We start from the raw sequence: 245,677 nt of genomic DNA, 5'->3' as shown, positions 1-245,677 counted from the left end.
GAGGCAGAGGGCTTCTGGAGTCCCAGGTATTTCCTCTTAAAGGGTCTGAGCACAGACTTACTCAGACTCCCTCCCTCTGAGCTCCAGTGCTGGGCCAGCAGCTTAAAAGGCACCACCAGTGACATGCAGGGAGGAACTAAATTGGCATCAGGACAAGAGCTGGGTATGGCAGCTTTCTGCCAGATAAATGTTCTGGCATAGCCCATTATTCCTTTCTTTGGAGCTCCCCACAACCAACAGACCTGGCAGGTGGGTACCATAGCTAAGTCCCCATCAACCTGGCTCACACTAGTCACCCACCTCCTTGAGACCCTGCTCCACCCAACTTTCAGGCCCACCCAAACTGTTTTCAGTGGCTTTTCTATACAAATGGCTAATACTTCAGATTTTTCTAAGATCCCTCAGATTCCAGATTTCTCTAAGATCAAATAAGCAGCATCTGGCCTCAGTGAGCCCTATATCTCTCACTAAGCAGTCCCAGGCTCGGCACTAGCAGCAGCCAGCTGTGGTTTGCAGTTTTGCCGCACCTGGGCACCCCCAAGCCCAGCACAAGCAGCAGCCATCTGCAGATCACATTATAGCTCATGCTGTGCGGCCCTGGGCAGAACACAGGTGGCAGCTGACTATGGCCTGCACCTCCTGGGAAGCCCCAGGGCCAGTGCACACAGTGGGCAGTTTCAGACCACACTGAAGCACCACCACCCAACCACCTCTACAAGCAACACACTCAAGGAGTGGATTTAGCAGACACCAGAGCCCCACTGAAGTAAGTCCTGCTCTGTGGGGTGAGCCCCAACACAGCTGATCCTCCACAATAGTGGCAAGGTAGTTTTTGGTGGTGATAGTCAGCCTTAGGGTTGATTTGCCTGGGGGTAAACTACTTCCATTGATGTACCAACAGCAATCAAGACTCAACTACAAAAGGAGGGTATACACAGTCCACATGAGGGGCACACCTTGAGTACTCAGTTCATGTGATTGGGGAGGCTGTGCCACTGGACCCTGCAGAACATCTACTACTTTAGGTCACTCTACAAAGCCTGGGAGACATAGCAGCTCTACCTTATACATAGAAACGGGCAGAGAGAGGCTGCCAAAAGGGGAGACAAAGAAACATGGCCCAAATGAAAGAACAGAACAACAACAAAATAACTCCAGAAAAAGAGCTGAACAGAATAGAGACAAGAAATCTACTAGATGCAGAGTTAAAAACTCTGGTTATATGGATGCACTATGAAGTTAGTGAGAACTTCAACAGCATGATAAAGGACATGGAAATAATACAAAAAGAACCAGTCAGCCCTGGCTGGTATGGCTCAGTGGAACTGAGTGCCAGCCTATAAATCAAAAGGTTGCCAGTTTGATTCCTGATTAGGGCACATGCCTGGATTGCAGGCCAGGTCCCCAGTTGGGGGTGTGCAAGAGGCAACTGACTGATGTTTCTCTCCCTCACTTTCTCCCTCCCTTCCCCTCTCTCTAAAAATAAATAAATAAAATCTTGCAAAAGAAAAGAACCAGTAAGAAATGAATAGTACACTAACTGAAATGAAGAATAATTTACAGGGAATCAACACTAGAGTAGATGAAGCTGAGAATCAAATCAGTAATTTGGAATATAAAAATAGCAAAAAACACCTAATCAGAACAGCAAAAAATAACCTCCCCAACATGAGAATGAGTGTAAGGAGCTTCTTGGACAACTTTAGGAGTACTAACATTTGCATAATGGGGGTTCTGGAAGAAGAAGAGAGTGAAGAAGAAATTGAAAACCTCTTTGACAAAATAATGACAGAATGCTTCCTTAACCTGGTGAAGGAAATAGACCTACAAGACCAGGAAACACAGAGAGTACAAACAAGATGAACACAGAAGAGGCCCAGGGCAAGGCACAACATAATTAAAATGCCAAAGGTTAAAGATAAAAGAATATTAAAAACAGCAAGAGAAAAGCAGTTAGTTACCTACAAGGAAGCTGCCATAAGACAGTCAGCTGATTTCCCAACAGAAACTTTTCAGGCCGAAAGGGATTGGCAAGAAATATTCAAAGTCAGGAAAAGCAGGAACCTACGACCAAGATTACTTTACCCACCAAAGCTTTCATTTGGAATTGAAGAACAGACAAAGAGCATTCCAGACAAGAAAAAGCTAAGGAAGTTCATCACCACCAAACCATTATTACAAGAAATGTTAAAGGGTCTTCAAGAAGAAGAAGAAGAAGAAGAACAACAACAACAACAACAACAAATATGAACAATAAAATGGCAATAAATACATATTTATCAATAACTGAATCTAAAAACATCAACAAACAAGCAGAACAGAAACAGACTCACAGATCCAGAGAACATTCTGAAGGTTTCTAGATGAGAAGGGAGTGGGAAGATGGGTGAAAACGTGAAGGGAGTGAGAAGTACAAATTGGTAGGTACAGAATAGTCGTGGGGATGTAAAGTACAGCATAGAAACTATAGGCAATAATATTCTAATAACCACATATGGTGTCAGATGGGTACAAAATTTATCAGATGATCACTTAGTAAGCTATATAATGTCTAATCACTAGGGTGTACATCTGAGACTGATATGATATTTATGTCAACTGTACTTGAAAAACAAAAATGATTTTAAAAGTTCAACAGAGAAATTGTCAGTTCAGATAACATGGAAGGGAAGTTTGAATGATGAAAAAGAATCACAACTTAGAGATAATAATAGGGGCTACAATTTATTAAGTGCTAATGTATCAAGCACCATATTTTCTTCTTTTATTTAATACAATTTTTATCATTCTCATGTTACAGAAGAAAAAACTGAGATTCAAAAACATTAAACAACTTGCCTAGTTAGCAAGTGGGAAAACCAGACCTCAAATCAAGCCTGTGGGGTGCCAAACCTTAGGGGTGGGGGCTCATTTGAACTAGATTGGGCTGGAGAATTGGGAGAGAATATAAGTGAATGGAACTACAAATATTTATTGAGCATCTATTACATGCCAGGCTCCTTTCCAAGCACAAGGAATATAGCAGTTCATTCTGCAAAAAAAAAAACCCGTCTTCCCCTTATCTCTACAAGCCTCGGAGAGAGCTGGGAAGGACGAGGGAGAGTCGGAGCAAGGAGAAGCTAAAGTGGGGAAGGGGTGGGGAGGTGGCAGGAACTGGCCGGGAAGGGGAGAAGGGAAGCCACAGAAAGGAAATGGGGGGAGGGAAGGGAGCCACAGCCCCTGCTGCCTGGTCCCATCAGCACTATCTCATCAGGGGGAGGAGCTGGCATTTCAGGGAAGGAGAAGGAACTCAAAGATCCACTAGGAGATAGCTGTCCTCCTAGTGATGTGTTTGCTTAACCTCTTCTAAACCAGGAGCTGGGAGGGGCCCTGCTGGGAAAGGAGAATATTATTACCCCAGCCCTAAAGAGACCTCGACTCAGGCTGTGGGTCCCTCACTGCATAGCCTTTCCCTTCACCTGCCATGACACTTCATACCAAAAACATTCCAGGAGCAGGCTCCAAGAGGTGACGCTGCGCTCTGGGGGAGAATGCCAGGGCCCTAGGAGTATTTAGTGCCACATGAGCGCCTCCGGAATGCGAACAACCCAGACAAAGACCAGGGCCAACTTTGGGAGACAGGAAAGGGCCTTTGGAAACCAAGACAAGAAATGTCTTGGCCAGAATTCTCTCCCGCCCTCAGCCCTTTCCTGGGGCAAGTCCATCACGCTGTCCCTGAGTGGAAGCCCCCTGGCAGAACCACGTCTCCTCTGTGTGGACACAGGGAAAGCCCCGTGGCACCTTAGCCCGTCCCCAGGACACCCCCACCCTTCACCGGGGGCTGCTCGGCCCTCCTGATGGGCTCAAGTAAATGGAAATGGCAACTGAGATGTGTGGGGAACAGCAGTCCCCTGCTGGGCGCAGTGCCCACATCCTGGTGGAGCTCCTGGGTCAGCTCCGTGAGTCAGAACCTGAAGACTGACTGGCAGCTGAAGCACGTCTCAAGGTCAGGAGACCCGGATGGACCCAGGACAAAGGAGTACCTGAAAAGCTAAGGCATTTTTGAGCAGAAGAGGAGACTGGGGGAAACCACATAATAGATGACAGAAAGTGGTCTTCTGAAAAAAGGGAATAGACTTGTAGGCTCATGTCTCGGAGAGCAGGACCAAGACCGATGGGAAGGGGCCAGTGAGACCCAGAACTCAGCTTGTAAGGCAGCCCCTACAGGATGTGTTCATTCATTCCTTCGATACGTGTTTATTTACTGAGTACCTACAGGACACACTGTTCCAGTCCCTCCGGACACATTTGTGAACAAAACTGACAGAGACACCCACCTTCACAGGGCCTTCATTCTAGTGGAGAAGATAACAAAGCAATAGGCGGAATAAACACGTAAATTAGTGTATCACTTTCTGCTGGTGGATACCACCAAGCAAGCATCCTTGGAGTCCCCAATCCCACAGCTGTCATGTCTAAGTCAGAGTCTCCCAAGTGCCCCCACAGCTGCGGAAGCTCTTCGTCCAGGGTTCGGGCTCTGAGGCGACCAATGAGAGTCTGTCTGAGAAGCCAGAAGCTTTGGGTTTGTCGCATATGCCCCTTGCAGAGGCTGTGGATGCAGCAGGAATGCAAGACCGCATGGGGCGGATGGAAGAGCTGTGGAACCAGTGAGGGCTGTCTCAGGAGAAGATTCTCAGAGGCCTGGTAACCACGTAACTGTGAAAAGATTTTTGTCGTGGCGTTAAAGACACTGAAGAACTCCACCTAAGAGCTTGGTTTGAACAGTATGGGAAAACTAACTGAACTGAAGGGGCTAAAATCATCGCTGACTGAGGCAGTGGCAGAAAGTGAAGGCCCTATCTAAAGCGAGAAATGGCCAGTGCTTCCCACATCCAAAGTGGTTCTGGAAACTTCGGTGTTGGTCGAGGAGGTGGTTTTGCTGAGAACGGCAGCTTTGGTCACTGAGGAAACTTCAGAGGTGGCGGCCAAGGTGGTGGTAGATATGGTGGCAGTGGGATCACTATAATGGATTTGGTGATGGTAGAAGCACTTTGGAAGGTGGCAGAAGCTACAGCGATTTTGGTGATTATAGCAATCAATCTTCAAGTTTTGGACCCAAGACAGGAGGAAACTTTGGAGGCAGAGCTCCAGCCCCTACACGGGCAGAGGCCAACACTTTGCCAAACCGCAAACCAGGGTGGTCACGGCAGTCCCACCAGCAGCAGTCGCTATGGCAGCGGCAGAAATAGTACTGAGCAGGAGAGGAGGGCCAGAGAAGGGACAGGAGATCTACAGGTCACACAGATTTACGAACTCAGTCAAGCTCAGTGGTGGCAGGGCCTAGCGGCTGCAAAGAAAACATACTTTAGACAACACTCATGTTTATAGGTAAAAAACCTGAGGACTGTATTTGTGACAATTGTATAACAGGTTATTTTTGCTTCTGTTTGGTGGAAAGTGGAAAGCATTCTAAGAAAGGGTTTAATGTTGACATGTTTTTGGCACTCATGTTGTTGATTGCTAAATACGACTCCGGTCATGCCTCTGATAGACATGTCTTCTAAAAAATGTGTGGTGTAGCTCTGATTGGTGTGCTCAGTGGGTTGGGTGTCATCCTGCAGACGGAAAGGTCTGTGGTTCAATTCCCAGTCAGGGCACATACCTGGGTTGCAGGACAGGTCCCTGGCTGTGGGCATTCGAGAGGCAACCAATCAATGTTTCTCTCTCTCTTTCCCTCCCTCTAAAAATAAATAAATAAAATATTTTTTTTAAATGTGCTTTGTAGCCCTGGTTGGGTAGCTCAGCTGCTTAGAGCATCATCCCAATATCCCAAGGTTGTGGGTTCGGATCCTAGTCAGGGCACATACAAGAATCAACTAACAAATGCATAAATAAGTGGAACAACAAATTGATGTTTGCTTCCCCCTTCCACTTTCTTTCTCTCTAAAATCAATTTTTTTTAAATGTGCTGGGTAAAGTTAGTCTACCCTGAAGCCATCAGTGTGAAGTGGGAATTCCTTCAGGGTGATGCCAGGTTCCATTTGAAATGTACTTACAATCGCTGGGCACAGAGGCCACTTTCTTCAGAAACTGTGGTGGAGTTGAATTGGCAGTTACTGTGTTGTGACTGGAAGTTCACCATTAAAAGTTTATTTGGTTATTAATGATAGTTGGCATATCCTATATAATATATCTAAGATGGGAAAGAAGCTTGAGTAGCATCTATTATCATATCCTCTTGAAAAAATTAGATGCTGTATCAATAGGTTATAAGTACTAGGGGAATGGGGGTGGGGTATTGAGGTGGTGGGGACAGGGAATATAATTTTAAATAGGGATGGTCAAAGAAGGCCTCACTAGGAATGCAGCATTTGTGCGAAGACCTGAAGGAGTGGGTATCTGGAGGAACCGTGTTCCAGTGGAGGGAGCAGCCGAACACCCGACTTTCAGGTGGGAGGGACCAGGCGAGCTGAAGAACAGCCAGTGAGGCTGGAGCAGAGTGTGTGAAGGGAGAGTAGCAGAGACAGGGTCACGAGAGATGGGGGTCCCGGCTGGTGTGGCTCAGTGGACTGAGCGCCGGCCTGGGAACCCATTTGTCGCCGTTCGATTCCCAGTCAGGGCACATGCCTGGGTTGTGGGCCAGGTCCCCAGCTGGGGGTGTGGGAGAGGAAACTGACCAATGTATCTTTTGCACATTGATATTTCTCTCCCTCTCTTTCTCCCTCCCTTCCCTTGTCTCTAAAAATAAATAAAATATTTTTTTAAAAAGAGAGATAGGGGCGGGGACAGTCACATCGGGCCTGGGAGCCATTATACAGGCTATGGCTTCTGTTCTGAAGGAAAAGGGGAACCAGCTGTCAGCAAGGTGGGCGGCATAACCTGACTTTTGATCGAGAAGAGCAGGGGAAGGGAGATCAACTCCATGATCTCTGGCTGGAAGTGTCCTTTAGCCAAGACAAGGGACGATTGCAGGTGGAGTGGCGGGGGAGCTGGGAGCACTTTGGCCACCAGTGGCCATGAGAGGTGTAAGGTGTCTGCAAACTGGGGAAGCCTCGGGAGTTGGAGACAGAGATTTAGGAGTGGTTGCTGGAAGGAATTCTTGCTTGGGGTGGAAACTTGGACTAGATGATCTCGGAAGTCTCTGAGTCGTAAAGTCTAAGATTTGACTGAATAGCAAAGTAGTTGTTTACTTAGCTGATCAGTTGCTTGAGAAAGCTTAATAGTGGGGGAGGTGGAGAGGCAGATTTGCCTGGTTGGGATTGGCTCTCCCCAGAGGAAGACCAAGGAGCTTTCTCTTAGGGAAGGGAGAAGATTGGAGGAAATGGTCCTTCATATATTTGAACCTTCCTGTTCTTCTCCATCTATACAATGAGGGGGCTGCATTAAAAGGCTTCTCAAGACCCTCACCTCTGAAACTCCATCACTGGACATCTTGAAATGCTTTTACAGATTTTATAAGAATGTTAGAAATGTCACACTTGGGCCGAGCTCTGCCTCTGACCTTGGCAGAGGGGGCGGGAGTTGCCTTGTACAACTGAGGCCCCCAGAGGACGAGCCAGCTCTCCAGTTCCCAGGCTTCCTCCGCCTTTCAGCGCTTCCCTCTTCAGATCACTGGGGAGCTTGCACACAGCCCACTGAGGGCCCAGGAATCTGCATTTTAACAAACCTGACAAGTGGCTCTGATCACACTGAAGTTTGAGAACTTACTCCAGGGGAAGGCCCTTCCCCTACCTCCATGGAGCTTCTGCCTTTAGAGGAATTTCATTCCGCCAGGCAGACAGCTTCCCTCTGGGGTACCAACCTCTCATTTTTCCTTTCTTGCTCTTTCTTTCTCTCCTTTGGCTCTAAAACCCTCCCCTCACTGGCTGCTTCGCAAAGGAATTCCTCACGCTTATCATTCTCTTCCCTCCTCTCTCCCCAGTCTCTAATCCTCACCAGGGCTAATCCACTTTCTCAATTCCACCCAATCTCCCCCGCCCACCGCCACCCCATTTTTAGGTCAAATTGAGGGAATGAGTAATCCTCAAATGGGGGAGGGGCTTCAAGTCCATAAATGGGCAAAAACTCTGATTTCAGGTCTTAGCCTCCTAGAAAGGGCCAGTCTCTCACCTCTGTCCCCTCCCCCAAAGGAATTTCCAGAGGAATGGCAGCCTGCGGGACTGGCTTTGACTAATGGAATTCTAAAAACAGCAGAGCTTTTTGGGAGACAGGGCCAGTCTGACGCAGCTTCCGTGATAAACACACACAGCCAGCGGGATTTTCCCAGCCTGAGGAGGCAAAACTCCATTTCCGGTGGAAGGGTGCAGCTCTGCCTTTAGAGTTTCAGGCCCAGCCAGCACCACCTCCTCCCCACTCTGCACCACTCTGTCCCCGTGGCGACAGTCACAGATGATCCAGGCTGCGTCGGACATGGGCTCTGGACACGTATTGGTGCAGCAGGACTGACCAAGCGCCCCACCTGGAAGCTGGGGAGAGGAGGCGATGACCTTTGGAAGCTCCCCCAGCTGGACTGTGAATCACCCTTCTGACACGGCCTGCAGAGTCTCTCAGCCTTCTGACCCCTGGCCTGGCATCACTTGTGTCCAGCAGACAGGGCCCTGGCTGGTAGCAGCCGGCCAGCCACTGGCATGGATCCCCCATCTGCTAGGGTACTTCTGACTTGTTCTGCCTGCAAGCCTGGTGCCCAGTTCTCTGTAAATGGAAAAGCCAGTGGAGAGGCTGTTGGGCACTGGGGAACAGAGGCTGGCCCTTTGACAGAGCTTCACATGGTGGCCAGGTTTCCCTTGAGACCTTTCCACAGTTCAGGGTCTGGGGCTCATTTTGCTGCTCAGAAACCTTGCCACAGGCTGAGGAGACTCCAGGGCAAGCTCACATGTCTCCAGGAGATGGACAGATACAGTCAGAATGCCAATTTACTGATTTATTATGAAAAATAGAACTGCTGTCAAACCAACCAGATACTGGGGTTTGCTGATGAGCATGTTCAATATCTGTTGGCAATTTCACACAACGGGAAGCTCAAGTTCAGTGGGAAGGTTACTCAGCATGAGAGCTAGGGGAGGAGAGCTAGCAGAATGGTCTTCATGGCAAGCCAGCCTCTCCTCTGCCAGAGGGTACCAGGGAGCGGCGTGAGGACTCCCTTTCCCAGCACAACCCTGGAGAGCACCCCACACACATTTGAGGCCGCAGACACAACCTCCCTGGCTTAGCACATTCTTGTCTTAGGCAGAGCACACTGCAAGGGTCACCTTCACAGTCCACTCGCACCAGCCACGCTGCTGCCGGGATTAAATGCACGACGCACAAATGTGCTCCATAAGCGCAGTCTCGACAGAGAAAACCTAAGGAGTGAGAGTAGGTGTTCAATAAATGTTTCATAAAGGACCTCCACCCGCTTTCCTGACCCCAGCCCCTTACGGAGGGGAGTCTGATAGTTAAATCAGTAAAAACCCACCCCCTCATAAACTGTCAACATGTATTAAGACCTTACCATTGTTCCAGGTGCCATGAAAAATACAGAAACAATAAAGAATGGTCCCCTCCCTCCAGGAATTTATGTATAATAATAAAGTCAGGACTATAAACTAACACCTCCAGGATGACCGTGAACGGCACAAAGGAAGGTGTGCTCCATACGTGTGGCACAGAGCACGTGTGAGACGCTCGAGTCCCCGGGGACTTGGCTGTACAGGAGCCACTGGTGTGGGTGTGAGGCAGACCACTGATGGTTTGGGGTCCCCACTCTTTGGTCACTGGGCTGGTCAGTAAAGGGATGAGCTTACTTGACCAGGGTTTTAGGTGCCTAGGCAGGGTCTCACTTGAGGGTACTCAGCTGAAATGGGACAGCCCAGCAGTCCTTCCTCACAGCCAACGTTGGAGTTTCTTCCACTTAGCCATTGCAGAAAAGGACAGCGAGGGCCAGAAGGAGCAGAGAGCGACCAGGGAGAAATGAGGAAGGGAGTCAGTCGGACAGCTCCCCCTCCCTCGCCAGCCGTGTTTGGGGGCAGAGTGGGGCGGCGAGCAGCTGGCCTACTGCCCCTGTTCCGAAGAAGCCAGAGCCACCACCAGGCTCATCCACTCGTACCTTCGTCAGACGCCTCTGAAAGCCTCCAGATGAGACAGAGTTGCTGCCCACCTGAGTCAGCTTGGTGCTTCACCCTTGGATCAGAGCCTTCTTAGACCCATTTTTTCATCTTCACTGAGGCACTGGGCAAGACCCAGCCTCCCACCCCACTACTCATCTCAGAAATAAGAACCAGTTTGGATTCGCATTAAAGTATGTGTGCAGTCTCACACCGTCCCCTCCCCAAGTTAACTTTAAGAGGCAAAGGAGCCGGTCCTGATTACCACTGAAGTCCCTGGTATTGTGCTAGAACATGGGTTCTCAGAGTGTGGTCCAGGGACCCCTGCGGGGAGGGTGCCCAAACTCTTTCAGGGGATAGGCAAGGTCAAAACTGTTCTACCAATAATATGAAAACATCGTTTGCTTTTTTCACTCTAATACTCTCATTCAGAGGAATTTTCCAGGGGCTTTATAGTGCACAATACTATAAAGCCCCTGGAAGCTGAGGGAGACACACAGATCCAACGATGTGCATGTACTTAACACTAGTGAACATATGCTGGTGAAGGTGGTGAATCTGATCCCTGGCCGGGTAGCTCAGGTGGTTAGAACATCATCCTAATACACCAAGACTGTGGGTTCAATCCCCAGTCAGGGCAAATACAAGAAACAACCAATGAGTGCATAATACATGGAACAATAAATTGGTGTCTCTCTCTCTCTAAAACAGATTTTTAAAAAAGATGGTAAATCTTATGTTAATGTGTTTTTACCACAATTTAAAATGTAAAAAAAGTTTTAAAGAATCTAGGTCTTTAATGAAGCCATATTTAAAGTCATTTGCAAAAAGTGTAGAACAATGCTACTCCTCACTAATCATTTTTGTTTTGCAAAATATCGTTATATTATATAGTTTGTACAAACATGTAATGAGTTATTAGTTGCTTTTAAACTGTTATTTTAAAATAAATTAATAGTATTTTTTAAACTTCTGTTTTAATTTCTAACGCGATGAACGTCAGCTCGCCCACACAGAAACCCTTCGAGTGTGCGCAGTCATCTTTGAGAGTCCAGGGATCCTGAGGCCCAGACATCTGGCAGCCGTTGCTCTGGCGGAGGAAACTCAGCAGGCGGGGCTGCCAGATAAAACACAGGATGCCCACTGAAATGTGGACTTCAGACAAACACCAAATACTTTTTTAGTGTGGTATTGCCTGGGACATGCTGAACTAAACCAATGTTGTTTACCTGAAAGTCACATTTAAATGGGTGTTCTGAATTTTCATTTGCTACATTTGGCAACCCTGAGGACAGGAAAGGTTTGGGTGAGACTGAGAAGATACTGGGATTCTGACCTAGGGAAGGGTGAAGAATTCTCCATTATGTGTGGCCCTGGCTGCTGTGGCTCAGTGGATTGAGTGTTGACCAGCAAACCAAAGGGTGGCAGGTTCAATTCCCAGTCTAGGGCACATGGGCACATGCCTGGGTTGCAAGCCAGGTCCCCAGTAAGAGATGCATGAGAGGTAACCACAGATTGGTGTTTCTCTCCCTCTCTCTCTCCCTTCCCCTCTCTAAAAATAAAGAAATAAAATCTTAAAAAAAAAAAAGAAGAAGAAGAAGAAAGAAAGAAGAAAAGCGAGTGTGTCTGGGGCCCTCCAGAGCAGGCCTCTAAATGCTTAGGGCTCCAGGGTCCAGCCTGGGGGAGCAAACCTCTTCCCTGAGCTAGGCCCAAGCGGGAGTCACCCACCCTCCAAGAAATCCAGACAGCCGGCATGCCAGACAACCGGGATGAGCAAAAGAGGAGGCAAGGGAAACATATCAACCTCAATGTTATTGTTATCAAAAGGGGGAAGTGACACTGGTGGGTGAAGGGTGGGTGGGAGCAGGAGAGGATGTCAAAAGCATGAGATTCTGCTAAAAATAGCTGTGGTTGCAGGGGGTGAGGTCTGTCAGGAGGCTGGGCAGCAGAGCGCGAGCGCGTTGATGTTTGGGTAGGCTGTGCATAGCTACCGCTGGGGGCGGGGCGTGGTCAGAAAAGCACATGTGAGGCTGGAAACAAGCAGTGACCAAGAAGTGGCCTCGGCAGCAACCCAGAGGTGGAGGGCAGCAGCTCCTAGCATCAGCATGGGGGGCTCAAAGAAGCTCTTTCCATGCAGAGAAGCAGGGGTGCCTCAGAAGTAAGAGTAGCAGGGAGGCTGCAAGGCATGTTTTTTTCCAACATGCATGGAGCATTGACTCTAGTTGGCAACATACTAGGCCCTGGAGATCCTGGATTGAATAAAATGTGGCTCCTGCCCCCCGGAGCCTGGAAGTCCAGTGGAGGAGACAGTTGCACAAAATCAGTAAGAATGCATGAGTTTATTGTGATACGAGTAAATCACTGAGAGCCCGAGCATCAGCACACAGGGCAAAGCTGAGCCCTGCCCTCAGCAGCTCCCCAGTCCTGGCCCAAGATGTAAACTCATGGAAGACGGAGAATAATCCAGCTGTTTGCAGACCCACGCTCCCAGCTCTGGACCCCTCCTCTGCCCATTTCAGTCAACTGTTTGGAGCAAAAGGAAATAATCCAGTTGGGACAGAAATGACAATTTCCTGAACCTTTTCCCTCACCTTTTGGAGCCTGGAAAAAGCTTTTAGATTCTTCTTCAGAGGGTTTCAAAGGCCATTATAGACTTCCAGTTAAGGGACAGGGGTATTGAGTGGGGCTGGCTGTCCTTGACCCTGGTTTTGGACCCAGCTTGGAGTCACAAAACAAGTGGAAGCAAAAGACAGTACACCATTCCTAGTGCCTGGAGCCTATGGAACAGGCATGGATGGAACCCTTCCTGCCAGCGGCTGGGGTGAGATATTGAGTCTGAGCTGCAGTCTGCTAGGGGCACAGAGAGGTCAGATAAGGGCCAGACAGGGTCTGAGTGGGGTCTGAGCCCAGACCCTGGGAAAGGAGCAAGGTCCTGGGCCAGAGGGCCCTGGGGGAAGCTTCTTGGGGTGGGGCGGGGTAGGCGGGACGGTGAGCTGGCCCTTGCAGGCTGAGAAGTTTTCTGGGTCAAGTAGAGGGGTTTTTAGGGCACAAGAATTTTTTGGAAACTTAAACACTGAGTAGTCAGTTCTGGAGCCTGTATGTAAACCCCACACACTCAGATATGCTCTCTGTCCTGACTTCCACCCACCACAGCCCCCGCTCCATTTACTCTCCCGGGTGTGTGCTCCTGCCAAGTGGGTGTCTGTGCTCTTGGAGGAGATGGGGCTCAGAGGCTCTTTCTCTGTCCCCTAGGTTCCTGAGGTTCGGGCTCCAGACCTGTTTTCTGCCCTTGTCCTTCCCTTCCCACAAGCTGTAGCCTGCCAACCTGGCCCTTGTCTGCCTTTGCCAAGGAGGCTGCCAGAACCACAGCTCACCACCAGGCCAGGCTGGTCGCACTTCTGTGCAGCAGCAGCAGGAGCCCGCTGGGCAGTCTGGGCCAGTGTCCCCAGCAGCCTCGTGGAGCTGACTCATTGTTGTGCCTTCCCCACTGTGCTGGGCTTCTTTGAGGCCCCATATGGGTTGAAGAGTCTGGACAGACTGGCTGTGTGACCTTGGGCAAGTCACTGCACCTCTCTGAACCTTGACATCTCATTTGCTCAATTATAACCTGTGTCCTAGGGCTGTCTGAGGTGAGGTATGTGAACGTGCTTCACAAGCTGTTGAGCACAACACTGGTCTGATAGGCTGTTTCTTTGAATTTGCTCTGGGCCTGAGAGTTTGGACAGGAGGCTGTCACAGAGTCTGCTTTTCAGGCATCAGCTTCTAGATGGGAACCCCTAACCTGGGGTCCAGGACGGTCTGCAGGAAGTCCTGGTGTCATTTGCAGGACCTTGAGCCAGTGCGTTTTTCTGGGAAGAGGGTGAAGTCTTCCGTCAGACCCTGAAGAGAATCCACAGGTGAAAACCTGTTAAGAGGCACTGCCTGATCGTTGGGGTTCCCTCCATGGGGAGTCATCTGCCAGAAAACCCCCAGGAGGCAGAAGGAGGGGACTGCAAGTCCTTAGAGGCAGCAGTGACACAGGTGGGGGCGACCTGTGCGCACCTGTTCACCACGGACATGGTGAAACAGCCCCTGGGTCCAAACCCACCGGGGACGGGCTCACTGGCCCAGAAACCCGAGTGTGCAGGCAGCGAGGCAGCGGGGCTCAGCGCACCGAGCCCAGGTCGCTGGCGTGACGTCTGGGTATCACTCTCCACACTGGCCTGGCCTTGGTTGGCATGTCACGCCCCTTCTAGACACCATGTTACCGGGAAAACGTGGATAAATGGAAATGTTTCCGGAGGACACAGGCCAGCTGTCTAAAAAAGGTCTTGAAACCAGTCTCAGGAGGAACGACCGGAAAAACTGATTCGGCTCAGAGCAGAGAACTGTAGAGCAGATGGGGACTGGGAGTGGACATTCGACTCTTGAGGTGCTGAATGCGGACTCTACAGAGAGGCAGACCCAGCAAAAGGAAATACTCTTTTTAACTATATTTGTCCCATTACCATTTATCCCCCTTATGCCCTGCCCACCAGCGATCGCCACACTGTTGCCCGTGTCCATGAGTCTTTTTTCCTTTTTGTTTGATCCCTCCACCCCGTCACCACCCCCCGCCCTCACCCCCCGCCGTAGATTTTCTCCTGCAGTGCGCTCTGTCCCACGTGGAGTAGATGGACTGGGACTGCCCAGGGCCCACATATTTGGTCTTTCAGAAGGAAATAAATTTGGGGTAGGGTCTGAGTTCTGCCGTGGAAGGAGATGAAGAAATGACAATGGTCACTGACTACTTCCCTGGGGCTCAGGGAGAGTGGGTATTGCTTGCAGAGGGGAGGAGAGGGCAGGGCACTGTGGGCTGGGCTGGAGCCTCTGGGGCCTCTGTCTGCTTTCACGAAGGTGTCCGCTCTGACTGCCTGGATCTGCTGCAAAAACTCCCCCCCACTCACCCCCCCTACCCCCAGGAACTCTGCTGTGCTGCACAAAGTGAGAGAGCAAGGCGAGGTACAGAGAGAAGAAGCTGGTGGCAAGTAGGGCTGGTCTCCAGCCCCCTTGGGAGACAAGCTGGGCGGCCCTGGGCTGGCCAGAGGGGGTGGGATGAGAAGATGGCTCATCGGTGAGTCACCTGTGGCCATTGTCTGCTCCTGCTCCCTCTGGGGGAGGGCAGCTGAGGGAGGCAAGGCGTCTGGCCAGCTGGGCCTGTGTGGACAGGTTCCACACTCCTGTTCTCGCAGCTCTAGGGCCACTGGGGTTTGGCTCCCTGGCCCTGCCTGTCCACCACCCAGCAAGGCAGGGATGGTGAGCTGGCATTGGGTGGGTGGTGAGGGCCAGGAGATCCAGCACCACTCACTCCTTGCTAAGAGCCCAGAGGCCCAGCCCATGGGGGCAGCTGCCCTGCCCTGTCTGGCACGGCAGAGGAAGCTGGCAGGCGTGCCCCCCGTAGTGATCACACCTGAGTCTGAGCGGCACGCCCTCCTCACCACACCCTTCCTAAACCTCCTTGCAGACCTGTTCTTACCTAGCAGGCCTGTTGAGCACCCCACCCTACCTCAGGGCCCCAGGGAGCCTGGGGAGAGTGAGGGTAACTGGGGGTCAGTGCCCGAAGATGCCTCTCCTGCCCCTCACCCAGGTCTGGTCTGGTCTGGTCTGAGGGACGGAGTCACCCTCAGACCTCCCATCAAGCCCAAGTCTGGGTTCCTGATGCCTCTTTGGGCTGCAGCTCCCAGAAGCTGAGGCTGCTAGGTTTGAACATGTGAGGGAACTGAGGTTCGCTGAGCAAGACGTGTGCATCAGGGGGCGCAATCTGCGGTGGGAGGATGGGAGGGCGGGCCCATGGCTGGGGACAAGGCTGCGGTTTGGGGCCCACGTTCAGTTCTGCTGCTGCCTTCCTTGCTTCCTCCTTTCCCCGTGGACCTGAAGGAAGGTGTCCCAGAGCTTGGGGGCAAGGTTGGGAAAGGGGTCGCTCTGTGGGGGCAGCGGCACGGGCTTTGGAGCCCGACAGACACGGGTTAGAGCCCTGGTTCCTGCCACCTCCTGCCAGTGGGGCCCTGAGAGGTACCTAGAGCTTGCTGAGCCTCAATTTTCTCATCTGTAAAATGACAATAATAACTATCTCGGCATGCAAAACGTTTCACATCTACCATCTCATTTAATTCTCACAGCAACACTCTGAGTTAGATATTATCTCCGTCCTTCAGATGAGAAAAAGGAGACCTAGAGAGGGTAGCTACCTGTGAGTGTCTGATTCAAGACCCCTGCCCTGGACCACCCTGCTCTTCGGCTGCTGCCCCCGAGGAGGACGGCTGGGAGACACGATGGGGCGGGTGAGATGAAAGTACAGGTGTGCCTTCCCCGGGCCTGATGTGGAGGAGGGAGCAGGGCTGGGTGGGTGGCGGGGGGGGGCTTCGAGGGCAGAGGGTGCTCATGAGGGTGCAAAGCAGAGGCCACTGGGAGGGCGGCTGAGTCCTGGGACCCACCCAGAGGACTGTCAGCTGTCCAGGGGCACTCTGGGTTAGTGGCAGGAGAGGGACTGGAAGCCTCGAAGGCAGATGGGGGCACAGATAGTGCAAGGGAGGTCCTGTGGTCAAAGTGGCCCCTTGACTGAGGGTGATGCAGACTAGGGGCAAGTACCTGCGCCCCTGCTGATGGCGCTGTCCTCTGGGGGGCATTTGGGTAGCACCTTCACTCTCTGCACCACTATATTGCCTGCCTGCATTTCTCACAGTGATTGTGCGCTATCCGGATTTTTTTTTTTTAAAGAATAATGGCCCTGGTCTGTGGGGCTCAGTTGGTTGGAGTGTCGACCCATAACCTAAAGTTTGCAGGTTCGCTCCCCCATTTAGGCACACATGGGAGACAACCAGTCGATGCTTCTCTTTCTCATCAATGTTTCTCGCTCTTCCTTCCTCTCTCTCTCTAAAAAGGAGGAAGAGGAGGAGAATGACTGAAAGGACATATGTCAAATGCTGAAACGGGGGGAGGAACCACCTGTGATTTGAGTTCCCATCTTACATTTTCTGCAACACGTATTAATGACACTCAGAAACACTATTTTTAAAAGAGATTACACATGTAACAGGTCTTGAGCCGCACCGTCCAAACAGAGCCTCCTGCCTGATGGAAAGCGCTTTATCTGTGCTGCCCCCGCGGCCGCTGAGCACAGGGAGTGTGGCTGCCTCAGCCGAGGAAACAAAAGGTTAACTTTATGTAATTTTGACTAACTTATTCATTTATCAATCACAGTTTACATTAAATAATACTCTGAATTTCAGGCGTACAGCATAGTGGTTAGACAACCACACGCTCTACAAAGCGGTCCCCGATCTCTCCGGAGCCCACCTGGCCCCACACGCAGTTTTCACACTGTCACTGCCCGTGCTCCCTGTGCTGGGCTTCACACCCCCGCGGCTGCTCTGCACCAGCCAGTTAGCCCTGCTCAGTCCTGTCTCCTTTGTCACCCAGCCCTCAACCCTCTCCTGCTCTGGCAACCATCAGTCTGTTCTCTGTGTCTATGCGTCGGCTTCAATTTTTTGGTTTATTTTGTTCTTTAAATTTCATATATAAGTGAAACCATATGGCATTTGCCTTTTTCTGGCTGACTTATTTCACTTTGCTTAATACCCTTTAGGTCCATCTATGCTGTTTTAAATGTAAGATTTCATTCTTTTTATGGATGAATAATATTCCATTGTGTATATGTAGCATAACTTTTTTATCTGCTTATTTATTGATGGGCACTTGGGTTGCTTCCATATCTTGACTATTGTACATAATGCTGCAATGAACATATATTCTTTCAAATTAGTGTTTCGGATCACTGTGAATATATGCTCAGAAGTGGAATCACTGGGTCATAAGGCAGATCCATCTTTACTTTTTCTGAGGAAACTCACACTGTTTCCCACAGTGGCTGCGCCAGTCTGCAGTCCCACCAACAGTGCACGAAGTTTCCCCTTTCTCCACATCCTCTCCAGCACTTGTTGTTTGTTGATTTATTGATGATGGTCATTCTTACAGGTGTGAGGTAATATCTTATTGTGATTTCAATTTGCATTTCTCTGATGATTAGTGAAGTTGAGCATTTTCTAATATGTCTGTTGTCCATCTGTATGTCTTCTTTGGAGAAATGTTTATTCAAATCCTCTGCCCTTTTATTTTTTTTAATTGGGTTGTTTGGTGTTTAGTTGTATGAGTGCCTTATATATTTTGGACATTAACCCCTTATTGGATATACCATTGGCAAATACCTTCTTCCACTCAGTAGGTTATCTTTTTACTTATTTTTAGAGCGAGGAGAAGGGAGGGAGAAATAGAGGGAGAGAAACATGGACATGCAACAAACATCCATCGGTTGCCTCTCGCACGCCCCCACGTGGGGACCTGGCCCACAACCCAGGCAAGTGCCCTGACCAGGAATCAAACCGCCAACCCTTCATTCTGCAGGACGATGCCCAAAACACTGAGCCACACCAGTCAGAGCTATTTTTTATTTTGTCGATGGTTTCCTTTGCTGTGCAAAAAGTTTTTAGTTTGATGTAGTCCCATTTATTTTTTCATTTGTTTCCCTAGCCCAAGCAGATATATCAGAAAAATATTGTTAAATATCAGAGACAATTTTGACTAATTTAAATTTAATTTTAAATAGCCCTGGCTTGTAAGGGTCCAGTAAGACTGACTGTGAATGGTGACGCTGAGCCTTGGGGTGGGCTTTCTGCCCCGTCTCCATCTGAGCCTGTTCCCTCACCCTGACAGCTGCTTCCCTCACCACCCTCTCTCTCCTCCCTGGCTGCAGAGCTTTCTCTCCTCAGGGAGGGGTCCTGACCTCTCTGCCTCCCTGCACACCCTTTACCTTCCTTCTTTAACCACGTGCACAGACCACAAGGGTCCCTCAGTCATGCCCTGCCCGCCTCCAGGTCTGGTTGTCGTGGTAGGGGCATCTCCTACAGCACCATCTCACTGTGGTGGCCTTGGGCAAGTCATCTCCCCTTTCTGGGCCTCAGGTTCCTCATCTGTATAATGGAAGCATTGGCCGGAGACTCCATGAAGGCCCCACGGCTCCTCACCTAGTTGCTGAGGTTACATGGTGGCATCACTGGGTGTGGCCAGGTGTCCTGGGCACTGCTGGGCAAGAGGGATGTACGAGAGGTAACAAAGAGGACTTTCTGGCTGGAAGGCTCACGAGGCATTGGGACGAAAATTGGATGGAAAACGGATGACGAGGGGTGTGTCCTGGAGTGAGGGCAGTGTTGCCCGTCCAGACACCCGCCAGTGGCCAGTTGCCCTTCCTTAGATCACATCTCCATGTGAGCGGTTACCAACTTGCATTGCCATTTACCCACTTTTGTCTCTGTCTTTCAGGACAGATTTCAAGAGGTTCAAAGACAAAGGGTTTTTCAAGCTGACTTTGGCATCCTCCATGTGGTTCACAAAGCAGACGGTTCCTACAGCTTTGATGGACAGGCGAGTTGAAGGGTCCAGCCTTGGGAAAAGATAGAAAGTCAGTGGAATTTGTGGAAGTGTTGTCTTTGCTTTGTGACTCTTGGAAAGTGTTTTCTCCTCATGCCCAAAAGCCCTAACCTTCTCCTTCTCTGGAAGAGTAGAGAAAAAGTGTTCAATGGGATCGGCTAATTCATACTAAGATGTGAATGGCTCCAGGTTTACCCCTACTAGGGGCACCTGCAGTTGTACATGAAGAAGCAATATTAACCCAACTGTGGGTATCAGACTTCAATTCCGGGCAGCAGCATTGCCAGCAAGCTCGGGCTTGTTCCGGGTCTGCCGTTCACCAGCTGTGTCTATGAGTAAGTTTTCCCCATCACTCTGAGACTCAGTTTGCTTGTCTGCAAAATGGAGATGAATGATAACTCTTTAGCCACCCCCTGGTGTTGTTATGAAGATAAAATAATCAGTACATGCAAAAAGCATTTGCTGGCTGGAAGATCCTGGATAGGAAAAGGGTTTGATGTTGCCATAACTTTGGCCAGGGCAGGGCCTGCCCACACCTTCCAGTCACACCTGAGTGGACGAAGGCTGTGCGTGGGCGCCGCTTCCTTTCTAATCTTCCAGCTGCCAACCAGAGAGGAGAGCCCTGGTGTCTCTCTCATCTCTGGCCTCACCCCTGGGGGAAGGTGACCGGGCAGCCAGGGGAGTCCAGAGAACCAGCCTCCCCCACTCACACTCCTGGAGTCACCTGTGCTGCCCTCCCTCACCCCCCTGCCATGTCTGGCAGTGGTACCCCTCTCACTGTTGCCCCCACTTTTCTGCCAGACGTGTTCTTGCTCACAGACCACATCCGAGCCATGGCTCCCCACTACAGCACTGGGAGCTGCAGGCAGAGTCACCTTCCTGGATCTTTCCGGAGACTCACTGGCCTCGTCGATCTCTCCATCCTGAATTCTCCATTTGTGTGCAGAAGGGGACATCGCAGCCCAGAGAGGGTGCCCGGCCTGCCCAGTGGTGTCACACAGCACACCTGAGTGTCGGCCGATGCTCCCCCTTCCCTCCTCTCCCCGAAGCTCCCCTCAGCTTCCCTGCTGCTTCCAAGCACGAACAGGCCCCCTGAAGACCCCAAGGCCCAGGAGTTCTGGGGTGAGGGTCTTCTTCCCTCTCTGAAAATGCCCTCATTCCCCCTGCTTCTTGCTGGAGTAGACTTGGAGGCCCCTTCCCCTGAAATGGCTGTGTACCCCCTCACAGCATTCGGTGCCACCTACAAAGCCAGGCCCCGACGAATACCATCCCCTACAAGGGGACACTCTCCTTCCTTGCCTCTTCGCCGTCCCCCAGTGCTCTGAGAAACCTCCCCAAAACTCCCCATCAGAATGAGCTTCTCCCTTCCTGGACCTCCCACCCCAGCTTCTGCCGCAGCGTTCATCTCTGCCCATGTCTGTATCAGAGGGGTGTGTGTGTGTGTGTGTGTGTGTGTGTGTGTGTGTGCCCACAGCCCAGTGAGCTCCGTAAAAGAATGGACTGTGTCTTGCTTTCCTTTGTGACCCCAGTTTTGGCACAAAGCAAGTGCTACAACCTGTGTTTCTTGCATTCACTGAAACTTAATGCTGGGTGGTTTGGGGGTCACACACCTGGACTCAAGGATCCAACTGTGAGGAGAGCTCCAACCCAGCAGAGGAGGAAACAGAGGACAAGAACTGGGGCCCCACCTCGTTGTGTCCATCTCTCAGGTCTCCCACCCTTGGCCCGGCCCCACTGGGCTGAGAAGGTTGGGGAAGGGGAGCAGTCAGAGGCACATGCCAGGTCTGTCTGGGTGGCTTGTCTCTGGCATGCCCAGTTCATTTAATGCCCAGTTTCATGGGAAATTCTCTCCTCCTCTCCTCCACTCTCACTGTGGGGGCTTAGGGCTGACCTCAACTAGAAAGAGAACAAGGGGATCCAGCTCCAGGTGAAAGTGGGGGGTTTCTTACCTAGAGGTGGGCACCCACAGAGAACTCAGCTTTCCGACAGTAGACCAGAGAAGAGAGCCCTCACCCCAGCTAGGGACTGAGCTCTCTCTAAAGAGTGTACTTTGGTCTTACCCACAGTGAGCTGAAACTGCAAGAACAACCAAAGTAAAACAAGAGAACCTCCAGGTGGGAGGCTGGCAGGCAGCAGAGCATGTGGGATCTTCTCTGGGTGCACTTGGAAGTAGAGCCAACTGGTGGGTGGCTGCCTGGAGGCAGGGCATGGCAGAGGTGGCCTGCCCAGCACTGCTGGGCCCAGGATACCTCAACTGGACAGTTAGTTGGCCCTGGGAAGGTAGGGGACTAAAGACAGGGATTGGCTGGTGGGGAGGGAGAGGTCTCCTGGGAGGGCCCGAGTGTGAGAGACACCAACCTGGACGGCCCTTCTGGTCGGCTCGGGCCCTGCTGGCAGGTCTGGATGTGCTGAGGCAGGTCCCGGCCTTCCCTCCCTCCCCACCACTGCCCCAGCGTGCTGGCAGGGCCAGGCTTGCTCCTTCCATCTCCTTCTGGAGCTGGCTACCTCCCTTCAGGCCAAGAGCAGGTCGGAACCCTCCCGGGGGCCCCAGACAGTCCAGCAGCATCCTGATAGGTATCTCCCCTAGGGAGAGATCTGGGTGTGGGGCGGAGCAAGCACCCATATCTGAGATCTCCTCTGAGCCTTAGGAATGGGTGGCCATGTGGGTAGCACGGGCATCATTATCATGTTTCAGATGAGGAAACTGAGCCCCAGGACCTCACAGCCAGCAAGAGGCTGAGCCTCAGGGGCCTAAACCCAGGCCTCTTGATGCTGGTTGCCACGCCCACACTGGGGCCCGTGATCTGGAGGAGGACACCGCGTGCTGACCTGCTCCAGGACCAGCGTGCGGGCAGCCAGGCAGGCCTCATCAGTCCTCTGTCACACTGGCGCTGATCCCGTGGGACTGGGACACCTTGTGTCTGAGGCCGAGGGGAAAGGCTCTCGGCTCCCAGGGAAGGTATCTGAGGCCGAGACTCCTTCAGTGACCCTCAGCCTGTGCAGTTCTGCAAGATCCACCTTAGGCATCCTTCTGTGAAGGTTCCTCAGCACTTGAAGAGGCTGGGGTCAGGAAGCAGGAGCAGTCATGATTGCCCCGGGTCAGTCCCTTGTTGGGTTTCAGGCACCAGGCTCAAGTCCTGCAGAATGTCCTTCGAGTCCTACAGAAGGTCCTCTCCCTTGCCCCCTAAACCTATGAGGCACATGTCATTTGCTGTCCTACTGGCCGATGAGGTGACTGGTGTGAGCACAGTTGGAACCTTGTCTAGGGAGAGGGGCAGCGCTGAGAGAGCAAGTCTGCCGGCTCCAATGCCCATGCCCTAAGTATCTTGGAGTCTGGAGTTTCCCACTGCTGGGGAAGTTAAGCCTGCCGTGAGGATCCTTGCAGTGCCCCAGTGGTAGCTCCTCTCTTCTCCCACTCTGTGGCCCCAGGTCTCTTCTCCTCCCCTCTGTCTCTCCCCACCCTGGAATTGGCTCAGAATAGCCTGGATGGCAGGGTGAAATCACCTCCCTCTGCCCGTGCTTTACTGAGGAATCCGGTGTTTGCTCATGCTGCACCTGCTGCAGCTCCAGTGTCCACACGGCTGGGAGGGAGTGCCAGCTCTGCACGGGCCCAGGAAATGTGCCAGCTCCTGGCCAGCAACCTGCCCAGGTGCTGCTGCTGCTATGGCAGAGCATCATGTCCAGGAAGAGGTAACTTCTAAGCTGCCCCCACCCTGGGCAGGTTGAGACTGCAGGGCATGTGGGCCTGGCTGAGCCCTCTAAACCCTCCGTGTGGGGCCAGGGCAGCAGCACAGATGCCCTGGGAGGAGCCTGCCTCTGGGCCCTGCAGTCTATGGATGATGGTCCCCCACAGAGGAGGCCACCCTGTGAACCCCTGGCAGGAGAGGGAGGCAGGTCCAGAGTGGAGGCAACTCACCCCCTTTTTACAGAGGGTAGAGGCTCCAACACAAACAAAGAAGCATCATGGACTATCAGAGGAAAAACCCAAACTCTCAGTTGTAGGAGACGGGGATTTACTAGATATCACGTTGTCTCAATGAGGCTGACACAGGCCTGTTCATCCTTTCTGTAGAGATGCCTCTGGAGTTGAAGCTGATCTTAGCTCTCTTCTTGGACTGTTTGCTTTGCGGCCTCAGGATGTGCTGAGAATGACGTCTACCCTCCCTCCTCCCACCTCCCTTTCAGTGTGGACCATGGCTGGCAGTGACATTAAGAGCCAGTGCAGTGAAGGCACCTGACCTTGGGGAAGAATGTGGAAAATGCCTGCAGCTTGGAGCAGCTCACCCCCACCTGGGGCCCAGGAATGTGGGCTTCTGGCCCAGCAGCGCCCTCCTCCCAGTCCCTCCCAGGGAGATGTGCATGCGGTTGGAAGAGAAGGGGGGTAACACCGTTGGAAGGCCCCATGAGGTCACCTGGCGAAACTCCCCAGTTACAACAGGCAGAGGCAGCTGTAAGCATTGCCTGCCTCATGGTACCAGCACAGCGCCCTTTCTGGTCTTGTCAGGGCCCCTGACTCCCAGAGTCCTCTCAAGCCTGAGGTCATGGACACAGCTAAACTTTTGACTTCTCAGACCTATAGAACCACAGAATGTCAGAGCCCTTTGAAATTAGCAGCTGCTGCATCTGTCCCATTTTACAGATGTGGAAACTGAGTCCCAGGGAAGAATGGGAGTTGGCCACAGGTGCACACACTAATTGCAGGCCAGGACTTTGGTGAAGGTGCTTTCCGCACCTGCTCCTGCTTCCATAGTGCTGGAGGCCAGCATTGCCTTCTCCCATTAGGGAGATTCAGGTGACCCCCTAAGCTCCCACAGGGTTCTTGCTGGACATCCAGTGCCTTCTGTAGGTGTCCTTAACTGCCAAGGAGTGGGAGGTGCAGCCACATTGGGCCTGGCCTCTATACTCAAGGCGATGCTCTAGCTCCTGGTGATCTGTGCTCTGCGTGGACAGCATTGATAAGGCCAAACTAACTCTAACAGAAGCCTCTTGGGGACTGAACCCTAAGAAAGACTTAAGGGCTCTGCTGCCCTCTCGTGGTCACCTCTGGGTATGACTGTTGTCATCCAAGCCTCTGGCAGCTTATCTTCTCCAAGCTAGGGAAACCTCCCTTCCCTCCGCCCCCTTCCTTCCTTCCTTCCAGAAAGCACTCCAAGATGGCTGGATGGGGTGTCATCTCACCTCCCTCTCACCTAGGCCAAAGCCTTGGCTGAACAAAGCAGATGGGAAGGCTAGGAAAGCCCTTGTTCGATGTCAGGTCCTAGAGGAAGAAGGCCTCAGGCCGGCAGGCGAGGTCCCGTTCGTCACCCAGAGCCCTGGAGTGTGGAGAGGCGTGTGGCTTCCATGGAGACAGCCTAATCATTCAGCATTAGACAGGATGATTGAAAATTTAGAGGATATTTATTTCTCGGGAAGGTCCACAACAGCTGGAAGCCACTCCCCTCCCCTGTCCTGGGGGATTTCTCTCTCCTTTTCTGAGAAATCCCCTCTCTTCTCGGAAGTGCTAATGGGGAGGCTGGGATGTGAACAGAAACCATACACAACACTCTAGAGCCTTAAAAAAATAAAGCAATAAACCACCTCTTCCACACAAACACACACATACAAAATAAATAGACACGAGAGAGAAGCTTCGCTCCTCCCATCCTGGCTCAAGGCTGCTCCGGAGAGGGGCTGCAGGGCTTTGCCCCGCTTTGATCTCCCGGCCAGGATCCCCGGGAAGCTGATGGATGGAAGTGCCCGGCAGCCCAGAACAAGCCCTGGCTTCAGAGCGAGGAAAGGGGCCGACCTCTCCCTGGAGCTCAGCAGGGACTAGGTACGCCTGAACAAATAAATAAATAGAGCCCAAGTGCTCCCAGAGGCCTAAGGGCTTGGGCGGAGGCTCAGGGCCCCTGGGCCTGTTTCCCTGAAAAGAGCAGATCCAGTGACAGGCAGAAAGAACAACAGGGAAAACGCAGGTCCAAAGCCACACCCACCTGACCTCCAGAGCCTGCATCCTTCGGCTCCCAAAAGGGCCCAGCCCAGAACCCTGCCTCAGACCAGCTCTGGAGGAAGGAGGGGTGGGCTGAGCCTTCCCTCTGGCCCAGCAGATGCTCTCCCCTCTCTCTGGGGCCGCAGAGCCTCCCACTGCCCTCCTCATCCTGACCATCTCCACAGCGGGGAGCCGTGGCTGCCACCAGGCGGGCTCTTCGCCGGAAAAACTGGGGCATGGCTCTCTCCTGCTCCTGTTCTCACTGACCTCCCCAACCGGCAGCATTCAAGTCAGCAGAGAGTTCTTGTGTGACTATAAATAATCAAAACAGTCCATCCTGGTGACCTCTGCTCCATCTGGCCACAGATGTCCCCACTGCCTCCAGCCAGGGCTGCCTTCGAAGGCTCCCTTCAGGCCAACAGGGAGAAGGTGTCGGATGGAAGCAAGAACAGAGAAGGGACCGGGGCCGCTGGAATGGACAGTTTGGGCAGGAAGCCAAACCAGACACGTGAAAAATCCAAGCGAGTAGGGAGTCCCCAGGTGCCTCCTAGAGAGGTGTGCCAGCTGGGGGCCAGGGGAGCACGGGGTGGGAACCAGCTAGCCCCTCAGCTGGGCAGCAGCACGTGCTCCAGGAGGTAGGTGAGGGAGTCCCAGTGCTTCCAGAGGAGGAAGAGCATGAGGACCAGGAGGGCGGTGCTGGTGATGCGCAGGCGCGTCTTCATGAGGGGCGTGATGAAGTTGGCGATGGTGGACACAAACACCAGAAGCACGGCCATGAGCGCTAGGATCACGTTGATGAACTTGCCCAGCAGCGCCCTGGCGTTGGCATTCTCCACTCCCTCCAGCTGCACCACTTGCTGCTGCTGCTGCTGCAGCTCCAGCTTCGTGACCCGGGTCAGGCAGGACTCCACAGCCTCCTGCGGGGCAGAGGGGGGCATCGTGGGAAGGGGCCACGCACAGCACACCCCTGCCAAAGGCCAGGCAGGGATGGGCGGAGCATCTGCAGCTGGGGGCTGAGCCCTTACTTATGACTAGTTGGGGAGGCTGGTAGAAAAATGGAGACTTGATTGCCGTGGAAAGGGGAGGAGCTGACCCAACCCCAGCTTCCTCTGGAGGCACTTGGAAACTCCCACTAGTCATCGGCAAGGCTGCCATCAAAGGTCTGGGTGCACAGCAGCCCTCAGCAGTCAGTTCGCCTGTGCACAGGGCACACTCTCTGCCCCAGCCCTGCCTTGCTCCTCTCCCCACCCCACCCCATACCGTCCTCTTCATCCCTGGGTCCGTCTGCCCCAGCTGATGGAACCCGTCTGTGCCCATCACCCCCCACTTGGTGAATCCTCCCCCTCTGGCTGCTGGCAGCTCTATCAGCACATCTGGGACCTCCCCAGGCTGGGGCCCTGGGTGCACCTGGATGTCCCGAGCCCTCTCGTAGGACTGGTAGGCCACCTTCTCCTCCATGCTGGCCAGCTCCTGCTTCAGGTTGGTCATCTCGTTCTGGTGAAGCTCAGTCAGGTCGTTCAGTTGCTCCTCCAGCCGTTCGTACCTGGCAGAGGGAGAAGGCGTGACACCAGCCCTGGCTCCGGAGCCCCACTTCTCTCCCCAGGATCAGCTCCATCCATTCTCAACAATGACGCAACCAGCCCCGCCCCAGATGTAACACTACGACAGTGAAAGGCACTGCATCCACAGCACGTCTTAGCGGGTGCTGCGCTGAGTGCTCCACCCAGGTTATCTCGCAGGATCATCCCCAAAACCCCACAAGGTGAGCACTAGTCACCCCCATTTTACAGATGAGAAAGCGGAGGCACAGAGAGGTTAAGGCATTTGCCTTGAACCCAGATGCTCTCCTGGCTACCAGGCACACAGGGGTGTACAGTACTGTCCAAGCTCTGGAAGCACAAGCATTGAAAGACGACTCTTAGGTGGGGTGGGTAATTTTCAGGCAGGGGTCCCCTGCAGTTGTCTAAACTTTCTTCATAGATATAAACAAGAAAAAGTGCTAAGGATAAAACCTCTAAGAACTCAGGGAGCACGTGACAGTGCCACACTGAGGTGTGGAGCAGAAGAGTGGGGTGGGCAGAGGGGAGGAGGTGCCGGCTCGAGTCACAATGGCCATGACAGGTATTTATACCTTTAACTTCACACATTTGGTCTCATTTAATTCTCAGATGCTTTGAGTGGAGATTCACGTTATTCTCGCCTTACCGGTAAGGAAACCAGGTGCAGAGTGCAGTGAGGACTTTGCTCAAGGCAGAGAGTAGATAGTAGAGCTGGGATTTGAACCCAGGTAGCCTGACTCCGAGGAGAAGTTATGCAGCTGGTCCCTGCCTCAGTTTCCCCTTCTGCACACTGACCACATACGCCTCAAGTAAGGACACTCACAGCCCCTGAGACAGGCGGAGGCTTCCTTCCAGAGGGTCTGCCCACCCACCTCCCAGCTGCTCGGACCAGTCTGCAGGAAGGCTCCTCAGCACCTCTCCCTGGTCCCTCCCAGCAGCCCAGGACCCTTCAGATGCTCTTCCACCTGCCTCCGCAACCCTGCGTCTGAAACCTGGCGCTCGCCACCTCACACCCGGGCTCGCTGGGCCGTGGTGAGGGTGGAGGAGGCACCTACCTGTAGCGCTCCTCCTGCAGGCACTGGGTCATGTAGGTATAGTCCCTTTGCAGCTGAGCCTTCAGGTCCTCCATTGAGTCCTCCAGGTGAGACTGACCCTCCTTGATCTCCCGCAGCTCTTCCAGCAGAGCATCCAGGTTTCCGGGGGCCCCATACAGCGTGTTCGACTTGGGGCTCCCCAGCGCCCCAGCCGGCCCAGCCCCAGAGTTGCTGCCAGCCCCGGCCGAGCTGGCGCTGGCGCTGGAGCACTCGTCATCGCTGCCATACTTGGGGCTGGACACGAGTGTGGCACTGCCACTCAGCGCCCGGGCTGCCTCCTCGGGGGGCCCATCCTCCAGAGGGTCCTTCAGGTGGGCAATGTTGTCGGCGCTGCCAAACTTGTTGCGGATCAGGCTGGCAAACTCCCGGGGCTTGGACACCACGGCGGTGTGGGTGGCCTGCGAGAGGCCGGAGAGGCTGCCCTTGACGCCCTCCACCACGCCGCCCCCGAAGCCACTGATGCCCGCGCGCACGTTGGCGCCCACGTCCTTCAGCCCCTGCTGCATGTCCCGCAGCACGTCCTTGGGCTGCCGCGAGGGCCCGTTCTGCTCGATCTCCCGCAGGCGCCGGCGGTAGTGCTCCAGCTTCTTGTGCAGCTGGGCGATGGTCTGGGCGGACTTCTGGTTCTTCTTCTCGAACACCTGCTTGATGCGCGACACCTGCTGCTTGTCCGCGTTGTTGGCCAGCTTCAGGTACTCGGCCACGTTGTCGTCCCGTGCCTCCTGCTCGATCTTGATCTGCTCCGTGATCTTCAGAATCTTCTGGTGCAGGTGGTCGATGGCGGCCTTGGTCCGCTGAGGGTCTGGGGTCCCATCCGGCACATCCAGGCTGATGGGGATGTCAGCGTCACCATGGCCAGGACCGCTGGGGAGGCTCAGGGCCACGAGGTCCCCCTTATCCACCTAGGGAAGAAGGCGGTAGAGGAAGCCTGGGTAAATCCCGAAACCACGCGAGGGAGCCAGGGTTCCCTCGGGGGCCCCTGACACCCCTGGACTGGGTTTCTCTACCTAGAAAATGGATGCAGATGAGTAGAAAACTTCAGAAAGAGCATTCAAAAGAATAACAACGACCACAACAGCATTCCCTTACAGCCGCCCCCTGTCGCCTCACTGACCCCCACACCCCACTTCCAGCCTCCAGGCGGCTCTGCTCCTCCTGCAGGCCAGAGAGTTCAAGCACGTTGCTCTGGGGCACACAGCTGCGAGAGGACGGAACCCCGGCCCAGAGCTCCTGCTGCCCCGCCCCACAGACCAAGCAGGCCTGAGACTTCATCGGAGTCACGGGGCCGGTTTCTCACACAATGTCCCTCCGGACCAGCCTCCCTGCTGGCCGCTGCCTTGAGCAGGCCTCTCCCTCAGAACCAACCGTTCTGAGCCAGCACAGGACCCCCCTCAGAACCCCAGGGCCAGCACAGGAAGCCCCCTCCCTACCCCGTGCTCCTCTAATACAACTCTGTGGGCCACCCCGCCTCTGCTGACACCCCTCCCAGCCCCCCTTACCTTCCAGCTCTCTGGAGTTGTCAGCAACCTCTTCCGCTTCATGATGGCGGGAGCAACCGCCCCTGCCCCGTCTGTCTCCCAGAACCAGGACAGGCACACCCCCCCACCCGCCCCGATGGCCAGGGCCCTGAGACTCAGGTCCCAGAAGTAGCCCACAGGCTAAGGGAAGCCGGCACCAGTCGGGGGGGCCAGGGGGGCCAGGGGGACCAGCTGCCCTGCTGGGGAGGAGGTGAATGCGCAGGAAAGAGATGACAGTCCCTTTTCCTCGCCGGAAGGCCAGCAGGCTTCCCAAGCACATCAGGGTGGCAGGGAGAAAAAAGAGAGACTGATAAAGGAGGTAGGGTGGGGGAAAGGGGAAGGTCCCCGAAGACAGGAAGGACGGAAAGGCAGGTCAGGTGAAAGCAGGTGGGCTGGGAGCCCCGTTCTCCCAGGGCCGTGCCCCCCAGTGCATTGGAGGGTCTCGTTGCATAGCCGAGTCCCCAGTGTCTTATCGCCATGCAACAGCGGAAACAGCAGGAAATGGCTCAACCCCAAGTATTTTTACACTCCGCACAGCCCAGTGTGGCCGGGTCAGATCATCGCTCTTCGGGTGCAGGGGGGTGGGGGCAGGGCGAGTGGCCCAGTCACGCACACCAAGGCTGGAAGCAGCCGAGGTCAAAGGCATCAGAAAATACTGTTCAGCAACAGCCCCACCAAACTCCGGGCAGCTCCGCGTGGGCTTCCTCGGAGGCCTTTCCAGGTCATGCTGTCCTCCCCGGCGACACAGGGACAATCACATCTACTCCCAGGGCTGCGGTGAGGTCGCCGGATGAGCCTGAGCAGACCCTGTGCTGTGTGCAGGGCATGTGGGAGGCACTCCCAGCTGTCTGGGTCTGGGCCGCGAGACTCTTCGTCGCGGGGGTAAAATTTATTTGAGACATTATACCCACAAATTTACTCCATATTGATGCTGTAATATAGATATTGAACTACACAAAATTAACTTCTATGTGCAGCACGTAGTTTCACAATTAAGGAACTTGACCTTTTATAAGGCTGCTGCACTGTCCAAAGAGACTCAACTCTTCCCCTGCCCGCCCTCCCCACGCCCCCCAGCAGGGCAAGAACACCCAGTAGATGGGTCTGGGCCGGCTGCATCGGAGAACTGGGTTGGAGAACTAAGGAGGCGTGGACTGGAAAATGCCATGAAAAGTGGAAGAGCTTCCAGACGACGAGGGAGTGCGGAACAGCTCCGTGCTGCCAGACGGAAGCTTCCCCCAGGCCTGGAGTCCATTGAGCCTCAAAGGGGAAAAGCGGAGTCACAGCTGGCTGTGAGAGCCCCGTGGACGAGAGGCGGACAGACACTGGGAAACCCAGCTGGGGCCTGACAGTGGGCTGCAGGGGCCTGGGTCCTCCACGGCGCCCCGCCTGCCCCCTTCTCTGCCCTGGGCCCAGGCTTAAGCCTGGGGGTCCTGCAGCAGGACACCGGCCCCTCACTGCCCCTCCACTGAGGCCTGCCATGCCTGAGTCCACTAGCACCTCCAGTCACAGAACACCCCCGTCACGGTCCTTGCCGCGGAGGAAGGCGGCATGCAGGAGGGGGGGGGTTCGCCCTGCCCTGCCCTGCCCTGCCCTCGGCAGGCACCCCCAGCAGCAGTGTCCTTTCAGGACTGAAGGGGGATGGGGTGGCTGAGGGAAAGAGAGCCACGGAGCTGGCAGGAGACAGGCGGAGGTACAAGGAGGGAAGACGCTTCCACTAAGGGAGGCCAGTGAGAACAGGACAAGAACGAGACAGCTGTGGAGAGGGATGGAGCAAACCGCGTGTGAGAGAAGGAGGCAGAGATCTGCAGCAGCAGCAGCAGCGAGCCTCGGGCCCCACTCTGGAAACGGGAAGGGCCTTGAACCTGGAGTCGGGCACCGGCACGGAGTCCTGGCTGTCGCTCGCCAGCTGTGTGTCCTGGGATGTGTCAGTAACTTTTCTGGGACCCAGTTTTCTCATCTAGAAGAGGGGTGTGATTCTATCTGCATCAGAGGGCTGTCCCGAGGGTGACACAGGACAGGCGTGTGAGGCAACAAGGACAGCACAACCTCAGGGCATGCAGAAGTGCTCACAACCAGGTGTGAGTAAATTAAGTGATACTCCATGTGCACTAGAATGGCTGTAATTCTGAAAAGGAGGGGAACTGTCGGCGAGGCTGTGGAGAATTAGAACCCTCAGGGTGGGAATGCAAAGTGGTGCAGCTGCCGTGGAAAACAGCCCAGCGATTCCTCAGAAGTTAAACGTAGAATCACCGCACGACCAGCCATTCCTCGCCCAGGTGCAGACCCAGAGAACTGAAAACCGGTGTTCACGTAACTGCATACACACACGTGCTCACAACAGCCGTTGCTCACAACAGTCAGGGGGCGGACACAACTCAAACACCCTTAGTTAGTGGATGAGCAAACAAAGCTGGTCGTCCCACTCACAGGGACGCTATTGGCCATAAAAGGAGTGGATGCTGCAACATGGCAAACCCCAAGGACATCGCACCAGGTGACAGCGCCAGACACGAAAGGTCGGATGTTGAGTGACTCCATTTGTACGAAACGTCCAGAACAGGTAAATCCACGGACACAGAGGGCAGAGCAGGGGATGCCAGGGCCAGGGGAGGGAGACAGCGGAGTGACTGCTCAGTGGGCACAGGCTCCCTCTGGGGGGGTGACAGGGTCCCGGAGCCCAAGGCGAGGGCCGCACACCCTGGGTGTGCAGGAGGGCCCAACCTGCTGGCCCAAGCCCAGTGTCCCACCGTGGAGTGGTCTGCGGGACGGCAGCTGGCCTTCATCTTACAGCCACGTTTTCGCCAGAGCATAAGTTCGGGTCTAAAATGTTCTGGGAGACTAGTGAGAACAGCAGTGTTGATCACTCGACCCCCCAGTCACCAGCAGGTGAAACTCCTGGGGTCCCCCAGCCAGAGCATGGAAGTGGGTAGGCCACAGGGGCAGCGTGCTCCCCTCTCAAACCGTCACAGCCTCACAGGGCCCAGGCCACCTGGCCTTCTGTCCATGCCCAGCCACCAGCACCACACCTGGAGCCGTGGCCCCAGCACTGTGGCCCCTCGCGCCACTCTCCTGGCCTGAGAGGGGCTGGACTCTCCACTGGTACCTGGCCCCTGTGCCCGGGCTGGGCAACTTCTAAGAGGAGATCGTGGAGGGAGGGCCATGCCTCTTCTACCAGCGCCTTCCACGCCAGGCAGTTAGGGAGGCCATGTCACGCTCCCTGTGCAGCGTGCCCACCAGCCAGGGCTGGGATCAAAGACCTTGTTCTAACAGAGGCTCAGCTCCAAGCTGATGAATGTTCTGGAAGGGCCAGAACTGGGATGCTGTCTTAAGTGTCCAGGGCCCAACTTCCCCTTTTACTCTTCCTGCCCCAGGGAGACCTGCCACAGCCCAGCACCCCTCCACGTAGCCTCCCAGGCCCTGGACTCTCCACCCCACCCTCCTCTTGCAGCAACTCAAAGCAGAGCCAGATCAGGTACTCGGCCAGATCAGAGGGGCTCCCCAGCCCTGACTCCTAAGCCTCTGCCTCCTCCCGGGCCTGAGCTCACATCCACGTGTTAACCCAGCCCAGATACAGGACCTCGGCTCGTACTCTGAACACTAGCCCAGCAGCCTGCGTCCCTGAGGCTAGCAGTACACATACTGCAGGCAGAAAGCATCCAGGCCCCCCTGGCACTGTGTGAGAGAGGGAAGGGGCCCTGACCGGAGTGTGCTCCACACCCATGCTCCCTGGTGCCCAAGGGACTGCGGGGGGCTCCTAGACGGACCCCTCTCCCCTAGGGACAGGCAGCACCTCCCTGGGTTTACCAAGCGCTCCTGTTAGGGCTCCCAGAGCTGGTTGACACAGAGATGGGGCCTTCCTGCCCTAGCCATCTGCTCAGGGGTTGCAGAGGCAGCACTAAAGAAGGTCCCCCTTACACACACAAGCTCTGGGACTCCTGAGTCTCCCCTGTAGGACAGCAGGGCAGCCCTGTATTCAGGAACAAGGTGGCCCTCAGGTCCCCTCCCAGGGTGGGGAACTAGGGGTCAGGTGTCAAGCCTGCCTTGCCTGTGGGTCTGGCCAAGCCAGTGGAGGTCCATGCAGATACTGCCCTGGACAGGGCCTGGGCTTCCGGAACCTAAAGGCCCAGCAGGTGAGTTGTGCTGGGAGCTGTCAGTCCCAGGTGACAGCAAGATGCTTGTGTCTGCTGACTTCTGGCTTGAGCTTCTGATCTGGGCACCCTTCTTGGGACGGAGAGCACCCTTTTTCTGTGAGTTCCCAGAGGGAAAGGGAGGTCAGCCAGGCCAGATGGGGAGGAAAAGCCATGGCCAGCTAAGATCCTTCCACACAGAGAGGCAGCTGGGAGCGAGGCAGCCTGATATCTCCCATGCCAACCTGGCACTGCAGCCGGAGAACCACCCCAGCTCTCCGTTCCTGGCATCAGGGGCTGCCCAGTCCCCCAAACCAGCGGCACAGCTGCTGGGTGGGCTGCTCTCTCTCTTCCTGGTGGAGACACTCAGGCGTCACAGCTGACCCGAGCACCGCCAGGCGAGGAAGGTGTGGGGGAGGGCGCCAGCCCACCCAACCCAGTGGTTCCACCGGTCCTGGGAGCCTAAGCGGCTTTTCTGCAGAGGCTGGGAGGCGAAGGCTTAGACAACAGCGTGCACTCGGGGCAGTATGTGTGTAGACTTGGGTCTGCTCCCGGGGCGAAGCAGAGTGAAGAACTCCTGCAGGACGCCCTAGCCACCACAAGGAGGACTCGAGGGGCAGGTGCACAAGGTTCCTGGCTCTCCCGTGGCTAACGCCCTCAGTGGTTCACCAGCAATCACGCCCTTACACAGATTTTGAGGTACAGAGTGGAGGAAACACATTCACGCATCCTGTTAGGATCTCAGGAAGGCTGGCCATTGGCTGAGGCTTTAATCAGCCTCCTCCTGCAGCCCGCGAGCGCTCCCTCCCACCCTAGCCCTGCACAGGCTGCTCTTTCTTCCTAGGGAGCGACACTCCTCTCATCTGGCCCTCAGCTTCCAGGCCTTCCACCAGAGGTCCACCCCTGGGTTCTACTCAAAATCGCACCCTCCCCCCAGCTGCCTCATTTCTACCCTGCTGACAACAGCACCCTTTCGTCCACACAAATGGCTTACAGTCCCCTCTGTCTCCTCACACCCACAGACCCCTGATCAGGCCCCCAGAGTGGCCCCCCAACCCTGGGGCCTCCTCTGAATTCTCCAAAAGTCCCAAGAGCCCTGCACTTTGCTCCTTTTGGACTCTCCCACTGCCCACCTGGGGTCTGTGCTCACTGGACCATCACACTCCCCTCTCGCTGAAAACTGTGTTTCTCTCTGGAGACAGAAACAACCACAACTGGGAACACCCCTTCTATTTAACATCCGGTCAGCTCCTCCTGCACCAGGTGGAGTGACTCATGGCTACTGGTTTCTGGAAGCACCTGTGCCAGGATTCTCTCACCTCTTGCACAAAGCCCCCTTGCCCGACCCCAGAGACCCTCCCAAGCACTGGTCAGCCTATGCCTCCTCCCTCATCCCTTCCACAGAGTTCTCTACAACAGAGAGGGGAGAGGGCTGCACCCTAAGAGACCAGGGGGAGAGCACAGCCCACCGGACAGACACTCTGCAGAAGCGGCTCTCTCCCCGCACCCCAACCACACCTGTGAGCTTCTCTCCTTCCACCCTCAGGGGCCGCACCTGTGTGAGTACCGTTTCCCGAAGCTGTGCTGGTGACGGGGTGCCAGGGGCTCTGGGGCCCCAGCTTTCTGCAGGCTGTGCCAGGGCCCAGGGGTCATAGTCCCTGGGCAGCACTGGGCTTGCCGAGGGAAGCCGGGGTCTGCGAGCCGGGGTGCCAGAGCTCCCAGGCTCTGCCGCCGCCATCTCCAGCCTGAGGCTCAGCCCGGGATTAGGGCGGATTGCTTGGGGAGATTTCCCCCTTCCCTGGGGCCTGTGCCGTGCCTTCCCATCTGGGAGGAGACAAAGGGGTTCACCAATTGGGTAGACCAAGCTCTGACGAGGTGCTGCCCAGCCCGCCTTGCCCGTCCCTGAGTCCAGCCATTGCCACTGTGAATTCAGTGTACAGGAGGACATCCAGGTGGAACAGGAAGCAGCTCTAGTACATGTGCACCTGCATCATTCACCCTCCCAAACGGGTACTCTGCCTGTCCCCTCCCGGGGTGCAAGCCTAGAAATACCTCCCACCGCCATAGCCCCTCTGACAGAGGCACAGGCCCACCGGCTCCCTTCTTCAGCCTCCTGATAGAACTAGGCCTGCCGGCCAGGCTCCCAGGACTGAGGGCTCTCCGGTGCCCCAAGGGCTGGAGCCTCCTCACACAGCCAGCTCAGGGGGAGTCCTCTCCCTCTCCCGCTGCTGCCTGGCCCACTGGTCTGAGGCACTGCTGCTCTCCAGGCACCCTCCCTCTGCAGTAGCCAGACGGCAGCCTGCCTCGTCCCTCTGCCCCGAGAGCCTCCCCTGGAAATCCACTCTGCTCTGGACACCACTGCAGCTACTTCTCCGCAAGCTTCTGCTTCCCATTCCCTGCCCTACCCCCACCCCATTGCCCTGGAAAAACACTCGAGATAAAACTGAACTGTGAACTCACAGCAGCCTCTTCCTCCTTGGCCTTCATCTTGACAGTCCCAGCAGGCAATCCTGGGAGTGTCCAGCAGAGGGGGTCAGAGGCTCACAGTCGAGGAGAGCAAGCTGTGAGGAGGGTGGTGGGGAGGCCACCGCGCTCAGGGCTCTCTGCTGAGTCTCTCTAAGGGCAGCTTCGCTGGGCCGAGTCACTAGTCAAAGAAGACATGGATTCTGCACCCACCTGAGCCTGGTGAGGGACTCGGTTAAATACTGCGGGTCAACACGGATCATGCTGACGGGTGGCCCCAGTCTCAAGAAGGTGTGGGGAGATAAGACAGGCCCAGCGCTATCTCTGGGGCCCAGAGCCAGGCCCTGCAGTCAGAACGCCAGAAGTAGGAGTGCCCACACCCGCGGCTTGCGGAAACCTTACAAATATTTGTGGCGGCGGGTGACTTGGGGTTTGTGAGGACAGGAGCCTTGCAAAAGCAAAAGCAACACGCAGGCTCGTTTCTGGGGCCAGCTGACATGTGGGGTCAGGGAGCGCCTCCGGCAGCCCCTCTGTCTACCGAGATGATCTCCCTCGGTTTTCACTGGAGGCTTTGGCACTGAGCACGGGTCCTCTTACGCTATGGTTATATATACATAGGTCTTGGGTCTTGCTGTCCCTAGGAGGGCAGGGACCAGATCTGAAATATGTCCCGACCCTTCCCTGTGCCTAGCATAAGACTGACCCTCCCTCAGCATCTGTGTCTTCGAAACGACTGCATGATCATCTCGCTGAGCTGCAGCGGGAGACAGTCCCGCTCTGCAGTGGCAACGAGACGGCCAGGCCTCTCACTCTCACGACCGTGCCCCTGCCCCCTCCTCTCTAGGTGCCACCAAGCTAGGGTTTGTGACCTTTCCTTACAACCCAGAAAAGAGAAGAGGGAGAAGGCAGTGGCAGCAGGAGACTAGGGTGGGAGGGGCTGAGGGAGCTGAGCCTGGGGCTCTCTCACGACACCTCGGAGGTCTCACTCCCCAGGCTGCCGCGGACCCTACAGGCTCAGAAGCACCCGAAGGAGCTTTCTACAAGGTCACACTGTACCGCCATAGTCGGCTAAGAGGAAAGGAACGAACAGGAACCAGGGGGACGCCTGCCAGGCAAGCCAGCAGGAGAGATCCCTTTTCCTCTTGAGTCTGTTCTTGTCTCTGCGTGTAAGAAATGTCCCCAAGTCTGCTTTCTGCTCTGGGGCGGCAGTGGGAGCGGGGACAGGAGCCCAAGGCCTCATGATGGGCAGGTGCTGCCAGCCCAGCGTCCGAGTCCCAGTTCCAGACTTGTTACGGGACCTGGTCAAGTCAGCACAGGCTCCGATGCTCAGTGTCCACCACAGTGGGGAGGAGTACCTGGGGACTGGGGAGCTTGGGAAGCCCTGGCTGGGGGTGGGAGTGCAGCAGGAGGGCACGTCCTTTCCTGGGTGCTGGCCGGGACTTCTGGTGGCACAGCGGAGGGCAGGGAGTCAGAAGGCTGCTGTCAAGTCCCCACCCTGTTACTCAGTAGCTATGTGACCTCATACAAGCTGTTTCTCAACTGCAAGAGGAGGCAGCAGCACCTACAAAGTGGCGGTGAAGGAAGAGGCTTCAGGGAGTGAGACCACCGCATTGGGAGATGGGGGAGAGTGGGAATGAGCTGAGCCCTGGAGACTCTTTCTGAAGCCCAGCCTCAGTTTGCAAGCCGCTTCCCGGCTGTAGCGAAACTGAAATGGGAACGTGACAAGTCACAGGTTTCACTGAAATAGACGGCTGGTCCTGAGGCTTCCTCGCTACCTGTGTACGCATGCGCCCCCACCCACCCCAGCACTGAGGCTTCCTCACCACCTGGGTACACATGCACCGCACCCCCCCACAACCCGCCCAAGCACAGTCATTTTAGAAGGTACCAGGAAGACTTTGCCTGCAACAGAAAAAGCCAGAGAAATGGCTGCCCTAGGGAGCACAGTTGAGAGTGGGGCTGGTGGCCGTGGGAAAGGCGGCAATGGGGACGAGAGCCACAGGCTCTGAAAGGGCAGGCACCACTGAGCAGCCGTCCTTTGGCAAAGGGGAGGTGCTGCTTCATGAGTGCCTTTACATGTCCTTCCTGGTGAGTCCTAGCCGTGCCCTGGCTCCCCTCCCACCTGCTCTGCAGCCTGGCGGGGAGGCAGGCGCCCCTTGGCCGGGGCGGGCAGTCACTGCCACCGCGCAGGCGCAGGCAGTGGGGCAGCGGCAGGTGTCTCTGGCCTCACTCTCCCCACTGTTGTGAGTTAGCCTGAGTCCGGGGGTGACAGATGGGCTTCTGCCGTCCTGGAGGGGCCCTGGCCAGAAGCCCGGGTCCTGCTCACGAGGCTGTCCTCTCCGCACGGCCAGCAGCTCCAGCCTGCTCTTTCACTGCGTTCCCTCAATCTAGTTCTCTCCTCCCCTTAATTTCCATGCCATACATCTTCTCTCTTCAATACTCTAAATATTAAATTTTTTCTTGTCTCTTCCTTTGCCCTTGTTATTGCTCTTCATTCCCCCACAACCCCCTCTCCTTTGTAAGTCTTCCTACTTACTTTTTTGTCTTAGGGGAAAAAAAACCCCCACGAACCACATATGCTGAAAGATGGGAAACCTGAGAAGTCATAGGCTTTAGGAGCAAAGATGAATGCTGAAAAGCAGCTAAATTTAGCAACTTAGAACACAGGGTGAGGCCTTAAAAAAAACTGGGCTCCGAATGCGCTGTGAAGATCTCCGCGTTAGGGTCCTCTGGGAAAGGCCTGCGCTCTCCAAGGCTCACCTCCTGGACTCAGGGTCTGGGAGGCGGCCAGTACTCAGAAGTCTCTCCCCTGACATTCACTTGTGGACCCAGCCAGCAAGTGCATTTTCTTAGAAACTCATGTCACCAAGGAGCAAGCCCTGCCTCCCTCGGGGGAAGTGCGGGAGGAAGACTCCTCTTCTTTAAGGTGAGCTAGAGAACCAAGGTGGGCACGTTTCCTAGGAGCACGTGGACAGGCCCGGCAGAAGGCGCTGGAGAAGCACCCAGAAAGGCCCCAGCAGACAGGCCACGGCGCAGCACCACATGCACACACCACGCCACCTTTCGGCTACTCCCAGGAGGGAGGAGGCCATCTCTGCCACCCGCTGGTCCTTTGCCCATCTAAGCCAGCGACACCCCTGTCCGGGGAGTCCTCCTCGGGCACAGTCGTGAGCCAGATGCTGGGCAGTGGAGAGAATCACGCAACTAGGTCACTTTTTTTAAAAAATCGAAATTGGTGCCAGGCAGGTAGGAAGGAAGGATGATGCCAAGACTTGCACAGCCACCCTGTTTTCCTGGGGGAGGGGATGTGAGGACAGGTCCAAGAGAAAGTGATGCAGAGAGAAGCCCTATCTTCTTCTGGGGGAATTTTTAGGAAACGGCACACCCTGCACTCCACCCCAGTCGCCAGGAATAACTCAGAAGGGTTCCTCACTGACAGCAGAGGACCAAAACACAGAACCCGTGGGGCGTCCTCCGGTCTCACAGGCTCCGCCATGGGCCAGCACGAGCGACCGCGGGAGAAGCGTGCGGGGGAGCGCTCTGCACGCCGCCCCGAGCTCTCCCGGGAAGGCTCAAACGGACACGACCTGTCCATCCGAGGGGCACGCCCACGTCGCCGCTGAGCCCCCTCAGAGTCATAGGACCCAGGTAATATTTGGGTGTGAAGCTGCCTGCCTTCTCAGGCAGGGCGGAAACCTTATATAATGAAGTTAACATTACAGAGCACTTGTCTTTCCAGGGCAGGGCTCGCCTTTCCAGCCGCCCCGGGCGGCCTCCTGCCACAGTATCACTTTGGATCCGAGTTAGCTTCTGCTGAGTGTGTTGAATTATTCACTAGCTATGGATGCTGGCCCAGACTCTGGGGTCCCAGTGGTGGGGCATCTGGAGAGATAGAAAAGGATACAGTGCTTATTCCCCAAACCCAGACTTGGACAAAGGTCGAGAAGGACAAAGGAGCAGGGGCACCTGAGTCAGCCTCTGCAGGAGGTGGGAAACGGGCTGGGAGCACCACAAACAGTTACACCAGCTGCTCGCAACAGCCCAGCACCTGTTGCTGGGGAAACAAGAGGGGTCGGAGGAGGCTACTGTTCTCAAAACTTCACTCCTTGCCTCTAACCCCCCACTGCAGAGCAGGGGAGCCCTTGTTCCCCAGGAGCCTAGAAGGAATGCAATAGGTGGTGTGCACTCACCACTGCCTCTATCTCAGGGCCCTCTGCCCCGAGGGATATAAATAGAGAAAGCCCAAACTGTGCCTTTGAAAAGAAAGAAGAGGCAGAAGCAGGGATCAGGTTCGTGATACTGTATTTCCATTGCCTCATCTGGCACTGGAGGGAGCGAGGCTCACGTTTCACGACTCAGGGATGTGCAGGATCGGGGAGGAATGTGCCTGGTAGCTGGGGACACCGGTGCCAGCTCCCGTGACCCGTGCCCACAGCGCCAGCGCCGGCTCCTTGCCGTCTGGAACCAGATGACAGAGCTCCTCTTGCTGTCGCCTGCTATCAGCTCTGGCATGGGGGCTGACACCTGAGCCTTCAGCGCAGTTTCCCCCCTGGGCAGCGCTGGGGCATGCTTGTCCGAGGGAGCCCAGGCTGAGGCTGAGGCTGAGGACACCGAGGGAGAAGTCTGGGGATCTGACTGGTGTCTCCCACTTGTGTCTGGGGGCATCATCTCAGCCCCCAGGGGCTGCAGAGAGCCACAGGGTCTCCCCCAGGGGTTGGGCCTGAGCTCAGAGACAAGTAGGTTGAGAATGCAGGACATCAGGTCTCAGCCAGGTAATTTGGATGTTATCTAACTGTACCCAGGGAATTCTGTACTATCAGCAGCCAGCGCTCATCTGGAGAGCACTGGGAACTTTCTATCTAGAAAGAAAGTCATGGCCCTGCCTGGTGTGGCTCAGTGGATTGAGTGCTGACCTGCGAACCAAAGGGTCGCTGGTTCCATTCCCACTCAAGGCACATGCCTGGGTTGTGGGCCAGGTTCCCAGTTGGGGGCGCACTAGAGACAACCACACACTGATATTTCTCTCCCTTTCTCCCTCACTTACCTTCTCTCTGAAAATAAAATCTTAAAAAAACACAACAACAACAATAAAAAAACAACAAAGAAAGGCATGGAAAATAAAAATTAAGAAAGGCATGGATGTCAGTGGGAAAAAGACAAATAAAGGCTAATGCCAGAGGCCAGTTACCTGCTGGGCAACTAACTGAGCCCCTGATCCTGTTCCAGAAGTCAGCAGGAAGCTGCTGCTTATGCTCTCTGGTGTCGGAGCTTTAGGCAAGGGGTAGAGTCCTCATTTTCTGGCCCCTCTCCTGATTGGGCAGGACTCCTAAAAGGCAAGAGCCTCCACCTGAATCTGTGCAATTCAAATCATACTAAAGGGAGAACCTTTTTTAAAAACTAAAGTGTAGCTGACATACAATGTTGTATGAGTTTCAGGTGTATAACATGATGATTCAATATTTATATGCCTTACAAGCGATCACCACGATCAGTGTACCCGTTTACCACCCTGCAAAGTTATCATGACTTTGTGGACTGTACTCCCTGGGCTGCATAGTATTTGGCTTGCCAGGTACCCTGAGACAGGCTGCTGTGGTGGGGCCTTCAGCACCCTGGGAAATAGGGGCTTTTAATCACCAGGGCAGGAAGGAAGAGTTCATGGCAAATCACAGAGCTGCCCTGCCTTGGCCTGGGAGGCTCTTCTGAGGCCACTGGGCTGGCTGCCTCTGGCCCCACTCTGCCTGAGGAACCTTTCCACGCAGGGAGGAAGAGAGACAGGAAGACAAGCTGCGATGCATGGAGCAGGAGGAGAGAAGGCAGCTGCGCTTCCCAGCAACTGGGTGTGAGTTCAGGCTGGCAGACGCGAGCAGGCACATGAGTGACTGTGAACGGGGCAGCGCACACGGCTCCAGAGGTGTGTGCACTTGGCGGGCAGGCCGAGCCACCCCTGGCCTCCCCCGCTGCCTTAGGGACATGGTTGGAAACCTCTCCCCGCAGAGCGGACCCCGCCCGACACTGAACCAGCAGGCTCCCAGACATAAATAAACCAGAGACCCTGGTGCCTGCCAAGGTCTGTCTTCCTGGAGAGAGCCTAGGGCAGAGGGCAGCCCCTCCCGGGCCAGCCCCTCGGAGAACACAGGGGAGCTTATTTGCGCCAGGGCAGAGAAGAAATCTTGTTGTGGGATAAATCTGGGGGAGGAGTGTCACAGGCTTCCAGAGTTTGCTCTGGTTTACACGATAAGCTGAACGCTACAGTTTTCCCCACCTGGGGCCTGGAGATAACACCTCCACGAGGCCACAGGGATGTGTCCAGTCATGACCTCATCTCTCCACCTCCTCACTGCTAGCACCTGGTCCTCCCTCCCACCCTGCCAGCCCTCAGAACTCTGGGGCAGCAGGCTGGCCTCCAAGGAATAGCCCTCCTGACACTGGGCCCCTCCATGCTGGTCTCCTGAGGCTGTCGGCTCCCACCCCACCCTGCTCCTCATCCTCGGAGGGGACCAAGGACCCTGCAGAGCAGGGGAGGGCAAGCAGGGCAAAGTCAGGGGCTCCTCAGCAGAGCGAGCTGTACAACCAGCACCTCTGTGCAATCTCTCTTCTCGGGGCACACCTCACACAGCCCAGAGCGGGCGGGAGGAGCATGGGGACAGCTGGGGAGAGGCTTTGAACCAGGCTGAGAGGGAAGCCCTGAGCCAGCCAGACTGGGAAGGGGCAGGAGGAAAGGGGGACACAGGCCACCGACCCACTCCCAGGTAATGAAGGCAGGACAGAAGAGTCACTCAGTTTTCCCGAGGCCTCTTCTTCTAGGAAGAGCTGCTCAGCGAAAAACAAAACAAAACAAAACAAAAGAGGGTGGGAATCATCTGCTGAGGAACCAGGCGGCCCACGTCCACCGTCACTGCACATGTTACCGAGCTTCCTGCTACAGCCTCCGGCTTTCCCGGCAGTTAGGGCCACACACTGATGGAGAGTCCCCAAGTCAGGTCTCCTGCCTTCTCTCTTCACCTGCCAGTGCCCCAGTGTGCCAACAAACGATGACTTTTTTTAAAGAAATATATTCTTATTTTTTTAAGATTTTATTTATTTATTTTTAGAGAGGAAAGGGAGGGAGAAAGAGAGAGAGAGAGAAACATCAATGTGCGGTTGCTGGGGGCCATGGCCTGCAACCCAGGCATGTACCCTGACTGGGAATCGAACCTGCGATGCTTTGGTTCGCAGCCTGCACTCAATCCACTGAGCTACGCCAGCCAGGGATGATGACGTTTTTTTTTCCACTTTACAGGTATAAGACAGAGTAGTTACCTTGCCCAGTGTCACATAACAGAAAGCAGAATGGTGAAGCTAAGATGACAACTTTTTTTGCTTTACCAGGAAGTCGTTTAAGGTGCAACCTCAAAGAGAGCTAACTGGGTTTGGAGGGAAGATATGACCAACAGACTCCACCACCGAGGCTGAACTGCTGCTGGAACTGAGGGCTGCTGCCTGGCCCTCTGGGGCACCCCAGCTCTCCTCAAGCTCCAGGTCCCCTACTTTCTTAGGCTGGAGGCAGGGTAAGTCTCTCCAGGACAGTTCAGGAACTTTAGCTGCCTCCAGGGTGTGTTGGTGACCCCACCCCTCCTCCCCCACAGGGCTCTGGTCCGAAAGCCAGCTGGTGCATCCTAAACAATGACAAGGGGTGTGTGTAGTGGGGGAGGCTCATGAATTAAAAATAGATGCTAGTAGTCATCAGGGAGCTTGCGGAGAGCATGTGGGGCTGTGTTTACTAGAGAGAAGAATACCTTCTATTCATGCCCAGAGACCAGGGTGGAACCACACAGCCTCTCACACCAACCCATGGCCTCTGGGTCTGGGGAAGTCAGCTGACAGAGCAGGCCCCTTCCCTGACCTGAAGTAGCCCCCTCCTCAGGACCCCAGGGCCACACCTGTCCCTGGGAGGACAGCCCCCCATTTAGAAAGCTGTGTAACTGAAGGGAAATGGCAGCCAAGAGATCAAGCCACCCTCCCTGGGCCGAGGCAAACCTGCTCCCTGTGGATCTTGCATAAAACGGTCTCTAGTGGTTTTGGCGACTTCAGATCTCAGTTTGATCCCGTGGATGCACTAGAAACAAGGGATCGAGTCTTCTCTCTGCCATGGACCAGCTGGGTGCCTTCAGACAGGCAGCCTCTTGATTCTTCCAAGCCTCAGTCTGTGCATCTGTGAAATGGAGGTCACACTACCTGCTCTGGCACCTCACAGAGATGTTATCAGGATTAACCAGGCAGCCCTGACTCATGTGGCTCAGGGAGCCGGGCGTCATCTGGTCGCCGGTGTGATTCCCAGTCAGGGCACACGCCTAGATTGCAGGCCAGGTCCCACACTGGGGCCTGCGAGAAGTATCAGATAGACATTTCTCTAGCATATGGATGTTTCTCTCCTGACCTTCCCCTCTCTCTAAAAGTAAATAAATAAAACCTTTGAGAAAAAAAAAAAATGAACCAGGCAGCACACTTAACCAAGCTTGGGAAGGGGAAGGTTCTAAATAAGGGTAGAAAACAATCACAGGAGCTCCGTCTCTCGTCGCCACCCTGAGCCCAGGGAGACGCCCCCCGTCAGCCGACCACGTCTCTGGGCCTGGTCTTGACCGGCAAGAAGAAACCCTGCCTGCCCTCTGGATATCTCCAGGGCAGCGCCAAGGCCAAATGTCAGCCGTGGAAAAGCCTCCGCAGCTGCCTGCCCCACCCCAGCCCCGGCCCCGGCATCCCCAGTCGACAAACATCTACAAGCTTTCCCAGCTTTCCGGGGTACCCACTGCCCACCAGTTCCGTCTGCTCCCGTGACGGAGACGACAAGGTTCACCTTCTCTCTCTTTGTGAAGTAACTGTAGTGCCAGAGACCTCCACTTACCAGGACTATTCTATTTTGATTTTTTACAGTATTCGCTGACTCAGCAGTGAGGGCTGGGCTGGGGGGGGGGCGCCTCAGAACGGGGGCCTGTAGAGGGTCGAGGGCTGTGCCGGCCCCCGGGAGTCTCCATCCATCCACAGGGCCATGTGGCCACGTTACCCTTCTGGGGATACACCCAGATCTCACTCTTGGAACGGACTTCTTCACAGTTGAAACTCTGCTTGCAAATGGTCCAGCACCATCATTTTAAATACTGTCTCCATACTCACAACTCCCAAATGTACGCCTCTAGACTGGATCTCTCCCCAAGACTCCAAAGTCATTCATCCGACTGCTTAGCATTTCCATGTGGGTGTTTAATAGTCACCTCAAATGGAACATGTCTCATACCTGCTCCTATTTCTATCCCCACAGCACTTGCCAAATAAATATCTGTTCCACTTGCTCTTTTCCCCCAACTCAGTTAATGGCAATTTTTCTTCTTTGCAGCTGCCAGGCCAAAAACATGTACAGGCCATCTTTGCCTGCTCCCCATCATGCCCCATATCTGTCAGAAGTGGAGGTAGCTCAGTCTCTGAAGCAAATCCAGGAGGCAGCCACTTCCCCTTACCTCCAGCACTCCCACCTGCTGCAAACTGCCGCCACCCCGCCCCTGGCACATGCCAACAGCTCTCCAGCTGGGCTCCATGCTCACCCCCTCCCACCCCCATGCCCCCACCCCACCCCACTCACAGCCGGTTCTCCTGCAGCAGCCACAGAGGTCTCTTAAAAGGGGTCACTCATCTGCATAAAACCTTTGAAGGACCTCCTGTCTCACTTGAGAAAAAAAAAACAAAAGCCCTTTTCCTGGCCCACCAGGCCGTAAGTGATCTGCAGCCCTCCCTGTCTGCCACCCAAACCCAAACTGCCTCAGCCCACTGTCACTGGCCTCTCTCCTCTCCAGACTAGCTACACAGGCTTCCTCCCCTTCCACCATCTCCTCAATGCCCCAAACTGGTTTCTTGCTGGTTACCAGTGACCCCCTCCCCTCGCCTGAGACTACCCATCTGCATTTCCAAACCCCAATCTGACCCGTCGCCCCTGCCACGTTTCGCTGTTAACTACTTCTTCCTCCTCCAAATTTGCCTTTTGCTTCCTCAACCACTCTCCAGGTTAACTTCTGCATGTGGCTGCCTGTCCCTTATGTGTCAGATCTGTCCTTGGTCTCCTTCTCACTCAACACATGCCCTTCCAGGGTCTCATCCACCCGTCATTTCGAGTTCAGTGCTGACTTGCAGGCGCTGGCTGCAGCCCAGACCTTGCCCCATGAACTCGACGGCTGGCTGGTGCTCTGTAGTCGATAGCAAAACTGAGTTCCTCCCTTTCCTCATCAACGTGCCCCTTCCCCATGTTTCCTCAGCTGGAGAACGCGGTCCCTAGCCCTGCACTTGTCCTCCACTCTTTCCCTCCCTTCCTCTGCCACACCCGCTTCCCAACCTCACTGTTGATTCTAACCGCCCATGTCTCCTGAGTTTGTCTCCTCCTCTCCACGTCTCACTGGCCGTAGCCTGTCAGTGCCCCGAAGTGCGGGACACCCCAGCCACCGTAAACTCCCAGCAGCCCCCGGCACCAGAGCTTACGTGCTTTGGTACATGTGGCAGCATCCAGCCCCGGTGCCCTCTGCTCAGCTCTCCGCCAGCTACATTATACTCCTTCAAGGTTCAGCTGCATGGCTTCCTCAAGAAGTTCTCTGCTGACGCCCTCCCCACCCCCATTTCCCTGCAGCTCCCACAGCCTCTCTCACAGCCTCATCGCCCCATTCGGTCCCCTCGCCCAGCGGTCTCCCCTCTATTCAGTGAGCTCCACGAGGACAGCACCTCTGGCTTGTTCATTCTTACAGCAGGTAACAACTATTGAATAAATACTTGTCACATGAATAAAAGAATGAATATAGAAATTCAGGAAGTACCAAATTAGATTTTCTCCTTACCAAACAATACTTCATGGATTCCTCCTCTATCTTCTTTGGTTGGTAATAATTGTAAAAATGATACTGTACCAGACTCCACTCCAAGTATTTTATACATATGAACCCATTCACCAGTAATCCTACAACAAGGCTACTATTAGTACCCCATTTGCAATTGGGGAAACTGAGGCACAGAGAGGTTGAGTGACTGATGCAGCTGCTACGTGGCTGAACTAGGACTGTGCTCTTAACCAGCACACCGACTGCCTCTCAACAGCATATTTAAGGAAGGCAAGCCAAAAATTAATACCAGCCTGAACAAAATACAGTTGTGAAAGAAACAGAAATTAGTCCTTTGGATCATCTCTTGCTTTGGGCTTAGCCTACCTCTGACTCCTTCAACCAGGCAGACAGTTCTGCAGGCAGCAGGGTGCCCACACACACTAGGCAGGGCCCTCAGCTCAGCTCTCCAGGTCCAGGAGCCACCCCCAGCCCTGAGGTGGCACTTGCCTCTGAGTAGCCACCCACCTGGAGGCCCTGCTCTCGCCCCACCTCACCTTGTCCCCGATGCCCTCAGTCTCCTCGGCCAAGAGGTACACGTTGCCACCATCGGCCAGCAGCAGGGCTGTGTCGGTGGTAGAAGAGGAACGGGGCCGACACTGGTGCTGGTGCAGGATGGCGGCCAGGCTGCTGTCCTGGGGGGCCTTGCGCAGCAGGTGGGGGCTGCCGCGCTGGGGCTCCAGGGAGCTGCTCTTGGCACGCCGGCTGCCGCCCCCACTGCTGCCCCCACTGCTGCTGTGCAAGCTGGCGCCCCGCTTGATGGAGGGCCGGGAGCGGATCTGCTGCAGCACGCGGTTGAAGGCGGTGGGCCGGGCGGGCAGGTCGTGCAGGGACATGGCATAGGAGACCCGGTGCATCTCGGGGGACCGCTCCTTCTCGTCTGGGGAGTCATGGTCAGACACACCCTGCTGCTGCTGCTGCTGCTGCTGGGAATCCTGAGACGTCTGATGCTCCCTCTCTCGTGACCGGCGGCGGCTGTGGAACAGGTGCTTCAGACCGTGGCCAAACATGGAGCCCTCTGAGAGCTGCTGGATTTTCTTAAGAGAGACAAAGAACTCTGGTGAGTGGAAAGCTCCTGAATGCCCAGGTGATGGGGACAGAAGAGAGGCTTCTGTTCTTGGGTGACCAGTGTTGCTACTATGGCTGTCTGAATCTGGAAGACCCTATAAATGGCACATCACACCTAAAAGAGCACATCTTGCAGAAAGGTGGCAACCAAGACCTGCTCCTTTCATCCCAAAGAAATGCACCCTGTGGCTCCCCACAGGACGCTCCCAGTCCACACATGGGTTCAGGGCTACTGGTCATGGGATTCTTGTGGCTAGTCTGGGGCTCAGAGGCACATGCACCAGCATTTGGCTCGTGAGGTTGTATCTCTCCGGCCTGATTCTCCCCCCACCCCCAGTTCTTCCCTCATTCTGAGTAGGTCCTCCTTCAAGCTGCACGTACTCCTCTAGACCAGTGGTCCCCAACTTTTCAGGCACCAGGGATCGATTTCGTGGAAGACAATTTTTCCACAGACTGGGGGCGGAGGGGAGGGTGGGCAGGGATGGCTTTATAGCTTGCCACCAGATGCAGCTTAATTGTCACTTGTCACTCACTGATAGGGTTTTGATATGAGTCTGAGAGCAACGGATTTATTATGGTCCCGGTGCAACCAAACCTCTCTGCTAATGATAGTCTGTGTTTGCAGCCGCTCCCCAGGGCTAGCGTCACCACCTCAGCTCCACCTCAGATCCTCAGGCACTAGATTGCAACCTGGGTCCCTCACATGTGCAGTTCACAGTAGGGTTCATGCTCCTATGAGAATCCAATGCTGGAGCTGTTCTGACAGGAGGCGGAACATAGACAGTAATATGAGCAATGGGGAGTGGCTGTAAATACAGATGACACTTCGCTGGCCCACCGCTCACCTCCTGCTGTGCGGCCCAGTTCCTAACAGGCCACAGACCAGTACTGGGCTGGGAACCCCTGCTCTAGACCACCAGGCATCCATTTCCAAAGAGGCCTCATTGCTACACTGTGGGAAACCCAGAATCATACAACCGGGCTACACTGTCATAGCAGACACTGCTGATTACCTGCTCAATGTCTTTCCCAATTTCTTTCTTAACCAAACTGAATGGCCTTCATGTAACTTGCTAAAAATTCTTGCTTCATGAGACTCCCCTGCAGCTAGGAGTTGCCACATGACACAGTTTTGACCAAAGAAAAACAAGGGGAGTTTCTGTAAAGACTTGCTTTCCTGCCCTGACTGGTGTAGCTCAGTGGATTGAGTACGGGCTGTGAACCAAAGTGTTGCAGGTTTGATTCCAGTCAGGGCACATGCCTGGGTTGCAGGCCATGACCCCCAGCAACCGCACATTGATGTTTCTCTCTCTCTCTCTATCTCCCTCCCTTCCCTCTCTAAAAATAAATAAGTAAAATCTTAAAAAAAAAAAAAAAAAAAGACTTGCTTTCCTGACAGCGGCCCTGGCCCTTCCCACTGCTTCCCAACCAGAGTGTGGAGGAAATGCCTGGATGTGTAACAGCCGTCCTGCCACAGGATAACTGGCATGATATGAAGGCATATGTGTGCACACATGTGTCCATGCACACACACACGAACACACATGTATTCGTGTGTAGAGTCCCAAAGGACAGGATGCCTGGGAACTTGATGGCCCCACAGTGCCACCAAACCAGTTGTAAATGCCTATCCTGGATTCTCGCTGCATGAAATAAATAAGCCTCCCTTGGTCTATAGAACCCTAGCACAACTTTCTGCTACTGGGAGCCGCTCTCATTCCTGATATGGTTGGCAATAAAATAAACCTCACTGGAGCTCCCGAGTCAGTGAACACATCCACACTGAGCACCCCAGTTCCTTTGGGACAGAAGCTCCTACGCTTGGGACCCTCCAGACCGCACTCTATGTACCTCTTCATCTGGCTGCTCATCTCTGTCCTTTCTAACAAAGTGTTAAACGTAACAAGTAAATAACCTCCCAGGGGCATACCTTTAGTGCACTCAGTAATGTGACCACTCCTTTAGCACACATATCAAAACCCGCTGTCCGAATGAATGTCCTTCCCCTCAGACTGAAATAAACTGAAGCGGCCCTGGGGCCCCGCGCTGCCAGGCCTCAGCCTGCCCTCTCGGCTCTGCGGCTGGGACTCCCCAGCTGCTCCCCAGGCAGGGCTGCTCAGAGAGGCAGCTGGACCACTTGGCCAGGGCGAGGCAACGTGTGGTGTAATTCCAGAAAGCTGCTTCTGTCGGGGGCTGACTCATCTGGCCAGGCCGAGCCCTCGGCAGAGCTTCAGGGCCACGGGAGGAGGACTGGGATGCGAGGACCGGGTGACAGCCCCCAGTCTGTGACTCCTAAGGGAAACTCTGAGCCTGGTCATTGGGGCTCCGTGAGCCACATCTGTGAGGAACAGCCCCTAATCACACGAGGCCACCTCTGTCACTTTAAAAAACATTCTGAAGACTTGTACTCACTATATTTTCTTTTTTTCTGGAACCAAACTTACAGAGCAGAAAACATCATGTAGAAACCCAGAAAACAATGTCTTTAGATCTTCTGCGTTAGGTGACCCTCATTCTGAGACCCTCTCTCTTTTGTTGAGTACGCACTCGCGTGTGGCCAGCAGTAACTACACTATCACGTTATTTGTGCACAAGTTTCAAATGTTCATCTTTCACTCGTTGAGTCTCACCACACTCCTCCCAGTGGGCGGGCCCTCGTGTCACCCATTTTACAGATGAGAGAAGTTACACCATCGCAACTCACCAGAAACGAAGGGTTCCCAGTTTTTGATGTGCTTTTTCTCCTGCGTTATCTTACTTGATCTTTCCAGAAATCAACAAAAGCAACAACAGTAACATTTCCATTTTTAGATGAGTAAATTAAGGCTACCACCTCTCCTTCTCAGGCATTTAATTCTGGGGCTGCCCAGTGCCAGGTTTTCCCTCGGTCGTCACCACCCCCAGGGCCAGCTCACAGGACCGGAGTCTGCTCTGGGTAGAGCCGGGACGCCCAAGGCAGACTGGACTGGGAGCACAGTCATCAGGGGCTGGGAAGGGCCAGATTCACCGTCTCCGGACCAGGCATGAGCCAAGACACCTCTCTCCAGTGTTGTGGATGGGGCCAACTGGCTGTGGCATTTGTCCAGCTGCTTCGCCAAATGGTCACATTACGTATTACGAATTCTCTTTCTAGCATTCTATTCCAGGTCTCATTATCCTCTCCCCACCACTCCTAACCTAGCTTCTCTAACACTCAGAGCAAGCTTCTATATCCACTCAGGTGAAAAGAGTTCCCTTCCAAAGGCCTCACCAGAGATCCTGGCGCCAGGCGGCATGTCCGCTGCTCAGCCCCAGGAAACGGGCAGAGGTGTTATAGGCAGCCGCCGCCACTGTCTGCCATATTGCCTGGGATCCTAAAATCCTTGGTCAATTTATTTTTAATGTTATACAACAGCATTTTTCAAAGTCCTTTCCAATGTATGCTGTCATCCCAACCTGATGCCAGCCTACCCTCAGGAAGGAGGCTGTAACAGATACAGTGGCGGTGTCTCCATTATGCAGATGAAGAAACTGAGGCCAGCACAGTTACGTGGCTTGTCCAAGTCACACAGACAAACGCCTGGCTCCTGACTGACCTTCACTGTTTCGTGCACTGATCCCAACACTAAAGTAGGTATGGTATGTACCTGTACCCCAGAACAGCATCAAAGGCAGCTTCAAAACAAAACCTGGGCCAGAAGGAGTTCTGTCCCCTGAACTGTCACTGTGGATCTGCCCATGACACATGAAGGACTTGGACCTTTGGACAAGACCTCTCACCACTGTGGCCTTCAGGTCCCACCTCCCCACCTGTTTAGCAGGTGAAGGAAAGCAGGGCCTCTGGCCCAGCAGCACAGAGGAGTCTGCTAAAGTCTGTGGTAGACATGAAGGAAAGGAATAAAAAGTCAAAAAATAATAGGGGCAGGGTACTTTCCAAACACAACGGCTTTTCCTCACAAGGTGCAGGGCAGGATAGCAGGGTGACATCCACATAACCAGCCTTAGGTTCTGGAAATGAGGAAAACCATGGTGACTAGCTTTAGGGAACTTAGCCACCAACGCAGCAGAAAGCACCACCTGCTCTGACTAACAGGTTCCAGCTACTAAATGTCACTTGCTTTTCCACACTCACTTTTTCTTTTCCCCAGCTGCTAGAAACCATTTTTGGTGGCCAAATGAAGCCATGCACCAGGAAAAGAGAGCTGAGATGCTTCAGAGTTATAGGTGGGACACAAACACAGCTCTCCCGATCCAGGAGAACAAGCAAGAACTGTCCCCAGAGCTGCCCAGAGGCTGGGCTGAGACAGAAAGAGAGCTTCTCGGACCAGGTGCCTATACGTGGGGATAGATGAAGGAAGGTCGCTGTCCCCTCCCCTGGGACTACATCATCCTCTCCAGAAGAAAGGGTGGACTGGATGGTTTCTGAAAGATCCTTCCTGAGAAGACTGTGGTTTCGGAACGGCTGGGCTTCATCTGTTTTCCTCCCTGGGTGTGGGTCCCCCAAAGAGGAAGTTTGCTCCATAATTTGCAAACACAGTTGCATGAGGCCAAAAGTAAATGCTTTGGGGTATGGGAGTCCTTGCCACCATCTGATTAAAAATAGCCAAGCAGCTTCTAATTCCTACAGGTTCCTGTGTTCCTAACAACTCCCAGAAAAGCTGAACAGATCTTAAAAAGTCACACTAACCTACAGCTAATTTATCCCACCTGGCAGCTGACTGCATGTCCCTTCCTCCCACCTGGGTTTGAAACTCCCTCTACTACTCCCCCACCCCCCCTAAGGTTTGGCTGTGAGGGTTCAGTGGGGTGACTGGGTCACAGTGAGCCTTAGCAAGCCTAAGTCGCCAACGTTCCTCTATTTATAGGGTCTCTATGGAAACGGGGCCAGCATTAGAGAGCTAATCGCTGTAAAAGCCCACAGAGCCCTACTCTCTCTCGGGATATAGAGTGGATTGCTGAAGTCTCCCGACTACCCTTCGGAAGCTCTGGGCGGGGAGCCTGGGGCAGGAGCCAGGCAGGAGCCGTCCTCACCCCGGCTTTGGCGCTGGGGACCACAAGGAAGAACAAGCAGGCCTGTTCAGCGTTTCTATTAGAGGCGCAGTGATGAAAGACTCTTGGAATCATCTTTGCTCCAACATCACAGCTGACACTAAAAAAACAGACCTCAACTCAGGGGCAAATGATTTTCCCATTCCCAATTTTATTTTAATTCCTCGTTTCTTCAGCTGCTTACAGACCTCTGCCTAGAGCTGATGAGAGTAGGGAAAGGTGACCTCATCCACCAGGTCCTGAGGCAGAACAGACTCAGCACACACCAGATGAGAAGGCTGCGACTCAAGTTACCAGCATGGTGTGCCCTCTGTCTGTCGCCCCTGCTGACCACACCAGTCTGCAGTGAGCTCACCATCCTGCTCCGAACTCCAGAGAGCACATTACCGGCGATTAACCGTGTGCTCCCTCAGTCTGTCGCCCAGGTACCTCTGGACAGTCTAAGGACGGAACCCTCAATGGGAAAGAACATGAAGGAACGGAGGGCACGACCCGTATCATCCACGTCTTCGGGTCCACCGGGCAGAGGCCTCAGCACAAACACGGTGAATGTTACCTAATGACTTTCTGAGTGGGAACTATCCAAGTCTGCAAAAGTTATCTTTATAAAGTGATTTAATCCTTAGACAACTACTTTTCCAAAGACTTAAAATACACAGTTGGGCCGTTTTTTTCTCACGTCTAACCCAGGTCCCTCCTACTGCATTTTAAACTTCCTCTCAGTCTACTGACCGAGTAACTGCCGAGAATGGGCTGGCTTGGAGGAGGGCGACCGCAGACCCGGGAGCCCCACCGTCTTTGCTGTCTCCACACTCGGCTTAGGCAAGGCTCAGGTCCTTAGATCAGCTCTGCTGTCCAGGGTGAACATCAATCATTCAGCTAACCTGGCTGAGTGGTTAAAGGAAGCCTTTAACCATTTGGTCTGAAAAGTCAAATGCTGCCTTTCTCACACAATCACAAAACATGCCTGCTGTCCCTCAACAGCTTTCTTCTAACTTCTTACTATGGAAAGAGGCTTAAGTGTTTGGCCGAGAGGGGTGGCCCCTGTCCAGTCCAGCCCTTGTTCTCAGAGTGACCCTCCTGGCCTACAAGAATGTCACAGGGAGATGCAATTTCTTACAGGAGAGATGAAAATGGAGATGAGTTTTAAGTCGGCCTCCAAAACCATCGCCAAGAAGTCAGCTGAGCCTTTTCTCTCAGCCTCTGATATCCACACTTTAAAACCTCAACCTCGAGTTCAGATCCTATTAGATGTTTTCACTCCTTGTTTAGGGAGAGACTCCTGTTAATGGGATTGGCAGTTAAGACACAATTAGATACACAAAAAGGAGGACATTCTGTAAATCCTGGGCCTGCAAGACAGTTCCCACTGGAGCTAGACAGCTGGGAATTCATCTAGAACCCAGCGTGCGGCAGCAGAACAGAGAGCTTCTTTTGCCACATGCTTTCCCATCGGTCGCCAGCTCCTCTGGAGCCCACATAGAGGGCTGCTTTGAATAGTACTGAAGACAGAGGGGGCGGGGGGCGGGCCATCCCAGGCCTCAGGATCCCCTGCCCCCACCACATTAAGTGCAGGTGGGATAGAAATAGGTGGCCTCACCATTCTTCAGCACCCCCCACTGTCCCTAGCCAATTTACAGAACTGAGAAAACCACTGCCGCTCCAGCCAGAAAGGACACTGGCCCTACAAAGGACCTGGCGCTTGCCATTCGACTTCCCGTCTGGAAAGCCCCTCTTCTCGGGTAATCAACACTCCACCCTTACTTTACTATCTTGCTTCACGTCCACCTCCCCCAGGACCTCTTTCCCGGTGCCCTTGATTCCATCGTGTCATGCTCAAAGCACCTTTCAATTCCTGCGTCCTTCGATGGAGGACTTTCTTGCTATTTCATCATGTTTGACTGGGAGCTCACCTGGAGGCGGAGGCAGCGCCGGTTGCTAAAGAACTCATTTTCCATTTCTTTGTTCTGAGGTCTACCTCGATTCTGCCCCCCCCCCGCACCCCCCCCCCCCCGCCCCCGTCAGGAAACCTGTCCCAGGGGTCCGGCTGCCACTGCAGGAATCTTCAGGCCTGAGCACATCACTTCTGAAGCAGACCCAGGAGCCTCCCGGTGCACACGGAGCCACACTCCGCCGAAAAAGTGGAGAAACTGAGACCTACTGATTTTATCAAAATCCCAGGCCTTAAAACAACAACAACAACAAAATAAACAGCAGAACAGAAAAATAAGGAGGAGTTTCTTGGGAATGCCAACGTTCTCTTTCTTGCCTTGGGCGGTAGGGAGATGGGGCGTCTGTTCTGTGCTTGTTGTTTAAACCATAAGAGACACTTGTACGTGCCTGACACATTTCACAGGTTAAAGCTGTGCCTTTCCCATGAATGCAGTTGGTGCCCGGGGACCCATGACCCCTTCTCCCTCGGGCTCTCTACAGGAGTGAAGGAACCAGGCTGTTTGCAGGGGCTACAGCACCTGTGCTCGAAAGTGAAGGCTGAGGATTCAGCTGTGCCTTTCCCTCAGCCATGTGGCTTCTCATTGTTTTTCCTGAGCTTCCTGGGAAGGCTGGACGGCCTATGCAGGGAATGGAAGCACTTACACTAGAACCCAGATGATCCCTGACTCAAAAGCACTTCGAACCAGGACTGGAATAATGGAATTTGGATCCGCACCCCCTTCTTCGGGGGGAGGGGGAGGGGAGGATGAATACTGCTCGGGGAATCCCTGGGAAAATTATTCGCAGGGGCTTTCGTGAGGGGAAAGAGAACCTGAGGGGAAGTCCAGGGGAAGGCCTCTGGAAGGGCACTCAGACCCTCCCTTTCAGGAAGGGCTCAATTCCTCCCACTACACCAGAGGGGGTAGAGGGAGGGGAGAGGTTGGGGGTTTCCTCCCCTACTTTCCCAGGCGTAGCAAAGGGCAAGTTTAGATAATGATAATGATGGAATCAAGACAAGAGCTCAAGTGGTTAACCAGGGATTCAAGCCACAGAGGGTAGGGATGTGACTCTGGGTTGTCAGGCTTCCGTCATAGGAGTGTCTGCTGAGACCTCCGGCCCCCAACCTAGCTGGCTGCACAAGCCTTCTATAGGGCGATGTTCATCTTTCAGTTCCCACTTTATGATTGCTCTTCTAAGATTGCTACTTAACTATTTTTCCTTCTTTTCACTGGCCTTCCCCGCTGCATAATCACGGGGCCCAGGCCACCGTAGCAGAACTCTACAGCGCAGAGCAGGATGCTCCACATCACCAAAGGATGGGATGGAGACCACGGGAGCCCCTGACGCCTCTGGCTGCCACTAGTTAGGGCATCATTCAGATCCCTTTGGCAAAGACTAAAATTCTCTAAATTCTCTCTTCTCTTTACCCTTCACCTCAACGGAGGTACTTCAGACAAAGCCTCTTATTTTCTTGCCCCTTTCTCAAGATGATTTCCTCCGATACAATTAAATCCACCACAATGCTTGAAGCTGTCACAAGAAAATAGAAGTGGACTAAAGGACCAAAAGTTCCTATCTCCAAAGTTTAAAATAAAAACAAAAGCAAGCCAGAACTGCTGGTCTCCCTAGGCTGAAGAGAGGTGTAAACTGGGGAGCGTTAAAAATTAAAGTTGCCCCTTTCTGGTACCACCATTAAATCTAAAACAAGTCAGCTTCTACCCAGTGCTAGAGCCAATGACGGAATTTTTTCATTGTTGGAAAACTGTGCCAGCATTGCAAAACAAGTTTGGACACACTTCAGTATTTCTAGTCCCTTTCCCCCCCAAAAAAGGCTCAGAAAAGCTGAGTGGTTTGCCTGAGATCACACAGCAAATCAAACTGCAAGAGACCCCAAGCTCATGTCTGGTTCGGAAGTCCCTACCCTGTAAACATGTGAGAAAGCAGACAGATAAATGGCTCCACTCGTCTCCGCGTGCTCCCCCTGAACAGGCAGCAGCTCTGTTTCCTCCTCCTTGCTGCCAGCCTGGGTCCACACGGCTGGGATCCACCTCAGTGGTGTGTTTTCTTGGGGGTGGGAGTGTGGGGGGGAGGGCAGCCAACACCTAGTCACACCAGGTCTTAATTTTGGTTCAGGGAAGTTCAGCATTTCATAGCAAGCATAGAGTTGTTGCTGTATCTGCTGCAACCAGCATGAAGGTGTCACCAGAGAGAGAGTGAGAGATGACATAGGGCGAGGTGAACAAGCTTCCTAAAGTAGCTTTTTATCTACAAAGACAGACACTGCAACCCTCTCACACCACAGCCAGCCCACCCTGGGGGAGAAGGGGTGGAGATGAATAGGGCCCACAGTTTCCACTGCTGGCCTAAGCTGGATCGTGGGGAGTTTCTGAGGCTGCCCCACCTGGACTCAGGGCGAGGGTCCATCTGATTAAGGAATCAGAGTTTGCTGGCCAGACTCATCTGGATCTGCCCAGAACAAAGCTTAAGTCTGCAGCAGAAGGCTGACCCACCCTCACCAGCCTTAAGGGCATCCCTGTCCCTTCGCCATCATATTTAAAATAGGACCCACACCTCCTGAGCAAACAGGGTGGTCTGAAGGGTGCCAGCGGGGCCAGGCATCGAGCTTCTTGTGTACAGACTAGCCAGTGAAGCTCACTTTTAGATGTAAGGTTGGCCCCAGACCTCTGAAAACTGGGCAACAGAGGAACCAGAGGCCACATCCAAATAACTACCAGTTTTTAAAAATTACACATAAGGAGCTAGCTGTCCTCTTCTCATCCCTCCCCAAGGAATACAGACAGGTAACACACACAGGTAAGAATGCACTCACCTACGCTCTGACTTCCTGACTCTGAGTCGCTCAGGCCAAACGAGGAATGTCATTGGCTTATTCGGGCAAGCTCCTTAGCGTCTGCTGCTATAGGATACACGCTTTCTTTATTTAACATAACAGAGTCCTTTCACTCCTCTAGTCAAGACCTTGCACCCCCTCTGGAGAAAGTCTCGCCCGAGGCATCAATCTCCAAGGCATCTAAGTTCCTTCCTTGGGTCGACATCTCCGTGCTTAGCCTGGAGGTGAGCTGGCTTGAGAAGCCTGAGCCTGCAGTCCCTGTGGCAGCTCCAGCAAAGGTGCATTATTTATCCCAGCTGCTGTTTTAATTAATATCGAGACACATTCAATACAGCTCCACAATTGTCTCAGCAACCTCAGGCTGGAAAATAAACGACTCCCAGCTGTATGTGATTGGCTTTCTCCGAGTCTGGTTCTAACTGCCGGCTCAGCGTGTGTGCAACTTGAACCGATGCCCCAAACCAGCCCAAGCCCCGCTCCGCCACCTGTCAGTTCCACCCTGGGGATTGGTTCTGCAAGCCGGCAGGCAGGGATCTCCAAGTACTATCTTAACCTCTGGCTCCACCTAATGGCAAGAAATCCACACTCCCCTTTCACAGATGGATAAACTGAGCTTCATCCAGGAAGGTCCCAGAAGGAGGAAACTAATTCAGCAAAGGAAACTAATGGTCCTCTGCTTGGCCTTCCATGTTGTCATTTTCTTCCCCTGCTGTCTTAAAGGAGGAACAGTGATGTTAACTTTTTGGTTAGCATCTTGGATTTCTCCAGCCCTTTGTCTGAGAATAGCACTTCACACATATCATTCAAACAATATTGTATGGGTGAGTCACTAGAACGTCTGCTGAATAATGAGGAAGAAACACAAAAGCCTGAAATGGTGCCGAAAGACAGAGGCGCATATGGTACCTGAAGTCCAGCCCAGGGTTCTGGCCCAGCATCCTCTCTGACCTTTGCCTGGCTCCCCCATCACTTTTAAGCACTTTTGCGTGGGGCAGGGAAAGCTAAATAGCCGGCTGGGCTGGGATGGCCAGGGGAGGGTCTGAGCTCACCTTCAAATCAGGAGGCTTGCTTCGAGGACCGGGGTTGGGCGCCGGAGCAGCGCCCACGTCTGAAGTTGGCCCGCCAGCAGAGTTAGCACCCGTGGCCTCCCCAGGACGGAGGTCTGTGCCCGGCAGGTGGCAAACGGCATCTTCCAGCCCAGCTCCATCCTCCTCTGCCTGCTGTTGCTGCAGCTCGTCCGATTTGCACCTCTTCATGGTGTCTGTGGGTCAGCCAGGGGAATTTGTCCTTCCAGCGAGCTGTCTTGGGGGTGACCGCGCCCCCTCTTACACTCAGAAACGAAGCCTGGGGTCTAAACGATTAGCGAGGAAAGAAATGGACGGATGACAATTCCTTGAATTAAAATTTAAATATTTTTAAAGGAGGAAGAGCAAGGGGCCAGAAGGGACAGCCTTGGTTACAGCTTGGAATAGTTCATTACGACCTGGGGAGCGAAGGCAGGGCACAGTCGAGCTGGCCAGCAGGAGTCCTTGGGCGGTCATTGGAGCGGGAGGAGGGCTGCCCCCAGACCCCGAACTTTATGCTTCAGGGCATGGCTGGGGCGGGAGAGCTGAGCAGCGCAGCGCAAGGCTCTGGGTTGGCCCCGCTCTGGGCGAGGCAGGGCAGGGGGCAGCCGGGCCGGCAGGTCCTCGGCGGCCGCCTTTGGCGGCGGCTGGGGCCCCCGGCCCTGCCGCTGGCCCCCGCCCCGCATGGGCTGGTCGCGGAGCCTGCGCCACGCCCGGCCCCCTCGCTCCCCGCCCGCACCCGGGTCCCCGTGGCCCGCTTCCCGCCGGCGCGCCGCCTGCTGCAAAGCCGCTACCGCAACCAGAGCCAACAGCGAGTGCAACCTACCCCGCCCGCCGCCTCCGCCCGCGAGGGGAAGGCGAGGCAAGGAGGAAATGACAACGGCGACGGGCCAATGGGAAGCCCGGAGGGCGGAGGGTCGTCGCGCAGCCACGTTTTAGGTTGGTTGCACCGTGCAAGCCCCCAGGAGAAGTCTAGAGGACTGTGCTGCTGCGTCTTAGCAATGCGGAGAGCGGCTGCCGAGTAGAGGCGGGGGACAGCGGGCCACCCGGGACCTGTCTTAGCAGACGCCGGAGGGACCCTCCCAGGAAAGGCTCTCTCGGGATTTCCCCCACCCATTTGTTTTATTTGGTGGGGAGGGGGCGCAGTAGGGGTGCTTGCCATCACTGCTTTTTTTACTCTAACTTTGCACATTATATTATATACATCCCTCCTGTAAGGAATATTCTGATCCCCTTTAGGAAACTTGGTCTGAAATACAAACCTATTATAGCTACGTTCTGCCCTGCAAATGCAAGAGGACGGAGTGTTCTGCCCCATCGTCCCTTCCCCCACTTTAATAAGTCTTAGCTTCATGCTCAAGAATGACAAAGTATTTCATATTTAAACACAATAATGAGTGTGAGAGTTCCTTTCAAACAGTAAAGCAGCTTTTAAATAAAATAGGATATTAATGACAGGAGGTTGGGACATATGGAAGAGAAGGAAAGGATTGCAAGCTCTTTTTCCCATAAATCTCAGACAAACTGCACTGAGCAACCTGAAGGCAGAAGAGAGCACAGACTGCGGTAACCAAGAGATATGGAGCCTCGTAAGAATGAGGACATCTGCGTGCCTACTGTATGCTCACTGTGGACAGGATTTTTGGTCCATCCAACAGCCTAGGCCAATGGTTCTAGGGACCTGCAACATCTGCATCACCTGAAAACTTGATAGAAATGCAAATTATTGGACATCAGCCAAACCCACTGAATCAGAAACAGTGGGCCCAGAAATCTTTTAACAAGTGCTGCAGGTAATTCTGACACCAGCTAACATTTGAGAAGCATTGCCCTAGACAGTCAGTGAAAGGGATGCTGAGTTTGTGTGTCGCAGTGATGATCTCTACTGCATTTTACAGTTTAACAATCTTTTTCACACCCACAATGCCATCCTGGCCCCCTTGAGTCCTACTAGCCTGTAAGTTTCTTGACTGTTTTATTCTTTCCATTCTATCCACTCATTTTAATGTAGAATATCCTAGGACAGCCTGAGTTGTGAAGAATTTACTTTCTAAACTATCCATTTTCAGAGGATGGGAACAGAGAATGGGCTGGGAGTGTAGAACCACCCCTAACACCTGCTGCACAGTATCAGGCACGACATGGAAACACAGTCTACAGGCCTGCAGCATTTTCAGTGGTGAAGGAAAGGCAGAATGCCGTGAAGACCTAGGCAGAGCCAGACAGAACCAGCGAGGGCAGATTCCCAGGGTGCAAGATGTCAGGCAGAATCTACTGCCCACTGTCTGACTGGCCCCAGAGAAGTGCAGGGACTCCACAGACCCTGCGCCAGCCTTGGACAAGCAGTGACCAGCAAACGGTGAACGGACCTGAGTCTAAGCTGAAGTAGAGAGAGTTGGCATGAAGCCTTAAGGAAGCAGAGACGTTATCATTTTGACTTATGCCTCACTTCTATACTAGGTTGAAGTGACTTTAAGTTTGATTTTTATATTACCATACACAGGCAAATTTCCTATTTGTGGCCATATTTTGCAAGGTGTGATGCAGCTCAACAAAGTGTCTGTGATGTGTTTCATGAAATCAAATCATACTTTACGATCCATTTTGGAAAGGCAGGGTAACATAGTAGCTAAGAGCCAGAGCCGGGACTCTGACCAGATTGCTCAAGGACAAATCCTAGCTCTGCTCTCCACAGAGCATGTGATGGGAGGCAAGATCGCTAACCTCTTAATGCCAAGATTCCTTGTTTGCAAGGGAGGATACTGACAATATCTGTCATAAAGGGTGTTGGGTAATGGGGTGGGCAAAAAGTTGTTTGTATGGAAAAAGGCTTGTCAGTTATGATTATTACAGTAGCTTTATTAGCTCAAAAGATTGTCACTCACAAATGCAAACCTACAAAGCACTCAGACAATGCCTGGCACAGAGCGAGGGCCATACCTATAATCCAAGATGTCATTCAGTTTCAAAAGTGTTGCACGTTACACTGCAGTGGTTCTATCCTTGGGAGCTCACTTAAATGTCTCACCCACCTCTGACTGTCACTGAATGTCACGTTATGGAACAAATATGCTACTGCTGAGGGAGTGTGAGTGGGAAGTCTGTGTGGAGAGAGCTGTGTGACCTGCAACCATCAGTTTGAAGCTGACAGCAAATTTTCATTAGCCATAGTAAATTCTTGAGTACTGGAAATAAATAGAAACTGAAAGTATTTTGATTGAAATTTTGTTTAAAGGATTGGAACACTCCATTTTTTCCAGGCTTCTTTGGGAAAATATAGGCACATTCTATGTTTCGATGTTCAAGATAAAACAAAAATTTGCAGATTTACAATGCAAGAAATTATATTTGTTATGTAGGAGTAGAATTTTCCCTTTCTGCTTTGGCACCACCAGTTAATTACAAAGAAATACCGTACTGTAGTGGGAAGAACATTGGTTTTGGTGTTAGAAAATCCATGTAAGAATTATGGCTCTGTTACTCCCTGTGTGTTCTTGGGCGACCAGATCACTCAACTCCTCCCACCCTTGTTTTTCTCAGCTGTAAACAGGGGCTAATAATATCTATCCTCACATGGTTATTGTAAGGATTAAACTAGGCAATGTATGTAAAAACACTTGACACATAGTACATGCTCAGTAAACCTGAATGAAATAAAAATAGTGAACTTGTCCAAGTCTCTTGGCTGTCACATGAGAAAGGCAGAATCGTCCCACTAAGCTTAGTGCTTTCTGTGAAAGGAAATCCCAGTCAGGCTAATGGAAGGGGGCTCTCCTAGTAGTATCAAATCTGCTAAACCAGTAAGCTGTCCAAACCAGATAAAGATCAGGGTTGTGGAATCCTGTCCGCTTCTCAACAGCCAGTTCCTTGAGCCTGATAAACTGAAGAAGTTTGGATTGCAGAGCATGAATTGCTGAGATCAACAGGTAAGCATGGAGCAGGTTTTAGTTTCCGTTTATAAAATCAGTGACATCTGAGAAATAAAAGGTTGCTTTTTGCCAATAGCAAGAGGCTTATAGATTATGCAAGAAAACTGTTTCCTATTCTGTAGGAATTCTTTAAAAATATTTTATTAAAATTATTTTATTTTAAAAAGCTTAATTTTAATTGAAAAACATTTTAAACATAAAATGGGTAGGTAGTTTTCAGAGAGCTATTTTAAGCATACTAGGTAGACTGCTTTGCTTAGAAGGTGAAAGTATCCTCTAGAGAGACTAGATATAATCATTTTGATCACTGTATTTTGGTACCAACATCATTACAGATATTCCTTTGTTAATGTAATTTTCTTCCCTTTCTTTTAGAGATATCCACTTCCCCCCACACTGTTCTCCTTAAAAGAAATTGGGTTCTGCTGGATTAAGAGAGGAAAACTATGCAAATAGTCATCTGGCAGATTGGCTAGATTGTTGATTACATCACCATCCCACCACCTAAATACAGGCTTTTTATTGGCTATTGTAAAAGGCAGACAGGACTGGGAAGGCTCTGCTTCACTCGTGAATTGTAGAAGGCTCTGTGTTATAAACAAATTTTATCCTGTTTTTCACTTAAAATGTACTCAGAAGCATTTTCCATGTGTTATTACATTTTTCCATGTTACTTAATAAGTAAACATTTTAAATGAATGCTTACCATTCTATCAAGTGAATATGTGAGGTTTTATTAACCACTATCCACCTTATTCTTACATAATTATTTTAATTTTTCACCTTCAGAAATAAAACTGTAGTTACTATTTTTATTTAGAAATTGTATGTATGTTTCCTCCACAGAGTAGAATTCTAATACCTGCCAATGTTTTAAAGGGCTGGACAAACCAAACAGATTACCCCCCTTGTGACCATTTCTCTCCCAGCATCCTGAGACCTGCGTGGGAGTCTCCAGTGTCCGGCTGACCCCTGGACCGCTGAATCTCCTACCTGTCGTACAAAAAGCTGGAAGTTTCTGTTTCTCATTTCAGGTAGGACACACATTCCTCATTCTGGGTGCTTGCTGCTCCTCAGTAACTGGACGAAGTCACAATAATCGTGGCTGTGAACAGAGGAGGTTTGTGACGCATGAACTTAAACCCCGATTGTACTGCTCCGGGTGAAAGCCTGCAGCTGGTAAAATGGCTGCTTTGTGTCCTTTCCCATCCCTGTAGGGACACCACACAGACTCCTGGACAATCTGTTACTTAAAGCTGAAAATGCTAGACCTTAGAAAAACAAGGAAAAAAGAAAGAAGAAGAGAAAGAGAGAACAGAAAAAGAAAACACCAGCTTTGCTCAGAAAGAATCAGTTGTTTATTATTTTGCTTCTGAAGATCTGGGCAGTTCCATCTATTATTTTATGTGGCACTTTTAGATGTAATAAGAGCAAGCAGCCTCATTTACGGAGAATCACAGGTGTTAAGCATTTGGCTAGGAAGCTTGTGAGCTCTCTCTTACTCAGTCCCCACAACAGCTCTGCAAAGGCAAGTGTCGTTCCCACACGACAGCAGAGGGAACCGGCCAGGAGAGGTTACAGTGCGTTCACAGGCCCGAGCTCTGCCCTGCACTCTGCCTGACGCAAACCTGGAAAGCTCCCCCTTTCACGACTGTAATTCCGAACTACTCTTGTGGTAAGGGCTTTATCCATGAGTGCTAGTCTGCAGTTGAACATACCTACTACATTCATTCAAATACATTTATGAAACACATATCATATGCAAAAGCTTTACAACATGCCTGTGGAAGGTAGAGAACAAAAAAGTCATTGGTCCCTGCCTTTTGACTTAAAAAAAAAGTCTGGTTGGAGGAATTAGACACAAATGAAATATAAAACAATAACACAAGAAGTAATAGTAATGTCTGTCAACACTCAGAGGGGGAAATAAATGAAGAACCACAGTCCAAAGGAGAGCTCTCTGTGCCGGATTAAGATGACTCCGAGAAAGAAGTGCTTACACACATTCATCCATGTCATTAATGATAAAAAGATAAAATGTTGTTTTAGGATGCTTCAGAAATATTTAAGTAGGTGAGAACTATATAGATCATATTTTGAAAAAATTTATTGATTGAGCCCTGGCTGGCGTAACTCAGTGGATTGAGCTCAGGCTGTGAACCAAAGTGTCTCAGGTTCAGTTCCCAGTCAGGGCACATGCCTGGGTTGCAGGCCATGGCCCCCAGCAACCGCACATTGATGTTTCTCTCTCTCTTTCTCCCTCCCTTCCCTCTCTAAAAATACAATAAATAAAATCTTTAAAAAAATTTATTGATTGAGCCCTGGCTGGTGTGGCTCAGTGGATTGGGCACCAGCCTGTGAACCAAAGAGTTGACAGTTTGATCCCCAGTCAGGGCACATGCCTGGGTTATGGGCTAGGTCCCCAGTAGGGGGCACACAAGAGGCAACCACACATTGATGTTTCTCTCCCTCCCTTCCCCTCTCTAAAAATTAATAAATAAAATCTTTAAAAATTTTTTATTGATTGATTTTAGAGAAAGAGAAAGGGAGAGAGAAACATTGATTTGTTGATCCACTTATTTATGCATTCATTGGTTTCATTTTGTATGTGTCCTGACCAGGGGTCAAACCAGCAACTTTGGTGCATCAGGATGATGCTCTAACCAAATGAGCTACCCTATATAGGCAGGGCCTGTATAAATCATCTTGAATATATACTCATTCAGTAACTGGGTCTCTTTAATTTAACATCTGCATGTGATGGAGTTTTTATGGCACATCAGTGATGGGAAAAACACTTTTTTCTTTTTGTTCTCTGAAACCATACGGCAGTTTTTCTGAAAGTATGGTTCATGGACTACCGACAACATAAATTACCTTGGAATTTAGGTACACATGAGGATTCCCCAAGCTTACAGAAATAGAATTGCTGGGGGTGGTACCTGAAAATCTATGTTTGCAACAAGTATTCTAGGTGACTCCTATGCACATTGAAGTTTGAGAAACAATATGTAGCAGAACACTTAGTGGATCATGTATATTGATAGATTTCTTGTTAATAATATCTCCTAATTATTGAGCACTTACTGTATGCCTAGCACACACTCACATTTAGTGTGTAAAACAAACTTAGTAGGTAAGTAACATAACCTCCATTTTACAGTTGAAGAAACTGAGGCCCAAAGAGAATTAAAATTTGCCAGAGCTCACCCTGCTGGCAAGAGCTGTGACTTTCTAACCAGTTCCAAACTGGTTCTGCTTGCCCTCAATGTCTACACTATTCCCACAGAGCCTACCTCACTGTTGCCTAGGGATTGAGTGCCTACTATGCCATGTCATTTCAACCCAAACCTTTCAATGCCCTCACATGGTACTCTTGCCATGTAAGATAACTAAGATTCATAGACATTAATGTATAATCTCAAAGTCACCTTCCACCAATTAGAATACAGCTTTCTTTCTTATTCTAGTATGGCTTTTCCTCGCTTTTACTTTCTCCTGACAGGTCCTAAAGCCTTTTGCAACTCTGGCTGCCAGGGCTTCCACTCCTTGGTGTAATTTACCCGACCCTTTTGCACCTAGTTTGAAAAGACAAATCATGAGCTGAAGTTTAGGTTCCTTTCTAACAGCTACCACAGTTTTTCTGAACAGGAACGAGAGCTCAAATCTGAATCAAGAGGGAAATATGAGTTGCTTCAATTGAAAAACCTGCTACTGACCAAGGAAGCCTCTTCTGGGAAGGAGAACCACACTGTCCCATGTGAGAGCTCACTCTAAAGTATGCACACTAGTAAGTGATTTTCAGAGAGTCCCATGTGGCCTGCGGCGTATCCAAGCAGCCAGAGAGACAAAGGGCTGTTTTCATTGGTGAACCCCGCCCCCCCCCCCCCCAGGCCTGCCTTGTACCTCTCACAGGGTGCTGGTGTAAGAAGATAGTACTCTCTTTCAAGATGCAATGACAGTACAATTCAGTCATGTATAGCTAAAGCCATATAAATATCAGTACCATTTTTATCAAGTAATATCCTCCTGAGCATTATGCTGGGAAAAAAATTCAAAAGAAAACAATCAATGGTATAAAAACTAAAAAAAAAAGTTATAACATGAAAAATCTAAAAGAACCTCAATACCCAAGAATACAGGGCATGAGAAAGAATGTTATAACAATACAGTGGAATGCTATGTTTCTATTGAGTGAGATACATATGATAAGTATATTGAAACACAAAAGGGCTTTTTTACATAATATAAAATAAAAATATCAGAATACAACATTTGCGTTGAGCTAGAATAAATGCCTTGAAGTACAAAAAACCTGTGTTACTAGCTACATGGTCTTAAGACAAATCACCTAACCTGCATCCTAATTTCCTTGTCTGTATGAAATAGGGATACTCTGGCTGGTATAGCTCAGTGGATTCAGTGCGGTCCTGTGAATCAAAGGATCGCCAGTCGGATTCCCAGTCAGAGCACATGCCTGGGTTGCAGGCCAGGTATCCGGAATGGGCTCATGAGAGACAACCACAAATTGATATTTCTTTCCCTCTCTTGCTCCTTCTCTTCCCATCTCTCTAAAAATAATGAATAAATATTTTTTAAAAAAATAGGGATAAAAATAATCCATCTTGCCCTGGCCAGGTTGCTTGGAGTGTCATTTTTTTCCTATTATTTTTTTAAAATATATTTTATTGACTATGTTATTACAGTTGTTCCATTCCTCCCACCCCTTTATTCCCCTCCACCCTGCACACCCTCTCCCACCCACAATCCCCCCCCTTTAGTTCATGTCCGTGGGTCATATATGTAAGTTCTTTGGCTTCTACATTTCCTATACTGTTCTTACCCTGCCTTTGTCTATTTTTTACCTACCATCTATGCTACTTATTCTCTGTGCCTTTTCCCCCTCTCCCCCTACCATTCCCCTGCTGATAACCCTCCACATGATCTCCATTTCTGTGATTCTATTCCTGTTCTAGTTGCTTGCTCAGTTTGTTTTTATTTTTGTTTTAGGTGTAGTTGTGAATAATTGTGCATTTGTTGTCATTTTACTGTTCATATTTTTTATCTTCTTTTTCTTAGATAAGTCCCTTTAACATTTCATATAATAAGGGCTTGGTGATGATGAATTCCTTTAACTTGACCTTATCTGAGAAGCACTTTATCTGCCCTTCCATTCTAAATGAAAGCTTTGCTGGATAGAGCAATCTTGGATGTAGGCCCTTGCCCTTCATGACTTGGAATACTTCTTTCCAGCCCCTTCTTGCCTGCAAGGTTTCTTTTGAGAAATCAGCTGACAGTCTGATGGCCACTCCTTTGTAGGTAACTGTCTCCTTTTCTCTTGCTGCTTTTAAAATTCTCTCCTCTTTAATCTTGGCTAATGTATTATGATGTGCCTTTGTGTGTTCCTTCTTGGGTCCAACTTCTTTGGGACTCTCTGAGCTTCCTGAACTTCCTGGAAGTCTATTTCCTTTGCCAGATTGGGAAAGTTCTCCTTCATTATTTGTTCAAATAAGTTTTCAATTTCTTGCTCCTCCTCTTCTCCTTCTGGTACCCCTATGATTTGGATGTTGGATTGTTTAAAGATGTCCTGGAAGTTCCTAAGCCTCTCCTCCTTTTTTTGAATTCTTGTTTCTTCATTCTTTTCTGATTGGATGTTTCTTTCTTCTTTCTGTTCCAAATGCTTTATTTGAGTCCTGGTTTCCTTCCCGTCACTTGTTGGGAACCACCCTGCCTGGTATCAGAAGCTGTAACCCCCACCTAGGCTAAGGCTAAGGGAATGCCCTTGGAACCATAAGCCAGCAAGGAGACAAAAGCTTATCTCCCTGGCAGGAGTGCTGCTTCTGCTGCTTCATTCATAACTGAACCCCAAAGCTTGGTGGGTTAGCCAAAGACGGGTAAGATTCCCCAAGGGGGGAATGACCTAAGACAGGAAAGATCACGTGGGAGGTCCCCCAAAAGAAGGACTTGGGGAGGTGCAGCAAAAGGGGGTGATGGACCCTCGCTCCTCGGCTTTGACATAGCCTGAGTTCTCATTGTCTGGGAGAAAATCTCCTCCCATGCTCCACCTAAGCCTGAAACAATTACAGGGTGGTGCAGCTCTGCGCTGAAAAGGGCAGGTTCCCCGGTGATCAGGCCTAAGAAAGAATATGTAAATTACTGTGAAACCTTCTTTGTTTAGAATGCTCTCAGTTGAATGAGAAGGGTCCAAGAAGGAAGTTAGTTTGATTCTCAAAGTCTTACAGCTCTCTTACCCCGACTCAAAATAGACCACAGAGTTCCTTGTTATCTATTATTCCTTACTTCCCCCAATGAGTACTGTACTTTACCTGAATTATTATGCAAAACGAGCCCAATAAAAGCAGGTTTGGACGATAAATTGGCGCGCTCCCCACTAGAGGGGGTGGCCATTTCATCCCTACTTCTCCACAGAAACTAGTTTGTCTCTGTGCATGTTTTTTCTCACGTGTTTTCGTCGAGCCATCCGCAGCGTTCCGTGATCACTGCTGGCCGGTGACCCACGCATCAGTCACTATTGGTTCCATGTACATTTTCCTTTATTTCACTTAGCATAACCTTTATTTTTTCATCTAATTTGCGACCATATTCAACCAATTCTGTGAGCATCCTGATCACCAGTGCTTTGAACTGTGCATCTGATAGATTGACTATCTCTTCATTGCTTAGTTGTATTTTTTCTGGACCTTTGATCTGTTCTTTCATTTGGGCCATTTTTTTTTTTTTGTCTTGATGCACCTGTTACGTAGTGAGGGGCGGAGCCTTAGGTATTCGCAAGGGACCGGCAAACCACGTCGCTGGGTTGTGACGTTGTATGTGGGGCCGGGGTCTGAGAGGGAACAATGGCGCTTGCTCCACTCTCTGCCAGATTTCAGTCACTTCCCCCACTTCCCACAAGCAAACTGGGCCCTTCTGGTGCTGATTCCTGTGTAAGTGGGCTTGTGTACATTCTAGGACGCTGTGGGTCTCTCCAACAAACTCTCCTGTGAGGCTGGGAGTCTCTCCTGGCACCTCAACCCCCACCCGTGTTTTCAATCACAGGTTTGAGGCTTTATTTCCCTGAGCTGGAGCCATGGGTTGTGCAGTCTGTCTTACTCCCCAGTGGTTCCTCCCGGTTTATCTGCATGTGAATGTGGGGCCACTCGCTCCACAATCCGCTGCCTCACTGGGTCCTCCAGCAGCCGCCTTGCCACGAGTCCTCTCCACCTGGCAGCCTGACTCCGTCCCTCCTACTGGTCTGTATGAATGTTTCTTCTTTAACTCCTTGGTTGTCAGACTTCCATGCACTTTGATTTTCTGTCAGTTCTGGTTATTTTTTTTTAATTGTTGTCCTTCTTTTGGTTGTGTGAGGAGGCACAGTGCGTCTACCTACGCCTCCATCTTGGCGGGAAGTGCCTGGAGTGTCATTTTGTGCACAGAAGGTTACAGGTTTGGTTCTCTGGTTGGGGTGCATACAGGAGGAAGCCAATTGATGATGTTTTCTGCTTCACATCAGTGTTTCTGTTTTTCTCTTGCTCCTAAAGAAAATCAATAAATAATAATCAATAATCCTCTGGTAAGGATTAAAAACATGTATATACAGGGTCTGACAGAAATAAGGCCTGCATGAGTGTGGTTGGTAGGGTAGTAATATAGGTGTAATAATTTATAGTTTTTATTTGAATATTTCACCTAAAATATCACCTGGTGTGCTTGAGTGTGATATTGTTGTTACAGCATTACAAGCTTATGATTTTGTAATGAAAATAGGTGTTATTTGTGCCAGACCCATATATGTGTGTTGTATTCTTACAACAACCCTGAAAAAAAGGTGTGTGTGTATATAAATATGTAAATATACATGTTTTGTATAAAATAAATATATATTTATAAATATACATGATATACATGTCAATATACTTATACACATATTTATATAACATTTAATGTTATTGAACATATAAGTGTAATATTTATAAATATAAATATATATTTATGTATTTAGAATAAATACATATTGATAAATATACATTTGTTTTTATTATATATTTATTAATATGTTTACTGTGTATTTAATATATAACAAACACATATTTATAAACATATACATATTTATATATTTATATACACACACACCTTTTTCCAGGGTTGTTGTAAGAATTAAAGATGATATAAACTCTACGGATAAAAGTTGTATAAACCATGATGGAAAGAAGTGCTATTGAAATTTTTATTTGAAATAAATTTATTTTTATGATATTTTAAGTATTTTTTAAAAGATTTTATTTATTTTTTTTAGAGAAAGGGAAAGGGAGGGAGAAAGAGAAATATTGGTGTGTGAGAGAAACATCAACCAGTTGCCTCTTTCAAGCCCCCAACTGGGGACCTGGCCTGCAACCCAGGCATGTTCCCTGACTGGGAATCAAACCAGCAAACTTTTGGTCCACAGGCCAGTGCTCAACCCACTGAGCCACAATAGCCAGGGCTATTTTGATGATTTTTTAAAAATTTCATACTTTTCCCTCTTTATTTCTCCACCCCCTTAGAAAAGCTCATGCTCCCTGAGCAAGAGCTGTGCCTATGTCATCTGGAAACTTGCCGAAATGCATCACTAACCCTCTTTTGAGAGACGTTCGAGATCGGTGCTTCTGAAGTCAGCTCTAGGAAACCGACTGCAGCCCCAAACACAGACTCAGAGGAAGGTGGCTCAGCCAGGTTCCTGGGCCTGTTTTCCACACGCTTAGAAGTCTGTACGAAGCTTGTTAGGTAGAGCTCCCTCTCTCCTCGCAGCTGGGGGAGGGCACGTTGTCATGACCAGGATGTCCTCCACCCGCCTTTGCTTCAGACCCCTAACCCTCACTTCCATTAAACCGCCTCTCTTCAGAGCTGGATTCATGAGAAAGGGGTCTGGCCAGGGGGTGACATCAAAGAAATGTTCTCTTTCAGCTGAAAGATATTAGCACACTTTGTTTCAGGCATCATGTTCAGCACATATGGATAGAAATATACTAAGCCAGTTGGAATGTTTTAGAACTCAGGCTTCAGAATCTTCCAGAAAACCTCTATCAAGAATGTTGACATAGAAAAGAGTATTGGCAGGTTTTCATCTATCCACCTTCATCTATCCCTCTATCCAGAATCAGTCCAGAGATGTAAAAATACAACCTGTTGCCAGGTTTTGTACTGCACAGGTAAAGAAATTAACCAAAAATGAGTTCTACTAGAGTGTCAGGCAACATAGTGGAGAAAGAATCAAAGTCGTTTAGACTTGGAAAAGCAATGCCAATCTTACTGAAGAGAAATAAATTGTGGCAAAACTGTGTTCAGGACTTCTGGAAAGATATGAGTCAGCTACTCTAAAAAATTTCTAGAAACTTTGTTCTTCTACTTGGCAAAGATCATCTCTGTTTGGGGTTGCACCAAATTCCTTTTAATTGATTGTTTTCTTCCCCATGCTGTGCATCCTCACAGCCAGGGATGCCACTGATGAAATATTCAGTACTGGAATGATATTTAATGTATAATTGAATAGAATGCATTTAGCATTTCAGTTTCATAGAACTTCCCTTTAATCTCCAGGAAAGGAAATATTTGTTAAGCACTCCTATACGCCAGGCAAGGTACTAATTACTTTAAACATTATGTCATTTAATCTTTACAACCCCGTGAGTTAGGTGTTATTGGCTCTACCACACAGGTGAAGTAACCGAGGCTCCAAGAAGCTAAGTCATTTTCTTAAGATCACAAAGTACATAGCAGGACAACCAGCCCCAGAACTGAGTCAGATTCCCTGATTCTCATGCTTTTTCCCTAAATTTTTATGAAATGTTATTTAATTTAATTTCCAAAGCACTTTTATTTACAGTGGCGCACATCCCAACCACAGACTGATGCTGGGCACATCGCAGGATTCTTCCCCTTAACAGAACTCACAGAGCCGGGACTAGAGTCCAGGTTTGCAGCAACCCCCTTCCTGTCACCACTACCTTTTGCTGAGTGCCTCTATGTGCCAGGCTCTGTATGGAGCTATTTTTTTTTAAGATTTTATTTACTTATTTTTAAAGAGAGAGGAAGATGGGGAAAAAGAGAGGAAGAGAAGCATCAATGTGTGGTTACCTCTCACCTGGCCCCCACTGGGCACCTGGCCCACAACCCAGGCATGTGCCCTGACTGGGAATTGAACTGGCGATCCTTTGGTTCACAGCCCGTGCTCAGTCCACTGAGCTACACCAGCCAGGACTGTGTGGAGCATTTTAAAAAACATTTCACCCCATCTTAATCCTCATAATGACCTTATGAGGCAGGCACTATTATTATCCCATTTGATGGATGAGAAAACCAAGAACCAGACTGGCCAAAATTTGGCTAAGATGATAAAGTAGCAGGTAAGGTCTAGAGCTCAGGTTTGTCATAATGATAACATAATTAATAAAAGCAGCAGCCATTTAGTGAGTGCTTATGTGTCAGATACTGCTTTTTAAAAACTGACGTAATTTGAGATTTGCAATTGGCATTGCTGTTTTAATGCTCACAGTAAGCCTATGAAGAAGGTACTAATGCTTAGAGAAAATAAGTAATGTCTCCAAGGACATACAAACAAGAAGGGATAGAAGTAGGATTTGAATGCAGATCTCTTGGACTCCAAGACCTGTTTTCTTAACCCTGAGGCTTTGCTGACTCCGGTTCTGTCTCCATGCACTCTTGCTTCCCTAAGTGTGGTCCTCAGACCGAAAGCATTGGCATTGCCTGGGAGCGTGTTACAAATGTGGAATCCAAGCCCTGCTCCGGACCTAGTGATTCAGAAGTATATTTCATCAAGATGCCCATAGGATTCTTGTGCACATTAAAGTCTGAGAAGCACTGAATTGCAATACCATCAGCAGCACACAGAATAAGCAGAGGAGAGAGCAAGATGATCTAGAACAAGGATTCTCCAACATGTTCCTCTGGAAATCAGTTTTGAGCTGGAAGCAGGTACGTTCTGCTGCTAAAGTTGATAATGGTGATTTCTCCACCACCAATTTGTAGGGAAAAAAAGTTAACAAATTGTATTATCTCATTTTTTAAACATAATTTTTCCTCTCTTCTTTGGAGCCCAGTTTCACTTGCCTGTTAGTGATAATTTTAGAAGGTAACAACTGAGTGGTAGTAAAATGCCTATGGAAAACTCAGAAGTGTTTACTTGTATTTTTTGTGGGCTTCTCAATTCTTGGATTTGTGATTGTGATTTTTGTATTTCATAATGGAGAGCAGTCGTACTTTTTATCAGTAAACTTGTCTCTAATTCACACAGCAGAATTAAATGTTAATGTCTTTCGGCGTTCCACAAAAAACACCTGACTCCACCTACATGGACATGAGGACCAAGGCTTCTGAATCTCTATAGAAATCATCTAATCAAGAGGAACTGGTCATAGAAAAGTTAGAAAGATGAATGTATTTCTCACCTGTCCCTCTTCCTCTAATGAGGAGCAACATTAATAGATATGAATGTAACCTACTGATTCTTGCTGGATAGTAGAAACATCCGTGGTCTTTATTTCCTCCCTGTGCCTTCCCAAATATTAAAAAAATGCTGTAGTGAACATTCATTCATTCAGCAAATATCTCATGAGCACCTGCACAGGGACAGGCATTGTTCAGGTGCTGGAGATACAGCAGTGAACAAGCCAGACAAAACCTCTCGTTCTGACGTCAGGATCTTTGGGCTTTGCCTCTTTGGCTGGTCAGACTCCTTGAAGAAGACACTTCAAGTTTCCTCTCTAAAGGGGAACTATCTGGTACCCTGAGATCTAGAAACTGAGTGGAGTAAGAGGACTGAGAACTTAGCATCTGATATCCATAAATTCACTTAATCTCCCTGTTTATAAAGGGACCTCCTATTTAACCCTCTCTGGAGAATAAAGACTACAGTCTTTTGGGAGGAGTGGGGGCAGTTAAAGAAGGGAGAGGTGACCTGGGGACCTAACTGCTCTTAAACAGCTTGCAAACACCTTGTTTTAATCCCGGCCCAGGGGACAACCTCTGCATGGGAGCCCTGCTGTCCTGCACCTTCACAGTAGGCGGCGGGGGTGCCCACAGCCACCAGTCACTGAGACTTCAGGAACTCTGCAGTATTAATTAGGCTGGGTCTCAGTTTTTGGTTTTTGTTATTCTTTTTAAAATTTTAAGCAGAAGGAAGACACATGGGCTTTTAGCTTTTTCCTACTTAGGGTTTAGGATTCAGGTTTCTCCAGATTGGTTACTTGTTAGTATTCAACCATTTGCTTTCCACCTTCTGCTTGTTTTTGTCATTTTTGTTTGAGTACTGGCTCTTCTCATTGTTGTGGGATTATGCTCTTAAAAATCAAGTTACTGCCATTTCAGTGCTGTTCTAGAAGAGAACAAAAGTAGGCCTTCTTCATTAATTGCTTAACTTTCACCACTTTCTGGAAACACTTTTCTACACTAACGTAAATCGTCTCTTGTAATTGCCAAAACCCTTATTCTCCCCACTTGTCCTTAGAGTTGGATATCTGAATAAAATATGTACTTTTACTTATAGGTGGTTGCAGTTTAGAAAGCATTCATTGTCCTTCACATTCTTTCCATTTTTATTTTATTTTTTAATATATTTTATTGATTATACTATTACGGTTGTCCCATTTTCCCCCCCCCTCCACTCCCCTCCACCCTGCACACCCTCTCCTATCCACATTCCCCCCATTTAGTTCATGTCCATGGATCATATTTATAAGTTCTTTAGCTTCTACATTTCCCGTAGTATTCTTACCCTCCCCCTGTCTATTTTCTACCTACCATCTATGCTACTTATTCTCTGTATCTTTTCCCCCTCTCTTCTCCTCGCACTCCCCTGCTGATAACCCTCCATGTGATCTCCATTTCTGTGGTTCTGTTCCTGTTCTACTTGTTTGCTTAGTTCTTTTTGTTTTTTTTTTTAGGTGTGGTTGTTACTAATTACGAGTTTGCTGTCATTTTACTATATGTGTTTTTTATCTTCTCTTTCTTAGATAAGTCCCTTTAACATTTTATATAATAAGGGCTTGGTGATGATGAACTCCTTTAACTTGACCTTATCTGAGAAGCACTTTTTCTGTCCTTCCATTCTAAATGAAAGCTTTGCTGGATAGAACAATCTTGGATGTAGGTCCTTGCCTTTCATGACTTGGAATACTTCTTTCCAGCCCCTTCTTGCCTGCAAGGTCTCTTTTGAGAAATCAGTTGACAGTCTTATGGCTACTCCTTTGTAGGTTACTGTCCCTTTATCTCTTGCTGCTTCTAGGATTCTCTCCTTCATTTTTACTTTGGCTAATGTAAGTATGATGTGCCTTGGTGTGTTCCTCCTTGGGAGAAGTCCAGCTTCTTTGGGACTCTCTGAGCTTCCTGGGCTTCCTGAAAGTCTATTTCCTTTGCCAGAATGGGGAAGTTCTTTTATTATTTGTTCAAATAAGTTTTCCACTTTTTGCACTTCCTCTTCTCCTTCTGGTACCCCTATAATTTGGATGTTGGAATGTTTAAAGATGTCCTGGTGATTTCTATGCTTCTTCTCATTTTTTGAATTCTTATTTCTTCATTCTTTTCTGATTGTATGTTTTTTTTTTCCACTTCTGGTCCACTCCATTGATATGAGTCCCAGTTTCCTTTCCATCACTATTGGTTCCCTGTACATTTTCCTTTATTTCTCTTATCGTAGCCTTCATTTTTTCATCTAATTTGCGACCAAATTCAACCAATTCTGTGAACATCCTGATCACCAGTGCTTTGAACTGTGCATCTGATAGGTTGGCTATCTCTGGGTTGCTTAAAAGTATTGGCTCTGAGGCTTTGATTTGTATTTCTGTTTGAATGTTTTTTTGTTTTTTTGTTTTTAAATCTGGTCATGCCTGTTACATAGTGGGGGGTGGAGCCTTAGGTGTTCTCCAGGACGGGGCAACCCAGTTGCTGGGTTGTGACGTTGTATGTGGGGGTGGGGTCCGAGAGGGAACAATGGCGCTTGCTCCTCTGTCTGATTTCAGTCCCTTCCGCCACTTCCCCCAAGCTAACTGGGCCTTTCTGGTGCTGATTCCCATGTGGGTGGGCTTGTACACATTCTAGGACCCTGTGGGTCTCTCCAACAAACTCTCCTGTGAGGCTGGGAGTCTTTCCCTGGGCCTGAACCCCCACAGGTGTTTTTAATCAGTGACCCCAGGTTCTATTTCCAGTGCTGGGACCCTGGGTTGCATAGTCTGTCTCACTGCTCAATTTCACCTCATTTATCTGCATGCAAATGTGGCCCAAACAGCCAGGTGCCTTGCATGCAGTCCCTCTCTTCACAGCCGCTGCCTCGCTGGGTCTGCCAGCAGCCTGTGCGCCCAGTGTCCGCCCTCTGTGGTCTTGTCCTTGGGATGCCCTACACGCCCGGGAGGCATTCCATGTCTGGTGCCACCATTTTTTATGCTGAGACCTCTCTCTGCCCAGCTGCCCAACTCCGCCCCTCCTGCCGATCTGGATGAATGTGTATATTTTAACTTCTTGGTTGTTGGACTTCCATACAGTTCAATTTTCTGTCAGATCTGGTTGTTATCTTGTTTCTAAATTGTTACTGACCTTATTTTGGTTGTGCAAGGAGACACAGTGTGTCTACCTACGCCTCCATCTTGGCTGTAAGTCCACATTCTTTAAGATTTTAAACAACAGGAAACAAAAGATCACTTTCCTCAGCAGATCAAAAATGGGGCTGAGACATACTCATACATATTAAAAATTATGTATGTAGTTTAGTTACTACAGCATTGTTTATAACACTGGACTGCAAAACACCTAACAGTACATCAATAGAGGACTTGTTAAATAAACATCCAGAACCACATGATAGCATATTACACAGTTAAAAAGAATAAGGATCATGGCTATGTAGCTAAGTTGGTTAAAGTGTTTTCCCCAAATACCAAGGCTGTGGGTTCAGTCTCTGGTCAGGGCACATACAAGAATCAGCCAATGAATGGGTAAATATGTGGAACAGCAAATCAATGTCTCTCTCCCTGCTTCTTCTCTCTCTAAAATCAATCAATCATTTTAAAAAAGAAGATCTGTATGTTGGTGTGGAAGGGTCTATAAGGACAGAATGAAGTTAGTATAGTAGGCTATAATTTGTATTTAATAATACATATCTAAACTGGAGAGCATTATGCTAAGTGAAATATGCCACCAGTGAAAGAAAATACCATATGATTTCACCTGTAAGTGGAACCTAATCAACAAAACAAACAAGCAAAATATAACCAAAGATATTGAAATAAAGAACAAACTGATAGTCACCAGAGGGGATGGGGAAGGGGGTAATGGGAGAAAGAAAGGGAAGGGGATTGTCAAGGAACATGTATAAAGGACCTACGGACAAAGCCAGAGGGGGGAAGGATTGAGGGTGGGAGGTAGGGATAGCTGGGGTCAGGGGGAGTCAGAGGGGGGGAAATGGAGACAATTGTACTTGAACAATAAAATAGAAAAATAAAAGCATATCTAAGGCCCTGACTGTCTAGCTCAGTTGATTAGAGTATTGTCCCAGAATACCAAGTTTGCAGGTTCGATCACTGGTCAGGGCACATACAGCAAGCAACCACTTCATGCACAAATAAGTGGACCAATAAATCTTTCTCCCTCTCTCCCTCTCTCTCTCCCTCCTCCCCTCCAATCAATGGAAATACATGTCTATATAGTATCTACATCTGTAATAGTGGTTACCTCGTGAGAGGGAACTAGATGACTGGGAGGCAGGAAGTAGAACAAAGACTTAGTTTATCCTTGTGTACCATTTGAACTATTTTTAAAAAAAATATTAATTTGAGAAAGAGCAAAACATTGCTTTGTTGTTCCACTTACTTATACATTCATTGATTGTTTCTTGTATCCTGACTGGAGGATTGAACCTGCAATCTTGGCATATTGTGATGACTCTGTAACCAACTTAGCTAGCCAGCCAGAGCCTACTGTACCATTTGAATTTCGTATTACAGTCTTATTTATTTTAAAAATAAAGTACTAATGAATAGTTTCTAAAAGGATGAGCTCCTTGACCTTTCCCTGACACAGTGCCCTCCCTGATTACTTCTGCCTATCCAAATTTCCCTCTGTCTTCAAGATAGATATTAATTCCCTATTCCTTCTTTGGGCAATTCCAGCCCATGTACTCTCTCATCTGATCTCCTTTGCTAGAAATTGTGTGTGGCAAGTCATCTCACACTGCTTTGTTACAGTGCTTCTTCATTTTAAAAAATAGTATCAACCATCTTGTATTGAACTTTCCATTTTGTATTTGCATTTTTGTTTTACTGAGCCTTTTACGGGTTGCATGAGGGTTTTCCAAAGATGAGGAGTGGTCAGTGAAGAATATATGAGCAAGTAAAAGAGAGTACCTGAGAAGGAGCTTGAAGCTCCCTCCTTACTAGGAGCCTTCAAATGCAATTACCAAATAGAAATCGATGTGAACCAGTGACCCCTTTTTATAACATGCTGTTGGGTTGTCCAAAACCTCTGTTCAGTTTTTTCCATAAAAATAAAAGACACATTTTCATTTTCACCAATAACTTTATTGATTTGGATTTTTTGAGTACGTCAGCTATCTCCTGCTTTTGGCCTTTAGTGGGTAGAGGCCGCAGGTGCTACTAAACATCTTCCAGTGCATAAGACAGCCTCACAGCAAAGAATTATTTGGCCAAAATGTTAATAGTACCAAGAAACTTCACAAACCACTTTTGACACGTTCGATCAGTCACAGCACCTTCTCCATACACTGCACAAATCTTTTTTTGTTTCAGTTGTTTTTACCTTTCTTGAAATAATAAAGCATTAAATACTGAAAATGTTGCATATTTTCTTCCATCTTCAATATAAAAATGGCTGCACAAAAATTCACCAATTTTGATGTTTTTTTTAAACGCACGCTGATATGACAACTGTCACAATACAATCTAACAAAATTGTTTCACATGAAGTTAAAGACAACTAAGTACTACTGGAGTCACCTTATGGAGAAAATGTGACAGACTATTTGGCCAACCTAATAAAAGGTAAAGCCTTCACATTTTCCATTGAATTAATACAATTATCATGACATTACTTAGGAGCACTTGTACTGAAGGGATGAGATATTGGGAGGCAGAAGGGAAGATTCTGAAGCAAGACTCAAAATTTTAGAGCCCTCAGGAGTTAAAGATGAACTAACAGACACCTTTACTTCATAGGTCCAAGGCAAGACATTGGGGGAGTTCTGACTTAAACTCGTCTCTTCCTAAGTTCAATTGAGGAACTCCACTATTCAGCCTGTCCGAGAAGCCCGGCTAGGGTTAGGGTTAGGGTTAGGGGTGAAAATATGAGGTCTATCCGCACCCAGGACAGGAAGGCTCTGTGTAAGGAGAAGAGGGGAGAGAAAAGGGGAGGCGAAAAAGGGGTGGCTGTCAAGTTTTGTCTCCTCTGTAATTGTGTTCAGGGCTCCTTGGCAGTTTGTGAATGAAACTGTTCTGTATTAGCAGAAGCCAAGTTAAGATAATCAGAACCTGTTGGAAGGCTACAAACCTTACTTCCCCTTTACCAGTTGGGTCTCTCTACTTCAAGAAACCAAACGAGCATCAGTTTGAAGTTCTTTAAGGACCCTCTCACAACCCTCTTTTCCACACTTGGAGAAGGAAAGTCAGAAAAGGAGAGAGCAATACAAACCTGAGGGATTTCCCTACTTCACGGGTATTTTTAGGCAGTTCCCCAGTATCTATTGCATCCGGAAATTCAGAGCCAGTAGTGTAACCATGGAGATATTACTGGCTTCCGTCTTGTTTCCTTCCCTTTCTGCACTATTAAAATCTTTCGCTCCGATTTCTGTAAGGCACCCTACTTCTGCTGGCGTCCGGGTCCTGCAGCTCCTCTCTTGGTTCAGGGTCACTTATGCAGGGAGTAGGAACACGTTTTTAAGCGAGGAGAGCGTGTACACGCAAGAACCGGTGAAATTTATACCAAAGGGGGATGAGCCCCATCCACAGTCTCCAGGTTCAGACTACAAGTCCCAGGAGACACCGCAGCCCCGGCGCGTTCCAGTCATCCTTCCCGCACTGTTCTGGATTGCGGAGATAAAGGTTCCGTTCACCGCGCACTGCAGGCTGGTCTGTTTTTAACCGCGGTGACGGAGTTGGGAGTCCAGCGGATTGCTGGCGGGGAAGTTAGAGGACGGATTCCTCCCCGCTCTAGCGGCGGGGCTGGGGGGTGGGGAGGAGAGAAGCAGTGCCAGCGGGCCAGGGACCGAGCACCGAAGGCAGAGAGGGCTGAGGAGATGGAGGGCGACGGGGTACGGTGGGGTGGCGAGCCGCCTTCGGGTCCTGGCCCGGGAGGCGGCGGAATGATCCGGGACCTGTGCCGGAGCTTTGGACGCTACCGCTGCTACCTGGGACGGCTGCGGCAGAACCTTGGCGACACCCAGAAGTTCTTCCGAGACATCAAGGGCTCCCACAGCCTCAGCTGTCCATCCTCCCCCACAGGCGGCGGCGGGGCCCAGCTCGCCCCTGCCGGCGATGTCGCCGAGACCGGGCTGCAGGCGGGTAAGGAGGGCAGCCGCTAGGGAGAGAGGGCCGCAGAGGCGAACTGGAGTGTGGACCGCACCCGTGCCCTGCAAAACAACCCCGGGAAGAGATGGAAATGCGAGAAGGGCCGGGCCTCAGGGCCTGCGCCGGGCGAATCCAGATGCCTTGGGAGAGCATCTCTCTGGGTGGGGGGAGCGGCTAAGGCGCTGCGAGGGCTCAGCTTAGGGGTCCTGGTGGCTCCCAAAGGCAGGAGCTCCCGGAGCGGGATTCCGGGGACCGGGCGGGAGCGCGGGGGGCCGGGTGTGTGGGGAGGGCGGGGGTTAACCCAAGGAGTGGGGAAAGTTGCTCCGAGTTGGGGGTTGGGCAGTTGTGGCTCGGAGTCCCAGTTTAGGGATGGAGGGGTGGAGGAGGGGCCAGAGGCAGGGTGCCAGGAACCTCAGGCTGGGGAAACTGTCGTGGATTGAGTGCTGTGTGCTGTGCGTGTTTGATTCTGTGCGTGAAATGCTGTTACACCAATCATGAGGTGACTGAAGAAGTAAGGAATGTACTCGCAGTGGGCCGGGGGTCATTGAAGGAATGGTAACTGATGGTTGACAGGGAGTTGCCAGAGGTTGCTTGTGCTTATGGTGATGAAGAAATTAGAGAGGGAAGGGGGTGATTTTGGTCCTGAGACTTCTCAACAAGATTCTCACTTTGGCACTTAAAATCGTGCAAGGACTTTGATCTTTCCTAGTTTTTTTCTTTCCTCTTAAACTGCTTGTTATTGGTGGGGAACTGGAGGGTTTGGTTTGTTAACTACTGTTTTAATTAGGAAATAATCCCATGTAGACATATCCCGGTACCTTGGGGACAACATAGCAAAGAAGTCAGTGGGTTTAATTTACTGATTCTTAAATTTAAGTATACATTAAAATAAAATTAAAATTAAAAATGTCTTAGGCTCTATTCCACAGATTGAGTAGGCCCAGTGGGTGGATCCTAAGAATCTGAACATAAAAACATCTCTGGGGATTCTGATGCAAATGGTCTGCAAACACTTTCAGAAACACAAATTCAGAAGCTGACAGCAAGTTTCAACATGGAGCTCAAAATGGAATGAATTGGTAAACTCATCATGGTTCGTGTCTTGGGCTCTGTATTTCCCAAGGTGCATGTTTAGTACCTTAGATTTGTCTGAGACTTCAGAAATGGTGATACAAATAAGATAGTAAGATTCCGATATGGTCCTAAATGACACTATTACATTTAGTTAGCTTGGACGTAAATGAAAAAGCTCTTATTTTACCTCATGGGATAAATGCAGGGAGGAGGCTGAGTAGGGTTGGGGAAAGGTAGAATTCCCTCCTTTCTTCAGTTCTTTTGGCTGGACTCATAATGAAATAATAAAATTGACACAAGACTTAACAGGAGAAAAACCAATTTAATAGATGCAAATGAGAGAATGATGATATGGTCTGGTCATAAAATGAGGCTCAAAGTAATGATCTAACCAGACACATTTTTATACTTTTTAGACAAATTTGTGACAAATTGACAAAACAAAGGAAGTGCTTATTAGAAAGGAATCTCAGCAAGCTTTGGGTATTTGTTAGTGAGGAATCTAAACAAAGTTGGGACTTGAGTAGTAAGTAGTAAAGGCATTACAAGGCTTGTTTCTACAAGCTTTTGACCGGATTCTTTCAGCTCCTGTGATAAGGTTGTCTCAGCCCTCTGGAGCTAGGAGAGCACCTGTCACGTGGGAGACTTAAAAGGGGACAGAGAGGTCATGGTTTTCTTCTTACACAGGCTGTTTCCTAAGTAACTTTAATTTAAAAATACTTCCTATGCTGTTGTGGCATGTCTTGGGGTGGACTGCCCTGGGCCCCAACACTAGCTGTTCTGAAATTGTGGTTCTGACATCTTATGTTCAGAGAGTTGCTGCTCTGAAAATGCAGATGTAGAGGGGACTGGTTTCTGTGAGGCGCTCAGAAGAGAGCGGGTGAAAGGGCCACTGTCTGCAGAGGTGGCCCCGGAACACGGACGCGGGTGCTTGCACCTCCTCGCCCTCGGCAGCACTGTGCAGTGGCTTCCCTGCTCCCGCAGTTTCCGTGCGGCTTACCGGAAAAAGCACACAAATGAACAAACAAAATTCTCTATTGCTGTTTTTTTTTAACAACTATTTAGTTTTGAATTATTGCAGAAAAAATCAAGAGAGTAGATTCACATCATTTTCAAAGTACCTTGGTTGGTCTTGTTTTTATTCTTTAAAAGCCAACTTAAGAATACAAATGCACCTTTGTATTTTGCCTTATTGGTTTTTCTAGTTGGCTTCATCATGAACTAATCTGTTTCATCTATCTATCTATCTATTTATTTATTTTTAAAAAGGTTTTATTTATTTTAGAGAAAGGGGGACGTAGGGAGAAAGAGGGAGAGAAACATTGATCAGTTGCCTCTTACACACCCCAGACGGGGACCTGATCCACAGCCCAGGCATGTGCCCAGACAGGGAACTGAACCAGTGACCTTTCGGTTCACAGGCCAGCAGTCCGTCCAGTGAGCCACACCAGGCAGGGTTTATTTATTTACTTTTAGAGAGAGGGGGAGGGAGAGAGAGAGAGGGAGAGAAACACCTATGTGAGAAACATCCATCGGTTGCCTCTTGTACGCGTCCGTCCAGGGACTGAACCCACAGTCCAGGCCTGTGCCATGACTGGGAATCAACTGGCGACCTTTCACTTTGCAGGACAATGCCCAGCCACACCAGTCAGGGCTAATCGTAGTGTTTTTTAACTTTCTCTACCCTCTGTCTACCCGAAATAAAAACCAAGAGAGGGGGACTTCCGGCCAAGATGGAGGCATAGGTGGACACACTGTGCCTCCTCGCACAACCAAGATAGGGACAACATCAATTTAGAAACGGAATAACAACCAGAACTGACAGAAAATTGAACTGTATGGAAGTTGGACAACCAAGAAATTAAGATAGACACGTTCATTCAGACAGGCAGGAGGGTGGAGTCGGGCAGCCAAGTGCAGGTTGAGGTGCTGAGAGCAGAGAGCGTTGGGACCGGGCACGTAAGGCATCCGAGGGCGCAAGACCACAGTGGGTGGACCCTGAGCGCACAGGCAGCAGCTGGCAGACCCTGGCCAAGGGGTGGCAACCGGCAGACCCAGCGAGGTGGTGATTCTGAAGCAAGGCACTGTGCGCAACCCAGGATCACAGTGCTGGGAAATGGAACCTTGGGGCACTGATTAAAAAGACCTGTGGGGGTTGAGGCGCAGAGAGAGACTCCCAGCCTCACAGGAGAGGTCCTTGGAAATTCCCACGGGGTGCACATGCCCACCCACATGGGAATTGGCACCAGAAGGGCCCAGTTTGCTCGGTGGAAGTAACTGAGGTCCGATGGAGAGAGGAGCAAGCGCCATTGTTCCGTCTCGGACCCTGCCCCCAAATATAGTGTCACAACCCAGCAACTGGGGAGCCCTGGTGAACACCTAAGGCTCCACCCGTAATACATAACAGGTGCAACCAGACCAAAGGGGAAAAAAAGATGGTTCAAACAGAATTGAAAGTCCTACAATCAGTACTTTTAAGCAACCAAGAGATAGCCAACCTACCAGATACACAGTTCAAAGCACTGGTGATCGGGATGCCAACAGAATTGGTTGAATATGATCGCAAATTAGAGGAAAAAATGAAGGCTATGCTAAGTGAAATAAAGGAAAATGTACACAGAACCAATAGTGATGGGAAGGAAACTAGGACTCACATCAATAGAGTGGACCAGAAGAGGGGAAAAAAACATACAATCAGAAAAGAATGAAGAAATAAGAATTCAAAAAAATGAGGAGAGCCTTAGGAACCTCCAGGACATCTTTAAACATTCCAACATCCGAATTATAGGGATACCAGAAGAAGAGGAAGAGCAACAAGTGGAAAAGTTATTTGAACAAATAATAAAGGAGAACTTCCCCATTCTGGCAAAGGAAATAGATTTCCAGGAAGTCCAGGAAGCTCAGAGAGTCCCAAAGAAGTTGGACTTCCCCCAAGGAGGAACACACCAAGGCACATCATAATTACATTAGCCAAGATTAAAATGAAGGAGAGAATCCTAGAAGCAGCAAGAGATAAGGGACAGTAACCTACAAAGGAGTAGCCATAAGACTGTCGGCTGATTTGTCGAAAGAGACCTTACAGTCAAGAAGGAGCTGGAAAGAAGTATTCCAAGTCATGAAAGGGAAGGACCTATATCCCAGATTGTTCTATCCAGCAAAGCTTTCATTTAGAATGGAAGGGCAGATAAAGCTCTTCTCAGATAAGGTCAAGTTAAAGGAGTTCATCATCACCCAGCCCTTATTATATGAAAAGTTAAAGGGACTTATCTAAGTAAAGAAGATCAAAAACAAGTACAGTAAAATGACAACAAACTCACAATTATTAACAACCGCACCAAAAGCAAAAACAAAAATGAACTAAGCAAACAACTAGAACAGGAACAGAACCACAGAAATGGAGATCACATGGAGGGTTAGCAACAGGGGAGTAGGAGGAAAAGGTACAGAGAATAAGTAGCATAGATGGCAGGTAGAAAATAGATGAGGGTAAGAATAGTATAGGAAATGCAGAAGCTAAAGAACTTATGACACATGGACATGAACTAAAGGGGGGGATGTGGTTGGCAGAGGGTATGCAGAGTGGAAGGGAATCAAGGGGGGGTTAAAGGGACAATTGTAATAGCATAATCAATAAAATATATTAAAAAATGTAGAAGGATACCTGTCTGCATAATAAAGCTGATTATGTTTTGCTAGTCAAAAACCAAACAAAACACAAACAAACAAAAACCACAAGAGAGAGTACAGATGATAGCACTGGGAGCAATTTGACTCTGTTTCATGAAATGCTTCCATTCCTTTCAGTGTGGAGAGTTTTGTCTTTGGAGGGGAAAACTAGTGAGGTGGCACTTATATGTACATTTAGGGGATGCCATTTTTTCAGCTGTTTAGGTAATTGTATTAGAAAGTAGAAACCACTCCTTAAAAGACAACTAGCTTTTGTTCTCTCTCTTTACAGGCTATCTTTGCAAGGTCATGTTCTTTCAGAGACTGTCTCAACTTTCTTTTGTGAATGTTGGTTTCTAATTAGTAGGAACTTGGCATGTTAAAAGAATGAACATTCAATTTTTAACCTAACAATCCTCCAGAAGGTTTTAAGTGTCATACTAGGATGGAGTGTGCGTCAGGGCTAGATGTAGCATGGGATTTGAGCAACTGAAGATCATGGGATTTACTCTGTTTTTATTTCCCTTTTAACCACAAATTAGATGGGAAGGACTTCCCAAAACTGTTTTCTTCTTACTTTTGATAGTTTTGTATTCACTGGGGGCAGTGTAGAGAGTACATGGTGGGGCAAAAGTAGGTTTACAGTTGTTCATATGGAAAATAATAATACAATAATAATAAAAGAATAAACTCTTGTGTTTCACGTACACACAACTGTAAACCTACTTTTTCCCTACCTTGTATACGATGCACATGATGTTTAAAAATGAAAAAGTAGATGGAATAGAACTCTAACATGAGGGTAGCTTGACCTATACCAAAGAAAACTGAATTACAAGTGAAATTTCCTGGATTGAGTTTCTCTGCTGCCTTCTTTTCACTTAACTGTAGGGCTTGAGAGCCCCTCTGTCAGTTTTCTTGTCAGAGGGTTCAGAAGTAATACAGTAAAGGCTTTGAGCACTTCTGAAGAAAGCAACAATGCACTTTTACAATGTAGCAAAGTGGAAAGTATTTTTCTTGTTTTTAGATCTATTGGCAGTTCATAGCTTGTTACAATGTATCACAAACCTCTCAGTTTAAAGAAATCAGAAGGACTCAAATGTGTCTAGTTGGAATGTTCTAGTCCTTGTGCATTCCCTCCGTCCTCATTCCCACTCCTTACTGACTGGATGACCTTGGCCAAATCACAGCTGTGGTGGGCCACTTGGTTCCTCATCAGGAAGTGAGGATTAAGATACTAGTACTTGCCTCCCGGATTGTTGGGAGTTATATGTGTTGAGAACAGTGTCTGGTACTGCTGTGTAAATATCCACTATTATTCAGTAAACATTCGAGTGCCTGATATGGGGGATGAAGAGTTAAGTAAAGACATTGGCCTTGGTCTCAGGTTAGTGGAAATCAGTTTTTTTGTTTTATACTTTTTCTCTAAGAAAAAAAAAAGTCAATTCTGCTGTGTAGGCAGTTTGTTTATGTTGGATGAAGGGTGAAAGGGACCTGGAAGACCTGGACTTGGTCCTCTAGAAAGGTCTAATCTAATCTCAGCCTTATACGATGCAACGCATAAAGCAGAAAAATTGCAGAAAGCTGAGGTATGGTTACATTCTAGGCATTTTATGTGAGTTATAATTTTTAGGTTTTTAGAGCTCTTTGCCTTTGGTTAGCCAACAGCTTGATTTCTCCCATGTTCTTCACCCTCCCCACCTTTTTTATACTTAGTATAAACTGGTTACCACAATCAAAAAGAAGAGGGAAAACACTGATGTACTTATTCAGAGTAGGCATTTTCCTTAGACTACATAGGCAGGAATCTATAGATAATAAAGTTTAAGTGGCCGAGTGACATCTAGGGAAGGGACAGAAAGTTGGGAAAGAAGAGATTCTTCTCAGCCTGGTTTTATAGAGCTGCCACCTTCATGGGGCTGGGGGGGTGGGAAGAAGCTGGGCTTGTGCTGTGGAGCAGAAAGAGACTAGGCTGGGCTTGCTTTCTAGTAGTTTGCCATGGTCTGTTTAGAAGAGCTGCCTCAGCATTTCTGCATATGCTCAGCAGAGGTGGTGCTATCATTGTGATTTGTACTACTCACATTAGCTTTGGGGATAAACCCCATTTCTCCAAGTATTTCTAAGACTTCCACTTCCTCTCTCCTGCATGGAAGCAGCATATAGTGGTCAAAAGCAAGCACAAGTATTTGCATCAGATCTGGGTTCCTGTTCTAGTTTAGCCCCTTATTAGTTATGTGACTTGGGGCAAGCAACGTAACTGATTTGAGTCGTAGTTTCTTCATGTGTAAAGTGGGAGTGATACAAAATGCCATATATTTTATGATTCCATCTATATGAAATGTCCAGAATAGGCAAATTCATGAAGATAGAAAAGTAGATTAGTGATTTCCAGGGGATGGGGAGAGAGGAGAATGAGGAGTGATTTCTAATGGGTGTGGGATTTGTTTGGGGGGATGAAAGTGTTCTGGAATTAGATAGTAGTGATGGTTGCATGATTTAGCAATATATGAATTATCTAAGTAAATAAGTAAATGGAAGTAATACTGTCTGTCTCACAAAGTTGTGACCTTTAAGATAATATTAACATCAAGACTTCCAGTCAAGATGGAGGCACAGGTAAACATGGCTCACCTCCTCGCACAACCACAGCAATGGTTATAACTAAACTACAAAACAACTATCACTCAGAACCGTGAGAAAATCAAGCTGTATGGAAGTCCAAAAACCGAGGAATTAAAGAAGTCACATTCATTCAGACAGGTAGGAGGGGTGGAGGTGCCAATCAGGCCGGTCCTACATCCACGTGTGGTAGATAAAAATCAGGCAGTATATCTCAGGAGTGAGGGATACCAGGCCACACAGACTAGGGTTCCAGTGCCAGGGAGATAAGACCTTGTCACTTCTAGCCGTAAAAACCAGTGGGTGTTAGGGTGACAGAAGAAACTGGGATTCTCAGGCAACTCCTCTTAAAGGGTCTGCAGTGGACTGAGGACTTATTCAGACTCACTCCCTCTGGGCTCCAGCTCTGGGGCAGCAGCTTGAAGGGCACCAGTGGAATACAGGGAGGAACTGAAGTGTCTGGCATCAGGGCAAGTGCCGGGAGACAGCTTCCTCCTGGAAAAAACTCCAGAAGCCAGACAGTGGCCATTGTCCCTTTTCTGGGCCCTCCCCACACAGAGTCACAGAGCAGGGTCACCATATCTGAGACTCCATCAGCCTGGTTCACATGGATTGCCCCACCCTGGCAATTACCTAAGGCTCTGCCCCATCCAACTTAAGGGCCCACCCAAGCAGTTAACAGTAGCTTTTCTCCATTAGGTCACACTACTAAGGGAGTTATAGCAACTCTACCTAATACATAGAAGCAAACACAGGGAGGCCAAAATGAGGAGACAAAGAAAAATGGCCCAAATGAAAGAACAGAACAAAACTCCTGAAAAAGATCTGAACAAAATGGAGATAAGCAATCTGTCAGATGCAGAGTTCAGACAGTGGTTATTAGGATGCTCAAGGAACTCATTGGGCACTTCAATGGTGTAAAAATGATTCTATCAGATACGAAGGTTATACTAAGTGAAATAAAGAAAAAATTATAGGGAATCAACAGTGGAGTGGATGAAGCTGAGAATCAAATCAATGATTTGGAACATAAGGAAGGAAAAAAAACATTCAATCAGAATAGCAAGAAGAAAAAAAAAAAAGAGATAGGCTAAGGAGCCTTTGGGACAATTTTAAGCATACCAACATTTGAATCAGAGGGGTGCCAGAAGTATAAAAGAAAGAGCAAGAAATCAAAAACTTATTTGAAAAAATAATGAAAGAAAATTTCTTTAATTTGGTGAAGGAAATAGGTACACAAGTCTAGGAAGCACAGAGTCCCAAACAAGATGGACACAAAGAGGACTGCACTAAGACACATTACAATTAAAATGCCAAAGGTTAAAGATAAAGAGAGAATCTTAAAAGCAGCAAGAGAAAAGCAGAGAGTTAACTACAAAGGAGTTCCCATAAGACTGTCAGCTGATTCCTCAAAAGAAACTGCAGGTTAGAAGGGAGTAGCAAGAAGTATTCAAAGTGATGAAAAGCAAGGGCCTATAAACTGAATTACTCTATCCAGCAAAGCCATCATTTAGAATGGAAGGGAAAATAAACTGCTTTCCAGACAAGGTAAAGCTAAAGGAGTTCATCATCACTAAGCCATTATTATATAAAATGTTAAAGGGACTTGTTTAAGAAAAAGATCAAAACTGTGAACATTAAAATGACAATAAATTCACAACTATCAATAATTAAATCTAAAACTAAGCAAACAAACAGAACAGAAACAGAATCATAGAATAGATATGCAGATTATTTGGATGGTTACCGGTTGGGAGGGGGGAGGGGGAGAGTGGGGGAAAAGGTGCAGGGATTAAGAAGTACAAATTGGTAGTTACAGAATAGGCAGGGGGATGTTAAGAACAATATAAGAAATGGAGTAGCCAAAGAACTTATATGCATGACTCATGAACATGAATCAAAGGTGGGTGGGGGGATTGCTGGAGGGAATAGAGGGTGCTTGGTAGAGGGGGGCAAAGGGGGAAAACTGGGACAACTGTAATAGCATAATCAGTAAAATATATTAAGAAAAGTAATATATAGCAAAGCACTTAGTACAGGTGTGTAGTTAGTGTAAAATATCTGGCTGTTTGAGTGTGTGTGTGTGTACAGTTGGTGAGCATTAGCTTAGGAAGTTGGAACCTGATGGGTTAGGGGAATAGTAAGAGAGAAGCAGAAAGAGAATGTGGGACTGCAGTTTTGAACAGTAACCAGGATTAGGCCCGGGTCTGTAAGCTCCCAGTCCAGTTTGGCTTCTGTGACTCCTCCCTTGTTCTTTTCTGACCTGGCCATGGGAATATAAAATGCACCCTGGCAAGTGGAGAGATTTTATTACAAATGAGTCATAACCCAGGCTCCATAGCTTGTCGTGGAACCATAATTTACTTTAGTGGGAGACTTTATCTGATCGAGTGAGTATAATGTGATACTACATACCCGAGCCTCTTATTCCCACGTCCAGTCCCTGACATTTGGAGTACCAGGCCCCTCTTTGCTGATTGTGCTGCTTCCATGGCCCTGGGAGGATATGGCTTCCTTAAACACAATGGCTCTTTGCACCCTTTTTCTTTAACACCATCCCACTTCCAAGTCTTCTTTCCTAGGATAATCTTTTCTGTGGCACAGGGAAGCCCACTATTAAAAAGGCTTGGATAATTCTGCCTGCTCCTAAAACATTACCTTAAGATTATTATCATTCGCTGTTTAGGTTATTCTTAAAAGTCATTGCTGATTTCAATATGATTAATTCTTTAGCCTTGCAAGTAGTTTTAAAGCATGGAGTTAAATAAAAATCTATTCTAGTCTTTAAGTTTCGTTTCGCTCTCTCCACTTTCCCAGCATCTTCTTTATTTCTTCTTACTTCTGTTATCTGTCTTACTAGGTTAAGGAAACAAACAATCTTCCTGCAATAAATATATTTCTCAAATCCCATCTTTTGAGAACAAAACCTCAAAAATATGTTATTGAAGTAAAGGGGAATGTGAATTTCACCTTATACCTATAGGTGCTCAATTCCTATAGGCTCTGGACATAAAGATTATGCTTTTATTTATTTGCTTGTTTGCATGCTACCTATGGATGTTTTTATCTTCTGCTTACTAGATTGTGCTAGATGGGTAAAGACTGGTTTACTCATCTTTATATCTCCTACAGTTCTTACCATAGTGCTTTGTATGTAACAGACAAATATCTTTCAATTACATCCATGGGTAGTAAACTTCGGAATAATGTTTCTACTTCAGAAGGGCAACTCCCCACTAAAAGATAATGTTTTTGTAGATTTGCACCATTTTACTCTCTGGGCCCCTAAAAAAGAATAATGATGTACATTTGACAGATGATTGATTAGGCTAGAGTTGCATTCTTTGCCAGTCTTCCAGAGAATGATTTTCATGTCCCAAAGAATGAGTTGGATGCAGATGCCCAGTACAGCAGAGCTTCTCATGATATGAGAAGCAAATCCTTGATACTCATTCACTCAACAAATCTTGATGAATGCCTGACTGTGCTGGGCGCAGGACACACAGTGGTGAACCACTGTTCAAGTAATTGACATTATTAGTTCCAAGTAGACGTTATTAAAAGATTAGTGTTTCATCATGTTCCTTTTACTGACTTTTTTTAAATTGGTCACGAACTTAATTAACCATTAGCTGTTCTGGAGGGAACAGGGATGCGGGAGGTTGTGAGATTAAATGGCATTGATAAAACAGGAGTTGAGATGCTTTACCCACTTTCTAAAATAATACAAGAATATTAGCCCCAAACTGTCTTTGATGGAATAATTATGATTGTCTTGTTTGTGTGGTTCAAAAACAATGCATTCGTGAAGATTATTGTTAGTGTGTGTGTCATCTTCGTATCTTTCTCAGAGGTTACTCGCAAGGAAGCCACTATGAAGAGTATGAGGTGTGTGGGTGCATATGGTTTTTTTCAAATTTTATTTTTTATTAATTTTTTTTATTTCTTGATTTGAGAGAGAGACAGAGACAGGCATTGATTTGTTGTACTTTATTTATGCATTCATTGGTTGGTTCTTGTATGTGCCCTGACCAGAGATCGAATCCTCAATCTTGGCGTGTCGGGACCATGCTCCAACCAACTGAGCTAACCCAGCCAGAGCTTTCCTGACAGTTCCAAGACCTGATGTGAAGTTTGCTCCTTGTTTCTCATAGAAAACTAGTTCATCTCTAGAGATGGCGGGTTTTCACTTCCTACATGGCCTAGGGAGTCTCAATGGTGTTATTTATATAACAAGAGTACAGCTTTGGCTGGTGTAGCTCAGCAGATTGAGCGTGGGCTGTGAACCAAAGAGTCGCCAGTTCAATTCCTAGTTAGGGCACATGCCTGGCCAGGTCTCCAGTGGGGGCCACGTGAGAGGCAACCACGCATTGATGTTTCTCTTTCTCTCTCCCTTCCCCTCTCTCTAAAAATAAATAAATAAAATATTTTTAAAATATATTTTTAAAAAAGTACAGAGGGTGGGTCCATGTGAAAGATGCAGTTTTTTGTTCTTGACCTTCAGAGGTGTGACTAGAGTCCCTGTGGGATTTTCAGTCTAAGTATAGTCCACCTCAGGCTTGAAAATTGATTCTTTGCCAAATGGGGAGTCTGGTAATCTTGGGGATCCTGGAACTTGATGTAGCAGTGGCTGAGAAATGTACCCCCTTGCCTAGAGCTATAAATCACCATATGTAATATTCTTCCATAGTTTAAACCAAGACTCTGAGGAAAAGTTGATCAGTGCATTGGGACCTATCGGTGTCCCTGACGGGCCCACAGTTGAAGTGCCTATCTCATCACAGCGCAGTGGGGCCGCCTTTTGTCTTTAGCAGGCAGTCTGAGTGGTTTGGACGCGTTCCCCAGCCTTGTGCCCTGTGGCTGTGGGAACCTTTTGGCTACAATTCTCTTTGGAGTTGGGCTCAATAATATGCTTCCGTTCCTTGGGGTGGTGTTTTCTGGACAGGAAGATGGGAAGTAGGACTTGAGGATTGTTTTCCTTTTCACTTGTTTAATCATCAAAACTATCCCAAAGAATTATGTAGTCATAAAAGCTTTTGATTTTAAAATAAAAGCCTCACTTCCTTTTTTAAAAAGATTTTACTTATTTATTTTTAGAGAGAGAAGGGAGAGGGAAAGAGAGGAAAAGAAACATCAGTGTATGGTTGCCTTTCACATGCCCCCTACTGGCGACCTGGCCTGCAACCCAGGTATGTGCCCTGACTGGGAATTGAACCGGCAACCCCTTTGTTCACAGGCTGGCACTCAACCCACTGAGCCACACCAGCCAGGGTTCTGTTCTCACACTTCTTTTTAAAAATACTTTTATCCCTTTTCTTTAACTCAGATATAAGATAGGTTTAACCATAGCATCAGCGGATTAAGAACTTTAGTAGTGCCTTATTTATGCTGGACAGATTTTAGCTTTTCCAGTTTACATAATGGGGAAAGAATTACATTTCTCAGTATTTTTTTTTTAAATCAGCACAAACTTTTCAGAGCAAAGACTAAGGCCCTATCATAAATGCAGCTAGATTACAAGGCTTATTTGAATAAAAGCTCTCTATTTAAATTAAAGAGTGACTGAACTAATATGGAGTTTACTCCTTAATAATATTTAGTGCATATGCTAACCTTAACTTCTAATATTATGGAGGTATATAGGTACAAAAGAAGGCTATAGGGGGAAACGGCTCATAGGGGAAAAGTCAGTATTTTTTGGTGTACAAGAACCCCCCTGGCGAAACTCATTTCAGATCCCTGATTACATGCTCTGCTGGCTCTCATTCCGTGTGGTGAAATGAGTTCTACTCCTTCAACTTGGAAAGCGGTTTGTTAGTATACGATAAAAGGAGGCCTGAACTCCAGAAGAGGTGGAGGTGTTGCCCTACTGACTAATCAGAAAGGGGCCACTCTAGGCAGTGCAAGGTCAGGCTTCTGGTGGTTTCTTTTTTTTCCTCTCTCTCTTCAAATTGATTTAGAGAGAAAGACAGAGAGAGGCTCATCAATTTGTTCTACTTACTTATGCATTCATTGGTTGTTTCTTGTATGTGCCCTGACTAGGGATCGAACCCTCAGCTTTGCATGTTGGATCACGCTTTCACCAACTGAGACACCCAGCCAGGGATGGTGGTTGTTTCTTGTTTTATGAAATGGGTGGTTATAGGTAACTTTTATTAAAGTGTCCTAACCTGGAGCATGATGTTTGTCTATACTGCTTAGCCTGAGGATTCGGGTTCTAAATCTCATCCTGAACTACGTACTTAGATTAGTGCCTTCAAGCCCCCAGACTCTGACCTGGCAGTAGTAAACAATCACAGGAACACTGAGGAGGCAGAAAGTAAGGTGTAGGGCAAAAGTGTAGACAGTGAAGAAACGGTTTTTGTTTAAATTCTGTTATTACTGTATTTAATGTATTTTTTTACCCAATGGGTTTTGTTTGTTTTGTTTTGTCAAGTAAAATTCTGTCTCTTACTCTTTCTCCTCTGAGAGCCAGAACTGGATCACTTTGCTAGGTATCCTTTCGGCTCTTTTTTAAAAAATGACTTTAAGCCCTGGCTGGTGTAGCTCAGTGGATTGAGCGCAGGCTGCGAACCAAAGCATCGCAGGTTCAATTCCCAGTCAGGGCACATGCCTGAGTTGCAGGCCACGGCCCCTAGCAACCGCACATTGATGTTTCTCTCTCTCTCTCTTTCTCCCTCCCTTCCCTCTCTAAAAATAAATAAATAAAATCTTTAAAAAAATGACTTTGAAATAATTTAGAACTAACGTAAGTGTTGCCAGGTCAGTACAAAGAGCTCTCAGACCTACTTCATGCAGATTCCCCAATCAACATTTAATTTTATTTATTTGTTTGTTTATTTATATTTTAAAAAAGATTTTATTTATTTTTAGACAGAGGGGAAAGGAGAGAGATAGAGAGGGAGGGAAACATTGATGTGCAAGAGATAAATTGACAAGTTGCCTCTAGCATAGCCCCAACTGGGGACCTGACCCGCAGCCCAAGCATGTGCCCTGACTGGGAATTGAACCGGCGACCTTGTGGTTCGCAGGCTGGCACTCAATACACTGAGCCACACCAGCCAGGGCTTCAGTTAACATTTTATTGCATTTGCTCCATCACCCAATAGCTATCTCTCTATTATGTCTACTCATTTTCTGAACAGTTTGAGAGAAATCTCTGGACAGGTGGTTTTATCTCCTGTAAACACACTCCAGAGTACATTTCTCCCAAACAAGTACATGCTTCTACACACCAGCACACGACTCCCCAGTCAGGATATTAACATTGGTTCAGTACTACCCAGTCCACATATCCCACTCAGATTTTGCTAGATGACCTAGTAATCTTTTTCTTTTTGATCCAGGGCCCTGTCTAGGAGTATATGTTGCATTTAGTTGTCAACGTCTCTTCAGACTCCCTTCTTGTGGAACAGTTCCTCGGCCTTCCCCTGCATTTACTGTGTCTTTGATGGGTTTAGAGAGTAGGCTTTACATCCTGTAGGGTGACTCGCAGCCTGGGTCTGCCTGTTGTTGCCTCACGTCCAGACTCAGGTCACAAGCTCTGGGCAGGATTAGGCACAGAAGTGATGCGGTCACGTGATGTCAGCTCATCCTACCCTGGACATGTTAAGCTTGATCACTGGCCATGTTAGTGCCCATTCGGCTCTTCACCTTAAAGTCACCAGTTTTCTCTTTGCAGTTTATTAGTCTTTTGTCGGGAAGTGTTCTAAAATTTCACCGATAATCCTGTTCCTGAAATTCCACCGGATATAGCATCTACCTGGCTTGGTTTTGGTGTGCTTGACAACTCCCACTTGTCTCAGTAATGGTTTTTATAGTTATCATTCCTTCTGTATTTCTTTTCTTTTCAAAATTGATTTTAGAGAGAGAAAGAAAGGGGGAGTGGGAGAGAGAGAAACGTCAGTTTTGTTTTTCTGCTCATTCACGCATTCATTGGTTGCTTCTCATATGTGCCCTGACTGGAGATCGAACCCACAGTTTTAGTGTATCAGGACGGTGCTCTAACCAGCTGAGCTCTCCCTGGCCAGGGCCTCCTTCTGTATTTCTTAGTTGATATTCTATGTTAAGGAAGAGCTCTCCTGTTCCCTTGTGTTTTGTTTGTTTGTTTTGTTTTGTTTTGTTTATATCAGTGTGCACTTGAGAATTTTTGAATGGATTATAGTCTATTGTCATTAAAATTTATCTTTTTTTTAAGCTTACATTGTTTTTGTTTTGGTCAGTGAGCCCCCATTTGAGCTGGCTTGTGTGTCCTTTTGACACATTCCGTTATTAGATCATTCCTGAAGGTTTTGTTGTAAGATGCTGCCTTCCAAATGACAGAAGCTAAGCCCTTGTAAGCCATACAAATCGCAGTTGTCTGACTGGCTGTGGGTCTTATGTTCTTAGGGGCCCCTGTACTCATATGCAGTTACTCTTGTTAATCTGCCATGTGTTAATTTGATTGTTAGACTAGCCAACGAGTCTAGAAGGGTAGAAGTTTTCCTCCCCAACACTGGCCCCTGAGATCTACGTCGAGCTCCTGCACTGCCCTGTATTCCACCTTTTATTTGCCTGGATACGTGGAGAAACATGGGCTTTTTTCCCCGTAAGATACTGTTTCCGATAAATTCCTACTGTTAACTAGAAATGGGGATGAAAATAGCCATTCTGTGGTAGAAGTGTGAACACTAAATGACATGAGGCAAATCAAGTGATTTACTGTGTACATGAGGCACAGTAAATGTTACTGTGGGGAGCGAAGATAATTTTTTTTCTACTCTTATAGGTTCTTGGCTGAGCCTCTCCAGTCCCATAATAAAAAGACGTTAACGGGAGAAAAGTGAACAGAAGTTTAATAATATGCATACCTCCTGCACACATGGCAGATGCCCAGGAAAACTGAGTAATTCTGAAATGGCCCAAGGTACCACTTGAAGTATAATCTCTAGCTAAACACAGTTGTTGTTGGGGGTTAGTTATGGGAGATTGGGAGGAAAAGCACAGTAAACCAGGGTTGTTATGCAGACTTAAGTCTTTCCGTTCTGCATTGATGAAGAGATTTTCTAGAGATTTAGTCATCTTTTTCTTGGTACTGAGAAGGAGACACCCTTACAAAGGGCAATCTTCCTCATAAATGTTTCTTACAAGAAGGTAACCTCTGGTCAGGTTTCAGAGCTTCACTTGTGTCTGCTGTTTCTTAAAAATAACCAGCTTAAAATAATCGATATGCCGATGTGTATTTTGGGGTGGTGTATTTTGCTCCCCTTCATTGTCTAAAAAAATAAACAAAACGGGTTACTACTGAAGGTGCTCTTCTTCTAGTTTGAAACCTTTGTTCAGATGTACAGTTGACCCTTGAACAACATGTGTTTGAACTGTGCGGGTCCACTTACATGCAGTATTTTTCAGTTCAACTGAGTGGGTCAATTGACCTGATGTTTCAAACCCACGTTGTTCAGGGGTTAACTGGCAGGTGGGAATCCATGCACGCAGAGGGCTGACAAATTACACAGGAATTTTCTGCTGTGCAGGTTGTTTTCAGCCTCTAATCCTGACATTGTTCAAGGGTCAGCTCTAATCGCAATCAAGATAATCTGTATTTAAGAACCATCGAGAGGGGAAAAAAGCCTTGGTTTGTACTTCAGACAATTTGAATCGACTGTTCCCGCAGCCAGAGTTGGCAGGGTTAATGTGCCCCAGCTGAGAAGCCCTGCTGTTACCTTCTGGCAGCCCATATGCAGATGCTGTTATATTAATTACAAAAGAAAACCGGATTAACTCCGAAGTCCTTTAACTGTCAGTGGGGTAGCTGCTGCAGTTCTGAAGCAGGTTTTCTTCCTTCCTCCTCCTGCCGGTCTGCAGTTTCTCATCTCCCCTCTAGAGAACTGCTAAAACATCACAGTCGCCCTCAAAGCCCCTGGCTAGTGCAGTCACCCTTTTGATCTGCAGTTACAGTAGATCCAGGGAGAGCTCATGTAATTAAATTCACATACAACCTAAGATAAAAACAACCAGACCAACCACCCATCCCCTCAATTACTTTTCCTTTAACAGTTAAAATCTGATGGAATCCTGAAACTTGAGAACTGGAAAGGATGTTAAAAATGATCTAATCCAACTCCCTTCATTCAGTGATGAGAAATCCGAGGCTGAGAAAAAAGTGGATTGCCAAAGTCACAGAGCTAATCAGCGGTGAGGCCTGGGGTCAGAATACCTCCCTCCTCTCTAGTGTTCTTTCTGCTTTGATGCTGCACTACTCCCTCACCGAACCAACCATGAGCCCTTTGCTGAGAGAAGCAAGGAGTTGAACAATCTAGTTTCGCCTTCGTTTCTCCACGCCCTTGATCAATAAAAAAAGCTCAAGAGTTGTGGGGGAGGCAAAGGGCTTGGATAGTGAGGTATTGAAAGGCCAATGTCGATACCCGTGTGGAAGAGCTCTCTTCAGAGCGACTGGCGGCACATGGAACCCTAGCAGTGCACGGGCCCAAGAAGGAAAGCTTCATTCAGTGCCAGCCCCTCCTGTTGCACTGCTCTATGGTGGTTTGACACCAGCAGGTTTATTTGTAGCGACTGTTTTGTCACTACAGAGATGGAGGTGTGTGATAATTTGGGTCAGATGAATGGGTGTGTCTGCTGTGGTTTTTGACTCATGAAGAGCATGTTTCAATGGCTTTCCTGTAGTTGACATTTTCTCAGAGATGTTGAGATCTCTCCCTCTGGTTCTGAAAAATGCTTAGTTTGTTTTCATTGTCTGTTATCCACTCTTCTAGCCAGAGCAGCAGCAAAACTCATTTAGGTTTTATGTTTTTATTAGGTACCGATGTCTGTTTAGGAGTGAGGAAGTTTGTCAGAATGAACTTAACACTTACTTGAGGATCTGAGGACTGGGGAAGAGGAAGGACAGGAAGGGTAGCTGAGAGTAAACCTAGTAGGACTTCTCGCTGCTCAGGCTGAGGAGTAGTTAAATTCTGCAAGGTGCGTCCCGTTGTCCACGTCTGTTTTCCATGTTGAGTTGCAGGACGTTTTTAGGAATGATAGTTGATCCTGAATGGTTCATTGTGGTACTGGAGTTTTCCGAGTCCTTAGTGGAACCACTTACAAATTTCTGTATAGACAGTTCTCCACCATAAATGGATTCTCACACCGCAAACAGAAGTCTAATATAAAGTACTATGTTTCAGTTGTTGTGTTGGGCGTTTTAGTAATTACAACAGATAACTAGAGTAGAGTGGTAAGTGTTTGGTTGTGAACATGATACAAAAGGACTCAGGACAAGCCGATTATTTGCTAAGTGGTTACACAAGAAATTGTCTGTATCCTATTGTACCCGGAAAAGATACCGGGGTTCGGGCTGCCTGTCACTACCAAATCCAATAAGCAATGACAGCGATTGAGTCTTTTATGGGCGCTTTATTCAGATGGCTGGTGATCCGAGAAGATGGCAGGTTCATACCCTAACAAACCATCTTCTTCTTCTCTTTCCCAGCCAGATCTTTTATAACGGGGTTGGGGGAGGACAAACAAGGTGCAGTGAAGGCTTTGAAATTCAGGGAGGATTAGGTGAGCGAAGCTGCAGCTTTCCTGTTCTCAGCAGTTAGCTGTTCCCAAGGGGGGTGGGGGGTGGTCACACAAAAGGCCTGGATGCCTCCAGCATGTCCCCAGGCGGTAATCTCTAGCCAGTGCCCCAGGAGGTCGGCTGCTTTTCTCAGGAGCCAGGATGGGCCTTATCTGTAGTTTCTGAAACAAAAGCTTAACATACACATTACTTGCTAGACTTACAACTTTTTACCTTAAGCTAAAATTTTCCAAGTCTTGAGTCCCCTGTCACTATTGCTTTTTTTTAAGATTTAATTTATTTTTAGAGAGAGGGGGAGAGAGAGAGAAAGAGAAATATCAATGTGTGGTTGCCCCTCACATGCCCCATCTTGGGGACTTGGCCCTCAACCTAGGCATGTGCCCCAACTGGGAATCGAACTCGCGACCCCTTGGTTTGCAGTCCGGCACTCAGTCCACTGAGCCACACTAGCCAGTGCTGTCCTATTGCTTTTGATTTTAGGTCAGAAGTAGATCACTGGTCTGGTGTTTTACTCTTGTGCTTAGTAAATACCTTACACAAAATTAGGCACTCAGTTAATGCTTTTTGCTTTTTTAAAGGAACTCATTTCTTCGCCAGGAGAGGAGATTTCCTGACCTCAGGCCTGTCGTTGCTGATGTGCATGTGCAGGCCATGTGCTGTACTTGTAGACAGACCTGAAAAAATGCTCCAGGAAATGTGCAAGAGGGGTCTAGGTGAAAGCAAACTACTGTGAACCTTTTGGTGGCGGCATTTGTGGAAGAGAAGGAGGTTTTGTAACTGGAAAAGATACTGGTGTTCGGGCTGCCTGTCACTACCAAATCCAATAAGCAATGACAGTGATTTTTTTTTTTAAGATTTTATTTATTTATTTTTAGAGAGGGAAGGGAGGGAGATAGAGAGAGAGAGAAACATCAATGTGCAGTTGCTGGGGGAGAGAAACATCAATGTGCAGTTGCTGGGGGAGAGAAACATCAATGTGCAGTTGCTGGGGGTTATGGCCTGCAACCCAGGCATGTACCCTGGCTGGGAATCGAACCTGGACACTTTGGTTCCCAGCCCGTGCTCAATCCATTGAGCTACACCAGCCAGGGTGATTGAGTCTTTTATGGGCGCTTTATTCAGATGGCTGGTGATCTGAGAAGATGGCGGGTTCATACCCTAACAAATCATCTTCCTCTTCTCTTTCCTGGCCAGATCTTTTGTAAGGGGGTGGGTAAGGACAAACAAAGTGTGGTGAGTGCTTTGAGATTCAGAAGCTGCAACATTCCTGTCCTGGGCAGTGAGCTGTTTACAAGGGGGAGGGGTAGTCGCCTGCTGCTTCCTGGAACAAAGGTTCGGATGTCCCCAGGAGGTAGTCCTCTATCAGTGCCCCAGGGGATGAGCTGCTTCTTCCAGGAGCCAGGTGGGGCCTTATCTGTAGTTTCAACATACACGTTACAGCTTTTTACCTTAAGCTAAAATTTTCCAAGTTTTGAGTCCCCTATCAGTTTGAGAATTCGAAACAGTAAGTTTGTGGCAGGATAGGTACAGTCTAAAGTAGACCAGCCTCTTCAATGAGTCCAGGCTCTCTTGCTTCATTCATAGGGACAAAATAAATAGCTCATGGCGGTTTAATACAGCTCGTGGTTAAGTGACTACAGTGATTACTGTTTCAGTTGGGGCCACCCCAGATTTCGATTAAGATGTAAGACCCGCCTTCTGTCAGCCTAGGAGCTGTGTGTCTGTGCCTTTCTGAACAAACGCAAGGGTTGCTGAGTCACAGACAGAGGCAGGCCAGGCACTGAACGAGTCGGGGATTCTGATCGAGTTCAGAATCTGAGTTTCCATCAACTAATTTCTGGTTCCCTGTCTCAAACAGAGGCTTTCATACTTGAGGAAGTCTTCGGTTCTTTTTTGAATACTGTTTGCCTTGTTTGTGGAATTGTGGTTGTCCTGAAAGAATGTTTTTGAGAGAGATCACGTCTTTTTCTCGATGTACCTGGATTTCACCCTGACAGGCCGTTCTTTCCCTTCGTCTCACTCAGGGTCTTGCCACCCATAGACTCGGGGAGTGTGATTTAATTAGGAGATACTGATCTTGATGAGCACTCATTTTTTTAAAGAAAACACATGATTTGGCCGCTGGGATGCTGTTGCCAGCTATCAGAAAGGTGAACCAGAAAAGATTCTAGAGTTTATGTAAACTTGAATAAATTTTAATTTTAGTGTGTGTGTGTTCAGAGATTAGCTCATATATATAGTTATGAAGTATGTCATAAAAGAGGAAAATAACAAAGCTAAAACTTCATATGGTAGTGACATTTAAAAAGGCTGAATGTGTTCAAGTACTAGGTCTTCTGTGGTCACAAGGAGGATTTTCATTTTGACATATTCAGGTGTAGTTTTTCCTTGTGTACAGGTGGGCACAGGTAACCAGGTTCTTAGTGATGGGGACAAAGAATTGAACCGAACACCCAGTTTATAGCAGAGAACATGGGAGCAGGCCAACTCCAAGAAGAGATTGACCTCATGGGCTGGAGGGACTTTATTCTTATAGGGCGGATCCTTCCTGGCTAGTTTTGGTGGGCTTTTACTGAGCATGTGCAAGTAATTGTATTACTTTAAAGCTACTGTACATATGGTCTGCCATGATTTTCCCTGATTGGCCACCAGGGAAGAGGGTCCCACAATGCTACCGAATTGACCCCCATTTCTCCTGGGGTCCCCCTGCGCTAGGTTCACCTTCCCCTTTGCCAGAGAATCATAGCTCTCCATGTTAGAGATTGGTGAAAAGGAAAGGAGTTGTTTATTCAAGTTGTACAGACTAAATGTAATGACTTAATGTCTTCATCAAAATCCCAAAGTCCCTTAACACCCACAAACACACACAGTCCTTCCTTCCCCCCTTTGCCCAGTCTGGGGTACCGTATCTCAGGGAAAGAAATAGAAGTCCATGGCTCAGGCAGCTCGCGGTTCTTTCCAGTAATCCGTGCTCGGCTGGTAGGCCTCCCTCGGTTCCCAGCACCATCAGCTGTGTTGCTGGGATCTCCAGCTAAAGCTGCGTGGTGATTCTTTGCTAAAGCCGAGTGGTGGTTCTTCTCATGGCTGCAGGGGGATCCCCCCCCTGCCAAAAGTGTGTGGTTTTCCTTACATGGCTGCAGCCACGTGCTTCCCTCTCCTTACATGGCTGCAGCCACGTGCTTCCCTCTCCTTACATGGCTGCAGGAGTCTCCACTCAGCCAAAACCGCATGGTTCTCTCTTCAATGGCTGCCAAGTCTGGGTTTAAATATCCTTCCAGCTTTACTGGGCTCTATCATGAGTCTGCTCAGGGGTGGCCCCATGTTGTGGAGCCAGTCATCTCCAAGTTCTCACGCAGGCACTGTAACTAGGGGGAGTTGCCTCCCAGTTACATCTTGGGGGGAAGTTCCTTACATCCCCCCTGACTCATAGCCTGGCCACAGCTATTTAACATATCTATGCAACCAGTTAAAGGTTATAGATATGTTAAATGACCATGCCAGAGGTTAGCTACAAAGGTTTGCTATGCAAAACCACTCTCAATGGCCCTGCTCCATGTATCCCTTCCCCCAGCTCACACCTGTGGTGGAGGGTGAGGACATCCTGTATATCTTTCTAATATTTCCTGGACACCTTGAGTTCTGAACGCCATTACAAATCCTTCTTTTGGGGACCCTCTGGCTGCACCCTCCTACACTTGGACTCACATCCCAGTTTGTGGCTTTGTCAATTTAATGATCTTGTGATTGTGCCTAAGTCCTTGTAAACTTCTTAGGCTGTCCCTCCACTGGATGAAAAAGGAAGGCGAGAGGGTAAGATCAGGCCACTGCCACCTTTCTGGATGGAAACAGCTGCTTTGGGGATGAGCCCCAGAGGAGAATTCTGCTTGATATTGAGGAGCCTTTTCTGACCTGGGTGTTTTCCTGATACCTCCTTCAACCAAGAGCCTCCTAGAAATTCCTTCTCTAGGACCCTGGCATCCTAATGGGGTCTCTGTGTGAGTCTCTCTGCCCTCCTCACTCTTCTCTCTGTCCTCCTTTCTCCTTCTCCACCCTCCCCTTCCCCAACCAGGCCAGCTGAGCTGCATTTCCTTCCCACCTAAGGAAGAGAAGTACCTCCAGCAGATTGTGGACTGCCTCCCCTGCATCTTGATCCTCGGCCAGGACTGTAATGCCAAGTGCCAGCTATTGAACCTGCTATTGGGGGCACAGGTGCTTCCTACTACCAAGCTGGGCAGTGAGGAGAGCTGTAAGCTTCGGCGCCTCCGCTTCACCTATGGGACTCAGACTCGGGTCAGCCTGGCGCTCCCCGGCCAGTATGAACTAGTCCACACTCTGGTTGCTCACCAGGGCACCTGGGAGACCATCCCTGAGGAGGACTTGGAGGTCCAAGAGGACAGTGAGGATGCTGCCCATGTTTTAGCCGAACTGGAGGTGACGATGCACCATGCTCTCCTACAGGTACCAATCTCATACTTATACACTTATACACATGTATACCAGCTTTTCTTGTGTTTGAGCTTTTTCAGAAAGTAATTTGGCATTACATACCCTGGGCTCTGAGCATCAGCTGATGAAGTCAAAGGAACATAGTCTAGGAACTTGGAAATGGACATGGTTGTAGCAGAGCCCATCACTGCACAGCCCTGGGCAATTGGCTCGTCTCCTTGCCTCCTATCTCCCTTTCTAAAATAGAGGGAATGTGATACTTGCATCTCGACATGCTTTTACAGAATAATTATGATTGGGGTTAGAAATCCTTTTCCTTTCTTAGCAGGAAGGTGTTGCTAGGAGTGCCTGTAGCCATCCCTTTCTAAAAGGAGCAATAAGACGATGCATAATTAATGTTCTTGTGAGAGTTGAGATGAGCAAAAAATTTTGTGAGATTTTCCTTAGGCTTAGCCATCACTTGCTGAACTAAGTGGGATAGATCATGTTGCACTTTCTAAGGAGCTTGGGAATGTGAGGGCAAGTCTGGCCCAATGTTACGAGATCGAGAGATCCCGGCACAAGAAGAATGTCATTTGCTTCTCTTTTGCAGTAAACTCTCCAAAGAAAACACAGGCCTTGTGGCATATCCTAAGAATCACGTTGTCTCTCTGGTATTCCTGTCTCCACTCAGGGAGGACTCCTCTCTTGTGCTGGGACTGGGCTATTTTATTAGACTAGATGGGGATCAGCAAAGGATGTGACTATGCCTGAGGGTCAGGAGTGGGTAGGAATGAAAGAATGTAGACGCTGTCAGAATAGAGTCCATCACCTTGGTTAGCAGTGCCAGGAAGAAAGAGCTAGGTTGGCCAGACTAGGAAAGTGGTTTCTTTTTTCTTAAAACCTCTTCACCTCCCCTTGTTCTAACAGGCTTGATCTCCCGGGCAGTGAAAGAGCCCTTTGGTTGTGGCCATGGTCTATATGATATTCTTGAAGTAGAAACTGTCACTTCCTTCCAGAGCCCACTTTATTTATTTTTTTAAGATTTCATTAATTTATTTTTAGAGAGGGGAGGGGAGGGAGAAAGAGAGGGAGAGAAACATCAATGTGTGGTTGCCTCTTGTGTGTCCCCCACTGGGGACCTGGCCTATAATCCAGGCATGTGCCCTAGACTGGGAATTGAACCAGTGACCCTTTGGTTTGCAGGCTGGCAATCAATCCACTGAGCCACACCAGTCAGGGTCAGAGCCCACATTTATTTTACCTTGATAAAAGCTAGAGGGGGCTATGTATACAAGGGGAGGGCAGAAAACCCAGAATTTATTTATAAAAAATTATGTATTTAGTCTTACATGTTTAAGCTTTAGTCACTTCCAAAGTACTCTCCACTTGATGCAGTACACCTATAGAGACGTTTTTTCCACTGCCCAAAATAGTTTTTGAACTTGTTGATTTTGATGCCTTTAGTGCTTCTGCCATTTTTTGTTTCACCTCTTTCATATCAGCAAAATGTTTTCCTTTGAGGACTTCTTTCATCTAGGAAAACAAAAAAAAGTCACTCGGGGTGCGATCAGGTGAATAGGGAGGATGGGGCACGGAGTATGCCCTTTTTGGTCAAAAACTGCTGAACACTCAGCGCACTGTGGGCAGGTGTGCTCGTAAATCACCCACCATGAAATGGGCAAACATATTGAAAGATTCCTAAAAAAAAAATTCAGTGGTGCCAAACGCAGCCTCTCACACCACCACCAGCTCATACACTGAAACAGATGGTTCCGAGAACACTCACCTAGTGGAGGAAGCCTGTTCTACAAGGGGCCCACCCTCCAGAAGATAGTTCCGTTTTGGGGGGGGTTCCCCCTCGCATAAGGCAGCATTTTCTCTCAGGACAGTTTCAGTGGTGGCTTTCCTGTTTTCATACCTAGAGCTCTCACACTTCTTAGCTCAGGGACAATTGCGAGAGTTCTTAGGTCACTCTGAGAGCAATTCTTGTATATTGACTGAGGCTCCTCATCCTCAGGTGACCCATGGACTTCTTCACAAGTCATAAGGATTTGACCTGTACATGATCTGTCTCTAGTATACTGCCCTGGTCTGGTTTTCTCCAGTTTTCAGTAGCTCAGTGATTTTCATACTTGTAGATTTTAAAACATTGTAAGAAATAACAATTTATAACAGGACCCAGTACATATGTACACATGTACATTTGAAATAGTTTCATGAAATAATACTTCTTGCAAAACACTGTGATATTTTCCTTTTTATTCTGTTTGAGTTCATTTTGAAAAAACGAATGGTAGCAACCACTAAATTGGTGCTATGGCCTGATACCTTGTGACCTGCAGCTCACCCTGTTCAACAGGTGACACGCCCGCTCTAAGTGGGGCGGTGAGTTTGCCTGCTGTTGCCTTTTAAAAGCAAGCTTAGAATGTGAGCAGAACCGTTGCAGGGGGAGCAAGTTATTTGGTTTCTTGGTGCCCCTTCATTTTATTGGTTTCATTTTTTAAATGTTTTATTTATTTATTTTATTGATTTCCATTTTTGATGCCCATTTACTTCTGCTCCATGAATGGAGGTGACACGAGAAGGGGGAGTGAGAGCCTTGCCCAGGTGCACGTCTGAGCACCCACCTTCCCGGGAGAGCTGCCAGCCCCGCTCCTGGCCCGTGCTGAGATACCAAACAGCTTTCTCTCCATACAGTTGAAGTATACATTCTTGCTTAAGGAATAGTCTTCTCTTTTCTTGAGGAGTTCGCTAGTCTTTGTTTCTGTTTCATGTGGTTTCTGAGGCTTCCTTAGCCAGTGTTTCTCCGGGTCTGCTTTATTCTCTATGGTTTTGATGTAGAAATAGCAACGGGCCCCAACGGTTCACAGTTTACAATCCCTTGATGTGGAGCCGCAGAGTGACCTTAGCAGCCTTGGTGGAGCTCGGGCCGCCCTATCTCTAGTCAGGCTCCTGTCCCCGTGAAATACAGCAGCCATGCCCAGCTCGCTGCTGGGGGCATTTCCCCGCCACCTGGGAGATTTTCGTGCTGGTGAGAAAGATCTTTTTATTGGGCTCCCTTTTTAGGACCAGCGAGCTAGCTCTGTGCAGCCCTTCCATCTGGGGTGTGCGGGCGGTAAAGAAAGGAAACACTGAACAAAGGAAACCAAGATTGAATTAAGGGAAATGAAGGTTCATTTTTAGCTGTCAAACTATCAAAGCAGAAGTTTTCCTTACCCTCTCATACAATGGTCGTCCTTCTAACGCACTACTTTCAAGTCCCCATAAATGAACCCTTTTCAGTTTTTCCGGAATAGGCCAGCGAACCCACAGTACTCGGCATTCTCAGCTTTTCAGTTCTGGGTCTCCTGAGATTCTTGGTTCATAATTCATTGTTAGAGGAACATGTCAAGCCATTAGTTTCTGAAACCTTGTTTATTGTTAAATTTTAAAAAACACAAAACAAACAAAGTCATTTTACAGCTGGCAACACATTTCGCCGCTCACCATGTGTGCTGCTTTTGTCTTCGTGTACAGACACGTTTCCCCTTCTGCACCCCACCCCTTTCTGCACGTACATCTTCCCGCCTCGTTTTCTCTTTTTTCCTCTTGTAAATCTAGTGGACCCCAGCAGTGTGCCTCAGAGTCATCTCAGTCTATGTGTGTGGTGCATGTGTATTTTTTTCCGACGAACACTGCAAGAAAAGGAATGAACAGAAGTGCAGAGGATTAAACCTCCCTGGCCTGAGGTGCGATCCCTGCGTCCCAGCAGTGCAGTTTCATTCCCCGGGGCTGTTCCACAGCCCCCAGCGGGCCTGCTCTTATTAGCAGCCTGCCCGTCCCTGCCAGGTGTTCTCCAGCCCTTTGGACAGATGTATGTGTCACCTGGCAGCCAGCCTGCCATATGCTAACACCTTTTTTGGCTCATGGTGATGTCTGGTAGGGTGTATTTCAGTGAACTGAAGTAGATTGATGTTTCTAGGAAAGGTCTACTAGCAAGTAAACTTTTTTTTTTTTACTATTTGTAACATTAACCAGTTGGAGTTAAAAAGTTTTCTGTTTATAATCCTCAATCAGTAGCTTTCGATAGAAAAAATCTGTTTTGTTATACAGACATTGTTGATATTTTAAATTTCTCAGCAGTTAACACTTTCACAAGCTAAAATCATTATAAAGGATCTTACTTAAAATGACAACAGTTTACACAAAATTTTAAATCCAAATGGTTTTTTAAAAAATGTTTAAAGATTTAAAAAAATTATTTTTAGAGCGAGGGGCAGGGATAGAGAAAGAAAGGGAGAGAAGCATCAATATGTGGTTGCCTCTCGGGCCTGGCCTGCAACCTAGGCATGTTCCCTGACTGGGATTCAAACCCGCAACCCTTTGGTTCTTAGGCCAGTGCTCAATCCACTAAGCCACACCAGTTGGGGCTAAACATTTTTTAATGCTTTATTTTTTATTGTATTTTTTTATTACCAGTTATCCCCTTCATACCCTTTTCCACCTCCATCCACCCCTTCACCTCCGCCCCCGCCCAGTCATCACACTGCTGTCCCTGCCGTGATTTCTTTTCCTTTGCACAGTCCCTCAGGTCCCCCAGTCCTCCCCCCCCCGCACCCCCCCCCCCAAACCATCGGCCTGCTCTGTCTGTTTTGAATCTCTCTCTGTTTTGCTTATTGGTTCTGTTTGTTCTGAATATTGTTTGTTGCTAGAAGGTTAGCTTCTCTCAATTTTTGTCTAGTTATTGGCATTTAATATGGCACTTTATAGAAGTAAATTTGTTGTATGTTGCTTACTTTCTTAGATACCATATCTTCTCTTGAATATATCTAAATCGAAAGATAATGGTTGATTGGTAAAAAGTAGGAAAGACATCTGGGTGAGGGTTCTTAAGGCAAGAAGATCCTTTTGGGAGGAGAAAGTGTATGAAATTAGGCCAAAACTGGCCATTTCAAGACAAAGAAATGAAGTTGGGATAACATATATGAGACAGAGAAGTAATGATATTCAAGAGATAGTAAAATAAAGAAACCGAGGTTTTCTGGATCAAAAGGAAAGGGAAACTAAAGTGATATGTTTAAAAAGAAAAGGATTTGGGAGGTTCAGGCAAATGCTAAATCTCTTCTAGGCAATAGTCCTGTTCTTTGATTTTAGCATCTCTCTGACCTTTCCCCTACTGCACACTAACATGCATAATGAAATGTAACCGTCCTGCATACACTGTTTTTTGCCAAGAAACCTGGGAACACTCATTATAGGTTAACTTACCTATTAAGGATATGTGTAGTTTAGAGGCAAGGTTAAAAAAAAAGAAATCCCTGTGTTCACTAGAGAAGCCTTGATATCTCTTAAGAACAGTTTTCTCAGTTCACCTCCAGTGATTAATTTTTGGCCTTCCAAGGTTGGCTCTTGGGAAGAAAACCTGTCCCAAGATCAGTCTTAATCTTAATCTTCCTCTTTTGTCTTCTCCCTTTTCTGGGAGCCTGCCTCTTTCCTGCACCAGATGTCTTCTTCCCTCTTCCCTGTCTCAGAAATCTGCTAGTGTTTCCCTTTGAGAAGGGGGGCGGGGGGGGGGGTGGCGGGCCAGTAGGGAATCTTTCCCAGTTCAGAGACTGAGAGGTCGGAAGTACTGTCACTGTGCAGAAACTGTTGTTGGGACTATGAAAAATATTTTCTCTTGACTTCTTTTCTGATATCTCACCCCGTCCTTGTAGGGTTGTTTCGTAGCAGGGCCTTTACTCTGCAGCCAGCATATACTTCTTAACACAGAATACAAGCATTGCTCGGATCCTTGAAATCATCTTGTCCGACCTTTATTCCTCTTTCAGAACGTACCTGACAGATGGTTCCTGACGAACAGTGGACCTTCAGTTATTTAAACATGGTGCTTGTAGTCAGGTGGACCTGGCTTCATAGCCCGTCTTTGTCACTTAGAACTGACTGTGTCATTCTGGTGCTCAGTTTGCTCATTTGTGAGATGGGGGCAGTTAGCCATCTCTTTTAGGACTGGTGTGAGTTGAGGCTTAAATGACAGAGTGTATGTGAAGCACCCAGCAGTGTCTGGTGCGCAGAAGCCAGTTCCCTCCTCCCTTTGTGTGAGTTAGTCAGTGTCCTTGAGAAGAGGATTGCCTAATCTCTGTCACTCGTCCCTTCCCTGAGAACTGTCCCTGTTGGAACTCCCTCCTTTTGTCAAACCTGAGTCCTCCTGGTTCTAATTTACTTACAATTATGATTCTCCTATACCTAGAGACAGAGTTTTTCATAATTCATTATGAAATACTTTTGTAATAGAATGAAAAAAGAGAAATGTTATAGAAAGGCAAATAATATAAAAGCTAAGTCATAAAGTTAATAGGTAAAAAAAGTCTTCCCTTCCTCCTTCTCTCTTCCACTATTTTGTCTGTCTGTCTGTCTCTTTCCTTCTCAATGGGTATAGTAAGTGGTAAAAGAAAAAAGCTTCAGATTCCTACTTTACCTATACCTGTGGGTGTTTGAATATCCATTGGTAGAATGTGAAGTGTCCATTCAGTACATTCTTGTAAACTTGTCTTTTACAGACAGGAAGTATGAAATGCAGAGAAGATAGTTCTGATCCTTAAGGGCTCCATGCTTATCAGTTGAGGTGCAGAGCCCCTGTTTTGGAGTGTTTGGGTTTGTAAATATATTCCCACTTTTAGCATCATGCTTTCTGTGGTTAGTTTAGGGATTTGGTTGGGGTTGTGTTTTTTCCGAAGTCTTGTTTCTGGCACCTGAGTTACCATACTGATACTTGTACTGAGTAGGGAGATGAGCTTGCATCCATTCCATGCTGACCGCTGCATAAAGCTTTGGGTTGGCTTCAGACCAGTCCCAGGTGCTTCTGAGGCAGGCGTGATATAGCCCTGGAGTTGCAGCCCCCCTGTGAGACTGCACCCACAAGAGTCAAGGTATTTTCTACAATGTAACAAGAATAGAGAGGTGTTTTTCTTAATATGTAAATAACATTTAAGAGTAATAATGAGTTCCAGGAGCTATATAAGAATAAAGAAGAATTAATCCTGTGTAAAAATAAACACAAACAAACAAGCAACAACAAAAAAAAAAAACCCTTGCCTTTCAGCTGCCCTATGAGAACTGCATGAGAGAATTGACAGTAAAAATGGGAAGAATTTGGGGACAGGGATGAAGTTGAGGATGTGTCCATGGGGGAGCAAGTCAGGACAACTATATCGTTGTGTTCTTTTCTTTTGTGTGACATAAACCTGAGGTTTCAGGCCTGCAGAGAAAGCAGAGACAGCTGTGACCTACCCGAGGACATGGCCGCCTTCTGTCTGAAGCGGCAGTCAGCGTGGCCATTCTTGGCTGGAAACGGACGCCAGCCACGCGCCATGGACACAGAGCTCAGGGCTCTCATCAGTGGAGCTGGCCATCTTAGGGAGCTGTCAGGCCTCCTCAGCAGCTGCGTGATTCCTTCTTAGCATTTAAGATAGTGGCATTTACATCAAAAACAAAACCGAAGAGGTGAATTCTGGTGTCTGCAGAGTAGCAGTCTCCTCTCTTGCATTCTCAATCTTACGAAGAAAATTGATGGTAACGTCAACATTTGTAGATCCCATAGATTTGTGCAGAATGCATCCCACAGAGGAAATCTCTGTAGGAATCTACTGTGACTTAAAATGGAAGTATGGGGTATTCTCACGCTTCCCTGCGATTAGAGTTAGGAGCAAAATGCTCACTCACTGCATCATTCTTGGAGTAGAGGCAGACAGCAATTCCAGATAAATATGTGGGATATGGGTTGAAAGGCAGGAAATTTTACTTGTGGTTAATTTTTAAAAAATTATTTATTGATTTTAGAGAAACTAAGGGAGGGGAAGAGAAACATCAATTTGTTGTTCCACTTACTTTATGCATTCATTGGTTGCTTCTTGTATGTGCCCTGACCAGGGCTAGAACCTGCAACCTTGACATATCTAACCAACTGAGCTAGCCGGCCAGGATTACTCATGGTTATTGAAAGTGGTTTTGAGCAAGTAGTAAAGGCATCACTTATTTATCCATTCCTTTGACATTTATTTGTTGAATGCTTACTAAGTGCCAGGCACTGTTCTAGGAACTGGGAAGGAACACAGCCTTCCATGGAACAGGCATTCTGAGGTCAGACTTCCCTCGCAGGTGGTCATGATGGGGCCCAGAACAGGTCTGGCTTGTCCTCTATCAGTTATTTTTTTTACTCCCTGTCTCCAGGAGACAGTGCTGACTTCCTTTTTGTTTATAACTGTGAGGCATGAGTCATCCCTTCACCATAAGTATTGCAGAATCTCATATCGCATTCCGGTCTAATCTGTGCTCCTGCCAAGGGCTCAGCCAGCAGCCCTTTTTTCCTGTCCTCCAGAAGTCATGACAGAACAGTGAGGACAACTGTACAAGTTACTGAGGAACGGGGAGGAGCGCATGGTACTTGTTTTCTGTCCATTCTTGTTTAGTACAGGATGTATTGAGGAGTAGACAAGTTCTTTCTAGGTGCCAGCATGTCAGGTAATACCCCCCCATTAAAAAACCTTGAATCCATTTAAAACAAATGAATTTGCATCCCTGAGCACGTCAAGTCAGCCAGGTCTTAGAAAGGATATTGATTCTACAAATGGACTTGGCGGCCTTGGCCAATGGTTCTGTTGCACACACAAGATGGTCCTTTGAGGAAAACCTGGAAATTTATTTTAGAATTTTAACAAAATCTATCAAATAAACAAGCAAATAAAAATTCTTCCTGAAAATTTTCTAAACAATACTTACTTTGGTTTTCAATATTTCGGCTTTTATTTATTTTAGAGAGGGGGAAGGAGAGGAAGAGAAACATCAATGTGAGAGAGAAACACCATTTGGCTGCCTCTCACACACCCCTAACTGGGCATCTGGCCTGCAACCCAAGCATGTGCCCTTACTGGGAATCAACCGGTAACCTTTTGCTTCATTGGACTGTGCCCAGCCAACCTGGCCAAACCAGTCAGGGCGACTTACATCTTTTAAAACGTACATATTTAAGACAGCTTTGTAATTTTAAAATAAATGTTTTTGAGAACACTTTCATTAATAATTCTCTACCATATTATATTTTCATTTCTTGAGATATTCTTGTAGTCTTTTTCTAGTTATATGAAATTATAATATTGGCATTTAGGTGGTTGTATGTTCTGCTCTAAACGTTACAAGTTCTTACCCACCTTTTCCATATGCCTCATGAAATGATTCTTACTCTAGCAGTGTGACTCAAGGGAGTGAAAGAGGGTTTGTTTGGAATAGCATGGTGAGTGTCAGATGAATCTTCCAGTCAGAAAACATTTCATGCAATTCAAGGCACAGATGACGCAGCAGATTTCTTCTTGGCCCAGGCTTGGGTGGAAAATAGGTGGATTTATGCAGTGTCTGCTCAAATACAAATGGTGAGATACTAAAAACACTTTCAGCTTTAGAGTTAAAAGGGGCCAGCCAAATGGCACTTATGTGACGTACTTTAGAATAAAACTTACTAGTGCTTTGTTGGGGAAGGTGAAACCTTTATGCTTTGCTGTGAATGGGAGAGATCTCTCTTTCTCTCTCTCACACACACACACACAGTATGAGAAACAATAGGCTGGCATTTCTTAGTTCTTTCTTACTTAATCTAGAGAAGGAGATCAAAAAGGCAAGAGGTCCTAGGTTTTGATATTTGAAAATCTTCCATCAGAAATACACATTGCTCAAATAAGGTAAAAAATGAAAACAGAATATTACTCTGAAAGAAACTAAACAAATTGTATATTTTTTAGATTTCAAATAAAGTAAAATTTCAACATCTGATAACTATTAAGGACACAAACTTGGGCAGATTTATGTTGAGTTCTAGCACGTAAAATGTGCTGGAATGCAGTGGAGGATTGATTTTGAGTTTGTAGATGCCTGAAGACGTCAGGAGTCAGTGTGCCTGTGGTGGTGCTACAGGCGTGAGTCTGCAGGTCAGCCCTTAGGTCCGGAATGCCAGGCACAGCAGCCCATTTCAGAGATACAGGGGAGCAGCATGTGCAGCAGACAGAAGTACATGCTCCGGAGTGCTTCAGGACCCTCAGGGAAGAAGTAAAATGCAAAGCAGAAGCTGTTGCCTAGGAAAAGGACCCGTAGAAGGTTTGTTTCTAAACCAGAGATCATTCTTGAAACTCACTTTAAGAACTTGGGTTCAGTCAAATGCAAAAGGCAGTCAGAAAAGCAGGGGCTTTTTAAATAAGACACAGGTTAATTTTTAAGAACTGCTATGCAGTTCCGGGCTTATGTGGCAGCTCTGTGGTCATCAGGTTTCCAGGCTCCTGGGGTTTTTTTGTTTCATGCTCCTTAACTCTGGGTCCACACTGAGGTTTACCTTATAGCTGCAGTGTACCACCTCTGCTCTAGATACCACGTCTGTGCTCCAGGTGAGCAGGGCAAGGCCAACAGGCATACTTCTTGGGAGAATCAAATCTTCTCTAAAGGGCTTTCCTGGCAGACCCATATGCTTAGTCTGCCACCCCTGTCTGTAGAGGACATTGCCTTCCCAAATAACGCAGTGGCTGAATATTGGATGGGCCGACTTTAGTTTCTGCTATACCACGTGGTCCTGAGAATAAAGGTATTTCCAGTACTTAAATGGCTAAGACTTTGGGACACCTGCAGACTCGTACAATAGGACAGTAATAATGTTGGTAGGCCTGGCTTTTAGTCTGCTGTAGCTCGATTGATTCAACCATATTGAGGACTTACTCTATTATGGACAGTGGAGTTATAATCATGAATAAGATAGACATAGTCACTGCCCTCAAAGCGTTTATTGGCTAAAGGGGAAAAATGTGTTTTAAATAAATAAATTTTAGATGTGTTAATAAGAAAAGGAGAGGCAGAGAAAAATGCTTTGGGATCATGTCACAGGAAAGCCTCTGTAAGGGTGTGACGTGACGTACACATCAAGGTTGAAAGGCTGCTGCAGAGCTAGCCGAGTGAGAGACGTGGGGATGGGGCTGTGGGATGGGTGCAGGGGCGGGGAGTGTTCCAGGCAGACTCAGTCTCAGTCGGACAGCTTCCGTAATAGTTCTTTCTTCTGTTTGTCTGTCTTCTTCATCAGGGAGAATTGTGAGTTTCCAAGCAGCAAAGGAAGTCAGGGACTAAAAAGTATTCTTTTCATCTGAAATGGCTAAGGACACTGCCATGCTTTCTACTTACTTGTTTTTTCACTCTCTCTAGATGAGTATTGGTAACTGATGAAGGAGGTGGAAAGATGACTGGGGGCACCCCAAAGTCCAGTTGCCCCATTATGGATCTGGATTTTGGTCTCAGTGTGGGACTTTGGGGAGGCAAGGATTAGTTGACCCTGAAGTGCTGATATGACCTCGTTACCCTTCCAGGATGTGGACATTGTGGTAGCACCATGCCAAAGCCTCCGGCCCACAGTGGATGTTCTGGGTGACTTGGCGAATGATTTCTTCCCTGTGATAACCTATGCGCTTCACAAAGATGAACTATCCGAGAGGGATGAGCAAGAGCTTCAGGAAATCCGAAAGTATTTCTCTTTTCCCATATTCTTTTTCAAAGTACCGAAGTTGGGCTCAGAGATCATTGACTCCTCCACCAAAAGAATGGAGAATGAGAGATCACCACTTCATCGCCAGCTAATTGACCTGGGCTATCTGAGCATCAGTCACTGCAACTGTGGGTCCTCTGGCCAGGACACGAAAGCTCAGAGCATGTTGGTGGAACAAAGTGAGAAGCTGAGACACTTGAGCACATTTTCTCACCAGGTGCTGCAGGCTCGCTTGGTGGATGGAGCCAAGGCCCTGAACCTGGTGCACTGCTGCTGCCTTGACATCTTCATTAACCAGGCCTTTGACATGCAGCGGGACCTGCAGATTACTCCCAAACGCCTGGAATATACTCGAAAAATGGAGAATGAGTTATATGAATCGTTGATGAATATTGCCAACCGAAAGCAGGAGGAGATGAAGGACATGATTGTTGAGACACTCAACACCATGAAGGAGGAGCTTCTGGATGACGCGGCCAACATGGAGTTTAAAGGTAGGTCCCAGAACACTTGGTGGGGTGCCAGGACTACAGGACCCTCTGCCCTTCCCAGCTGGGAATGGAGAAACCTCAGGGTTCTCTCATCTACGCCCTGTCACCAGCAGGCGCCTACTGGGAGTCATTTAGCCAGTGTGGCCTCTTGTTCTCGGAGACATTCCTGGAAGATGCCACCGTCATTCCTTCCCAGGACTATCAGCCCAACTGCTGGTAAATTCATCCTAATAGTGCTTTTTAATCTCCAGTTTATATCTGGAGCCCCTTGACCTTAATGGAGCTGGAAAAGAGCCACTCGAAGAATGTTACTAAGTCACGCTTTAACCTTGGCTCCTTTGGTGTAGCCCATTCCTTATTGGCTCTTTTTGTGTGTGAGTCTCCATTTTTTTTTTTCAGGCTGCTCTGGAAACCCAACTTAGGAGCCTTTCCCAAAGTAGTGTTTTTAGCTTTTCTGGTGGTCCCATTCTTAAAATGGCTCTTAACAAGATTGGGCCACAGAGGTTAGTCTTTTGGTGTCTGAAGTTTTAGGTGCTGCTGACTTTGTGTACTGACAGCTGTATAGACTTCCCTGCACCAAACATGAACTCTACCACCATTAGAATGGCATGGTTTGCAAGTTATGCTTTAGGTTCTCAACAGTGGCTGTATATCCAAATCACCTGGGAGGGGTTTTGAAAATACAGGTGCTCGAGACTGCTTAATTCTTCAAGAGTTTTTGACATGGGACCTAAGGGCATTATGTTTTTTTTTGGGGGGGGGGTTGTTTTTTCAAAAACAACCTCCCAAGGTGAATTATACTTATTGCCACTTTCTAGATGAGGGAACTGAGGCTTACACAGTAATTTGCTCAAGGTTACATAACCCCTAAATTGCAGAGGCAGAATTTGAGTCAATATAGTCTGATTCCTGAGCCCATACTCTTTTTTTCCATGCTTCACTGCTTCTCAATCTGTTCCCAGTTACGTGATGCCCCTATCTTTCTCGTAACCAGCTTCGAATCCTCAGCATTGCCTTTCGCTGTATTCTTTCTCTTTGTCCACTTCCATTTGGTTGCAAAGTCCTGATGAGGCTTCTCGCATATTTTATATCAATCTTTGCTTTTCTGTTCCCTCTTCTTTAGTCTGACTGAACTACTGTTACCTGGTTGATCTCACTGACACCTTTTTCTCCTTTCTCTAGTTCATCTTCACTGGCTCCCTGTTCCTACAGACTAAGTTTAGACTTCTTCACCTAGTATTAAAGATTTTTCCAAAGCCTAGCCCTTACCAGCTTTTTCGGTCATATTCCCTACTGTGCACCTTCATGTAATTTCTGTTTCAGGTGCTCTCTACTGCTTGTCATCTTCTGTATGCCCCTTTTTCTTTTTGCTCATGCCATACCCGAAACCTGAAATGTCTTTTATTGTCTGTGAATGCTACCTGCCCTTCAAGGCATCTTCCAAGTAACATTTTTCATGAAGTTGTCTTTGATTTTCTTAGCTAATAACCATTGCATTCATCTGAACTCCAGCATTTCATTTGTATTGAAATGTCTGACATATTTCACTTTCATTTTTTTATTAGCTTTTAACAATTATGTTTTTCTCTTTTCTAAAATCCTGAAGATGCAGGAGAATAGGATCTGGGACTTATTATTATATCCCTTGCAGCAAATAACGCAGAGTCTGTTACAGTAACTCTTTGGAGACTGAATGAGTATGTGAGTGATGGTATGTGGCCATTAAACTTACGGATACAAAGGAAACATGGTTGGCTTTAGCAAGCATAGGAGGCTTCATTTCTTACCGGTTTTTGTAAAGATTAACAAAATTCCCTCTTTGTTGAATTCCTACTGTAAGGAGGAGTTGCTAAGAAATGCTCACTTGCAGTGGAAATCCTGGGAAGTCTTCTGAGTCATTAAAGACCCTGGACTGGCAGTGCTGACGTCATAGTATACACAGGGCAGCTAAGTTGGGCAGACAGTGAAATACTCGATTGTCCGTCATTGCCAGGCGTATCACATTTGGTGTCTGGGGTGTAATGGCTAGTTCAGCAGATGTGGGAGTAACTGGAAACAAGCAGATCACGTATCTGGCCCTGTTAACTCCATTGTGTTTTTGTGGATCTACTTACTGGGTTGGCTATATATTAGACACAACTTATAAATTTGCTTCTTACCTTGTTCTGAGTCTTCTCTGGGTATTCTTGGGGCAATGATAAATAGATTTAGAAGAGATCTACAACATATTCTGTGGAGCCAGATTTCTATTAAGACTATATATTAAGTACTGTATACATGGTACTTAACTCAGAGGTATAGACATACTATCCCTAGTCATCCAGTTTTCCTCCATATCTGCTGCCTGCTGCTTTTTCACTTAATTCATATCTTGGAGACCTTTGATGAAAAGGTCTCTTTTATGAGATGTGTGTACAAATTGGTCATCTTGTAATGGCTATCTATACCTTATTTTATTTAACTATTCCCCTAATGATGAACATTTAGGCTATTTCTTTGTTTCTTTTATTTATTTATTTTCTTGCTATTACAAACTGTACTGCATTGATCATCATTATACATATATATCTCTGGGACTTGTAAGGGTATATTTCTAGAAAAATAACTTCTAGAAGCAGCGTAGTTAGGTCAGAGGTTATATAGGTTTTTGTTGTTGTTGTTGGTTAGTTAGTTTAGAATTTTGATAGATGTTGACAGATTTCCTCCAAAGAGGTAACACTAAATTTCCACCAGTAAATACAAGAGTGCCTTTTTAGGAGTGGAGTGTTTGCAGGTACTTTATCTTCTGTTAACTGCTTCTGTCCTCCAGCTACGAAACAGAGTTTCTAATCCTGGGAAGAGGAAGTGGCAGTGGCATGGAGGGGACAATCAGTGTTCCAGTTTGACTTTTTATTTATCTAGTAATTGATTGTAACTGAATTCCTGTCTCTGGGATTTTTCTCAGTATGCTAGGTGGTATGAGAAACAACAAAGATCAGAGGCTTTGAAATTCATGAGCTTTGGGTTCAAGTGCTGGCTGTAGTACTTCCTAACTGTACCATCCTCTTCCCAGTGGCCCACTTCGTCCTCCCTTTGAGGCTGTTTCCTGATCTAAAACTGTAAACAGTAATACCCACCTGACAAAGCTACTGTGAAGATTAAGTTAGACTATGTGTGTAAATTACTATAGTGCTTTTAAAGAGTCTGCTCTCGATAAAATAAATATGACCAAAAAGCTAACAAAGTCAATAGGCTTATTTTAGACACAATTGCTCCTTCTTAGGATTATTAGCTCCCTTAAGTAGTTGAGGGTTACATGGCCCCTGATCACCCTGAGGGTCGGTCAGAGTTCATCAGCCAATCATCTGTTTTGTAGCTGTTGTGGTAGCTCCTTGGCTTGAGAGATGTTTTTATTTGGTATGCCTGCCCCTTCCCCTCAACAGCCAACTAACTTATTTCTCTGCCCCCATAGATATCATTGTCCCTGAGAATGGGGAACCGGTAGGCACCAGAGAGATCAAATGCTGCATGCGCCAGATCCAGGAACTCATCATCTCCCAGCTGAATCAGGCGGTGGCGAACAAGCTGATCAGTTCAGTGGATTACCTACGTGAGAGTTTTGTCGGAACACTAGAACGGTGTCTGCAGAGCCTGGAGAAATCTCAGGATGTCTCAGTTCACATCACCAGTAATAATCTCAAACAGGTACTCAAAGAGTGTAAGACACCGTGTCCCGGATAACACATGAAACAGAATCCACGCATAAGTCCAACTTCAAGTAGGCCAAAAATTTCCCTTTCAACTTCTTGTTGATCCGCTTAGAATTTTATTTATGCTCATTTCCTATCATACGACCACTGCCTGTAGTAAGTGCTTATGAACTATACAACTGCAATTAAGTCAGTGAGCAAGAAGAAGATGAAGAAGAGGCTCCCAAATAGCCACAAAATGTGTGATCAACTTGCATTGACACTGCATATATATTGGGGGTTAAATTTGAGAACCTTGAGACCAGACTATGTTCTTGGAGTAAATATCTCTAATTGCATTTTTTAAAAAGCCACTCAGGACATATTTATTTTCTGTGTGTCCTCTTTCAGATTTTAAATGCTGCCTATCATGTTGAAGTCACATTTCACTCAGGGTCCTCAGTTACAAGGATGCTGTGGGAACAAATCAAACAGGTAGGGGTTGCTTAGAGAAAAAATGTTCGGCCCTTAGTTGGCTCACATGAACCCTAGTCACTGCCATAGGCTCTTCTGTTAGTGTAGGTGGCCACGTGTCCTTGCTTTCCTTCTGGGGAGAACCTGGTTCATGCTTGTTCTGGTGTAATTGTTACTATCGCCACCTTTAACTCTTAAAAGGGGTGTGTTTAAATGCTATTTTATGGAGCCATAAGACTGCCTCACTAGTTTCTTCACATCTCTTTGTCCCAACCTAAATATTTCCTCAGAACCAGAGTTTTATGCCAGAGGCTGCGAGTGTGGTTCCTTTTATGGAATGTGATCTGCCTCTTACGTGGAGTTCACAGAGGGATTACTGACTCCACAAAGGGATTTTCTGGCCCTCCCTGGCACCAGGAGCAATGTATCGAGAGTTTGTGAACAACAGAGATGAGGCCTCGTGTTCTTTAATGCTCTCCCTTGGCCCGAGCCCTGGTCTTGAGGTAGATGGAACTGGAGCGCAGTCTTAGACTTCATATGGCACCTGTCTTAAGAATGGATAATTCAGATAGGGAAGGGCGTCGGTTCTTTCTAGTGGTCTCTGTTCTCACTGTCCTTGTCCTGGCAGATCATCCAGCGCATCACGTGGGTGAGCCCACCTGCCATCACACTAGAATGGAAGAGGAAGGTGGCCCAGGAAGCCATTGAGAGCCTCAGTGCCTCCAAGTTGGCCAAAAGCATTTGCAGCCAATTCCGGACCCGGCTCAATAGTTCTCATGAGGCCTTTGCAGCCTCCCTGAGGCAGGTGGGTATGTAGGAAAGGAGATGAAAGCTGGATCAAGCAACGAAAAACCTCATCTACTGGGTAATATTTTACTCTGCTCTGCACATAATGTTTTAAAAATCATTAGTATATTTTCTACTCCATTAAAAGATAATATGTCACAGGAAGTTTCATCGATAAATTTTTCATGTTATTTTTTAGTTAATTTCTTCCCATTTCATTGAGTAAGGAATGAAAATTAAGGGGCAGGAATTTTCTATAGTATTTTAGGAATGATTGACAGAAAAGGTCCAACTTCTATATTAGTTTATAGTTTTGTGACATTTGCTTGTCCTTTTTGGGATGTGTGTGTGTGCGTGTGTGTGTGTTGTGGGAGGTTGGGTAGATATGATACACATAAAGGAGGAAAAATTATTACTTGTTGAGAGCCCATTATGACAGATCTCAGAACTAAATTGGTTACGTACATCTTACCTAATTCTCACAGTCATCCTTCTGAAGCAGATATTGTTATTCCTATATAGCAGGGGAGGAAGCCAGAGCTAGGAACTTCACAGGTCATGTCTTGTTTTCCGTGTCCTCCCAGCTGGAAGCTGGCCACTCAGGCCGGTTGGAGAAAACTGAGGACCTGTGGCTGAAGGTTCGGAAAGATCATGCCCCCCGCCTGGCCAGGCTTTCTCTTGAGAGCCGTTCTTTACAGGATGTCTTGCTACATGGTGAGTCCTTGTTTTTTTTCACAAGTAAATTGGAAGAAGATTCTCCTGTTTAGCCTGGGAGAATCCCAGTGTCCAAAGCTGCTTCCTTGGGAATCTGTGTAGCATTCGCTGATGTGTTTTTTAATTCCTGACGTGTGTTGGGGTCTGCTACTTCAAATAGTTCAAATAACATGACCAAAGTTTATTTAAATCAAACCAGTTAAGTTACTTTATGCTGGTTTAGAATGGCAGCTCCCCACCCCCTGTGTAATTATGACTTCCTGTCTCTAGGCAGGTCCACAGCTAAGAATCCTATGGAGGTTGCCCAGCAAGTTCCCATCCCTCCTGCCTTATCTCTGTCTCTGTACTTTGTAGGTAAACCTAAATTGGGACAGGAACTGGGCCGGGGCCAATATGGTGTAGTGTACCTGTGTGACAACTGGGGAGGACACTTCCCTTGTGCCCTCAAGTCGGTAGTTCCTCCAGATGAGAAGCACTGGAATGACCTGGCCTTGGAATTTCACTACATGAGGTAGGTAGGGTCTCATTCACCTCTGTGGGAAAAGATCCAGAGAAGAAGCCAGAAGTCTGGCATAAATTTTGTACCAAGAGCTACAGCATGCCTTGTCCTTCCACACCTCGGTCTCAGAATGTTGTAGACCCAGTATTTCTGTGTCTGGCCCAGAGCTGTTCTCTTCAAGGCCTTTACTGTCTTTCCCTGCCCTTTCTCAACATCCTGATTTCTCACTCATCCTTTCATTTGATTTTCTTCCTTAGTTCTAAATGCCTATCAATTTTTAGATTCCATAATTCTTTGTTCTTGTTTGAGAACCCATTATCTTTGCTCTCTTTCTCTACTGAGGGCCACTGCCTGTGGGTCTGCATGAAGCATGGTCTCAAGGTCATTCCTTCCCACGTGGTGGCCTGCTATGCACTGTAGCCCAGACCTCTCTCCTTCTCATCAGGTCTCTGCCGAAGCATGAGCGATTGGTGGACCTCCACGGTTCTGTCATCGACTACAACTACGGTGGGGGCTCCAGCATTGCCGTGCTGCTCATTATGGAGCGGCTCCACCGGGACCTCTACACTGGGCTGAAGGTGAGGCCCGGCAGGGAGAGAGTGAGATCCAGCTGGCAGCCAGATCAGCACCTTCCTGTCTGGCCTTTCATCCTTTCTTGTTCATTCAGAGCTCCTAGCTTTTAGAAGACATTATTGGAGTAATCAAACTTTATTACCCTTATTTCCAAAAAATCTTAAAATTTTCTCAGAATTTATTTGTGATATAGTTCATATCCAAGATACTGTAACTTACTGTCTTACCTCCTGTGGTGGTAGGAAAAATTCAGACTACTCAGAAATGCAGAAAAACTTTCTTTAACTCTGCTATATATTCTCTCTCTCTCTCTCTCTCTCTCTCTCTCTCTCTCTCTCTCGGTGTCAATGTATAAAGCCAGTTTTTGTTGTTTGGTCAATATATATATTTATTACTACATGTGACTACTTTGCACAAAGCCCTTAAGGACCATAGAGGGATGTCAAAAAGTATAATTGCTAGGAGCTCTTAAGAGAATTATAGTCAGAAATATTCCATGAAGATGGGGTGTTTGAGTTAGATAAGTACACATTGATGGCTAAAATTTGGGCCATTGGAAAGAAGAGGCCATACCAGGGAGGAGATAGTGTAATACCCAGAGCATTGGAAGGCCATTAAGGGCACTTGTCACCATTGGAGCAGCTGGTTCATTTTGGGAATGTCAGGGGTTGGGGGCAGATAATATGCCAAGAAACGTTGGGAGCAAATTATAGAGGGCTGAAAATGTTGAGTTTCCATAAAATTCAAATTCTGTTATAGACAGTGAGAAGCTCTCAAAAGATTTTATTTGAGTGAAAATGAAGTACCCTCAGTTGGATGCTGCGTTTCCCTCCCCTAAAATAACCACCGAAAAGGAAGTAGAGAAGTTTCACCGGAGCTAAGTAGAATGGGGGGAAAAGGTACCACCAGGGCCTCTGGGTAGGTCCCTTCTCAGATTTCTCTTGTACCAGTTTATTTGGAAGCCATAGAAATGTTTGCAGGAGCCATGAGAAATCAATATGATAAAGAAAATGACTCTCCAAGTGGTTTTCCTTCTTCATTGCAGAGGAGTTGAGCTCAGCATTGTCTGATGCTTCTCCACAAGTGGGCTAGAGTGTATTTGAGGCTTGGTAGAAGTAAGGTGAGTGAATATGGTATTTAAATAAGTAAAACCCAACATGGCCTATCTAGGTCTATAAACCAGTGGATGTAAATCTGCCTGAAGGGCCCAGAAATAATTCCTTTGAGCCTTGAGGGCAATTCCAGAGCTGGTTTAGGGGATAGAATGAGCTCCTGCCTTCAGTCAATTGGCTGTACCTCTCTTAGTCACAGTTGGGGATTATCCGGCTGGCTTAAGGGCAGCTCCCAAGGGATTTCATCTGGTCTGGACAACTTGCCCTTCCTTGCTTTTTCTCTACTTCCCTTTCCTAACTGCTTTCCTCTTCCCATTTTTTCCACCCACTGTTCTACCCTTGTGTACCCTCCTGCGGTCAGTCTTTTAGACCCCACAGAAGGAACTCTTAGTTGGTGTAAGAAGGTTGGATTTGATGCAATGTCTTGTTAGTGACATGTAAGCTCTTTTGTTTCCCCAAGGCTGGGCTGACCCTGGAGACACGCTTGCAGATAGCGCTAGATGTGGTGGAAGGAATCCGCTTCCTGCACAGCCAGGGACTTGTCCACCGCGACATCAAACTGAAAAATGTGCTGGTAAGTAAGAGCTGTTTCTCTAGAATAACATGCTGTCTCTGGCTTAAGTGATTTTTCTAGGGTGCATTTAAATGTACGTTTGGTCACAGGAAAAGGCTGGAGGAAAAGTAGTAGAGCTAACAGCAGAATAGACGGGTAGTATCTTGGACTTAAAGCCTAGGGAGGACTTGCATCATAGACCTAGTTCATGTTGCTTAAGGTTTTTCTCTCCCAACACTATTAAAACATTTTTTTAACTTACAGAAAAGTTAAAATAGTGGTACTGGACAATGAAGGCCCATGTACTATTCACCCAGATTCATAGTCTCACCTTTTCTGTGTGTGGTCTCTGCCTCTTTCTACACACTCCCACACACAGACTTTTTCACTAAACTATGGAAAAGTAAATTGCAGGTAACACATCATTCCTAGTATGGGCATACCTTGTTTCATTGTGCTTTGTTTAATGCGCTGCACAGACACTGAGTTCTTTACAGAGTGAAGTTCGTGGCAGCCCTGCCTTGAACGAGTCTGCTGGAGCCTTGTTTCCAACAGCGTTTGCGCACCTCGTGTCTCTGTGTCGCATTTTGGTCATTCTCGCTTTCAGACTTTTTCATTGTTGTATTTGTTATGGTAATCTATGAGCAGTGACCTTTGATGTTACTATTGAAATCACTTTGGGGCACCACAAACCACACCATGTAAGATGGCAAACTTAAGATAAACGTTGCACATGTTCTGACTGCTCCACTGATTCCCTGAGACACACGATATTGAAATCAGTCCAGTTAATAATGTCCCAATGGCCTCAAAGTGTACAAGTGAAAGGAAGATCCTCCCGTCTCTCACTTTAAATCAAAAGGTAGAACTGATTCAGCTCCGTGAGGAAGGCACGTCAGATGCTGCTTCTGCAGCCTCCTGACCTCTTGTGCCAGTTAGCCAAGTTGTGAATGAAAGGAAAGTTCTTGAAGGAAATTAAAAGTGTTATTCCAGTGAACACATAAATGATAAGAAAGCAAAACAGCCATATTGCTGATGTGGAGGAAGTGTTGGTGGTCTGGGTAGAAGAGCCAACCAGCCACAACATTCCCTTAAGTCACAGCCTAATCCAAGGCATTGGCAATGTTCCTGGTCACCCGAGCGCTGTGATGGAGATCTGCCTGCTAACACGACATCCAATCTGTAGCCCATGGAACAAGGAGTAATTTTTAATTTCAAGTGTTACTATTTAAGAAATACATTTTGTAAGGCTTTTGTTGCCAAAGATAGTGACTCTTCTGACAGATCTGGGCAAAGTAAATTGAAAACCTTCTGTAAAGGATACACTATTATAAATACCATTTAGAACATTCGTGATTCATGGGAAGAGGTCAAAATATCAACAAAGGTTTTGAAGAAGATTCCAGCTCTCGTGGATGACTTTGATGGATTCAAAGCTTCAGTGGAGGAATTAGAAGTGGAGCCTAAAGATGTGACTGAATTGCTATAATCTCACGATAAAGCTTTCATAGATGAGGAGTTGCCTCTTATGGATGAGCAAAGGAAGTGGATTGTTGAAATAACAACAAAGGATTCAGAATATGATATAACTTAGATGTTAAAGCAGCAGCAGGGTTTGAGAACATTGACTTCAATTTTGAAAATAGTTCTGTGGGCAAAATGCTATCAAACAGCATCATATGCTACAGAGAAATCTAGTGCATGGAAGAGTCAGTTGAAGCTCTGGCTGGGAAGCTTGGTTACACGGTCATCCCCATAAGCCAAGGTTGCAGGTTCAATCCCCAGTCAGGGCACATACAAGACTCAACCAATGAATGCATAAATAAGTGGACCAACAAATCCATGTTTCTTTCTCTCTTTCTTCCTGCTTATCTCCCTCTAAAATCAATTTTTAAAAAAAGAAGTGAATTGATGCTGCAGACTTCATTCCTGTCTTATTTAAAACATTGCCACAGTTACCCAGTCTTCAGCCACCACCTTGATCCGTCTGCGGTTGTCAACATCGAGGCAAGACCCTCCGACAGCAAAAAGATTACAGCTCACTGAAGGCTCACACGATGGCTAGCATTTTCTTTTGCTTCACATCTCTACTGAGGTCAAAGGCTCCTGTGTATGTCATCATGGGTAGAGCTGCCACAGTCCCCCAAACATGGCCGTCTCTTCAGAACTCCAGCCCTTTCAGGCAGATTCTAGGAGGGCAGGGACTGGCCGAGGAGAACACAGGGAATTGGAACCAGGGCTTTTTCTGCTGGGCAAGTAACCCATCCACCCTCCCAAAATTGCTTATGGGATGTCTCCTTCACTGGAAACCAGCCCCACAGAAGAAACTTGGGGCATGGGATCTAAGCGCAGTGTACCAGAGGAGTGGTCCCCCAGATCTGGCCAGGTGGCACTAGCCCTCGCCTCCTTGACTGATTCGCCCTTGCTGGAGTCAGGACAAGGGCAGAGCTTGACACCTAAGTTGCCAGCCAGGTGGCAGTAGCAGCAGGAGGGGAATGTGGGGGCAGGGCTCACCCTCCTGATGAGTGAGGGGTACTCTGATGGGAGGAAACACCTTCCACGTTTGTTTCCTCACAGTGGGCAGGGCAGGTAGAGGTGGAGGAGCAGCAAATACACTCCTTGGATGCAGTCAAAGGGCAGCCTCAGATCGCAGTGTAAGGAGGTGGTGGTGTGCCTGGGGGGTGAACCTCATCCTCATAGGCTGATGGACTGAAGGCAATGAGGGAGCAATCCTCAAACAGTGAACTAGTAGGAGCAGGGCCAGCCTCGTGGCACGCCCTGTGGTAGGCCGACAAGTTGACCTCACGCTGCTGCTGCTGCAGCTGGAGTTAAGGTCGTCAACGGCAGAAGGCACTGCAGCTGCTCAAGAGGATGAGGACAGCCCAGAGCAGCCCGAACCACCAGAGCTCAGGGCAGTAGGTGTAGCAGTGAGTCTCCCTGGAGCAGTGACCACTTGACAGAGGTGGGGCTGCTTGCTCCCCCTGGGCAAGCTGCTGTTGTGACACCCAGAGTGCCCCCAAAGCTTCCTTGCTGCTGGCCCAAACTCTGGTTCCACCTACAGCCCCCCTAAAGACTGTAGCCTCCTCTGTGCTGCCAACCACCTGCCCCTGCCACCTCTGCTGCCCCCACCACGGCCCCTGCCCAGCCCATCTTTGCTGCCACCACCATCATTCCATGGCTAGAGCTCCCACCCCAGTGGTTAGCATTTTTTAGCAATAAAGTATTTTTTAATTAATGTATGTACCTTGTGTTTTTTTTTATGATATAATGCTATTATTGCACACTTAGTAGACCAAAGTGTAGAATAAAATAACTTTGTGTTCACTGGGAAACTGAGAAATTCATGTGACTCACTTTGTTGGCTTTAGAGCAGTGTTCTGGAACTGCAGTTGCAACATCTCTGAGGCATGCCTCTACTTCAGCTTGTGTCTACTAAAAAGGAAGGGATGTCTTCAATGTAATTAAAATGCCATTACCATATCTAAGAAATTTAACACCGTTACAATTCTATTGGTTAACATACTGTCTGTGTTAACATTTTTTGATTGTCCCAGATATGTCCAGTTATCCCAAATGTCATCTGTTTCTGATTTCAGATCCAATCCAATGGTCATATACTGTGTTTTGTCATCTTGATTGTTTAGCCTCCTTTAGTCTAGAATATTCTGTCTGCCTTTTTTGCTTTTGTGACATTGGCATTTTTAAGGATTCCAGGTCTTGTTAATGCTTAAGTTTTGATCAGAAATATTGGATAAGGGATGAGATGGGTAAATGCACATTAAAAGGTCATGAAACCACCAGGCCTGTTATGTAAATTACAAAGAATCTTGACATACTCCTCTTGAAAACATATTGTGTTATTATTTAGTTATCTCTGGTATCACTTAAATGATATATAAAGATATAGCAATTTGGAGGAAAGGAAGGATCTTCCTAAAATTAATAGGCTGAAACCTATGAGGGTGATCAACTACCAAGTGACACACAGATTTATTCTCCTGGACCTTTAGGAAAGGAAACTACAGGGAATTTCGGAAACTTCTTTAGCCGACCAGAGGTCCTCAGTGTCCTTACTTAGCAGCTTTCTGTCCTTGGGGTCTGGAGGCCAGAGGAGAATAATCAAGAACTGAAACACTTTCCTCAGTGTTATTCACATACTCATTCTTCCAAGTTTTGTTAAGCTCCTGATAGTGCCAGGCATTATGCTAAGTGCTGGGAATCCAAAGATGAAAAGGGCAGTCGTGCCGTCAGGTTGCTTACAGGAATGAAGCTGGAGACGGGGAGGCTGGAGGCAGGACTGATTCAGCACTGCTGTGAGGTAGACACCTGCTTGTGAGCTCAGGGCTACAACGGAGTTGAGTGCTGTGTGCAGAATCTGGCACGGGGTGACTCGAACCCTGCTTTGTTGGCAGCTGGACAAACAGAACCGAGCCAAGATCACTGACTTAGGATTCTGCAAGCCAGAGGCCATGATGTCAGGCAGCATTGTGGGGACGCCAATCCATATGGCCCCCGAACTTTTCACAGGTAAGCTGGAGGGCGGGGAATGGGTTTGGGCGGGGCTCCATACTGTAACACTGAGTACTACCCATTGAGCTAAGAGTGGTGTCCACAGGTAGTGCTGGCAGATCCAGCACAGGAAGGGAGGAAACGGAACAGGGAGAAGCTCAGACAAGTAGAGGGGAAAGTAGAGGTAAAGGGTTCAGAAAGAAAAGTAGTGTCGTATGTTCAATTCCCAGTTAGGGTACATGCCTGGGTTGCAGGCCATGACCCCCAGCAACCGCACATTGATGTTTCTCTCTCTCTCTTTCTTTCTTTCTCCCTCCCTTCCCTCTCTAAAAATAAATAAATAAAATCTTTTTTTTTTTAAGTGCAAATGGGAGTCACCAATTATTCTGTTGGATGTCTCTCTGGCTTTAATTATCATAATCAGCCAATTATTTAATCATAAAGTATTGATTGACAAACTCCTATCCTAAATTAGGCATTGCCCCCTATCATTTAAGAGCTTACAGATGACAGAGATATCTTAATAGATGTAAAATAATTAGGAGGGCAGTACCAGACAACATGTGATAAAGTGCTAAATTAAGTGCTACATAATGTGATGTTGATGCTCAAGAGAAGGGATGAATTAAGGTTGAAATGTTTGACAGTTTTGTGGTAGAGATAAGAGGTAGAAGTAAGAGTTTAGGTAGAACTTGAGTCCAATCTAGAAAAATTGGTAGGTGGAAAGAGAATTCATTATTAAAAATATTCTTTGAGTCCTGGCTGGTGTGGCTCAGTGGATTGAGTGCTGGCCTGCAAACTAAAGGGTCACCGGTTTGATTCCCAGTCAGGACACATGCGTGGGTTGCAGGCCAGGTCCCTAATAGGGGGCACGTAAGAAGCAACCACACATTGATGTTTCTCTCCCTCTCTTTCTCACTCCCTTTCCCTTTCTCTAAAAATAATAAAGTAATCTTAAAAAAAAAAAGAATATTCTTTGAGCTAGGTAGAGTACTTTTTCATATATTTTATTCCATTTAATCCTCACTAGAATTCTGTGATGATACTGATTCTTTTTTTTTTTTTTTTGTCTATATCATGGATAAAGTTAAGTCAAAGCCTGATTGCTGAAGAAACTCACCCTAGAACACTGAGCTAGAAGAAGTCTTGGATCTAGGAATGGAATCTTGGTGTTTCAGTCTCTAGTGTCTAACCATGTCTTTTCATGAAAGAACAAAAATTCTGGAGGTTGGGGAATGGGAAATATGAGGAAAATTGCAGAATAGAAATAAGTGTGATAGGAAAGAAATCCATTTGGGGAATAATAGCAAGCCAGGGTGGAGATAAAATGCAGTGAGCTTGAAATTCACACAGAGGAGTGAAGGCTTAATGTAGAAGAAGTAAGGTGTTACTGTGCTTTTGAGCAGGTAAGGAGCAAAAAATGTTTATGGAAGATTAGCTGAGCAGCAGTAGGCACAGGTAACTTGAGTGGCAAGAACCAAGGTAGGGCAATGGTGGCTGCTTCATGATTGGATTGGTGGTGGTGCTAAATAAACAAAACTGACAGACATGAGATAATTCAGAAGAAGAATGGATAATGGTTTCTTTTTTTTAAAGTTGATATGAATGATGAACAGAAAGGATTACTAAACAATGACCCCAGGGTTTTGAGCCCGAGTGGATGTGAGGAGAGGTTGTAAGGTTGTTGGGGAAGATGGAAAGGCAATCACAGGTTACTCATGAGCAGTGGTAAGAGTTACATTAGCAATGTGTTTGAATTTCTCTCATTAGCCTCGCGCACAAGTCCTCCCCGCCCTTCACTGAGTGACCCCCGTGAGCACTGGGGATCGGCTGGAGAGCTGTGGTCCCCCACACACGGGGACGCAGTGCAGTCGCTGTTTTTCTTCCACTCCCCGACTCTTACTATTTTTTTTGCCTGCTTCATATTTAAATTGCTTTGTTTCTACTGCAGTTCATTCTAATGCTGTCAGAATAATCTTTCTAAAATATTTTTCTTCATGTCACCTCCTGCTCTAAAACATAAATAACTTCTGTTGTCCACTCAATTCTGACTTTTCTGTCTGACTTGAAAAATCTCTGTGTTCTGGTTTCAACTTGCCCATCCACCTGTACTTCCCACCTTTATTTTCTTAATAATGACCTTTCACAATTAATCTTTTTTGACTGTCCCTTTAAAATAAAAGACCTGTTTTCCTTCTCCTTTGTCATGTTCTAGTCTTGGCTCTCTTAATATCTAGCTTTGGCCTTGAATGCCATAGTTCTTTTTATTATAAAATGGTCATTATGAACGTGTCCTGCCTCACAGGGTGGTTATGAGAGATAATGGATGTTAAAAGCTTTAGAAAAGAATGTGTAAAGACTTCTGCAGACGCACGTTAGTGGTGATGTTGTTGGTTTCTCCCTCTGGCTCACTGCATGTCACCCCTTCTTGTTGTAGGGAAGTACGACAATTCCGTAGATGTCTATGCTTTCGGCATTCTCTTCTGGTATATCTGCTCAGGTTCTGTCAAGCTCCCTGAGGCGTTTGAGAGGTGTGCCAGCAAAGATCACCTCTGGAACAATGTGCGGAGAGGTAAGGGCCACAAACCTACCTTATCCAAACTCCTGGGTTGAGAGCAGACTGAGACCAGACATAGCAGTAGAGGCCTCCCCTCAAACCTTTGATTCTAGGCAACATTGTACTGAACTGTCTCATAAATGCTTTTTTCTTTAAAATTTCCAATTCTTCAACTGTGTCGCAGTTTATCATCACCATTACTTTCTGCTTCTGATCTAGATTTTTGCAGTTGGAGCCAACACTTACTCCATTCTTCAGTGTCCTGAGTCCTAGCCGGGTCATTAGCCTGAGAACTCCTCATGCCTGTCGGCTGTCCTGGTGACCCTCTCTGACTCTTGGTCTTATTTCCCCATTCCTTTCTCTAGGGGCCCGCCCAGAACGTCTTCCTGTGTTTGATGAGGAGTGCTGGCAGCTGATGGAAGCCTGTTGGGATGGCGACCCCTCTCAGAGACCTCTCTTGGGTATTGTCCAGCCCATGCTTCAGGGCATTATGGACAGGCTATGCAAGTCAAATTCTGAGCAGACAAACCGAGGACTAGATGATTCTACTTGAAAGCAAAGACCTTTCTCTTTCACTCTCTGTTTCTCTCCTTCCCCTCACCTTTTGGCCTTGGGAAGAATTTGACTGTTGTTTATTACAGAGAGCTCCCAGGGGAATTGATGCTTACCGGGCAGTTTGAGCCCCCCCCAGGCAGAGGTAACTCCTGGATAGTGCTGTCGGATGGCTGAGCATATTCAGCAGTTCACTGATGCCCCAAGCTGTTTCCACAGCTAAAGATTGTCTCAGACATGGGTAAAAGGCTGAAGGAGGCCACGCTCTGAAAAGGAGGTAAATGTTACCATTGTCTGTTCACTGTATGTTTCTAAGACAAGGGGGACACTGCAGTGGCAATAGTATTAAAAGCTATAATTTTCATAGTTTCAACTCTAGCTAAGAATAGTTCGTATCTGTCCACTTGTCAGAACCCTTAGAACATTTAAGCTTAGCTCTGGAATTGTGAAAACATAGGAGCAAAACAATACCTTGTAGATAACTCTTTCCTGCTATCTGCACCCAGAGATCTCAGGTTGCAACAGCCAGAGGCCCCAGTGATAAAGCTAGAAACACAGCTACCTGTTCCTTACAGTGCCAGTGTGTTTACGTTTACAGGAGCCCGTAGCCCTGGCTTCTGGAGGAGGGTTTCACAGTCCATCACCAAGAGGCCACAAAAAGAAAAAAAAAAAACGTGTGTGTGTATGTGTGTGCTGTTGGATTTCAAGTTACCGTTACTCCTAGAACAGAATTTCTTCTACCCCTGCATCTTCACTGTCTTTTTTCTTTATTTGGTCTCCCAGTGGGGAAGCTCCAGTTAACATGGCCCTTAGGGGTGAGTGAGTACAGCTGACCCAGTGCGAGGCATCTGGTGACACTGAGAAGTGGACAGTGATTTGGGGCCACGGGCCTCCACAAACCCGCTAGGAGGGTGCCAGTTTGTTTTCTAAAACTTAAAAAAATCACTTTTTTTTTAGTGTTTGAATCTAACACACTGATGATTTTAAGCTTGATCAGTGAGCTTTTTAACCAAGGTTTCTTCTGTTACTTGTCCCTTCTTTTTACCTTATTTTAAATGCAGTGAGAAGAACAGAACCAGATGAAAGAGAAGAGCACTTTTCGTAGCTCCGTGTATGCCCCCGTCCCTGTGTATTAGGGTCTGGGAGGGTCCTCTCCTTGCACTGGGAAGGCGGGTGTGGTCTTCTGGAGATTTGTCATGAAGAGTACATGGGAAGAGAAATTCTCATGCCAGTCAGAGGGAGGGGAGCAATTTAACACTGGTGCATCTTAGACCTTGACTTTAAGCCTCCCTCAACCAAAACGGTCCATTAGATTTAGAAAAACACATAGGTGAAGGGTGGACAGTGGAGGTGCGTGGCCGCCTCCATCTGCCCAGTGCCCGAGCACTGTGGCCTGTCCCCTGTGCCTGGTTCCAAACAGGGACACAGGTCCCAGAGGAGACGTCTAAGTCAGTGGTCAGATTTGCTGCTGGAATTTTCTAGGATTGTTAGTGATAGAATGACCATCTCTTAAACATTAACAGGGTATAAATGGAGTCTACAAAAATTTTTCCATATACCTTTCAAAGTTCAGTTTTTAACCTGACTATCCTGGGCTCTGATCCTGATATTTGTGAGTTTGGTAGCCCCCTGAGGACTTGCAGCCCTTCAGAAATTCCATATAGTGCTGAGAAACCTCTCACCTGCAGTAGTTAAGTTTACTGACCCAGTGTCTTCGGGTTCTGTGGGCTCCAGCCTTGTTTTGGGAATGTTCGGTGTATCTCTTAGAATTTTTAACACTCGTTTAGCTTTACTTCAAGTCACTCTATTCTTGTCAGCACAAACTTGTTGCCCTTCTGGGACTGTCATGGGCCTTCCAGGAAGCCATGTTTCAAATAAAAAAGTAGAGGTGAGTAGTCTCTACTTGGTGAAGAATCAGTGCAAGTCTTGTTTTGTATGAAATTTCAAGAAACCTTTTCTATAGCTCCCTTTTCCAGACTGCCTGTGTACCTCTGGCTGGGGTCAGGAGTTGGTGCTCCCGTCGCAGAGGCCACATTCCTGACATCCTTTGGAAGTCTTACATTCCCACTCACACGTGGGAGGTTCGGTGTTTCTCCACCTGGAGGCCCTTTTTGGTTTATCCCCTGTGGCTTAGTGTGCTCTCAGACATCAGTTTTCTAGTAGGTTCCCACATTTTTTTGCCTGAGTGAGAGGGGAGGGGCTAGTGATGAGTAGTTCTGCTACAATTCATTTAAAAAAAAAAAAAAAGTCTCCAGGCCAGCCAAAGGCCACATACAGGCATTGGACGCGTTATTTAAGCACTCAGCGGGCTGAGTGCAGGACACATATTGCATGTATACTTTGCTTTTGTTTTACACATTGTCAGCAAATTGGGGTTCTTTGTTCCTTTGGCACCCATTATTATTAAAGTGATGGAGTGCCATGAAACATACTGTACTGTATATTACTTGGGAAGATACTAGGTTATTAAAGAAGTTTGGTGGCACTTGGACTATCAAGGGCTCATCAAGACCAAAGTCTGAAGATTTTATCACCTTGCTTTGGTTGTATGTGCTCCCAGTGTTGAAGCGAGATCATGGCTGGGGGAAGAAGGAGGACAGGATGAGAGAATTGCCCTGGGCTCTCCCCTTCTAGTCAGTTAAATAAGGGCAGTTTACCTCAGCCCAAAAATGATCGCCTGGCCATTTGTAATGCACCTGAAGTCCGATCACTTACATTGCCTCCGAACTGAGTAGGGGACCTTCCTTCAGTGCAGTTGGAAGGTGGTGGAGTCTGGAGCCAGGAGTGGCTGACCCTGTGCCTAGGGAGCCAGCAGCAAGGTCAGTCATGGGTGGAGGAATGCTCGTTTGGGTGAGGTTTCCACAGGCATGCCCTAGTTCCCTTGACCCTCTTGCAGAGAGAGACTCATTCATTAAGCAAGCCTTTCACTTCTCTGGAAAGGAAGACTGCTGGTTCTTCCTAGACCAAAGAGAGTCACTTGTGACTCCATCAGTTTCAGGGGGACAGAGCCTAGGCAGCAGCTTCTCCTAATTTTTAACACTAAAAGTCAAGGAACCAGTGAAGGAAAGGATATATTACTACCACAGATAGAAATAGGGGAAGAGTAGAACTCTCAACTAGTACCTGTCAGCTCTCCAGTACGTTTTTATTTTATTTTTTATTTTTTTTGCATCATTGCTCGAGCTGCCAGAGGTACTGGAAAAGTTTTGTTGTTACGGGAGAAGCTGTTTGGGCTGCAACGTGATAACTGCACTGAACGACACTTTATTTTTGTTTTTATTCAGCACTGACAAGCCCAGGGGTATTGGTGGTTACAGTAACACTTGGGGAAATAGAGACTCCCTCTGGCCTTGCTTGGTGTTCCATCTGCCCAATCAGGGAACCTCCGAACTCCATAGTGCATCAGAGCTGGCTAAACAGCCCTCCAGAAGTCCATTGCCAAAAGAAAAGTTGTTTTCTTTGAGATTTCAAAGCTTGATTTGGGGATTTGCTGGATCAAATAACCCATTTTCTCTTTAAAGGAAAAAAAAAGAGGGTTTATCCTTCTAAATGTGGAGGGGGGGGTGGTTAGGGCTAGTGTGGAGGTTAATAAGTAAGGAGGGAGTGACCTTGAGAAACTTGTATTGTAAACTCCCATGGGGGTTTCAGGTACAGCACTACTGTTCTTAACATGGGTTTCATTTTTAACTTCACCTGCTCTGTGAACACCCAGTCCAACCGAGACGATCGCAGAGACTGTGGACACCTGGCACGGGGTAGGCCTTCTTCCCCAGAGGGCTGGGAGGAAAATTGGTCTGGACAGCTTGTTGTCTTTGGTCTTTATGTAATACTTCTGTTTGTTTTAAAGCACTAATGTTTATTACAGTGTTGAATAAAAATGTTATATACTAAGGGTGTAGAATAAAAGTGCAATAACAAGAGAAATTACTTTGGCAAAAACTTTAGTCCTTACACTCTCTCCCTTCTTGTGCTACCTGTCTCTTTCCATGTTGTTACATTTCCACATTGTTGCAGCAGGACCCTGTTAATTGTGTGTATTTTTAAGAGACGCAATTAAGGGACAAGTCTTCACTTAGTGTAATTTTGAAGGGTTGGGTCTGGTTTTATAGAGTATTCTGTATAGTTGTTGGCATGCACAAATACCAGATGTGCTGTATAATAAAGATCACATTAACATTTTAGATTTACGTGTTTGGCTTTTGTTTCCCCTGTGTTAACAGGACACTCCTGATTCTATTCCATTTCCACTGGGACCTCTGCAGACTTTCAGTTTGCCTTAGAGATTGATGGAATATGCCACTCCCCCATAGATCGCTCTTGGTTTCCAGGTGACGTTAACGCTATCAGAAAGTAGGGCAAGGGAATGGAAGGTGGGTCAGTGGAGAAGAGGGGAGCAAGGTGTGGTGGCAGCAATTTGTTTTTCAGAGCCTTTTTGGGACTTACACCCTTTTCTCCAGCTTCTTTTCAGCACAAGCATGCAGCATTCTGAGCTTGTGCATGAGCCTAGCTATTCTTTATTACAATTAGAGCATCCCGGGATGGAATCCATATACCGGCCTATCTGCCTTTGGAATGTTTGAATTTTCTGTTTGGGCTCACCCTCCCTTCAGATGTGCTTGTTAGACAGTGCCCAACAGGCACCGAGAGAGGCCGCTACTGCAGAGTGGCACTATCTGTAGTGACCGGGGAATGTGAGCAGGTAGCATGCCGCCTTTTCCCCATGGTGTATGTTTTGTTATGTTTTGGGTTACCGTATCATGCTTGCAAGGCTGTGTCACTTTTTGCTATAACTGCTTGTGATTTGGCTGCAATACAGGTTTAGCCAGGAGATGGCAGCATACCTTAAACAGTTGATAATGTTTTTAATTCAGTCTTAAAGGAAAAACTAAAGTATCTCAGTGGTTCTCTGCCTTCCCTACACAAAAGCCATTTAATGCAGATGAGCCTCTTACTCTTGTGAAACTCGCCCCCAATCCCAGCCACCCTGTGTGGCCAAGTATCTCCCGTCTTCCGTGCACGTATGTATTCTGGTATGAATTTCAGTGCGAGTTCTCTTTTTCTCTAACCATTCTTACTTTGGAGAAAATAGCTTATAGCACACACGTTTTTAGATTGGGCGTGCTTTCCAAGAACACTTCCCTCAGCTGGTTTGTCCCTTGAGTGGGACAACTGGGGTGGCCTTCCTGGGCCTGTGATTGGGTGGCATTCAGCGGGGAGAGGCCACCAAGTTTCTGAACATTGTTAAATTTAACTTAGATCTTTTTACCTTCAGTAGGATCCCAAGGTGTCCACAGAGTGTTCACTGAGTGGCCTTTGAAGTGCAGTTACAGGGGGGGCCATGAACTGGTGTAGGTCTCTTAAGGACCTCTTAGGGATGGTCTGTCCCTTAGTATATTCTAAATGTGGAATTTCAAATTAGTGGAAAAACAGATGACTTTATAAAATTGGCTATTCACCTGAGGAAAAAAATAGCCTCAAATCATGAAAAAATTTTTAAGAGGTATACTGAAGATCTAAATATGAAAAAGAACTATAAAGGAACTAGATAATGGCATATACATTGAGTATTTGTTATATACTAGGCACTATTCTAAATGCTTTACATATATTAACTTAACCTTCACCAGAATCCCATTTTACTGATGACAAAGTTAAGTGCCAAGGTCATGTAACCGATAAATGCCAGAGCTCGGATTTGAACCCAAGAAGTCTAGCTCCAGAAACTCTCCTTCTACAGCTAACCACTGTGCTGTGCTATTCCACTTCCAGGGGAAAATGCATGTAAGTATGTTCATTTGTAGTTTGGGGGAAGGGAAAACTTCTTTGGGTGTGATCAGGAACCCAGAAGCCATAAAGAAAAAAGTGATGGAAATTGTAAAGAACAAATATACATCCAAAGACACCAAAAGCAAAATTAAGAAAGATCACTATTTGGAGGGAACAATTACAATATATAACTGATAAAAGATTCATATTCCTAATATATGAAGAAACCAATAAAAATTTTTAAATAAATTGGCTAATACATATTTAAAAATATATTTATCCTCAGTAATAATCAGGGGAAATGCGTATGAAAGACAGAAAGATGCTTGCATCTATCAAATTCCTGAAAATAAATACTAAAAACCTAAAAACCTATTGATAAGTGTGGGTGATGAGCACTTCTTCCAGATGTTTTTGGGAAGTGGGTATAGCCATAAAAAGGCAATCTGGCAGTACCTAATATAAACATCTTAAATGTAAATGTCCTGCCCTGGCCGGTATGGCTCAGTGGATTGAGTGCTGGCCTGTAAAACAAAGTGTTGCCAGTTGGACTCCCAGTCAGGGCACACACCTGGGTTTCAGGCCAGGCCCCCAGTAGGGGGCATGTGAGAGGCAACCGCACCTTGATGTTTCTCTCCCTCTCTTTCTCCTTCCCTTCCCCTCTGCCTAAAAATAAAAATAAATAAAATCTTTAAAAAATGTATATGTCCTTTTTTCCAGAAATGTTTTCTAGGCAATCCCCCACCTACATAAATATTGGCACAGTGTGCAAAGCTATATAAATACAAGGGTGTTTATTGCATCATTATTTCTCTCATTTTCTACTAGAACCTTGGATAACTTTATTTTTTGAAACCCTGTCCTAAGGATTTACTAACCACTTCATTTTACAGTAATAAAGAAAGCAGCTAGTTAAATTATTTGCAAAGTGAATGTATTTTTTATTGAATTTATTTGGTTGATACTGATTAATAAAATTATACAGGTTTCAGGTGTACAATTCTATAGTATATCGTCTGTACACTGTATTTATTGTGTGTTCACCACCCCAGGTCAAATCTCCTTCCATCACCATTTATCCCCCCTTTACCCTCTCCTTCCTCCCCCCAACCCCCTTGCATCATTATTTGTAATACTAAAAAATTGGAGACAATGTTGATGCCTGACAAGGGAAGATTAAATTATGGAGCTCATACCACGAAATACTATGCATCTATTAAAAGGAATGACATCTCTATGTACTGAAAAGGAAAGATATTTATACTATATCACTGGGTTAAAAAATAATTTATATAAGGGTATATTTGTTATGATCCCTTTTATGTAAAAATCCCTTTTATTTCCCATAACCCAATATTATCTAGAGATCTAGTCCATCTCTCTCTATAAAATGCTAGAAAATGTTTGTAAGGATATGTATCAAACTGGTAACAATGGTATTCATAAGGAGAGAACTTTCAACTTTTAGTATATTGAATTTCTGTTACTGAATTGTTGTCTGCTATGAGCATCTATTTTTCTCATCTTTTAAGAAAGTGAATGAAATGACAAATTTAGGAGAAAGGAAGTACGTTTTGGGAAGATGCTAGGGGCCTGGCCTACAAGACCAACAGGAGACTGGAAGATCAGGCTCACAGAGTCGGTGGGTAGGAGCCAGAGGGGGTTTGCAGGCTCCTGAAAAGGACTCACTGTGGCTGTGAAGACCCATCTTCACTCAAGTCAGCAGCCAGGGAGAATTTTCTCGACTGGCCCAGCTTAGGTCCCAGGCCCACTGTGTTGGTTCCCAGCTGTGTTGGTTCCGAACCAGAAGCCTCTGTCCAACCCCAGATACCATGTTGAAAGGTAGATTTTCCTGCTCACTAAAACTGTGTTCAGTGGAGGAGATGTTAATTCCTAAAGTGTAACCAAAGAGCTGTTAGGAAATGGACCTAGATTCAGGACAGGCCCTAGGTGGCAGGTGTCCACTGTAGTTCACTGCTTGGGCTGCTCGACTCTCCACACCCTTATGGCGCTTCTGGGGAGGCAGAGCCGGTCATGAAAGTAGATTTGTAGGCCAGAGCCATAACTGGGTCTCTTGGAGGACATTTCAAAATCTCTGGAGTTAGGGTTTGTTTTTTTGGTTTTTTGTTTGTTTGTTTGTTTGTTTTCATTGAAAGAAGACCCCCCTTGGCTTCTATGTCCTTTCTTCCTTTTTTCTCAACGTGGCTTCCCAAAGAAATCAATATTAAAGATGCACGCCCTGACCAGTGTGTCTCAGTTGGTTGGGCATCATCCCACAAAGTGAAATGTTGCCAGTTTAATTCCGGGTCAGGGACATATGCCTGGGTTGTGGCTTAGGTTGGGGCGTGTAAGGAAGGCAGTCAATTGATGTTTCTCACTCACACTGATGTTTCCCTTGTCTTTCTCCCTCTCTCAAAATCAAAAATAAAGTAAAATTTTAAAAAAATATTCTGAACCATCTAAGAATATGCTAAATCAGAGCTTTTGTGTGAAATCCAGGAGTTGAAAAAGCAAAAGGATGGGGAAGTGCCAGGTTCAACATGAAGCCACGGGCTCTGAAAATAACGGGACCTGCTCTAGGTTCCAAGCTGGGAACATGGAGACAATACAGGATTCCTCTGAGACGTTTCACTGAGCAGGATTTGCTTACAGTTTTAAAAGGTTATTGCCCTGGCCAGGTAGCTCAGTTAGTTGGAGCATCATCCTGTACACCAAAAGGTTTCGAGTTCAATTCCTGGTCCAGGTGCATACCCAGGTTACAGGTTTGATTCCTGGTGGGGGTGCATATGGGAGGCAACTGCTCAATATTTCTATCCCTTTATCAAGTCAATTTTTTAAAAAGTTATTTACTGTCTGATATTTGTAAGAAAGCATGTGTAGCATCCTTGTAATTATGAAACAATTTTAAAAATGTGGCCCTGGCTGGCGTAGCTCAGTGGATTGAGCACGGGATGTAAACCAAAGCATCACAGGTTTGATTCTCAGTCAGGGCACGTGCCAGGGTTGCAGGCCATGGCCCCCAGCAACTGCACATTCATGTTTCTCTCTCTCTTTCTCCCTCCTTTCCCTGTCTAAAAATAAAATATAAATAAATCTTTTTAAAAAATGTGAAGTCACCCTGTAATTTGTAGGCCAGAACATTAACCATAATTTTGAAGCCCCTCTGTGCTCTCCCCAGATGCCCTTCGTACCCCAAGGTTACGATTGTGCTTATTCTTGTGCTTTAAAAAAAAGTTTCCCAAGTATACATGGATCTTAAACGATATGTTTTGGTTTTACACATTCTTGAGCTTTACGAGTGTTTCCCCAGCGAGTGTCTGATTTTCGCCAGGCGGACTCGCGTCCCCGCGGAGCACTTGTGTCCGCCGGGGTGCGTCATCCCAGTGCGAGTGCGCTGCGGCTCAGCCGCTCTCCGTTTTTCCCAGGGAGCCAGCTTTTGGTGGCTTCTCTCACAGTACCTCTGTTTCCTGCTTTATTAACGTCTTCTTTTGATTATCTTCGTCGTTCTCCTTGTCAGGGCTATTCCAGTATTCACTGTTTCCCCCTATCTAAGTCGGTTGCTGAGCTCATGAATTTCCAGCCTGCCTTCGTTTCTAACATAAATGCTGAAGTTCAGGGTTCCCCTTTAAGTGCTGTCGCTGCGTCCCACAGCTTCCAGCATGTGACATTGTCGTTGTTACTGTTCAGTTCTCTGTGTTTTCTAATTGCCATTATGATTTCTCCTTTGCCCTGAGTTTTACGTGGGTATGTTTTAAAATTTCCAAGGGTGAGGATAAATTCCTTTTTTTGTTTTGGTTAAGGATTTACAATTCCATTGCGGGCAGTTAACTAAGTATATGTGACGCCAGTTTTTAAAAATCTATTGGAACTTGATTTAATGGGCTAGCTCATGGTGAATTTGTGTTTTATGTGTACATAGAAATAATGGGTATTTTTTATCACTTTTTATGATTCACTGATGAGAGTCAGTTTTCCTCTGTGAGACTTTAAACGTGAGAGCAGATGCTGTGCTGTTTCGTTCCGGGTCTGGCACGCACCAGGAATTGTGGGAGCGCATTCTCTTGGCTCTTCCAAATCCGCCTTCCCTGCTCCACCCAGCTCTGTGTCCAACCAGCTGATGCCTGTGGACTACATCTTTTGCTCTGGGGCTTCCATTCAGTTTCAGCTGCCTTAGTAGGAGTCTGGACAGTGGTTAGGAAAGAGAGATCAGGGAATTCTTTACACTAGCTCACTTCCAACTGGACTGGGTTGGCACGGCTGCCTTCTCCCTAAAGGTAACAGCTCCTGTCTGGCTGTCTCCTGTAGCCACAGCTTCACTCACAGGTTCCACTGACCGCTCTTCCCTTCACCCCATCAAAGCTGAGCAGCTTCCCACTGCTACTCCACTGCTACTAGTCCTAGGATGTTTTGTTGGTTTGCCCATAGCCCTTTGATTGATTGATTGATTGATTGATTTGAGAGAGAGAGAGAGGAAGGAGGAAGGGAGAGGGGAACATGAATTTGTTGTTCCACTTATTTATATACTCATTGGTTGATTGTTGTATGTGCCCTGACCGGGGATCGAACCCACAACCTTGGGGTATCAGGATGATGCTCTAACCAGCTGAGCTACACAGCCAGGACACATCTTTTAAATAGCCCCTTCATTAAGTTCTAATTCCCCTTTTTAGTATGCTATCTCTGTCCTGTCAGGACCATGAATGATACAGCAGGATAATGAATATTTTATTCAGTAAGCTATGTGAAAACATGCACATATTTGCACAGAGCAAGAGAGGAACTTGATGTTCAGGGAACTGAGAGTTCAGTGATGCTGACGAATAGAGCCAGTGGAACCCTGGGGAGAAATAAGACTAGAAAGATCAGCAGGGGCTAGATCATGAAGGACCTTGCAGGCCATGTGTCATGTTCCTATAGCTCTAGCTCTGAGAGTCATTAGTATGCGGGAACTTCATTAGGGAGACCTCTAGACCTCTTAAGGATCAACACCTTAGGTGGGTGAAGGAATCATGAATGAGCAGATGTCAATTTGAAGAGTAATGAGCCCTGGCTAGTGCAGCTCAGTGGATTGAGTGCTAGCCTCTGAACCAAAGGGCTACTAGTTCAATTCCCAATCAGGGCACATACCTGTGTTGTGGGCCAGGTCCCCAGTAGGGGGTGCTTGAGAGGCAACCACACGCTGATATTATCCTCTCTTTCTCCCTCCCTTCCCCTCTTGTCTAAAAATGAAATCTTTAAAAGAGTTTTTTAAAGATTTTATTTATTTTTAGAGAGAGAAGGGAGGGAGACAGAGAGAGAGAGAGAGAGAGAAACATCAATGTGCGGTTGCTGGGGGTCATGGCCTGCAATCCAGGCATGTACCCTGACTGGGAATCGAACACTTTGGTTTGCAGCCCACGCTCAATCCACTGAGCTATGCCAGCCAGGGCTAGAATTTTTTTTTAATGAGCAATGAAGTTGCAAGGTAGGCCTCAGCTGATCCCATGGGGAACTGTGGGCCTGAGAGAATTTCAAAATTGTCCCATTTTGAGGCTGCAGGGAAGAAGTCCAAGGTCTCTGCCATCTTAAGTGTTGCACCACATTCAGGAGATGGCATAGCCCTGTCTTTGGCTCAAGGCCATAGCCAACGCTGGCAGATCTTGTGCCTGTGTTCTTCAGCCTCAGAGTCACACTTTCCCCTCCAGCTTCTGGTGCTGTAACCAACTCTGGGCATGCTTCATCACTGGGCTGCGTTAAGACTTAGTAAGTGGAATAAGAAGCAATGACAAAGACCTCCACTGTTGCTTCTTTTCACTCCGAGAGGGGATCCCTGGGCAGCAGCTTGGGAAGCTGTCAGACACTGAACGGCATTTGGAAAGACCTTTGAAAGCAGGGGTGCCCAACCCTTTGGCATCTCTGGGCCACACTGGAGGAAGAGTTGTCCTGGGCCACTGTTAAATACACAACCACTAACGAAAACAGATAAGCAAATAAAAGGTCTGTGCATAATTTTCATGACATCTGCCACCACAGATAAGCAAAAATGTCCTCACTGAATAACCCTAATTATGCAGCAGCCCTTTCAATAATCTTTTAAAATCATTGAGCAGTTTCCAAGTTTGTGATCACCAATATAGAAAATGTACATATCTAAGTAATAAAACTAAGTAATGTTATAAGTAAACTCACAATTGCGTTGGGCCGTGTTCATTGCCATCCTGGGCTGTGGGCTGGACATCCCGTAAGCATCCCACTTAAGTTCCTCTCACACAGCAGAGGACACTGAGTCGGAGAGGAAAGGACATCTCAAAGCAGGTGGGAGGCAAGGACAAGACTAACCTTGTCCCCTGATTCCCAGGCCAGTTTTCCTTTCTCAATTATAGCTCCCTCGGGCCTCTGAGTTGAAAAGGGGGCTGGCAAATGGGCTCCTTCGTCTCTTCCAGCCATGGGGTCTGGCCGAGCCTCATGTATGGAACCTCCATCCAATTCAGGTGCTACGGAGGAGTCTGTGGCAGCTGATGCCATCAGCCAAATGGCCCTGGGATGCAAGAAGAATAGCATTGGAAGAGCTTGCTGAAGCAGAAGCTGGGGTGAGGGTTGCAGGCCAGGGCAGGTGAGGGGCAAGGCAGCCTGAGGAAGGGGTGGAGACCAGCTGGGCACAGCGTTCCCCTGAGGTTTGACTTTGATAATTTGCTGTATTTCAATGGCTACACCCAAGGAAGTTTGGCTGCAAGAAGCAGAAGCCACTGTAATAGTGGACTTGTTAAAGAAAAAAGTTCAAGGACAATTGTTTAAAATGGCCGATCGTGGTAAGTAATAGGACCAGTGCAGTGGGATTTTACAGCAGGGAGAGAGATGGGGCTCGACTCTGAATACAGTTTGGGCAATGGGCAGCCCAGGAGCAGGGTGGGGGTCGTGGATGGAAAATTACTAAGAGGGAACAAGGGGATAAGAAGGATTCTGGCTAAAGCAACCTAACAGGATTCTTGATGAAGGCAGGAGTGGTGGTAGAGGAGGAACCTGATCACATCTTGGGGGGGGGGGGGTTCTGGTTAAACTGGCTTCAGCAGGAGTTTTGATAAAACCAGATTTTACAAGGAAACATGCAGATGGGCCTGGGAGAAGGTTCAGGCAAAGAATCTTTGTCAGACCCCATTCAGGTAGATTTGAAGACTGTTGTAACTGTTGGGGATGGCAGGGTTCCTGGGGAGACCTCTGTCCCTCTCTCTGTGGGCTGGCATCACTGCCAAGTGAAGTCCCCTGCTGAGGGGGAAACGGAGACTTCTTGGTGCCCCCACGCCCACCCCAGTAGATGCCCATTCATTTGTAGAGAACGTGGACGTGAATGGAGAGGTGAAGCAGGGCTGCAGGACGCCCGCCCGCGCAGCAGAAGAGAAGTGAGGTGGGGGCAGAGGGCAGTGTGGAGGGGACAGGGGCGTTGCTGCCCCATGTCCTCCATGGAGACCCTGGAGCAAGTCTCACATCTGGGTAAGTGGAGGGAGCGGGAACTGCAGAAGGAGCTGGGAAGGGCCTGCAGGTGAGAACAGCTGCAGCAGCTCCACGACGTGAGAAGGTGAGGGACAGTGTCGGGGCTGGATGCGACACTGGGCATTGACAGGGGCACTGGGAGCCGGGCGCTTTGAAACTGCTACAAACGTCCAAGGGCTGGGTTTTGGGTGGACATAGTTTTCAATTTCTTTGGCTAAAAACCAAGGAGCGTGATTACCTGTTTGTATGATAATACGTTTAGTTTTGTTAAGAAACCACCAAACTGTCTTCCAAAGCGACTATCTTTTTCATTCTCACCAGCAGTGAATGAGAGTTCCTGTTCTACATCTGATCAGTGTTGATGTTGCCAGTCTTCTGGATTTTGATGGCATCTCTTGTTTTAAATTGCACTTCCCTAATGACACATGATGTGGAACATCTTTTCACGTCTTTATTTGCCATCCGTGTATCTTCTTTGGCGAGGTGTCTTCAGATATTTTGCCCATTTTAAAATCAGGTTGTTCGTTTCCTTATTGTTGACTTGTAAGAGCTCTTTGTCTATTTTGGATCATAGTCCTTTATCAGACATGTCTTTTGCAAATATTTCCTCCCAGTCTGTGGCTTGTCTTTTTCATTCTCTTGACAGTGGCTCTCACAGAGCAGAAAATTTTAATTCAGATGCAAAGCAGTTTATCCTTTCTTTCAAGGATCATGCTTTTGGTGTTGTATTTAAAAGTCATCACCATACCTGAGGTCATCTAGAGTTCCTCCTATGTTACCTTCTAGGAATTTTATAGTTTTGCATTTTACAGTTAGTTCTATGATCCATTGTTAGTTAATTTTTGTGAAAGGTGTAAGTTCTGTATCTAGATTTATTTATTTTTTGCATGTGGATGTCCAGTGGTTCCAGCACCATTTGTTGAAAAGACTATCTTTTCTTCATTGTATTGTCTCTACTCCTTTGTCAAAGAATTTATATGGGTCTATTTATTTGTTCTTTCACCATACCACACTGTCTTAATTAATGTGGCTTTACAGTAATCTTAACGTCAGGTCCTGTCTGACTTCGTTCTTTTCCTTCAATATTAGGTCAGCCAGTGTCTCCCCATTTCAGCTTCAGAATCAACCTGTGACACCCACACAATGACTGGCAGGGGTTCTGTCTGGGAACGCCCTGAAACCACAGCGCAAACTGGAAAGGACCGGTGTCCTGACAACACTGACCCCCCGCCCCCGCCCGCTCACCATGGGGTAGCTCTCCACTTCCGTAGTTCCGCATTGATTTTCCTCACCAGAGTCTGTATTTTCCTCATACAGATCTTACACATATCTTGTAAGATATTTACCTACATTTTCCATTTTAGGGTGTGTTTTAGCATTGTGCTTTTTAATCCTGACCTGTGATTTCTTCTTTGACCATGTGTCACTTAGAAGTGTGTTGTTTAATTTCGGAATTTTCCAGTTATCTTTCTGTTACTGATTCCTAGTTTAATTCCTAGTTGTGGTCTGAGAGCAGACATTGTATGATTTCTATTCCTTTAAATTTGTTAAGGTGTGTTTTATGGCCCAGAGATGGTCTATCTTGGTGAACGGTCCGTGCAAACTTCAGGAGAACACGTATTCTGCTGCTGTTGGATGAAGTGGTCTGTAGAAGTACATCATACCCAGCTGACTGGTGGTGTTACTGAGTTCAGCTGTGTCCTTACTGATTTTCTGCCTGCTGGATCTGCTCATTTCTGCTAGGGAGGTGTTGAAGTCTCCTACTTAATAGTGGATTCATCTATTTCTCCTTGTAATCTATCAGTTTTTGCTTTCTGTATTTTTACTGTCTGTTATTAGGTACATACACATTAAAGATGTTATTCTTCGAGAATTGACCTCTTTGTCATTGTGGAATGCCCTGGTAAGTTTCCTTGTTCTGACTGAAAGTAATATAGCTACCCTGGCTTTCTTTGATTAGTATTAGCATAGTACATCTTTCTCTATCCATTTAATTTCAGAGCAATATGTGTTTTTATATTTAAATTGGGTTTCTTGTAGACAACATATAATTATCTTCTTTTTAAATGTTTTAACCTCACCTAAGGACATGCTTATTGATTTTTAGACAGAGGGGGAAGGAGGAAGAGAGAGGAGAGAAACTGTTAATGTGAAAGAGAAACATCTATCTGTTGCTTCTCACATGTGCCCAAACCAGGGACTGAACCTGCAACCTAGGCATGTGCCTAGACTGGGAATCAAACCCACAACCTTTTTTTGTTTTGTTTTGTTTTTGTTTTATTATTTCTTAATGGAAAATACTCAAAACAATTTGCCACAAGGTTTGAAAACAGTTAGGCACACCGAAATATGCATCTTGCCTCACGAGGTGACTCCTTTTGCATGCTGGGGGCGTGCAGGGTCGGGATCATTGCATAACCAGGATGCTTCTCAAGTCTGGGGGAGGAGGCTCCCTGTGTCTGCCCAAGGCTGGCCCTGCAGGGGAGGCCCACACCCCCTCAGGAGAAGCAGTTGGAGGGTGAATCGGTGCCTTGAGGCTCAAAATGATTTCCAAATAAAGCCTGAGAAGTGAGTGGCCTTGTCAGCTGGCTGGGTCCAGAAAGAGACCGAGGTGGACAATGATGAGCTGAACTCTTTCACTGCACAAGCAATGGGGCTGGGCAGCGCGGGCCACCTGGTGCCGGGAGCTGCCAGCATGTGGGGCCAAGGACCAGGGAAGGTCAACTGGGCTAGTGCTCCCGAGGGGCCATATCTGCACTCTGGTGCTGTTTCCAGGTACACGGTTTCTTCTGTTATTCCACAGTCACCTTCTGAGACCATCAGAGCTCCTGGCCCGCACATGGAGACCTGCCAATAATGATGGGGAGATGGTGAGGGCGGCAGTGGCCGGCCAGGACAGGCAGTTGTAGTTTCTGAGCCAGGCCGGCAGCATTCCTCTGCCCCTTGTTCTGGTCTTTTCCCTCATTTTTATAAAAATCTGGGTAGTGAGCAAGCATGCGCTTTGCTTGGGTGTGTTGGAAGTCACAGCTGCTCCTGGCTTGGGGACTCAAATTAGAAAGATTTTAATTAGTCATCTTGCTGCCAGTGCCTCTTTCATTTTTATTTTAATTGTTGTTCAAGTGCAGTTTTCTCTCTTTTACTCCCATCCCAGCCCGCCCTGCTCAAACCCACAACCTTTCATTCTATGGGATGGGATGATGCTCCAACCAACTGAGCCACATGAGCCAGGGCAGTTGAGTCTTGCTCCTGAATCACTCGGACAATATTTGTCTTTCAATTGGTATATTTATTTGCTTATATTTTTAAAAAGTTTTACTTATTTTTAGAGAAGGGGAAGGGAGGGAGATAGAGAGGGAGAGAAACATTGATATGTGAGAGACACATAGATCAGTTGCCTCTCACGCGCCCCTAACTGGGGACCTAGCCCACAACCCACACACATGCCCTGACTGGGAATCGAACCAGCGACTTTTCAGTTCACAGGCCAGCATTCAGTCCACTGAGACATACCAGCCAGGGCAGTTAGTGTATTTAGATTGGCTTTTAAAGTGATTAGGGATAGTTGGATTAATATATACCATATTTATTTTTGTTGCTCTTTTTGTTCCTATTTTTGTCTTCCACTTTTTTTTTGCCTCACGTGGTATTAATATTCTGTTTCCTCTCCTTTTTAAGAATATTGACCATACTTTTTCTTAAAAGTGTTTTTAAGGGTTCTCTAGAGTTTGCAATGTACACTTATAACTAATCCAAGTCCACCTTCAAATAACATTGTACTTCTTCGCAATTAGTGCAAGTACCTTATAGTAGCAAAATAATCTTAATTCCTCCCTCTCGTGCTTTGTATCATTACTGTCATTCATTTCACTTATACATAAGAAAATGTATGTATATATAATAAATTGTCACTATTATTACTTAGAACAAACTGTTCTCTGTTAGATCAATTAAGAATAAGACAATTAAAACTTTTTCTTTAATTTTAGTTATTCCTTTTCTGATGCTCTTCATTTCTCTATGTATATCTGAGTTTCTGACTTATGTTATTTTCCTTCTGTCCAAAGAACTTCTTTTAACATTTCTTGACAGACAGGTTTACTGACAACACACATTCCCTCATTTTTTGTTTGTCTGAGAAAGTCTTTATTTCTCCTTCACTTTTGAAGGATAATTTTGCAGTGCAGAGAATTCTAGCTTGTTGGGGGGGTTTTCTCAAATACTTTAAATATTTCACTCTTTTGGGGGTGGGTGGGAATATTTCACTCTTTTGGGGGTGGGGTGGCAATATCCTCTTTGGTGTCCTCTGAGCTTCCCAGATCTCTGATTTGGTGTGTGACATTAGTTTAGGGAATTTCTCACCCATCAGTTCTTCAAATACTTCTTCTGTTCCTTTTTCTTTCTTTCTTCTCTTTCTGATATTTCCATTACCGGTATTTTACACTTTTTTTAGATGTCCACAGTTCTTAGATACTATTACATTCTGTGTTTTTCAGTCTCTTCTCTCTTTGCTGTTCAGTTTTAGATGTTTTTGTTGACGTATCTTCAAGCTCTGAGTTCCTTTGCTGAGTTGCAACCAGATCACTAATAAGCCAGGGGTGTCAAACTCATTTTTGCCGGGGGTCACATCAGCCTTGTGGTTGCCTTCAAAGGGCCGAATGTAATTTTAGGACTGTGTAAATGTAACTACTCCTTAACAGTTAAGTGAGAGCTCAGCACTGCCGCTGGGTAGAAACAAGGTGACAGGCCCGATAAAACAAGGTGGAGGCTGGGTTCAACCCGCAGGCCTTGTGTTTGCCACCTGTGCAATGAGCCCAACAGAGGCATTCTTTATTTTTGTTTTTTTATCTCTACCATTTTTTTCTTTCTCAGAATTTCCATTCTTGGCTTACCGTGCCCATCTGTTCTTGCATGCTGTCTACTTTACCCGCTAGAGCTTTTGGTGTGATAATTATAGTCACTTCAAATTCCCTGTGTGATATTTTGTCGATAGAGGCAGAAGGAGGAAGTCATCGTCGGGACACCGAGGTGGTGCCAGCTAGGTCATCGGTGCTTGCGTGCTTTGTGTGCCTCCTCGTCTCTCCCTGGAAGGGGAGGGGGCTTCATGGCTGAGCAGGAGCCGCAGCTGCAATCCGAGCTTGAAGTCTCTAGGACTTCTCTCAAACTTGTGTGCTGAGGAGACTCAGATGCTGGCCTCAGCCCCTAAGCTGGACTCAGCAGATTGGCCCATGAAAACTTGTGTTTTGAGACAAAGGAAAGGATCTGTCAGAAAGCAACATCTGGTCTCCTGGGATTGGCAACCAGGAAGGGGACAGAGAGTGGGAATCCTGCAATCTGAAAAGCAGACCGAAAGGTGACAAAGAAGTTGAAGATGGGTGGTGGAGAGAGGTATAACATTCCAACCCCTCAATCTAGAAATGTTAGTGAGAACCCACAACAACTTAATAGACAGAAGACCAAGGATCAAAATTCCCAGATGAAGATTGTTCATAAGAAAAAAGAAAGAGGACATACTTACAATACATCAGCAGCTGCATGGCAGGCCATACATATGACTGGGGAAGAACAAAAATTTCCCAAATAATCAAAATTGGAACTCTGGCTTATCAAGTCCCAGCTTACTTTTTAAGTCTCAAACCAACCAGAACTATGCTGGAGCCAAATTCAGTGAGCTGCCGTCACCAAGCGTACTTCCTAAACCACAAAGCCACTGGGTTCCTGTCTCCTTAAACCCTTCTGATAAGGAAATAATGACATTTCAACTTAAAACCTTACTTAAAGTCCAGGTATAAAGATAAAATACTAATGTTTAAATTTAATAATACTTAAGGGTAGTTGTCAGTTGCTTCATACCAAATTCACTAGGGTATTAATGTCTGTAAAACTGCTAATTAATATAGAAAAGACAATTAGACTTCATCTGGTTTTGTGTCATGCACTGTGATATGTAATGGTAGTATCAGTGCCACTTAAAATAACTAAATTACTGATAACTCTACTTTTTATCAAGTGTTCTCAATTGAGTAACTCCTAGGTGAAACCATTCAAGTTTAGATTTGGGAAATGGTAAAGGAATCAACTTTTTCTATTGCTTGTTTGGGTAAAATACTGATTGAAGACTATCAAGTCAGATTTACTTGTTGAAAGCCAGTGAATCTGATTATAAGCATCTTATTAAGACAGGAAATGAGAATCAGTCGAGTACTGAAAGTTTCGTGTCCTAGGAACACCTAAACCAGTAATTTGCCAACAATCTGATATACTGCCGAAAGAAAATGTGAATTTTCCTTACGGAATACTTGCAGTTTAGTAATCTGATTGGTGGTGAATGTGGAAGGGGCACTAGGAGCAATTCAGAATGAACAGTGTTTCTCGTGTAGTGGATAGGTGACTGCAAAAAAGGTGCCAAAACCATTTTTATAGAATCAATTGGTGGTGAGAGTAGCTTCCAAAATGCATTTTTTTAAAGCACTGCACAAGCTATTCTGTGATCTGGCCTCAATCATCCCTGCAAAGCATGTTTAAAATAGGGAGCTACATAATGTGAAAGTTTTGAGTTTTGAATACATAAGAAAGAGCCATGTAAATATATGTAATAAACTTGTAGCATATGTAAAGTTTTGGCATTTATCCTACAAAAATAAAGAGTATTTTAGTATAAATTTGTTGAATGTAAGACCATAGACTCTTTTTATGCCTATGGCCTAATTTTAAAGGTCCAGAATAATTTGTTTTTAAAGTCTGCCCTTGTGCTAAAGTGCCAGTGTATGTATGTTAAAATTGATCTGGTAAACTATATTTCAAAATAAATACTAGTGTAATAAGTTTTATATAACTGAAAAGGTTTCAAAGCTGCTAAAACACTTCCTATTTTTAAGAGATGTGAGCCCTGGCTGGCGTAGCTCAGTGGATTGAGCGCAGGCTGCGAATCAAAGCATCGTAGGTTCGATTCCCAGTCAGGGCACATGCCTGGGTTGCAGGCCATGGCCCCCAGCAACCGCACATTGACGTTTCTCTCTCTCTCTTTCTCCCCCCCTTCCCTCTCTAAAAATAAATAAATAAAATCTAAAAAAAAAAAGAGAGATGTGAAATGCAGTATGGGACTATTTTAATTTTTATTCCTTAAACCCAAAGATTAACTATGAAAGGGTCCATCCAACCTTAAAAATTCATACTGGCTTTGAACAATTTTTGTAACTTGTGATACAAACATAAATTAATGCCAGTGGGGTTTTTTTGTCACCAGTAAGTGCAACCAGGGGACCACTTACTCAAAAGATGTGATTGCTTGCGTAATACCTTGATAACGTTTTACCCACCTTTATAAATGCTAAGTATAACATTAACCCAGTAGATTAAAAATGTGGGGGTTAATTAAAAATTTGATGGTAAGTGCCCTGTTTTCTAATTTGGTGGCTTTTTGAATATTTTAAAGCAGAATGGCCAATTTGTATTTTTCCAAATAAATTCAGGTGAGATAATATTGCCCAAGTCAAATAATTACATCCTAAGACAAGTTTATGTAGTACTTAATGTGCACCTATGAATTTGAAGCATGGAATTAAAAATAAAACTGCTTTTTCTCCTCCCCTCCCAAAAAAAATTCCCTGTGTGATGATTCTGATATCCCTGCCATAACTAGGTCTGGTTCTGATGGTTTCTCTGTCTCTTCAAATTTTTTTTTTCCTTTTAGTGTGCCTTGTCAATTTTTCTTGGTAGCTGGACATGCTGTACTTGGCAAAAGGAACTGCAGTAAATAGGCCTTAGTAATCTGGTGGTGAGGCGTCAGGGGAGGGGAAGCATTCTTGAGTCCTACGTCTATGGCTCAGTCTTTTAGTGGGCTGTGTCTCCGGACCGTGAAGTTTGCAAGTGCTTCTCATTTCCTCTCCTCCCTCCCCTCCCCACTATGCCCATGACAAGATGGCTAGATGGGGCTCCAGCTGGATAATTCCATCCTCCCATGTGGAAAGCTAGAGTCGGGTGGAATTGGGGATTTCCCTCCTCCCAGGTTGGTTAGGCTCTAAAACCCCCAACAGCTTAGGTTTTGATAAAATAATTTCTCTCAGGGGCAAGCTTTGTTAAGAACAGAATGTTCTAGCATATTTCAAAATGGTTCCTTTCCCTCCCCACTGGTGGAAGCACAAGGGGGTTTTTCTCCCATAGTCACTGAGAGAACTGGTTTAGCTCCTGGGGGTAAAACTCACAAAAGTGTAATGGCACCCTTAGGACTGCCCCCCCGCCCACGACTTTTTAACACAGACTTGTCCATGCTGAGCCTCCAGCAGCTTGTCCATTACAATTCAGGTTTCCATCCCATGATACTGATTCCTGCAGGGGTTTCTGCTCTGGTAAGTTGCAATTGTCTGTCTCTCCAATTCTGGGGGCAGTGGTTTGCCCTGTGACCTCACTTCTCTGATGAATCTACAGCCATGCACTGCATAATGATGTTTTGGTCAAGAATGGACTGCATATACAATGGTGGTCCCATAAGATTATAATAAATTATAAGCAAAAATTTGTTTGCAATGTTGAAAGAAGAGGGTGGACACAGCTACCTGATTTTTACCAGGAGAAAGTACCAACTGAGCTAATTAGGGAGGATTTGTAAAAGTCTTTTTTTTTCAGATTTTATTCATTTTTAGACAGAGGGGAAAGGAGGGAGAAAGAGAGGAAGAGAAACATCAGTGGGTGGTTGGCTCTCACATGCCCCCTACTGGGGACCTGGCCCACAACCCAGGCATGTGCCCTGACTGGGAATTGAACCAGCAACTTTTTGGTTCACAGACCAGTGCTCAACCCACTGAGCCACACCAGCCAGGGCTGTGAAAGTCTTTAATGAGATGAAATTTCAGCTTAGCTAAGAAACGAGTTTTTCTTTCACACAGAGTCTGAATGACAGGTGTTGCACAAGTTACTTCAGACCAAAAAGGAAGAATATTAAATTTTCTTTTCTCTACTTCAACACAAATCTGGACACCTTCCTTTGCAGTTGGTAGTATTAATAAGCTCCAATTAACACTTATAAAGCAAAGTCCACCAATTCTACAGCCTCTCATCAAAGATACCATGAGTTACACGATACACAGTTATCTTATGTAGCACTGAGAAAGGAAACACTGCTAAATAATTATGAGATATAATCAAATGTAAGATATATCCTTATTTCAGGTATTTTAAAATGTGGGAAAATGTGCACGTTTAGAATACAGTGGCTTAGATCTCTTCTTTGAACTCCAAGTCTGTATGGTCACCTGAATTTCTCACAGGCTCCTTAAACGTAATGTTTCCTAATCTGGATTCTTCATCTGCGTCGCCAGAGCTGTTCCTTTCCCTGCATTCCTTGTCCTAGCAAATGGAGCCATCCCAACTAGAAACATGTTAGCATGCCAGACTCCTGGCCCTCTGTCAGTTCTGTCTTATACCTCTCTTCATGGCATCGCCTTCTCTCTTGTCCTTCTGTCCTGGCTTTGAGTCAGGTATTCCTCATCTCTCCACAGGATTACAGCAGTAATCTAATTGCTCTCCATTCCTCTAATGAATTCCTACTCTACACTGTCCTTGTTTCCTTTCTTAAGCATCAGTCTGATATTATTCCTTGCTTTGGAAACAAGTTGAAGACTGTATCCAAACAAACAGGCAAAGGACATGAAAAGGCCAAATCACAGAAGAGAAAAATACACATGTACACATGTGAAAAGTTGTTCATCTTCATTATGAACTAAATGTAACTGACAGTTTCTCACCTTTTCAATGGGCATTTTGTGAGAACTTATAATAAGGAATGCAAGAGTGTTGAGAAACGCCCCTATATATCATTGGCGGTGGGCAATATTTTGGATGACATTTTGGCAATGTTTTGGATAGGAGTAGGAAAGCAAACTACCAATTATCTCTGAGCCTCAATTACTGCATTTGGTCAAATTGGGCTGATACCTACTCTAATGGTTTAAGGAAGTGAGATAATTTAGGGAAAAGAGATTTGTAAATAATAGTAGCTAACATTCATGGGGCACTTGCTTTTCTAAGTGCTTCATATGTGTTACCTCATTTAATCTTCACAGCAATCTTGTAAGTACTACTGTTATCATCCCCATTTTGCCTCTAAGGAAAGGCACGGAGAATAAAATATTGCCCAAAGAATGGAGCTGGGATTACTGGTATTAATGTAGCTTCTTGCAGTGACCGACACCGCCGTTGTTTTATGTGAGAGCCCATAGCATCCACAGTAGAAACTTGTTTACATAGAATTTGCTCCTTCGTTAGCTACCATCAACTGGCCACCTCTAATTGCTTTGTGTATTCCATCACGGTCTTGTCTGACTGAGCTCCAGGGAACTCAGCTCACCTCTCACTCCAATTCATTTTCAGTGTCCTGGCCGCCACTGGGTACACGGTGAAACCTTAGGCAGTGGCCTAACAAATGTTGTCGTGCATTTCTGTGGGATCAAAGGCATATATTTATAAATGTGAATTTTCACGAGGCTGAGACAGATACACACTAACTAGCTACATACAGGTGAGTACGCGCCTTGAAGACCGTAGCTCCGCTCGACACCTGGGCCGTGGGCTGACTTTTCCAGCTTTTCTGTGTCAGTCGTATTTGCCCGGAACCTTTCCTGCGGATTCTGAGGCACCCGGGCGGTACAACGCCACTGAACACACAACAGAGCAAGTACTAGTAGTCTAACTATATGCCTAACATTTCTAGTTCACTTACACAACCTGGGAGAAAACATTCTCAAGTTCTTGCACTTCTTAAAGTACTAAGCGCCGAAAAAAAAATTTATCCCTTAATCATTGTTATAATCAAATGACTTCGAGAGAGTTTGTTGTTCCTTTTGGTTAGGCATATATATGGACAGCTCACTTGGAACGAACAGGGAAGGCGGGGGAAGAAAGCGGAAGCCGCAGGGTCTTCTAAACCAGAAAGTCTACGGAGCTATCGCCAGGCTATTTGCGGTGCTCCCCTTTTAGACGCAGTGTTAGAAACAGGCGGGGGGGGGGAAGGCATCGTCGCTGAAGCTGAAACCAGGCGGCCGGAGTTCTCAGGGATGAACCTCGAGTTGCTGGGTAAGGAGGGCTATGGCTGCGTCTTAGACAACGTTTTGGTCCTGGAAAAGAACCCGGGCGGGAGAGGATTCAGGCTGCAGCTCTAGATACCTAGTTCTGCAGTGGATCACTGGGCACTCCTGATATACAGCAGCAGCAGCAGCAGCAGCAGGAGGAGGAGGCAGCCCCCTCTTCTGCCCGTGCAAAATGCATTGCCTTCCCGGAGGCTATTTTCTGATCAGTTTTGGAGTGGTAGAGACAGTTTGTGGCTTAGTTTTTTGATGACAGGCATCACAGGTGCTGAAGTAGCCCAGAACAGGCAGGACCACAATTACTGGAGAAGGAATCTGAGGGAGTGGGGCTTGAAGTGAAGCTCCTAAGACTTGTCAGGGTTTTAGGTGTTTGGACAGGTAAATCTTTTTGTAGAAATTCGAGATGCGTAAGGAGGGGAACTTGGAAATCTAGTTGAAGTCCCTTATGGAACAGATGGAAAAAATCTCAGAGGGTAGTGACTTGAAGGCACTAAACAAGCACATGGCATAGTTGGCACTGGAATCGTTATCTTGACTTACTATTTAAGCTCCGTAACTACCAGGTATGGTGTGTAAAAACACTGAGGTGTGAATGACAGAGACATTTGCCTTTTGTCACCCTCTCTTTGAGTCATTTCCTCACGTTACTCCTTACACCTTACTCAAGTTGTTTAAAAACTGTAGTTCTTTCTTCTAGGCTTTCATTAGGTGTTTAGCATGGTAGCCTAGGGAGGTCTAATGTTCTCCAGAACTCCTAAACGACTTGGTGTCTTTAATGGCTGTGTTTCTCTTTGAATAAAAGATCAGAAGGTGTTTCTGGCTTTGCAAAGGACTACAATGATATTTAAGAAATGGTCTTTACCTTTAAGGAGCTTTTTGTTATGCAGAAAGATTAGCATGATTATGTAAAGAGCCACAATGTATTGCAGAACATAGGAAATCCTTTAAGAGTCATTATAAAGAGCTAAGAACATGTGGAAGAGGGAATTAATATCTTTGGGGCAGGGGAAGACAGGCAATCAGGAACAAAAAGCCTGTGGAGGAGATAGAGTTTTGAGTGGACATTTAAGATTGGTCAAGTATTGACATACTGTAGTATTTCTATTTGGGGAGAGGGTGCTTACCAGGAATATGCTTGACTTAAGATATCAGTGAGAGAAGACCTCAGGAATTTACCTGCATGGTTATGGGTACTGTGAGTAAAGAGAAAGTCAAGAGAAGGGGTTGGTGCCATCAATTTTGTGGAGGTTCTTGAATGCCTGGCTGGAAAGGTTGTGCTTTTTAAGAAGGGTACAGAAGATCCATTGAAGGGTTTTGACTTATTTAGGGGATAAGAAGATAAATGATATAATGATAATGATCAGTTAACAGTTAGGTAATACTTACTATGAACTATGTATGTTTTTAAGTGCTTTCCGTAAGTTTATCCAGTAGAGGGAGAAGAGCATGTACAGGTTGGTGTGGTGTGGTGTCTTCCATAGAAGCTAATGGTAGAGCATTTGAGGCTGAGAGCTGGGGAAGGGCTGCTCTATTTAGTCTTGAGGCAGCTTGGGGCCCCCTCAGCAACTTGAGCAGAAGCCAAATTACAATGATTTTTAGGAAGGTGTGGGAGGCAAAAGGGAGGGAAAGAGTTGACCCTTATTTTTAAAGACTAAAATGTAGAGGAAAGATGATGGCTAGTATGTTCAAAGAGATAGCAAAGTCATGGGAAAGGTTTTATTTGTTTTTTTATTTATACAGAAAATTCATGAGTGTGAAACTTAGAAATATTTAGCACTGAAAGTCTAGACAATTTAAAAGAAGGCTGGGTCCAAAAGATGTAAATCTTTATGGAAGTGACTCTGAGTTTTAAAGTGGAAAGTTAGTGATTACAGAGGAAGAGGAGAAAGGAGCAGAAGTGATGTGATGGTAGGAGCATACTGAAGGATTTCTGACCAGATAAAGGAAATGAATGATAATGTGTTCTTAATGTGGACACTCAAGGTACTACATCTGCAACCACTTTTTGAGCCCATGCTGTGTATCAAGCAGTATGCACTGGAGATAAAAGTTACATAAGAGTTTTTCAAACATACTTTTCTCACAACTCATAATACAAATATATTTTCTATCAAAACCCATTATATATACTTAAATTTATAACTGAGTTTCTCAAAGTTACACTTAATCCTTGTTATGCTAAGTACCCTTTGGTATCTTCTAATCTATTAAAGAAATTTGTGGCTCACTAAATTGATTTATCCATTTATGGTGGATTGGGTCCTACTGTTGGAAAAACATTGAAATAACATACAGCCATTGCCTTGGAAAAAACATAGAACTAGAAGAGAAACGTAAATGATAAGCCACTAGGAGTTTAGATCTAGAAAGCTCATGGAGGCCCTGGCTGGTATGGCTCAGTGGATTGAGCAAAACAAAGGGTTGCCTGTTCTATTCCCAGTCAGGGCACATGCCTGGGTTGCAGGCCAGGTCCCCAGTAGGTGGCATATGAGAGGCAATCACACATTGGTGGTTCTTTTCCTTTTTCTTCCTCCTTTCCACTCTGTCTAAAAATAAATAAGTAAGTAAGTAAATAAATAAAATCTTTAAAAGAAAAAAGAGAGCTTATTGAGGTTTTTTAATTTCATGTTTTTCAAATGAATAAATAAACATACATGTATTTATCACAGCAGTGAAAACAATATAAATATGTATGCAGAAAAAATTGTCTTTCTCCCGTTCTCCACATGGTAACTGTCTGGAGTTTACCCTTTTATACCCTTTGGCTTACTCAGATAAACACATTTAAACAAATGTCTAAGGGCTTTGTTTTTGCTTTTTCCAGATACAGGACCTTTGTAGATACATTATTTGCAACTTTCTTTCTACACTCAACACTGTAAAGATACCATTCCTACACGTTAGGAGATAATAGAGCTAACAATTTTTAATGTATTCATGTAGATACACTCATGATATATAATTTTAACCATGGATGCTTTTTCCTTTTAAGATTTTTATGTATTTCTTTTTAGAGAGAGGGGAAGGCAGGGAGAGAAGGAGAGAAACATCAATTGGTTGCCTCTCACATGCCTCCAACTGGGGACCCGGCCCACAACCTAGTCATGTACCCTGACCCGAAATTGAACCAGTGATCTTTCAGTTCACAGGCCCGTGCTCAGTCCACTGAGCCACACCAGCCAGAGCAGGATTCTTTTTTTAAGTATATTTTATTGATTATGCTATTACATTCGTCCCTCTTTTTTTCTGCCCTTTATTTCCCTCCGCCTTGCAACCCCCTCCCACCAGCATTCTTTCCTAGTTCATGTCCATGGATCATACATGTAAGTTCTTTGGCTTCTCCATTTCCTATATCATTCTTAACCTCCCCCTGTCTATTTTGTACCTACCATTTATGCTTCTTATTCCCTGTACCTTTTCCCCAGTTCTCGCCCCTTCCCCTTCTTGCTGATAACCCTCCATGTGATCTCCATTTCTGTGATTCTGTTCCTGTTCTAGTTTGCTTTTTATTTTTGATTTTAGGTTCAGTTGTTGATAGTTGTGAGTTTATTGTCATTTTACTGCTAATAGTTTTGATCATCTTTTTTTTAGATAAGTCCCTTTAACATTTTATATAATAAGGGCTTGATGATGATGATGAACTCCTTTAACTTTGACCTTATCTGGGAAACATTTTATCTGCCCTCCCATTCTAAATGATAGCTTTGCTGGATAGAGTCATCTTGGATGTAGGTCCCTGCCTTTCATGACTTGGAATACTTCTTTCCAGCCCCTTCTTCCCTGCAAGGTTTCTTTTGAAAAATCAGCCAGTAGTCTTATGGGCATTCCTTTGTAGGTAACTGTCTCCTTTTCTCTTGCTGCTTTTAAGATTCTCTCCTCTTTCATCTTGGGTCATGTAATTATGATGTGCCTTGGGGTGTACTTCCTTGGGTCCAAGTTCTTTGGAACTCTCTGAGCTTTCTGGACTTGGAACACTATTTCCTTTGCCAGATTGGGGAAGTTCTGCCTCACTATTTTTTCAAATAAGTCTTCCATTTCTTGCTGTTCCTCTTCTCCTTCTGGTACCCCAATGATTCGGATGTTGGAATGTTTAAAGATGTTCCGGAGGTTCCTAAGCTTCTCCTCTCATTTTTTTGAATTCGTGTTTCTTCATTCCGTTTATTCATTCTGCTCCAAATTGTTGAATTGAGTCTCAGTTTCCTTCCTGTCACTGTTGATTCCCTGTACATTTTCCTTTATTTCACTTTGCATAGCCTTCACTTTTTCTTCTATTTTGCTATCATATTCAGTCATTTCTGTGAGCATCCTGATTACCTGCAGAGTTCAAAACACTCTGCATCTGATTGGTTGGCTATCTCTTCATTGCTTAGTTCTATTTTTTGAGTTTTGATGTGTTCTTTCATTTGGGCTATATTTCTGTGTCTTGGTGCACCTGTTACATTGTGAAAGGTGGAGCCTTAGGTATTTGCCAGGGTAGGGCAACCCACGTGGCTGCATTGTGATGCTATATGTGGGGGGAGAGGTAAGAGAGGGAACAGTGTTGCTTGCTTGGCTCTTGGCAGGCTTTCAGTCTCTTTCCCCACTACGCACAATGAAACTGGGCCCTTCTGGTGCTGATTCCCAGGTGATGCATTGGTGTACGTTCTAGGACCCTGTGGGGCTCTCCAGTGAGCTCTCCTGTGAGGCTGGAAGTTTTTCCCACTGCCGCCTCAACTGCCACAGGTTTTTACAGTCAGAGGTTTTGAGGCTTTATCCTCCCCATGCCACGCCCCCCCGCCCCCCTCCCCCCCACTCTGGAACCCTGGGTTGCCCAGTCTGTCTCGCTCCCCAGTTATTCCTCCTGGTTTATCTGCACACAAATGTGGCACCACCTGCTCCGCTAGCTGCTGCTTTGCAGGGAGTTCTCTCCACCCGGCCGCCAGTCTCTACCCCTTCTACCAGCCTGGATGCATGTTTCTTCTTTAACTCCTTGGTTGTCAGACTTCCGTGCAGTTGGATTTTCTGGCAGTTGCGGGGGAGTGGGGGCGGGGGCAGGGTTGGTTTTTAGTTTTGTTGTCCTTATTCTCATTGTGCGAGGCGGCAAAGTGTATCTACCTACGCCTCCATCTTGGCTGGAAATCCTGGATGTTTTTTTTAGTGTGTTTTTTACTTGCCTCCTCCATTTTGTTGGTGATCCTGTGTGTTTCCTTTCACATTTTTCTTCATGCCTATTCTCATGTGTGTGTTTATACACATTAACCAAAAAATGATATATTATATACATTTTGTTTTGCTTTTGTATTCACTTAGTAACACCAATGAAAACTTTTCTCAGAGGATTAGTACAATTATCCATATTTGAGTATTTTTTCTGCTCTGAAATAGCTTGAATAACATAGTAATTATCTACTGCTTGAGATTTAAGAGACATCGCTCACAAAATTGTATGAGCTTGCTGACCTTTTTCTTTGTTTAAATAGTCGGTCTTTAACAGCCTTTCAGTGTGGTGTTTACACATTGATTCAGTCGGGGGTTTTTCTTCTGTAATCAGTTTTGGAAGTGTGAATGTTGCTATAAAACTTACTCATGCTTTTTAAATTATCAGGTATACTATGAAGTTAAATCTCTTTGGCCAGGGTTTATTTCTCTTTGTCATTCACATCTTTGGGCCCCTTTTTTCCCTTAATTGGTCTTTGCCACCAGCCCCAGCAGTCCAGCTGGAGAACACGAAAGTGGCCCTGAGCGTCCTGAGGAAGCAGCCTCAGTGCTCCCTCCACCCTGCTCCACCGCATTCTGGGCTCAGGCCCTTCAACCAAAGTGTCCCAGCCTCACTCAGACTCTTTTATACATCACTTTCTCTTTGAGTTCCTCCACACTCCTCACTGAAACCTTAATCAGGATGACCTTCAAAAAAAACCAAACAAAAAACCCAACCCAAAACATAAAGTGAAAATACAAAATTGGGGCGATATGTGTTGAGGGGATAATCATGCATTAAAATGGTTCCTGGATTCTGCATTCTCTCAATCTTTTTTTTTTTAAGATTTTATTTGTTTGTTTGTTTTTTTAGAGAAGGGGAAGGGAGGAAGAAAGAGAGGGAGTGAGACATCAACCAGCTGCCTCTCGCATGCCACCAGCTGAGGACCCAGCTTGAAACCCAGACCAGGAACCACACCAGCCAGGGCTGCCTTCTCAGAATCTTATGTGTGGCTTTCCCTTTTCCCAACACTGCACAAGTAACAATGCACCTTCCTGAGTACTTCATATTTTTAGGTTGTGTTTTTTAAATTTATTTGGTTTTTTGATTTTTAAATAAGTACTCCTTTTTATTGTTTCTAAACCATGTATTATCTGTATTATTGAAGATGTATAGGATATACTGTAAAGCAGCAAGTCACATAATAATATGTGTGGTGTCTTGTTCTGGTTTCAGCATCTCATTTCTTTTCTTTTGATCAGCCACCATAAGTCTAGTGCACATTAGATAAATCAAGATAATTACCCTTTTTGGCAACTATTTACCTTGAGTTTCATCCTTCTTTTAGTTTTCTTAACTATAGATCATGGGGGGGTAGTTTATATTTCCATTCTTCAGTTTTCTATTAATTTTTTTAAAATATATTTTATTGATTATGCTATTACAGTTGTCCCCTTCCCCCCTTCTCTCCCCTCCATCCTGTACCCCCTCTCCCACCCACGTTCCCCCCTTTAGTTCATGTCCATGTGTCATACTTATGAGTTCTTTAGCTTCTACATTTCCCATACTATTCTTGCCCTCCCCCTATCTATTTTCAACCTACATTCTATGCTACTTATTCTCTATATCTTTTCCCCCTCTCTCCTCCTCCCACCCCCCCTACTGCTAGCCCTCCATGTGCCCTCCATTTCTGTGATTCTGTTCCTGTTCTAGTTGTTTACTTAGTTTCTTTTGGTTTTGCTTTAGGTGTGGTTGTTAATAATTGTGAGTTTGCTGTCCTTTTACTATACATGTCTTTTCTTTATCTTCTTTTCTTAGATAAGTCCCTTTAGCATTTCATCAAATAAGGGCTTGGTGATGATGAACTCCTTTAACTTGACCTTATCTGAAAAGCACTTTATCTTCCCTTCCATTCTAAATGAGAGCTTTGCTGGATAGAGCAATCTGGGATGTAGGTCCTTGCCTTTCATGACTTGGAATATTTCTTTCCAGCCCCTTCTTGCCTGTAAGGTCTCTTTGGAGAAATCAGCTGACAGTCTGATGGGAACTCCTTTGTAGGTTACTGTCCCCTTACCTCTTGCTGCTTCTAGGATTCTCTCCTTCGTTTTTACCTTGGCTGATGTAATTATGATGTGCCTTGGTGTGTTTCTTCTTGGGTCCAACTTCTTTGGGGCTCTCTGAGCTTCTTGGATTTCTTGGAAGACTGTTCCCTTTGCCAGATTGGGGAAGTTCTCCTTTATTATGTGTTCAAATACGTGCTCAATTTGTTGCTTTTCTCCTTCCCATTCTGGTACCCCTACAATTCGGATGTTGGAACGTTTAAAGGTGTCCTAGATGCTCTTAAGCTTTTCCTCGATTTTTTGAATTCTTATTTCATCATGCTTTCCTGCTTGGTTGATTCTATCTTCCTTCTGGTCCACTGTATTGTTTTGAGACTCAGATTCCGTCCTTTCACTATTGGCTCTCCTCCGCGTATCTTCCTGCATCTCTTTTATGGTAACCTGCATCCTTTCATCTAAATTGCACCCAAAATCAACCAATTCCGAGAGCTTTCTGATCACCAGTGTTTTGAACTGTGTATCTGATAGATTGGCTATTTCTTGGTCGCTCAAAAGGATGAGTCCTGGGGGACTGACCTGTTCTGTTGGAAACATGTCTTATGTCTTTCCCTGTCTCTCCTCCCCCGGTCTGGTCGCGCCTGTTACGGTGGAGGGTGGAGCCTTAGGTGTTCACGAGGGCTGGGCACCCCAGTCGCTAGATTGTGACATTATATTTGGGGGTGGGGGCGGGAGCGGGGACGGGAGGGAACAATGGCGGTAGTTCTGTTCTCCTGGGCTCAGACTCTTCTCTGGGATCCTGGGCTGCGAGCTCTGCCCTGGTCCACAATCGCCGCCTCACTGGGTCCACCAGCCGCAGCTTGCGTACTCAGGGATCCCCGCTGCATTCTTGCGCCCCAGATGGCTGTTGCACCGATTTCGCGCCAACTTTTCCCCAACCTCCGCGTGCCGCCGACCTGCGCCAGCCCCGTGCCCGCCCGGCTCGTCGTCTCCTACCAGTCTGGATGTACGGGTCTACTTCAACTTCTTGGCTGTGCGACTTCCATTCAGATAAATCCTGTGTCAGTTCTGAGTGTTATTCTGTCTGTAAATTATTGTTGTTCTAATCTTGGTTGTGCGAGGAGGTACGGTGCGTCCACCTATTCCTCCATCTTGCTGGAAGTCTCTATTAATTTTTTTTAAAGATTTTATTTTTAGAGAGGGAGGGAGAAGAGAAACATTAGTGTGTGGTTGCCTCTTGAGTGCCCCCTACTGGGGACCTGGCCTGAAACCCAGGTATATGTCCTGATTGGGAATCAAACTGGCGACCCTTTGGTTTGCACGCTGGCACTCAGTCCACTGAGACATACCAACCATGGCATCTATTAGTTTTTTTAAAACGACAAAATATAATGAAAACAGTTTTCAGGTTCTTTTTTTTAAGCATATGACTTCTTTTTAAAATAAAATCTTATTTGGATGCCCTATATGTAAAACAACTTTCATGGTCCTGTAGTTCTTGGAGTATAGTTTAAAAACCATTGTAATAAGCCCTGGCTGGTGTGGGTCAATGGATTGAGCTCTGGCCTGCCAACCAAAAGATCACAGGTTTGATTTCCAGTCAGGGCATATGCCTGGGTTGTGGGCTGGGTCTTTATTATGGACGTGAGAGAGGCAACTGATGGATGTATCTCTCACACATCAGTATTCCTCTCTTCCCCTCCTTTTTCCCTCTCTCTAAAAATAAATAAAATATTTAAAAACCATTGTAATAAAATCTTTAGGTAATTACATAAGTAAATACTGACAAAGATGGTGCTGCTCCTGAAATTAAATTTCTGACAAGCAAGCAGTATCATATCATCTATTGTACTAGATCATCCTGCGTGGTGTGAGCCCAGCCCCCAGTGGCAAACATTTACTGCAAAGCAACTTCCTAAAATCCATGTTAAACCTTCTAAGGATGAGTGTAACCTGTTCAACCCCTTTTGCTTTTTCATTTGCAAATATCCCTCTTCTGTGATGTGATTAGCAGCATTGATTCCTTTGTTTTCTGTAAAAGGTAACCACCTAAAGCGAACCTGTGCATGGTGAATGAGGACCATCATGTAATTGGTGGAGGTCCCAATAAAGGCCTGTCAGTGTTACAGGGAGGCGGAGGCTTTTCCTCCCCTCAAGAGAAAAGGCATGCTCCCCCTCTTTCCTCCACCGGACTCGGTAGTCCGTGTGAATGTCTCATTTCATCCATAATGACGTGGACACTATGTATAGCTTGAAATGTTTATTACTAATGTATAAATGCCAAATTTAATATAGGAAAAGCATTTGGGGATTTTTGTACCAAAATCTTTTTTGCTTGAGAAATGGAGACACGTGTATTTAACCAACTGCCAGCCTGTGTCACAGGCTGTTATTATTATTTAATAATAATAATATTATTATTAAATAAAATTAAATTTCTGAACATTTTCTAAAATTAAATTTCTAAATTTCTGGCTATTATTATTTTTTAATAATTTTTAAATATATTTTATTGATTATGCTTACAGTTATCCTATTATCCCCTTTCACTCCCCTCCACCCTGAACACCCCCTCCCACCCACATTCCCCCCCTCTTTAGTTCATGTCCATTTGTCATAAGTTTTTTAGCTTCTGCATTTCCTATACTATTCTTACACTCCCCCTGTCTATTTTCTACCTACCATCTATGATACTTATTCTCTGTACCTTTTTCCCCCTCTCTTCTCCTCCCACTCCCCTGCTGATAACCCTCCATGTGATCTCCATCTCTGTGGTTCTGTTCCTGTTCTGTTTTTTTGCTTAGTTTGTTTTTGTTTTAGGTGTGGTGGTTACTAATTGTGAGTTTGCTGTCATTTTACTATACATGTATTTTATCTTTTTCTTAGATAAGTCTCTTTAACTTTTCATATAATAGGGGCTTGGTGATGATGAACTCCTTTAACTTGACCTTATCTGAGAAGCACTTTATCTGCCCTTCCATGCCAAATGAAAGCTTTGCTAGATAGAGCAATCTGGGATGTAGGTCCTTGCCTTTCATGACTTGGAATACTTCTTTCCAGCCCCTTCTTGCCTGTAAGGTCTCTTTCGAGAAATCAGCTGATAGACTGATGGGAACTCCTTTGTAGGTAAATGCCTTATCTCTTGCTGCTTCTAGGATTCTCTCCTTCATTTTTAATCTTGGCTAATGTAATTATGATGTGCCTTGGTGTGTTCCTCTTTGGGGGAAGTCCAACTTCTTTGTAACTCTCTGAGCTTCCTGGAATTCCTGGAAGTCTATTTCCTTTGCCAGATTGGGGAAGTTCTCCTTTATTATTTGTTCAAAGAACGTTTCCACTTGTTGCTCTTCCTCTTCTCCTTCTGGTACCCCTATAATTTGGATGTTGGAACGTTTAAAGATGCCCTGGAGGTTCCTAAGCTTCTCCTCCTTTTTTTGAATTCTTGTTTCTTCATTCTTTTCTGTTTGGTTGGTTGTTTCTTCTTTCTGGTCCACTCCATCAATTTGAGTCCCAGTTTCCTTCCCATCGCTATTGGTTCCCTGTACATTTTCCTTTATTTCACTTAGCATAGTCTTCAATTTTTCATCTAATTGTGACCAAATTCAACCAATTTTGTGAGCATCCTGATCACCAGTGCTTTGAACTTGCATCTGATAGGTTGGCTACTTCTTCGTTGCTTAGTTGTATTTTTTCTGGAGCTTTGTGAAAGGTTTTCTTAGGCTCCACCGAGGAAATAAATGCCAATCAGCCATAAAAGTTAAGCAGCATAAAGCTTTTCATTGGGGTTTGTGTGCTCCCAGGCGAGGTTTTCTCGGTCCGCACAGTGGGAGGGCTTAGAAAAATCCGTGCAGGGCAGGAAAAATGGTGGGGTTTTATTTTGGGTTGGCTCTCCATGGGAGCTGAGGATTGGTCCTTTGTGAACAAAGTGGCAGCATATCATTGGTGGTTCCTGACGTCAGCCATCTCTTCCGGGTTATAGTTCAGCTGCCCTTTTGTCCTACCTCACCCATCCTGACACTTTGATCTGTCCTTTCATTTGGGCCTTTTTTTTTGTCTTGTCGTGCCTGTTATGTAGTGAGGGGCGGAGCCTTAGGTGTTCACAAGGGAGGGGCAACCCATGTCCCTGTGTTGTGACGCTGTATGTGGGGCAGGGATCTGAGCGGGAACAATGGCGCTTGCTCCTCTCTCTGCTGGATTTCAGTCACTTCCGCCACTTCCCCCAAGCAAACTGGGCCCTTCTGGTGCTGATTCCCGGGTGGGTGGGTTTGTGTACCTTCTAGGACCCTGTGGGTCTCTGCAACGAACTCTCCTGTGAGGCTGGGAGTTTCTCCCGGCACCTCAACCCCCACAGGTATTTTCAGTCGATGTTTTGAGGCTTTATTTTCCCGCACTGGGACCCCAGGTTGCTCTGTCTGTCTTGCTCCCCAGTTTTGCCTGGTTTATCTGTGTGTGAATGTGGGATTGCCCAGTCAGGCAGCCACCTTGCACACCAGTGCCGCCTCGCTGGTTCTGCCTGCTGTTGCTTCCCCACCCCCACCATGACCCTCTCTGCCCGGCTGCCTGACTCCGTCCCTCCTACTGGTCTGCATGAATGTGTCTACTTTAACTCTTTGGTTGTTAGACTTCCATATAGTTCAGTTTTCTGTCATTACTGGTTATTTTGTTTCTAAATTTTTGTTGTCCTTATTTTGGCTGTGGGAGGAGGCACAGTGTGTCTACCTACCCCTCAGTCTTGGCCGGAAGTCCTCCCTAGATGCTATTATTAATCATGGGAGTGATTGATGTTGGTTGGCTGCTGTTAATAATTATTTTAGGGAATATTTGGGACTTAAGATAATTTGATTTTTAAAAGTTTGATATTTAAAAATAACCATAATGACATCATTACATGTTTATGTAAGTAACATTTTTATTAAAAATAACTTTTCTGCCTGGCTGGCATAGCTCAGTGGATTGAGCATGGGCTGCGAACCAAAGCATCGCAGGTTCGATTCCCAGTCAGGGCACATGCCTGGGTTGCAGGCCATGGCCCCCAGCAACTGCACATTGATGTTTCTCTCTCTTTCTCCCTCCCTTCCCTCTCTAAAAATAAATAAATAAAAAATCTTTAAAAAAATAACTATTTTCTAAAACAAAAAAGTGAGAAGAGTAACATTGTTTTACACTTTTACAAATCTCTGTAATGTTTGTCTAAATAGAAGTTGGCAGAATTCTTTCTTCTGCTTCTGCATTCATTCTGTTGCAATAGCATAGGTCATAGAGCCTCGGGAGAACTCATCCATAAACTTAGGAGATAATGAGGATAGAAAGGCGAGTACCTTCTTGGTATAATAATGAAAGTAAGAAAGGGCTTCAGTTCCCCATCCACGTGTTGCAGATCGTTGCTGCATACCACTCATGAGCCGAAGGCCCCTGGTACGTTGCACGTGTTCCACCAACTCTCTTTCTTTGTTTTGTTGCAGAGTCCTTTGGGCAGAATTATCCAGAGGTAAGAGTGTATAGTATGGTGATTTTATGAAATGGTAACTCACTGGCTTTGTGTTTGAGTGGAAAACGCACTTTGATTTTTTTTTTTTTTTTTTACAACGGAAACATTAAATGTAATGAGATATCTTTTGCTATAATAAGGAACAAAATGTTCAGTTTTGGGGGTGGGCCGGATAGGCAATATTGCCTGAAAATCTCACCATAATGTAAATAATGTAAATCTTACAGTTTGTTGCCCCTTAAATTAAAAAAAAAAGTTGATTAAAAGATCACAAACAGTGCCATTACCTGTATATTTTTTCTAGTTTTGATTGATGCTTTTACATAGTTATAAATCAATATATGCTATAGTGTGCTTTACTTTTTAAAATATAAAAATGATTTGGAATATGAGGTCTTTCCAGAAGGTATCCAGCCATGTAATATGCAAAATAAAGATATTTATTAAAGAAGATACAAGCTACAGGAAACATTGTACATAGGACATTGTACAGTCCCCTTCAAAGTAGGCACCTTGGGACCTCACACAGTTCTCCCAGATGCCATCAGCTGCCCTGTTGTATTTTCCTGAATCTCATTACCAGTGTGAAATTTCTTCCCTTTCAAAGGTGATTTTGGTTTTGGGAAAAGCCAGAAGTCGCAGGATGCCACATATGGGCTGTAGGGAGGCTGAGTCACCTTGGTGATTTGATGTTTCACCAAAAAACTGCACAAGACATGATGCATGAGCGGACATGCTGTTGTGAATAAGCTCATGCTGTCGTCCATATCTCTGGCCTTCTGAATCACCCTTCCCATGAAGGAGTGTTCAAACTCAACAGAAAATTTGATGCAGATTTGTTGCTGTACTTGCTCAGTCATTTTGAACACAACGGCCACACAGTACATGTGCTCACTCACTCATGCTGCCCCCTCTGACTAGTGCAGTGAAGTTGTCACTGTTCACACATGCACATTCCAGTCCACTCTCCTTGGCTGCCAGGTTACATCAATGTCGTGCAAACTATTCTCCTTATATTAACAGTGGCTGGAGTTTTTCTGGACAGATTTTGTATGTTTCACTAAGTCATTATGATTATTTTAAATGGATTGATCACTTCTTGGCCTTTTGGCTAAGATCAAGTATATTTTAAATGGATTGATATTAATTAAATTTTTTTTGGCTTTGCTAATATTATATAGGCTGTTCTAGGGTGTTTGTCTTAAATAATTTTGGGGGGGATAAATTAAAAAATATGATTACTGGGTCAACAGGATGACTCTTTTAATGAATCTTGTTTTATTTGGCCTAATTGCCCTCCAGAGTGTGTATACAAAGTTATAATGGATTGATCATATCTGTTTCCAAAAATTTTGTTAGCATTTATAAATCTTCATTTTGACTAGTTTAATAGGTATAAGAACATACATAGAGATTATTTTGGTGTACGCCATGATTTAAATTCAAGAGAAGTGTCATAGATAATAGAGAATCTTTAAAAAATATTTTGGAGCCCTGACCAGTGTGGGTCAGATGGTTGGAGAATTGTCCTGTAAACTGAAAGGTTCTGGGTGCAGTTCCCAGTCAGGTTTGGTCCCTGGGTTGCAGGTTTGGTCCCTGGGTTACAGGTTCCGTCCGTCCCTGGTTGGGACACGTACAGGAAGCAGCAGATTAATGTTTCTCTCCCTCTCTCTCTTTGCCCTTTCCCCTTTCTCTAAAATCAACAAGCATGTCCTTGGGCAAGGATAAAAATAAATAAAAAGTTATTTTTATTAAAAAATTAATAATCATTTGGATATCTGGGTATTATTGTATGTATTTTTGTGTTCACTTTAATTTTTAGGAAGCTGATGGAACTTTGGATTGTATCAGCATGGCCCTGACTTGCACCTTTAACAGGTGGGGCACGCTGCTTGCAGTTGGCTGTAATGATGGCCGAATTGTCATCTGGGATTTTTTGACAAGAGGCATTGCTAAAATAATCAGTGCGCACATCCATCCAGTCTGTTCTTTATGGTAAGGAATTTTGATATTAATATGTTTGATGTAAGGTAAAGTGGGGGGATGAATGGTGACTTTGTAATTGTCAATCTCATTGTAGACATTTTAATATTTAGAGCATAAAATATCCATACTTTAGTAATAAAATTGCTCAGAGCTTGTGTAGACCCTGAACCCATGCTGTCCTCGAAGCTCCTTTGTGATGAGCAATTTAGTGTAATATATGGACCTATATCAGGCTCTGTCAGATATTTCAATGCTGAACAAATACTTACTAGTTGTAGGTATAGTAATATTTGTGATAATGAAGTTTTATTTAAAATAAAAAATCTTGGTTAGGAGAGAAGCTTGGAAGTCATCTAGCTCAGCCTTGTCCAGGTTCTTGAAATCCAGCAATTGTAGTGATCACAAGCACTTTGAGGAATATCCTTTTCTTCATAGAACTGTGTAGTTATTAAGGCTTTCTATCAAATATTCAAGTTGAACTTTGGTCTAATATAAATTCCCATTGATTTCTTTCTTATTCTCTTAGATGACTATTCAGAAAATTTTATTTTGGGGCAGCACTGGTTTTAAGTGAACTTGAGGCCAAAAAAAGCACCTAGTCAAATCTAGATTTACTGAACTGTTACATATTTCCTTTTGTCTAAAGAGAAACAGCAGAGGTATTGTAAAGTACTGGTTCGGAAGGGGGCCTGAACCCTAGTTTAGGGTTAGCCACTCATGAACCGGTCGTTTTGGGAAAAACTTTTCTCTAATACGCAAAGTGTGCCACCAGCCCTGGCTGGTGTGGCTCAGTGGACTGAGTGCCAAACTGTGAAATAAAGGGTCACCAGTTCAATTCCCAGTCAGGCCACATGCCTGGGTTGCAGGCCAGGTCCCCCAGTAGAGGGTGCATGAGGCAACCACACATTGATGTTTCTCTCTCCCTTCCCCTCTCTCTAAAAGTAAATAAATAAAATCTTCAAAGTTTAATACGAGCCAGCATGATCTCTTGGGTCCCTGCCGGCTCCTTTGCCATTTCATTTGTTTTTATTGTTGTGTTTTTACAATAAAGATTTAGATACATGTATTTTTAACAACTCTATTAAGATAATATAATTCACAAACTAATTTTAGAACTCCTGCCTATTAAAATATATTTTATAAACTAGTGCATAATCATTTATAAAATTATGGAAAATATAGCAAAGTAGAAAGAATTAATGTCTCCCATAGTTCCATCACCCAGATGTTACTGCTGTAAAATTTTTTATAGGTTTCTACATACAGTTTTTAAAAAGCAGAGTTTGTAATTGTGCTGTGTCCTTTTTGTCTTTATGGAAAAGTTTAAAATGTAGTTTACTGAAAGATAGATACCTTTGCAGAGAGAAATAGCACTAACAGTCCAATCTAGAAGTTTAAATAAAAGTAGATGATTTAAAACTAACAATATGTATAAAGCTGAAGTCACTGCCTTGGATAATTTATATACCACATCCAGTATTTTATGTGGACTTGCATTCTTCGGGCAGAAAAAATGAATTGGGCATGTAATGACTTGGCTTTCACATCCAAGCATCACACTGTAAGTAAACTTGAGCAGTCAGATTCCTTGCTAATGAGGACTTACCTATGGTGACAGTGCCATCTATAGAATTATGTAACAGACATGCATCTGAGAGAACAGAAAGAGATGAATTCTAGGATATACAAACATGATTTTTAAACAAGGGGTCAGTGAGACTAGCCTTTCATTTTGAGGTGAAACTGCTCCTATAACAGACCAACAAACTCAACATACTCTTTCTAATATGGTACATAAAGTGTTTGAAATACCAAAGAATTACCTTTTTGGAGTGTGTTGATGTAGGGGGGCTCTGCCTGCAGGCCCCTCTGTCCCTGCACCCCGGCCACCACAGATGAGAATAAGTCTACCAAGACATGATCTGCTTGGGGAGGAAAGGTGGCCATTCTCTCAAAGGAGAAGGGCCAAGAGCCTTTTCTTCAGTGGGCTTTTATTGGGTTCATTTTGCATAGGAATACAGGTAAAGCTCATCAATCATTGTCAGGCAGCAAGGATCAAGCAATAGATAGCATACAGAGAACTACAAGGGCTTTTCTGTGTCAGGGTCTGTTAGCTAAAGGGCTACAGAACTTTGGGAAACAAATTCACTTCCTGCTTGGGCCCTTATCACTTAACTGAGAGCATTTTTAGCAAAGCAGTTTGCACAGGATTTTATGTATTCTTTTTTAGGCCTGATCACTCTGGGGAATCTGCCCTTTCCAGCACAGGGCTGCACTGCCCTCTGTCATTATTTCAGGCTTAAGTTAGGCAGGGGAAGTGAGGCAGCCAAGAGATTAGGAGACTTTTTGCAGACAGAATGAGGACTCCGGCTGTGTCAAAACTGAGGGGCAGGGGTCCATCACCCCCATTTGCTATAGCTCCCCAAGTCTTTCCCTGGGGCCCCTGGTGATCTTGCATGTCTTAGGTCGTCCCTCCCTTGAGGAATCTTACCCGTCATTGGCTAACTGGTCATGCACTGGGGGCCAGGCAGGGTGGAGTAAAAAGGACAGAGGTGGCACCCTTGCCAGTGAGGTAAGCTTTGTCTCCTTAGTGGCTTATGGTCCCAAGGTTGCTCACCCAGCCTTAGCCACGGGGGGCGGGGGGGAGGTGTGATTACAGCTTCTGAAACCAAGCAGGACGGTTTCCAGAATCTCCCCCTTTTTTGTTTATGAATATAATTGTAGTTGTTAAGCCTGTGAAATCTACTGTTTGCTGTTTTTGAATGTGATCTTGAGAAAACAACTTGCATATACATTGTAAAGCAAAAATAAGGATTAAGACAAGGAGGCACCCAAGGGCTACCATGACCCAAACTTGTAAATTCAGTCCATTAAACCAGTTTTTAGGATTCAGCTATTGTAGATTATTGTGGAGGGTCTGGAACACTTTTTGTTTAATTAGGCATTTGATATTACTGAGCTGCTGGTGGGGCTCAAGCTGGAGCTGAGCAGTCTGTCCTCTGAGACTGGTAGAGAATGCGCCCTCCAGGCGATGATGAATATCTGCCCAGGAATGCTGACTGGAATTCCACTTTAAAGGAGTAACACACACTTAGAGAAGTTTGGATCGGGGGAGTCCAGTGGAGCAAAGGTGGGTCGTGGCCAGGGAAGCCTTTTCTGTGATACGGCTTCGCCCTCTTCGCCAGCAGCTCCAAAGGTCATTCTGGAAAATAAACACAAGCTTACCCTCTTCCCCAAGTTAATAGTTCAACTGGGCCTTCCCATTTTCCTTCCCTCGATGGGTCTTTGTATAAGATCAAGGTGTGTGGGACTGCAGGACTGTTTTGCACAAGGTGTTTGTCTATGGGTGACTTTAAATTATCATTACAATTCAAAAAAATGTATGTATATGTTGCTAGCATGGTTGAATTCCTAGGGGATGTTTCCTGACTCCCCCTTTTTTGTTTGTTTAATAAAGTTTTTAAGGTCTGGTGAGCTGTTTCAATCATTGTTTGACCTGTAGGATTATAGGGGATACCTGTTTTATGCAGAATTCCCCATTTTTCTAAAAAAGCCTGAGTGGCTTATGCAGTGTATCCTGGGCCATCATCAGTCTTGATTTCTTGTGGATGCCGTAAGTGGCTGAAGGTCTCCAGCCATTGAGCTCTTATGTTCTTCGCTGACTCCCCGGTGAGGGGAGTGGCATGTAGAACACCTGAGTGAGTGTCTGCTTGGAAAGACAGGCCCCCTGCTGTTTCTGCCAGCTGCAATGAGTTTGAGCAGCAAGTTAATTATCCTGTTGTTTTCAGGACCTGGCAGTTCCTAGGTCTAGAATTTGCAGTGTTTGAAAGACTTAGATGCTTATTATTATTCTTATTTCCTTTCCATTTCCACTTTTCCTGCCACACATGAATGTGGTATCTATCTTTTTTCTTTATTCCTTCTTACCCTTTTTCCTTCATAATTCTACACTTTCCTTTCCTTCACTTTCTTAAGTCTTTCCTTACCAACCATCTACGACTTACTTGAACTTTCTACAACATACAGACATAATCCACATAACATCCCAAAATAGGCAAAACAAGTCTTTTAAAACTTAAGCCTGATTAGATTGATACTATGAAATGAAGAGGGTGATAGTAACATCTGTTTGCTAAATTATTTGAGGTTGCAACCCTCTAGGGTTAATGCCAAAAGTAGGGGGTGCTTTTGAAAGTGCTTGACAGTCTGCACATTCTCTAATAATTTGTTTTGCTTGGGCCTGTGGAACATTAAATTCTTTACAGGTGGCCTATTTTGGTGAAAAAATTAATGAGACATTACCGCAGATTGAAAAGTATTGCTAGTCTGGCAAGGGCATCAGCCCAAGAATTACCCTTTGCCATAGACGGTCTGGGCAAGCCTGAATGAGATCAGATATGAGTAATAAGTAAGGGGTGCTTCCTCATCTAAAAGACTTTGCAGGATGAGAAATAGACTTAGTAACTAAGGCTCAGTGGACCCTTTTAATAGAGCCTGATCTATATGAAGGAGTGTATATACAGTATAACCAGAGTCACAAACTAAGTTAAGAGGCTCTTTGGAACAGTGCTGGAGGGCAAGAATAGCCCCCGAAATTTCCGCCTGTTGGGTGAAGTGCCCTCCAGAAAGAAAATGTTTCCACTCGTTCCCTTCTTTCCAGGTGATAGCAGCTTTTCCCATTTTTCCTAAACCATCAATAGAGATGGTTCTAGCTTTAGGAATAGGAGCGGCATTGAATTTTTCCCCTATGCAGATGTTAAGAGTGGGGAGGTTTTGGAGAAGTTCATCAGAAGGTAGTTGAATATTAAGATCCCCTACAAAATCAGTGACTGCACACTGAAATTCTAAAGATTGACTATAAAGTTGTAGATACGCTTGGGCGAGTGGAACATGTGTAACAGCTGGGTCATGGCCAAAAAGCTGAATTACTCTATCATGGCCTTTCATAATAAGCTGACATAGCGCAGTAATATAAATGGTATAGTACACTGGGTTTGATGGGACAAAAATAACCATTCAGTCATTTCTAAATTAGGTGACAACTGTCTGATTAAGCCAGTAGGCGTCCCCAGGGTGGGGAAGCAAAAAGTCTGACAGGTATTTGTCAGTGTACCCTAGTGAGCTGCCTGGAAGAAAGGTATTGGTTAACTAAATCTAATTCCTGTCTAGCCCGATCACTTAAGGATCTTGGAGAATTTAGATCTGCATCTAGACAATGGCCACTAAGGAAAAGGTGGCAGGGTGATTTGTATTCCCCACTGAGTGAGGAGGTCCCTGCCCCAGATAATAAGTGGGGTGGGAAGGACATAAGGTTGAATTTGTCCAACTTGACCATCCAGATCAAAACATTTAAGAATCCACACACTTTTGTGGGCTGAGAAATGCCCCCTATCCCAGGTATAGAAATGCAAACAAAATAGAAATCTCTTTCTTGAAATTAAGCATGCTGGCAGCCTCCCAAAGCATGGGGGCTGCTGTCCCTTACTTCAGAGATGACCTGGCTGGAACTCCCCTCTGTGACATGCTGTCTGTGCCAGTTCTAAGTCTGCTGCTAGGCACCGGCCAAGGTGAGGCTCCTTGTGGAACCACAGCTCCAGGGGCAGATCCAGTGGGTCAGGACTGCCCCTGGTGCTGGGCATGGGGAAAGGTTGCTCCTGTTTGCACGGGGAGGAGGGAGAGGTGAGGGGGACCAACTCCGTCCACTACTGCTGCCGGTTCTTGGCAGAGACCAGGCCCTGCTGTGCTGCGAATGCATCGGCTGGGCTCACCAGACGCAGCCATGATGCTTATTGCAGCTGGGGCGACCCACCAGAGGGGTCCAGCAGGCATCTAGAGTCTCCGCTGCCCCTGTCCCATAGGCCCCTTCTCTTTTTGTCTAAGCTTTCCTGATTGTGAGGGCTTCTCTGCCCTGCTTTTTCCCATATTTCCAAGTCTAAAGATCCCTTATCAGGGAGACATCCAACAGCCCTAAAAAGCTGCTGAATTAGCTTGAAACATTGCTCTTGTTCCTTAGAGAGCTCATTCCCCATGGTTGAGGATTTGTAGAAACCCTTAAAGAAATTCTGTAACAAATAAAAGAACCTTTTCTGAAATTCCTCCCACCGCAAGCGCGGCAATTACAAAACCAGTTTCAATTTTGCTTTCATTCCATCTGCACCCTCAGATCCTGTTTCTTGCTAGTGAGGAGAGTGTAGTGGGTCAAAAATGTGCTGTTGGTAGAAGACAGTCAGGGAGAGGGGTACTGGATATTTCAGGTACCCTAACCCCGCTTATGGGTCTCGGTTTCTCTTCCCAGTTGTCTAGACCAGCTGGGAGGGCTTGGAGCACTGGATGACCAGCCCTTAAATTGTACTTCCCCAGATGAGCCAAAAGTTAAATTACATGAGGTGGAATTTCCTGTGAGGCCCCTGCACGTCCCAGGAATTGATCCCAGACACCTCCATGAGGTGCCCACTCATGTAGGGACACCCAAGATCTGGAGCCAGAGAGAGGAAGTGCCTCTTTTTTCTGGTGCTCAGCAAGAAGCTGAAATCCTCATAAATACCTCACTACAAAAGCTGATAAAAGGAAAAGTCTTTGCTTTCCCCTCCCCAAACCTAAAGCTAGGCAGGGATCATGCTGTAGGGGATGGGACTATGAATGCTTTTACAGTGTGCCTCTCATTGTGTGGGCTTTTGCTTGTGGCTGGCAGGAAACCTAGTGATCTGACCTGGCCCACATTCTAGCTTATCCTCTCACTGGTGTCTTCTAGCAGCGAGCGCCCTTGTGGCTCTTAACTGCTCGACCCGTGCCCTCAAAATGCAGCAAATGCTTGGGAGAGAGAAAGCAAGACTCCTATTCATGGAAAAGGGTGCAGGGGAGAGAATGAGAAGAAAACCTCTGAAGGGGCAGCACGACAGAACTCTTTCCTCTTATCTGTAACATGGGGGCCTTACCAAGAGATGCCCCTGTCCCTGGGGGGATGAAAGTGCTAATTTCCATCCTCTTAGGAGTGCAGCGATGATGGCTCATAGCCTTTGGTCAAAGCAGGTCCCAAATCCTCAGGTCCCTGTTCCGGGCACCAGATGTGGGGGGAGCCCCCCGCATGTTGATATATAGACTAGTTTTCGAGGTATAGTATAAAAGGTGGCCTGAATAGTTAAAAGCAGTTGAATGTCAACTCATCCTGCTACTCAGAAGGTTGCCATTTAGGACATTCCTACCCCATCAACAAAATCCTGTGCAGGGAGCATATCAGTGTGTATGTATTAAAATAAAAATGAAGCCCTGCCTCTCCACCAACCCATGTGCAAAACAACTGGTCGGTTACCATCAAGAATATCTTTAATGAAAAAAATATTAATTACAGAATCAGAGGCATGAAAGCCAGAGGAACACAAGAATGTACCAACCACCCTGCCTATTTGAATAGATATTTGGAATGACAGCAACTATTGGGTGGGGACCTCAGGGTATGTGCTGCTCAGAGTGGGAGGGAATGGAATGCTGATAGGAACTGGGCCCACAGGTCCCAAGCCCTCAGGGTTGTGTGTGCTCCTTCACTTCTCTGCATCCTGGTACCAAAACCTTAACAAAAATAAACACAAAAGACAGTTCTTAAGCAGGTGATGATTGTAACTGCCAAACTACTTTTTTGTTTGCTTATTATTTATATCATAACTCTGGCAATTGTCAGAAGTATACAAAGATTACCTGCCTAATGTTTAAAGACATAAAGATTTTCTTCTTGCGTGGTGGCAGGAGTCCATGCAAGATTTGTAAATAGCGATACAGAATATTGTAAACATAACTTAGCAGAGCTTGTATAAACAGAAGTAGTGAGTCCAAATTTACAAGTGGGTAAAAACAAAACAAAACAGAGGGCAGCTTCATACAAAGTTCTCCCTCCTGCACCAAGTGGTTTGGCTACAAATAATAATTCTGAGCTGAAAAACTGAGATATGGGGGAGAACCATCTTCGTGTACAAAATATCCAAAGGTTGCTTACTTTTTTACTTTTCTCTGGTGATACTCAGCTGCCAGAGACAGTTCTGACTCTGTGACTTTGGAGACATTTAGAGTTTAGTGTGGTGCCCTGGCCTGGGGCCTGCTGCAGTGCTGGCCATGGGCAGCCGATGCCACAGCATCCTCTGTCTCCTCTAGTTCATTCTGGAGCTCCTGGCTGCCCCTGGACTGCACGGCTGCAGGAGCAAGTCATTCCTTCGGGAGGCAACTCTGTAGAAAGGGGATACAGGAGCTGAAGTAGGCACGTTGATTGATCCAGCGAGGAACCTCTTTCCCACAAAGAATCTCTGCTAAAGCTGAAGAAAAGTGATTGCAGTTTCTGTGCACTAAATGATAGGCATTGCCTTTGTATTCTTTTCCCAGTTCTTCTACAGTTTTTTCTATATCATCTAGGAAGTCAATACTCCCTAAAACAATAGCTGCTTCAAATTTAAATGTTTCTCCTAGTTCAGAAGCATTTCCTGGGGAAATTTCAGATATTGCAGAAAAGGGGTGAGAATGTGTACCATAAGCAAATTCTCTGCCATATACTTCAATTCCTAACTGCAAAACTCCAGTTCCAAGGGATGAGGTGTACTTGTTCATCCAGTACATGTCGTATACATTGAGCACCACTATCTGGTTAGCAGCTCCCATCCTCTTCCCTCACTGCTGCCACCGCCTCATCCTGGGGCCAGGCTGCTCTCGTCTCCACTGATGCAAAGCTATCATTTACAATGGAAGGGGAAATAATGCTTGGGCATGAAGTGCACAGCCGGACCCAAGCAGCCTGGGCAGGACCAACGGGAAGCTGTATGGCTCTGGGGTACTGCCGACAGGAACCTCTGTGCCATCAGGGCTTATGCATGACGGGCCTGCTTGGGCTCAGGCACTGCCCCTCACTGTTTTTTTTGTTTTTAACTATGTACTACTGTAGACTTAATATTTTTTCAACTTGAAATATCTTAAGCCCTGGCTGGCACAGCTCAGTGGATTGAGCATGGCCTGCGAACCCAAGTGTCACAGGTTCGATTCCCAGTCAGGGCACATGCCTTGGTTGCAGGCCATGACCCCCAGCAACCGCACATTGATGTTTCTCTCTCTCTCTCTGTCTCCCTCCCTTCTCTCTCTAAAAATAAATAAATAAAATCTTAAAAAAATATATCTTGATTTTTTCTTTTTTTAAGTATAGTTTATTGATTTTACTATTATAGTTGTTGTCCTAATTTTTACCCCTTTGCCCCATTCTACCTGTTACCCCTTTCCCTCCTGCAATCCCACCCTTAGTTCATGTCCGTGGGTTGTATGTGTAAGTTCTTTGGCTTCTCCATTTCCTATGCTATTCTTAACCTCTCCCTGTCTATTTTGTTCTTGCCAATTATGCTTCTTAATCCCTGTACCTTTTCCCCCATTTTTTCCCCTTCCCCCTCCCAGGTGATAACCCTCTAAATGATCTCCATGTCTATGATTCTGTTCCTGTTCTGCTTGTTTGCCTAGTTTGTATGTTTGTTTAGATTTAGTTGATGATAGTTTTGAATTTGTTGCCATTTTAGTGTTCATGGTTTTGACCTTATTTTTCTTAAATAAATTCCTTTAACATTTCATATAATAAGGGCTTGGTGATAATGAACTCCTTTAACTTGACCTTATCTGAGAAGCACTTTATCTGCCCTTCCATTCTAAATGAAAGCTTTGCTGAATAGAGTAATCTTGGATGTAGGTCCTTGCCTTTCATGACTTGGAATACTTCTTTCCAGCCCCTTCTTGCCTGTAAGGTCTCTTTCGAGAAATCAGCTGACAGTCTGATGGGAACTCCTTTGTAGGTTACTGTCTCCTTATCTCTTGCTGCTTCTAGGATTCTCTCCTTCATTTTTACCTTGGCTAATGTAAGTATGATGTGCTTTGGTGTGTTCCTCCTTAGGGGAAGTTCAACTTCTTTGGGACTCTCTGAGCTTCCTGGACTTCCTGGAAGTCTATTTCCTTTGCCAGATTGGGGAAGTTTTCCTTTATTATTTGTTCAAATAAGTTTTTAATTTCTTCCTCTTCTCCTTCTGGCACCCCTGTAATTCGGATGTTGGAACGTTTAAAGATGTCCTGGAGGGTCCTAAGCTTCTCATTTTTTTTGAATTCTCATTTCTCCATTCTTTTCCTGTTTGGTTGTTTCTTTCTTCCTTCTGGTCCACTCTGTTGTTTTGAGTCCCAGTTTCCTTCCCTTCACTATTGGTTCCCTGTGCATTTTCTTTCATTTCTCTTACTGTATCCTGCATTTGTTCATCTAATTTGTGACCAAAATCAACCAATTCTGTGAGCATCCTGATCAGTGCTTTGAACTGTGCATCTGATAGGTTGGCTATCTCTCAGTCGCTCAAAAGGATGAGTTCTGGGGCTTTGATTTGTTCTTTCGTTTGAGCCATCTCTCTCTCTCTCTTTTTTTGGTTTGGTCATACCTGTTACAGTAAGGGGTGGAGCCTTAGGTGTTCACCAGGGCTGGGCACCCCAGTCGCTGGGTTGTGACGTTGTATGTGGGGGCGGGGTCGAGAGGGAACAATGGCAGTTGCTCCATTCTCCATGAGAGCAACAGTCCCCTCTGCTGCTTCCCCCAAGCAAACTGGGTCCCTCTGGTGCCAATTCCCATGTGGATGGGCTTGTGCACACCATGGGACCCTCCAAGAACCTCCCCTGTGAGGCTGGGTGTCTCTCTGCACCTCAACTCCCACAGGTTTCCTCAATCAGTGTCTTGAGGCTCTATTTCCCACTCTGTGATTCTGGGTTGCGTGCACTGCCTTCCTTTACAATCGTTGCCTCACTGGGTCTGCCAGTTGCCGGTTGCCACCCCTGAGCCGGGGTCTGCCAGTTGCCGCCTGCACATTCAGGGTCCACCTGCTGCGGTCTTGCATGCCCTGGATGCCTTACACACCTCGTCCCACCACTCTCTGCTCTCCGTTCCGCGACCTGCGCCTGACTGCTCGTGTCCGGCCCTCATACCAGTCTGGATGCACGGATCTAATTCAACTTCTTGGTTGTCCAACTTCCATTCAGATCAATTTTCTGTCATTTCTGGATGTTATTCTGTTCCTAAGTTGTTGTTGTCCCTATCTTGGTTGTGCATGAAGGTACGGTGTGTCCACCTATGCCTCCATCTTGGCCGGAAGTCACCTGGATTATTCTGTATTTCAGTCAGTTAGTGTAACCTTCATTTTTTACTTTTTTTTTTTTTTTTTTTGCCACATTCAAGGAGTTCTCAGCATCCTGATGACCTCTGCATCTGATAGGTTGGCTATCTTCGTTTCACTTATTTCTTTTTCTGGGGTTTTGTTCTATTTCATCTGGGCCATAATTCTTTTTTTCTTTTTTTTAAGATTTTATTTATTTATTTTTAGAGAGGGAAGGGAGGGAGACAGAGAGAGAGCGAAACATCAATGTGCGGTTGCTGGGGGTCATGGCCTGCAACCCCAGCATGTAGCCTGACTGGTAATCGAACCTGTGACACTTTGGTTCGCAGCCCATGCTCAATCCACTGAGCTACGCCAGCCAGGGCTGGGCCATATTTCTTTGTCTACTCAATTTGGCAGCCTCCCTGTGTTTGTTTCTGTGTATTAGGTAGAGCTGCTTTTACTCCCTGTCTTGGTAGCATGGCCTATGTAGAAAAGGCACCTGTAAATTGTGTGGGGCAGAGACTTAGGTAATTGCCAGAGATGGGAAACCTGCTTCACCACTTTGTGGCTGTGTGGAGAGGGCTCAGAGCGGGGACAGTGCCACTGCCTGGCTTCTGGTGGTTCGCCTGGTGTTCACCCCATTTCTAGTCACTTTACCCCCTTCCCGTATGCAACTGGTGCCTTTCCAGCTACTGTCCCATTGGAGAATCCCAGGGTGAGTGGATTTGCATATGTTCTAAGACCATGCTGGCCCTTTCAGTGGCGAAAATCTGGCAGTTTCTTCCACCACTCCAACTCGCACTGATTTTGTAGCCGGAGGTGACGGGTTTATCTTCTTGCTGCTGGAACCCTGGGCTGTGCAGTCTGGCCTGGGGCTGGGGTTGCTGGTTCCCAGAGTATCCCATCTGTTCTACCACCACTGCCACCGCCTTTCTGTGCCATACTGCCTCTCCACCCATCTGTGCCACTCCACCCCTCCTACCTGTCTGGATGAATGTGTCTTCTTTAAATCTTTGGTTTAAAGGATTTAAAGGTAGGACTTCCATGTAGCTCGATTTTCTGATGGTTCTGGGTGTTACTAGTTTTGTGACCTGGTTGTAATTCTTTCTATGGGTGCGTCAGGAGACAAAGCGTGTCTACCTGTGCCTCCACCTTGACTGGAAGTCCTCTGTATTCTATTTTATATGACTTTTTTCCCATCCTACCCCTGTCCAGGCATTTTCCTGCTTGCATCGCCTTTAAAAAAATTTTCATGGCTATATAGTGGTGGGCAGAAGTAGGTTTACAGTTGTTTGTATGGAAAATAATACAATAATTTTTATAAGAATAAACTTTTGTGTACTCACAGGTGTAAACCTACTTTTGCCCACCCCTGTATATCTTCTGAAAGATAAACCATAATTTACTTAACCTTTTTGTTTATTTCTTTGTTTCATAACATTTAGTGAATGTCTTCATGCATAAAGTTTTTCTCTCGTACATTCATTCGGCAGACATTGAATATGAATTATGTCCCAGGTACTGGAGACATTGGGCACACAAAACAAATAAGGAGAACAAGATTGGGGGAGGGGTGCATGTGCATACAGGTACATTACTAAAGTTTTACAGGTCCTGTACAAGAACTGCATTTGGGATTTAGTGACTGTAGAGCATGGTATGTATGCATTATAATTATTTAACTGTTCCCTAATTTAGGTATAAGTTTTAAAGACCATCTACTTATTACATATCATTGGTAGTTAAATGCATTTTGTGTTTTTCTTTGATCAGCCTTATTTAGAATATAACTTCATGTATTATTTAATTTGTGGCATAATGTTTGAACATATTAGAGACTAAGAAAATTTCCTAAGAGAAGTTTTGGGTAGGCATGATGGCTGTCTTCAGCGATGAAAAAGTTGACGTGTATAGGACAGGAAAATTGGCCCAAGGGGTAGAAGCAGGACTAGTTATCTAACAGACAGAAGTTACAGGGAAACAAATGTTAACTCAGAGTAAAGAAGAGCTCCCAAGCAGAGGTGTCTGTGGGTGGGATGGGTTGCACAGGAAGTAGTTTATCAGTGGGACTATCCCTGCTTGGGCTTGCTGCCCGCTTCTTGGGCATGCTACATAATGAATTCAACACTGGAGGGGGCTGTGGGGAGAGCTGAATGATCTTTAAGGCTAAGACATTAGACTTAGCAGAGACTCATATGTCTTTTGGAAAGAAATTTGGAATTGAAGAATTACTAATGAACTAAGAACCCCTCTTAGTTTTTACCTTTGTTTATAATTGAATTTTTAAAATTAGGTTTCTTCTATTATAACAGAAATACAATCTTGCTGTAAAAGCAAAAGATGTGCAAAAGCATTTAAATAAAAAAATGAAATCATAGGTAACATTCTGTTCTGTAGTAAAATCATGCTGAGAGGCTTACAAGAACAGCAGCAGTAGCTGTCCCCTGTTTCTACCCACTCCTAATGTTGTTTCCTTCCTATTGGACTTCCAATTTTTTACCTGTTTCTTCTGGTATTTTCACATTTTTAAATAACATATGTATGTCACTTTTCTTGGTTTATTTCAGAATTACCCATAGAGTTCCTGTTATAGTGTGAGTTTTAGCTCATCCTCTTCCCCTCCTATCATCTCCTGATATTGGATGGCATGCTGGCTTTTTTAGTTGTGAACCCACAAGTTACAGCATCTGTAGGCCTCTTCAAAGTTTTTTAAGTTTACCTGCTCTAGGAGGAGTCTCTGATTGCCTTTCTCAGGGGTAAACCTGACTGCATGTGTTCTAGAGCTGCTCTGGAGCTGGTGGGAGAGAGGCACCAGAGTCCTTTTGTAATTAGACTTGAACTTAATCCCTTCATATTCACCTCCTCATTTTACCCCTGCCTTCCTCTCTCCCTCATGTCCTAAGTCTGGGAGTACATTTATCTTGTCTTTGATACAAATAATTGCTAATGTTTTTTGAACACTCATTGTCAAGCATTGGGCTAAGTTTTATGTGTATTAATTTTAATTCAATAGTCTTCTGTGGGTAGTAACTATTATTGTTCTCATGTAATAGATGAGGAAATTGAAATTTAGAAAGGTCATGTAACTTGCCAAAGATTAAACAGCATAGAAGGTGGTAATGTCCAGGCACAAGTCTGATTCTTGAGTCTGTGTTCTTAACAGTGGAGCTATATTGCCTGCTAAGTGCTTAATAGTAACTTCTCTTTGTTGCAAAATTTGGGTAAATACTGGTTTGGAGTTTCTTTTTTTGTTTGTTTGTTTCTTTTGTTTTTCACTTTTTTTTCTTGCTTTCCTATGGGTTTCTTGGACATTTTTTAGAATGCCATTTTAATTTATCAGTAGTATTTTTTAGGGTATTTCCTTAGCTTTTTAACGGTTACTAGGTATTATATATACACAACTTATCACTATCTGCTGGTGTTGACATTTTACCAGTCCAAGTGAAGTATAAAGAAACCTTACCTCCATTTATCCTCCTTTGTTTATACTATAATTGTCTTAAATATTTCCTCCATATATGTTGAGACCCAAATAAGACAGTATTGTAATTTTGCTTCATGTCAAAATTCAAGAAGATAAAAAAAGTTTCTATTTACTAATATTTTTATCTTTCCATTGTTCTTTCTTCCAGATGTTCTAAAATTTCTTCTTTTATCATTTCCTTTCCATTTAGAGAACTTTTTAAAAAAGATTTTATTTGTTTATTTTTAGAGAGAGGGAAAGGGGAGAAGAAAGAGGGGGAGAAACATCAACGTGTGGTTGCCTCTCATGCGCCCCCCATTGGGGACCTGGCCCGCAACCCAGGCATGTGCCCTGACTGGAAATCCAACAGGCAACTCTTTGGTTTGCAGGATCACATTCAATCTACTGAGCTCTACTTGAGCTCTACCTTTTAGGGTAGATCTGCTGGTGATGAATGTCTTTATTTACCTCTTTGTACCTGAAAGATATTTTCACTGGATATAGAATTTGGGTTGACAGTTCTTTTCTTTCAGCACTTGAAAAATGTGTCACTTCCTTCTGACCTTCTTGATTTCTGATGAGAAATCTGTCATGTGAATTGTTCCCCACAGGTAGCATCGTTTCTCTCTTAATGCTTTCAAGATTTTTTACTTTGTCTTCAGTTTTCAGAAGTTTGTCTCTGTGTTTTGGAGTGGATTTCTTTGAGCTCATCCTGTTTGATGTTCATTCAGCTTCTTGAATCAGTAGGTTTTAAATCTCTTGCCAAGTTTGGGAAATTTTCAGCCATTGTGTCTTCAAACACTTTGAAGCCCCCATCTTTTTCAGTCCTTCTAGGACTCTGATGACTGGGTTTTCAGTCTTTTATTCTGTCTCACAGGCCTGTGAGGCTCTGTTCTTTTTTTTTTTTTTTTTTCGTCTGTTTTTTCTCTATTGTTCAGATTGGAAATTTTTTATTTTATTTACTGATTCTTTCCTCTTCCTTCATTGGCTGCTGAATTGATCTCTGAGTTTTTTATTTTAGTTATTTTAATTTTTAGTTCTCAAGTTCCCATTTCAGTTCTTCTTTCTCCATATCTTCTGTTTCTTTGCTGAAACTTTGTTTTTTGTTTGTTTGTTTCAAGTATATTTGCAATTGCTTATTAAAGCATTTTTATGATGGCTGCATTTAGATCTTTGTCAATAATTCTAACATCTATGTCATCTCTGTGTTAATATTCGTTGATTGTCTTTTCTCATTCAAGTTCAAATTTTTTTTTTGTTCTTGGATTGATGGTGATTTTCAGTTGAAACTTGGGCCTTTTGGGTGTTGTGAGACTTGAGAACTTATTTATTATTTAAATTGTGTGCCTTAGCAGGCCTCCTCTGATACTGCACCAGAAGGATGAGAAGGTACCATCTTGTTATTGCCAGATGGGTTAGAAGTCCAAGTTTCTCATTTGGCTGCATTAGGTTGGGTAAGTTTGGAAGTTCAGGCTCTTCACCGGGCCTCCTAGGCTGGTAGTGTCTTGGCTGGGAAGGATAGGACTGCCTTGTTCCTGTTCCCCACCTGGTCTCCACAGCACTGCAGTGGGGATCCTCATTACCACCTGGTAGGTATGAAAGTTTGGCTCTCCGCTGAGCTTTCTCTGACCCCAGTTAGGAGGGAAGGGGGCTTTGCAGTAACTGGGCCATAGTGGAAGTCTAGACTCTGTATTTAGACCTTGTTAGACCTTTAGACCTTTAGACTGGGGTTGCAGTTTTTTCTGTGGTGGTTGCTGAAGTAAAGTGATTATTGTCTAAATGTTTTCTGTCTCTCTGGTTTGTCTTTTCCTGATCCTTTGGTTAGAGAAAGCAGGCTCTTCTTGAGCCCTTTTTAAAGTGTGTACCCATTGGTATTACTGTGTTGTTGGCTTCTCCATCACCTGGTCCAGGACATCCGGGTCATAGGAAGCAGAAAGAACATCCAAGAAACTATCATGTCATTTTTTTTTTTTTACCCTGCAGTCACTAACCAGTTGCTGTCTCTCTGCTTTTCAGAGTCTTTTTCTGTTTGTTTATGTATAATGGCCAGGGTGCTTAGATGTAGTTAGCAACGGGGAATTCATTCTTTTCTTAATGATTTTAAATAATGGATACTTATCTTTATTATTTTATGTTCTGAGGGACAATCTCAGAAAGCTCAGATATTCCCTCCCCATCTCCAAGAAAAAACCTGTTTTTTTGTTATATCAGTACTCATGGGCTTACTGACTCTAGTCTAAAATGTTTGAGTATGTTCTTTCACAGAGCCACTTACAGTTATCTTGAACTATTAAGAGCTTCTTTTACTAGATATGAAAGTGTCATGAAAACATTTGTATTTATTGCTTAGTTGGGAAAGCATGTTGTGGATTTGAGCATATGTTTTTTTTTTTTTTTTTCATTTTGTTTTTAAATATTTATTTATGTTTAGAGAGAGGCGAAGGAAAGAAGAAAGAGGGGGAGAGAAACATCAGTATGTGGTTGCCTCTCACACACATACCACCGGGGACCTGGCCTGCAACCCAGGCATGTGCCCTGACTGGGAATCAAACTGGCGACCCTTTGGTTCACAGGCCCATGCTCAATCCACTGAGCCACACCATCCAGGGCTGAGCATATGTTTTAAAAAAGAAATATTGACCCATGTAATTAGGGCAATATGTGTGATTTGTGCATTTTTGTCTGTAGGAGTGGTACGGTATACTTTGCTTTAGAATATGTACTAAGTTACCCATTTTTTTTCTTCTCAGCTGGAGTCGAGATGGTCATAAGCTCGTGAGTGCTTCCACGGATAACATAGTGTCACAATGGGATGTTCTTTCAGGCGACTGTGACCAGAGGTTTCGATTTCCTTCACCCATCTTAAAAGTCCAGTATCATCCACGAGATCAGTATGTTTAATCTGACCTATTCTTTCCTGGGGTGGGTCTAACTCTATATGCATTAGCTCCAGGCTCATACAATTTCAGTTTAAGGTTTTAGGAGTCAAATACACACATCTCTTTAAACCTTCAACATACAAAGGCTTTCTGTCTAGTGGCTTGACTGAATAGATTTTATGGAGAATGTTACATAATTAAAAGCTGCCCAAAATTGGGACTTTGGAAATGGGCAAAGGTAGGAGTAAGTATAATAACTAGTTCTTGACCTCTCCCTTCCCCCATTGTTTGAATTTTTTAGTAGGGGAATTGTTCAGTATTAAAACTACATTTAAGAGTTACCCATCATTCCATTGCCCAGACATAATTGTCTCCATTTCTGTGGGTTCTCTTTTAGTCAAGTACTCTTTACATACAAAGTTGTTACATGGTGCTTTATAGTTCACAGAGCATGGATATGCATGTTAATGCACATAAATATGTATTTTTATATGGATTTCATTAGTATTTTGCTTTTTTCACTTTATTTCATACATATTTTACTAGTCTACTACATTTCCATTTTTAGTGATTACATTATATCAATAACTTTACTCGGTCATTTCCCTATTATTAGACATTTAGATTTTAGGGTTTTTCCCCCCTATATTCATTTGCTTGGGCTTGAAGAGTCAGTGAGGGTAGTGTATAGGGATTAGGGAGAATGGCAAGGGAATCTGTCTACTGATGCTAAAGCAATAGCCAATGTACTGTTCGTATTTTTAAACAGGAACAAGGTTCTCGTGTGTCCCATGAAATCTGCTCCTGTCATGTTGACCCTTTCAGATTCCAAACATGTTGTTCTGCCGGTAGATGATGACTCCGACTTGAATGTGGTTGCCTCTTTTGATAGGCGAGGGGAATATATCTATACAGGAAATGCAAAAGGCAAGGTAAGCCTAGAAGCCAGTGAAACATGCCTTAGTCATCCTGTGCTTTGGTTAATTTTATGTGTACTTTGCTACTTCCTTTGAAATTTCTTTTATCCCCGCAGTAAGCATGCCTCCTGCCTGTGGCAGATGTAACCTATTTTTCTCTCATGCTTAATAATTTCTGTCCTTTGGACTTAGAGTGGGCAGAGATCGTGTGGCCTAGGAAACGATGGAAGGGCCTTCACTGGACGCTATTAGTGGAGAGCCGTTACTGATTTATAAACTTGAAAAGTCATTATGAAATGGAATACTGCTGATGAATATACATAGTTCTGTAAATGTTGTATAATTCAGGCCAGTTTAACCTGTAGTTTTGCAGAGTAAGAAGTCAGGTTAGGTGAGTATTAAGATCTCTCTTAAACTTAGAGTTTATAGTTTCAATAAGTACCTTTTTTAAAATTTTTTGACTAGGACACATAGGCTAGTATAATTTTATGGCTACTTTAGAAAGTGACAGTTTTAAAAATTCATAGTAAAAATATATAAAGTATATATAACATTTACCACTGTAACTATTAAGTGTATATAGTTCATTAAGCACATTCACATTGTTATGCAGCCATCAATCACCACTGTCCATCTCTAAAACTCTTTTCATCTTGCAAAACATTAAACAATAACTCCTTATTCCCTGCTCTCCCTGGCCCTCGCCCCAGGCAGCTATTGTTCTGCTTTCTGTCTCTGTGAATTTGGCTACTTTAGGTGCTCTATATAAGTAGATTCATACAGTATTTGTCTTTTTGGCTTATTTCATGTAGCATAATGTCCTTAAGATTCATCCATGCTCAGCACATGCCAGAATTTACCTTCTTTTCAAGGCTGAATAATATTCCATTGTATGTGTGTACTACGTTTTGTTTACTCATGTATCTGTTTTGATTGTAACACTAAACATATGTTAAGAATAGAGGGAGACACTATCCTTTATTCGAAGAGGTAAAAGACAACACCAGTTGATCAGGTTGAATACATGGGAATAAAATGTTTATATTTTCCCAGTCTCTGTCTAGTTTTAGAAACATAAGCTAAATCTAATTATTGTACGTTACCAGAATACTTACTTTTTACTTTTTCTTTTTTTTAACTGTAGATTTTGGTCCTAAAAACAGATTCTCAGGATCTTGTTGCTTCCTTCAGAGTAACAACTGGAACAAGCAATACCACAGCCATTAAGTCCATAGAGTTTGCCCGGAAGGGGAGGTGAGGCCTTGTCTTTTTAGGGGCAGTCTTAAAATTGAGTGGGATACAAAATACCATTAAGATTCGCAGTTTTTGTGTATATTATACTTCAAAGGTTTTAAAAGTTTACTTAAAAAATAGTTATTAGAAGCTGTCACTATCTGGTTCTTAAGTTCATAAAATTTGCCACATTGAACCAGCATCCCCACCTTCTGTGACTGGAGGTGACTGGGCTGCCCCTTTACAGAAAAGAGCGACATGCACTGACCGCCAGGTGCCTGGCACACAGTCAGCCTGCATAATGATTAGCTGTTATAAGGAATGATGTCACAGGGTTCATCTGGTAACTGAACATATACTTTACTCACATAAAACCTGTTTATCTCTTTAATTACAGGAGTTTTTCTGGTAGGTTTGGTTACCCAACTAGAAGTAGATATATCAACAGAAACAGGAAGAAATAGGTTATCAGTAGAAGAGGTAACAGTCACCCTGTTCCCTGTAGGAGCACCCGTACGTGTTTCGGGGACATTCATGTTCACAGTTCTCTTAAGAAAAGGTTAGTTAGTAAAGTCTGGGAGAAGGCATGAAATAGCATATTTTAACAGATTTCTAATGTCATTATTTTATTTTTTAAATTAAAATAGTTTATGGATTCATTTAAAAGACTATTATATATAAAACAGGCCAGAGAAATGAAGTATTTATGTACATTTAACTGTGTCCTTGTGAGTTCAGCAAGCTGGTTTCAATGTACAGGTCTCGGGTCTTAGGCGAAGACTGATGATCAGTTGGTTAGTTTGCACACACAAGATTCAAGGGCAACAGGGAGTGTGTAACACGCTCTCACTTCAAAGGAAATTTTGGTGTAGGAGGTGACAAATACTCAAGTTCACCACTTAGATCTTTCCTCAGTCTCTCCCCAATTTATTAGTTGTTTTATGGTATTGTGCTAAGTAACAGCTTATAATAGAAAATGTTAATGGAAACAAATTCCTGAACTCTGGTGTTGACATTTTTCTCCTTTCTGTAGTTGCTTTTTAATTAACACGGCAGATCGAATAATCAGAGTTTATGATGGCAGAGAAATCTTAACCTGTGGAAGAGATGGAGAGCCGGAACCTATGCAGAAATTGCAGGACTTGGTAAACAGGTATGTATCACAGCCTAGAAGTGTGTGTGATAATTCACGACCTGGGCTCTGGTTCTAGTTTGCTTTGGGTGCTTCCTCTGTCCTTTAGGACCCCGTGGAAGAAATGCTGTTTCTCTGGGGATGGAGAGTACATAGTGGCAGGTTCGGCCCGGCAGCATGCCCTGTACATCTGGGAGAAGAGCATAGGCAACCTGGTGAAGATTCTGCACGGGACGAGAGGAGAGCTCCTGTTGGATGTAGCTGTGAGTAGAGTGAGAGGTTGCCTTGTTACTTAGGCAGTACAGAAACATCTTGGGTTCGTTCTTAGAACTGATTGTTCTTTCCTTCATCAAATCTAGTGGCATCCTGTTCGACCCATCATAGCTTCCATTTCTAGTGGAGTGGTATCTATCTGGGCGCAAAATCAAGTAGTAAGTACTTGTCTGGTTTAATTGCTTTGAAACTAGAAACTCTTCTTTTTTTTCAAAGAATTTTACAAATAGTAAGCTAAAAATTACCTTATTTACTTTTTTTGCATATGATTCTTGTAACCTAATTAAATAGGTTCACTGTATCTAGCTTTGCTTTATTTTGGCAGGATGATCTTGGGCTTTGTTATGTTTTTCCACTTCTTATCTGAGAAAGATTGTTGTTTTGCTCTTCTTATTTTCAACTCAGTATATGTTTTATATCTTGGTTTTATTTTGAATGCCTTTGTAATCAGTCTACTTATAAAAATCAAACAGTCAGGGCACATGCCTGGGTTGTAGGCCATGGCCCCCAGCAACCGCACATTGATGTTTCTCTCTCTCTCTCCCTCCCTCCCTTCCCTCTCTAAAAATAAATAAATTTTAAAAATCTTTTTAAAAAATCAGTCAAATATATAAAAGATTTGAAGATATAGTACCCTAGAATTTCCTTCACTTACTGCACTTTTTGGATGCAAACAATATTAGTTAACCCCTTGGAGAATGATTAATTAGCAGCCCAGAAAATGTGCAGAACTCTGATCATTCTGCCGTTTTTGCCCTTTGGGGCAGTACGGAGAAAGTCTGGGGTGGAGGTTTGGGTTTGGGGTTACTGCCTCAGTGCAGAAGAAGAGTACGTTGGAGTTGGAGTTGCTTTTACCTCAGGGTTACATCTTAAAATGATCAAAGATGGCAGTTTTTTGTGAAAGAACTATAGTTAATAATAACTTGGGATGTTTAAGATAGAAATATCTTAATATAGTAAAACCTGTAGATAATTAATTTTTGTTATCCAACAAATTCGATCTGAGACTTCTAAGTAGCTTTCATGTTCATGTCGTCTTTCTGTCATTATGTCTGGGTTACTGACTGTCGCTTTCTTACATGGTCACATGGTGTATTTTGTTTGTGGCGTAGGAAAACTGGAGTGCCTTTGCACCAGACTTCAAAGAATTGGATGAAAATGTAGAATACGAGGAAAGGGAATCAGAGTTTGACATTGAAGATGAAGATAAGAGTGAGCCGGAGCAGACAGGTAATGTTGCTCAATTGCGGGCAGTATTTCCCAAAGGAAAAATGATTGTTTTATTCATTCTTAATTTGTGTCGAAAATTTATTTCATCACTTAGTCTAAGATGTCAGTTTTTGTATTTTATTTACTTTTAAGATTTTATTGATTTATTTTTAGAGAGAAGGGAAGGGAGGGCGGAAGAGTGGGAAAGAAACATCGATGTGTGGTTGCCTCATGTGCATTCCACTGGGGACCTGGCCCACAACCCCAGCATGTGCCCTGACTGGGAATTGAACTGGCGACTCTCTGGTTCACAGGCCTGTGCTCAATCCACTAAGTCACACCAGCCAGGGCTGAAATGTCACTTTTTTTTAATTGACTAAGGGCTTACATGGGCATTATTACTAGGGTTCAACAGATCTCGTAACGTTTCACTTTGTATTTCCTGACGAACTACAGATGATTAAATGAGGATTTACCTGTAGCGCTTAGCACAGGTCCCACACAGGCTGGGTGCTCAGCTGTGTCATGTGCTGTCACATCTTTGTCAGTGAGGTGAAGGTAAAGAGCGCGGGCTTTAGCGTTATACTGTCTTCAGAAAAATACTTATTCTTTAAACCTGAATGTTCTCATTTGTATAATAGTGGTTATACTAAAACCTTGCTTTTAGGGCTGTGGGGAATAAATGAGCTACTTCACCTGAAGCACTGGTACAGTGCCTAGGTGTAACAGGCATTCTGTTCTCATGATAATCTTTGATATTTTTATCTCATTGATATTTTATATCAAGGAGACTCCTTGAGAATGAAGACTTGACTTTTTGCCTCCGTGGCATCTGTGTAACACAAGGCTTTGTATCTAGTAGGGGTTTATGTGTGTATGAATGCTTAGTCTGCCCACTTAGCACTGTCAGTGAGTAATTAATGCCACTGGTCACTTTGGTGGTGCTGGGAATTAGGTCCCTCATTTGTAATTCTAGATAACTTACACGCCCCCTGTGTTTTAGGAAGGCCACCAGGGATGCAGCATGTGCTGGACTGTATTGGTATCATTGGATTATGTTCTGTGAAGCCTTCCCAAACTTTCACATAAGCTGTTCCTCCTTCCCGTCTATTTAGCACTTGTTGAACGTACCTTTACTGTAGCACTTGTTGAATTGAAATGATCCATCAATGTCTGTCTTCTCAGTTAGACTGTGATGCTTTTACTGAAGAAGTGTTCCCAACTTCTTAGTCATCACTGTGGTCCCAGTGTCTGTCTAGCACACGGTGGGGATTCAGCACATATTTGTTGAATGATTACGTAAAATGAACTGTTTCGTCTTCCTCCTTTGTGTCTTCAGAACTGCAGTGTATAAAAATCACTGAGCTGGAAGTAAGAGCAGTTTTGCATTGTGCACACCTCTGCCGTGTTTCTGTCCTGCAGGGGCTGATGCTGCTGAGGACGAGGAGGTGGATGTCACCAGCGTGGATCCTATTGCTGCTTTCTGTAGCAGGTGAGCCACCGGGAGGGCTAGGCCTCCAATGCCCCTTCTTGTCCTCCTCCTCGTCTCCGGTGTTGTGCTTCTCAGCTCCCCACGGCAGGCCTTTCAGTCCCGTCTGCTTATTAGTCCAAGAGATGGGTGCTTTGTTGTACAAGAAACCCCCTCCTTCCTCCCCTGACAGAAAACCTTAAACTGAAATAACTTATTTATACTATTTAATTTTACTGATGATTTTGTTAATCATGTCACCTGCTTTTCTTTCATTCTTGTTGGCTTTCTTAAAGTTCTAGATCCATCCATGTTGCTTATGGTTAATATAGGTGATTCTGTCCTAGAGGAAGGGCTATTGTTTTAAGCAACTGTTCCTCTTTTTTCCAATCCCTTGTCTGATCTTGTTCCAAATAGTGATGAAGAGCTGGAAGATTCAAAGGCTCTATTGTATTTACCCATTGCCCCTGAGGTAGAAGACCCAGAAGAAAATCCTTACGGCCCCCCGCCAGATGCAGTCCAAACCTCCCTGATGGACGAAGGCGCTAGTTCAGAGAAGAAGAGGCAGTCTTCAGCAGATGGGTCCCAGCCACCTAAGAAGAAACCCAAAACAACCAACATAGAACTTCAAGGAGTGCCAAACGATGGTAAGAGCCGCGTCTTCTCTCTGTTGCCCAATAGATACCACTTTTTACTCTCCAGCACAATCTGGTAATTTCCTGTTTCTTCGATTTTACCTTAAAGGAATTTTCCCACGAGTTGTTTTATAGTGCTTTACAACTTAGTAATGATTTTATGTGCTTTCACTTCCTGTCAAAACGGGGAGACTCCGCCCTCGGTACTTTACCTAAGATGACAACACACGAGTCTTCTGACGTCTGGCTCCGAGTTTCTGCCAGTGTGCCACCATTCTCACCCTGCCCCTACCCCATGATCTAATTAGGTGGTAAAATACTAGTCAGACTCGGACAGTCTTTTCTTTCCTCCTACCTACTTCTTGCAGTCTGACTCTGGAAGCCTTTATAACCCCGTGTTTGAGTCAGGGTTCTTACCCTGGTCTCTCTAGTTTCCAAAGCCCATTTCCTTTCTGTGCCTGCGCGACGTCATGGGCGTGGGCGTTCCTGTTCTGCCGTGGCGTGTGCAGTATCAGTGTGTCCTTCAGCTGCTCGTTCGGTTTAGAGCCGCTGTGGCTTGGTGCAGGCCACGTAGCCAAGCAACTGTTTCTTAGCGGCCATTCTTCCCATAGTTTCATAAGTAATAAACAAAACAAAATTTCCTCCTTGTATTAGTAGATCTGGGACACGAGGGCAGCATACTTTGCTCATGGATACGTGGCATGCCATGCACTTAGTTGGGTAGTGGGACTGGTGGTGTTTGGGTTCCTTTCCATGCCTGTCTGTCCTTTCACAGAAGTCCATCCACTACTGGGTGTGAAGGGGGATGGCAAATCCAAGAAGAAGCAAGCAGGCCGGCCTAAAGGATCAAAAGGTAAAGAGAAAGATTCTCCATTTAAACCGAAACTCTACAAAGGGGACAGAGGTTTACCTCTGGAAGGATCAGCGAAGGGTAAAGTGCAGGCGGAACTCAGCCAGCCCTTGACAGGTAAGGACACATTGGGAGCGCTGTCTGGCTTGCTTTGTGGCCTTGCTTTGTACGGCCCCTGACTCCGTTTACCTGTAGCATTTTTTCCTTCCTTCCCTCCTTTTTCCAAGTGGCAGATATTCTCTGAGTTTTAAGCTGCCAATAAGGGCAGGCTAAACCATATTGGCTTAATTCAGTAGCTTTCAACCCTGAGTCCCCAAATACATTTCAAGAAATCTACATTCCCTTGATATTAGAAGCAGAATATTGTGGGAATATTTGTGTGGGAAAGATGCCTATACCTTTAATTAGAGTCCTGTTGGAATCCACTCCCTGGAAAGGGATAACAGCCCCTGGTTTAATTCCCTCCTTCATTTGTGTTTGCTCCCAGATGTTTTGTTTTGCTTGCAATGAAAGAGCCGTACAGATAACCAGAACCATCAGCTTGCTTTGTATATATAGCCCCCGACTATTAAACCGTAGCATCTCTTCTCGCTCTGTCTCTTCAGATTGTTCAAATCCCAGAGCCTTTTCTCCCTCCCAGTAGTCTAGAGGCAACAATGACATTGATGGTAGTACCTTCATGATAAAAAAGAAAATTGAGGTGTTTTGTTTTTTAAAAACAGAAGGAGATCACCAAAAGGACAGAAACTGCCATCTCTATGTAGCTCTTTAGAACCTAAGCCTTTGAAATTTACTGAGTTTTCTGACTTTTATATGTTGAGGGATTTTTATTGGGGATGGGAGAACAATTTCAGTTTTTTATCAAATATTTGTGAATGTAGGCAGATTCCATTTTTTGTTATACAGAAACTTTTTGTTATATAGAAGCACTACTTTAGTTAATACTATACTCTCAGTATTTTTGCATCTAGGTCAATAGACTTAAGAGGCCAGATTGATAAAATGTGTGGTTGTATTCAGGTTTTTCCCCCTTGCTTTAAAATGTTAACGTTTTCCATGAACCCACATGAGATGCAGTGCCCTGGAATGCGGAGCAGAAGTCCTTGTTTATGCCTTTAGTCAGTCAGTCACTATGCGCATGGATCCTCCAGAGGAGCTGAAGCAGACTCAGTCGTGCATTATTTTGAGTATCATGCTTCAAACTAGTTAGTTCAGGTTTTCAGCGGCCAACACTGGGCCGCTGAGCACACCACGTCTTCTGGCAGCAGCGCCGGTGGTGCTCCAGTGGTGACCCACCACCGCCTCCACGTTCAGTCCCCGCACGCCTCCGTCTCTGTACTTTAAATAGTCTGAGAGAGTTCTCTGGGTGTCGCCAGCAAAGACTGCAGATGGGTGGTTGACTCGTTAAATAAAAATGATTCTTTCACAACCCATTTCTTGCACAAGCTGATGCTACTACAGAAGAAATGTAGTTTAAAGTTTAAGTAGATCTTCCTGGCCCAGATTGCTGAAATGCTTCAGGGTAATTTAAAATGTGACCAAACATCTTGAATTAATTGAAATATTCTACGACATAGTCTCCTAGTTTCTTCAAAAGCTCTCTGTAATTAATCATTTGCTTTATAATAGTAAATATATAGTAAATAAACCATTTAAAGCTTTCAAAGCTCACATTTCTCTTTATATACTACAGAGATTTCAGCTTTTAATTTTAGTTGATGTGGACACCAACAGTAACTAAATATCTCGGGCATTTGCCTGACTGGCCCTCTGTCAAGGGTACTGGGAGGTACTGTCAGGTTTACAGCCTGGAGCACGACCGCCGTGCTGTTTCTCAGCTGTGCTTCAGAAGTGTCTAAAAGAGTCAAAGTCAGCCCTGACTGGTATGGCTCTGTAGGTTAGGCATTGTCCCGCAGACCAAAAGGTCAGCAGTTTAATTCCTGGTCAGGGCATGTGCCTGGGTTGCAGCCCAGGTCGCTAGTTAGGGGTGTGCTGGAGGCAGCTGATTAATGTTTCTCTCTCTCTCTCCCTTTTCCTCTCTCTCAAAATAAGTAAAATCTTTCCTAAAAATTTAATTTGGGTGCTTGTTTCAGCAGCACATCTACTAAAATTGGGACGACACAAAGATTAGCATGGCCCCTGTGCAAGGATCTCACACACACCCCCAAAATCAGTTCAGTCTGAGGGTTATATACAAATATAAGAGTTAAGGTTTTGTGGACCTTCCCTCCCCTGCAATGCCCTAGTTTTGCATTACAGCTGAATTGTTCAAGGGCAGGATTATAGGTGTAGGTTGTGTTATTGCTCAAGATATCTAAATGACACCTGTCTGTTAATATCTGCAGTTGAGCAGTTACTGAAGACACTGCAGTAAGCCCTGACAAAGCTGCTATAGTGTTTCATATTGCAGCAGGACATTATGCATTTCAAGGGAAGATTGGAAGACACATAGACCACTATAGAAATAATCTGGCTATCTGGAATGTAGGGCTACAGAAGATTCTTTCCTATCAAACAGCTCATCAGTATTGGATAGCACCCGTGGACCAACACCCATGAAGACACACTTTCTGTAATGAGGGAGGATCCGTCAGTGAAGTATGGTGAGGGTGACCCTGACCTTGGGACTTTTTGGAAAGGCCAGATCAACATGGCACCTATCAGGTTCCCCACAATTACCTTATTAGATACTCTTCAGAGGACAGTCCTCAGATCAGAAACTTGAGGTGTGAGCAGGACCACCAGTGTCTCGGTTGCCCTGTGACTGCTCGACGATTGCCCAAGAACTAGCTAGGACTCTTCGGCAGCAAACATCCTCAGTAGCCAGTGTGACAGAGTTGTGGTCTGTCAGCGTACGGGTGATGTGGGCACGAAGGGGCTGGTGTGCGCTTGGATCTAGTGGGGGTGGCAAAGGCCACAATGAGCAGAGGCACCGCTTCTGGGGGCGCACAGGCACCGGGAAGATTTCCCCGCGGGCTTCCACTGCCCCCCTGCTGCCGGCCCAGAGCACCTCCCGAACCCGTGATTGTTCTGAACGCTTGGTATTGAGGGTTTTTATTCCCTTCTTCTCTTTTTAAAAAATGATCAGTCAAGACTAATTTATGAATTTCTGTTAAACTCAGACAACCATTTGGATATTCTTTTTTGTTCTTTGTGATTTTACTAGCTGACCAAGGTAACATTTAAAGATCAGGGTCTGGTATTTTCTAAGGCCACCCCGGCTTGGGCTGCTACTGGGAGGTGTCAGTAGCAGCTGCTCCTCATGAGCCTGTGTTGCAGATTGCCTTTCTGTTGCAACTAAATAGCAAGTGTCCTTGGAGCAGACCAGCCTGGAGGCCTTCTGTGGTGCTGCTGTTTCTGTGTATCTTGTCTGCCTCAGTGTGATTGCTCTGGTTTGTTTTGTTTTGTTTTTGTTGTGATTTAGGCTTAAAATGTCAATGTTGTATTCATTTTAAACTGTTAGAATGTGATTGGTTAGGGTCCCTGGGAGGATAGTCAGCAAAACTCACCTTAAAGTGTTAGAGGCATGATAGTTGTGGTGGTGTAGATTCTTCTATATCAAGATTTTTAAGAAATAAACTCCGGAGGTTAATTATCATGTTTTTTATTGAGAGAGATCTGCATTACAAGTGCTTAATAAACTTTATCTCAGTGAATTACATAAAGTTTAAGTTTGATTTTTGACAATACAGCATCCATGAGAGTTTGTGATTTCAGTCTTATTCTCGGCGGATGGGAATATGTTTTTATTGCCATTTTTCATTTTTACTTTAATTTTTGCTTTAAAAATCAGATTAAAGGCAAAGTTTATAAATGGGTATTTTTCTTTTATAACTTGAACAATTACTTTTTAACCATTTTACCTCCAAATGGCATGTTCTCTTCCACTCCCAATGATACCTGGGAGAGTTTCCTTTACCTTGTTCTCTTTTTACGCTTCCCGGTCAGTAGTTCACAGCAGCCCATCTAAGGGTGTCCTTCACAGGTTGAACAGCTTCTGTGGAGTAATCAGGAAAGTGTTCATTTGATTTTACTGTTGAGGATCTTACTTATTGATCAGTTGTTGGCACACAGAAATATCAACACTAGTTTTCATTAACACTTCACCATACTTGGGATTCTGAAGTGATGAGAACGTCCCTGAAGGAACAGGGGTGTTTGGAAAGGGGTGTTAATCATTTAGGGGCTAGTCACCCTAATATGTGAGAGATTTGCTATGTAATGCCTTAGAATTAATTCCCTTCACCTACTGCACAATTCGTTAACACCTTGGAGAATGGTTAATTAGCCGCCTAGAGAACGTGTAGAACTGGTCGTTTCACCTTTTGTGCCCTTTGGGGGGCAATACTGAGAAAGTACGGGGTGGAGGTTTGGGTTTTGGATTATGCATCAATGAAGAAGAGTAACAGGGAGTTGGAGTTGGTTTTAACTTAGAGGGGGATTCCTAGCCCATGTGTGCTTGTCATGCATCATCCAGCATCTGTCAGTATTTCTGCTCTGGTCAGTAGCTGGTTTAAGTTGATACTAAAGGAAATCTTTTTGTGTCTGATTTCTTTAGCAGGGGGAGCGATCTCTGAACTGTTATGAAGATCCTTGAAGTGCTTCGCTTTTTCCCACTTTTCCATCATGTGGCTTCTGGACACTGTTCAGTCCTTTGAAATTGACTTTAATTTAAAACAAATGCCTCTGCTTCACCCAGGAGGTGGAAGGAGTGAATTTTATGTTTGAATGAAGAAGTGAATTATGAAAGAAGAGTATACGTACGTCCCTTCCCTTTCAAGCATAAGTCCAAATAGGCGCTCAGGAACGAGGATTTGTGAAGACATCAAATGGGAGATGGACTCATCTAAACGTCCATACTGAGTTGTGTTGCTGGAGAAAAGATACCTGTTTTGCTCATCCAGTTTTGTCGCACCCAGCACCGTTCTGACCTGTCACTTCCTTTCTCCTGTCTGCCTTCTGTCCTCAGTGCATGTCCTTGAATAATTTGTTCTGATCTGGAAGTCTGCTACCAATATCTTTGGAAAACTTCTGTTGCATATTTTTCCATTTTGAAATGTACCCTGTCACCAGATACCTCCTATATTTCCATACTGCATACAAAGGATGCGTAAAAAGAAAGTGCTTGAAACATTTGAAATTTTTAGGAAGGAAAGAAAGATGAGAAAGTCCGTCCCCCCTTCCTAACACACCCCTTGTGCTCACCTGGGCTGTGAGAGGGGTTTTGTTTTCCTTTGGCTGCACACTTCCCGCCAGTGCTGGTTCGTTCTCGTCAATCATGGTTTTTTGAAGGTGGCTGGTTTCGTCCGTCGCCAGCGAACAATCATCAGTAGTTCGCGTTGCTTCACGCGTGCCGGCCTCCGCGGATGAAACCAGCCAAGCCGTCTCTCGGCGAGCTTCTCTCGTGTGGGGGTGGGGGCTCTGCGCGAGGACTGACGCACAGCCGTTCCCAATCAGAGCAGCAGCAACCACGGTTCAAATCACAGATGAAGGAACAAATTCTTTTTGTCGTTGCTTGTGGATAGCTGCCCTTCCACCGGTCATCGAGTTTCCCCCTCTCGTGTCCACGCTCCTTTTCCTTACGACATGTTTCAGTCACTTCCTTTCTGTGAAAGGTTGCTTAGCTTTTAAAATTTTTTTTTACATTTTGCTTTTGTTGTTCTTCTATATAAAAAATAGATTGGATGGATGTGTACATTAAGTGTTTGAAATTCTCTGAAAACCCAGCGTAAAGAAACCAGGTGTGGGGAGGGCTCACTAGTTGTCTGAGGAGAGCTTCAGCTGACCAGAACTTAGCCTGGCTCAGCGTTTTCAGAGGAGAGTTGCAACACTGCTTCTCGTGAAATCTCTGCCAGCTGGTGGGTGCTCCTGTCGGTGGCCAAACAGTGGATTGCCTTTTGGATTTTAGGATAGAAATCAAAGTAGAACACATCAGTGAGAGCCTCTTTCTCCTATTCCATCTTTTAGAACAAACTATTCAGTAACTGAAGACCTCTTCTTGAGTCTGTTGCAACATATCTATATTTTTAGCTGCCACTACTTTTTTCTCAAATGCTTGTTCTGTGAATTGCTCCTCATGTTCCGTCTCCCACCGTGGTCGAGGTCAGTAGGTGGCTCACCAACACTTCCGTCTGCAAACATCATTCCCATTCCTTGTCTCTCTGCTGTGGCGCTGCTGTAGTGTACAGACTGTGTGATACAAAGTTCCTGGCAGTGGCTCCTAATAATTATTTATGCCTTTAGACTATTTTTCAGCTCATTAAACCTCAGTCCATTTCAGTTTGATTTTCTCAATGTGTACAATACAAGCATATTCTCTTCTTCCCTTTTGTCATCTCCCCTTTTGTTTTTTAATGTTCTGTAGTTTTGTACAAGACAAGACTTAGCCTTGGGTATTTCTTGCTGAAGCTTTAATGCCTTGTCAATAAAATCGGATGTTTATTAAAGAACAGGTGTAGATGCTTGTTTGTAGGCACTGATCACTTCCTAAGCTCACTGCCACTTCGCTTTGCAGGACAGAAAAGGCAGCTTCTGTGCTGATACAAGACCTTCTTTGCGGACATGCAGAGCTGGGAGGGGTAAGGGATGGTCAGGTCGTCCAGGTTCCTGCCTCTGGACATTACAAATAAACAATTCAAACAAAAGGTGGTACATTGAAAAGATTGGGATGATCTCTCTTCAAATTTTTAAGTTCAGTGTAAGTGTGTGTAACTGCTCTGTCGAGGCCCCGGGCCAGGAGGCATTCTAGAGGTTGTGAAATGCAAGCAGAGCTTTCGGCCTTCACCAAGCTTTCTTAACCCGTAAGTACTGTCAAATCCCTCTTCACTAGCCTTTTTCCCCAGTAGATTAAATTAACTTTAGAACCCATTGAATACTATCTCATAAACAATGTTTCATAAGATCTATTTAAGTCTTCGCTTTTCATCATCAGATCTGAGTGTTTATGTATTAATCTTCCCTATTATGTGACTGAGAGTCTGTCTTTGACATCATAGCTGTTTCATAGCAACGCTGGCCCCGGCGACAGAGCAGGGTTCCTCTGTTCTGTAGAGTGAAGCGGATAGGCCAGGCCGAGAGGCAGGGACAATTGGGCATCCTCTCCTGAAAATTTCTTTGGTGCCTTTGGGAGGGAAAAGTGCCTAGAAGGTGGACAAGAGCTGCATTTAATACTGCCTACCTTGCTGACAAACATTTGGGTTCTAAAAGGGCTCGAGGTCCTTGTCTTCATGAACTTGCATTTCTATTTGTAATTCCTTACACACCAGCAGTGTTTCACTCTTTCCAAAGTACTTTTATGTGCACTGTCATTTGATGTTCAGAATGACCTTCCTGAAACAGGAAGGTTTTCATTTACAAAGGAGGAATTAGAAATAGAAAATTCAGGAAGGATAAGTCACTTACCTTCCGGTCCAGAGTTTCTTAATCCATTTTGTAGAAGGATTAGGAGCATTGAGAGTCAGTAACTTAATTCAAGTTAATCTTCTCTCTCTCTTTTTAAGACTTCTTGTTTGATTTCTTATTTGGTTAGATTTAACTGGGATTTTGAAACCCTTTAAATTAGATCCCACAATTTGATGGGTGGGGAAAGAGGGAGGAAAAGTCTATCTTCAGTGCACTTGAGGTAATTTGGAAATTCACTTTAGCTTCTAAAATCTTCCTCTTTGTCTTCCCAAGAGGTGCATTTACATTCAGTAAAAGGATGTGGAAAGAATGAAGACCGGTAAGGGGTCATGAACTAGCAGAGATGGGAAAGCAGCAACACTGTGGCTTTTCCCCTTGCCCTGCGGCCTCACCTGTTCATGAGGATTGGACTCTGGTTTATTAAGTGGCAGTGTTTTATTGGCAGTGCGTGCACCCTATCCTTTGATTGTGAAAGATATCTCATGTCGAAGGAACTGAGTTCCTTCGTTCCTCCGTTCCTCAGTACCGTAGAAGATTCAACTAGAATGCCTTGGGGTGCTGGCTGAGGGTGGCGAAATGTCTGCTGAGACATGAAGATTTTGGCTGTTAGTTTTATCCTGGGAAGTCTGGCATTGGCCTTCCATTTGCCCTTGGTGGTGACTTTACCTAAAACACTGGCCATCCCTAAGAAGCTGCAAGAAGCTGTGGGGAACATTACTGTAAATGCCACCACCTGTACTGTCACCTGTGGCCTCGGCTACAAGGAGGAGACCGTCTGTGAGGTGGGCCCGGATGGAGTGAGGAGGAAGTGTGAGTCTCGGCGCCTGGAGTGTCTGACCAACTGGATCTGCGGGATGCTCCACTTCACCATCCTCAGGGGAAGGGAGTTCGAGCTGAGCTGTCTGAGTTCAGACATCCTGGAGATTGGGCAGGAAGCTTTCCGCTTCACCTGGAGACTCGCTCGGGGCATCATCTCAACTGACGATGAAGTCTTCAAGCCCTTCCGCGGCAGTTCCCACTTCGTGAAGTTTGAATCTGCCCAGGAGTATGACTCTGGGACCTACCGGTGTGACGTGCAGTTGCTAAAAAACTTGAGACTTGTCAAGAGGCTCTATTTTGGGTTGAGGGTCCTTCCCCCCAACTTGGTGAACCTGAATTTTCATCAGTCCCTTACTGAGGATCAGAAGTTGGTAAATGAGGGCCTGGAAGTGAATCTGGGTAACCATTCCAGGCCTCACCGCCCACCATGGAGAAAGAAGGTGGCTATAGCCTTGGGAATAGGAATTGCTAGTGGGGTGATGGGCAGTGTGTTGGTGATCACTGTCTTGTTCAGGGGCCTGAGGGTGACCAGTAGCAATGCCAGCCGGAAGACCTAACAGGCCTTGCTCTTGAGGGCTGGCTGCCCAGGCTGTGGGACTTGGCTGCTTAGGAATCCAAGCTAGATTTTTGGGGGAGTGTCCTGGCTGCCTGACTGTGGATCCGCTGAGAGGGGGGGCTTCCAGGGCCAAAAGAGTGAGCGGGAGATGTGGAGAGGGGGCTACATCGTGGTAGCCATGGGCAATAATCTCTCACTTCTTGTGTACAAGATGGATCTCTTCCTGAACTTCCCTGCCCACTGGGTGCCCAGGGGACCTGACTGCAGGCACCTCCCCTACTGCCGGGAAGACTTGTGTCTTCCGAGCCTGCGTCCGTGTTCTGTGCTTCACAGCTTGTAAGCCCCCCACCTCCCCCTCCCTCCTGAGCAGCATGCTCACACAGATGGGTATATTAATAATAGCTTTTCTAGTGAAAACATTTTTTTTCCTCTTCAATAAAAATGAGAGTGGCTATATGGAGACCTAATCCTTTCTGTTCTTTAGTTAAAATTTTCTGGAATTCGTTTAAATTGTCCCATAATCGGTCTGGCTTTTGTTTTCCTCAAATTTCTTAGAACAGAGTTTGAACTAATTGCTTTGTATGGGGCATAGGCCCACGTGTGCCCGAGCGAAGGCTAGCAGTGACGTCTGACTTAGTATGTAATAGACCATCACTGAATGTTGAGGGTTTATCGTCCCTCCCCATACCCTCGGGTGGATCCTCTGTTCAGTGTTACATTGATTTCTGGCAAAACACTGGCATCTTCATCTGATAGGTTTCCCCTGAAAAGTTGTTGGCTTGCTCCCTGCTCCTCTCCTAGCTCTGTCAGTACCTGAAGGTCAAGTGTTGTCAGTTTCTTACAGTAGCCAGGACCCCTGAAGGGTGGTCTAGTACCTTCCTCCATGGGAAATCCAATCTTAAGACCCTCAGAGGCCATTCAGACTGTGTCTGAGATCATTGGCTTGTGCGTCCGTTGGGGGAAAGGCTCTTGGCCACCAGCCAAGCTAATTTGAGGGAATTATAGCACTTCTTCCCCTCACTTTTCTCTGGCTACAGAGGAGGTGGCGGAAACCAAGACTTGGGCCAGTGGTTCTCTTCTCCAGCTGTGTCTGACCCACTTGCATGAGCTTTTGAAATACAAGACTCCTGACCCCAAGCCCCAGGGTGCTAATTCAGTTTCAATTATGGCCAGTGGATCTCTATGGTTTCCTCTACTTTTAATTTTTAAAAATGTCAGACCCATAGAAAAATTGAAAGAAAGGTTTGGTGGCACCCATAGACCTTTGCCTAGAATCATCAACTTGGAACATTTTGCTACAATCTTTCTAAATAATCCTGGTTTTACAGAGCCACTTGAATGCTAGTCACAGACATTGTGACCCTTTAGTCCTAAGTCATGCACACATCTAATAAGGGTGTTCTCCTGCATAACTGCAGTATCCTCATCACAGCTAAGGAGACAGACAATTCCCTCATCCGACATATGGTTGATTTTTAAAATTTTCCCTAAAATCTTAGAGGTTTTTAGTTGAATTGTTGATCTGGGGTCAGATGAAGACGAACACGTTACATGCAGGGCTTTCTCTTGCACCTCGTCTCACAGCAGACCCCTGCCACCACTGTGTGGTTTGTGCTGCTGATTTGGCTGAAGAGTCCAGCTGGGCCCGTCGTCTTGGGTGGTGTCCCACAGTCTGGATTTGTCATCGTTCCCTAGTAATTAGGTTTTGAGGAGTAAGTCCTAAATGTGTTGCCCAGAGCCATATATGTCAGTAATGGTGCGTGCTTACTGCAGCATCTCAGGGGGCACCTGGTGTCAGGGCGGCCCGCTGGTGATGACCTCTCTCCGCAGCTGTGTGCACCTTTCCCGTTTGTGGTTAGTCTGTCGGGGGAGGGGCGCGGGCGCTCTGGAATCCATTTGCGATCCTTGCCTGTTGTGACGTGTTGGGGCGGGCAGCGTGGTGCTTCTCCAAATCCGTCATTTCTGTGTTATTACCTGTGGTTCTCTGTGGAGAAGAGGCGCTCTTTATTTTTGAGGTCTCGAGGGCTTCTCTCTCTTGTTAGGTGAATTATATATGATCTATTAGTGTTGTCGTATTTTTGATGTTCAAATTGCCTCCAGTTTTGTCCAGCGGGAGTCCCTTCAAGTCAGCTCTTTTGCCCTTTTAATGTGACCACATTGGGCTTTAAGTACGACCTCGCTTGTTGGTATAGCAGGGCATCTCACATCCACCCTTGGCCTTTCCTTACTCCAAACCTGAACCCGCTGCCTCCAGGGAGCCCTGGCTCCTCGTGGTGTGGGGGCAGCACCGAAAACCCCGGGCCTGGGGGCCTAGACGGGCTCACGGCCACTGGGGAGTCACTGCCGGGCCCTCCCAGTGCCCTAGATGTGGGTAAGTCATGACTTCAAAGCACCTGTGTTTGTAGACGTTTTACAGGTGATTCTGATTTATCGTGAAGATTGAGAGCCACTGGCCTAGGTCCACACACAGGGAGTCTTTACTATTGGTCTCATTTTGAAAAGATCTTTCATTTTCCACACGCCCTTCCCCCCCATTCTCTGCCTCGGAGATGGGTTTCTGAAGACCTGGGTTCTGCCCCTGCCTGTGCCAGCGCTGTGTCACGGAACAGGCTGACGGACCCCTTGTGGTCCTTCTCTTCGAAACGCGTGATTGTGAGGATCGAGTGAGATCCTGGGAATGGAACGGGACTGCTTGGTGAGCCATAAAGGACTGGACGTGAGCTGGGCAGAGTCATTACTGACGCGCATCAGTGTGTTACTGGCCGGCTTGCTGAAGCAGCCGGGAGATGGCTCGCTGTACTTCAGAAGACCATCAAGCATCTTTGTAGGAAACTCAGAATTGCATTGCTGAGGAGGGAGGAGGACTGGGGCACGCTTTCACATTTTGCAGACGGAGAGACGGGGACTTAAGTCGCTTCCCCAAGAAGCCAGTGGTCCCTCGCGGACGGAGCATCACACGGCTCGAGGCTTGTAGCCCTCTGTGCGTTGGACTCGAATTTTGACTCTGAGGGTGTGAAGGGATTGAACAGGGAAGAAAACAAAAGCCGCTTGGGTGTGTTGGTAAATACCTAAGCCCAATTCAGTTCATTGAATTCTGTGCATGTGATCTGCCTCTGAGGGTCAAGGAAATGCTGACTGGACTAAAATTTGGGTTCTAGAGTGGCCAGTGGTCCAAGTAGCCCCTTGGTGCAAAGTGGAAGGGTTGAGCCTGCTGTGTTGCCGTCCATGCTGGCCCCTTCTGGGGACTGACCTGGCCCCGGGCACAGGGCCAAGCCGTGAGTGGTGGGGCCCTGCCTGCCTGGCTCGGAGCTGATGGAACACTTGCAGCGCTGCACAGGCATGCCACTGCACAGCTCTGAGACATAACGGGCACTTGGTACGTGTTTGTTGGGTGCATGGGAGAATGTCGCAGCCAGAAACTGCCTAGGAATTCAACTACTGTGGCTGCTGTGAGCAGACACTGGAGGCCCCTCGAGGCTCCAGGTGGCGGCCACTCCCTCTCGGCAGGGAGAAGACTTCCCTTGAGTGCAGTTGGGTCAGTACTTCCAATGTCTTAACTATCAGGGCACCTTGCAGGAGTACCATCCACGAGCGCCCTTTACTGCCCGTTGTGTTAGGCAAAGCCAACCCAGTCCAGCGAAATGCCTGCCTGTGCACTGCTTGGGCCTGCCTTAGAGTCCCCGTGGGCTGATTTTCCCCCGCCAGGACTGAATGCAGCAATATGGGCTGTGTGTTGTGACTTCCGTAGAGTTGATGGGGCGAAGGGTGAAGTTACTGGATGCAAGCCTGGGGTTAGGGAACAGGACGAGGAGGTTGCTTTAGCCTGATGATAAAAACAGCCACAGCTGGTGCCAGCTCCCTCTGCAGGTTGAGAAACCATCTTTATTTAAGAACTGCTTGCTACCAGAGTCAGTAACTATCATCACAATAAATACGAGAGACAGACAACAGGCCAGCGGGAGTGGTTGCATTCGAACACAAACCGAGTCACGTCAGTGGCCTGGGGAAGCCCTGGGCCTTGCCGAGCCGGGAGCTTGAAGAAGCTCTGCAGGCCCTGGATGGGCCGAGAAAGTTGGAGTCCAGGGGCCAAGCAGGGGACAGCCCAACGGGAAGCACTCGGCTTCCTAGGGCTCTTGGCAAGGCTACCTGACGCGCTTTTCCCTCCCCAGTTTCCCTCCGTTGCACCCTCCCAAAGCCGGTGACCATTCACAGACACATACACGGCGACCAGGCACTCTTTCCGTGGAGCTCTTGGAAGTCCCTTAAAAACGCCCATCTAACCCCTCACACCACTCCAGCAGCCTCTGGCCACCTCCTTTGTCCCCAGGACAGAGCCCAGGTTAGGCCGACCCAGGAAAATGGGGCACCACTTCTGGACCTCAAGGCCAAGGTTGAGGACACTGCTATCCCTGTGACAGAGGAGCCCAGTGGCAGTCATATTCTGAGGCCAGGAAGAAAAGAGTCCTCTAGCCGAGGGAGGGATGCAGGGAGTACAACATCCCTGGTCGGCTTGGGCTCCTGTCCAGGGCACAGACTGGGCGGTGCCTGGGGCTGCCGAGAGGCGGTGCATGCTGGGAAAAGACTGCCTGGGTGAGGCTTCTCCCTCCGTGACTGGGACAGCACTGCAGGGGCACAGCGCACAGGCGCTCTGAGACTTCCAGTGCCGAGCACCTTGTGGTTCTAAGCATCTCAGTCCTGGAAGGACAACCCACCCTGTGCCATCTCCCCACCCCTCCAGTCCTCACCTAACCTAGACTCCAGAGCAACGGCTGTCAAAATTCCTCAAAGCTTTCTTACAGAGGAGGTAGCCTGTTGCTCTTCCAGGGTCTCGCTGCAGAGGCGTTTCTGTCTAACCTCAGTCTCCTCATCTCATCAGAAGAAAAGCACCCGCCGCCCCTTGCCACCACGGCCCTTCTGTTCCCTGGCTCCGTCGGTGTCATTTGACGCACGTAGTCAACCTGACCTTGCTGGGCCCCAGGCCTCCATCCAGAGAGAGCTGTCCTCCCTGAGGGCAAGGTGTACGTGGAGTCAGTCAGAGCAGTGAGGACCGGGCAGCCCTGCAGGCTGAGCCCAAGGGAGTACAGAATGGAGAACTTGTGCCCAGCGCCCTGCAGTGGTGTCTGCAGGCTGTCTCTGTCCCCAGTCCCCAAGGCACTTACTGGCCACTAAACTGGGGCAAAGGACTCATTTGTGGCTGTCCCCCTTGCTGCCTCTCTGGAGCTTGGAATGAGAGAGACCCAGAATCGAGTCGAGACCACAGCAGGGGTGAGCCCCCTCAACTGCCCGAGCCCTTCCAAGCAAAGAGGAAAATCAGAGGCCCCTTGGGCAGGGAGGAAATCTGAGAAACCATCTAACTGTTCTGCCTGCAGCAATCCCTGTACAGGCCTCCCAACAGGAGGCTATTACATGTGACAAGCCTGCGTGTCCTCAGGTCACCTACACTTTTATTAAACCTGAGCTCTACCTGAAGTCTCAGGTGGCCAGACATGGCTTCAGTTTAGGTCTGCGCCCCCTGAGCAGCTGTCCCTGCACAGTGGCTAGGTTTTCCTGGGGCTGAGTTTTGCTAGTTGAGTATCACCCCTCAGCTTCCCAGCAGGCCTGTCTTCCTCCCTGCTGCTAATGGGCCTCCTTAGAACTAAGACACTTAGTTGTGTCTTTGACGCAAGCAAACAGGGACTGCAGCCTCCAGCCGCACTGGGTCGGCACAAGCCAGCTCATCCCTCTTAGCCAGCACTGACACCTGTCCCCTGCTCCCCTGCCCCAGCCCAAGGCAGTGAGGACAGAATCAGCTAAACCTTGGAAGAAGATTCCTTTCTTTGGGCATCCCCTTTCTGATGGAGCTGGGCACGGCCAAACCACAGCCACGGAGGTCAACATGGATGTTGGGCTGAGGTCGGGGTCCCTGTAACGGAATGGTCGCATAGCTGAGCCCCCAGCCCCTTGCATGAGGGGCTGGATGGGAGCAGGTGAGGAGGGCGGGATCTGATGTCCTGGGCTGGGGGTGGGGGCGGTGCCGCAGTGGTAAGGAGAAGGGTGTGAGCTTACCTTTCTAAAAAACTGTAGTGGGTAAAAACTTCAACATAAACCTGCCCAGGAAAATAGAGCAGGACTTAAAAGTTTAAAAAACCATAGCAAAATAGAGCTCTAACTATAAACTACAGAAATCAGGCTTAGGGGGCCTGTCCCCTACAGGATGCCTGTCCTGATGCTCCTGGATGTCACGGGCCACCTGTCAGAGCACAGGTTGTGTTGCTACTACTTCCTGCATTTGGGGATCCCTGTCCTTGCTGTGGCCTCTTCTTGGAGCAAAGGTAAGGGGGGCGGGGGCTCAAGCCAGCACTGTGTATGGAGGTCCTAGCAGACGCTGGGCCCAGGAGGCAAAGAAGGACCGATGTCTCCTGGAGTCTGCCCACGCCGTGGGCTGGGACCCACCAGGTCGCTTACCCCCATGATCCCCACCAGAACCTCTTAAAGCAGAGTTTTCATAGCCCACCCTCCTTCTTAACCACCATGTTACCAGGCCCTGGCCATTCGGCACTGACCCCTCCTCTGGATGGACAAGGAGACTGGAGACTCCAGCCCTTGTCTGAGCCCCATCACGGTCACACTGTGTGACCTTGGGAAGTTCGAGCTCAGTTTCCTCATCTGTGAAGTGAGGGGCTTGGACAAGGTGAGCCCCAAAGCCTCCTCCAGCTCCGATGTTCTGACTGGTAATATACCCAGAGCATTTATTAACCTCTTTTTCTTCTGGGGAAATGCAAAAGAGCGGTTTCAGGCATCCAGGGACAGGTCTTGCCAGGTGGTCCTGGGTGTTCCTGAGAGCAGGCAGGGCCACATTTATCTGTTGTCCTTCTCAGACAGCTCCCGACTCTGCGGCACACAGAACTGATGCCATTTACTCTCCGGGCGTGAGGGGGCCGCGCTGGGAGAGTGGAATCCTGGGGCCTGCGGGCTGAGCTGGAGGAAGAGGGCGGCACACGCCCCCATCTCAGGTCTCCTGCCCCATCCCCGGAGGGACTGTGCGGGATGGGTCTTGCTGGGGAGGGGCCTCCCCAAGATAAGCCCTTTAGTCACCCAGCCACCTGTAGTGGCCTCTGTCCCTCAGAGGTGACAGGGTCGGGTCGGCAGTGTTGGCTAACAGGGCACATCAGGCTGAGTCTGGTGCCCCTCTCCCCCCGGTGTCCCGGCCTCTGAGCTCTCATCGGCCCTCAGCCCCAGGAGTCTGGAGGGTCCCCCCACCCCGAGCTGCAGGGCTGGGGGCCCTTGGCCCCCGATACGGGGCTCTGGTGCTCGGCCACTGGCCAGGTGGCCAGGGCCTCCAGGGAGCCATTGAGGGCTGTGTCAGGGTCTGGCCGTGTTGCCCCCTGAGAAAGTCAGCGAGTCCTTGGTCCCAGGGTTGGCTCTCGCCTTAGGCTGGGGGATGTCTGTTTGTGCCTCGTCCCACTTCAGCCCGGCCACATCCGGAGTCCCCGCGGGTCTGGGTGTCGGCTCTCAGGGGACAGAGTCCAGGTGCCGTCCCAGGGTGCTGCCTCCACAGACGTGCAGCTAGATGCTTCAGACCCTTCCTTCCCAGGGGCCTGTTCTGGCCGCCCAGGCAGCCGAGAGGGCCCGGGTGAGGGCTCGGTGCCATCACGGAAGTTACTGCCTGGTGCCTCTTGATTTAAAGAAAAAAAATCCTCACGTGGGTTCTGTCCTGTGGCAGAATATGAAACACCTACCTCCTACAAAAAGGGCACTGTCTAAAGTAGGTATTTAGAGCCAGCCATTCTCAGGCACAGTGTTGGGCCATCTCGGCATCAGGAAGGGACCGGGGCCAGCTGGCTGCGTCCATCCGAGGTGGGTGTCTGGCCGTGGTGGAGAGGGAGGGGTGCGAGTCAGAGCTCCAGGCAGCCCATGAGGATCAGCATCGCCAGGGAGTGGGAGAGGACGGCGCCGGAGCGTGGGGCTGGGCGGACGGCTGAGTTCTCCACCATCATGCTGGTGCCTGGAAGCAAGGGACAGACATGAGGGGCTGGGTTGGCTGGGCCCGCCCCACCCCACCCCCCTCTCTGGACGAATCCAGACCTTTCCGTGGGGGCTCACAGAGGGCAGGCTTTCAGGATGCAGTGTGATCTCAGCCCCACTCCTATAGGACTTGTAGGGCCTTGGCTTTGTGGTCCTCAGCCTCCCCTGTCCCCCTGAAAAGAGCTCACACTTCCCCAGCCTTTGGGGGTGCTGGGGTTGGGGGAGGGAGAGCAAGGGCAGGCCCAGGGCTACTTGGCACTTGGCTCCCGCCTGCTTTCCTCTCTCCCCTGGAGCGTCTGGCAGGACTGGCGCTGGCCTGAGTGTGAAAGATTCCCTCACCAGGCATCTGAATGGGCCCTAATACTCCTGGGGGGCTGGGAGGGGAGAGGCAGCACCTCCATTCCTCGCGATGTGGACTTGCGCAGGGGTCCCGTCCCCACCAGGCCCCGTGGCCCGAATCTGCACCAGGGCATGGCCGTTGTCTTCGGGAACTGCGATTTCTATCCGGTTCTTGCTGGTGAAGTGGAGCGTGGCGGTCGGGTGTAAGTCATTCTGGTACAGCATCTGTGGGGAGGTGAAGCCCAGTGCAGCTACTTAACCAAGGCCGGTTCTTCTCTCTTCCCCAGCTCCAGGCTCTGGGAGGAGCCCCTGTGGTTCTGGGCCCTGGAGCGCCCGCTTCCTCCCACCTTCTGTTTCAGGTTGAACAGGACCCGGCTCTTGAACAAGAGCCTCATGGCTGGAGAAAAGCTTGCAAGCAGCTGTACTGTTTTTGCAGACCCCTTAGGCTAGGAGGACCCCAGATTTCACCTAGCCCATCGCTGCCCCCATGAGCCCTGCCTTTCTGCAGCCATATATACCGGGGCAGGACAGTGAGAAGCTAGGGAAAGTAGTCCTTGACAAATGGAATAAGGGAAACTGAGACAAAAGAATTAAACAAGGCCAAACAATTGGAACAATTTACAGCCAGTTAATGAATCACAAGGCTTTGTCTTCCCTAAGGACAATTAGAAGCACACAGTTTACACATTCCCTCCCTCTTTGATGGTGTTCTTTAAAAGTGAAACTAACCAGAAAATAGCCCTGACCCCTCTGGACGCACATTTCAGTGAATCATCATATCGAAGGACACATCTGGAAAGCTATCGAACATTCTGTAAGACCCTCCCCTGAGACCTCCCCTGGGATTGCCGAAAGCCAACAAAAGACCCAGCTCTGCTCTCTCTAGAGCACACCCACACCTTTCTCACTTAGCAAGTATCTCTGCTCTTTCTCCTAACCTCTGGGGGTCCCCGCAAGACTTGCAACCAGGAGAGCAGTGGGCAGCAGCAACTCATCTGGGGCTAACCCCCTGACCCTGTCTGTCTCCAAGGCCCCCTTCCCTCTGGCTTCCCAGTGGGCTGACGGCAGCCCCATCTGGGCTCGCTGTGGCGGCTGCGACTTCTGCTTCTCAGCGAGCTCATGCAGCCCAGCGTGGTCTACTTCTTTCTAATAACGCTTCTAAAAGGTCAAAGCAGTCTGCCTAGGCTCTATCCTAAGCCTTTCCTTCATTTCATTGTCCCCAGCTTTACGAAACATACTCTCGAAGTCACCTGGCCTGTGTTGTGAAATCTTGCCTGCACAAGGTCAAAACCCACACACTCCGGGCTGGCCCAAGCAGATCCCTCAGGCCCAGTCCCGTCCAGTAACAGCACCGCCTACCCCCTTTCTTATGGCGTCTACTGCCAGTTACCTGGAGAACCACTCCTGCACCTGCTACGTCTCACAGTCACAGACGCTTTGCCTGTGTCTGCCTCAGGTCGCTCCTGCTAGAAATGGCAGCCCTCCTGTGTGCCCTGGGGATGCAGCTGGGCTGTTCCTCACCATTCAGTGCTGGCCGGATCCCTTCCTTACCTTATAGCCAGTGACTGCAGACTCATTTCGGAGAGGGACCACAGGGTCCCACTTAACACTAAGTCTGGAGCTCAAGAAAGTCCAGGAGATGTTGCCAGGAGGTCGCTGTGGAGCTGCCAGAGGAGGGAGGAAGTTGGGCGCTTCTGAATGTTTTCTCACCGCCACCCTCCCCACCACCGCCCTGCCGCCCCTGCCTTTAGCCAGCCTTTTCATAAATGTCTGCCTCAGCAGGTAGGCCAGAACATTCAGTCATAGCTGCCTAAGACACAAGCCCGTGAAAACGCAAAGTCTGGAGAAGAGAGCCATTCAGAAGCCATGAACTCCACCCCCTTATTTTCTCTGGGCTTGCTGTCCTGTTTCAGTCCAGCCCAGGGCTTCTGGGCTGAAGCAGGTGTCGCCACCCCCGGGCTGTGGACCGGTACCAGCCTGGGCCTGTTAGGAGCCAGGCTGCACCGCAGGAGATGAGCCTGAACACAATGCACTTGAATCATCCCCAAACCACCCCTCCAGCCCTGGCCTGTGGAAACACTGTCTTCCCCAAGACCTGCCCCTCGTGCCAAAAGGTTGAGGACCACTGGGCGAGAGCATCTGTCTTGTGTTGGAGGACATAGGAACCCCCCACCCCAAAGACACGCCCCTCCCTCACGCTGGGCCAACAGACTCACGGGGCTTCATGGTCGTGGCATTGGCGGAAGGGCTGGCGGGCCCAGTGCCCGCTCGGTTGTAGGCCCGCACGGTCACATGGTACTTGGTGTTGGGGTGCAGGTCAGTGACTCGAGCACTGGTGTCCAGCCCTGCTGTCCTCACTCGGTCAGCGGCTGCTTCTTTGTCCCCAACTTTCCAGTAGCGAATCTGAAGGGGACCAGGACACCCTAGGGTGAGCAGCTAGGTTCAGGACCTCAGAGCCCCCTGACCCTGGCCCTGGTCACCTACATTCTGTTCCTCTCCTGCTCACTCTGGTCCTTGTGACTCAGCCTTTTTTTTTCTTTTAATTGATTTTAGAGCGAGAGAGGAAGGAGGTGCAGAGAGGGAGAGACAAAGAGAGGGAGAGAGAGAGAGACAAGGATTTGTTGTTCCAATTACTTATGCATTCATTGTTTTTTTAAACATAAATTCATTTAGAAATTTTTTAATTAAATATATTTTATTTATTATGCTATTACAGTTGTCCCATTTCCTCCTGCCCCTTTATTCCCCTCTACCCTGCACACCCCCTCCCACCCGCATTCCCCCTTTTTAGTTCATGTCCATGGGTCATACGTGTAAGTTCTTTGCCTTCTACAATTCCTATACTGTTCTTAACACCACCCTGTCTATTTTCTACCTACCATCTATGCTACTTATTCTCTGTACCTTTTCCCCCTCTCTCCCCCTCCAACTCCCCTGTTGATAACCCTCCATGTGATCTCCATTTCTGTGGTTCTTTTCCTGTTCTACTTGTCTGCTTAGTTTGATTTTGTTTTTGTTTTTGTTTTAGGTTTGGTTGTTAATAACTGTGAGTTTGTTGGCATTTTGCTGCTCATATTTTTTATCTTTTTCTTAGATAAGTCCCTTTAACATTTCATATAATAAGGTCTTGGTGATGATGAACTCCTTTAACTTGACCTTATCTGGAAAGCACTTTATCTGCCCTCCCACTCTAAATGATAGCTTTGCTGACTAGAGCAATCTTGGGTGGAGGTCCTTGCCTTTCGTGTCTTTTAATATTTCTTTCCAGCCCCTTCTTGCCTGCAAGATTTCTTTTGAGAAATCAACTGACAGTCTTATGGGCACTCCTTTGTAGATAACTGTCTCCTTTTCTCTTGCTGCTTCTAGGATTCTCTCCTTATCTTTAATCATGGGTTATATAATTATGATGTGCCTTGGTGTGTGCTTCCTTGTGTCCAACTTCTTTGGGACTCTCTGAGCTTCCTGGACTTCCTGGAAGTCTATTTCCTTTGCCAGATTGGGGAAGTTCTCCTTCATTATTTTTTCAAATAAGTTTTCCATTTCTTGGTCTTCCTCTTCTCCTTCTGGCACCCCTATGATTCGGATGTTGGAATGTTTAAAGATGTCCTGGAGGTTCCTAAGCCTCTCCTCATTTTTTTGAATTCTTGTTTATTCATTCTGTTCTGGTTGAATGTTTCTTTCTTCCTTCTGGTCCACATCATTGATTTGAGTCCCTGTTTCCTTTCCTTCACTGTTGGTTCCCTGTACATTTTCCTTTATTTCACTCTTCATAGCCTTCATTTTTTCCTCTAATTTGCAACCAAATTCAACCAATTCTGTGAGCATGCTGATTATAAGTGTTTTGAACCGTGCAACTGTTCTGATAGGTTGGCTATCTCTTTGTCACTTAGTTGTATTTTTTCTGGAGCTTTGATCTGTTCCTTCATTTGGGTCATCTTTTTTTGTCTCAACACATCTGTTATGTAGTGAGGGGTGGAGCCTTAGGTGTTCACCAGGGTGGGGCAACCTAGTCCCTGGGTTATGATGCTGTATGTGAGGCAGGGGTCTGAGAGGGAACAATGGTGCTTGCTCTGCTCTCTGCCGGTTTTCAATCACTTCCCCCACTACACACAGTCAAACTGGGCCCTTCTGGTGCTGATTCCCATGTGAGTGGGCTTGTGTACATTCTAGGACCCTGTGGGTCTCTCCAACGAACTCTCCTGTGAGGCTGGGAGTTTCTCCCACTGCCGCCTCAACCCCCACAGGTGTTTTCAGTCAGAGGCTTGAGGCTTTATTTTCCCACACTGGAACCTTGGGTTGTGCAGTCTGTTTCGCTCCCCCGTTGTTCCTCCAGGTTTATCTGCACGTGATGTGGGACCGTCCGCTCCACAACCCACCACCTCGCCAGGTCCACCAGCCGCTGCCTTGCTGTGAGTCCCGGCTGCCCGTCCCTGCCCTTCCTACTGGTCTGAATGAGTGTTTCTTCTTTAACTCCTTGGTTGTTGGACTTCCATAGTTTGGTTTTCTGTCAGTTCTGGTTGCTTTTTGTTTTTAAGTTGTTGTTGTCCTTCTTTTGGTTGTGCGAGGAAGCACAGTGTGTCTACCTATGCCTCTGTCTTGGCCAGAAGTCCTCTTTGGTTGATTCTTGTATGTGCCCTGACTGGGGATTGAACCCACAGCCTTGTGGTATCAGGATGAAGCTTTAACCAACTGAGCTACCTGACCAGGGCATGACTCAGTCTTGAGTCTCAGAAGCTGGACATTGGATCGAGAGCTTCAAGAGAGCAGGGACAAGTCCGTGAGGGTAAGTCCCTGCTGCCTTGCCAGTGCCCAGCAGGGAGCTGGTGGTGGCCGGTGAGAGTGGGGGATGGGCATATAGTCAGTGACCTACTGGAACCTAACCTACATGATTATTTACAGATTATGAGATGCATATTTGCACTTGCAGAGTTGTCCCCCAATCCCCTGCCAACTTATAATGGCTGCCCCAAAAGTGCAAACCCCTTTCAGTAGCCATCATAATATTAAGACCTGCAAACTATTCTCCCACATCAGAGGTGGAGCTGGGAGTCCTGTCCTCAGCGGGGCTGGTCTCACCTGTTGTGCTCCAGCAGTGGCATTAACCACAGCACTGGTAATCAGGCCGGAGGGCCCTTCCTGAGGCAGGGACATGTGATATTCCTTGCTTTTCCTTTTCCCCTTCCTCTCGGGTTCCTCTCCCTCCTCCTACTCCACACCCACCCTAGTGTGGACTCATCAGAGGTCCAGGGCTCAGGCCAGAAACTGCTGGGCCCAGTGTTTCCTGGGGATGCAATGATCAGTTAGTACATAGGGGGGCCATGCTATTCTCTGCGGCCTGAGGGTACCACACTAGCTGGGCCCCGGCATGGAAGGGACAGGCCGCGCCCCTTCCAGAACCTGCCCTGCCCCTCCTCTCCTAGGCGCCCACACCTTCCAGTGCTCGGGCTAGCCTCGCCTTTGCTCCAAGGCCTGCCCTCCCCAGTGAGCCCCAGCTGTGGGGGCTTAGCTAAGGCTGCATTCAGGGTGCTACACAGACCAGGTACTGTTTGCACATTAGCAAATGAGTGGTCCAGGAAGGAATGACTGATGAGCTGTGAGGTGCGCCCCACCCCGGCCTTGAAACCCCCCCGCCCCCGGGTCAGTGCTCACCTCGTACCCCAGGAGGATCCCGTTCATGTCCTGCTGCACAGGTTCCCAGGTCACGTTCATCTCTGAGGATGAGACCCCCTTGGCCCAGACCTTGGTGGGGGCCACCCTGGGCTCTGGGGATCGATAAAGAATGGGTTTGGATTCCTGGGGTTTCCCTGTGTCCTGCAGAGCAGCCGTCACACTGTGACGGCCCTTGCCCAGGACTTTTTAGCCCAGGGTCCAGGATGTAGGCCTTATGGGGTGGGGGAAGAGGGGTAGGGAAACCGGAGAGCCTCCCTTTCCTTCCCCAGGCCTGAGGGGGCCAGGTGGCAAGGGCTAGAAACGAGGCCAATGGCTTAGAACCCAGGTGGTCCCCCCCAACTATGGAGCTGAGGGGGTGTGGGGAATGGGGAGTAGCATTACCCACCCTACCCCCCAGGGACAAGCAGTTGGGGTGGGGTGCAGGGTGGGCCCGGGGCGACCCACCTTCCTCAGCCGAGTACACGAGGGCCGTGAGGCTCTCAGGCCCGTCCCCACGGCGGTTGTAGCTTCGGATCTTAACCTCAAAGGGCGTGTAGGGCCGGACGCTCTCGTTGCTGTAGACGAAGTACTGGGTGTCGGCGCCGAGCACCCGGGCGGTCTGCCAGCTCGTGCTGCCCTGCCTGCGGAAGGACAGCAGGTAGCCGAAGCCGTCTCCGTTCTGGTACTCCCGTGACATGGGCTGGGGGGCGAGAGCGCGGCATGGGTGAAGGGCCTCGGGTGCGTTCCTGCTCACCCCCCGGCCCTACCCAACCTTCACCAGGACACGTGTGCCTGGGGTGGTCTGTGTCCTGCGTGGGTGCTCCTGCGAGAGGCAGCAGGTGTTGGGGCGGGGAGGGGACGCCCGCTCTGGAGCGGACTGTACAGTGGCTCTGTCTGGGGCCGCCTCACAGGCTGCTGCAGGCAGAGGCGAGGCAGCGCTGGGGTGAGGGAGGCAGGACCTGTCCCCCAGAGAACCGGAGGCACACTCTGCCTCTGTCCCCGCAGCTTACCGTCCAGTTGACGATGAGCTCTCCAGGGGCTCCACCACCTCCGCTGAGTCCCGAGGGGGCCACCGAGGGGGCTGTCAGGGCGGAGGGACACGGGTGTGGCTTGTTAACGGGCAGTGAGGGGACAGAAACCCTGGGCCTAGGCCTGTCACGTGTTCTAGGATGGGGACACCCCTTCAGAAGGGCCCTGGCTCTGTCCTCTAACAGTCCCTGTGGACGTGGGCACGGCAGTCAGGCAGGCCCATGATCAAATCCTTCCTGTGCCATTTACTAGCTGTGTTTCCTGAGCAAGTGACTTAACCTCTCTGAGCCTGATTCCCCTTCATACGATGAGGATAATGTTCATCTCAAGGGGCTGTGAAGAGAATAACCCTAAACAAGAGTGGCTAGTGTGTGCACGTGTGTGTCCCGTAGATGCTCACTGTCCTCTTCCCCAGTCGGCTTAAACCGAGTAACAGAGACCAGCTCCAGCTTGCTGGAGATTACGGGCAGGAAGTGAACCAGAACTGCCATCGATGCAAAAAAGCACTTCTTTTGGGTTGCAGGGTGTTTTATTATTGTTTTTCTTCTTGCGGCAGTTGTAATGTCCTAATTGTCTCTATTATTCAACAAGGGTGATACTAAAACAAGAATATGTTTCATCAGCTCATGAAGCTTCACAGGGTAGCGTGGCTGAGGGTCCGGATATTTCTGCCAATGACCCGGCAACTAGAGACTTAGCGCTTGGCTGGACGACTAGTTTGGGGCTTGTGATCTGCAAGGAGCCCTTAGAGACCTGGCCCGTCTGCCCCTGAGAGCTGGGTGTTTTCATCGCCCTTTTCAGGGCGGAGGCACTAAGGCTCAGTGCAGGGAAGTGACCAGCCGAAGGTCAGGCAGCTAATAAATGTCACAGCCGGAATTGAACTCGTTCTTCCGATTTCAGAGCCCTCCGTCTGCCCCCTGCACCGCAGCTGTCTCCGTGCTCATCGGCTCCAGGGCCGCAGGAGCGCAGGAGGCCCCGCCCCACACTTCCTCTGCAGGAGGTCCGGTCGAAGACCTTGCTGCTTCTGAGTTCCTCACTCAGGAGCAGTGCCAGTTAGAAACGCTGAATGACCCCAGAAAGAGCCCAGAGAGCCCCGCAGGGGCACACTGGAATCTACGGGGAAGGCAGACCCACGCCACACCTGCAGAGGGCGGGCCTGGGTGGGCGGGGCCGCAGAGGCGGGGCCCTGAGTCCGTGCTGCCCACCCCAGATCTGGGCTCTGTGGAGGAGGGACTGTTCCTCGAAGTGACCGCTGTACGTCCTTCAAACCAGAATGGAGGCTTCTTTCCGAAACCCCCTCAGAGACTGTCGGATCGATGTTCCTTCTGACACAAATCAGCATCCCTCCCCTGCCTCCTGCCTCTTGCTGGTTCCTGGAATAGGCCCTTGACCTGCTCGAGCATGCAAAGTAATTTCCTGTGCCCGGCAATATCCATTAGCACCTAGTACTTAGTGCCTCTGAGTACTCCCCCCTTACCCTGTGTAACTCTCCGGGGCCTGGCTGGCAGCACAGAGCACAACACCTCACCTGGCAGCTGCTCAAGTCCACCCGCCCGTCAGTCCCCTCAATAAGCCCTGTTACTTGCCAGACGGAGGGTCCTGCCTCTTTCTAGGGTCTTTCCCTGCCCTCCACTTACGGAGGCAGATTTTCAGTCCTGGCGCTTTTCCCTGGGCCTGTGTGTACCAACGGGCTCTCGTGCCGCGCCTGCAGACCTGCGGAAGGCTCCGATGGTGGGCAGGAGCCCCGGCAGAGCCCGCCCGGGTCTCTTCCCTTCCTTCCCCGTCTGACCCTGACACTGCCTTTCAGGAGCTTGTGGGCAGGCGTCCAGTCCTCCTGCTCCCAGAGGAACCACCTGGAGGGTTTGGAGATGCTGACGCTTCCCTAGGCCTCTGCACAACACACACACCCAGTCACTCACTCTCATGCACATGCACACGCACCTACTTACACACACTCTCACACTCACACCTTCCTCATGAACTGATTTTTGCAGCTCATGCAGTTCCCAGGAGGACATCTGCCCACCACCCCATGGTCCTGGGTTCAAGTCCAGGCTTTGCCAGTGTGACCCTTCCCTTTTCCAAACTTTGGCTTTTCCATGAAAAAAAAAAAAGCTTTTTGTTTAGAGATATTGTAGATTCATAGAGGTGTAAGGTCGGCCAGTGTTTTAAGCGAGGTCTGTGGACAGGCTGGGCCCAGGGCCCGCAGCACCGAGCAGCTCAGCGGCCTGGCCCTGAACCGCGCTCCTTCCCCGTCTGTCTGTCTGGTTGGATAGTCCGAGGCCTGGCCCCAGGGCTGGAGCTCTGCGTATCAGCGGTCTGCTCAGGGCTGCCTTTAGGGGGGCCTAGGGTCTGTGCCCCGAGTTGCTTCTCTGTGGGACACACAGGACTCTGACCTGCTTCCTTGGTCCGGATTTTGCTGGAGGGCCCACTGGGCTCCCCAGTGCCCAGGATGTTGCTGGCAATGACCCGGAACTCATAGTCCATCCAGGGTGTGAGGCCCAGCACCTGGGCGGTCTCCGCATTGCCCTCAATGTTGGCGGGATCTGCAAGGTACCAGCGAGTTGGTGTTCCGGCATCTGTTCATTGGTCTGGGTGGAGGGGGAAGGGACTGGGCCTGAACTACTTCCTGGTACTCTACCGTCGATGTGGAGCTTGACCCACACTAAGTGTTCAGCACCTCCTTCAGAAGTGACCAGAAAACCAGTAGTCCTCCCTGCCCGGGAGCCTTTGCTGGTGTCTGCACACCCTACATCCCGATGTGTGTGGTCATCGCCCCAGTGATATTCCTGCCAGTGTTTCGAGGGTGCAGACCGAGCTCTGCCACTCCCACTTCTCACCCTGCTCTCCGGCTATCCATGGAACCCATCTCCCCTCTGGCCTGGGAGCGCTCTGTGGGCAGATGGCCCAAGCTTGTCCCTCTGTGAAGCTCCAGGCTCAGCCCCAGCCTTCTGACCCCCGTCCCCACTTCTGGCACACAGCCAGGCCTTATCAGCACTGACAGTGCAGGGAGGCAGCTCACACTTACTGGTCCGAACTTGCTTCCACTTCCCTGCAGGTGGAGTGCGAGCTTGCAGGGTGTACTTGGCAATGGGGCTGTGGTTGTCGAAGCCACGGCTCCAGCTGAGCTGGACAGTGGTGTCGCCAATATCCCTTACCACCACACCTCCTGGGGGACCTGGTGGACCTGCACCCAGAAGTCAGAGAATTGTGGGTGAGAATTGGGCAGCTTCAAACGAGCCAACCTTCTCCAGGCTGGTTTGGGCTGGTGCAGGACCAAGTGGGGGCAGCAGAGGGCGCCACAAACACACACCTGGTGGGAGAGTGGGGGGGGGGGCAGTGGATTTGTGGTGGCGGGGAGGGGTGTTGTCTAAGGCTGGAGGCGTCACAGAGCACCTCGAACAGAGATGTGTGTGTCTGGATTTCCAAGCGCTAGGCCCTGAAAATTTCTGGCCTCAGCCAAGTTCTCCACTCTTGAGATGAACTTAAAGAATGGATTTTTAAAATTTTGGTTTTGGAGGAGGAATATTCTATTCACTTAGGATCTGCGAAGAACCACCAGCTAAGTTCAACTCAGGGAGCTTCTATCAGCAGAACCCCCCCGCCCCCCACAGCTCTCCGGCGGAGGAGGGGAGCTAGGGAGCAAAGGCCAGAAGAGCCCTGATGGCCTCTGAGGGAGTGGGCTGGAGGTGGGAGTGGGAAACCCTGTTACCTCGGACCAGGACTGTGGCCTCCTTGGACGCGCTGTCCACCACCGTCTGGGCCACACATGTGTACTTTCCGCTGTGACGCAGCTGAGCATTCAGGATGGTCAGATCCCCAACCGTCTCCTTCTGTGCACAGGGAACAGGAGGAGGGCAGGTCAGGGGGCCCGGCTCTGGCCAGCCAGTGAGCCGGAGACACGCAGGAGGCAGGGCTTGGCGTCCCCTGCTCCCTGGGTGCCCCTATATGTTCCGCGGGAGGGGCAGCTGCTCCCCACCTAGCACCTCTGGGCACCAAACCACAGTTCATTACACAAGGCGGTCAGCAGTGGTCCGAGTGGACGAGGCTGTGCGTGCTGGCGGGGCAGGGGTGCAGGACGACGCGAGCGGTGGTGGGGTGAGTCTTACGAGCACCTAGAATTCCGGGTTTGTCCCTAACTTCTCCTAAATGCACGGACTAGGGGCAATCCAGGGAACTGCCAATCTGAAGGAGGCTGGTTACGCATCCGAGGGTGAGTTTGCCGCGGTTGGCATTCCTGCGGGAATGGGGAAAGGCTTTGGGGCTGGGGTGGGCAGGGACATCTTGGGGACCCTGTCTACTGAGAGGGAGGGAGGAGCCCTGGGTCCTCGGTCTCAGGCCTCACCACACCGGCCCTCCGGTAGTGACCCCCAGGCTTATCGGAGTCAATGGGGAAGTCATCCAAAGTCCAGATGAAGGTGAGGTCCATGGTGGGGTCATGGGAGGCGTGGCACTGCAGGGTCAGGTTGTCCCCCAAGTTGATGTCGGCACTGGAGGGGGCCAGAGTGATCTTGGTTGCATCTGCCAGGAAAACAAGGGCTCTGAGCAGATGAGGCAAAAGGGTTGGCCCTAGGCCCCAGGATGAGAAGAGGCAGCATGGCAACGGTATCCTGACCTCCCAGCAGCCCCTGAGGGTGTGGCAGGGAGCCAGGACTAGATTCTGAATGGCAGCCAGAGGGTGGTCCCAAGTGAAATTGCATCCTGGAGCAGTCTCAAAACCAAACTGGGAGGACTGTGGGACCACAAGAGCAGGACCAAGAGGAGGTATGGCGCCCCCTGGTGGCCGAGTCCACCAACCTCGGCCAAACCACACCCCTTACCTCGCACAGACAGGATGCCGGTGCTGTTGGCTTTGCCCATGAAATTCTCAGCGAAGCAGGTGTATTTGCCTTCATCTGACCGACTGATGTTTCTTATGATCAACGTGCCATCCGGAGTTACAGTCACTCTGTAGCAAGGACAGAGGAGATCCGCCCCGCCCCCCCCACAGACACACTGTAGTCCTGGGGAGGGATTCACCTCCAAGGAGAATGAAGGGGAGCAGGAATTGCGTGGGGTAGGGTGCGGTGCGGGTTGTACCTGCTGCTGTTGACCAAAATCTCAGTGCCTTTGCTCCAGAGCACCACAGCTTTTGGAGCTGCCCGGGGCTGACAGGGGATAATGACCTCTCCCCCGCGGGCTGCAGGGATCAGGCGCCTTACAGGATTCAGCCTGAAGTCGGGGGCCAGTGCTGGAAGGAAAGGGGAGCACCCCACAGTTATCCAGCCCGCCATCACAGTACCCATGATTAAGACATCACCTGGCCGTGTGCTAAGCACTTCATGCACCCTTCATGGTCAAGCCATGAGAGACTCTTAGCACCACTTCCACAAATACCCAGACCCTTTTCTTATCACCCCACTGCTACCACGCCACCAAATCTCCTGCTGCACTATTGAAAGGCCCCCTAATTGGTCTTCCTGTTTTTCTATTTTCTTTCTACAATCTCTTTCCTACACAACAGCCAGGAATATCGTGTTTAAAATGTGAATCGGGCACTCGGAATGAAGCCCTCCTTCTCACAAGTACTCAGAACTAAGGCCCCTCCTCTCCAATCCCTTCTCACCCCATTCTCTCCCTCGCTCAGTGTGCTCCCATCACCCGGGCTGTTTTCGTCCTTTGAAGATGCTACACTTCTTTCCTGCCTCCGGACCTTTGCACTTCTGGCACATTTTGCTTGGAAATCCTCCAGATCTCCCCATGGCTGGTTACACCCCGGTCACGTCCCCAAAGTGACTTCCTCAGAGAGGTCTTCCTTGACCATCCCGTCCCACTGGCACACCTCAGTCCTACCCCTCTAGTGGATTTTTCTTATACTGTATTTTTGTAATGGTCTGCTGAAATTATCTTATTTAATGATTGATTTTGTGTTTATTTGACCCCCTTTCTCTGCTGGGTTGTAAGAGACTTGATGGCAGAGACCTTGTCTGAGGAGGTACAGAGTAAATATTGGTTGAATGAGTTAATGAATGAGTCTTACTTAGGCCTCACCACAACTTGAGGAGGTGAGCGTTACTGCGCCCACTTTGCAGCTGAGAAAGCTGAAGTTTTACGAGCTCAAGTCAGACGGTAAGAATGTGAGCGGCAGCCCATACTTACCGGGCACCTGTTATGCTTTGGGTCCTTTATGCTTTTACCTCTGTCATCTCACTGAGTCCTCACAACAGCTGTTTTATGAATTAGTGAACTGAGATGCAGAGCTGAGGAGGTTGGGTTAGACACAGATCCAACTGATTGGGTTTCCAGTGACTTTTGCCACCTTTTCTTTTGTAACTGCAAAAAACTATTTGACTTGTCTGTGCCAGACATGGAACAAACCAGAGACCTTGTCCTCTGGGAGCCCTCAGTTTAGTGTCTCATCTCCTTTCGTAAATCCCTGAGTTCTTCTCAGAAGCTGCCAGGGAACTGCCAGGGTGTGTGTGTGTTTTGAAATGCCGTGAGTTGGCTCCGAGAGCCCCACCTGTGCCCCCCCCCACCCCCGACCCCGCAGACGTCCCAGCCTCCCCCGGCCCTTCACCTTGCACGGCCAGCTCGGCGCTAGCGTAGATGGTGCCGTGCTTGTTCTCTGCCACACACTGGTACATGCCCGAGTCCTCCAGGCTCAGCTTGGAGAACTGCAGGTCCCCGGCTAGCACCTCTATCCGGGTCTGTGCAAAAGAGCCACGCCCAGGGTCAGGAGTGTCAGGACCACTTGTGGGGAGGCCTACAGAGGTGGGTGTGGTGGTGCAGTGAAGACTCTAGGCTGGCACTCCTTGGAGGCAGGGTTCATATGCCCCGTGCCATCTCAGAGCCACCTGGAATTCCCCAGGCCTCCATGCACATCAGCAGAGAGACGCCAGGTGGGTGAAGTGACTACAGGACCACACAGTGTATTTGTGGCTGAGTTGTGCCTGGGCCCAGGTCTCTGGACCCTCCAGTCAAGAGTCTATCCAGTTGACCAGCCTGTAGCTGTGTGACTCTGGGATGGGAAGAAGCACCCGGAAACACCCTGTGGCACTCTAATTGGCCCAGAGGGGCTGCCCGTGGTGCAGCACAGAGCGGGGACAGGCAGTGAGGAGTGAGGGAACCCGGCTGGCGGCTGGCGAGCAGAGGACCATTTGTGTGTGGGAGGAAGCCCCACGTCTGCTACCTGGGAGGCCAGAGGGTCCCCGTTCCGCAGCCAGCGCACTGTGGGCCGGGGCTTGCCGGCTGCTGCACAGCCCCAACGCAGACTGGAACCGATGTCAGCCTCCATGTCCGAGATCACCTTGAGCCACTCCGGCTGGGCTGTGGGGTGCAAGGAAGAGAGAGGCTGGGGATAAGCTGGGAGGAGCCCCCAGCTCATTAAACAGACCAGAATTGCAGGGCTGCAGTTCCTGTGCCAGACAGCAGAGGGCGTTATCAGTGTTCTGGGTTGGGGTGTGAGAAGCAGGCTCCAGAAAGCTGGCACTTTGAGCCCAAGTCACTGGCTGTTTTAGCATCTGAAATCATTCTAAAGCCTTCCGGTTGTTTTCTGCAACACCGACTGGAACTCTGAGGTGGCCTCTTCTGTTCCCACATCCAGTGCATCCTGGAGCCAAAGGCTTAAGCAACGGGATTTCCCGTCTCCTCCCTGACTTTTGGGTGGACTGCCTCAGTCAGGCACGGGGTCAAAGTGGGAAGAGGGTGTCCTGTCTCGTACCCTGCACGATGATGCGGCCCTGGACACTGTCTCGGCCCCTGGAGTTCTCCGCCTCACACTCATAGGTGCCCTCATCCTCGAAGCTGACGCTGGGAATCTGCAGGGTGGGCTCAGCTGTGGCCCACTGCGGGGACAAGGAGCCATCCACTTTGCGCCACTTGATCCTGGGCACGGGGCTGGCGGGGGAGACAAAGCCAGAGGGGGTGGGCTGAGCTAGTCAGACTGCCCTGTGCAGACTCTCAGGTCCTCCTGAGATGCTGGGCAGGTGGAGGTGGGAAGGAGGGCAGCCCCGCCTGGGCCTGGGAGGGGCCTCTTCCTGGTGGGCTGGGAGCACAGGCAAGGAAGGGGCACGAAGTGGGGCTCCCGTCTCCCCTCCACTCCCCTGCAACAATGGTGACACCAGTGAAATGGGTCTTCCGTGTGGTCCGCACCTGAAGCTTCCTCGCCCTCCCTCCCCAACTCTGCACTGACTGCCATGCCTCTTCTGGGACCGCCCTCCCCAGCGGTGGCCTGGGTCCCTTCCCCTCTCTTCAACAGAGTCTTGCCTCTTCTTCCCAAAGTGTCTTTGGTTATTAGTAATCTGTGAGCTAAAATGGACTGACTATTGCCCTGGCTGGTGTGGCTCAGTGGATTAAGTTCCTGCCTGTGAACCAAAGGGTCACTGGTTTGATCAATGTTTCTCTCCCTCTCTTTCACCCTCCCTTCCTCTCCCTCTTAAGATAAAATAAAATCTTTTTAAATAAATGGACTGAGGTATCAATAAGTCTTTAAATATGGATATTCTGGAAGCCCAATAGTTTTCCACAAATTGGGGCAGCCTGGGCATCGTCAAACGACAGGAGACACCTTTGGGCATTCATTCTGCAAATGTTTACTGAGCACCTGCAATGCTGAACCCTGTTCCAGCATTTCTGGGAGAGCGTGGTTTGCATCGGAACTTTTTAAAAGATAACTGTAGGTGTCCACAGAATACCTACTAAATGCCAGGCACTGTTCTGAGCGCTTAACATGTGTTAACTCAGTGAGTCCTCACAACCCCATGAGGGGGGTACTATTATCACCATGTGCAAGTAAGGAAACGGAGGCACCAAGCAGTTAAGTGGTTACCAAGGTCTCCTGGCAAGCAAATGACAGAGCCAGGTGGTTAGTGCCCGGTGTGTGGCGGTCACTGCCCACTGTGGGGCTGGCACTCTGCTAGACCCTGTGGGGCACCGAGATGCCTGAGTGCTGGCCCTGCCTGCCCCCTCTCCCCCTGGGGCCACCTGTGCCTGGCCTGTTCCCCCGTCCTCCACCACTCACTTCCCGAAGGCAAAGCACTCCAGGGTGACCTGCTGTCCCACCAGCGCGTACGTCTCTGCCGGGAACCGGGCCTTGATGCTGGGCGCGAAGAGCCTGGGGTCTGGGGAGAAAGGGTTCAGCAGGTCAGGTGCAAGAGGTCTGGGTCAGGGGCCCACGTGCTGCGATCTCAGCGCAGCTCTGAGCCAGCTCCATCTTCACTCCCTTTCCCCTTGGGGGCCCGAGGCGAGCATCTGGGGTCTTGAAGCAGAGGGTCCTGGGGTCTAGGCTCCAGACCCTGCACCCTGCACCCTGGCTGCTGTTCTTCACAGCCTCTGAGGGAAAACCCCTTCTCTCCATACCCGCTGACCCTGACCTTCAGCAGCCAGGTTGAGCTGAGCGAACTTGCTGAAGACGCTTTTGGTGGAGAAGTCCATGTGGCTGGTGGCCAGGCAGGAGTAGTTGCCCAGGTCTGAGGCGTTGGTCCGGGCGATGTACAGGTTCCCGGTGGTCTGGGACACGAAGTGACGCCCGTCCGCCGGGATGAAGTTGGGGAACTCGTTGAGGAGCCAGCGGTAGGACAGGCCTAGGAGCGGGGAGTGTGAGGACACCAGGGGGTGCTGGGCGAGCAGGCAACTTTGGGTGGGACCTCAACATGCTGGTCGAGACCGGCAGACCCTGTCCTGAGAGCCCCTGTTCTGTGGACTGGGGCTGAGGGGGTCTCAGAGGGAAGATGCAACTGTGCTCCTGCCCTTGGGGAGCGCTGTCTGCCATGGAAGTAGCCTTGCAGGGATGCCCCCCACCCCACCAGCCCCGTCACAATGTGCCCTGGGAGGCAGGGCACAGAGCTAGACAATGACAGACCCATAAAGGAAATAATTCTTTAAGGTCAAGGACCGAGGGATCGGTTGCTTCCAAGAGTCACTTGCCACCTTCTATTCCACCCCTCCTCTGCTGCTCGGCCAGAGCCCCCCCGGGGCCCTGGGTCTAACCGCGGGTCCAGGTCCCGACTCACCTGGGTAGTGGGCGGGTGGGTTACAGGGCAGCATCACTCCCCAGCCCTCGTGGGTTTTCACCGGGTCTCGTTCCTCCTTGGAGAATTCCTGCAGAACTGGAGGGGAAGGCCAGGCAGCCCTCAGGCGCCGTCCTCCCAGCCGGGGCCCCTCCCCCGCTCAGCCTCCGTGGGAAGCGGACACTCTTCCCAGCCCCCTCCTGCCCTCCCCGAGAACGTCCTGCACCCCGAGGGCCTCACAGCCGAAGCGAAGGACAGCCTCCCTGCTGACGACAGTGCCCACTGGGTTGGAGGCCAGGCACTGGTAGACGCCGGCATCCTGTGCCTTGGTGGGGCTCATGATGACCAGGTTGCCTCCCACCAGCTGGTGGCGGGACCCTGGCTCCAGCTTCATTTCAGTGCCGTTCATCTTCCACCTGCAGCAGGGGCGGAAGGGGGGCTCCTGAGTGCTGCCTAGCTGCCCAGCCACAGGGCCAATGTGAAGAAAATCCACACAGCTTCCCAGGACCGCCCAGCACCCACCCCCACTGTGGGGGTCTCACCTGTAGGTGGCCGGAGGGCTGGCCCGGGCACGGCACGCCAGGGTCACCTTCTCCTCTGTGGACTCCTCTGGGAATAGCAGACTGAGGGGCTGGTCTTCAAAGACAGGGCCAAAGGTGGCCGGGGATCCCAGGGCTGAGCTCCACGCTGCAGATGGGGACACCGCCAGAGGCCTCATGGCCCAGGGGCCGGCTGGGCCCTGGCCTCTGGAGCAGCACTGTCTGACAGACCTCTCTGCAATGCTGGAAAGGTCCCATGTCCTGCCCTGCCCAAGACAATGTCCTGGCCACCGACACTACTGTGGAGCCCTTGTAAGGTGGCTGGTGCAGCTGAGGAACCAAATTCTTAGCTTTATTTAACTCTAATTAATCAAAACTTGAATTTAAATAGGTTGGGCAGGCCCCATCTGGTCAGCCAGTTCAGCCGATCGCCCGCCCTGCACGTGGCTGGTGAGTGTCGCTGTGCCCCCGGCCCTGGGCTGCCCCTGGCCCTATGCACACAGCCCCTTGTCCTTAGGGAGCTTGCAGTCCAGGAAGGAAGCAGAAAACTGCCAGTACAAGGTGGAAAGAGCCATCATAGCAGGTTAGGTTCACGGTGCAGGGGCACCTCAGAGGGGAAGTGGGTGACACTGCCCAGGGACAGTGGGGCGGGGGTCTCTTGGAAAAGCCGGTCTGCAGGGTGTGAGATAGGCCTTGAAAGATGGGTGGGAGTCAGTGGCCAAAAGGGGAAGAGGGAATCTATGCCATGGGGCAGGCTGTCCCAAGAGAAAGCGCCCTGGCTCTTACCAGCTGTTCTAGAACCTTCTGAGCCCCAACACCTTTGCCTGTGAAATGGAAAGACTGTGGAGTCCCTTCCCAGAAGGTCTGAGGGAGGCTTCAGCCCAGCACAGGTGTGTGCTCCGTCTGCTGGGCCCACGTGAGGGACGGGGTGGGGTTGGGGGGAGGAAGGAAGGCTTTGCAACGGGTGGGTGGTGTGCAGGTTGCTTCCGGGGCATTTTTATAAAATTCCAGCGTGGCAATTCAAGAAAGAGAGGCCCCGAGAAGGGGATGATATGCTGGGGTCACAGCAAGTCTATATATAGCACACGCAGGACTACCCCTCGGTCTCCTGAGTTTGCTGAGCACGTGGGCATCTCAGGGTGGGTGCATCTCACTTGCCAGTGTCCGGCCTCACTGGGCAGGGCCCCGAGGGGCCCGGAGCGTTGCGCTTGCTTGCCTTCCCGCTGCGCTGGGCAGGGAGCGCCATTTGCAGATCCTGCAGCCAGGCACACTTCCCCTTTGTGGTGTCAGGCAGGAGCCAGGACGCCCATGACGGGCTCCTACACTTCAGGCTCTCCTTGGTGGGTCATGGGGGGTGGGATCCCCATTAGCCAATTAGTGCCTCTTCTCCCAGCGCATCCAGCTGTCAGCCCTGTTCCAGGGGTGGGGGCTTGGTCCCTATGCTACAGCTGAGGCCCAGCCCGGGCCCCGGGAGTGAGGGCAGCTGTTAAGCAGCTCTCAGAATGAGGGAGGAGGCAGGGCTCCCTGAGACAGCGTCCGGCATCTCCCCTCCCCACCACCCGTCACGGCCCTTCACTGCCGCCCCAGGCCTTGGAGACGGCACGGAGAGCCCAGCTTAATCCCAAGTTAATGATGGTGGTGGAGGGTAGGGACCCCTGCCCAGCTGGGACTGCTGAGAGGGGAGGCGAGGGGAGGGGAGGGGAGGGGTGGGGGAGGCAGTGGGGCTGCTGGGAACCACTTTGCACAACAGCAGCTTCCAGTAACTCCGTCTGGGTGGTGGGGGTGGCTGAGTGAGCCTGGGCACGCGGACGCTCTCGGACTGGCTTTCTTCCTGTAAAAGCTTTCTCCTTTGCACTCAGCCATGTACACGCTCTCGCCCAGCATCCGCCTACGCCACGTGCACGCCTCTCACCTGCACACACTTCCCTGAGTGCACACACGTCCCACGTGCCTGCATGCAGACCCCTCTAAGCCACTGCAGCGGTCAGAGGCACACATTCATGCACATCTCGGACAGACACGCACATGCGGCTGGAGTGTCCGTGCGCACTCCCTTGAACACGCTGGTGATTCACGTTAAGAAGGACAGGTAAGACTCGGGTGCTCCCCTGCACTGTCACAGCCTTCTCACAGACAGGTGCTGCCGCGTCCTTACTTGACCAGTGTGGGAGCTGAGGCTCGGGAAGGTCACCCAGCTGCTCCAAATCACACAGCGAGCAGGGGCAGAGCCAGGGGCTTGGACCCTGGCCAGCTTCACCCCCTACCAGCGTCCTCAGCCATTGTGGCCGTGGTTCCCGACCGCAGCCCCACTGGGGCCGGCAGAGGCTCTGCTCCCCCTAGAGGAAGGGAGTCAGAATCTCTAGGACGGGTGAGGAGTCCGGCTCCTGAAGTGCCTGTGGGTACTCGGCCCTGCAGCTGGGGATGAGGAGCCCCCTGCACAGCACTGTGAGGCTGGCCGTCCCCACTCATCACCCCCCACCGCAGCGCCCCTCTGTGCAATAACCCACTCACGTCTGCCCCTCGGATGTCCCCAGACGCATGCTCGCACCCTCCACACCCTCCTCCAAAGACACACGCTCTCTCCCAGGCAAAGCCAGCCCCTCCTCACGCTGTCCTTGCTCGGGGGGGTCTCTCCGATTCTCCCTGATTTCTTGTCCTGGAAACTCTGCTCCCCACAGCACACAGGCTCTGGGAGCCTCGCAGAGGAAGGGGTTAGAGAGATGAGCGTGTGGAGGGGAGTCCTCCCGGCCTTTCCAGGCACTAGGTACAGCCCCAGGACAGTCTGCAGAGAGAGTGGAGCCGAGCCCCTTCCTGGGGGCGGGGGGAGTGACAGAATGCTCCCCTCCTGTCTCTGAGCCCTGTGACGTGGCAGACCAGGTCCCCTCTCCCTTGGCCTGCCTGCACTGCTGGGTCAAAGGACCCTGGAGGCCGCCACACCCCTTTCTCATGTGATGGGGTTCCAGCACTGAGCTGTCCCCAAGGGGCCCAGGCCCCTCTCCTCTGCTCTCTCCAGAGTGGGTGTCTCCTGCTCCCTCAGGTCCCTAACGCAGCAGCTCCTGGGGGGCCCCAGCACAGGCAGCTAGGCCTGGGGGTGGGGATGGGAGGCTCCTCCCACCCTGTGGGTCATTTCTATTTCCCAGCAGGCTCACGGCTTGGGCTTGAGAGCAGGATTGAGAGGCCGTTAGGACAGAATGAGAACATCGGAAGGTGTGCGGTGGAGCCCTCCCCTGCTGAGACGAGAGCCTGGAGCACGCTGGCCCTGGCGGCAGCCTTGCGCGAAGCGGGTAGTGTGGAGCCTGAGCTGGCTCGAACTCCAGAAGTCTGGTGGAGGACGGCACTCTTTCTCCCAGGGAGATGTTTAAGGAGAAAAGAAATGTCTTTTGGTCTGGGCTGGGGGTCAGAGCAGAGAGGCCAAGCAGTGGTCCCAGAGGACCCCTCAGACGAGCCACAGGCGGCCCGAGTGCTCCCCAGCCGTCAGACGGGCTGGGGCTGCAGCACCCTCTCCGGAGCCCAGCCACCCCAGCCTCTCAGCAGCACCGCCGCCTTCCCCACATCCTCCTCTTCCTTCTATCAGCCCTTCCTCCCCTCGTCCCACTCTGCAGCACCCTCGGCCTGAGAGCCTGTGCTGGGTCCCTCTTGCCTTCATCCTGGGCTGCCCCGTGCTCTGCCCCTCCTCCCCAGATCCTGGTCCCCGCTAACCCCACCTGCCAGGCTGCAGTGTTGCCCTGAGAAACTGCCCCAGGGTTTTGCGGTGCTGGTCCCTGCCTAGAGCGGTACCACCCAAGAGAAACATTCTGTAATCTGAGCTGCCCAACGTGGCTGTTAGCCTTGAGGTGTGGCTAGCTAGCACCACATTTCTCTGAACTCCTCTTCATGCAAACCGTCCTTTGGCTATTGGCCACTATATCGAACCGTGCACCCTTCGAGCTTCCGCTCCGGGCTGGTACTGCGGAGGCTGTGCCAAGATCTTGCTGGGCGACCCAGGGCAAGCCTTTCGCCCTCTCTAGTTGGGCTTCTTCATCTATAATATGGCAAAGACTCATTCTCTCTCCTAACCTCAAAGGGAAAGTAAGATCCACAAGTGGGGAAATTTTAGCCAGAACATAGCCTCAGAAATGCAGAGTCAACAACGTCTGTGGTCATCACCAAAATAATAGCGATGATGTAATGATAGAACTGTCCTGCTGGGCTTCCAGACCAGACAAACCCTCTCACCTGGACAGCAGGCCAGGGCCATGGCCTGCAGCAGCAGCAGGTGGGACTTCCTCCTGGAGAGTGTCCCCATGGTGGGGGTCCGGGCTGGCGTGGAGAGCGGAGGAGAAGGGCCTCAGCCCAGCAGGAGGGGAGAGTCCAGCAGGAGGCCGAGAAGGACCTAGGGAGGCAGGAGGCAGGGGGTTCCCGGAGCTGAGGCGTGGAGCTGAGGCGCGCCGCTCCCAGCTCCAGCCTATCTGGGTCTCAGCTGGGAGAAGCCGGAGCAACTCAACCACTTGCCCTCCCCAGGGCCCAGGGGAAGGGGCTTGGCTCTTACAGGGAGCTCTTCCCCGGACTGAGCGCCTCCTACTGCACCCCTGGGAGTCCGGCTCAGTCACTGCTCCTGCCTCCTCCCTCCCTCCGGCTCCCTACACGCCCGCAGCCAGCAGGGTGGGCTTGGGAAGTGCAGCAGCGCGAACCGGGACCGGGAGGGAAGGACCACCGCCCACTTACCTGTAACAGCTCTGGTGTGGGTGCTGAAGAGAACAGGGCCTGGGCCTGGATTTGGGGACCCAGTTACATTTTTCTCTAGTAAGGGCCCACTCTCCCTGTCCCTCCCCCACAGCGGCCTGGGCAGGGAGGGGCAGCAGGAAGCAGTAAGCCCCTTGGGAGCCGCACTAAGTCTCTCAGGCCGAGTCATCCACAGGCTCTCACCTGGGTCCCCAGGTAAGGCACCACGTACTGTGCGTGATGGAGCCCTAACCTTGGCCCCTTCAGCAATGCTCCCAACCACGTGGGGAAGGGCCTCTTCTGTGCTGAAAGAGTTAACGCAGCTCCTGGAGGAGGCTCCCTCCTGCGCAGAGCTGAGCAGAGACTTGGTTAAATCTTGGGAGCTCTGCAGAGCCTGCTGCCTGGGTTGGGGGCCACTGAGAGCAAGTCAGAGCCCCTGCCTCAGTCTGAGAGATGGGAGCCTCATCCTTAGAAGCAAGGGCTGGGCCAGCCCCCAGGTAGTGCTTCCCATGTCCGTCCAGCTTTCCAAGCTCCGGCGCCCCCACACTTTTCAGTGTTTGGGCGCCACAGGGAGTCAGATCTCCCAGCTGCTGCAGATTCTGCTCCTCTGCCCTGCCTGCCGGCCTCGCAGACACCTCCGAGCGGGGCGGGGGTGGGGGGGTCTGGCGGTCTTCCTCTAACTGGCCGCAAGACCCATGCCACTTTTGGGTCTCAGTGTCCTCGTCTGCAGGACGGGGCTCTCTAAGGTCCCTTCCAGCTCCCGAGACCTGTGCTCCCAGAGAGCACGGTGCCGCCGAGGGCCTGGGAGTGCTGCCCCCTGCAGGGGGTGAGAAGGGGGAGGAGGGGAGGCTGGGTGCAGATGGCCCCGCTGGCCAGTGCAGGGTCTGAAAAACAATGCAAACTCAGCATCTCCTTGTCTCACTTTCCACTCTGTCCCTGGGAAAGAGTCCCCAAACTCTTTTAAACCCTCTCTGCCCCAACTCTAGCCTCATATACATTCCCCTTTGTCAGGAGGGGGCCCTGGGGCCACCGCTCTACACTACCTGCCCCTCCCTGTCCTCACCACTTTCAGTTCCAGACCTGAACCCGGAAACTCAGCGCTTGCAGTCCCTGTGATGGGCCCCCAGCACCGCCATCGCTGTGCCTCTGCCCTGTGACTCCACTTCCCCGCAGCGCCCTCCCCCGGCCAGGAGCCCTTGGGACTGCACCCCAGGCCCTGCCTGCGGAACGCGTCCACCTGCATTAGAAGGCTGTGAGCTCCCCAAGGGGAGAGGCGCATTGTCTTCGTTTTCGTGTTGCTCGTGCCTGGCCGAGTGCCTGGCCCATAACAGGTGTTGCTTGTGCGGCACATTTCACTGTTTGAGGACAGCTGTGCTCTGTGCCTGCAGGAGCCAGTGGGCACCCCGGCCACACTCCCACCCCCGCTCCCACGGTGGAGCTCGGCGGACAGCTGGCTGCCTGGCCGGGCACACTCGTACGCTCACTCGCACTCACACACCCTCACACCCCTCTTATCAACACATTTACTCTCATAGACACACGCTCTCCTTCATTCACGCTCACACGCACACACTTTCACCCTCGCACACTCTCACACGCATCCTCACACACACTGTCTCACAGTCACTCTCTCCCTCACACACACACTCAGGTCTCCAGGGTGCTCAGTCAGGGGGAGGCTGGGAGGGTGGCCCTGGATGCCCCAGAGGCACTGGGGGCCTGAACTGTCCCAGGCTGTGGGCTCGGCAGACAGGGTTCGGGTCATTGACTTCATCTCCTAACAGCTTTGGGAGCTCGGACAAGCTATTCCCCCTGGTGGAGCCTGTTTTCTCACCTGCAAGCGGAGATCACGATGCTTGCTTTGCAGAGCTGTTCTGAATGCTCCGACCTGTCCCCTTCAGCCAGAGCAGCCCCACTTATGCCTGGGTGCTCTCCTGGGTTCCCTACGGGCCTCCCTTCACACAAAGGGTTCCACAACTACAAACACTTTGGGAATGCCCCCTCAGAACTAGTGTGGCACATCCCAGAGCTGGATACAGAGAGGGCGCTCAGTCGTCCTTTGCTCACTGCTGCCCTTTGTCTGCCTGCCAGCCCTGGGCACTCGGGGAGTCCCCTCCCATGGTGCGGGCTCCAGGCACTCACCGGAGTGTGCCGAGGCACAGCAGGCACTGGCCACCAGGGAGCTGAGGCCCAGGGGCAGGAGCCGGCGCTGCTCCCGGGCGCCTGTGCGTGCACACACATGCGTGCTTGTGCATGATGTCTGTGTGCATCTGTGTTTCGTCTGTATGTGGATATGTGAGGGCTGGTCCACGTGTCTCTGTGTCTGTGTTTGGGTGTGTCTGGTCTCTGTGTGTGTCCTTGTGTGGGTGTCCCTGCCCGCACAGGTGTGACGACCCAGCCCCTGCCTTGTTTTTGTGGGACCCACAAGGAGGTCTGCATCCTGGGTCATTCTCCTGCACCCTGCAGTGGTCAGAATCATTGGTTTTCTTGCCCCAGGTAATTATCATACTTTGTAGATAACCCAATTCTACTGCTTCTAAACTACAACTTAACCCAGACCTTTATCAGTCACCCCTGTGCTCAGGGGCCCTGGGCACCCCTGAGGGACAGATGTTGGGGGAGGAGGGGCAGGGGCTGAGGGAGTACCAGGGACCTGTCAACACGATCATGTGCACACCAAGCCTCCGTGTGCCTGGGCCTGTGTGAACACACTCACAGACACACACACACACACACACACACACACACACACAAACACACACGCAACACACGGAGTCTGGGTCAAAGGTTGGAGCCTCTGCTACCTTGAAGGTGAGGCAGCTGGCACCCAGTCTTGCCCTAGTCCATTTTCGCTCTAGTATCTATGACCATGTTCCAGGCATTGTGCTAAGCACTGGGGACCAGTAGTGAAAACTACCTTACAGGGTTCCCTGACCACCTGAGTGCCACTGAGCTACTGCTCGAGCTACGTGGACACTGGCCTCACACCATCTGCCCTAGAACACATTCTAGAATCACAGGATGGAGGAGGCCTTTTTGTCAGGAGCAAGTGGAGCTATGCCAGGCTGGGAGCTGGCCCTGTGAGCCCAGAGCCGGCCAAGCCTGGCCCAGGCCAGCTGCCCTGGTACAGGGGAGCAGGCAGGGGCTGGCACAGGCAGGCATGAGCTGTCACCACCGGGCACTGGTCCTATGAGCCACAAACACATGGGGGAGCGGGCTGCTTGGGGGTTCGGAGGCTCCAGGGGGAGCTGGCTGAACTGCTGGACCCAGGAAACAAAGGGTTGTCCCTCCCCCCTTTGGGTGAGGAAAGGCTGAGAGCCGGACTCTGGCACATGACAGGGCTTGCTGGCCTCAGGGCCCCTGCACAGAGCGGCCAGAAAATGAAAGATCCGCTCCTCCTAAATGTTCTCGTTTGGGACACGGGGCCCTGGGCCCTGAATTGGTCTCCCCCAGCCCCTGGGGGAGATGCGAGCACCGAGGGCTGCTTTGGGGGGGTGGGGTGGAAAAAGGTAGAGTTTGGAGTCTGCTCGGGGGCAGAGACAAAGCAATGTGTTGTAAACCCACAAGCACTGCCCCAGCCCGAGTCTCCGGCAGCCCGCACCCTGCGGCACGGCACAGGTTAACAGGGTGGGCTCTCAGCCAAGCCCTGGCGCTTAGGAGCCAGTGCAGCCCTAGTTGCTGTGCTCATTGCTAAAGTCTCTGAGCCCTGGTCTCCTGTCTGCACCGTGGGGGCGAGGAGGGGTATAGCCACCCCAAGGGACTCCTGTGAGGTCAGCACCATTTCTGGCCCATATTAAGCGCTCAGGAGACACAGACGTGTGCCCACAGATGCTGTGCCTGGCGTCTACTTCCACACAGCCACGACCCCCAGGCTGTGCTCACGCGTGTTTAGGATACTGACAGACTCCCACACTGTCCCAGGGCAGGTGCCTTCCTCCTCTTCCGCCCCACGGGTACAGTGGGCCCCGGCAAGCCCCAGCAGGCACACTACCCAGGTGAGGGCCCAAGGACACACAGAGCCACATCCAGATACCGTGTGTTCATCCACCTGGGAGCACCTGGCCAGGGCACACACAGGGGCACTCCCAAGCAGGTGCTTCTCAGCCACCCCATGTCCTGCTCCTGGGGCATGGTAGGGGAGAGGAACTCGCCTGCAGAAGGAATTGCCACCTGGGACGGGGTCACTGTCCTCCAGGAAGGTCTGGACCACTCCCCGCCCTCTGGGAGGGCAGGGGCTATGGTGGCCTGGTGGGGCCGAGTGTCAGGCAGGGTGGGCGCTGGCAGGAGCAGGACTGTGGTTGAGAGGCCCCAGTGAGGAAGGTGGGTGCCCTGAGCTGGAGGAGGTCCTGAGGGCAGATTGGGGTGGGCTGGGGACCTCCTTAGTCCCCAGTGAGGGACAGGGGAGCTATGCAGCTGAGTTTCTTCTTGGACCCCTCTCTGTGCTCCCTCCCTGCCTGCACCTAGGTTTTCTCTGCAGGCTCTTTGTATTGGCAGCAGGCTCCCTGGGGCCCCGGCACTGACTGCCTGCCCTCTGGGGAAACTGGGTTTGTGTGAGTTTGCAACCTTGGCCTGAGGGAGTCTGGCCCTTGATCTTCAGCCTGGAGTTTCTGGCCCTCCTGACCCTGCCCCCACCTACTGCACTGGAGAGACCCTCAAAGTGGGGACTGGACAGAAGGAGAGCCTTGCATCCTTCTAGGAGGAGCTGGGGTAAGGGGCAAGCACCGCCAGACCCTAGGTGCCCTACTCCCGGTGTGTGTGGTTTGGTAGAATGAGCGAGGGTGTTGGAAGGAGGTCCGATTTTGAGATGTCAGGAGTAAGAGCCATTGTTTTGATTTGGGTCTTCAGAACCAAATCAGGGAGAAATTAGCAGAGCAATGTTGCATGTCTCCTCATCTCTGTGGAGAGGAGATTTCTCCCAGTTCCTAGTTTCTTCCTGGCTGGTCCAGAGCCAAGCCAGGTGGGTGTGGGTTGGAACTGCTCCTCCTCTCAGACTAGTCTCTGCTCTGGGGCCCAGATGAGCTGCCCCTCCAGGCTGCACAGCAAGAGGGTCGCTTTCAGCCAGACATGGGGTGGAACGGCCTCTTGGCCCCCGAGGGGGTGTGGGCTGCGGGTAGAGGAGGCCCAGCAGGTTTCATTGGGATGGGTGTCCTGTGTGTGTGCGCATGCACATGTGCATGTGTGTATACGTGTGTGCATGTATGTGCATACATGTGTGCACGTGGGGGGGAGACTCATCGGATGAGAAGGACACTGGGGTGTGCTTGGGTCTGCACGTGTCCTGAGGTGCAATGTGTCCAGTTTGGGGGGAGAATATCGCACACCTTTGCTTTTGTTTGCGCCCTCTTTGGATAAACAAGACAATGTGGGCTCATTTTGTGACAAGAGGATTCATCAAACCCAAGGAAGGACTTCTTCACTCCAGGGTGGTTATTATCAAGACACGGAGCCCACGGAGACTCCTAGGATGCTCCAGATTAGCCACCCCTAGCGGATGGTGGGGGTTAGCCTAGCCTGGGGTGGTCCGGAAGCATGAGAGGTGGGCAGCAGAGAATGAATACGTGTCTGTCTTCTTATGGATTCCGAGTCGCCCCTGCCTGTTTCATTTGAAAGAGGATAACCTGAGCCTGGGCGAAATTTACAGGGTCACCCAGCCCAACCACCACTTCCATGCAGGATGGTTTCTGACCTTGGACCAGACCCCGGTTTTCCATGGCCCCTTAGAGCCATTGGGGAGACTGCACCCTCTCAGGCTCATCTTCCTGGTGGGGAAGCGCCTCCTGCAGCCTAATTTCAATCCCTCCCGCTTCACTGGAATATTCTTGGCTCTGGTTCTTCTTCTTCTTGCTCACCCCCGCCCCCCCCGGCTCTGCCCTAGGAATCCCTCCAAAAGTACAAATACCACCTACACTCAGGCATAGATTGTCTTTGAGATGCACTTTCTCACATTTGGCTTGAGGACTTTCTGGGGGTGAAGGCAGAGGACATGCACCCTCCAAACCACCCCAGATGGATTGCTTCCCTGATAGCCTTGGAGCCAGAGAGGTGGCCTTGGGGCCACCCCCACCCCCAACCAGTGCTTGCTCCTGGGGAGTAAGTTTGGTGTCAAAGACAAAACGTGCAGCTACCCAGCCATCCCGGGGGACACAGCCCCCAGAGGCCTAGCCCGCCTATGCTTCTAGCTGGACACCTGCCGTCAGAGAAGGTGCGGGAGCGGAGTTACATAAGGAGAGAGATCCGCCAGAGGAGCGGCGTGGGGTAGGTGGAGAGGGCTGGAGGTGGGGGGGCACATCTGGCCCGGGAGGAAGTGTGAGGGGAGAGAGAGCTGGGTCATTGGGGAGCAGAGGAGGAGCAGGAATGAGAGAGAAAGTCACAGAGAGAGAACTCCGAGTTTTTCTCACTGTTCATGCTGAGCACCAGGACAGGTGGACCTTGGTGACATTGATGTCATGGGCTCAGGGGTCTCCTCCCCATCTGCCTCACTGCCTGCCTCCCGTGTGCTGCCTGAGGACTCCTGATAGATTCCACAGGAAATTAGGAAGAATTTTGACCTTGTGGCAAAGGCCTTGCTTGAGCGGCTCTGCAGCCTGGCTAGAAAGGGTTAACTGACAGGGCCCCCTGGAGAGTGCTGCTATCCTAAGAGCCCAACTCCCTCCTCCCAAAGCGGGAAGTCTGGGCTCCATCCCCCTGCCCTAACCCCAGGAGCCTGTCCCATCAGCCTCTCTCACAGGTGGGCTGCCCTTTGCTGCCCTGGATGCCCAGTGGCTCCGCTGGTCCCTCTGAGTGCCTCTGAGAGGACAAGCGGCCGAACGGACTGGGGGCGCTCTGGCCAGAGGACTGGGAGAGGAGAGCGAGCCTGCACCTGAAGGAGATGAGGAGGCACCGACCCACTGGAATACTGGGCGGTCCTGCTCCTGCCTCCCTGGGAGCAGAGGGGTGGGGATGGAGTCTGTGGTCCAGAGGGGTCAAGCTGGAAGCAGAGTGGTAGGGTCTTACCAGATGCAGGCTGGACACAGGCAGGGAAGTCAAGGACAGGTACCTCAGGGGCTGAAAACCCCAGCTTTCCCAGGACTGGGCTATGGGCACTCACAGCTCTGGTCTGTCTGGATTCCCAAACCTCCAAACAACCTTGACTGACAGGTCTGCCCCCCCCCCCCCCCGGGCATAGGCTCCAGCTCCCGGGGGGCCGTGGCCAAGGGTCTCCCTGGCTTTGTCCCGCAGTGCCAGGACTCTCCTTCCACGGGCTCTGTCTCTCCTCACTCCTCTTTCTTGCCTCCCAGACCTTGGGACCCCTCCTGGACAAGGTGACAGGATTCAGCTCCGGACACTGGCTGGGGCAGCTGCCCCCACCTCTGGTCCGTTATGTAAGCCCATGGTGCTGGGGAGAAGGGTTGCCTCCTTTTCCTAGACCCCCCAAGGGGGGCCCCTCCCCCTTCGAGCCCCAGCCCCTTTCCTCACCAAACTTCCTGCAAATCCTCTCCCACCAGTCCCGACCAGAGGAAGGGACTTGAGCAGAGGTAAGGTTGGGGAGGGGGAAGGGAAGAGCAGGAATGTCAGCCCCTATGGTGCCGGCCACTCACCCTTTGGGATATGGCTCACCTCAGTATTTCCTCCCTAAATCCCACTCCTGGACAGGCCCTCACCCAAACTTGAGCTCCACTCCCACCTCTGTGGGACTGGAGGAAGACTTTGCAAAGAGGTCACCCTGCAGAGGCCGACCCAGGGCACCCTCCAGTCCGGTGGTCAGTCTCAGCTCCCTCCGGAGACATCTGGGGACAGGCTGGGGTCTAGGGCCTGACCCCAAGGGCTTTCTGGTCCTGGACGTGGGGGCCAGGGACAGAGAGGAACAACTGTCCTCTCTGAAGGCAGTCACTGCTGCCAGCTGGTGGCCAGTAGCCAGCTTGAATTCCTGGGCACACAGCTGGGGGCTAGCTTCCTGGCCAGCTTGGCCTGCTGGGCCCTGCAGGGTGCCACCCATGCAGACAGGGCGGAGGACACTTCCAGTCCCAGTGGTGAGAAGTCAGACTGGCCTCAGCCTGTAGCTGGAGTTCCTGCCATGCCCCTTCCTCTGCCCCTGCCCCTCCCAAGTTGCAAGGACACTGAGCTCTGAGCTGCTGCCCCAACTGCGCCCCAAGATAAAATTGGCCGGCACCTACCTGGGGTGAAAGAGGGGTGTTGACTGGGGCAGGTGGATGCTGCCCGAGGCGGTGAGCCAGAGCCAGCCTGGCCGCCAGCGCCCTGGGCTGCCTCCCTCTTCTCCCCTGTTCTCTCAGCTGCTGGCTGCTGTCCGGGTGCGGTGGCGGCAGCGCCGGTAGCGGCAGCAGTGGTGGGTGAGGGCGCTTGTGTGTGTGCGCGCCCAGAGCCACTGCAGCATCTCTGCATCAAGATGTGCTCCTCCCTCTTCCAGGCTCCGCTCACTGGCTGGCTCCTGTCCTCAGCCAACGCTTGGGGGCCCTGGAGATGACTTCCTCTGCCCCCCTCCCGCCCCCTTCCCGTCCCCACCCTTCTGGCTTTACCTCATTTGCTGTCATTTAAGGACCAAGGAGCAGCCAGAGCACCCGCTGTCTTCCATAATGCATGGGCAGCTCAGCTCCCGGGCGCTGTCTGGCCTGCCTGCCCACCCCCAGCCCAGCCCAGAGCTGACGGGGCTGCAGAGGGGTGGGGTGCAGAGGAAACTGAAAGTGGCTCTTGTGCTTCCAACCCTGGAGACCCAGGGAGCCAAACCCCTTGTTTGCCTAGAAATCCATGTCAGTGGAAGGGATGGAAATCAGAAATCTCCAGCTTGCTGTGCAGGGCCAGTGGGATATAGGGGCTCCTTCTCAGCCCACCCCGCACATTCTTTATTGTTTCCCGGATAAAAGTAACACGGCTCTTTGTCAACATATCCAAACATTAGAGGACACTATAAAATAGGTGGTAGAAGTCTCTTAACAAATCTGAGTTACATGCCTCCAGGTTTATTATTTTCATGTATATAATTACGTGGATTATTGGTATCATTTTGTAAAAGGGAATCACACAATACATCAGGATTTGCAAAATATATTTTAACTCTGATAGATCTTGAACATCTCTCCACATCAGTACCTATGGATCCGAACCCATCTTTAATCAACCAGCAGTGCCACTGGGGTGGGGGTGTGAGTGTCTGGAGGGTGGGCTGGGCTCGCTAATCGGCCGTGTGCTGGGCGGAGTGCCCTGTCCCCTCTGGGCCCCTTTGGAACCTGAAGGGCCAAGTTCACGCTGCCAGCTCTGAGAGGCCGGGTGCTTACCCAGGCCGGTACTGTCTTTCCCGCTCTGCCCCTGTTGTGGGGAGAGCAGAGAGGATCTGTGCCCAGCAGCAGAGGGACCAGCCATCTGTGGCAGCAGTCGGTCCCGTCAGGCTGCCACTGTTGCCTTGCCCCCTCTGGTCCACCTGCTGTCCAGCTCACACGGACATGACCAGTGAGCGGCCCAGGTGCTGAAACAGCTGGCGGGGCCAGGCCAGCCTCAGAGTTTCACATGGCTGTGCCTG

General features: G+C 47.9%; 5 protein-coding genes, 1 long non-coding RNA gene, 1 other non-coding gene and 2 pseudogenes across 12 annotated transcripts; 6 read left to right on the top strand and 3 right to left on the bottom strand.

Annotated features, from left to right (window-relative positions):
* Positions 1–15,949: 15,949 nt before the first annotated feature.
* LOC123820663 lies at positions 15,950–19,513 on the top strand. The gene is made up of 3 exons (XR_006786004.1): positions 15,950–16,091; positions 16,235–16,377; positions 19,395–19,513. It is a non-coding gene; the product is annotated as an uncharacterized LOC123820663 (long non-coding RNA).
* A 5,385-nt stretch (positions 19,514–24,898) lies between these two features.
* On the bottom strand, positions 24,899–59,867 carry TMCC2 (transmembrane and coiled-coil domain family 2). Of its 4 annotated transcripts, none has more exons than XM_045841537.1 (5): positions 59,054–59,867; positions 47,623–48,162; positions 28,085–29,025; positions 26,878–27,013; positions 24,899–26,387 (listed from the first exon to the last, which is right to left on the bottom strand). In XM_045841537.1, exons 1-5 carry the CDS (start codon positions 59,258–59,260, stop codon positions 26,076–26,078), a joined length of 2,136 nt encoding a protein of 711 aa, XP_045697493.1. In that variant the 5' UTR covers positions 59,261–59,867; the 3' UTR covers positions 24,899–26,075. The 4 variants fall into 4 exon arrangements, with proteins under 4 accessions (XP_045697493.1, XP_045697494.1, XP_045697497.1 ...); XM_045841538.1 differs by lacking the exon at positions 59,054–59,867 and adding an exon at positions 57,984–58,289; XM_045841541.1 differs by lacking the exons at positions 47,623–48,162; positions 59,054–59,867 and adding an exon at positions 36,231–36,407.
* A 21,240-nt stretch (positions 59,868–81,107) lies between these two features.
* DSTYK (dual serine/threonine and tyrosine protein kinase) lies at positions 81,108–137,112 on the top strand. The gene is made up of 13 exons (XM_045841421.1): positions 81,108–81,551; positions 104,543–104,931; positions 116,268–116,937; positions 120,386–120,618; positions 121,014–121,097; positions 121,705–121,881; positions 122,447–122,576; positions 122,931–123,087; positions 123,521–123,653; positions 125,221–125,334; positions 129,726–129,840; positions 132,260–132,394; positions 132,745–137,112. Exons 1-13 carry the CDS (start codon positions 81,287–81,289, stop codon positions 132,930–132,932), a joined length of 2,790 nt encoding a protein of 929 aa, XP_045697377.1. The 5' UTR covers positions 81,108–81,286; the 3' UTR covers positions 132,933–137,112.
* Positions 137,113–151,509: 14,397 nt separating this feature from the next.
* Positions 151,510–151,953, top strand: LOC123820666 (annotated as a pseudogene).
* Positions 151,954–157,073: 5,120 nt separating this feature from the next.
* Positions 157,074–203,589, top strand: RBBP5 (RB binding protein 5, histone lysine methyltransferase complex subunit). 2 transcript variants are annotated; one of them, XM_045841448.1, is made up of 14 exons: positions 157,074–157,231; positions 169,935–169,960; positions 171,783–171,955; positions 189,298–189,438; positions 190,196–190,358; positions 191,488–191,597; positions 192,610–192,729; positions 192,818–192,971; positions 193,068–193,139; positions 194,094–194,211; positions 195,613–195,682; positions 196,076–196,305; positions 197,069–197,146; positions 201,702–203,589. In XM_045841448.1, the coding sequence occupies exons 1-14, from the start codon at positions 157,213–157,215 to the stop codon at positions 201,728–201,730; spliced, it is 1,503 nt and encodes a 500-aa protein (XP_045697404.1). In that variant the 5' UTR covers positions 157,074–157,212; the 3' UTR covers positions 201,731–203,589. The 2 variants fall into 2 exon arrangements, with proteins under 2 accessions (XP_045697404.1, XP_045697403.1); XM_045841447.1 differs by having other exon boundaries at positions 197,069–197,260.
* On the bottom strand, positions 180,001–180,586 carry LOC123820610 (annotated as a pseudogene).
* Positions 199,224–199,327, top strand: LOC123820691. The gene has a single exon (XR_006786006.1). It is a non-coding gene; the product is annotated as a U6 spliceosomal RNA (small nuclear RNA).
* A 134-nt stretch (positions 203,590–203,723) lies between the features above and the next one.
* TMEM81 (transmembrane protein 81) lies at positions 203,724–206,359 on the top strand. The gene has a single exon (XM_045841449.1). The coding sequence runs from the start codon at positions 205,135–205,137 to the stop codon at positions 205,918–205,920; it is 786 nt and encodes a 261-aa protein (XP_045697405.1). The 5' UTR covers positions 203,724–205,134; the 3' UTR covers positions 205,921–206,359.
* A 3,461-nt stretch (positions 206,360–209,820) lies between these two features.
* Positions 209,821–244,548, bottom strand: CNTN2 (contactin 2). 2 transcript variants are annotated; one of them, XM_045841613.1, is made up of 23 exons: positions 244,320–244,547; positions 235,681–235,837; positions 231,469–231,613; positions 231,167–231,342; positions 230,930–231,025; positions 230,291–230,500; positions 229,939–230,038; positions 228,640–228,815; positions 228,109–228,245; positions 227,497–227,626; positions 226,020–226,170; positions 225,761–225,888; positions 225,286–225,461; positions 224,653–224,773; positions 223,969–224,127; positions 223,337–223,486; positions 220,922–220,992; positions 220,377–220,611; positions 219,912–220,024; positions 216,479–216,665; positions 215,814–215,926; positions 214,319–214,487; positions 209,821–213,903 (listed from the first exon to the last, which is right to left on the bottom strand). In XM_045841613.1, the coding sequence occupies exons 2-23, from the start codon at positions 235,748–235,750 to the stop codon at positions 213,794–213,796; spliced, it is 3,123 nt and encodes a 1,040-aa protein (XP_045697569.1). In that variant the 5' UTR covers positions 235,751–235,837; positions 244,320–244,547; the 3' UTR covers positions 209,821–213,793. The 2 variants fall into 2 exon arrangements, with proteins under 2 accessions (XP_045697569.1, XP_045697570.1); XM_045841614.1 differs by lacking the exons at positions 209,821–213,903; positions 214,319–214,487; positions 215,814–215,926; positions 216,479–216,665 and adding an exon at positions 216,747–216,798 and having other exon boundaries at positions 244,320–244,548.
* Between the last annotated feature and the right edge of the window lie 1,129 nt (positions 244,549–245,677).

The sequence above is a fragment of the Phyllostomus hastatus genome, unplaced genomic scaffold, assembly GCF_019186645.2.
Source record: "Phyllostomus hastatus isolate PE091 unplaced genomic scaffold, TTU_PhHast_1.1 phas_contig_36, whole genome shotgun sequence".
In the NCBI taxonomy this organism is placed as follows: Eukaryota; Metazoa; Chordata; class Mammalia; order Chiroptera; family Phyllostomidae; genus Phyllostomus; species Phyllostomus hastatus.
The sequence above is the reverse complement of the archived record's forward strand: the minus strand, read 5'-3'. Positions and strand labels throughout refer to the sequence as shown.

Bases quoted from the DNA above. Each gene is read 5' to 3' on its own strand.
- TMCC2 (XM_045841537.1), bottom strand. From the start codon at position 59,260: ATGAAGAGGTGCAAATCGGACGAGCTGCAGCAACAGCAGGCAGAGGAG. The intron at 29,026-47,622 runs GTGAGGTGGGGC...CTTCTTCCCTAG, and splicing joins CTGAGGGCATCGGGGACAAG to GTGGATAAGGGGGACCTCGT. The intron at 27,014-28,084 runs GTAGGTGCCTCC...TCCCTCTGCCAG, and splicing joins CTGCAGGAGGAGCGCTACAG to GTACGAACGGCTGGAGGAGC.
- DSTYK (XM_045841421.1), top strand. From the start codon at position 81,287: ATGGAGGGCGACGGGGTACGGTGGGGTGGCGAGCCGCCTTCGGGTCCT. The intron at 125,335-129,725 runs GTAAGTAAGAGC...CTTTGTTGGCAG, and splicing joins TCAAACTGAAAAATGTGCTG to CTGGACAAACAGAACCGAGC. The intron at 132,395-132,744 runs GTAAGGGCCACA...TCCTTTCTCTAG, and splicing joins CTGGAACAATGTGCGGAGAG to GGGCCCGCCCAGAACGTCTT.
- CNTN2 (XM_045841613.1), bottom strand. From the start codon at position 235,750: ATGGGGACACTCTCCAGGAGGAAGTCCCACCTGCTGCTGCTGCAGGCC. The intron at 225,889-226,019 runs GTACAACCCGCA...TCCTTGCTACAG, and splicing joins ATTTTGGTCAACAGCAGCAG to AGTGACTGTAACTCCGGATG. The intron at 225,462-225,760 runs GTAAGGGGTGTG...TTTTCCTGGCAG, and splicing joins CGGCATCCTGTCTGTGCGAG to ATGCAACCAAGATCACTCTG.
- TMEM81 (XM_045841449.1), top strand. From the start codon at position 205,135: ATGAAGATTTTGGCTGTTAGTTTTATCCTGGGAAGTCTGGCATTGGCC.
- RBBP5 (XM_045841447.1), top strand. The intron at 169,961-171,782 runs GTAAGAGTGTAT...TTTAATTTTTAG, and splicing joins TTGGGCAGAATTATCCAGAG to GAAGCTGATGGAACTTTGGA. The intron at 195,683-196,075 runs GTGAGCCACCGG...TGTTCCAAATAG, and splicing joins ATTGCTGCTTTCTGTAGCAG to TGATGAAGAGCTGGAAGATT.